Source organism: Heteronotia binoei, chromosome 8, assembly GCF_032191835.1.
Source record: "Heteronotia binoei isolate CCM8104 ecotype False Entrance Well chromosome 8, APGP_CSIRO_Hbin_v1, whole genome shotgun sequence".
Taxonomy (NCBI): Eukaryota; Metazoa; Chordata; class Lepidosauria; order Squamata; family Gekkonidae; genus Heteronotia; species Heteronotia binoei.
In genome coordinates, this window is record NC_083230.1 from 9,871,468 (window position 1) to 10,087,034 (window position 215,567).

The following is a 215,567-nucleotide window of genomic DNA, read 5'->3' on the forward strand; positions in this document are numbered from 1 at the left end:
TAACAGCTTGTTTTATATTCTTGAATATTGTAAAGTGTTAACATAATGTTAATGGACTATTATGGGTAAGCGTGCTCAAAAGCAAAAGTGGTTGCTGGATTTCTAATGTCATCTCCAAGGAGACGGAGGTGCACGGAACTCAAGATGTGTATACGACCTTGGCTGAAGGGAAACATCAGAATCGGGAAACTGAATTTAAATAGTTCTTGTAGAAACAGGTTGAGCAGAAAAGTATGTGACAGTTAATTTGTATCTGTATTAAGTGGTTAACTTTAATTTTTCCCTAAGAACATAAGAGAAGCCATGTTGGATCAGGCCAACGGCCCATCCAGTCCAACACTCTGTGTCACATAAGAACATAAGAGAAGCCCTGTTGGATCAGGCCGATGGCCCATCCAGTCCAACACTCTGTGTCACATAAGAACATAAGAGTAGCCATGTTGGATCAGGCCGATGGCCCATCCAGTCCAACACTCTGTGTCACATAAGAACATTAGAGAAGCCATGTTGGATCAGGCCAATGGCCCATCCAGTCCAACACTCTGTGTCACATAAGAACATAAGAGAAGCCATGTTGGATCAGGCCAATGGCCCCTCCAGTCCAATACTCTGTGTCACATAAGAACATAAGAGAAGCCAAGTTGGATCAGGCCAGTGGCCCATCCAGTCCTACACTCTGTGTCACATAAGAACATAAGAGAAGCCCTGTTGGATCAAGCCAATGGCCCCTCCAGTCCAACACTCTGTGTCACATAAGAACATAAGAGAAGCCAAGTTGGATCAGGCCAGTGGCCCATCCAGTCCTACACTCTGTGTCACATAAGAACATAAGAGAAGCCATGTTGGATCAGGCCAATGGCCCCTCCAGTCCAACACTCTGTGTCACATAAGAACATAAGAGAAGCCAAGTTGGATCAGGCCAGTGGCCCATCCAGTCCTACACTCTGTGTCACATAAGAACATAAGAGAAGCCATGTTGGATCAGGCCAATGGCCCATCCAGTCCAACACTCTGTGTCACACAGTGGCCAATAATTTTTATATATATATATATACACACACACACACATATATATACACACACACATATATATACACACACTGTGGCTAATAGCCACTGATGGACCTCTGCTCCATATTTTTATCTAACCCCCTCTTGAAGCTGGCTATGCCTGGCTATTCCCTAGTTTTGAGAAGACCTCAGTCTTGTCAACATCTTGTCACAGCCCCCCCCCCCCCCAAGCAGGTGCACAGGTAGTTTGCTAGTTTGGGAGGCAGAACGGGCCCTCAATGGGCTAGAGATGCCAAACTGGCATTAAACTCTTCAGTGGGCTCTCCTATACCTGCCAGGCTGTCTGGAAAAATGAACCAAAAATGACCCAAATGAACTATCTAGGAAAATAGCCAGTTTGTTTTCCAGTTCAGGCACGATGCGATCAAATGAAACAGTTTGGAATGGACCAGAGACTGGCCCATTTTGAGCATGAATTGCGATTCGTGGTTTGTTTCATGCCCATGCCTCCAGGGCCGGCCCTCCCACTAGGCAAACTAGGCGATTACCTAGGCCTTCTAAAGGTGCCAAATGGGGCACCCCATGTGACTCAGTGACATCACATGATGTGCTGCCTCTGGCTTGCTTCCATCAGTGCGGGGGTGGGGAGGGGCCTGAAGTTAGCCTGGCCTAGGGTGCCAGAGAGTCTAGGGCCAGCACTGCATGCCCACTAGCAACCCAAGGCTACCATAGTCACACAATTGTTGTGGGGATTAAATGGAGAACTATGTGTGCTCTTAGTAGAAGAGTTACCTTGCTGGATTACAGTGGTCCACGTAACCCAGCATCCACACATTCACACAGTGGCCAGTTGACCCTGGAGGGCCAACGAACAGGACATAGTGGCCAAGACACACCGCCTCACAAGGACTACTAAGGCAGCTAACGAAGTAAAGCATACATAATGAAATCACATTTGAAAAGCATTTTAAACCAGCCCCCCAGCTGCGGCATTCTATTTATTGTGTGCATTTTTTAAATATCCTGCTCTGCTCTGCGGATGTCAGGGTAATGTACACGAGTCTCCCTCCTCCATTGTATCTTCACAACAACCCTAAGAGGAAGGCTGGGCTGAGACAACCCACTCTTGGCACTTACCACAGCGACTAGTAGCCATTGATTAGGGTTGCCAATCCCCAGGTGGGAGCAGGGGATCCCCTGGTTTGGAGGCCCTCCCCCCGCTTCAGGGTCGTCAGAAAGCGGGGGGAGGGGAGGGAAATGTCTGCTGGGAACTCTGTTATTCCCTATGTAGGTTTATTCCCATAAAAATCATTGAGAATTGATCCGTGGAGATCTGAAGCTCTGGGGGGGGGGGCTGTTTTTTGGGGAAGGGTCCAAATTTTCAGTATAGCATCTAGTGCCTCTCCCCCAAATACCTCTTAGGTTTCAAAACGATTGGACCAGGGGGTCCAATTCTATGAGCCCCCAAAGAAGGTGCCCCTACCCTTCATTATTTCCTATGGAAGGAAAGCATTGAAAAGGTGTGCCGTCCCTTTAAATGGGATGGCCAGAACTCCCTTTGGAGTTCAATGATGCTTGTCACAGCCTTGATCTTGGCTCCACCCCTAATATCTCCTGGCTCCGCCCCCAAAGTCCCCTGGCTCCGCCCCCAAAGTCCCCAGATATTTCTCACATTGGACTTGGCAACCCCACCCTCGATGGACCTAAACCTGGGAAAGGAGACAGGATAAGAATTTGACAGCCATATCCGACGGCATTAAATCGTTCATCCAGGCCGCCTGATCTGCTGCAGCAAGAGACTCAGGTTGGGGAACTATCACGCCGGCTAGCATAATTCCTTCCTGGACAAACATAAGGAAGGGCACGATCGGCGGCTTCTTTCCAGCGCAATACGCGTGCTCGCGGGAAGGCTCTCCCCGCCTCCTGCGCTTGCTCCGTGGAAAAGCAAAGAAAGCGAGCTCTCCCCACCTCGTTAAAATACCATTTTTTTTAACCAAAACAACCCCCCCCCGCATGTTTTGCCCCGCCCCTTCTCGCCGTTTCAGCCGGGCTCCGCGCTCGCTTCGAGCTGCGCCGCTGCCGGTGTCGTGGAGCGGGGCGGGCGCCAGGGGGAGGCGACTGCCGTCGTCAGCAGCAGCAGCAGCAGGCTCGGGCCGAGGGCAGCGCAGTCGGGCGACGCGCACCAGCGAGCCGGGCCGAGCGAGCGGGCGGCTCTTCATCAGCGCCGCCGCCAGAGGCCGCTGAGCGAGGCGGAGGCGCTGCTGCTGCTGCTCCATGTCCCGCCAGGCCAATGCGGAGTACACTCTGCGGAGCCTGAGCAGCCTGATGGGGGAGAAGCACCGCCGGCAGCGGCAGCAGCGGCAGCAGCAGCAGGCGGCGCCCGACGCGGGCAGCCTGGGCGAGCGGAGCCTCATCGCGGGCGCCGAGTCGTGCTCCAGCCTCGCGAGCCAAGCGGCGGCTGACCTGGAGCGGGCGGCGCGGCGCCAGTTCCAGCAGGGCGAGACGCCGGCCTTCGTGTACGTGGCGTCGGTCTTCTCGGCGCTGGGCGGCTTCCTCTTCGGCTACGACACGGGCGTGGTGTCGGGGGCGCTGCTGCTGCTCAAGAGGGAGCTGCGCCTCGACGCCTTCTGGCAGGAGCTGCTCGTCTCCAGCACGGTGGCCGCCGCCGCCCTCTCGGCTCTGGCCGGCGGGGCGCTCAACGGCGCTTGCGGCCGCCGAGCGTGCATCCTCCTGGCCAGCTGCGTCTTCGCCGCCGGCTCGGCTCTGCTGGCCGCCGCCCAGAACAAGGAGACCCTGCTCGGGGGACGCATCGTCGTGGGGCTCGGCATAGGTGAGCCGCGGGCGGCCGGGCGCGCTTCGGCCAAACTTTTGCGCGCTGCCCGGGCTCGCTCGGGCTCTTCTCTCGGCGCGCGCGCGGAGGGGCCCCGGGGGCTGTGCGGACGGGAAGCAGGCGCTGCTCGAGGCTGGGGGAAGCTCCGCTTGCCCGCCTGGGAGGGAGTGGAGGAAGGGAAGGGGGGCTTTGCAAAGTTGGTACCCGCGCTTTCCCTAGGAAGGAAGGAAGGTTGAAGAAAGGGAGGGACGGTGGCTCAGTGGTAGAGCATCTGCTTGGAAGCAGAAGGTCCCAGGTTCGATCCCCGGCATCTCCAACTAAAAAGGGTCCAGGCAGTAGGTGATGGAGATGGAGGGATGGTGGCTCAGTGGTAGAGCATCTGCTGGGGAAGGACAAGGTCCCAGGTTCGATCCCTGGCATCTCCAACTAAAAAGGGTCCAGGCAGTAGGTGATGGAGATGGAGGGATGGTGGCTCAGTGGCAGAGCATCTGCTTGGGAAGCAGAAGGTCCCAGGTTCGATCCCCGGCATCTCCAACTAAAAAGGGTCCAGGCAGTAGGTGATGGAGATGGTGGGATGGTGGCTCAGTGGCAGAGCATCTGCGTGGGAAGCAGAAGGTCCCAGGTTCGATCCCCGGCATCTCCAACTAAAAAGGGTCCAGGCAGTAGGTGATGGAGATGGAGGGATGGTGGCTCAGTGGCAGAGCATCTGCTTGGGAAGCAGAAGGTCCCAGGTTCGATCCCCGGCATCTCCAACTAAAAAGGGTCCAGGCAGTAGGTGATGGAGATGGTGGGATGGTGGCTCAGTGGCAGAGCATCTGCGTGGGAAGCAGAAGGTCCCAGGTTCGATCCCCGGCATCTCCAACTAAAAAGGGTCCAGGCAGTAGGTGATGGAGATGGAGGGATGGTGGCTCAGTGGTAGAGCATCTGCTTGGGAAGCAGAAGGTCCCAGGTTCGATCCCCGGCATCTCCAACTAAAAAGGGCTCAGGCAGTAGGTGATGGAGATGGAGGGATGGTGGCTCAGTGGCAGAGCATCTGCTTGGGAAGCAAAAGGTCCCAGGTTCAATCCCCGGCATCTCCAACTAAAAAGGGTCCAGGCAGTAGGTGATGGAGATGGAGGGATGGTGGCTCAATGGCAGAGCATCTGCTTGGGAAGCAGAAGGTCCCAGGTTCGATCCCCGGCATCTCCAACTAAAAAGGGTCCAGGCAGTAGGTGATGGAGATGGTGGGATGGTGGCTCAGTGATAGAGCATCTGCTTGGGAAGCAGAAGGTCCCAGGTTCGATCCCCGGCATCTCCAACTAAAAAGGGCTCAGGCAGTAGGTGATGGAGATGGAGGGATGGTGGCTCAGTGGTAGAGCATTTGCTTGGGAAGCAGAAGGTCCCAGGTTCGATCCCCGGCATCTCCAACTAAAAAGGGTCCAGGCAGTAGGTGATGGAGATGGAGGGATGGTGGCTCAGTGGTAGAGCATCTGCTTGGGAAGCAGAAGGTCCCAGGTTCGATCCCCGGCATCTCCAACTAAAAAGGGTCCAGGCAGTAGGTGATGGAGATGGAGGGATGGTGGCTCAGTGGCAGAGCATCTGCTTGGGAAGCAGAAGGTCCCAGGTTCGATCCCCGGCATCTCCCACTAAAAAGGGCTCAGGCAGTAGGTGATGGAGATGGAGGGATGGTGGCTCAGTGGCAGAGCATCTGCTTGGGAAGCAGAAGGTCCCAGGTTCGATCCCCGGCATCTCCAACTAAAAAGGATCCAGGCAGTAGGTGATGGAGATGGAGGGATGGTGGCTCAGTGGCAGAGCATCTGCTTGGGAAGCACAAGGTCCCAGGTTCGATCCCCGGCATCTCCAACTAAAAAGGGTCCAGGCAGTAGGTGATGGAGATGGAGGGATGGTGGCTCAGTGGTAGAGCATCTGCTTGGGAAGCAGAAGGTCCCAGGTTCGATCCCCGGCATCTCCAATTAAAAAGGGCTCAGGCAGTAGGTGATGGAGATGGAGGGATGGTGGCTCAGTGGCAGAGCATCTGCTTGGGAAGCAGAAGGTCCCAGGTTCGATCCCCGGCATCTCCAACTAAAAAGGGTCCAGGCAGTAGGTGATGGAGATGGAGGGATGGTGGCTCAGTGGCAGAGCATCTGCGTGGGAAGCAGAAGGTCCCAGGTTCGATCCCCGGCATCTCCAACTAAAAAGGGTCCAGGCAGTAGGTGATGGAGATGGAGGGATGGTGGCTCAGTGGTAGAGCATCTGCTTGGGAAGCAGAAGGTCCCAGGTTCGATCCCCGGCATCTCCAACTAAAAAGGGTCCAGGCAGTAGGTGATGGAGATGGAGGGATGGGGGCTCAGTGGCAGAGCATCTGCTTGGGAAGCAGAAGGTCCCAGGTTCGATCCCCGGCATCTCCAACTAAAAAGGGTCCAGGCAGTAGGTGATGGAGATGGAGGGATGGTGGCTCAGTGGTAGAGCATCTGCTTGGGAAGCAGAAGGTCCCAGGTTCGATCCCCGGCATCTCCAACTAAAAAGGGTCCAGGCAGTAGGTGATGGAGATGGAGGGATGGTGGCTCAGTGGCAGAGCATCTGCTTGGGAAGCAGAAGGTCCCAGGTTCAATCCCCGGCATCTCCAACTAAAAAGGGTCCAGGCAGTAGGTGATGGAGATGGAGGGATGGTGGCTCAGTGGTAGAGCATCTGCTTGGGAAGCAGAAGGTCCCAGGTTCAATCCCCGGCATCTCCAACTAAAAAGGGTCCAGGCAGTAGGTGATGGAGATGGAGAGATGGTGGCTCAGTGGCAGAGCATCTGCTTGGGAAGCAGAAGGTCCCAGGTTCAATCCCCGGCATCTCCAACTAAAAGGGTCCAGGCAAATAGGTGTGAAAAACCTCAGCTGGAGACCCTGGAGAGCCACTGCCAGTCTGAGTAGACAATACTGACTTTGATGGACCGAGGGTCTGATTCAGGATAAGGTGGCTTCATAAGTTCAAACGCTTGGAGCTCTTTAGCTTGGAGAAACGTTGACTGCGGGGTGATGTGATAGAGGTTGACAAGATAGTGCATGGGGATGGAGAAGGTAGAGAAAGAAGTCCTTTTCTCCCTTTCCCACAATACAAGAACTTGATGAAACTGCTGAGCAGTCGGGTTAGAACAGATAAAAGGAGGTCCTTCTTCACCCAAAGGGTGATTAACATGTGGAATTCACTGCCACAGGAGGTGGCGGCAGCTGCAAGCATAGCCAGCTTCAAGAGGGGGTTAGATAAAAATATGGAGCAGAGGTCCATCAGTGGCTATATATATATATATATAAAAATTATATATATATTTATAAATAGGCTGGGACAAAATCCTGCCTCTTCTTAAAACTCTTTTAGTTCTTTTAACCCATACCTTACCTCTGTCACTTCATGTGTGCTTTGGGGGAAGTGACCACTTAAATTTATATATATATATATATATATATATATATATATATATATATATATATATATATATATATATATATATATAGGCCAAAATTTTTTGGCTACTGTGTGACACAGAGTGTTGGACTGGAGGGGCCACTGGCCTGATCCAACATGGCTTCTCTTATGTTCTTATGAGACACAGAGTGTTGGACTGGAGGGGCCACTGGCCTGATCCAACATGGCTTCTCTTATGTTCTTATGAGACACAGAGTGTTGGACTGGAGGGGCCACTGGCCTGATCCAACATGGCTTCTCTTATGTTCTTAAATCTGGTTTAAGGTGCTACTGCTGTACTGCAAACCAACAACTATTAACCTGAAGTGGTCACTTCCCCCAAAGCACACATGAAGTGACAGAGGTAAGGTATGGGTTAAAAGAACTCAAAGAGTTTGAAGAAGAGACAGGATTTTGTCCCAGCCTATCCTGAGGAAGAGGCTGTCTTCTCCATGGAAGTTCATGACCTGTTACAATCTCACTAGACTTTCAGGACCACAGGACACTGGGCAGCTCTATTCTAGCACATGCTTCTGGGCATCTAACCAAAGAGACTCTTGTCTACAAAAGCTGATGCTGAAAAAAAATCTTGCTAGTCTTTGCAGTGTTGCAAAATATCTATGTTGGTAAAATAACTTGTTAGGCTGCAAGGTGCCACAGGTGTAACTGAGTTTGTTCTTGCAGAGGTCTCTCAGCCTCACCTGTCTCACAGGGTGTCTGTTGTGGGGATAGGAAGGGAAGGTGATTGTAAGCTGCTCTGAGACAGTGATTGTAAGCCGCTCTGCTCTGAGTCTCTGATTCAGAGAGAAGGGTGGGGTATAAATCTGCATTTCTTCTTCCTTCAGCTAGTGAAGGGCAGGGTATAAAACCAGTTATTTTTCTCTTTTTCTAATGTTTGAACAGAGACAGCATGGTATAGTGCAGGGGTGTCAAACGTCTGGCCTCTGGGCCAGATCTGGCCGCCCAGGGCTTTAATCAGGCCTGCAGGGCTCTTTTCTCCCCCTCCAGTTTGGTGCAGTGGTTAAGTGTGTGGACTCTTATCTGGGAGAACCAGGTTTGATTCCCCACTCCTCCACTTGCACCTGCTGGCATGGCCTTGGGTCAGCCATAGCTCTGGCAGAGGTTGTCCTTGAAAGGGCAGCTGCTGTGAGAGTCCTCTCAGCCCCACCCACCTCACAGGGTGTCTGTTGTGGGGGAGGGAGATAAAGGAGATTGTGAGCCGCTCTGAGACTCTTGAGTGGAGGGCGGAATATAAATCCAATGTCGTCTTCTTCTTCTCTTGTAAGTAAAGTAAAGTAAAGTAAATTTATTTTTATATCCCGCCCTCCCCCGCCAGAGGCGGGCTCAGGGCGGCTCAAAGACATGGAATACCATGATTTAAAAATACAATCTAGACAAAACAAATTTAAATACAATTCAATTACATAGGTTAATTAAAATAAATAAAACAGTTGTTATGGATTAAAATTAGGTTAAGGTGCTATAGTTCACAATCATACATAAGATGGCCAGGTGGCCACAGGTCAGTTTAGCCGGGTTCTGTCTTAAAAGCAAGCTGAAAGAGGATGGTTTTGCAAGCCCTCGCCCTTTGAAGTTCCGAGGCTGCCAAAGTTCCCTGCTCTTTCTGCCTTGTCTTTGCTGTCTGAAGGAGGAAGCGAAGCTGCAAAGGAAATGCAGAATGGATTTTCCATTAAGGTCTGGAAAATCCATGCTGTGTTTTTCTTGCGACTTTGTGCTGCAGTGTGTTTCAATGGAGTGGAAATCAGTTTCACTTTTCCGTGTTCCTATAGCCAGCTGAAGCTCATGCTTCCTGTAGCTGTGTCCTCGCAAATAAAGAGCTGATGCTTTGAGCCAGCTTGTCTCCGCTAGAACTGGTGTCTAGTGAGTACTCTAACCTGGGAACCCACAGTCAAAGGCAGGCCCGTAGCCGGGGGGGGCACTGCCCCCCAACCCTTCCTGGACCTTTATGGCCCCTCAGTTACCTGGTCTCCGCTTTCTCCACGCTGCTTTGCCGGCCCCCACCCAACTCCACGGGCGCCTCTCCCTCCCTCCCTCCTTCCCATATGCCAGCTTTCCATCACGCTCATATGCCGGCTTTCCATCACGCTCAGCCAGTTCAGCACTGAACTTGCTGAGCGCACTGGAAAGCTGGTGTAGGAACCGCTGGCCTCGGAGCAGCTTTTCCCACTGGTCACATGACCCGCGGGGGGCATCTTGAAAGAGCCCCTGAAGCCCGCTCTTCCCTGTTTTGCTGCGTTGGTGAGTTGGGTGGGAGGGAGGGGAGGTGCCGTGCAGAGGGGGGCAGGGCCACCAGAGCGGCACGGAGATCAGGGCCAGAGCGAGGGCCGCTGGGGGGGCCCTCCATCCAAATTTTTTTTCCCGTGCCCCCCCCCAATCTGGAATTTTCTGGTTATGGGTCTGGAATGGGGATATTACACTGGAGAGCCGTTGCCAGTCATGGCCAGCAGGTTGGAGAAGGCTAGGTAGGCAGCTGGGCACCCCCTCCCCTCCTCTCCCCAATGCAGGAGACTCCCAGGCGAGACCCACGACCATGCTCGCTGGGCATGCTTCACCTTGGCTTCCAAGCTGCCTCCCTCTGGCCTCCAAGCACACCGCTCACTGGCACCAGCCCCCGCCTGCCTGTAAAACTGCAACCACAAGTGAGGCCTTCTATGGCCAGCCTCAGCCTGGCACTACAAGCCCAGCCCCGAAAAACCCCAGACTGCCACGCCAGTGAGTTCACATTCTGGCATTGACTTCCTGGACTCCAGGGTGGTGATCAGGCGGCAGCCGAGTGACCGCATGATGCAGGGAAGCAGCTGTGTCCATGCTGCACTACGGGAGCCAAGTGTTGTGCAGGGGAGGTCTGCCCCTGAAGTTGCTTGCAAAGTTGCCCCCCCCCTCCCGCAACCTCGAGCTACCTGGCCTTGCTCTTGAACCCATTGCCCTTGTTGCTGGCATGCAAGTGGGGATCAGACACCCCTGGAGGAGCCTCTGCAGCCTCTTCCCTGGCTGGCTGGCTCCCCCTCCAGCCCCCGCCTGCCGCCTGGGCTCTGAAGCCGCTGGAAGTGGCATGGGACTTGAGCTTGCTCTTCACTGCCTGAGTGGGTTAGGCAATGGGTTGCCTATTATGGGGGTTCCAAATCTAGTGAGAATCCTTTGTTGATCACCTTCTCTGGGTTTCTTTTTCCCTGGGAGGGAGCTGGCAATCGCTGGGCAGAAGGAAAGGAGGCGGCGAACGTGGCAGGAAACGGAGATGTTTCCGCTTATTTTGTAAGGCGCTTCTCTCAACAATTCACACAAATGAGTCTTGGTAAAGGCTTCTGCTGTGGCTTTCGCCGCAGCAATTAATTCATAGATAGTAGGGCTGCCAATCCCGAGGCGGGAGCAGGGGATCCCCTGGTTTGGGAGCTATGGGGGGCTGTTGTTGTTTTTTAGGTAGAGGCACCACATTTTCAGCATAGCATCTGGTGCCTCTCCTCAAAAAACTCTGCAAGTTTCAAAAAGATTGGACTGGGGGGGTCCAATTCTATGAGCCCCAAAAGAAGGGACCCCTATCCTTCATTATTCCAAATGGAGGGAAGGCATTTAAAAGGAGTGTGGTCCCTTGAAATGTGATGGCCAGAACTCCCTTTGGAGTTTAATTGTGCTTGTCACACCCTTGCTTCTGGTTCCATCCCCAAAGTCCCCAGATATTTCTTGAGTCGGACTGGGCAACCCTAATAGATAGACTGCCTCTGGATACAGAGGCTCCATTAATACATGGCTGCTAACTTTTAATAGACCCTCCACACATATTTGGCTAATCCCCTTTTGAAGTCCTTTTAGCTCCTGTCTGTCACCACATCTTGGGGCAGCGAGTTCCACCAGTTAGTTACGTGCTCACACACACAAAGCTGTCTTATACTGACCCAGATTCTTGGTCCATCAAGGTCATTACTGGCTACTCTTGACTGCCAGCCGTTCTCCTGGGTTTCAGGCAGGGGTCTTTCACCTCCCAGACTGCCAGATCCTTCAATTGGAGATGCTGGGTATTGAACCTGGGATCTTCTGCATGTCAGCAGATGCTCTACCGTTGAACAACAGCCCCTCTCTAATGGAAGAAGGACTCTCTTTTGTCTGTTCTGAGCCTCTAATTGGATTCCTCTCCCTAATTCTAGTATTAAGGGATGGGGGAGTTTATTTTCCTCTACTTTCTCCGCTGTGTGTACTTTTTTACTCTATCATACCGCCCCCCCCCACCCCTTTGCAAGAAAAGAAACAAACTTGTAAAGCAAGGATTACTTTGGAAAGAGCTTTGGATCAGTCCCCAATTTAAAAGAGGAAGACACGTATGTAGAGTTTCCAGTGAATGATCTTTTACCATCAGTGCAAGGTTTAAAGTGGAATCTTGAACATTTTGATGTCGTTTCTTTTGTGTTAATATTAGAATGTTTCATCTATGTTTTCAGCCTTATGTGTTTTGGATACAGGGTGTTTGTTTAATTTCCAGCTTTACTGTTTGCATTCTCTTTGTGTGTGATGTGTTTTCAGAGATTGCTGTGCCCCCAGATCTCTGTACAGGAGTGGAGAGCCAGTTTGGTGTAGCGGTTAAGTGTGCAGACTCTTGTCTGGGAGAACCGGGTTTGATTCTCCACTCCTCCACTTGCAGCTGGTGGCATGGCCTTGGGTCAGCCAGAGCTCTGGCAGAGGTTGTCCTTGAAAGGGCAGCTGCTGGAAGAGCCCTCTCCAGCCCCACCCACCTCACAGGGTGTCTGTTGTGGGGAAGGAAGGTAAAGGAGATTGTGAGCCGCTCTGAGACTCTTCAGAGTGGAGGGTGGGATATAAATCCAATATCTTCATTTACCTCACAGGGTGTCTGTTGTGGGGGAGGAAGGGAAAGGAGATTGTGAGCCGCTCTGAGACTCTTCGGAGTGGAGGGTGGGATATAAATCCAATATCTTCATCTACCTCACAGGGTGTCTGTTGCGGGGGAGGAAGGGAAAGGAGATTGTGAGCCGCTCTGAGACTCTTCAGAGTGGAGGGCGGGATATAAATCCAATATCTTCATCTACCTCACAGGGTGTCTGTTGTGGGGGAGGAAGGTAAACGAGATTGTAGGCCGCTCTGAGACTCTGTCCTTGAAAGGGCAGCTGCTGTGAGAGCCCTCTCAACCCCACCCACCTCACAGGGTGTCTGTTGTGGGGGAGGAAGGTAAAGGAGATTGTGAGCCGCTCTGAGACTCTTCGGAGTGGAGGGTGGGATATAAATCCAATATCTTCATCTACCTCACAGGGTGTCTGTTGTGGGGGAGGAAGGTAAACGAGATTGTAAGCCGCTCTGAGACTCTTTGGAGTGGAGGGCGGGATATAAATCCAATATCTTCATCTACCTCACAGGGTGTCTGTTGTGGGTGGGGGGGAGGTAAAGGAGATTGTGAGCCGCTCTGAGACTCTTTGGAGTGGAGGGAGGGATATAAATCCAATATCTTCATCTACCTTACAGGGTGTCTGTTGTGGGGGCGGGGAGGTAAAGGAGATTGTGAGCCGCTCTGAAACTCTTCGGAGTGGAGGGCGGGATATAAATCCAATATCTTCATCTACCTCACAGGGTGTCTGTTGTGGGGGAGGAAGGGAAAGGAGATTGTGAGCCGCTCTGAGACTCTTTGGAGTGGAGGGCGGGATATAAATCCAATATCTTCATCTACCTCACAGGGTGTCTGTTGTGGGGGAGGAAGGGAAAGGAGATTGTGAGCCACTCTGAGACTCTTTGGAGTGGAGGGCGGGATATAAATCCAATATCTTCATCTACCTCACAGGGTATCTGTTGTGGGGAAGGAAGGTAAAGGAGATGGTGAGCTGCTCTGAGACTCTTCAGAGTGGAGGGTGGGATATAAATCCAATATCATCTTCTTCTTCTGTACATGTGTGTTGCACTTTTCTGTTCCTGCGGGAGTATACTGGAAATGAGTTGAAAAGCAGTGTGGTCATAGTGGTTGCATTGCATTCTTGCATTGCCGGGATGCTTTCTTTTTTTAAAGCCGGCTTGGTTTTGTTGTCAAAATATTGGAGTATTGTGCCGGGGTGGAGATTCCCAAGGAAGTGCAAGGTTGCCCACCACTTTCAGGCAGTGGCAAACCACCTGTCTTTGTCTCTTGCCATGAAAACCCCGTGGTGCTGTGAGTGACTGTATCTTAAAAGTTTAAAATGTGAACTCTGGCTAACATCTGGCTGCCAAGCACATTTTCGAAGTGTTGGGTATTGCCCATCGCTCTCCGTCCTTAGAATAAGCAGTTTTGGGCCATTTTCTCTGGGGAACTGATCTCCAGGCCCTGCCTGGAGGCTGGCAACCCACCCCAGTGGTGCTTCCATTATCTCATTTGCATTCTTTTCTGAACAGATTGCTAGTGGAGTGATTGTTTACTTGGCTGCAACATGAATCATGTTGCCTATGAGGTTCAGGATGCCACTTCTGAAGAGACCTGAAATAGGACGCAAATTTTATTAAAGGGGTGGGGGGGGGAGACTAGTGATTGAAAGACTCTTGTGTATTCATGTACGTGGTTTTGAGTATATGGAGGTAGATAGATTAAGTTCATTTAAAATATTTTTATGCTGAACGTACTGGAGGAAAGAAGGGCCATCTTCTCTCAGTGGCTTTTTTGAGGGTTTTTTTGTGTCTGATGTTGTCTACCCAACTCCATAGTGTTGCAAACCGAGGGGAAGAAAAGCAAAGATTGATGATATTGTTGTATTACTTAGTCTCACAATTTAAAAAAAAAATTTAAATTTAAATTAAAAAACAGCAAATTCAAATGTGAAAAGTTTTAAGTTTGGTGTTCTTTATTTTTCCTACTTTTTCTGTTTTTTTAAACATTGGTTTGAGGGGGTTGCTAGTATGTAGTTTCACCTAGGGTATCAAAAAGGCTAGCCCTGGTCTTGTTGCCAATCTGAGTAGACCCTGGGTTGGGGAGGGAAGCTTGCAATGCCATTTCATTGTTTTCCCAGGCTCAGAGCATTTTACATTTTTCGTTTTGGCTGTGATCCTTGTGCTTTTTCTTTGTTTGGTTTAAAAAAATTGCACTGTCAAATCCCACTAATTTCCCACCTTTTCATTCTATACAAAATATTGCAAGAGTTTTCAGCACGTTTATATATTAAGTTGAAAAATAATATATTTAATTGTGTTTGTGTCCTTTATAAAGCGTATCTCTTTGCTACCTCACATTAATCAGGCCTTTTTTTTCTTATTTCACCTTAGCCTTTGCAGTAATGTGATTTTAAGTAACAAAAATCACATTAAATTTTATGATGCTAATGGCCCAACCCCACAAAGTCCCATTTGTGTCAGATCTGGCCCTCCTAACAAATGAATTTGACTCCCCTGGATAGTGGTTAACGTCAGACAAGGCTTTGGGAGACCCAGGTTGAAATATCTCTCTGCCATGGAATCTTGCTGAGTAACTTTGGGCCAGTCACACACCCTTGGCCCAAATCTGCCTTCAGGGATGTTGAGAGGATAAAATGGAAGGGAGGAGAATTGTGTAAGCTGCTTTAGGTCCCCCACTGGGGAGAAAAGTGGGGTAAAAAATGAAGTAAATAATCAATAGGGCTACCCCTCTGTAACTTAGAAACTACTCAAATTCTATCCACATTTCTTCTATCCTTGTCACTTTCTTAAACTCTCAATGTTGTTCTTCACTTTTTTTAAAAAATTTCACCTCCGCCTTTGCAGTAATGTGATTTTAAGCAACAAAAATTTAAGCTAGTTAACTCCAGGAATTGTGACCTGAACATACAAGGCCTTTATCTACTGACAAAATATTGTCCTCTTTCCAATGCAATTAGAAAGAAAATTTACTGTCATACAATCGGGATTATACATGGCTTGGTTTTTTTGTTTTTAAGAAAAAAAAAACCCCTATGTCATTGCAGCTGTCGTGGTTCTTCAAGAAAATTTGTCATGTTTGCCCTATTCTGGTAACCTTGAGCTGCTGTTCACATTTTAGAAAGTCCATTTTGAATACCACAAATCCAGATCAGCTGGGTTGCTCCTGAATAGTCCTTTAGCACTAGACCTCTTACTCTGTCCAGTTTGCAAAACATGTGACTTGAAAATGGGACTGGTCCGGCATACCTTTTTGGCAAAGCGTGCAGGAGGGCTTACTGACTCAGAGGTCCTGAGTTAGACCCAGGGCTTTTTTTGTAGCAGGAATGCCTTTGAATATTAGGCTACATCCCTTCTGATGTAGCTAAGCCTCCAAGAGCTTACAGCAGGGGTCCTCAACCTACGGCCCGCGGGCCAGATGCGGCCCGCTGAGGACGTTTATGCGGCCCGCCGGGTTATGGCAAAATCAGATCGGAAGTGACGTTCGACCTAAACTTGCGTTAGCAACGCACACTTCCGGCACTGGGCTGAGGCGGCGGAGACAGAGTGTGAGGTGATACCGAGGTGAGGTGAGTTCCCAGGCCAGGGTGTGTGGTGTGGGGAAGGGAGAGAGATGCAGAAGACGGAGAACTGACGGCCCGCGGCCTTGTACAGTAACGGCAGTCCGGCCCTCCAACAGTCTGAGGGACAGTGAACTGGCCCCCTATTTAAAAAGGTTGAGGACCCCTGGCTTACAGGGCTCTTCTTCCAGGGCCTACTGTAAGCTCTTGGAGGACTGGCTACATCACGGGGGTGTAGCCTAATATGCAAAGGAGCTCCTGCTACAAAAAAACAGCCCCGGAGACCTATGATTTGGCACTCTGTCACAGAGTCTCTGTGGTAAGGAAAACCAATTTCATTTCCTTAAAAAAGCTTGTCACCTGAACAGCTGCCTCTTTCATTAAGGTCAGGTGGACCTTAGCAGCGGGCGTGGTGTCCAACAGCAGCCCATTAGCCATCTGCAATCTGGGACTGAACGACTGCTGTCACTTTCGATAGTTCATGTGTAGATTTGTGAGCGAACAAAAAAGAATGTAAACAGACACTCCTCCTGAATTGCATTACATATTGAAGAGCACCCTTATTGTGATATGCCTGAACATCTACTCGGCTGTGAAATGGTCTTTCTAACAGCTGACTCTGCTCTGGCCTACGGTATCACGCCATGAAATCCTTAAAGTCTCATTAATTTACTTGACCCATGAAGGAGTGCAGGAGGTACCGTTTCTTCTTTTTCCCTCTTCTCTCCCTGTGCTTGGAAGAAGTGTTAACATCTGCAGGGGTGTGGATTTACTAGAACTGAGCTTTTCTTCAGGTGTGCCTCTGAGTTCCAGAATCCCTTGCCCCCCAATTCCAACATTTCTGTAACACAGATTAGACTGATGGTAACTATGGATTTAAATTATTAGCTTTGAGACTTGCTTTCAAATAAGTATGCCTAGGATCCACTGCCTTTGAATATGTTTGAATCTTGGGCAAATACATTCATTTTATATAGCAGTGTATGGGAATGAGGGCAAAGGCAAACCCTGTGCGGATGTCAAACAGAGGCATGCAGGTTTGGTTCTCTACTGAGTTACCTGAGGTGAGGCTCTGAGGTACGGGCTGGTGCTACTGGAGCTGGTGGCATCAGGGCCGATGCGTGGGAGTAGGCCAAGTAGGCAGCTGCCTTGGACGCCATTTGGCCTAGGAGCACCATGAGGCACCTCCTCTTCCCGTGCCCGCTGCCTTCCATCTTCCCACGCCCATTACCCTCCATCTCCCCATGCCCGCTGCCCTCCGTCTCCCCGCACCCACTGGCCCGCCCCTGCTTCAAAGGGAGCTGACTGGCTGGCCCACCCCTGCTTCAGAGGGAGCTGACTGGCTGGCCTGCCCCTGCTTCAGAGGGAGCTGACTGGCTGGCCCGCCCCTGCTTCAAAGGGAGCTGACTGGCTGGCCCGCCCCTGCTTCAGAGGGAGCTGACTGGCTGGCCCGCCCCTGTTTCAGAGGGAGCTGACTGGCTGGCCCGCCCCTGCTTCAAAGGGAGCTGACTGGCTGGCCCGCCCCTGCTTCAGAGGGAGCTGACTGGCTGGCCCGCCCCTGTTTCAGAGGGAGCTGACTGGTTGGCCCGCCCCTGCTTCAGAGGGAGCTGACTGGCTGGCCCGCCCCTGCTTCAAAGGGAGCTGACTGGCTGGCCCGCCCCTGCTTCAAAGGGAGCTGACTGGCTGGCCCGCCCCTGCTTCAAAGGGAGCTGACTGGCTGGCCCACCCCTGCTTCAGAGGGAGCTGACTGGCTGGCCCGCCCCTGCTTCAGAGGGAGCTGACTGGCTGGCCCGCCCCTGCTTCAGAGGGAGCTGACTGGCTGGCCCGCCCCTGCTTCAAAGGGAGCTGACTGGCTGGCCCGCCCCTGCTTCAAAGGGAGCTGACTGGCTGGCCCGCCCCTGCTTCAAAGGGAGCTGACTGGTTGGCCTGCCCCTGCTTCAGAGGGAGCTGACTGGCTGGCCCGCCCCTGCTTCAAAGGGAGCTGACTGGCTGGCCCGCCCCTGCTTCAAAGGGAGCTGACTGGCTGGCCCACCCCTGCTTCAGAGGGAGCTGACTGGCTGGCCCGCCCCTGCTTCAGAGGGAGCTGACTGGCTGGCCCACCCCTGCTTCAGAGGGAGCTGACTGGCTGGCCCGCCCCTGCTTCAGAGGGAGCTGACTGGCTGGCCCGCCCCTGCTTCAAAGGGAGCTGACTGGCTGGCCCGCCCCTGCTTCAGAGGGAGCTGACTGGCTGGCCCGCCCCTGCTCCAGAGGGAGCTGACTGGCTGGCCCGCCCCTGCTCCAGAGGGAGCTGACTGGCTGGCCCGCCCCTGCTTCAGAGGGAGCTGACTGGCTGGCCCGCCCCTGCTTCAGAGGGAGCTGACTGGCTGGCCCGCCCCTGCTCCAGAGGGAGCTGACTGGCTGGCCCGCCCCTGCTCCAGAGGGAGCTGACTGGCTGGCCCGCCCCTGCTTCAGAGGGAGCTGACTGGCTCCCTTTGAAGCAGAGGAGGGCTGGACTGAGCGCTTGTGTGCAAGCACGCAGCCCAGTGATGTCACTTCTGGAGGAGAGACGGGGGGCGGGGAACCAGGCCTTGGCCTAGGGGATGCAGAGCCCCTAGCGCTGGGCGTGGGTGGCATGAGAAAAGCAGTTGCCTCAACTGAAAGTGTGGCGGAACAGCTGCGTTTTATAGGCCCTGCAGAATTCCAGTAAATCCTACAGGGCCCTGATCCCAGATGGGAGTTTGTTCCACCAGGCTGGGGCCCGGCCTGAAAAAGCCCTGGCCCCTAGTTGAGGCCAGTCTCACTTTATGGTCTGGGACCTGCCTACCTTAGGGACCGTCTCTCCCCACATGTTCCCCAGAGAGTGCTGAGGTCGGGGTCTCAGAACCTCCTTACAATCCCTGGGCCAAAGGAGGCCCGTCTGAAAGTGACCAGGGACAGGGCCTTTTCGATTGCAGCTCCCTGTTGGTGGAACCAGCTCCCGGAGGAGGTGAGGGCCCTGCGGAACCTTGAACAGTTCCGCAGGGCCTGTAAAACGGCCCTCTTCTGGTTGGCATATAATTAATTGTGATCGGAATGCCTGAATATTAAATCTCGAACATCAGATTATTGAATACTGGAAAATTTGAAGGACTGATTTAAGGAAAGGTAGCATAGTGTATATTGATGTGAGTTTTATGTATTTTAGGTCTTTTATGCATTTTATTGTATAATTATTAACGTATTTTAAACTGATCCTTGTTAGCTTTTTGTGTTGTAAGCCACCCTGAGCCCACCTCGGTGGGGTAGGGCAGGATATAAATCGAATAAAATGAAAATGAAATGAAAATGAAATGTCCTTCAGGCCAGGAATTGCCAGAAAGTTTTGGCCGCTTGATTGCAAAGCTCTGCAGGGTACATATGGGAAGAGATGGTCTCTGAGATATGCATAGGCCACATAGGGCTTTAAAAGTTAGCACTAGAACTTTGAACTGGATCTGGTAGTCTATAGGTAGCCAATGCAGCTTGCAGAATACTGACTGAATATGAGCCCACACAGGCGTCATTATCAGATGTCAGCAGCTTCTTTATGCACCAGCTGCAGTTTCCAGGTCAAGTTCAAAGTAGGTGCCTAGACTTTGGAACTTTTTCCCTGCAGAGGCTCAACTAGCACAGAATTTGGGATCTTTTAGGTGCTAGATGAAGACATCCTTATTTTTCAGAGCTTTAAGAAAGTTCTGCACGCTGTGTATTTTTATCAGCTGTCCCGTTTTTGTACTGCTGCTGTGTTTTAGAACGGTCTGCTTTCTTTTTGGTATTCTGCTTTTAGGAGACCTGTAGGATCATTAATGACAGAGTAGTAGCAGAAGCGTCCCACTGGACCGCTCTGGTCAGACCAGTCTCAGTTGCAGTTCTAATGAAGACACTCACAAAGACAGCCGGTTCAACAAAATGTATTAGGGTCAAGCAGATATCAAAGTCAAGAAGCAGTCGAAGGGTCATACACTTACAATCAATAAAGCCAGGCAGAGGTACAGATACACAGTCCAACAGAATAGTCAATACACAGTCCACAGTCATCAATTCCAATATCCGTCCAACGGTATGCCACGCTATATCCGTCCTTTCCTATCCCACACTGAACAGGTAGCAGGCCACTGCATTTCAAGTCGCCCTAGCCAATCCCATTCCAAATTGGTTAAAGGCTTACACCTGATGACACTATAGCACCTGTACTCAAGGATGACACAATCCCTTGGCAGTTCCAGTTCATCTCAAAGAAATAGGACACTGACATTTAACACCAGTATCTTAATGTGATGCTGTTTTAATCCTTTTAGTTAGTAATTTTGTTTTCTTTTTGCTGCAGTTTGGAATGACTTACCTTGAGATAACTTTCCTTAAAAATGTTGAAAGCCACCTCATTGTATGTTTAGGTGAGGTACAGAAAGAATAAAATATTTCCCTTCTTTTCTTTTAAGCTCAGAATATCTTTTCCTTTCCCGCTATATCCGATGGGAAGACGCCATTCCTGTTTCAGTTAACTCTTTCAGCTACATTTTACAAGAGACAACTCGAAACCATACGACTTCCAGTGCAATTTGAATAATTTCATTTTTTTCTCTTTCAATTTGTTTTCCCTCCAGTATTTAATACGAGCCTATGGGCAGGGCCTGTCTGAATTTTGAATTTTATGTTTTCCGAGTAATTGTTTTCTAAAACAATCATCTTTTGCCAGATACATAACCCCCTCTTGCCCTCAGACTTAACACTAAAAATACAAAACACAAAAGGGAATGGATGTGGCTGGAAATGGTAGGGGAGGGGAGATCAAGCTAGTATTGTTGGAACAAGATAAGTATTTATATACTAGGGAAGCTGATCTTTCCTTGGTGGTGTGGGCAAGTTTGCAGTCTTGCGGTGGCCGTGTATTCTTATTGTTTCTACAGCCTCTGGGGCACTGGCAAAGCGGAATTCTTTTTCATAGAGAGGAGGGGAAGGAAGCTGTCTTCAGAAATATTCTGAGGCAGGGACTGGTTGGGTTGATCTGTAGGTTACAGAACTATAGTGTAAGGTGTTTGACAGTAGTACGAATGTTGCATCTCCTCATATGAGGAATCAAATTCACTTAGTTTCCAAGGAGCTTCAGATAGTGTACAATCAAGAGTGTCAAACATGCAGCCCGGGGGCCAAATTAGGCTCCCAGAGGGCTCATATCAGGCCTCCCAAGCAACTGTCTGTCATCTGCTTCCTTCTCCCTCTCTCTTGCTTCCTTCTGCATCACAGCTTGCCTTGCCAAGCTTGCTCAATTGCGCAGGAGGCACAGAGCAAAGCCTTGGGGAGGAAGCGAGGGAGGGATAGCTTGCTTCAAAGGAAGCTCTGACTCTTTCCTTCCTTCCCCGTGGGACCAGGAGGGGGAGGAGCCTCAGTCAATAGAAGGAAGAGAGGCTTGGCACAGTAGGTCTGCTGTGCAACTGAGAAAGCCTGGATTGCATGAGAGAAATGCAAAGGAAGCACCTTTAAGACCAACAAGTGCTAATGTTTTAAGCATGTTTTATTTTAAGTTATTTTAAAAAAAATCTTTCTGTTTGTCTGTGTCCTTTATAAAGTTTGCATCTCTGCCACCTGGCATTACATTTTATGTGGCTCGGCTGGCAAGGTCTCATTTATGTCAGATCCAGCCCTCATAACAAATGAGTTTGACACCCCTGGTTACATGATTTTCATTTTATTTTCACAACCCACTGTGTGAAGTAGATTGGGCTGAGGGAGAGTAACTGGCTTACCAAGTAAACTTCGTGGATGAATACCCTTGGGCATTCCAATTCCTAGTCTAATGCTGTACCTGCAACATCAAATGGCTATCAAATATTTTAGATGGGGACTGAGAGAGAATTGTTTCCTGTAGGTAACCTAGTGTGAGTGGAGTGAGTTGTAAACTGGCTACCTTGCAAAAGGCCATGATTTGCTATGATGTTTTTTATTTGAAACTCAAACATAACCAATATAAGGGTGGTGACCAGTTAACAACATAAATCATTGGTGATCATATTTGAATTTGATCTAGAAATGGTCCAAGATTGTAATACTTGTGTTTCAGCTTTTCAACCTTGCTTTTTTCATTTTAGTTACCCAGTATCTTTTCTGTAGTGTTGTGTGTCTGCAGTTGGGGATCCATTGTGGCCATAATCCATATAGCCTTCCCCTTTGTTGTGACTGCTTTTAGAGTTCAGATAACACAGTAGTATTATGTGGTGGTTAGAGTGATGGACTAGATTCTGGGAGATGCAGGTTTGAATCCCTCAGTCACACTTAGCCTTAGCTACCTTACAGGATTGCTGTGATGATAAAATGGAGAAGAGAACAATGAAAAGATTGGTTCCTCATTGGGAGGAAAAGTGGGGTGTAAATGGAGTAAATAAATACAGATGTTTTCACCTCTGAAGGTAACCTTACCTCCAGGAAGAAGGAAGTGACCTCCTCACTACCTCACCCTTGGGAGTCTGGCCAATTTCTGATGCTTTTACACACTTATGAGCATATATCAAGGAGTAGGAGCCATTGAATTCAGCAGGACTTCCAAATAAACATGCATTGGGCTTGCATTGCAATTGTAGGCACAGCATATTTGGGAAATAGTTGGTTCAATTTGTCTTAATATCATTGGATATTATGGTGGATTATGCTGGAACTGCCTGAGAAGTCCCAAGGATGAGTGGGGGAAATCTGCCTTATGGGCCCAAAGCTATGGAGGGTTTATTTTCCTGTTTAAAATCTTTTTGTTGTTCTTTGTCACGCTGCCTGGTCTTCATGCCTAATTTCTTGGCCAAAGCCAGGGATCTGAAGGGCTTGGGAGGGGACTCTGGGGCCTTCCTAAGGGACCTTAATTCCAGAGTGGTGGCAGCGTCAGGTGGCACCCCAATCTGAGTCATGACAGCATATTTTGCTTGAGAGGCAGTCTACAAAGTACTGTGCAGTAATAGTAGATGCCACTCCAGATTCCTCACATAGAGAACAAACATTTCTTTCAAGATTCGTAATTTTAAAAGAAACATAGTATGAAATTCAAGAGAGATTTTTAAAGTTTGCAGATTGCACCAGTAAGAAAGGTGAAAAAATTGCTCAATTGATAACTGATACTTCCTCTCAGCAATTGTAGAGCTCAAATTTATGACAATGGACCAAATATGGCTGGAAGATACAATGGTGCACAAGCAAAAAAAAAATACAAGAACTGTGTCCAACAGAGTTTTTTCACCTTGTGGTTGTTACACATTTAACTTATGTGGAAATGATGCTACTGAATGAATACCTGAAACAATAACCTTTTTTGGAACAATTCAAATTATCTACCACTTATTTAGTTTATATTTTATTTATTCATTTCTCGGATTTGTATCCTACTCAGGGCGGGTTACACAACTTCAATAAATATACAACAAAGCCATAAAATATAGTTCCAGACCCAAGCGTGTGGAAATACTTGAAAATCTCATAGGCTTTTCTCTTCATGGTATGTCTGAAACAAGATTGTCAGATCATGTTGAGAGGGTAAAGCCTTTTGCAGCTCACCTGCCTGGAATTAAATTAGCACTGCAAGACCTCCTAGAACTAAATTTGACTTCCAAAACAAGAAATGAAGTCCGGGGAGTTTTATTCTATGTGACATCTTTTGTCTCGGTGTTAAAGCCAGCTCTGTGGTACAAAATACTAACTTGCATACACAATTGCAATAAAGCAATCCAAGCAACAAATGCTACAATGGATGTCGAAGCAGAAAACACTGAAACATTCCTCACAGATGTTACCAAAGTTTGAAATGACTGGAAATGACTGTGGAATGAAGCCAAAATTGTTGCATTGACACTTAAGACGGAAATGAAATTATCGCACGGATGTGATGGAGGGCAGAGGGCAAGGCTGCGTGATAACAGACCTGATGCTAACTTTCTGGAAATGAATGACACAGATGATTCACCGGAAGAAGCCTACTTCAGAAAACCTGTGTTTTATGCTTTGGTAGACAGTGACATAGCAAGATTAAACCATCAGATTCAGTGTTGTGAAGTAGTTGACTGAAAAGTTCAATTTGTGGAAATAGCTCACCATGTTTGAAAGTGATTTGAAAGGAAAAGATTTATTCTTCTATCAAAACAATATCCTGCTGACCTTAATGAGGATTTTTTTTTGTAGTAAATGCAGAAATTAACTTCAGTGCCGAAGTTAAATCTGGAAATGCACAGTTAAAACCATTGGATTTGTTGAACACATCCACAGAATACAGACTTGGTGACCTGTTTTCAAATATTTGTGTCAGCTGATGAATTCTTTCAAAAATTCCTGCAATAGTGGCTTCTGTAGAGAGATCATTTAGCAAACTCAAGCTGATTAAGAATTTTTTGTTTTAATAATATTTATTGGTTTTGGTCAGTAAAAGGCAAAAAGAAGGAAGGGAAGGTAAAGGGAAAAACATATATATTCAAAGTTTTACATAGTTACACTAAAACATATTTCTCTTAAATTCTATTATTTCCATTTCGTTCCATTATAACATTTCTATAAGCCTGTTATCGATTGTTTTAAACTTTATATTACCTTGTAATTATGTATCTTTACAGTTTAAAACGTATTTGCTCTGAGGGTGAGCACATAAACTTATGGAAACTGTTTTGGGTTCAGTCGCTTGTATTTATCCATTCATATAATGATCACCAAAGTTCTGATTAAGAATTTTTAAGGTCTACAGTGCCTCAAGAACATATTGTGGGTTTGGCCAGGCTGACTATTGAATCAGGTATTGCCAAAACAGTTCATTTTGATGCTGTCATTAGAAATTTTTCACAAAAAAGGCAAGGCAAGCTCATTTTAAGTAAATACAAAGCCTTTTAAAAACCATTTTTAACTTATGCTTAAAACCACTGTGGATTTTAAAAAGAAGATATCTAACAGAGCAGGAAAGGGGCCCTGAATTATTATTTTTTCTTTGCACCATCTCATAACATTTCTCTCAGAGGTCCTGTTTAAGTAGAAGAAGAAGAAGAAGAAGATATTGGATTTATATCCCGCCCTCCACTCCAAAGAGTCTCAGAGCGGCTCACAATCTCCTTTCCCTTCCTCCCCCACAATAGACACCCTGTGAGGTAGAAGAAGATATTGGATTTATATCCCGCCCTCCACTCCAAAGAGTCTCAGAGCGGCTCACAATCTCCTTTCCCTTCCTCCCCCACAATAGACACCCTGTGAGGTAGATGAAGATAGTGGATTTATATCCCGCCCTCCACTCATGAGTCTCAGAGCGGCTCACAATTTCCTTTACCTTCCCCCCCCCCCCACAACAGACACCCTGTGAGGTGGGTGGGGCTGGAGAGGGCTCTCACAACAGCTGCCCTTTCAAGGACAATCTCTGCCAGAGCTATGGCTGACTCAAGGCCATTCCAGCAGCTGCAAGTGGGGGAGTGGGGAATCAAATCCGGTTCTCCCAGATGAGAGTCCGCACACTTAACCCCTACACCAAACTGGTAACTTTAGATCATGGGTAATCCTACTTTCAGTTTTAAATCTTGCAGGCACTTGTGAGCTCAGTAAATTTGCTGTGGCTCCAGCAGATGCGCAGAAAGAAAGGAAGGCAATTCCATCTACTGAAACCATTGAGTGTTTTGAAACCCGGCCCTGCCACCACAGCATTTCTTGTGATAGCTGCAAAGGTGCTGATGCCAGAACCTCACTTGGGGCTACTGGTAGGTGACTTCAGTTGAGCTTGGACAGGCCAGGAACTGACAAAGTGCAGAAGGAAAGGAAGGAAAGCCCACTTGCAGAGTCCTCTGAATCTTTCGACTGCCATGAACATTGACCCTGCTGCAGCTTTTCCTGTGATGATTGCACAGCTGCAGACCCTCGGCTGGAGCTACTGGCAGACAACTTTGGATGGGCCTGTGGGCCAGGAGCGAATCTTGGGCAGGCCCCAGATCCGGATGGCTTTGGGCAGTCTTTGGGTAGTCCTGGATGGTCCCCAGACGCCAGAGGCTTGCCTGAACGACAGCATGTCCCGGTCTGGACTTCAGCCTCAAGTGACTTGAGCAGCGTTGGGCTCTGAAGCAACAACTTATGTGGCCCTGTGAAAGAGTTCAGAGGAGGAACGTATGTGGAACTGGACTAGAGACTTCAGCCCTCCTTGAGGGTTTCCCTTTAAGACAGGCTGCTTGTGGACGATTGTGGAGCTATAGTTTAGGGAAAGGAAAGGTCCCCTGTGCAAGCACCAGTCATTTGCGACTCTGGGGTGACATTGCATCATGATGCTTTCATGGCAGACTTTTTACGAGGTGGTTTGCCATTGCCTTCTCCAGTCATCTACACTTTCCCCCCAACAAGCTGGGTACTCATTTTACCGACCTCTGAAGGATGGAAGGCTGAGTCAACCTTGAGCTGGCTACCTGAATCCAGCTTCCACCGGAATTGAACTCAGGTCGTGAGCAGAGAGTTCAGACCGCAGAACTGCAGCTTTACCACTCTGCGCCACGGGGCTGCTTGTAGTTTAGGAACCACATACCATTGCAGCCCTCTGCTGGTGACTGCTGGTTCTGCCACCAAAGATCATCTCTATGGAGGCGGATTCTTGGAGCTACTGATTTTTGTTTCACTGAGTTGTTAAACATCTGTGCTCCTATAGTGTTCTTGCCCGTTGTTTTAATGCTTAGGTTAGTTAGATCTGGTTAGGTGAGTTGTGAAGGGTTACTCCCATCCATAAATGTGTTCCTAGTTAGTAAGTTAGTAGCAGGTTGGTTTTCTTTCTTACTTAGTGGTATTGGGGGAGGGAAGAAAGATGGAAGGTTTGGGCAGGAAGGAGAGTTTTATTATTAGGAAGTTAATTGTTGGTAGTCGCCTGGCAGGTCAAATTGTTATCAATTTATTATTGTTACTTGGTGATATATGAGTGAGGGGAGGGACTGTGATATGGGCATTCAGTACCAACATTTCAATACTAACATTGGGTCCGAGATCCCAGTAATTGGGGGCAGAGGAAGGTATGGCAGTGAGAGAAGTTATTACAAACAAGGGAGATGGAGATATGGATATGTTCAGTCTCCTTCCAATCTTTCTCTCATTCCAAGGCATATTGGTGGAGAGGTACAAAAAGCATACCCTTCTCTGACACTGTGTTGTGTAATGCCAGGTCCATCAATAATAAAATCATAGTGATGCAATTCTGGTCACCGCACCTCAAAAAGGATATTATAGCATTGGAAAAAGTGCAGAAAAGGGCAACTAGAATGATTAAAGGGTTGGAACACTTTCCCTATGAAGAAAGGTTAAAACGCTTGGGGCTCTATAGCTTGGAGAAACATCGACTGCGGGGTGACATGATAGAGGTTTACACGATTATGCATGGGATGGAGAAAGTAGAAAGTAGAGAAAGAAGTACTTTTCTCCCCTTCTCACAATGCAAGAACTCGTGGGCATTCAATGAAATTGCTGAGCAGTCAGGTTAGAACGGATAAAAGGAGGTACTTCTTCACCCAAAGGGTGATTAACATGTGGAATTCACTGCCACAGTGAATAAATTTTTGGCCGCTGTGTGATACAGAGTGTTGGACTGGATGGGCCATTGGCCTGATCCAACATGGCTTCTCTTATGTTCTTATGCAAAGTTACTTTGTTGAGCAGCAAGTGGACCTGGTGTGCATCATGGAGAATGAGGGCGATACAGTCGCCTTAAAAGAACTTTTCCCAGTTTCTTGGACCTTCATCAGTCCAGGACAAATGGGGGGTGGTGTTGATACTCGTCCGTGAGTCCTTTTCTTTTGGAGCACTCCCCACACCAAAGATCTCTGGTGTTGATTGCCTGGGCCCGGTGTGGGAAGCCTCGGAGAGTTTGGCTGTCTGACTGATATACCAGCTGCCTAGTGCACCAGCAGACAGTCTTGGAGTTCCTGAGGCTTTTGGTTCTCAGGGACTTCAATTTCCATGCTGATACAGCCACTTCCATACAGGCCCTGAACCTGGTGTCATCTATGTCAATGCTGAGACACTCCCAGATTGTATCAGGTGCTACACGTCAAGCAGGTCTATAATACAGTGGGTTCTAGGCATCGATGAGACGAGATGGCAGTTTGGTGTAGTGGTTAAGTGAGACTGACCAAGAGAGAGATCTTGGGGTCATGGTAGATAACTCACTGAAAATGTCAAGACAGTGTGCGATTGCAATAAAAAAGGCCAACGCCATGCTGGGAATTGTTAGGAAGGGAACTCAAAACAAAGCAGCCAGTATCATAATGCCCCTGTATAAATCGATGGTGCGGTCTCATTTGGAATACTGTGTACAATTCTGGTCACCGCACCTCAAAAAGGATATTATAGCATTGGAAAAAATTCAGAAAAGGGCAATTAGAATGATTAAAGGTTTGGAACACTTTCCCTATGAAGAAAGGTTGAAACGCTTGGGGCTCTTTAGCTTGGAGAAACATCGACTGCGGGGTGACATGATAGAGGTTTACAAGATTATGCATGGGATGGAGAAAGAGAAAGAAGTCCTTTTCTCCCTTTCTCACAATACAAGAACTCATGGGCATTCAATGAAATTGCTGAGCAGTCATGTTAAAATGGATTAAAGGAAGTACTTCTTCACCCAAAGGGTGATTAACATGTGGAATTCACTGCCACAGGAGGTGGCGGCGGCTACAAGCATAGCCAGTTTTAAGAGGGGATTGGATAAAAATATGGAGCAGAGGTCCAAATGCAGAATTGTTCTTTGCGGCATCAGATTTTCCTTTCACTATCAGACACATCCACAGCTGAGTGTCCTTTCGGCTTTGGTCCAGCCGCTTCACTCTTTCTGTGGTTACTTGGACTTGCCCTCTGCTCTTCCCCAGTAGCGTATTGGGCACCGTCTGACCTGAGGGGCTCATCTTCCAGCGCCATATCTTTTAGCCTTTTGTTACTGTTCATGGGTTTTCTTGGCAAGGATACTGGAGTGGTTTGCCTTTTCTTTCTCCAGTGGATCGTATTTTGTCTGGGTTTTCAGCTGTGGCCTGCCCATCTTGGGTGGCCCTGCCTGGCATAGCCCACAGCCTCACTGAAGTGTGCAAGCCCTCTCACCACATCAAGGCAGTAATCCATGAGAGGAATTACCTGGCTACCCTTTGAATTTTTTAAAAAATAGCTTCCAGTATAAGGTGCTGCCTTGCAAGTGTCACCCAGTTTGGATTGCTTCAGGGCAGAGTTGCCAGCTCAAGATTGAGAAATTCCTGGAAATCTGGGGGTGGACCTGAAGAGAACAGACTATCAGCAGGGATATCCTGCCATACAATCCACCCTTTGGAGCTGCCATTTCTTCCAGGGGAATGGATCTCCGTAGTTCCAAGTCCACTCCTGCTTTGAAACAGCCAGCAATGGGGTGGGCGGGGGCTGGGGGGAGGGGAAGTAAGGCTATGACTACAAAGCAGGGGAGCACTTCCATTCCCCCAGGGATTTTCTAGGTCCCTGAATTTTCAGGATGTTTTTTTTATTTTAAAGCAAATCCTCTTCTGCCTTTATTTCTGGAGACTGTAAGAAATGGAAATAAATGGGGGCGGGGAGAGAGAATGAGGAAGGGGAGAAATGGAACCAGGAGGGGGAAGAAATTGAAAGTAAGAAATAGAAGGAAGGGGGGAAAGAATGAGGAGGAAGAGAAATAGAACAGGGGAGGTAAAAAATGGAACAAAGAGGAAAAGAAATGGAATGAGGGGGAAAAGAAATTTGAAAGAAGGGGAAAAGAAAGGGAAAAAAGAAAGAAAAAGAAAGAACTGTCTTACTCACCACCACATACTGTTGTGCAGCCCAGGAAGCTGCCATGTGAGCTGGCTTGGGCCCCCAAAGTCAGCAGGTGACCCGGGCACTGGGAGGCAGCTGCAGGAGTAAGGCTGGGCCCTCTGAAGGCAGGAAGCGACCTGGGCACCGGGAGGCAGCCGCAGGAGTGCGGCTGGGCCCCCCGAAGTTGGCAGGTGACCCAGGCACCGGGAGGCAGCTGCTCTGGATGCCAGGAGGCAGTCGCTCCAGTAGCCAGAAAGGGGGCCCAACCACTCAGGGAATGCCTTAATAAGCTCAGGAGGAATAACATCTGGACCCGGGGCCTTTCTTGGTTTAATATGTTTAATAACTCCATCTGGACCAGTGGCCACTGTGGACAATGAGCCAAATTAACTTCGAAATTCTCTAAAGGGCTGAGTCTGGTCTCCTTAAAAACCTGTGAGAAATAGTCATACCAGTTGCTAGGTGAAATCAGACTGTTACAGGCATGCTTACGACTCAGAGATCCAAGCCCAGAATTTCTTAGGTTCATTATTTAATGTAGCCTGGATATATAAGCTATATAATTTTATTTAATTTAAAGCGTTTCTGCTCTACCGCCTCTTGTCAGATACAAGACAACTAGTAATATGTGATTACATATTAGACCTTCTTTATGTTCCAGCTGCTTTTACAGTTTATTTTCTGCTTTAATAATCATCTATCTATTTTGGATGTTTGCTTAAAATATTACCAGCCAGCACTTCGATATGAATACAACTTTTCCTTCTTTTTGGGCAAGTGTCATGGTAGTTAGATAACTGTGATGATATTAAGGACGTGCTCTGCGTGCATGCTTAAAGTCCTGTTGAATTGATTATGGATTTAATTTCTCCCTTGCAGGTATTGCTTCTATGACAGTTCCAGTATACATTGCTGAAGTTGCCCCACCCCATCTGAGAGGCAGATTAGTTACTATAAATACACTCTTCATCACAGGTGGCCAGTTTTTTGCAAGTGTAATAGATGGAGCCTTCAGTTACCTTCCCAAAAATGGATGGAGGTTGGTGTGATTTCTTTTTTTAACATTTAAAGCTGCAAATGGAGTTGCCATAACAAATTGTGTAATAGTTTTCTTAGCGGCAGTTTCTTTTGCAGAGTTGAACTGTGACGATTTCGCTTCCCCTTTTGAACAGCTGCAACAAGGAAGAACGATTCCAAGGGTATAGCAAAAATCCCACTCAAATATATTTATAAAATAGCCAATCCATGAAAATTCCCTCTAAAATATTTTATAAATAAGTTGTTTCAAAAATGTGACAGAATCTTTCCTCCTTTTGCGATTCTGGAAGTTCAGTCTGTCTGAATAGTTACTCCATGTTTTGGGCATATCTGTTTAAAATATATTAATAAGCAGAACAAATGGGGGGGACCTTTATCTGGGACACTGGCTTGAATGTGAAGTGATGTGGATTCCCTGCTTTCTTTCCCCTGCTTTATTTCTCACCCCCAACCTCAAAAAAGTGCCCTTGAAAATTTGCTCTTTAGAGTTATGAGGACCATTAAGAAGTGCGTGGGATGTTTCATGTGGGGGCTGCAGTGGAAAGGGGAAACTGGAAATCCTCTCCCTCATGTAAGTAAAAGACCATATTTAGATTCAGGTGTTCATAATATTCTTTGTGGATCCTAGCTGGATGAAGACACAACAATAACTGCTAAGTTTCATGAAATAAAAACCGGCTCGTTAAATACAATATCACAACATTCCAGGAACAAATAATCAGCTAAAATACATACAGTGTTTTATGTTACCTCATCCGTGTTCATATTGTGCCTGCTGACAGATTCTGAGCAGCCCAACCATTCACTTCAGTGGCAACTGGGTCATTTTGGTTTCTTAGGAGTAGGAGGAGAAGCAGATGTCCACTGTTGCTCTTGTAGTGTTACAGGGGTTCTGTCAGGTAATTACATGATAGCTTCTGTCTGAGCCTTCTCCACTTTTGGCTGCTATGAGCTTGAATGAGCTGAAATGCCCATTTTCAAAAGGATCCCTAATGGAGGTCAGCTGCCTCTTGCCCATGGATACATGAATAGAGCTTAAGTAGGGCTTAGCAATTTCTGGTATGTCTTCCTCCTGCTTATTTTGCATGTCACTTCAAGCTATAAGGTTTATTTTCTGCATTCCCCCAGTTATTCAGGTTGCATGTGCTTTTCCCCTCTTTCCAGGCAACCTGTGTAGAAAGTGTTCCCTATAGATTCTTTGGCCGGTATACCACAAAATTACTTAAATTGTCTCTTGCTTCATGTGAGTGGCTTCCCCCCCCCCTCCCCGCTAGTGATCTCGTTGCTAAGGTTTACACTAATAGAAATTTTCAGTCAGTGTTTAAGGGTGCAGTTCCAGGAGAATGTAATAGTGGAGGTCATTAGAGCACAGAGAACTCTGAGCAGGTCTCAGCTATTGAAAAATTCTGCAGCTGGTTCAGTAGCTGTAAATGAACAAAATAACTAAATGCCACAGAACAGACCTAGCTGTCTTATCTGTAAGTACAGATTTAATAGCACCCTCAAGGTTAGAACTCGCCTCCGCCGAATGGTCTGACTTCAGAGTTCTTTGGCCATATTGTTAACAAAAAGCACCTCTTTCTTGTCTGTTGAGCTTCAGTTTATTTGACTTCAGCCAGATCATTACTGCTTCTACACAGTTTTTCCAGAACTTCCATTGTCACATCTGACTCAGCTGAAAAGGAATAGCATTGAGCATTCTTAGAATATTTCATTTAAGGACTCTTATCTTTTCCTGTAGTTTCAGGTAGATATTAAACAATGTAGCATTCAAGATAGGACCCCACGAAGGGTCGTTTTGTAGAAAAATAGGTGGTGGAGCTCATCCAGGGATTGTTATGCAGCTACACCTACTATTCAATGGACAAGGTAGGTAGACGGGGAGAAGGAAGGGAGGCCATCAGAAAAGGTTCAGGAGCTGTGCTTTTGTGAGCTCCTGCTGAATTCAGGGCCTGGGCCCTACAGCATAAGAAAACCTGTGCCAGGCTTTGGAGGCTATGGCTGCAAAGGTGTTGGCTGAAACGTAATCCAGCGAAGGCAGAGGTCTTGTGTCTGCCTCGGGCAGAATTAGTTTGGGAATTAAGCTTCCAATCCTTTGGGGAAGCATCTTTCGTCCCGATCCCAAGGGTTAGAAGCCTTGGGGTGATCCTAGACGCCTTGCTTTCTATGGAGGCCCAGGTGATCACAGTGGCCAGATCTGCCTTTTACCATCTACCATCTATGGCAAGTCAGGTAATTAGTCCCTTTTACCTTTCTGCTCAGGATCTTGCCACAGTGACCTGTGCAGTGGCCACTCCCAGACTAGATTTCTGTAATTCACTCTACGTGGGATTACCTCTGACTGACCCAGAAACTCCAGCTGGTGCAGAATGTGGCGGCCTGCCTGCTAACTGCAGTACCTATGTGGGCATGCATGCTGCTTGTGCTCCTCCAGCTGCATTGGCTATCAATTGAATACCAGATGCAGTTCAGATTATTTGTATTGACCTTTAAAACCCTGAGTGGCCTGGGACTAGCATATCTAAGAGACTGGCTCTCCCCATATACCCGCTGGAGAGCCTTGTACTTTACTGATCAACATCTACTGGTTATCCCTCACCCCAAAGAAGTTCGCTTAGCCTCAACCAGGGTCAGGGCATTTTCTGTCCTGGCCCCTACCTGGTGGAACAAGCTCCCACTGGAGATCAGGGACCTGAGAAGCTTGATGCAGTTCTTCAGGGCCTGTAAAATGAAGATTTTCTGCCAGGCTTTTGGTTGAGGTGGTGGACACCATACTCTCTCATGTCCCTGATCAAAACAGCCCCACTCTCTGCCCTCAGGACTATTAATATTATGCAGACATTATTTCTTCTGATCTGCCTTTTTCATCCGTGGAGTTTCATGTGGGATAATAGTTCGTGTCACCACCTTGATAATTTTAACTGATATCTTAATTGATATTTTAATTTTCCATTGCTAAATGGCTTGTAATGTCTTTGTTTTATGCTACTTGTTGTTACGTACTCTGAGCCCACTGGGGAGGAGGGAGGGTTAGAAATTGATTGATTGATTGATTGAATGAATGAATAAAAGAGTCACATGATTAAGCAGCTGTCTGGAATTTATCAGACCACATTTGAATCATTGGTGCATGGTACACAGATATCCAGCTGAATCACTTGGCTTGGAAGGATATCATGGTTGATGGTACTGCAACGTGCTGGGAGGTCCAGTGACATCAACTTAGCTTTTCTGTCTCCTGATGAGCATTGGTCATTGTAACCCAGGCAATAACTGTCATAGAGAATGACTTTCATCTAAGAGAACCTTGTATTTGTGTAGCTAACAGTTCTCTTGAGCACCTGTTCCAAGAAGTGGATGATTACCACACAGGCTGATGATTGTTTAAGCCATTAGGTTTAGGAATGCTTCTTTAGAAGGAAAGGCACTGAAGGCCTCCCTCTTTTTAAGTAAGTATTTATATCAGCTGGGAAATCCCCTTTAGCTAGATATTGTTATAAGTCATATGGGCAGGGGTAGAGCATAGAGGTAATAGATGGCTCTGTGGCTGTCTACATTCTTGGTCCCTCAAAACTGGAGCTGGATCAAAAAGACTATGGAATGAAATTTTTATTGGGAGGGGCTGTGGCTTAGTGGTAGAGCATTTGCTTTAGGTGCTGAAGGCCCCAGATTGCATCCTCAGTATTTTCGGTGAACAGAATTCAGTGTGAGGTAACGTGGAAGAAGTTTATTTGATATCCTGAGGCGTCAACTTCAGTCTGAGTAAATAATACTTCATTGACAGTGTTCTGACACGGTGTAAGGCAGTTTCATGTGTTACAACAGGGGTTTCCAACCTCTGAGTCTTTACACATTGGCATTTGACACAGGATAATAGGCGCAGCCATTCAACATTTCAGGCAGAAGCCCTGTTTAACCAGATGCTTTTTAAAATGAACATCATATTTTAAAATATTTTCTTGCATAACCAAAGTTTGCCTTCAGTTATGCAGTTAAGGTCTTTAAGTGTGGTGGCAGTGTTTGCCAAAGCAGTATTTTAGAAAAATCTGCACAGTCAGTCAGATCTCTAGTGACCAGTCAGAAGCCTTGTTGGGCAAAAGCCCTCTCTGGCCCCACCCACTTTCAAAAAATGCATCAGGAATTGTATCAGCAGCACTGTGTTGGGGGACCCCTTGTTGGAAAGCTCTTGTAAGCTATTGCAACTTGACTCTACTTTGATTTCATTCTGACATTGACCTGTGGAAATAATACGGTCCATGTTGTAATGGATGTGAGTGATTTTGCCTGCATGTAGATGAAGCCGTCTCATGCAGTAGGAGGGGGGAAAAGAAGAGTTCATTACCCGAAGGAGTCTTGGAGTGGCTTGCTATCACCTTCCCTTCCTCTCCCCACAGTAGACACCCTATGAGGTAGGTGAGGCTGAAGAGCTCTGAGAGAACTGTGACGGACCCAAGGTCATCCACTTTGCCTGCATGTGGAGGAAGAGTAAGGAATCAAACCCAGTTCTCCAGATTAGAGTCCACTACACCACAGCTAGCTCTCAGCAGGAGACTGCTGGACAACAGTGTTGGCAATGTTCAAGCAGCATCTCTGTCTGTTTTGGCACTTGTATACTAAAATTAGAATTCTTACTGCCAAATCTCCTGGAGTTGTGATGGCAGCCTAGTCGATGATGCTAGTCCCCTTCCTTAATCTTTGACAATGGACTGAATCAGTACTGAAGAATCTAGTGTGCACAACTGAGAGCCATTTACCCCTCTCATCAGTTTCCTCCAATCTGGAGGAGTGCATTCCAGATTTATCTATTAATTAGTTATTAAGAATGTTTTTAGCCTGCCTCTCTCCAAAACTTGACTCAAGACAGATTAGTTCCATCTAGAATTAAATCCTGAATGGAAGTTGTCTTATCATGGAGTTACCCAAGGTACAGCTACAGCATCCCAAACTTAATGGAATGTTCACGTGGATGTTATAGTCACATAGGAACAGACTCAAAGTTGTCTTATTGGTTCATCGGTATTGTCTACTCAGACTGGCAGTGGCTCTCCAGTGTCTCAGGTTGAGGTCTTTCACATCACCTATTGACTGGTCCTTTATACTGGAGATGCCAGGGATTGTCTTGCCGGTTGAGAGAGGGATTAGAACCAGTGACAGACATGACTATTTTTTTGTAGCAGGAACTCCTTTGCATATTAGGCCACACCTCCCTGATGTAGCCAGTCTTCCAAGAGCTTACAGTATGCCCCGTAATAAGAGCCCTGGAAGCTCTTGGGGGATTGGCTACATCAGGGTTGTATGGCGTAATATGCAAAGGAGTTCCTGCTACAAAAAAAACCCTAGTGACAGACTTCACTGACCCCTCCTCTTTCCCTATCTAATCTTTTCCCCATTGCTGTGTTTCTACTGCCCTCAATAGCAGCAGCAGGGGTGCCCTTTGTCTTTCTTCTGATCCAAAGCCCAGGCACATCTAGAAAACCACAAGTGAAAACCAAACACACATAGTTGTTCATGTCCACTCCTGCATGCTGATGAGTGCGTTTTGCAAGTGTGGAGGAGCAAGTTTTCAACTATGGTATGATAGTTGATACCATTGGGGAGGGACGTTGGCTCAGTGGTAGAGCATCTGCTTGGGAAGCAGAAGGTCCTATGTTCAATCCCTGGCATCTCCAAAAAAGGGTCCAGGCAATTAGGTGTGAAAAACCTCAGCTTGAGACCCTGGAGAGCCACTGCCAGTCTGAGAAGACAATACTGACTTTAGGGAGGGACAGTGGCTCAGTGGTAGAGCATCTGCTTGAGAAGCAGAAGGTCCCAGGTTCAATCCCTGGCATCTCCAAAAAAGGGTCCAGGCAAATAGGTGTGAAAAACCTCAGCTTGAGACCCTGGAGAGCCGCTGCCAGTCTGAGAAGACAATACTGACTTTGATGGACCAAGGGTCAGATTCAGTATAAGGCAGCTTCATATGTTCAATGGTCAATTTGGGCTAATTTTATGCAATCAAGCAGTCACTTAAATAAGTGGGTGTTTGAAGAGTAGAATATTGAAGCTATTACTTTCAGTAAACGTTTTAAAAATCTCTTCAAGATTGCTTGGAATGGCTGACAGAGAAATACAAACAAAAGTACTTCTTCATAGGATTCATAATTAATTTATAGAATTTGTCACTACAAGATGCATTGATAGGCACTACTTGAAATGAACTTACAGGAGGATCAGACAAATCCCTACAGTACACACGATACATCTATCGTGTTATTCGCTGTCATGGCTAAAGGCAACCTCTGTGTTCAGAGACAGTATTCTTCCCAGTTGCTAGGTGGCAACAGTGGGCTATTGCTAAATAACCTGTTTGTGATCTTCCTTGGAGCCATTTGATTGACTTCTGTAGGAAGCAGGATTCTGCAAGGTGGACTTTTGATACGACCCAAGAGGACTTCGTGCGGTTAGGTATGCTAAAAAGAGGGCTGCACCAATAAGGCAAATGAAAAGAACAATTGATACAAGTGGGAAAAAAATAATTTATCTAATTTAAATAATACCTGTGTGTTTTGCCTGTGTTTTGTTGGAGGCATTGTGTTGCCAGACAAACGATAGATGAAATACATAGGGGTTGTTAAGTTCAATAAATTATTTTTCCCACTGAACCAGTTGTTCATCTTCCATCTTTAGTGCAGCTTCACATTGGGACTGCACCTGCGCAGGCCAGCTGCAGAACATTTCTTTTTCAGGTGAAGGGGGGGGCGTGTCTCACCGTTTCTGGAGCTGACATGTGGGCTTTCCTTCCCAATCCATCACATGCTCTGGTAGCAGGTACCTCCTTCCTTCAGTTCCTTTTTTGTCACCAGATTTGATTTGGTTTGATTTGATTTATATCCCGCCCTCCTGAGCCGAAGCAGGCTCAGGGCAGCTCACAAACAATAAAAGGATTATATTACAATAGAACAGTTCAGTTCAATGAATCATTAATTAAACATTTAAACAATTCATCGGTTCAGCAATTTAAACACTTGTCCCCATTTGGGTTTGGTTATCAATTTGGAGAAATCTTGTTTGGAGCCTTCCCTGCAGGTCCAGTTTATTGGAGCTTCCTGGACTCTGTTAGAGCAGAAGCCTTTTTATTTCTAGACAGGGCTAAAAGCTTGAGGACCATGCTACAGGTCTTCCTGGGGAAAAGATGGCACCTGGTTAGATCTATTATTGTTGTTGTTGTTGCTATTATTATTACCTTTAATTTATACCCCGCTCTCTCCACAAGCGGACTCAGGGCGGCTAACAATCAGTTCAAAATTTCAGACAAATACAATTAAATGATCAAACTTCAAACAATAAAAACTATTAAAACATTTTAAAACCATTTTATGGTGCTGTTAAATAACTACCTAGGCAGGATTATCCTTTACTAACAGTTAAACCCGTAGTAGGTCCTCTTGTGGATCAAAAACTGGCTGAGTAATAGGAAGCAGAGAGTGAGTATAAATGGGCAGTCTTCGCAGTGGAGAACCGTAAGCAGTGGGGTGCCGCAGGGCTCGGTACTGGGTCCCATGCTCTTTAACTTGTTCATAAATGATTTAGAGTTGGGAGTGAGCAGTGAAGTGGCCAAATTTGTGGATGACACTAAATTGTTCAGGGTGGTGAGAACCAGAGAGGATTGTGAGGCACTCCAAAGGGATCTGTTGAGGCTGGGTGAGTGGGCGTCAACGTGGCAGATGCGGTTCAATGTGGCCAAGTGCAAAGTAATGCACATTGGGGCCAAGAATCCCAGCTACAAATACAAGTTGATGGGGTGTGAACTGGCAGAGACTGACCATGAGAGAGATCTTGGGGTCGTGGTAGATAATTCACTGAAAATGTCAAGACAGTGTGCGTTTGCAATAAAAAAGGCCAACGCCTTGCTGGGAATTATTAGGAAGGGAATTGAAAACAAATCAGCCAGTATCATAATGCCCCTGTATAAATCGACGGTGCGGTCTCATTTGGAGTACTGTGTGCAGTTCTGGTCGCCGCACCTCAAAAAGGATATTATAGCATTGGAAAAAGTCCACAAAAGGGCAACTAGAATGATTAAAGAAAGGTTGAAACGCTTAGGGCTCTTTAGCTTGGAGAAATGTCAACTGCGGGGTGACATGATAGAGGTTTACAAGATAATGCATGGGATGGAGAAAGTAGAGATAGAAGTACTTTTCTCCCTTTCTCACAATACAAGAACTCGTGGGCATTCGATGAAATTGCTGAGCAGCCAGGTTAAAACGGATAAAAGGAAGTACTTCTTCACCCAAAGGGTGATTAACATGTGGAATTCACTGCCACAGGAGGTGGTGGCGGCCACAAGCATAGCCACCTTCAAGAGGGGGTTAGATAAAAATATGGAGCAGAGGTCCATCAGTGGCTATTAGCCACAGTGTGTGTGTGTGTGTATTTGGCTGCTGTGTGACACAGAATGTTGTACTGGATGGGCCATTGGCCTGATCTAACATGGCTTCTCTTATGTTCTTATGTTCAATATCTCAGTAGTGTAGGTGGCAGTCCTTTCCCGGTTTAAGTGCCAAAAGCCTGTTGGAATAACTCGATTTTGCAGGCCTTGTGAAATTGGGAGAGGTCTCACAGGGCCCTTATGGCCTCCGGAAGGGCATTCCACATTTCAGGTGCTGCCACTGAGAAGGCCCTAGACCATGTAAAACACAGCCTGGCCTCCCTTGGTCTGGGGATGGATAGTAGATGTTGCATCCCTGAATGCAGTGCTCTCTGGGGAACATGTGGAGAAAGGTGGTCCCAAAGATAGATAGGCCCCCAATCATATAGGGCTTTAAAGGTCAATACCAGCACCTTGAAATGGACTCAGAACACAATAGGTAGCCAGTGCAGTTCTTTCAGTACTGGCTGAATGTGCTCCCATTGAGGGAGCCTCATTAACAGCCGCGCCACTGCGTTCTGCACTAGCTGTAGTTTCCAAGTTAGGGTCAAGGGTAGCCCCATGTAGAGAGCATTACAGTGATCTATTCTCGAGGTGACAGTGGCATGGATTACCATTGCTAGGTTGTCGTGTTCCAGGAAAGGGGCCAACTGCCGAGCCCGCCGGAGATGGAAAAAGACGGATTTGGCAGTGGCTGCAACTTGAGCTTCTATTGTCAAAGAGGACTCGAGAAGGGGCCGGTATCAGTGGCACCCCATCAAGAGTTGGGAAAGGGATCTCCCTTTCTGGGCCACCCCGACCCAGATAGAGAACCTCTGTCTTCGTCGGATTCTGCTTCAACCGACTCTGCCTGAGCCAAGAGGCTACGGCTTGAAGAGCCAGGTCTAGATTATCCGGGGTACAGTCAGACTGGCCACCCATCATTAGATAGAGCTGGGTGTTATCTGCATATTGGTGACATCCCAGCCCATACCTTCTGACAATCTGGGCAAGGGGGCGCATATAGATGTTAAATAACATCGGGGATAGAACCGCACCCTGTGGGACACTACATATAAGCGGGTGCCTTTGGGATGATTCTTCCCCTATGACCACCTTTTGTCCCCAACCTTGGAGAAAAGAGGCCATTGTAAGGCTGACCCCTGGATCTCCATGTTGGCGAGGCGGCTAGACAGTAGCTGATGGTCAACCATATCAAATGCAGCCAACAGATCTAATAGCAACAGCACAGCTGAGCCGCCCTGATCCAGATGTCGCATGAGCTCATCCATGAGGGCAACCAGAACCGTCTCTGTCCCATGACCCTGCCAAAAGCCTGACTGGAATGGATCCAGTGCGAAAGTGTCCTCCAGGAATCCCTGTAGCTGAGTCGCTACTGTCCGCTCTATGACCTTGCCCAAAAAGGGCAGGTTCGACACCGGCCAATAATTTGCCAATACGGCTGGGTCTGCAGATGGTTTTTTCAAGAGGTGGTGGACCACAGCCTCTTTAAGGGGCATGGGAAAGATCCCTTCTGTGTGGGATCTGTTGACAATGACCTGTAGTGGTTCCCATAAGACCGCCTGGCTAGCTTTTATAATCCAGTACGGGCATGGATTCAACCCACAGGTCGTACGGCGTACAGCCAAAAGGATCCTGTCAACCTCCTCCAGGCTGAGTGGGGCAAAGGAATCCAGAAATGGACCAGAAGACGTGCTTGGTGCCCCGAGTTCTTTCACTGTATCAATTGTGGCAGGGAGGTCAGGTTGGAGCGACGAGACCTTATCTGCAAAAAAACTTGCAAAAGCCTCACAGCTGATTTCCAATTCTCTAACATTTGGTTGTCAGTGACTGAATTACACTACATAATTGTGCTGGGCGCGAAGTTGCAGATGCAATCCGGGTCTCAAAGTAAGTTTTCTTTGTGGTTCGGACTGCCATCTCATAAGTCCACATAAATGACCTATGAGATGTTCTCGTAGCTTTGTCATGAGTACGTCGCCACTGTCTCTCAAGTTGTCCTAGTTGCCGTTTCATCGATTGCAGCTCCGGGGTATACCACGGCGCGGATCGTGACCGGGTCGAAGAGGATATCAAGGAGTGATCTCGTCAATGGCTGCCTAGAGCTGGTTATTCCGGGTCTCTGCCAGCTCATCCAACGAGTCACCAGAGAGCCAGGAATCCCGCAAAGCCATTTGAAAGTGCATAGGGTCCATCTGGCTTTATGGGCGAGCCAAAACCTGCTCACTGCCTAAACGGGGTAGAGGTGAAGTATTCACACGGACCTTTAGGGCATAGTGGTTAGACCATGGCACTGCAGCAGCAGAAATCTGATCCACTACAACTCCCGCCACAAAGACCAGGTCTAATGTGTGTCCAGCTTGATGCGTGGATGTTGTTACATATTGGGAGAGTCCTAGTGCTGCCATGGAAGACACCAGATCTGTCGCCCGAGTGGAGGCCGCGTCCTCAGCATGGACATTGAAGTCACCCAGGACAATAAACTGGTACTCCAGTGCCCAGCCTGCCACAGCCTCCATCAGGGACGATAAGGCACTGGCTGGTGCATTAGGCGGACGGTACACCAACCAGATTGCAAAACTCTACCCAGCATCCCACATCAATCCAGCACACTCTATACCCCTGATCTTTGGGGGTGGGAGTGCCATAAAGGAGCAAGCCTCCCGTATGAAAAACGCCACCCCTTCCCCCTGTCCGCTAGTCCGTGCCTGGTGAAGGACGGAGAACCCAGGTGGAGCAACCTGGAAGAGAGCTGCTGTCTCCCCGTCTCGCACCCATGTCTCCATCACACAGGCCAGGCCCATGTCCTGCCTGATTAAAAAATCCTGCAGGACTGAGGTGTTATTGTTTATGGACCTGGCATTGCACAACACCAAGGACGGAGGCGAGTGTTTCCACTTGGCCCCCATACCTGCTATCCTTGGGATGGAATACAGGCTGGAAGGTGAGCGAGCCCTCCTATGTCTCAGTCTCCTTCCAGAAGACATGCTATTAAGTAGGCCTGATGGCATCAACCACAGCCACTATCTCCCTGGATAGACTTTGTATGCAGAGGTTGCAGCTTTGGTTTGGAGGGTAACCACATGTTTGGGCTGTTTTAATAGTGGTATGGTGATAACTATCCTTTTTCAAATGGCCTATAAGATTGAATCCTGAAATGACATCCAGCCATCTGATATACATCGTTTTGTATTATAGCACCTTATCTGTTATGGTTTTAATTAATTAATCTATTTATTTAATGTATTTTATTGTATTTTATCGTATAATGTATTTACTGTAATTCATGACACTTTCCATGTCTGTGAGCCGCCCTGAGCCTGCCTTGGCGGGGAGGGCGGGATATAAATTAAAATTATTATTATTATTACATATTTTAATGTTTTGATATTTTAATGTTAATATTTAATATTATTTGTTTTTATGTTGTTTCTACTTTGTTGGTTTTAATGTTGTAAGTTGCCACAAGACCTTGGGGTTTGGGTCTCCCAAGTCACCCCATCATGGACTTCTTGCTGTCATATTGGGGGGTTCATTGTGAAGGTTTTTCTGTACAGGCACAGTGTCCAACTTAGCAGGGACCACGACATCCTGGAGCTATGTGCAGTAAGATTTGCTCTTACCTCCTTTGCAGATATCCTTAGAGGCAAGAGTGTTCTAATTCAAATGGACAATATCTCTACCATGTATAATTTCAACAAACAAGGTGGTACAGGATCTGAGAGGTTTTGTATGGAAGCTATAGCAGCCTGGGAAATGGGTATGAGCATCAGAGAATTCTCCAGGGCTATTTACACAGCTGGGGCCCTAAACTCAGTAGCAGACAATCTGAGCAGGGTGTACTGAACCAATCACAAGTGAACCATCCAGTCCAAATGCCTCAGGACAGTCTTTGAGACCTGCGGGTTTCCTCAGGTGTATCTTTTTGCCACAGCCAAGTCAAGGAAAGCCTCAGAATTTTGCTCCCTATTGGGCAGCGACTCAGCCTCCTTGGGAGAGGAATTCCAGATTCTGAGGTGGGGGGATGTTGTTCTATGCATTCCTCCCTTTCCCCCTTCTGAGCAGGGTGATAGGGAAACTGGTGGTGGAAAGGTCACAATATATCCTGATAAGTCCCCTTTTGGCCTCACCACATTTGGATTTTGGAGCTGTTTCACCTAGCAGGCTTTGAGTTTATTACCTTTCCCCCTGTCTCAGATCTACTGGCAAGGAGCCCAGTGTTGCACCACGATGTGTAATGACTGTACCTCACAGCATGAAGGATCCAAACCCTAGGGCAGTTATTTTCACCAGGGTATGGGATCCAGGCCTGGAAATCCTCTATGAGGTACTCCTGTTATAGAAAATGAGTGTATTTTGAGTCTTGGGCATTGCCCAGAGGGTTGTCTCCCTTCATCTGCCCACTACCTTTTGTTTTGGAGTACTTACTTTCATTAGTACAGGAGGGTTTAGCTGTGTGCTCTGTCAAGACTGATCTAGCCATTTTGGCGTATCATGAGGATGTAGAGGGGTATTTCCCGTAAACTGGCCTAGTGTTTTCTTAAAAGGCTATCCAGTGTTTCTCCCCGCCCACCCCCTACATCATCCCTCAGTGGTCTCTGCCGCTAGTGGTTGCGCAATGAACGAAACCTCAATTTGAGCCCTTGGCTGTTGTCTGTTAACTTTATTGTTGAGGGAAGTGGCCTTCCTGGTAGCTTCTTCTGCTAGGAGGGTATTAGCAGCCCTCAGGGTAGTTTTTTGATGAAAGGGTGGTGTTTCATCCTAACCTGGATTTTCCCCCCTAAGGTGGTGTCCAAATTTCACCTAGCACAGGAAATTGTGCTACCGGTATGCTTCCTATCCCCAGAGTCTAAAGCCAAGAATCTCTACCTACGCTAGGAGGCCACTATTATATTACATTGACAGGAATGAGCCTTTCTGCCATGATAGGGCACTTTTTGTGTGCTACTGGAGCCCAAAGAAAGGGAGGGTTGCCTCTTCACAATCCCAGTTCTGGTGGGTAGTTGCTGCCATCCACTCCTGCTACAAGGTGGCGGCGAAGCCTTATCTGCTGAAGGTGACCTCATAGTCCACTTGGGCTCAGGGTTCCTTGGATGTGTTCCACATTAGGGTTTCTCCTGTAGACATCTGCAAAGCAGTGACTTGGTTGGCAGGGGTCACATTTGTGAGGCATCATGCTTTGGACCTGCAGGCCAGAAGAGATGTGGAGGTGGGCAAAGCAGTTCTTCAGGTGTCTCAGTCTTCAGGTGTTCCAGTGAGAGCTTCACCCCACCTCCTTTGGTGAGTAGCTTGCTAATGTGGGTCTTGCTAATGTGGTAGCCAGTGTGGGTCTGCATCAAAGACAGAAGATAAAAACAGTTGCACTTACTTGTAACTGTTGTTCTTTGACATTGTCTGTGGAGACACACATTCCCTCCCTCCTGCCCTGCTGTGAGCTCTCACATGGTTTTTTTCTTTTTGCTGTGTGGGAGGTTGCAGTGGCCTTGCAGGAGCTGAGGAAAGGGGGCACCCAACACAGTAGCATGTGATGACTTGAGCAGGAAAGCCTGTGCATTGGTTCTGGTTATTCATTTAAGGAGGAACAAAAATTGTTCCATGGCCAGCCTGTGCAGACGCATTCGCAATGTCTGTCTGCACAGAAGACACTGATTAACAACAGTTAGAGGTAAGTGCAACTCTGTTTTCTTTCGCTTTTTCTTGTTCTGCTCTTACTTATGGCAAACATTATGAATTCTGAGTTCTTCCGTCTTATTATTTAGAAAAGTACATCAGGTGATGGATGAGACTGTAAACTCTTGCAGGTTAAACGGTGAAGAGAATTTTGTAAATCTACATTAGAACATTTTCCTCCTCTCCTCCAGGTACATGTTGGGCCTTTCAGCCATTCCAGCTGTAATACAGTTTCTTGGCTTCCTCTTTCTTCCTGAAAGTCCCCGCTGGCTTATTCAGAAAGGGCAAACTCAGAAGGCACGTAGAGTTCTGTCTCGGATGCGGGGTAACCAAACAATAGATGAAGAATATGATAGTATCAAGAATAACATTGAAGAGGAAGAAAAAGAAGTTGGTTCAGGTAAGGCTGAATTTTAGTTGGTTTTATTGCGTGACTATTAACAAGGAGCAAATTAAGACTGAAACTGATTTCGCACCCACCTTACGCCACTCTCACGTTCATCTTCTCAGCATGGCTTTCTTCCAATTTCCCACAATCTGCCCCGGGGCTGCAGCGAGGATCACCATTTTTGTGCAGCAAACAGAAACTGGTTTTTAGTGGCTTCTGTTTGCTGTGTGAAAACGACGATCCTTGCTGCAGCCCTGGGGCAGATAGTGGGAAATTGGAAGAAAGCACATGGAGAAGATGATAGTGAGAGTGGCGTAAGGTGAGTGTGAAATTGGTCTGACTTTGTAGCAGCTGCTTTTTTTACAAAATTTAGGTTGAATGAACATTTTCTCATATAGTAACTACTGATGTAATCCCATGTGTGTTTACTCAGTCATGAATCCCAGTGTGTAAATAGGGCTTATTCCCAGGAAATATACACTGAATTACAACCAGAGACATGAAAACAAAGTAGATTTCATACCCAAGAGACTGCTGATTGCCCTTTTTTGGTGCTCATGTCTTTATAGCCAAGAGAACCAAGTTGCCAAGAGAACCAATAGTTTGCTTAAAATGTTTTTTTGAAATTGGTCTATCAAAAAAAAAAAGATGCTTACCACATTTTTCGATCCATAAGACGCTCCGGACCATAGGAGGCACCTTCCTCCTGGGGGGCAATCCGCTGCCTCCGCCTCCGATCCCGGCGCTTCCCCCGCGCCTGCCTGCCTGCCTGGCTCCAGCTCTGCTTCCAGCAAGCACTGGAATCGCTCCACGCTGCCCCCACCGCAAACCCAGCGCTTTGCGAGTGCCGGCTGCGGAGGGGGCAGCGTGCTTCCTCCATGCCTGTCTGCCTGGCTCCAGCTCTGACGCTTACAGCAAGCGCCAGGATCGCTCCCTCCGCCCTCCGATCCCGGTGTTTGCTTTAAACATCAGAGCTGGAGCCAGGCAGACAGGCACGGAGGAAGCACCCGCCCCCTCCGCAAACCCAGTGCTTCACGAGCGCCGGCTGCGGAGGGGACGGCGTGCTTCCTCCGTGCCTGTCTGCCTGGCTCCAGCTGATGCTTAAAGCAAGCGCCAGGATTGGAGGGCGGAGGGAGCGATCCTGGCGCTTGCTGTAAGCGTCAGAGCTGGAGCCAGGCAGACAGGCACAGAGGAAGCACACCGTCCCTCCGCAGCCAGCTCTCGCGAAGCGCTGGGTTTGTGGTGGGGGCAGCATGGAGCGATCCCAGTGTTTGCTGGAAGCAGAGCTGGAGCCAGGCAAGCAGATGCGGGGGAAGCGCTGGGATCGGAGGCGGAGGCAGCGGATTGCCCCCCCCCCCCCGAGGAAGGTACGTCCTATCGTCCCTTTACTCCATAAGACGCACACACTTTCCCCCCCCCCCCACTTTTTTGGGGGGGGGGAAGTGCGTCTTATGGTCCGAAAAAATACGGTAACCTTCAAAAAGCAGTTCTTTTGTTTAAATAAAAAGGCAGACATTGGAAGTGTTTTCCAGAGTTTGTTATGTGCTTGGTAGAGGAGCTTTGAACATATTGGCTGTATCTGGCTGTATTTGGATATTCATTTGCTGGAAGTGCTGCTTACTCTTTGGGTGGGATCAGACAAGGAATTTACCATGGCAGCCTCTTGGCTGGAAAAAAGCCAATCCTAAAAAAAGGCGTGCTGTAGCAATCACAAAGCTCCCAGGAGGCCACCAACTTCCACATGGCCACATATGTGTTGAGAAGAGTGTTCACAATGCTCCTGCACATGTGTGGCAAGTCCGTGGTGCACCCCAACTGATCAGATGGCCTGGAATGCATCACTGAAGTGTGCCAGGAACTTTTCCACTAGGAAGTTCCCAGTGGTTCTTTAATGTGGTGGCAACTTGTCCTACAACAGGGTAATGATGAGCCCGCCATGAGGAACAGATGTGCGCTTGTGCACCCATATGTTAAATCTAGGGGTGGAGAATGGCTATGGTGGATCAAATCCACTGAATGATTGCACCCTTTGTTTGACATGTTGTGACAGACTCAGGGCCACTAGGCATTTACCCAGGGCACTGGGAGTGGGCTGCCGAATTGGGCTTCCCCCGGCACCCAGACAAATGCCTGATTTCAACCCGCTGCCGCCATCATTGTTGTCAAGTCTGCTCATAACTCTGGTCAAGCCTGCACCCAGTCACTGGTTCAGGAGAAAAGCATCCCGGGTAAAGCCATACTGTATTCCATTGCTGCTAGCTGGAACTCTCCTCACCCCCCTCCTCTCCTTTGTTATGTAGTGTTGCTTTGAAATGGGAATATGTGAACAAGTTACCTGCACCTTCTCAGGCTTGGCACCGGGGGAGGTTGGAGGCAGAGACGCCCAAGGCCAAACCAGGCCTGAGAAAGAAATTGTAACATCAATGTGTGAATGTGCCCTGCATAGTACCCCTCCCTCAAGAATCCCTTTGACGTATACCTTATATCATTGCATTCTACTGTATGATCTTTAGTCTTTCAATCTTACTGTAGTCGAGAACCATGATATCAATAAACTAGTTACTTTGTTTCAACGAAGACTCATTATTGAATCTACTGACTTGACAGTTGTCGCTACTGCCATTTGTCCACCGGGCGAAAGTGGGCCGCCTTCCGCACCCTGCCTCACCCTCCCAGCCCAAGGTCACGCTCAAAGGAGCACCGCTAGCCCCAGTCCTGCCTTCTTCATCGCGGCCAGGCATCTGAGAGCTGGAGGAGGCTTCACTCTCCCTCACTTCTGGTTCCGGAAAGGAGCGTTGCAGGGCTGGAGGGGGAGGGGAGGGGTGATGGAGTGTGGCACCGCATTGCAGGGCTGGAGGGAGGGGGTGGCAGCGGCAGGCAGCCCAGCCTGGGGTGTGCACACGCGCACACACCTAGGGCCCCCTGAGGAGTTCAGGGGAGCAGGCAGTGAGACAGGAGTGGCCAAACTGTGGCTCGAGAGCCACATGTGGCCCTTTCATACATATTGTGTGGCTCTCGAAGCCTCCACTGCCCCACTGGCTATCTTGGAGGATTAATTTAAATTTGAAGTTGCTTTCTTTCCACCTCTCCCCATCTATTTACCTTCCTTTCTTCCTTGTGGCTCTCAAACATCTGATGTTCGTGTCTAGTGGCTCTTAGACATCTGACATTTATTCGATATGGCTCTTACATTATGCAAGTTTGGCCACCCCTGGTCTAAGAAAACTTTGTAGCTTCTTTGACGCATTCACAGATTACAATTAATTGTTGGAAACAGCAGGGGTACTTTTGTTCTGCATTTCTCTCTCTCATTTTTTTTACCCCATCCTGGCCACAAATATGTTTTAAAATACTTACACATAGTGCATGATATGAAGGTCAGAAAAGATTTAAATTCCGATGGATTGATTAATCTGTACCTGAATTTTCCCTAAAAAAAAACCTCTCTAAATGATATATTTCAGATCCCCATCATACAACTTAACTTAAATGACACTTGGTTTTCCATTTAGTCTTTGATTTATAGTTTGGTGTTCTGGGAATTTCAGTTGCATAATAAATTCTGTTTTTCTATAAACCTGTTTCTGCCTTCCCCTCCTTGGCATCCTTCTGAAAACAGAAATCCCTGAATTTTAGGCAGGCAGGAGAAAACATCCCCATTTTAGAGGAGCTAAAATTCTCACTTGCACAGTGAATGAGTGCTTCTCCTTTCCTGGAACTCAATCAGTCAAACAAACCTTTAATGGCGTAATAATACAATAAAACAGGGATAAACAGTTCAAGAACTAGACACCTAAAAATGTAAGGAAGGTCACCACCAACCAGAACCCACTGGAATTAAAAAGGAAGAAATTAAAAAGGAACCTGGACCAGTTCCGCAGGGCCTGCAAGACCGTCCTTTTCAAACAAGCGTATATCGACATCGACTGCTGAATTGCTGTGAATAAAGGATCCGCCACCTACACTATTATCGAACCATTTAAACTGGCAGAATCAGCGTCACAGAATTAACCACTACTACTGCCAGATAAACTTAAATTAACTTAAATTATGTATTTTAATCTATTAACGGGTTTTTATATGTCTAATTTTTAACTGTTAAATTCACAATTTTTTATCAATGTAAATGTATAAAATGCTGTTAGCCGCCCTGAGCCGCCTAGGCGGGGAGGGCGGGATATAAATAAAATCTATTATTATTATTTTTATTATAAGAGCAGTCAGTCAGAATAAATCTATATTTTGTATTCTGTAGTCCTTAACTTCCATACACATGACAGGAACTCAACCACAGATGCAGTTATTGCAGGGGACTTGTCAGATAACAAAAAGGCTAAATTATCATTAGTCAAAGATTTTGAAGAGGGGAGAAGAGGATAAATCCAGTAGCGGGGTGGAGAAGAGTAATGAGAGCAACGAAAAAAAATATGTTGTACGGAATCAGGTTCCTTAAAGAGGCAGGAGCAAACTGTTTCCTGATAAGGAATACCCTTATATCTGCCTTTCAAGACATCCGAAGGGAAAAGATTAAATCTGGCAAGCGTAACGGCTCTGCGATGTAAGGGATTTGTCAGGTTGGAAAAATACTGTGCCATAGAATCTTGCATGAAAAAGGGCCCAAAATAAGGTGAGGAGCAAACTCCAGCCTTGATTATTTGGGTTTCAATATCCCAGATCTTCCTTCAGACAACCTGAAATATGGCCCTTTCATCAGAATTGGCCAGGGAATCTAGATCAATTCCGATGGATTTAATTTTGGACACTGTAAATCGTGAACATGTTGAGCTGTAAGGGTCTGCAAGGAGGAGAGCAACATGACTACTGGAAGGGGGATTAAAATGAGGGCAAAGCAGATTATCATGCCCGCGATTTGATAAGATGCAGTCCTAGTTCAGCACAGAGGTCGAAATAAATGACAGAATTAGGTAGACCAAGAATCCTCCGCTGGAAGATAGCATTAATGTTTTCAACCTCTTTAAAGAAATTCTGGATCCACACAGGGAACCCATACAGCAGATGTGAGATAACTGTGGCCTGGGAAACCCACAGGGCAGCTGGAACAAATTGGTTACCTCTTTGATGGAAAAAAACCGTGTTATAGCTGTGATCCTATTCCTGCCCAAATTAAGAGAACGCTCCCTATGGCAGCACCATTTGAGGTTCTATTGAAACAAAACATCAACGTATCCAAACAATTTGACCTGTTAAATTTCTCTGCCCTCTATTCTCCAGCTGAAAAAAAAAGCTGGAGACTCTCGTCCTATTGTCCTCTCGTAACCCTGAGATTATTGAGACTGGCTAAATATCTGTGCTGTGCTTCTGAGAGGAGAGGAATGTTTCAAATGTTGGGGTAATATATGTTTTCTCCCTTGCTGATTGTGCACATCTATGCTGTTATGCCAATAAAGGTTGTTGTATTCCCCAGCTAAAACACTTCCGAGACCAATATTTTTGTCTTGTCATAATTAACAGAAAGTAAAGTTCTGTCTGCAGTAACTAGTAAACTCTGATAAGAATCACAAAAAGAATCACTGCATCATCAGCGTGTAATAAAATAGGGACCAAAAACGTGTTCAATTTAGGAGGGTGGCCATCTATTTTAGCTAAGCAAGAAGGTAGATCTGAGAGAAATAAATTAAGGGGGGAGGACAGGACACATCCTTGTTTAACACCCTTAAGTCACGGAGAATTTATGTGTAAGGGACCGTCTCCCATCGAATCTAACCTGGCAGGTGTTTCCTGAATGCAATTTGCGAAGCAAAAATGAAAGGCGTTGGTCAATGCCCAGTTTGTGCAGTTTTTCTCATAATAGGGGCCTGTTAATGGAATCAAAAGCTTTATGAAGCTGCATAGAACTTTCTACCTGGGTAGTGAAGATATTTCTCAACTAGAAAGGCTAGAGTGGAACTGTGATCCAGCGTGGAATGGTTTGCCTTAAAACCAATTTGTTCTTTGCCTCGTTAGTTATGCTTGGACATCCATTCAGACAATTTTTTAAGAAGATGTTTATCATAAAGCTTCCCTAGAATGGATAAAAGGCTAATTGGTCTATGATTATCAATATTATTAGGATTACCCTTTTTTAAAAAGGGGACTATTATAGGATTCAATTAGGAGTCAGGGAGAATGGCATATTTATTAATCAATGTAAAAAGATAGGCAAGAGAATTAGATCACCATTCAATATTGGTCTTCAAAAGCTCTGCCAGGATATCATCTAGACCAGGGGTGTCAAACATACAGCCCTGGAGCTGAATCAGGCCCCCGGAGGGCTTTTATCAGCCCCCCCGAGCAACTGGCTCTTGTCTGCTTCCTTCTCCCTCTCTCTTGCTTCCTTTTGCATCTCAGCTTGCTTTGCGAGGCTTGCTCAACCGCACAGGAGCTACAGAGCAAAACCTCGATTTTTCTCCATTGGCTGAGGCTCCTCCCCTCCTGGTCCCCTGGGGAGGGAGGGAAAGAGCCAGAGCTTTCTTTGCCCAGTTTCTGGATCCCATAGGAGAAATACAAAGAAAGCACCTTTAAGCATGTTTTATTTTAAGTTTTAATTTTTAAAACATCTTCAGTCATGTTTGTCTGTGTCCTTTAAAAAGTTTATATATCTGCTACCTAATCTTAAGTAGGTACACACGTGGCCTGGCCCGACTCAGCGCAGCCCAACAAGGTCTCATTTATGTCAGATCCAGCCCTCATAATAAGTGAGATCGACACCCCTGAACTAGACCTAGGGCCTTATTAGGTTTGAGATAATTAATAAGCTCATTAACTTCTTCATGAGTAACTGGAAGCCAATCAGGCACATCTGATGGCATTGAGAAGGCATTAATCGAAACAATTGAAGCTGGATCAATGTAATACGCACTCAATTTCCTTGCTGGTCCTGGAGCTCTTAGGTGGGGAGTATGACAAAATGCCTTCCTTTTTGGAACTTACTTTTAAAAAGGGACTGTTTTTTTCCTTGTGGAAGGGTGTCATCTTGCAGCTCAAAGGGGCAGCAGACTGCTCTCTCTCTCCCCTCCCCTCCTTTACCACAGAGGATGGAGTTATTTGCTAGAGAGATCAGGACAAAAACAGGAATTTTCAGACATGCTCTGGGGCTTTTCTTCCCAGAGTGCTCTATGGAAAAAGTGTCCAGTACCTAGGCAGGAAGGAGAATTTGGGGATATTTCCTGCCAAGGGAGAAAGAAGGGTGGAGAGTGCTGTGAGCCCTCAAGGAAAGTAGACCTCCGGCTGGGCTACACAGCAGCCATTTTGAGACCCCATAACAAAACTAAGGAACACTAAACATTTAATACTTGAAATTTTTCCACAAATGGAAAATGTCAAAGAAAATGTTGAGAAGATGCTACTACAACAAGAAAGTATCTGGATATATAGGTTACAAACTATCGCACCTGATAGTATGAACTTGGCAATAGATTTTTCCTCATTTTTATAAGAGCCTTTTATACAGCATCAGTTTCTTTGTCCTTTTAGTTAAGTTTTTGCTCAGAATTATTAAGTTAATTACCATTGTATAACAGCATCAGGGAAATAAGAGCAGCCAGGTTTTAACTAGAGCAATCTGTTCTGCAAAAAATTACTAGCACTGTTTATTTAATGCTGCTTCACCATTGTCTGTAACATGAGTCTGGTACTATATCTCTTTAAGAATATGCACCTCTTGGCAATTTAATGAGCTCTGTAGAATGGAAACCGCGAGAGCCGGTAGCAGCAGATCAGAGCATATGTTGATCCATGTCGTAAAGAGTAGAGCTGTGGGTAACCGTGCATCCTTTTTCTAGCGTTGATTAATAGTTGCTTTATTACACAAATATTTTCTTTACGTTGTATGGTAACAGCTCCGTGAAATGTCGGGAGAAGGAGGCTGAGGAAGAAAGCGAAACCGCGAGGAGTCCTTTTAAAAGCAGTTCCTTAATCTCTCAGTACAATCACAAGTTGAACACTAAGGAATTAAAGACTTCACCCGCGTCTTCATCAAGTCTAACATTCTAAGACTGTTGAGAGACTTTGTGGAAAAATGTCAAGTATTGAATGTTTAGTGTTCCTTCGTTTTGTTGTGTTTAATTTGCACTAAAACGCATATTTACACGCTTTGTGTGAAAGTTTCATTGTGTCCGGTGGTTACTTTATATAGCCTACTTTCACACAGGTTCTGGTTGTATTTATTATTTTGAGACGTAAGGGCAGCCTGTTGAGAAACTGCAGATCTTCTTTATGGTTTCTGTGCTTCACACTATTGGGATAGACAGTGCCTGCGTCAACTCTGATGGTGATTCTAAAGCTCCAGGTGAGGATTTTTGCCCCGTGATACTGGGCATGCTTGGGAACTCTGCCACACATGCCCAGAGGATGGGCACCAGTATCCTTCCAGTTCTCTTCTGGCTGTGTGCACAAGAGGATATCTCTCCAGCTCTGATAAGTGTATTCTTTCATAGTCTTTAGCTCCCTAAACAACAATAACGAAAAAGTTATTGTAGTTTTTTTGTTGTTAGTTTGGTATAGTGGTTAAGTGCGTGGACTCTTATCTGGGAGAGCCGGGTTTGATTCCCCACTCCTCCACTTGCAGCTGCTGGAATGGCCTTGGGTCAGCCATAGCTCTGGCAGAGGTTGTCCTTGAAAGGGCAGCTGCTGTGAGAGCCCTCTCAGCCCCACCCACCTCACAGGGTGTCTGTTGTGGGGGAGGGAGGTAAAGGAGATTGTGAGCCGCTCTGAGTCTCTGATTCAGAGAGAAGGGTGGGGTATAGATCTGCAGTTGTCTTCCTATCTGGGAGAACCAGGTTTGATTCCCCACTCCTCCACTTGCAGCTGCTGGAATGGCCTTGGGTCAGCCATAGCCCTGGCAGAGATTGTCCTTGAAAGGGCAGCTGCTGTGAGAGCCCTCTCCAGCCCCACCCACCTCACAGGGTGTCTGTTGTGGGGGAGGAAGGTAAAGGAGATTGTGAGCCACTCTAAGACTCTGATTCAGAGAGAAGGGCAGGGTATAGATCTGCAGTCGTCTTCCTATCTGGGAGAACCAGGTTTGATTCCCCACTCCTCCACTTGCACCTGCTGGAATGGCCTTGGGTCAGCCATAGCTCTGGCAGAGGTTGTCCTTGAAAGGGCAGCTGCTGTGAGAGCCCTCTCCAGCCCCACCCACCTCACAGGGTGTCTGTTGTGGGGGGAGAAGATAAAGGAGATTGTGAGCTGCTCTGAGTCTCTGATTCAGAGAGAAGGGTGGGGTATAAATCTGCAATTCTTCTTCTTCTTGTTAGTAGTAGTAGAATGGTAGTATAGTAGGATAGTTTTCTCCATTTTTTAACCCCATCCCCCCCCCCCCACCTCTGGGCCGTTGACTTACACTCACAAACGTACACCCACAGACAGGCACTCATTTTGTCTCCGACTGATATGTGTCTGCATTGTCTAAAGTTCAGAAAACAAACCTGGAAGAACTGAGCAGCCTGCCTTTGTGCGGCTTTGCTAGAGTCAGCTCTTACCCACAAACCCTGGGGGGGAAATCGGCTCTAACAGGCACAGTGCTGTTACAAGGTGCTGGTTATGACCTTTAAAGCCCTATATGGCCGAGGACCTGCCTACCTTAGGGACCGCCTCTCTCCATATATCCCCCAGAGAGCACTGAGATCTAGCTCCCAAAATCTTTTAAAAATCCCTGGACCAAGGGAGGCCAAATTGAAAACCACCCGGGAGCAGGCCTTCTCGGTGGCAGCTCCTCATTGGTGGAACCAACTACCAGCCGAGGTTCGAGCCCTGCGAGACTATAATCAGTTCCGCAGGGCCTGCAAAACTAGCCTTTTTCAAATGGCCTACAAGATTGAATCCTGAAATGACACCTAGCCATCTGATATACATCTAATATGTTCGCATTGTGGCACCTTAATTGTAATGGTTTTAACTAATTATTTATTTAACGTATTTTAATGTATTTTATCGTATAATGTACTAAATGTAATCATGGTACTTCCGTGTCTGTGAGCCACCCTGAGCCTGCTCCGGCGGGGAGGGCGGGATATAAATAAAAATTATTATTATTATTATTATGCTGGCGGTAGCATCTCTCCACCTTTCAACACCATCAAAGTCGATCCTGTCAGCATCTGTGTAGACAGCTATATCTGCTTCGGTTAATGCTGGTGCCTCTGCACTGAAAAGGTCCCTATTGACCTTGTTGTCCTCCTTGACTTCCCCAGCCAAGAATTGGAAGAAAGACAAATACCTTAAGCCACATGGTGAAAAGAGCAAGCATGCCAAATGGAAGCCCTCAAAGAGCCCTTTCGATGGTTCCACCTTGCTCCAAGTGACACCTCATCTACCAGACCTGACTGCCTCAACCTCAGTCCCTACACAGATCTTTCAAACTTTGACTCATTGGATGAACTCCCTGGTAAAGATGACTATACTGTTGATCTCACTATGACAGAAGGAGATGATATTGACCTCACCCAGCAGAGCCCATGCTCGTCAAGATTGGCTTCGACTAGCAGAGTGGATTCTCCAATCTGAGACCCACTGCTGCCAAAACCTCCAACACACCAGGCACCTATTCAGATCCAACCATTAGATCCATATCGACCCTGTTACCTGGAGGTTCTGGATCCACACTTTCTACTCCATTGGCTGTTGCCCCCAAGATTAAATCCATGGGACCAGTGGCAATACCAGTACCTCTATGGCTCCTGTCACTGGCCTTCTTTGTGGGACCAGTACTCCACCCTTTCCATCCATTCCACACCAATGGAACAGAGGGCCCCATTGAAAAAATGTCCACAGCAGTTGAAATCTAAGGACAAAAGCCCTGTCCCACCACCCAAACCACCTCCTCTGCTGCCACCTTCTGAAGGGGGACACTCTGATCAAGGGGATTCAGTCCATTCATCTGCTGATGAGTCGGAATCGACTTCATTGGACCTGGCCCTGGGTACCACCCCCACCCCCACATACCAGTGAGTGAAGACCTGCCTATTTCTCCCTCAGAGGACCTAAAATCTTATGGGGACCTCATCAGATGGATTGCTACCACACTGGGACTTTCCACTGTGCAACCGCAACTGGAAGTCACAGACTTAATATTCAACATTGTACAGAAGGACACCTCCATGGTGATCGTACTTCCAATGACTACAGTTCTATTCAGATTGCAGAGGCTCCCTGGGACAAGCCCGTCTCTACAGCAGTCTTGTTGCGTAGACTAAGCCATATTTACAAGGTGCAGAAGATGGATGCTGAATTCTTATTCTGCCACCCCAGGCCCAACTCACTGGCAGTAACATCTTCTTCTAAGGGCAGACATGTAGCCTCTACTTCAACAGATAAGGAGGGAGAAAAGCTTGATTCCTTCAGTTGAAAATTTTATTCTACCTTGGCATTGGGCATCAAAAATGCAAATTATCTCACCTGTTTACCAGTACATGCTATGGGAGCAACTTTTGGAAGTCTTTCTTTCCATTCTAGAGGAAGTCAAGGCAAAGATCCAGAAAATCCAAAAAGAGGGCATTCTTATATCCAAGCAGCAGGTGAAGCCGTTATTGGTATATATAAAAATATAAAGTAGAGGGTTGGCCAGGTTACAGATTAGGAGAGTACAAAATCCGTACAGAATAAAATTAGAATTACAAGATAAAAACAAAGTAGCAACATAGCGAAACCTGATACGTAGTACTACTTATCGTGACGAGTAACCATAGCTCTATAAAGAAACTTTGATATTAATTCAATTATTTTCGAATCAGAATGATCAAGCAAAAAAAGCACCTTAAAATAATCAGAGGTCTCTAAAATTTGGGCCAATAAGGGGAATAAAAGATCCTGCAGGATGCCAAATAGAGAGGACACTGGAGAAGAACATGAGCGACAGTCTCAACACAATCCACCTCTGTTAAGCGGAATTTGGAAACTTTCACCAAAACGCTCACTTCTGCTGTCACACTCCAGAGACACTCTTGGCTGCTCTCTGCGTCTTTGACACCTGATACCAAATCCACCGTAGAAGACCTTCTGTTCGATGGTGCTGGCCTTTTCCATGCCACCACAGATATTGTCCTGCAGGACATGGACAAGAGTCTGAAGGCATCCAGAAATCTGAGCATAGCTGCATCCTCTAAGCACTACAAATCCAGGTCATGGTCACAATCTTAGTCCCAATGTTCTTCTAATAGAAGCTCTCTGACCAATCTTGCTGGTCCTGATCCTATAGCTCCAATCAGAGGACATATCTGCCAAAATCCAAGTTTTCAGGATCGCAACACCAGTCCAAGACAAAAACATCCAAGGGTCCCAAGCAGAGTGTTTGACTCCTTCCGAGTTGATCCACCACACTTCCATCCACAGTCTTCTTAAATCCACCTCCACCTTTACCTACCATCCTGGCAACAAATTACCACAGACTGGTTGGTTGTATCCATCATTGCCCAGAGGTATGCAATCGAGTTCCACACTTTACCACCTCTACCAAAGGTAGTCATCACCCATCCATTAGCAGTACTTTGGGATGAAGTCTCATCTCTTCTAAACAAAGGGGCCATAGAACCTGTGCCTCCTGCAGAGCAGGGTCACAGGGTCTCCTCCTGTTGCTTCACCATGCCCAAAAAAGATGGAAGTCTCAGACCAACCATGGACCTCAGAGCTCTAAATGAGTTCATCTTGCTGAAGAAGTTCCTCATGTTCCTAACACAAATCCTACCCCTGCTTTTTAAGGGATGCTACATGGCGACTATAGATCTCCAGGATGCGTTTTTTCACCTATCCACAGAATTTTCCTACACTTTGCAGTCAGGGACCACCATTATCAGTATACTGCTCTCCCCTTTGGAATATCCACTGCTCCATAGCTGTTCACAAAGACGATGGTAGTGGTGGCCGCCCATCTGCATCTTCAAGCAATCATGATCTTTCCCTATATAGATTATTGGTTACTGCTGGCCAACTCAGAACAGCTACTCACGACATTCAATGGATGCTAGCCCTCCTATTGGACCTGGACTTTCAAGTGAACCTCAAGAAATCCAACCTGAAACCATCACAGAGAGTTCATTTTATTGGAACCACCCCAAACCCTCAGTTGTTGCCAAGGCCTTCCTCCCACCCCTCAGGCCCAACATTCTTCACCACCTTGTCCAGGCGATAACATTGACAATGCTGGTCTCAGCTTATACCATTCAGCATCTTTTGGGTCTTATGGCTGCCACTACATCTGTCATCCGGTACACCAAGTTGCAAATGAGACCACTATAGTTATGGTTGGCCCACTTCAATCCAGTGAAACATCCGCAAACTGTGCTCCTGTCAATACCAGAGCAGGTTCTCCTTTCCCTCTCATGGTGGGATAAGAACATAAGAACATAAGAGAAGCCATGTTGGATCAGGCCAATGGCCCATCCAGTCCAACACTCTGTGTCACACAGTGGCAAAAAATTTTATACATACACACACTGTGGCTAATAGCCACTGATGGACCTTTGCTCCATATTTTTATCTAAACCCCTCTTGAAGGTGGCTATGCTTGTGGCCGCCACCACCTCCTGTGGCAGTGAATTCCACATGTTAATCACCCTTTGGGTGAAGAAGTACTTCCTTTTATCCGTTTTAACCTGGCTGCTCAGCAATTTCATCGAATGCCCACGAGTTCTTGTATTGTGAGAAAGGGAGAAAAGTACTTCTTTCTCTACTTTCTCCATCCCATGCATTATCTTGTAAACCTCTATCATGTCACCTCGCAGTCGACGTTTCTCCAAGCTAAAGAGTCCCAAGCGTTTCAACCTTTCTTCATAGGGGAAGTGTTCCAGCCCTTTAATCATTCTAGTTGCCCTTTTCTGGACTTTCTCCAATGCTATAATATCCCTTTTGAGGTGCAGCGAGCAGAACTGTACACCAAGTACTCCAAATGAGACTGCACCATCGATTTAAACAGGGGCATTATGATACTGGCTGATTTGTTTTCTATTCCCTTCCTACTAATTCCCAGCATGGTGTTGGCCTTTTTTATTGCAAATGCACACTGTCTTGACATTTTCAGTGAGTTATCTACCACGACCCCAAGATCTCTCTCTTGGTCAGTCTCTGCCAGTTCACACCCCCATCAACTTGTATTTGTAGCTGGGATTCTTGGCCCCAATGTGCATTACTTTGCACTTGGGCACATTGAACCGCATCTGCCACGTTGACGCCCACTCACCCAGCCTCAACAGATCCCTTTGGAGTGCCTCACAATCCTCTCTGGTTCTCACCACCCTGAACAATTTAGTGTCATCCGCAAACTTGGCCACTTTGCTGCACACTCCCAACTATAAATCATTTATGAACAAGTTAAAGAGCATGGGACCCAGTACCGAGCCCTGCAGCACCCCACTGCTTACCGCCCTCCACTGCGAAGACTGCCCATTTATACTCACTCTCTGCTTCCTATTACTCAGCCAGTTTTTGATCCACAAAAGGACCTGTCCTTTTACTCCATGACTCTCAAGCTTTCTAAGGAGTCTTTGATGAGGAACTTTATCAAAAGCTTTCTGGAAGTCAAGGTAAACAACATCTATCGGGTCTGCTTTGTCCACATGTTTGTTCACCCCCTCAAAGAAATGTAACAGGTTAGTGAGGCAAGATCTTCCCTTGCAGAACCCATGCTGAGTCTTCCTCAATAACCCGTGTTCATCAATGTGCCTACTCATTCTGTCCTTGATAATGGTTTCTACCAACTTTCCGGGTATTGAAGTCAGACTGACAGGCCTGTAATTTCCCGGATCTCCTCTGGAACCCTTTTTAAAGATGGGGGTGACATTTGCTACCTTCCAGTCCTCAGGAACGGAGGCAGATTTCAATGAAAGATTACAGATTTTTGTTAGAAGATCCACAAGTTCAACTTTGAGTTCTTTCAGAACTCTCAGATGTATGCCATCCGGACCCGGTGACTTATTAGTTTTTAATTTGTCTATCATTTGTAGGACCTCCTCTTTTGTCACCTCAATCTGACTCAGGTCTTTCAACACCCCTTCCAAAATTAGTGGTTCTGGGGCGGGCAAAAAGTTCTCGTCTTCCACAGTGAAGACGGAGGCAAAAAAATTCATTCAGCTTCTCAGCCATTTCCCTATCCTCCTTCAGTAATCCTTTTACCCCATGGTCATTCAAGGGCCCCACTGACTCCCTGTCTGGTTTCCTACTAATATATTTGAAGAAATTTTTATTGTTGGTCTTTATGTTTTTTGCAATATGCTCCTCATAGTCCCTTTTTGCCTGCCTGATCACAGTCTTGCATTTGATTTGCCACAGCCTGTGTTCCCTTTTACTAATCTCACTTGGACTGGTTTTCCACTGCTTAAAGGAGTCCTTCTTACCTTTTACAGCTTCCATTACTTTGTTTGTTAACCATGTAGGCCTTTTCTTATACCTGTTTGTGCCTTTCCTAACTTGTGGTATGTATTTTATCTGAGCTTCTAGGATTATAGTTTTAAATAGTGTCCAAGCTTCCCCAAGGGTTTTGACCGTATTTACCTTTCCTTTCAGTTTCCTCCTCACATGCCTCCTCATCTCAGTGTATTTACCCCTTTTAAAGTTAAACGTGGTTGTGGCGGTCTTTTTGGGCAACTCCCTGTTTATACAAACGGTGAAATCAATAACATTATGGTCACTGCTCCCAAGCAGCGCAATCACTTTTACATCTCTCACCAAGTCTTGGGCATTACTTAGGACTAAATCCAGGATCGCCCCACCCCTGGTAGGTTCTGAGACCATCTGCTCCATAGCACAGTCATTGAGAGCATCAAGAAACTCAGTCTCTTTCTCTCTACCAGAACACATATTAACCCAATCAATCTGCGGGTAGTTAAAATCACATATTACGACACAGTTTTTACGTTTAGCCGCTATCTTTAAGCCTTCCATCATATTATAATCGTCCTCTCTCTTTTGATTTGGTGGGCGATAAGAAACTCCCATAGTTAAATTTCCTTTTGGGCCCTCTATTTCAACCCAAAGCATTTCTAAAAGTGAATCTAATTCTCTGACCTCAGTCTTACTGGACCGTATATCCTCTCTGACATAGAGAGCCACCCCACCTCCAACCCTTCCCTCCCTATCCTTCCGATATAACTTATATATCGGAAGGATAGGGAGGGAAGGGTTGGAGGAACACCAGGGTTGGGATCAGGAGGAACACCTTCTGGAAGGGGTTTTCTTCCATCCTCCAACACTGACAGAAACTCTTACCACAGATGCCTCCCTCTGGGGATGTGGAGCACACCTTCAGGGTACCTCTGTGTGTGCGGTGTGGAACTCCCACATCAACTTCCTGGAATTACTCGCCATTTAGTTTGTCCTCCACTCTTTCCTTCCTCTGGTGGAGAACAAGGTAGTGGCAGTTCTAACTGACAACACGACAGCCCTCAGCGACATCAACAAGCAAGGGGGCACCATCTCAAATAGACTCTGTTTTCTAGCCATCACTATATGGGAATGGTGCCGGGAACATGGCATCACCCTGGTAGCAGCTCACCTCCTCAGGATGAACACCCAGATGGATTTCTTGATTTGCGGGGGCACGATCCTTCACGAGTGGGAACTAAATGACCTATACTTGACATGAGTCTTCAACACATGGGGCTCTTCCATGATAGATATTTTTGTGACACAAAGGAACAAAAAATGTCTACATTCTTCTGCATCTCAGCCGGCTTTGCCATCACTAGTTCCCTCCAGCCTCACATCTTCTCCTTAACAATGGGGGATCGGTTCTATACCATGACATTCCTCACCTGAAGCTAACAGCTTGGCTGATTCCATATGCTCTTTCACCCCTCAAATCTGTGAGGTTCTGGAGAAGCAGTGGCACTCCTTTACTATTGCATTTTGGCTTTATTGTGTATATGGTTTTGTTTGTTTGTTTTCCCCCTTTTCCCTTCACCTTTTCCGGGAAGTTCGTTCACCCTGTGCATTCCATAATCCCCTATTCCTGGCAATGGACTATCAGCACGTATTATTCACACCCAAAACCCATCACTCAGGCTTCCTGAAACCCTTTGTTGGTCTCAGCAAACCCCGTCTTTTTGTCCTTACATTGTCTCACAACTCTAATTCAATCTCATATTGTTCCGAGGAATATCCTGAACACCTATGCCCAAAGGATCTCGGCTTGGCTTCGCGAACGAAGATTTAAGAAGGGTGCAATAGTCCACGTCTGCTGCAGGCTCGCTGGTGGCTGACAAGACCAATGCGGGACAGGCAGGTCCGGCCACAGTGGCTGCAGGGAAAAGTCTGATTTAGGGTTGGTGCTGTAGCAGTGCGATTCTTCCTCAATCTCCTTTTGTCCTCAAGACCAGCTATGCGTGCGTTCTCAAAGGAAGAGACAGCCTGGTGAATGGTGTGCCTCCATGCTTTGTGATCTGAAGCTAGGTCAGACCACTGGTGATGGTTGATGCGACAGGTGCCAAGGGATTTCTTCAAGGAGTCCTTGTACCTCTTCTTTGGTGCCCCTATATTTCGACGGCCGGTGGAGAGTTCACCATACAGGGCAATCTTGGGAAGGCGGTGGTTTTCCATCCTAGAAATATGCCCTGCCCAGCGCAGCTGCGTCTTCAGCAGCAGTGCCTCGATGCTGGTAACCTCCGCCCGCTCGAGGACTTCAGTGTTGGTCACAAAGTCACTCCAGTGGATGTTGAGGATGGTGCGAAGGCAGCGCTGATGAAAGCGCTCGAGGAGTCGCAGGTGATGACGGTATAAAACCCACGATTCGGAGCCGTAGATGAGGGTTGTCATCACAACCGCTTTGTAAACATTGATCTTTGTGCCTTTTTTCAGATGCTTGTTGCTCCACACTCTTTTGTGCAGTCGGCCAAATGCACAGTTTGCCTTTGCCAGCCTGTTGTCAATCTCCTTGTCGATCTTGGCATCTGAGGAGATGATGCACCCCAGGTAGCTGAACTGCTGGACTGTCTTCAGAACTGATTCACCCACAGTGATGCAGTGATACTTTTTTGTCTATTTAAGGAGACATTCTGGACATGCTCAGTGTGTTGTGTGTTCCTGGATCCAACCACATACCCAAGATGCTAGTCATCTTTTCATTCTTTCTCTGGACTTTGGACTTTGTTAGGTTAGGTAGCTATAAATTTCCCCCCACCAACCTCATCCCCTAGCCACTCTGCTAATTCCTATTTTCTGGTGTTCTTGTGTGTGCGTTAGTTTAATTCCCTCTGTGTGTTTTTTAAATATATTATTATTTTTAATAAAATTCCTTTCTTGATTCAAATTTCAAAATTTCTCTCTTTGAAGTTATTACTGGTATACACTATGTGGAGATTTCTGCTCCATAATAGCTCTACCGGGGTCTGTCTCTGCTAAATTCCCCACTATAAAAAGAGGAGACCACCAACATTTCTGGTAACAGGGGTCCAATCTCTGAAGCTTAGTAATTTCGGCTCATGCTCCGCAGAAGGAGATGAGACAACAGCTATGCCAGATGCATTTATTATTTTATTCTATAGTTTTTTAACCTCACATTTCTGCCCTTGTAGGGTCACCTTAGTGTCAAGTCTGCTTAAAACTCTGGTCAAGTCTGTGTCTAAACTTTGGTTCAGGGGAAAAGCACCCTGGGTAAAGCCATACTGTATTCCATTGCTGCTAGCTTGAACTCTCCTCACCCCCCTCCTTTCCTTTGTTATGTTATGTAGTGTTGCTTTGAAATGGGAATATGTGAACACTTTATCTGAGCCTTCTCAGGAATGGGCACCGGGGGAAGTTGGAGCCATCGGTGCTCAAGGCCAAAACTGGTCTGAGAACGAAATGGTAACATCAATGTGTGAATGTGCCCTGCATAGTACCCCTCCCTCAAGAATCTCTTTGAAGTATACCTTATATGATTGCATTCTACTGTCTGATCGTTAGTCTTTCAATCTTACTGTAGTCGAGAACTATGATATCAATAAACTAGCTACTTTGGTTCAACGAAGACTCGTTATTGAATCAGCCGACTTGTCACTTAGGTTAATCCCCTCATACAAATGTACAAGAGATCATGAATGCCTACATGGCAGATCAAACCAGTACCCTTCACTTTGATCATCCAATGAGATCTAGCTAATGATGCCATTATTGCCTGATATCTAGGCTGTGTAACTGGGCATGATCTACCATTTACTGTGAGGAAACAAAGGGTAACATTTTCACATATGCATTAACAGCTTGCTTCCTTTTGCGACTTTGCTTATCATTTTATTGATTAAAAAGTTGCCAATATACTTCCATATTTTAATAGGAAGATGTTATTGATGTGAAAATTGCTAATAAGGTTCATATTTCTGCCAGTTTAAACGCAGAGTGTCTGATTTTTCACTGTCCTTGCAAGATACAGGATTTAAACTAATTAATAAAATCTAGTAAGATTGCATTGCTATAAATTTTCAAATACCTTACAGAAATGCAACATTCCAAATATTTGGTGTTAGTATTAAAAGTATCTTATGGGGTATGTTTATGGGAATTAATTTTGACCTTTCAATTACATCTAAAAATATTTAGCCATGTAATTTAGCCATTGTAACAATGGAAAACTAGGATTTTATGGATGTGCAACAGATCTCTCAGGAAGCCTGTCTGAAGAAGGCTGTCTGAAGTTAATCACCCAACATAAACACTCCTGACATTTTCCTGCCATCAGATCTGCTCTGTACTTGGCTATTCAGTAACTGCAAGTTTTATTGTCAGTGACTGGGTGATTAAAAATAAAATATGTTTTGACAGACGAGACTCAATACAATACTAGGGGAAAAGTCAGACACTGGCAATCTTCTTGCTAACAGCAACACAGAATCACTCACTTTACATATAGAGGCACTTGTAGTTTTCCATTGTTACAAGAGCTAAGCTGAGGGATGAATTGTCAGTGTTCAGATTTTGCCAAGTTTGGTGTAGTGGTTAAGTGTGTGGACTCTAATCTAGGAGAACCAGGTTTGATTCCCTTCTCCTCCATATGCACCTTGGGTCAGTCAGTTCACATATAGTGTCAATTAATTGTTTAGATTTCCCAAACTGAGAAGCAGCTGTGACGATTCACTGTGTGACTGCCCAATTACTGTAGTCACTAGAGCACGCTATTTGCTTTCAAAATTATTTACAGGGGACAATGTCTGGACAATTTCTTAAATAAATATCATTGCCTTCAACATTAAGCTTCCTCAATATTGAGCAAGCCCAGATTCCTCATGCTCCTGTAATATTCATTCCACCCAATAAGACTTTTTAATCTCATTCACTTCAGCATGTAAGAAAGATCTTTTTACCCCACCGATCCCACGGCCAATAAAGAAAACTTGTATAAGGTGTTTTATAGATGGTACTTGACTCCACAGAAATTGTGTAAGATCTTCAACACAGACAGTCATATAGAAACACCATATATATAAATCGAACAGGGCTACGAGGTGGACTAGTTCTGCCTCAAATTTGGGCTTGAGCACAAATAGGACATGCCTTCAGCCTTATAGGCTGCACTGCTGGATTGAGTTGTAGAGACACTGGGGACCCGTATAGTGGCCAAGAGTCCCATCAAAAACCTTGGGGTACTCTTCGCAGATGTGCGTGAAACTGGAAGGCTGAGTCTGGTGCGCCACTATGATTTTGATTCCCAGGGGTTCAAACCAAGCCAGTTCAAGTAGACTTGTGAGCTTGCCCCTGACCACCAACAAGTCCAGCATGCCATCAAAATGCTTGTACTGTATCTGGAAATGGCCCCACCCCTTAATTTTCACTGGATTCTTTTGAAAATCCCTCAGGATGAACTCCCTGGGGACAAAGTTTCTTTAAAGTGTTCTCTGAAATGATGGATATAGAGGACCCAGAGTCTATTTACATTAAGCAAGGAGCACCTCTATCAACACCGTGACGTCAATTTTGTTGGGGGTGTCTTGGGGCTGATTAAGTACCTGGAGATGGTCCATGTAGGTGGTGTGCAGTTCCATTGATCCTTGGTGGGTGGCTTGCTGTCTTCAAATTCCCTTGGCCCTGTAGATGTGGGCGATGTGGCCCATCTTGCCACTCCTCCTATACATGATGCTCTGGAACAGGCAGGAATGGTGCTCATGTGAGTCACCGCAAACCGCACAGGCCTCCTGAGCTGGGGCATCTGAAGGACGTGGGGCGGCAGCTGGTCGGTTCTTGAGGTGAGGGGCCTGTCATATTTGGGTTTTCTCTTTACTGTCGGACGCTTCAGATGAGGATGGAGTAGCCTGATGTGCGGCAGTTGCTTGGTGGTCCCTCCGTGATTGCTTGAAGGCGAGGGCCTCCTGAAGCGCCTTTGGCAGGATGAAGTCATCTTGCATAGCGAGCTTGCAGCGTAGTTTCTCTTCTTGAACCCCCATCATGAATTTGTTGAGTAGGGCCACATCTAGATTCGGGAACTCACAGCTGATGGCTAACCCTTGTAGCTCAGCGACATAGTCCATGGCAGATTCCGTGGCATTCTGTTGCTGGGAGAAGAACTCAATGCGCCAAATAGTTGGTAAGCACCAAATAGTTGGGCACTAAATAGTTGGTAAGCACCAAATAGTTGGTAAGCAGCCGAATCAGTTCCTTGTAAGTGGCAGCTTCCAGCATGGGGGGCGGGGGTGCTATGAGGGGCTTCACCAACTGCAGGGTTGCAATGCCACATGCACTAAATAGAGATTTCTTGCTCTCTGCATCTATTTGATCTTGTGGAAGATCACTTAGTACTTTAGCCTGTCCACCCAGGTTTCCCACAAGTCTGGGTGAGCGGGGTCGAATTGCAGCAGATGCTGTCCTGGAGCAACAGTCATGATCCCAGCTGCAGTGCATGCGAATTAGAGCGCAGTGCACTGGAGCTTGGTGCACGGTGCTGTGAGGTGCGGCTGAACAATAGGCTGACTCAACAGGATCCCACCTTCATCGCCAGTGTTAAATACTGGGTTCGATGCATAGATGTTCAAAACAGGAACATGCTTTATTGATAACTCCAGAACAAGACAAAATGGCAGGGCTGTGACCTCACTTATATGCATGTCCCAGAAACACCCCCCAGATCCCACCCCCCAGATCCCAATCCCAATCACAGCAGTTAAGTTTCACGCCAGAACTGCTCCTTGGTTCCCTTTTAGAGTCTAGATCTCAAAGAATATCCCAGAGATGCTAGAGTTCCCGTGGTTGTCTGGGTGTGCGAAAGCTGCCCACCAAACATAAAAGTCTAGTACATAACAGTGAAGTTCTGTTTTGGACACTAGATAGCAAACAGTAGCAAATATTCATTTAGCAATTTCATTTATGATCTCCTTGTTCTTCAAATGTAGGCATAGTGTTGGCAGATGGTGGTAGACTTCGTAGTTGATGGTGCTGCTGCTAACCAGAGGTGTACAGACTTGCCAATTTTTGCTTTATTATTCTTTAGAGTGAAATTACATTGTTGGACCAATTTACTATTTAAGGGGAAAGCGACCGTTTGATATATTTATTATTAGATTTGCCATTCCAGTAAGTTGTGGATAAAATCTATTTCTTCCTAAAGTTGTATTGTAGAGTAATTTGTCTTCCAGTAATATGTCTCCTCCATCAGAAATGCTCCTGTCCAAATAATTTTGTCTTCCTCTGCCTAAAAGTAGTGCTGCTGTTTTCCTATTCATTGGAGCAGATGTAAAAAGTGTAGTAGTTCGATACTATCTTCAGCAGTTTTTAAAAAATATATAATTTGGTGTTGGATAACATCTCCAGTCATGAGCCAAGTTACCTCTTATCAAGAGTAAGGCAGTGATGGATGTCTCTCCATATCTGATATCTTACCTGGAACATTTTCTTAAGATCTGTATATATATAGTCTCATTAGCATACTTCTCAAAAGTGCTTTTAATTGTATTCCTCTCATGACAGCAGGGAGGACTGATTTTGAATCGAGGAGATGAACTGATTGATTTTAAAATTGTTGATTTAAGTTGTTTTGCATTTTGCGACTAGGGTTGACAAGCATGGATACAAATTGGATTTATTTGCAGATAGATATTCTTTGTGTCACCTAAAAGAACCTCCCCCCCCCCCAAAAAAAAATAGATGATGAATGATGCCTGTGCACTGTAGAACTGAAGCTGCTAGAAACAAGGGGAATAATTGGCTTTGTTTGGTTTTTCTGGCTGCATATGAGCAAAATCAGGTAAGGGCTAATTCCCCCACTTCAGAAGCAAGGACTGGCAGTTATTGAGCAAAATATTTTCCCTGTTGGATGGAAGTAAATATTTTACCAGCACTTGCAAATATTCATAATTTGATAAACGATCAGTTCAGGGTGGTTGGAAAACATAAAATAATGTTATGAGATGGTTGTTGTACTGTTTGCTTTGGATTCTAAGCCATCACCTTGTGCCTCTTAAGGTGGCCTGGAATCTTTACTTCCTCCTTCAAAACATCTCTCCTTTTTAAAGTAGTCTGCCCAGTTGTTCAGTAAGAAGAAAATAATCTCTCACCTTCCACCTTCCAGCATTCTACAAATCATGAAGGCAATGGTTATGACTGTTGTATGATTGGCCACTGAAGAAAAAGCAAGCAACAGCTCTGTTAGTTGCCCAGAATCAGTTGCAGTTGTAAATGGTGTGAGTTTATTTTGTCTAAAGTGCCCAGACTTTCTCATACTCAAAAAGTAAGCTATAAAAATTATGTGTGTGTTTGTTAAATGCCATCCAGTTGCTTCTGACTTATAACGACCCTATAAATTAATGACCTCCAGAATGGCCTACCATTAACAGTCTTGTTCAGGTTTTGCAAAATGAGGGGCGTGGCTTCTTTGGTTGAGTCAATCCATCTCATGTTGGGTCTTTCTCCCTCAGCTTTTCCTAGAATTACTGTCTTTTCCGGTTATCCTTGTCTTCTCGCAATGTGACCAAAGTCCCATAGCTTCAGTTGGGTCATTTAACTTCTAGAAAGAGTTCAGGAGTAGCTTATCGATGAACCAGAAAAAAACACAAGTCTCTCTGCACCAACACGTTTATCAGTTCTTTGTGTTGTTCATGTTCTTCAAAGCAATCAAGTACATCGCAGTAGATTATATACATTTCTGATTGCGTGTGCCGCGTGGTGCCATTAATGATAATTGGTTAATTAAACTATAAACAGTTTCTTGAGCGCTTGATGAATATGTATTCTCCTCACCTGTACTGGTTCCTCTGTTGCCCCTATCCTTCGTGCTGTTGCAACTGATACTAAAACTATTTGAACCTATGACTACTTGCCTGCTAAAACTGTTACCTGTCAAAGTTTGTTTCTTAATTGCAGTTTCTTCCGTTAGAAGAGTTAATGAACCGACAGCATTACTAGTCGATCCTCCGTTTCTGAAGATTTTTACAGAAAGAGCTTACATTGAGTTTAGAGTTTCTCCAATTTCCATTTATTGCAAAATATGGTGGTACCTGTATTTTCCCCCAATGCGTCCTTTCTTGTAGAACACACTTTACATACCTTAGGAGTCAGATGAGCCTTGTTTCATCTGAAAAGAACACAATCATTCACGAAGTGTGTTAAACTTTTTATTTCATATTTAGATTATAATAAAGAGACACCCGTTTCTTCCTAATCTTTATCATGGTGGATTTTGATAGCAGAACGGCTTTGGGATGAAGTAACAGGTGTGCCATCTCGTCTGCACGTTCATGCTCGTTCAGCCAGGGTACAGTCCTCGTCATTGCCTCTGCACAGAGACATTGCATTTCTTGAGATGTGCTGATCTGTCACCTGGTCCTCCGTGAACACTTTTGGAAAACACTTGGCTCCAGACCTGCAAGCGAGAAGAGAGTTAGAGGTCAGCGAGGCTGTCCTGCATTCGTTGTCCAAGTGATGTGACGGGTTTTCTTGGAGGCAACTGACATCCTGGACCTCCTCCAGTCTGGCTTTTGGGGTGCATAGAATTGGACCCTCCGGTCCAATCCTTTTAAAACTCACAGGGTATTTTGGGGGAGGTACTGGGTGTTATGCTAAAAATGTGATACCTCTACCTCAAAAACAGCCCCCCCCCCAAGCCCCAGATACTTGTGGATCAATTCTCCATTGTAACCTATGGGAATCGGTCTCCATAGGGAATAATGGAGTGCCCAGCAGACATTTCCCTCCCCCTCACTTTCTGATGACCCTGAAGCGGGGGGAGGGCCTCCAAACCGGGGGATCCCCTGCTCTCTGGCTCGCACATTTCCTCCCCCTCCCTCTTTTCTATAACTCAAATGCTTGTCAGGCCTGTAACAGGCTGCTAGTGCCAGGTTGCTCTCCAAGGAGAGGGAGGCGAATGCCAAGTCAGAAAATGCAGGTTAGGCAAAACAGCCCTTTATCTTGCCGGAATGTTCTCCCTCTGCTGCCGCCTCCCTCTTGCTTTTCTGCCCCCCCCCCCATCCTTCCCCTACACTGCCATATTTCTAAACCATATTTCATTCTCTGCCCCTAATGAAGGAGATTGGGAAGCAGCAGAAATAGCATCTCTCTACAAAGAAAAGAACAACAATGGGGAGAAAGAGAGGCAGGAAAGGGGCATCGGGGAGAAGAGCAAAGAGTTGTGGATCAGTGGAGTGGTTGGTAGGAGCTGCAGAATGGAGTCTGGGGAGGATAGGGACCTCATGTTCCCTCTAAGCTGTGGAGTCTTGTGAGCAAAAATTCTACTTTGTGAGCTCCTGGCATTAAAGTTGAGAGCTCCTGCATAATTTAGTGTGCTCTGGGGCCATCCTTCCTGAACAGGCTGAGCTAAGAAAAAAAAATGTGTGAGCCAGAGGCTTAAAAACTGTGAGCTAGCTCACATGAACTCAGCTTAGAGGGAACACTGTGAGGAGGGCGTTGTGCTGCAGAATCCTTCAGACAAACTCCAGACCCCCGCTTGAGGTCGGCAACTCTAGTGGAGACAGTGATGGTCATAAGCCTAAATGGTTTTCCAAGGCAGTCAGACAGATTCCTGGAGGGGAGGATCCATCAATGGCTACTAGACATGTTGCCTCAGGGGAGCCTTCATATTTAGAGGCAGTCAGCCTCTGGATCCCAGTGTTGGGAGACAACATGAGCAGAAGGAATTGGCCCCTGTGCCCTGTTTGTTTGGCTCTTTGTATGAAACAGGTTGCTGGATTTTATGGGTCTCTGATCAAATCCAGGAGTGCTTTTCTGAAGTCCTCCTCATTGCATTTTTTATTGGACATTCATCCCTGGCATATTATAGCTGCCCTGGGCTGCAAATGTGGGAGAGGTCTGTAGACTATGATAAAGGGGAAGCAGGAGACTTTATTGACTAGTACAGAAGTGTATTACACATACGTAAAGTGAGGGGGGGGAGAGAACTGCACAAGTAAAGTAAACTTAAGTGGTGGTAGTGGTGTAAAGTGTCATCAAGTTACAGGTAACTTTATACTATAGATTCAGTGTTCTCTCTAAACTGTGTGTGTAGTTAGTGACTCAAATGTAAGCTCACTCACAACTTTAATGCTCGCTCATCAGCTTGCCCACAAAGTGGGATTTTTGCTCACAACAAGTCCACAGTTTAGAGGGAACCTTGACTGGGAACCTGTGGTGGTAGAGCCCCGTTTGTGTCTGCTTCTCAAATGTTTATGTGGAAAAGATTCTATGATGTATGTTTCTAGATTTTTAATCCGAGAGGGTTGAGATTGTCCAAGAAAAATACTCAACTCTGCTTAGACAAACATCAGTTGATTCTTTATTAATGTACAGTTGTAACAGGAGAACTTGCACACGTATTTGAGCAAATTCTAACTAACAATAGAAAGAAAGATTAGTTATACTTTGGCTATGCATGTATACTGTGGATTAGCTGGAGATAAACATTAGCACTCTTGATTGGTTACATACATTGGTCATGCAGTGGCTTTCACATAATTTTCTGAAGGAAACAGACTTGAGCACAGCAGCAATAGCACAGATAAGAAAGCAGGTTTAGCAAGCCTTAAGCAGTAAGTTTTTAACCGGTGTTGATAGCACACTTTCATTTCCTGCAACCTTCCTGGCTGTGTGCTAAACTTTTCTCATAAAGTGGCTTGATTTAAGCTTCCGCTGGGTGAAACATCCGAAACCTTTTTGTATGTTGAGATTAGCCATGTGGAAATGGTTTCTCTAAAGAAATACCGTTTTCGCACACAGCTAACCTCGCAGTCACAATCCTGTTCCCTCCGCAGCGTCCGGTCGGATTTTTCACCATCTGCGCCGGAGTTACAGGAAGTGCCGCGGCTTTTGCATAGCAAACATAAACCGCTAAAACCCAGTTTACGTTTGCAACGCAGAAGCTGCGGCACTTCCTGTAACTCCGGCGCAGATGGTGGGAAATCCGACCGGACGCTGCGGAGGGAACAGGATTGTGACTGCGAGGTACGCTGTGTGCGAAAACGGTAAAACTCTGTCCTCATAGGAAACCCACAACCAATAGTTCACCCCAGGCTTCTAGAAAGTATAGTTAAAATGGCTGTAATGCCCTAACCCAAGATATGTTGTTATATTCCAGAAAGGGGAAGGGACTGTAACATGGTGTTTAAATGGCTGAAAAGATTCAAGGTAAAGCAAATCAAGCTCTGGAATGCCTCCTGGAATCCTTGGACAATTGGGATGGGGAAATATTTTTTAATATTGGCTTAGTATCATAATAAACTGTATTTAATAGTATAGTGAGTAACCCATGTGTAGAAATTCTGGAGAAAAAAATGGTATTCTGCTTGTTCTCAAACTCATATTCAGACCCACAGATGTCATTTTTAAAATGGCACATTCAATTAAAAAAACAACAATTCAGTGTTCTGGTTTAGGAAAACATTCTATGAAAATAAGGAAACTTTCTCATCTACAATTGCTGATGTGTTTCGGAATTTAGTATTGCTTTCCTTTTTGCGTAGGAGAACTTTATTGGATTTTATTCAGTGATAAATTGGCTTCAAGCATGGCACTATATCATGGGTAATATATTATTCTGCCTAGACAGAATTAAATTGTGGTTCTGAAGTGAATTGCTCCCATTGGTGAAAAATATACCAAAGGCTGTTTGGCCTTAAAATAGAGCTGCTTGGAATCAAAGTACTAAATAAGGTGGGGTTTTGTACCCCAAAAATGTTAGCAGAGTAAAAACAATGCTAATGAGTTACAGCAATGAATTGTTTTGCATATGGTGTATACTGCCCTGATACTGTTCATTCGTGTATATGTGTAAATGTATCTTATCACAATATCACAAAAAAAAATCACAAAAAATGTGTTTCCTGCTTGCTGTTAAACTTTTAAAGGAAAAAATACTGTTCTTTCAAAAAAAAAATCTGTTTTTTTTCCTATTAATTTACCTATGCGCTGGACACCTTATTGAAGAGTTGTACATCTGAAAACTATAAAGAAATGCTTTGAATGCATTAAAGCAATAAACCACCAAGACATCTATTAGTTTAATAATTAATGTTTGTACATAATTACCAATTGTCTGTCAGATACAGAAATTATTGCCTTCATTCTGTAGCCAGGAAGCCATTCTCGGGAACGGTAAAAGGAAGCCAGGCTTCTTACTCTGAGGTTGAGCGTAGAATGTATCTTAGCATGGGCGATTGCTCACATCAGGTCAAGAGGTAGTATCTAACTTCAGCTTCTGGTCTCCCCTGTTGTGTGTGTGTGTGTGTGGGGAGAACCACCCATTCCCTAGTTAGGGTTGTCCAGGTGGGATGCTGGAGAAAATCGTGTAATAAACAATTTTGTAAGCAATGCTTAAGCTCACTTAATTTCTTATATGTATCCCAATATGTGGTAATACAGTTAATCATTCACATTCACAATTAAACAGTGTGCAATCGTAACACTGATGGCTTAAAACGACGCAGAGAGTCCTCATTTAAAGAGACAAGCTCTATGCTTGTATTATGTCCAAGAAGGTGCTGCCAATTGAAGACTGATACTGTTACGCTGCTAAATTTTCTTCAGCAAAAATGCCAAGATTCAGCAAAAATACAGCGCTGCTAGTAAATTTCCTTCGGCAAGAGAATGCCGTATTTCATCAAAGATGCAGTGTGACATGCGTCTGGTTTTTAGGCGTGTTTCAATAGCCTTCGTCTGACACATTAGAACTGCTAATGCCGCTTGAGAAATTGACCAGTAGACTAATGCGCTGTAACTTTTTTGAGCATTGGTTCCAGATACTGAAAATAAGTGTGTCAGACGAAGGCTATCGAAACACATCTAAAAACCAGAAGTGTGTCACACTGCATCTTTGATGAAATACAGCATTCTTTTGCTGGAGGAAATTTACTAGCAACACTGTATTTTTGCTGAATCTCAACATTTTTGCTGAAGAAAATAAATAAATAAATAGTTCTCACGAGGCAAACGAGGCAATTGCCTAGATTGCAAGACTTCTGGGAGCACCAAATTGGGTGCCCCCATGTGACTTGGTGACTCAGTGTGGGGAGGGGCACCAGAAGTTAGCCTGAGAGGAGTTTGTAGAGTAGAGGTCCCCAACATAATGCCTGTAGGCACCATGGTTCCCAATGACTCCTCTCCTGGTACCCACCAAGTTGTTTAAAAATGTGGGCAGGGCCAAGTGGGGATTTTGTACAGTAGGGTTTCTGATTGGCCACTGGAGATCTAATTGGCTGTGCAGATATTTTTCAAAAATGTTGCTTTGGCAGCCGCCACCACTACAGCACAAGGATCTTTCTTGCATGACTGAAGGTAAGCTGCATATATGCAATAAGATATTTTAAAACAATATGTTCATTTTAAAAGAATCTTGTTAAACAGAACTTACGTCTGAAATGTTGAAGAACTGTTAGAATTACGTATAACCTCACTACTTGACATTTTGCAGTTGGCTCCACCTCTGAGCAGCCGATTTGCCGTTGTACTCACCCTGTGTTGGAATTCCAGAGGTTGCCAGAGGCACAAAAAGGTTGGGGACCTTGGTATAGAGTAAGCCTTTAAAAAGGTGTGGACTGACCCTTGCAATAATAGAAAATAATTAGATGATTTGATTGATATATTAATAAATTTCATTTTTGTTATTTGGTTTAAGCTGGACTTGTGATCTGCAGAATGCTGACCTATCCTCCAACTCGAAGAGAATTGATTGTAGGTTGTGGTCTACAAATGTTTCAACAACTTGCAGGGATTAACACAGTCATGTATGTATCAATTTCTTTTCCTTTTTTTTTTTTTAAAAAGTTGGAATATATTTCAAGTGTTCCAATGCAAAATGATGAATAAAGATTTGTCTCAATCATTGAGTACAATATAGAAAAGAAAAAAAAAATACACATATAAGAATTTTCAATAGCATTTTAGGGGTTTTCAGATAAGTTTTTATAATATTGAATGAAAATGTGTCACATATTTTCGTTTTCCAGAAAACTCCTGGGAAGATTTTCACTTTGTGATTATTGATTGCTTTGTGCGAGGATTGACTGAATGCAAAACTGCAGCCGGTGGGGTTGTGCTGGGTGCAGGTGGATTCTGCTGTATTCCATTAAAATCTCCAAATTGGACCCACTAAACATAAGACAAGGGCTGCTGTGGCTCTCAGCCCTGGCTTTTTGAAATTCTTAGAAATATTCCAGACGTACATTGTTTGTGAATTCTTCCAGTCTCTGCGTAGGAACATCAGCAGTTCATCTGTAGTGGATGTGGGAGAATACTTGTTTCAAATTCTGCTATGCATCCCTCTAGAGTTTAGAGCAGGGGTCCTCAAACTACGGCCCGTGGGCCAGATGCAGCCCGCTGAGGACGTTTATGCGGCCCGCCGGGTTATGGCAAAATCAGACTGGAAGTGACGTTCGACCTAAATTCGCGTTAGCAACGCACACTTCCGGCACTGGGCTGAGGCGGCGGAGACAGAGTGTGAGGTGATACCGAGGTGAGGTAAGTTCCCAGGCCGGGGTGTGTGGTGTGGGGAAGGGAGAGAGATGCAGAAGACGGAGAACTGACGGCCCCCAGCCTTGTACAGTAACGGCAGTCCGGCCCTCCAACAGTCTGAGGGACAGTGAACTGGCCCCCTATTTAAAAAGTTTGAGGACCCCTGGTTTAGAGCCTAGACTTAGATATATTCAGAGATTTCATGTGGTGCAACATTTTTCTAGCCTGCTGCAACTACCTGTTTTGTCTGCTGTGTAAATGAAAGAGAACAGAGACTGTGTATGCTGTTGCCAAGACCTCTAATCAATGATTTACTAGACCCGTATTTTGCTCCAGTGTAACAAACAGCGACCCTGTGGAGCAGTTTTGAGTTGGGAAAATGTGTGTGTGTGGGGGGGGAAAGGGGGTATGTTTAGAGCATATATTTAAATTCCTTAAGGTTAGGTAAATGTTACGTATCACGTGTCTGCAGAGCACCTTTAAAGTGTTTTCCTATGCGTTACAAGACAACCCAGAAGGTGTGTCAGAGTCAAATTATTTTAAGAATGTTGACATAAATATAACGTATGCAGATGACAAATGAGCGAACTTCTGAAGTCCCTAAAGAAAAAAAGCTCTTTTGGAGCAGGTCCAAACTTTTTTTTAAAAAGTACTAGTACGTCGAAACCTTGTAAGATAGATGGTACATATTAGCTGACTTTGCTTATCCTAAACATACAGATGTGTTTGCAAACTAAATGCCTTACCAAGCAGTAATTTTTGCAGATGGCATGGGACTGCACTTGTTTGACAATGTGTGTGGGAGAAGAGGAAGAAGTTACTGCTAGAAAACTTCTAGTTCTAAAAGCATGCTAAGCTAAAGATTTAGCTAATTAATTCCTTAGAAGCGTAGTACTAAAAGTGTTCAATCTCGTGGGGAGGGGCCATTGTTCAATGGTAGAGCATCTGTTTGGCATGCCGAAGGCTCCGGGCTGGATCCCTGGGATCTGCATTTAAGTATCAGTTACTGGGTGATGTGAAAGACTTCTGCTGAAGACCTTGGAGAAGCCACTGCCCATTAGAGTAGGCAATACTTTGATGGACTGCCGGTCGGATTCACTATAGGGCAACATTGTGTGTTCAGTTGTAAAGCAATTTCCTTTTTTAGTTTGTTTATTTGCTAAATATTTGGTGGGTGTCTGAACTTTAAAAAGCATTTTTAAAAATCTCAAAAAAGAAAATAAAGCACTATTTGAAGGTTTGGATGGCAACTATAGATCTACAGGGCACATATTTTTACCTCAGCATCAGGCCCAACCATAGGCGGTATTACAGTTTTCTGCAGGAGATGGCCAATACCAGTACATGGTACTCCCCTTCAGGACCTCTACCCCCAAACTATGACAGGATACCACAACATGTTCTCCTCTCCCAGTCATGGTGTAGCCACAAATGCAGCCTCCTGGACACCTTTGGAAACTGTCATGACAGACACATCTCTCTGGGGATTGGAGCTCATCTCAGAGGCATGCCAGTGGGGGTGATTTGGGACTCCTCTTGCCGTAGCTGCCACATCAGTTTCCTGGAACTTCTGGCTTTTCAGTTTGCTCTACACTCCTTCCTACCGATTCTGAAAGGGAAAGTAGTGTTAGTTCTCACAGACAATACAACAGCTCTCAGCTATATCAATCAAAAAGGAGGCACTGTCTATCAATCTGTGAGTTTGGTGTAGTCACCTGGCTATCTGCGAGCTTGGTATATCCACCTTGGGATCACCATCATTGCAATGTATTTACCAGGGGAACTGAACACCCAGGCAGACTTCCTAAGCAGAGGGGATGTAGTACTTCACAAATGGGAGCCGAACCAAGTGTATTTGGACTCTGTCTTCAACAAGCGGGTTCACCCACACACAGGTGTATTCACAACAAGGACAAACAAGAGATGCCCAGACTTTTGCTCAAGGGGCAGAAAAGATACCCTGTTATTGGGGGATGGCCTCTTCCTCCTGTAGTCACAACTATTCCTCTTCACGTTCCTTCATATCCCCCTCATCACAAGGGTTGTTTATAAGGCCATGAGGGACAAACCTCATTGTATCCCAGTGACCCCCTGGTGGCCTTGTCAACTATGGTTCCCTCTCCTGCTTCAACTCTGTAAGGGGACACTTTCATACTTTTCTTCCAGCTGCATATCTACTACTCAGTCAACAGGGCAATGCCTTATGTCTGATCTGTTGTTTCAGTCAAATACTATAGGCTGCCCTGAGCTCATTTGCGGGAAGGGCAGGATAGAGATTGAATCAAATAAAAATAATAAATAAATAAAGTGTACCATGACATTCCCCATCTGAAATTCACTCTTTGGAAGATTTACTAATCCTTTACCCCTCGAGAGTTAGGGAAGTCATGGAAAATAGCAGGAAACCTCCCACCAGGAGAAATTGAAAGCATTTGTTGTAGACTCAATTCTGTTATTAGTTCACTATATAATTTTTGTGAAGGCCTGTCAATGACTCAATCAAGGGTTTAGTTTACCCACCTAAGGGCAGAATCACTGATGTACTATAAGGCGGTGAGCAGGGTTCTCTCTGTTGGTTTCAAACAGCCCAAAACAGAAAAACATGACATATGGTTGGGTTAGAACTGATAAAAGGAAATACTTCTTCACCCAAAGGATGATTAACACATGGAATTTACTGCCACAGGAGGTGGCTGCTGCTGCAAGCATAGACAGCTGAGGGGATTGGATAAACATATGGAGCAGAGGTCCATCAGTGGCTATTAGCCATAGCATATTGTTGGAACTCTCTGTCTGGGACAGAGATGCTCTGTATTCTTGGTGCTCTGTATTCCTCTTTACCACTTCCTCAAAGCAAAGTGCAAAAAGTTTTGTTCCCGTTCCGGGAGGGCCCCCTCTTCCCTGGAGGATGTGTTCCAGATTTCCAATAAAAAGGAGCTTTTTAATGTGTTCCTCCATCATTACCCAGACCCTCAGCAAAATGTTGAGGGATAGAACATTGGCCATACTTGTTGCCCCATTGATCCAAACACAGTTGGTTTACTGTGTTGGTTTACTCAGTTGGTTTACTCACTCAGTTGTGTGTTGGTTTACACAGTTGGTTTACTCACCCAAATGGTTCAGAACAGGACCCCCACACCTTTCCTTCTGCCCCAGATCTTCTACAATAGACAGCCTCTTGCATCATAACGCTGGAACCCTAATACTGATAGCATGGCTCGTTCTACCTCCTTTGTAATGTTTTCTGACTGCACAGAGATTAATGTTGGAGACCAGAAAATACTCCACTAGGAAATTGCATCAGTAGAAGAGTTTCTCTCTCTGTGTTGGCTAAACTGGGGTTTTCCCAGCTGATAGCCCTTTATCATCTCTGCCAGAATACCTGCTGATTCTCAGAGAAAGCTCTAGCTATTTCTCAATTAAAGGTATATATTGCAGTTATTTCAGCTTTTCACATACCCATAAAGAGAAAAAAATCTCTATTTTCCCAGAAGGACTCATCAGTAGACAGAGCTGTTCTGTCTGTTCAGTTAAAAAGCTTCACATTCACTTTATTGGTAAATCAGCTTGCTAGTTTCACATAGGGGACTGCACAAAAGACACAGTGATGCAAACAAGGTTGCGCTTACCCGTAACTATTGTTCATCGAGTCCTCATCCCTCCCTCTTTTGTTGCTGTGAGCTCTTAGTCACCTTTAATGCATTATCCAGTAGTGGACTCTATGAACTGAGGGAGGGAGGTACTCTCCTGCTTTTTATATGCACAATAGGTGGGAAAATGCTATGAAAGGGGGAGGGAGAGTTTTAAAATTGCATGCACAATTCCCATGTATACCTGCACAGAAGAACACTTGATGAACATCAGTTACAGTTAAGTGCAACCTTGTTTTCCTGCAGTAACCAACTATTGTAGTCTTTCTTGCTGCAGTGGCTCTGCATTCCTCTGTATGCCAAGCGCCCTCGGCACCTGAGGTATTTGTTTTCGCCTCTCTCTTGCCAAGGGTACCAAGACTCTGAAGTACTCTTCCTGATAACACATACTTCCAACAGGTGTTAAGTAAAAGGGTCTCTCTCTCTGTCTCTGTCTCTCATTCTCATTGTTGTTGCTGCAACAAACCTGGCTTGGCTTGATACAGGGTTTGGAGGAGAGGTCACTCAGACTCTTGTCTTTTCCTATGGAGAACAGCTATAGAAAGGAGGTAAAGAGCTCTGACCAAGGCATAGAGAAAAGCAGGTGCTCCCTTGATTGCCATCTGCCTTCTCACATGATCCCTTGAAACTGGAGCATGAACTATTGCTATTAAATTTTGGTTACACTGCTCTTTGAAAAAGACGATGGTAGTCTCATTACTCACTTGTTAATGGAATCCGAGTCCTCTACTTGGCTGTGCCACATAGAGGGGGGAAAAAATCAAATCAGTTGGGATTAACATTGGAGACCTATTTCTCCATACAGAAAAATCAGCTTTCTCGTTTATTAGACAAAGATTGGTTGACATTGAATTGCAGATGTTGAGAGTCTTGCCAAAGGCAGATGCTCACCCTTGAGTTTGGGGGTTTTCCCTCCTGGATATAGGGCTGAATATCAAACCTGCCTAACAGCCCCTTGGCAATGCAGAGCCTATTCACTAGTTAGGTTGAATGCGCTACCGTCTGCAATACTTCTTGGAAGATTCCATAAAATTCCCTATGCCAACTGATTGTGCACTTGTGTGTGACCAGAGATAGAAACTTTAGAACATCTGTTCTTAATTTGTACTTTTTATTCTGACCTTACATACTCATTGGCCCCTGTGAGTGAGCAAACAGGAAGCCTGACAAATGTAAAATTGCCTTCTTGCTGTCGACTTGGAACCAACTGGTAATTGAAGCTGTTGCAAAATACATGTATCTAGCATCTAGGAGGCGCTCAGTATATTTGCAAATTGCCAGTTGATGAATGGACTGGTTCCTTCTCAGGTTGGATATCATGCCAATAAAAGTTGTTGAATTGAATTGATTGGCATCTTGGCAAAACACTGTAGCTTGTAGATCCCTTTTTGTATTTCACATAACTCCTCTGATTGGCTGACAACCTGAGACATCGTCAGCCACCCATCAGTTCCCTTCCTCCAAAGGGACACACAAAAGTACTAGAAAATGGTTCATCTTCATGGCTCCATTTGGGGACTGCGTTTTTCCAGGCCTGTCATGGAGACAAGCTAGCAAGCTATTTAAAAGAATTTTCCAGACTCCCAAGAGTGCTCTGTCCCCTCCCTGCTCAGTGTGATTCCCTGTTCAAAAATTACATGAGGTGCACTCTTCCCTCAGTTTTCTTTTCACTGCCTACAAGAGAGGATGTAAATATTGTGAGCTTTGTTCACTTTCTTTGGTAAACTTTGAGGGAGAAAATCAGCATCTTTATTTCTCCATCTTGCCATTGGGAGTGACTTCCTCACAATGGCTCTCTTTTAAAAGTGTGTGGACTGTGGGCCAAATGGCCCAATTGGATGAGTATTCATGCTTTCTCTTCCTCAATACTGCCACTTGCCTGCTAGGATACTAGCAGAAAGACTCCAACAGCATTTGAACAATTTTATTAAAGACGAGCAAGCAGGTTTTCTTCCCAGGAGACAAATTAGAGACATTATTAGAACTGTCATAGACGTGGTTGAATATTATGAGAAGCACCCTGAAAAAGAAGTGGCATTATTCTTTGCTGATGCAGAGAAGGCCTTTGATAATGTGAATTGGGACTTTATGTTTGCAGTGATGGAGAAATTAGGACTAGGAGAAAATTTTATAAGAATGGTTAAGCCATGCGTAGCAAAAGCTCTGCAGAGCACCCGGGAGGAGGTCGATGACATTGGGGCCACCTCTAGCCATTTCGAATGGGAGTCCACAATCACAAAGAAAAGCTGACCTTGGAAAGGGCCGGCAAAGTCCAAATGAAATTGGGACCAGGGGTTGCATGTGAACTCCAAGTGCTGTACAGGGGCGTGTGCTGGTACCGGTCTTGTCTCCTGGCAAGGTTCACATCTCTTGACCTAGGCCTCAATCTCCTTGTCAATTCCAGGCCACCAAACATAACTGTGGGCCAGTGCTTTCATCCGCACAATTCCTGGGTGGGTTTTGTGCAAGGCAGCCAGGACCCATTGGTGCAGGGGTGGGGCACAACTACTCTGCTACCCCACAGCAAACATCCTTTGTGGGCCAAGAGGGCCTCCTGGAGGGATGCAAACGCTGTAAAATCCAGGCCCACCCTGCCAGTGAGCCATCCCCTCCACACGCAGTCCAGAACATCGGAGAGGATGTGGTCCTTCTCAGAGAGGCGAGCAATGTCCCTAGCGTGCATGGTCCAGTTTGGAAGGTCTTCTACCAGGAGGTCTGGTGGGCGGGAGCCGGGTCCAAATCAGTGGATGGGAGCGGCAGGTGGCTCAAAGCGTTGGCATGGCCCATCACCTTTCTAGGCCGGTATTGAAGTGCATATTGGTAACTGGCCAAGAAAATGGACAGCATCTGGGGGGTTGGTGGTCTGGCACAAAAAGGCCCAGCAGCAGCTTCTGGTCCATCAGGATGGTGAAGTGCAGCTCATAGAGGTAATCATGGAATTTTTTAACTCTCACCATGATGGCTAGCCCCTCCTTATCAATCTGTGCATAGTTGCGCTTGGTGGGCTGCAAGGTCCGAGAGTAGTATGTGATTGGGACCTTGAGCCATCTGTCAGCATGTGGCTGAGGACCACACCAACCCCGTAGGGGGAGCCATCACATGCTAGGACAGGGGTGTCAAACTCATTTGTTATGAGGGCCAATTCTGACATAAATGAGACCTTGTTGGGCCGGGCCGTGTATCTATTTATGATTAGGTAACAAAGATATAAATGTTATAAAGGACTCAGACAAACAAAAAGATTTTTTTTAAAAAAACAACAACCCCTAGAACATCCTTAAAATAATAGCACTTGGTCTTAAAGGTGCTTTCTTTGTATTTCTCCCATGGGGCCCAGGGAACTGGGCAAAGAAAGCTCTGGCTCTTTCCTTCCTTCTCCAGGGGATCAGGAGGGGAAGGAGCCTCAGACAATAGAAGGAAGAAAGACTTGGCTCAGTAACTCTGCTGTGTCTGGCAAAGCAAGCTCTCCCTCCCCCCTTCCTCCCCAAGGGAGGACCCTCAGCCAATGGAGAAGACAGAGGCTTTGCTCTGTAGCTCCTGTGCTATTGAGCAAGCCTGGCAAAGCAAGCTGTGATGCAGAAGGAAGCAAGAGAGAGGGAGAAGGAAGCAGATGACAGTGAGTTGCTCGAGGGCCTGATAGGAGCCCTCTGGGGGCTGATTTGGCTCCAAGCCGCATGTCTGACACCCCTGTGCTAAGACAACCAGCAGCTGCTCATTGAAGTGGGTCAACAGACTCTTGGAGACAAGCAAGCCCTTTACAGCCTTAAACACAGCAGCCTGCTTGTGGCCCCATACCCAGGGTGTTTTTTTCTGTCCAGAAGCCAGTGTAGGGGCTTGGCTACCTCCACTTTGTGTGAGAGGAAAGCATGGTAGGAGTCCCAGGAAGGCCTGTAGTTCTGGCTTTGAGGTGGGGGCCAGGGCCTTGCAGATGGCCCAGATCTTGTCTTGTGCTGGGTGGATATCCTCCGTGTCTACGGAGTCACCCAGGAAGTTAACGCGGGGGACCCTTAGAAGACATTTCACCTGCTTATCCTTGAATCTATCCAACTGGAATCGCTGCAGCACTGTGCGGAGGTGGGAGGCAAATTCCATCTCATTGGGGGCCATAACCAGCACATCGTCGAAGAAGGGCTGCATCCTGGGGATCCCTTTAAGGAAAGAGTCCATTAGATTTTGAAAGATCCCCGGTGCCATGCTGACCCCAAACAATAGCTGCTTCACTCGAAAGGCCCCCCTGTGCGTGGCGATCGTCTGAGCTTCTGCTGAGGCTTTGTCCATGAGAACTGCTGGGCTAGGTCCAGCTTTCAAAAAAACCTTCGCCCCTGCCAGTGAAGCGAGCACATAGCTAACTTTGGGGACTGGATAAGCATGGTCGTGTAATGCCTTGTTGATCGTGCATTTGTAGTCCGCGCAGATGTGGCGCTCCCATCTTGCTTCACTGGGGTTACTATGGGGATCTCTCACCGTGCATTAGATACGAGTTTCAGGACCTCTTGCGCCATGAGGTGGTCTAGCTCAGCCTCGATTTTTTAACGCAAATGGGACCCGGCAGACCTTCAGCCTTATGGGCTGCATGGTAGGGTTAAGCTGTAGGGATATCTGGGGACCAGTGTTCTGTCAAAGACAGATGAAAACTCATCACAAATGTTAGAAAAATTGGGGCTCACGGTGGCTTGGTGGATTCCTGTTACACGAAATCCTAGGGGCTGGAACCAAGCCCGCCCCAGCAAACTAGCAAAAGGGCCTTAGCCTCCAACAAGTCCCTCAAATTGTCTGTACTTGACTTGAAAGGAGCCAATGTCTTCAGCCACCACCACCCTCTTCTGGAAGTCCTTTAAAATCATGGGGGCTGGCCTGAGGTGGTATCCACCATTCGGGCACAGTCACTGTAGGGTCTTGGCAGATACAATTGAAATCCCCAACCCGGTATCTAGTTCCATAGAGCAGGCCACCCCTTCAATGAGTATGGTGACTTTAATCTTATTGGGCAATGGCTCAGACAGTTGCAGTACCTATAGAGGTGCAGCAGTGACTGTATGAAGCTCCTCAAGGTGCGCTGATTTCTGTCTTTGGCCCTGGGTGTGATGGTGTGCTCTGCCAGGCAGTGCCCTGGCCACCTTGGAGTGGCAGACACATGCTAGGTGGCCCAATTTGCCACAGGTGCGGCAAATGGTATAGCGCAACTTGCAGGTCCAGCGCTTGTGTGGCTCCCCACAGCTGGCGCAGGCTTAGGCAACTGTAGCCTCAGAGGCATGCGTAGATGTATGCTTTGGTACGTTTTCAGCGCTTTCTCACCATCAGAGTCTTCAGAAGCGGAAGATGTAGCGACTAGATGCACAGATGTGGTGGCGGCCATTTTGGGGCCCAACGCCTGATGGACCTTGTGTGTGAACTTTTTGGCAGTCTCGGCGGCTAAGGTCTCCTCGAGGGCCACTTGGAAAGTTGGATCTCACTTCATGATGATCTTGTGTTGCAGATGCTCATCCTCCAGGCCGCACACCAACCAGTTGCGAAGAGCCTCCTCAAGGTCATGGAAGTTGCAGTTGCGAGCAACTCTGTGGAGAGCAGTCACCTATGCAATGATTGACTCGCCTGCAGCCTGGATCCTGATGGTAGAACACATGGCAGGCAGCAATGATGAACAGCTTTGGTGTGAAGTGTTTCTGCAGCTTGTCCATGATGGTTGGGTATGCGGTTGCCCGGAGCTCAGCGGGAGCCAGCAGTGACCGAGTAACCTTGAAAGTTGATCTTCCGCATACCAGAAATAAGGTAGCCCTCTTCATGTCTTCGTCGGTGATTTTGGATGCCTCCAGGAAGAACTCAAATCGGGAGTGACAGGAGTCCCAGTCCTCGGTGGGGGGGTCAGAAGTGTCAAATGATCCATTGGCTTCCGGGGTTGAAGCTTGGTGAGCTGTCCTGTTTCCCTGTGTGGAGCAGACCAGGATCTTTGTTTTTGGACAGAAAAGGCTTTTTAAAGCCTACTGTCTACTTTTTCCAGTAAAGGAAATTGTCTACGGCATGCATGTTTATTTCGAGGGGGATTCACTTTGGCTGACGAAAGATCCCAGGAGGGGTTTTTTTCGGCTTTGAAAATTCCCCCGATGAAGAATTGCATTCTATCGCCTACAAAGAATCCTTGGAGTCATTAAATTGACATAAACTCACTAAGGCTTCAACTTCCTATGGACTATAACAACATCTGAGATAAAGTGGGCAGGATAATGAGAGAATAGACGTCGTTAATTAAGGTAACGATCCTTATCTGCTACTCCGGGTTCAATTTAAGCTTGTTAAAAGGGAAGATCTGGGACCCAGAACTATTTTTCAAAGTGGAAAATCAAGGAGAAGTGGAAGGGGGTAGAAGTGGTTTTTTTGGACTCAAAAGAAAGCAGAAAAGTGCAGAAAAATACTTGCTGTTATGAATTCCTGTGGCTTCGGAAAAAAACCCCAGTCATAACAAAGCTGCAGTCTCTCTCCTCAAAACAGGAAGTGACGTTTTCTGTAATCATTATGAGACTTCAATGCTAGAGAGTCAGGAAGTAAGTGTGGAGTAATTGTCACAATTACAGCTGAATTTTTGGAAGAAGATCCGGAGGAGATGGAGCGTTTATGTGATGATGCATACAGAGTCAATTCAGAGCTTGCCAGAAAGCGTAAACTACCCAGGGAAGTTGTGAAACAATTTTGGATAATGATTCAACAGGAGATCTCGAAAATCTTGGGTTATAACATTAGGAGAGCACCAGATGTCTTTCTGGTGGGATTACAAATAGAAAGCTTTCCAAAGCAAGACAGAACATTGTTGTGGTATTTGCTTTCAGCTGCGATAACACTGTATGCGCAAATGTGGAAGCAAGATAGAATACCTGAAAAATGGGACTGGGCTTTAAAGGTTCTTAACTGGAGTGAAATGGACAAACTTACCAGAATCTTAAATGACATAATTTGGAGAAGTTTAAAGAAGACTGGAGTAAATCCCAAAGTTACGTGGAAATATAATGGAGGGTGAAGAGTCATTTAGTCTTTTATGACAACATTAACTGAACTTTAAATGATAAAGAGGAATTGTAATTATTTCGTTAGTAAGATATAGTTACATGGTAATTATACATATATGAGTTAAGATAAGAATAAGATAACGGGAATTCCGGAGTTGATTTTATAACTATGAGTTTTGTGCGTAATGAATACCAAGCAAATTATAAAGAAAAGGTTATCGAAAAATTACTTTTTGTATAAAAATTTTATAATGGTGAAAAGATATTTAGTAGTGTTTGATAACATTAATCAAACTTTTAATGATAAAGAGGAATTGTGATATTGTGATAAAAGCATTAGTAGAACATGGTTATTTGGTAAACATATATATATGAGAGTTAAGATAAGACTAAGATAGGGTGAACTCTGGAACTGAATCAATAACTATGAGCGTTGTGTTTAATAAGTGCTAAGTGATTATTAGAGAATAGGTTAGTGAATGATAATTTTTTTTCTTTTTAAAGATTTTACAAGTGTGAATTTACCTTTAATATGCTTTTAATTTGTTTTAAGTACCGGCGGAGGTCATGAATAAGAGTGGGGGGGGGGAGGAAAATATGTAATGTATTGGAGAAATATATTTGAATTTGTAGAGATGAATTTATCTCAATATATTGCAAAATAAAAAGTTTGGTCACGCAGAAGTGTCAAATGATCCCAGAGCCACAGCCATGATCCCAGCCGTGATTCATAGTGGAGAGCGCGATGGCACTGGAGCTCGGTGCATGTGGTGCAGCTGGGCGATAGGCTGACTCAACGGGATCCCATCCTCATCGCCACTATTAAATAGTGGGTTCAATACACGAAGAGGCTAGAGTTGCTTGCAGTGATCAAAGTTCTTTATTCTGTTACAGCTCGGTAATGGTTAGGTTAAGACTGCTGAACGGGGCCAACTATATGCACACCAAAATTCCCGCGCTAGAACGTCATTGGGGCATTTGAACCAGCAGGGGGCTGGCGATTGGTCCAGGAAAGCAGGGATTTAGATCTTGTTTATCATTGTTTCCATGTCCCCCATGCTCTGTCCTAAAGGCTCCAGTGAGCCAGGCAGGAACTAACCCATCACATGAAACACAGAGTCCACATATACAACAGAACCTCTGAGTGGGACCTATGGATTTGTTCTTCTAATGGTAGCACCTTCCCCTGATGCAAAAGGTTGTTCCACCTGGAGGAAGAATGTCTTGCATTCAGAAGGCATGTTGGGCTGGATGAATGTGCTACACATAGTGGAACAAATCCATCCAACCCTCAGCTCTTAATGAAGATTTAGGTGTTTAGAAAGATTACTGTCAAGGAACCTTTTGATTGTTCAGGGTGCTCTTTATTTGCTATATTTGAAGAAGCAGCTTCACGGAGGACAATTATTTTTATCAGGAGTATTATATAAAGCCCCTCTTCTAGAGAGCTTGAGAGTATTTTCACAGCTCTCTTGTGACCACAGATAAACAGAACTGGCAGCCAGACACGTGTTCAGTAAGCAAAAGGAGAAGGAATAAGGTAATACAGAAAAACATGAGCTAGGAACACTCACATTTTATACCACTACATCCAAAACAAAGACTTTGGTCCTTCTAGAAGATAGAAGAAGATATTGGATTTCTATCCCGCCCTCCACTCCGAAGAGTCTCAGAGCGGCTCACAATCTCCTTTACCTTCCCCCCACAACAGACGCCCTGTGAGGTAGATGAAGATATTGGATTTATATCCCGCCCTCCACTCCGAAGAGTCTCAGAGCGGCTCACAATCTCCTTTACCTTCCCCCCACAACAGACGCCCTGTGAGGTAGATGAAGATATTGGATTTATATCCCGCCCTCCACTCCGAAGAGTCTCAGAGCGGCTCACAATCTCCTTTACCTTCCTCCCTCACAACAGACACCCTGTGAGGTAAATGAAGATATTGGATTTCTATCCCGCCCTCCACTCCGAAGAGTCTCAGAGCGGCTCACAATCTCCTTTCCCTTCCTCCCCCACAACAGACACCCTGTGAGGTGGGTGGGGCTGGAGAGGGCTCTCACAGCAGCTGCCCTTTCAAGGAGAACCTCTGCCAGAGCTATGGTGGACCCAAGGCCATGCTAGCAGGTGCAAGTGGAGGAGTGGGGAATCAAACCCGGTTCTCCCAGATAAGAGTCGGCACACTTAACCATTACACCAAACTGGCTCTTCTAAAGACCCCTAATTTTCTAAATAAAAGACAACAACATTAATAAAATGAACAGAGCAATTTACTTTTTTTTTTTTTGCATTATGAAATTTAAATGCTCAATGAGATAGGGTTTTTTTTGTTTTGTTTTTTTTAAAGAAAAGCGGTTCATGAAGGAAAGGAAAGATGACCTTGGCATTTTGTTTGCTGACTGCGTCATTGAAATCTGGAGGATTTTTACATTTGGAAACCACATTTAAACGATTAACCAATTCTTAACAAAGTACGGGAAGAAACTTTATTTGGAGGAAGAAAAATCTGGTTTGTTACTTGACGTATTTGTTAACCCAGAATTTTTGAGCAATTTCTAAAATTTATGGCAGTCAGCTTAGGGCAGGGGGAATCATTCTGCCCTTGAATTTCATTTTGAATCATCTCCTGTGCAAATTTACTGCGTTTGGGTGAATATTTGATATGGCTATTTGGATTGGCTGCAATCCAAACTTTCCAAAAGCATAAACACTCTAGGTATAAGTTGTCAAACAGAATTATTTTAAAATGCCTTCATTTGACTCTGATGCATTATCAGAGTTCTCACTATCAACAGGACTATTTTCTGGTCTACTTCACACCACATCTTGTTAGCCACCCTGGGCCTGCCTAGGCGGGGAGGGTGGGGTATAAATAAAAGTTTATTATTATTAATTATCATTATTATTATCATCATCATCATCATCATCTAAATGCAGTTATTGCCGTGTAGAAACTCAAAGAGTGCCATCTAAATAGACTGCATTATTGTAAACTTCCTTGAGTTCACTTTGGGTGAACACAAGGGGTAAAAAACTATCTTAAGATATGTAAAGGTAAATAACATTTTAATTTAAATGCACATTCCTGTCCTTTTAATTTGACTTAGATTATGTCAATTACTTAGATTATGTAATTATGTATAGCCACAGTAATCCGTACAATGGTCACCTCCAGACTAGGCTACTGTAACTCACTCGACATTGGTCTACCCTTGAGACTGACCTGGAAACGGCAACAAAATGCAGCAGCATGCATGCTAATGGGAATGCCACAGACAGCACACATTCAGCTGGTGCTGCACCAGCTGCACTGGCTCCTAGTGGAGTACCAAGTCAGACTGAAGGTTTTGGTTTTGACCTTTAAGGCCTTGAGTGGTCTGGGACCAACATATCTGTGGGACTGTCTCCTCCAATACGTCCGTGGAAGAGCACTGCGCTCTACTGGTAACAATGCTCTGGTGATCCCTGGCCCTAGATGTCCTCAGTCATGGCCAAGGTCTTCTCAGTCCTGGCACTAGCCTGGTGAAACTTTTTGCCAGGTGAGATGAAGCCCCTGTGGGACCTTATGCAGATCTGCATGAGGGACGGTGGCTCAGTGGTAGAGCATCTGCTTGGGAAGCAGAAAGTCCCAGGTTCAATCCCTGGCATCTCCAAAAAAGGGTCCAGGCAAATAGGTGTGAAAATTCTCAGCTTGAGACCCTGGAGAGCCACTGCCAGTCTGAGAAGACAATACTGACTTTGATGGACCGAGGGTCTGATTCAGTATAAGGCAGCTTCATATGTTCATATATGCTCATATTCATCCTTAACCAGCAGACCATGCTGCCTCTGTTTGGTCCAGCTTAGGGGGACATTTTAGGGGAGGGACGGTGGCTCAGTGGTAGAGTATCTGCTTGGGAAGCAGAAGGTCCCAGATTCAATCCCCAGCATCTCCAGCTAAAAAGGGTCCAGGCAAATAGGCATGAAAAACCTCAGCTTGAGACCCTGGAGAGCCACTGCCAGTCTGAGAAGACAATACTGACTTTAGGGAGGGACGGTGGCTCAGTGGTAGAGCATCTGCTTGAGAAGCAGAAGGTCCCAGGTTCAATCCCTGACCTCCAAAAAAGGGTCCAGGCAAATAGGTGTGAAAAACCTCAGCTTGAGACCCTGGAGAGCCGCTGCCAGTCTGAGAAGACAATACTGACTTTGATGGACCGAGGGTCTGATTCAGTATATGGCAGCTTCATATGTTCATATATGTTCATATGCAGGGCCTGTAAGGCACATATGTTCTGCCAGGCTCTTAGCTGAGGGCAGCAACAGTTTGTTATTTGGCTGGCACCTTCTTTTTCTACTCCCCCCTCTGACACTATATATGCAACCCCCCCCCAAAAAAAAACAACAACAAAAAAACCATGATGCTCTGGCAGTCCAGACTGTAGAAAATTTTCAGGGCACCATCAGAGACTTATAAATCAATGAGATTTCTCTCTTACCGGGACATACATTTTGACCTTCAAGGACATTAAGAAACTGAATGAGCAATCTTCAACAGCAGCTTTAGTTATCTGGTTTGGGTTGGTACTAATATGTTAACCTTTGTTTTCCATTTTGTTGTGATAAGATACATACATCAAGCTTACTACATATAGATTGCATTGAAATCAAGGTACCTTTCTGCTCATGGAAGAAGCCCTTCTGTAAATGGAAGAGCATCTTCAGAATATAAAATCTTTATAAAATCTTCTGTGCTGTTTTTTAACGTATGTATTGCTTTACTGTGTGTTGTACATCACCCAGAGCCTGGTGTGAGCCAGGTCAGGGCGATTAAGCCCAATAAGTAATAATAATAATCTAAAAGCTGCTATTGAAGATTGCTCATTCAGTTTCTTAATGTCCTTGAAGGTCAAAGTATATGACTTGGAAAGAGAGAAATCGCATTGATTTGTTCAAAGGAAAAAATTATGTATTAAGCCACCATTTTCTAATGTCTGGATCATTGATAGGACTTTATTCATTTAGTTATTTTCATCATCTTTCAGGTACTACAGTGCTACCATTATGCAGATGTCTGGCGTTCAAGACGATCGGCTGGCAATTTGGCTTGCTGCGGTGACAGCCTTAACTAACTTCCTTTTCACTCTGGTTGGAGTCTGGCTGGTTGACAGAGTGGGCCGTAGGAAACTCACACTTGGAAGTTTAACAGGTATGTGTTGAAACTGGAGAACTGTATGCTAGGGATGTGCATTCGGTTCGGCCGAACCGAATATACAGCCGAATCAACACTGATTCGGCTGTATACGGAATCGGCTGTAGCCGATTCCCATTGCCACCTATTATGCGGCAGCCGAATACGGCTCGCCGTATGCTTCCGAATAGCTATTCGGAAGTATACGGCTGTCAAAGCTGTCAAAGCAAAAGGGGGGAAAGTGGCTTCTGCAGCCTCAAAGGAGCTGCTTGCCTAGTACTTTCCCGCCTTTAGTGGCCTCTTCCCGCCGCTCCCATAGCCTCCCTGGGATCAGGGAGGGGGGGAGGGGGAAGAGGAGCCCCAGCAGCCAATCCAAAGCATGCATTTGCAAAATGCATTGCCAATGCATGCTTTGCAGGGCTGTTGTGTAGCTGATGGCCCAGCCATCAGCTACATTGTTGTTATTTTGATCTTTTGCTTACTTGGGTATCCAAGTAAGCACTGTTGTCTGGCCAATCAGAGAGCAGTGCTATTTTTTGAAATTGCTCTCTGTAGGGCCAGAGAACCTTTTTAAGGAGTCTTCCTGCTGGACTCCTCCATTGCTGTGTTGGTGTGTGGCTTGGTGTGTGTGTGTGAGAGAGAGAGATTGTGCTGCTGCTGGTGGCTGGCCCTTGGCTTCATCTGCTGCTGCCTGCTGCTCTCTCATTCAGCCTTACTTCCCTTGACTCAGAGAAGACAAGGTAAGACAGTTCTGGGGTTCTTGTTTTAGTTTTTGTTGGTAAAAGGACTAGAGTCCCTTTACTTGTCCAGATTTGGGTGGGTGAGTACTGGGTGGGTAGGGTAGCCTATTTGGGGTTGGGTTAGGTTCTGCTGGGGGTGGGGGCCTGGGGTGGGGTTTTTTTGCTAATTTGCCCATATCTTAATTTAGTGAGAGGACTTTTAAAAGTGCAGTGTCCTTTTACTTCTCCTGATTTGGGCGGCTTGGATTTCTTGGGGTTAGGGTGAAGGGGTTTTTTTTTGGGGGGGGGGGAAGTTCCTGTATTGTTAAAAGTTGAGTTTTTTACTGTTTCGGTGTTTGATTTGTTGCTGCTGTGTTACTTTTCTCTTCAGGTTATTGGGGGGGGGGGGTGTTGTCTGATTTGGCCTGAGCTTTCTTATTGGTGAAAAGGCCATTTTTTAATACTTGAGTTGCTTGGCCTTTTCTCCTGTTGTCCCTTTTCTTGGTTTGGGGGTGGGGGTGGGGGTGTTGTTGACTTATTTGGCCTGAGCTTTCTTGTTGGTGAAAAGGCCACTTTTTTAACACTTGGCCTTTTGTGATTCTGCTGGTTTTGTTTTGGTTTTTTTAAATTACCTCTGGTTGGTGTGGGGGTTGGCGAGGGTGTGTGTGGGCTGGGTCACTTTCTTGTTTTTATAGAGTAGATTGTGTGTTCTGTGGCAGGGAAGCTGGCACCTGGGTGAGAGACCCAGAACCACAGGTTTGTTGTGGTTGGCCAGCTCTCCCCGTGTTGTTTGGGGCAGGGCTGGAGAGCTGGCATCTGTAGATTGTGTGTTCTGTGGCAGGGAAGCTGGCACCTGGGTGAGAGACCCAGAACCAGCAGGTTTGTTGTGGTTGGCCAGCTCTCCCCGTGTTGTTTGGGGCAGGGCTGGAGAGCTGGCATCTGTAGATTGTGTGTTCTGTGGCAGGGAAGCTGGCACCTGGGTGAGAGACCCAGAACCAGCAGGTTTGTTGTGGTTGGCCAGCTCTCCCCGTGTTGTTTGGGGCAGGGCTGGAGAGCTGGCATCTGGGTTTGCTGTAGCCAGGTCTGCAGAGCAGACCTTGAGCAGATTGTGTTTTGTGTGGCAGTGACGTTGGCAACTGGGTTTATATTGCTTCCAGGCCTGCAGGGTTCATAGAGTAGATAGAGGGATGTAGTGCATTTGGGTCCTATAGAGATTCTCTGATGTGGTTAGGTTTGGCTTTGGGTGCCCCAGGAATTGGACCCCCTGGTCCAATTTTTTTTGGCCTTGTGGGTTTTGTGTGGGACAGTGCCCTGAAGCTGCACAGCAGTTTGGGGGGCTCTCCTCAAAACCCCCTGCTTTCCAGAGCCACTTTTCCCACGACAATTACAGTGAGGAAGTGGCTAATTGGGCTTTCCCCATCGTTAGCAATGGGCCTTTTGGGGAGCCCAAAGACAGGGACCCCCTGGCCCAATCTTTTTGGGACTTGGGGGGGTTGGAGGGGAGAGTCTCCTGCAGGTCCCCTGCAAATTTGGGGGCTCTCCCTCAAACCCCCTGCCCCCCAGTAGCCTCTAATTATGCCCTATGTTGCCATTGATTTCAATGGCCCATAGGGTATAATGATGGAATAGGGGCACCCTCTTTGGGTGCCCCTGGAATGGGATCCCCTGGCCCAATCTTTTTGGGACTTGGGGGGGTTGGAGGGGAGAGTCCCCTGCAGTTCCCCTGCAAATTTGGGGGCTCTCCCTCAAACCCCCTCCCCTCCATGCGGCTTCAAATATACCCTATTTGCCATTGATTTCAATGGCCCATAGGGTATAATAGGGCCGTATATTCGGTAATAGCCGCACATATACCGTATATGCGGCTATTCCGAATGCGGTATTCAGGAGTATACGGGGATTCCGAATTCCCCCCCCCCCGTATACTTCCGAATCCGTGTCGATCTGATTTTTTTTTTTTTTTTGGCACATCCCTACTGTATGCAAGTCTTCATTGAGTGTGTGGCATCAAAACATGATTGAAAAGAAGTAGGCTTGAAAATGGAAATGCTCTGTCCATTGACTGTACTAGAATCTGCAAAAATATTGCTGTTATGTGTGATATGTACATCCCTCAAACTTACTACATATAGATTGCATTAACATCAAGGTACCTTTCTGCTCATGGAAGAAGCTCTTCTGTAAATGGAAGAGCATCTTTAGAATCCATGCTTCTATCCATACATTTTATTGTATTCTGCTTTTGATTTTAGATGGTTTTATACTGGAATTATATATGTACAGTATATTAATTATTACGCTTCAATATTCTGCAGAACTAGTAGTGGCCCAAAGGACTAATAAAACCCATTTCAGAAATATATATATTCTATGTCAGTGAATAATTCTGTTGTTTCTATTCTGTTAAGTGATGATTATTTTTAATTTCTAATCCCTCCCTCTTCCATTTGGAACCATGCAGCCTGCTCAAATAAGTAACGCTATCTCTGTCCAAAAAAGATTCTAATGTATTAATTGCTTAGTAGTTTTTCTGAAAGTAAGGATGTTTAATTTTTAGTCCATTCAAACGTATAGGAGGAGTATTTCACTTATCACATTTCACTAAAAGAAAATGGATTACAGACTAAATAGCTAGATGTTCTAGTGCTTCAACATGCTTTGGCATGTTTCAGGGTTGGAAGAGAAAGGCTATCAAAAATCCAATTTAGTTTGTGACATCTTGGGGGTAGAATAACCCTAACCACCCCCCCCCCCCAAAGGTGCCTATGCTTGGCAAATGAGTCTTAACCGAAAGCCAATATATAGCATCTTGTTATTTCATGTTTTTAAATACGTTAACCCCTTCATCGCTTGTGGATGTTTGCTAGTCACAGCCAAGCAGTTACTTTCCCTCCAGGCTGAATTCCCTCCAGGCTGTGTTTTGGAATTGCAGCAAAAGGAAAGCAGGGGGTGGGGTGAGCAGCCAGAGCCACGAGTGTGTGAAGCTATGAGAAAGGCAGAGAACAGAGTCCCTCTGTTTTGCATTAGCTTCAGAAGTCATTTCTATAGCGAAACAAATAGGAAAGAGTTAGCTAGAACCTGATTATGGGATGGAGGAAAGCTCCACCCCCAAGACTGCTCTCCTTTCTTGTTTCTTTCTGAAGAAGCTGGTTAAATACAGCAGATTGTTACATTCAGCAACTTCTGTGAGTAAATTGCCTCACTGAGATCACAAAAGTGTGGGCTTGCAAACACTGTTTCTTTTGGCTACCGTGTGAGTGTGTGCGAGTGTCCCTTTAAAAAAGCCATGCTTAGAAATGCTTCCAAAGCCTGACAAGGTGTCTTCTGGGGGTGTGATAAATTTCACTTTCATTGAGTGGAAGTGCAACTGCCAGGGTAGGCAAAAAAAGAGAATGAGGAACTGAAGACTGCGTTAGTTTAGTTTAGTCTAGTTTATTTAATTTATATCCTGCCCTCCCCACTGAAGCAGGCTCAGAGCGGCTCACAAAACATAATAGAATAATAATAAAAACAGTTAAACATTAAAATAAACAGTTTATACAATTTGGTGCTAATTCTGTATGATTTAAGGATGGCATTCCGTGTTCTTGGACATCCAGTTGGATCTAATATCGCAGCGGTGGTCATTCAGTTAAAAGCTAACTGAAAACTGGGCAAGGTCCCGCAAGGCTCTGACCTCCTCAGGCAGTTGGTTCTACCAGTGGGGGGCAGCGATGGAGAAGGCTCTTTCTCTAATTGTTTTCAGTCTTGCCTCCCTCATCCTAGAGATTGATAATAGATTTTGTGTTCCTAATCTAAGTATCCTCTGGGGAACATGTGGGGAGACACTCCCTAAGGTAGGCAGGTCCTCGGCCATATAGGGCTTTAAAGGTAATAACTAGTACCTTGTAGTGAATCCGGTATACCACCAGCAGCCAGTGCAGCGTCCGCAGTCCAGGCTGTATGTGCTCCTGCATGGAGAGCCCCAATAGCAGCCTGGCTGCTGCGTTCTGCACCAGCTGCAGTTTCTGGATTTGGGACAGGGGCAGCCCCATGTAGAGGGCATCTCAAGCTGACTGCAGCATGGATCGCAGTTGCCAGGTCGCCGCACTCGAGGAAGGGAATCAACTGCCGTACTTGGTAAAAGGCAGATTTGGCAGTGGCTGCTATCTGGGCCTCCATTGTCAGGGAAGGCTCCAGTAGCGCCCCCAAGCTTCTGACCCTGGGGGCTGTTATAAGTGGCACACCGTCAAAAGCCTATAGGGGGATTTCCCTGCCAGGACCACCATGACTCAGGCAAAGGACCTCTGTCTTCATCGGATTCAGCTTCAGACGACTCAGCTTGAGCCATGCTGCCATGACTCGCAACGCCAGGTCCAGATTTCCTGGGACACAGTCAGACCGGCTGTCCATCAGTAGATAGAGCTGGGCGTCATCCGCATACTGAGGGCAACGCAGCCCATTCAGGGGAACTGTACTGCTGTATTTTTATTTATTATTTAGGGAATGGGAAAGTCTCCTGGCTCCACCCCCAGAGTCCCCAGATATTTCCTGAATTGGACCTGGCAACCCTATAACCATAAGGTTCTTGAAGGTCCAATCTGAAGGTACTCCAGAACTGGCCCGTGATGTAGCTGTTGAGGATTTAGTTGCCTATGACAGAGCCATTATTGCAGGGGCACAGTCAGTTCAAGTGGGTTGAATTGTATCGGATAGTTTTTCTACCAGAGAAACACTTTGGCATTGTTCAATTTCTGTTTGATTGATTAATGTGCCTTGTTTCTCTATTGTAGGCACTGCAATTGCACTTCTTATCCTGGCTTTGGGATTTTTGCTATCAGCTCAGGTTTCGCCACAAGTTACTCTTAATCCGGAAGGCCCTTCAGGACAAAACTCTAGCTGCACAAAATACAGGTGAGTAACCATGATTTCTTCTTGTAAATGTCTTGTTTTCCTCTGATTCTTCTAGGCCTGTTTCCAATAAACATAGAGCAGGAATTCAGAACACTTTAGAGATCTGTAAGGAAGAGATCAACTTGTGCTCAAAATAGCAACACTGACAAATTAAAAGAAGACCACTGATTTATAAGTCTTTGCAGGAATGGTTTACTGTTCATTTTGCTATAGCTGGACTGGAGGAAGGGTGCAGCCAGGGAGTCAAAGTTTTTTCCTCTCAAGATAAAGCCAAGCAGGAAAAAGGGTTTTTTAAAAAAAATTCCTGTGTGTTCTGCCGGGTTGGAAACCCTCCTGCCCTTGAAATTTGAATTTATTTGATTTTAATTGTCTTGTTATTGTTTGTGGACCTCCTAGAGCATTCCAAATGTTCTTTGTGCGGTTAATGATGAGCATTAGAGCTCTTTTGGGGTCCTCTGCATCAATAAAGTACCTTTTGCCTTACCTGTTGGAGTGGAGTGTGCACAGTTGAACAAGCCTCCTAGCAAGTGATTTACAGCCTGAAATCCTACAAGGTTTTTGCTTTTTCTGTCATATGGTATGTTCTGTTTCAGCACTGCTCACTAGCTGTTAGATCCTCAGATTTTGATTAGCAGTCATTAAGTCTCCATGAAGACATTCTGGTCTCTTAACTATAGCTTGTTTTTCTAGAACAAAGCCAGCAAAATCTCAAGCTTTGTGCACGGCCAAGGGCCATTTTAATAAAGTGCTTTGCGTCTTTTGAATGCTTGCTAATCTACTCTTTGCAACTTGGTAGCAGATGATACCTAGTTATTCTAGAGTGTACAAGCATTCAAGAAATTTTTGCTATTCTTGGTTGGATTCAAAGAACCTTTTGTAGAAATAGAATTCATGTTTGGTTGCACAAGGAAGTGGACCTCTATTCTTTGCTGATTCTCCTCAGGAATGTTTTCCATCATCTGCATTAGTTGCTAATCTGGAAAGTTTTGTAACCCTCAGGAACAGCTTTTGGTAGGAGTGAGTATATTGAAAGGTGCAACAGTTGCATGAGTAGAATTCTGGTCATCATCCATGGGCTAGTGTCTGGGTGTGTGGCTGTTGTATTACATAGGGGCTATCATAACTTTGGGCAAGGACAATGAACATTTGATTGGTTTTTCTGTGGTTTTGTTTTGACTGCCTTTCTGGCCAGTGTATTGTTTTTTTACTCGGTTTCACCCATGTTGGACCCTGACTATGTCTATGTGTTTGTTTTATTATTTTATTATTTTATGCCATTAAAGGTTTTTGACTTTGAGAAGAAAAAAAAAAGAGTAGAATTCTGGTTGCAGCTCCTAGGAAAAAAATTACTGCTTTATTTATTTATTTGTTTAAAAGCATTTGTATCCCACCCTTCTGGCCAACTTTTTAAAATCTATGTAAAGCTGTTTGGAGGGGTCATCTGGAGACTTCAGCTGATGGGCCACCAGTACACAGATGACCCTCAGCTCTATTTCAGTGGGTCCCAGGAAGGCTATGGAAACAGTGAACAGGTGCTTGGAGGCAGTTTTGGAATGATGCTGGCTAACCATCTGAAATTTAACACTAACAAAACGGAGGTGCTCCTGGTGAGGGGGAAGTTCTGACCCAGGAAATGGGCTATCCTCTTTTTTAGATAGGGTTTTACTCCCTCTAAAGTAGCAGGTTTGTAGCTTAGGGGTGCTTTTAGACCTGGGCCTCCTGTTGGATAAATGAGCCAGCTACAGCCCTTCTTGGGCTGAAAATATCTCGCTACTGTGGTGCACACCCTAGTAGCATCTAGATTAAATTAATACAATAAACTGTACATACAGTTGCCCTCGAAGACTTTCCAGAAGCTACAGTTGGTACAAAGTGCTTCAGCCAGAATGTTGACTGGACCAGTGTTCCCTCTAAGCTGAGTTAGTCTGAGCTAGCTCACAGTTTTTTTGCCTCTGGCTCACATATTTTTGTCTTAGCACAGAAAAAAATGGTTCCAGAGCAAATTAATTTATGCAGTAGCTAAACAACTTTAATGCCAGCAGCTCACAAAGCAGAATTTTTGCTCACAAGACTCCGCAGCGTTGGTAGGGGCTATATCAATCCAGTCTTGACCCACCTACAGCGGCTTCCAGTTTGCTTCTGGTCTCAATTCGAGGTGCTGGTATCGACCTTTAAGTCTTGTACAGTCTAGTACCAACATACCTTAAAAACATACAAACCTTTTGGCTCACTCCAGTCATCCTTGGAGGCCATTCCAGAGTTGCCCCTGCTATCTGAGTTAGATGGGTGGCAACTCAAGAATGGGCTTTCTCCATCGTGGCAGCAAAACTCTGGGACTCTCTCCCCAGGGAGATTCATCTGTCTCTCTCAATCAGTGTCTTTACACAAGCGAGCACATTTTACTGTATTTTAAATTGTTTAAATGTATTTTATTGTGGACCCTGCTGGCAGTATAAAATGTTTCAAATAAATAAAATGAATTGGTTTCAGCTATAAAAACACTATGGGCGTTTTCGCACTCACCTTCAGCCGGCGCGACCCCCCTCTTCACCGCGCAGGATCTGCGCGGATTTCGCACTAAATGCCGCGGAGCAGCCGGAAGAGCCGGAAGCTCCCTGCGCAAAAGCAACTCAAACGTAAACCGCCAAAAAGCAGTTTCCGTTTGCACGGCTTTTGCGACGGGAGTTTCCGGCTCTTCTGGCTGCTCCGCAGCATTTAGTGCGAAATCCGCGCAGATCCTGCGCGGTGAAGAGGGGGGTCGCGCCGGCTGAAGGTGAGTGCGAAAACGCCCTATGTATGTGTGTGTGCACGTGCACAAGCTTTCCAGCTCTCCCATTGACTGTGGTGTGTACTCCATCAGCCATTGGCCTGTCAACCACCACTCAAGTTCCATTGCATTCCATTGGTTGAGTCCACTCCTGTCTCTCACCTGCTGTCAACTACCAGCTCTCTGTGGCATTCAGAAGAGAAAGCAGGGAGATGGTGAAGAGACAGGGAATGAAGGTCATAATGTAATTAGAATCATAGAATCATAGAGTTGGAAGGGACCTCCAGGGTCATCTAGTCCAACCCCCCTGCACAATGCAGGAAACTCACAAATACCTCCCCCTAAATTCACAGGATCTTCATTGCTGTCAGATAGCCATCTAGCCTCTGTTTAAAAACCTCCAAGGAAGGAGAGCCCACCACCTCCGGAGGAAGCCTGTTCCACTGGGAAACCATTCTAATGGTCAGGAAGTTATTCCTAATGTTGAGCCGGAAACTCTTTTGATTTTAATTTCAACCTATTGGTTCTGGTCCTACCTTCTGGGGCCACAGAAAACAATTCCGCACCATCCTCCATATGACAGCCCTTCAACTACTTCTCAGCCGCCTCCTCTCCAGGCAAAACATGTCATGCTCCTTCAGCTTTTCATCATAGGACTTGGTCTCCAGACCCTTCACCATCGTTGTTGCCCTCCTCTGGCCCCGTACCAACTTGTCTATATTCTTCTTAAAATGTGGTGCCCAAAACTGAACACAGTACTCCAGGTGGCAAGGCCTGGCCCTGCCAGGAGCATTTCCTCAGAGGCCATGGTGACCACCTTTTCACTGTCACTTCCTCTCTCCCTCCTTCCCTCAGAATTGCCTCAGGTCAGACAAGAATTGGCCCACTGGGGAAGCTACTAGGCAGTGGCTGTTGCTAGGCAACCAAGCTTGTTTCTGTCAGTAAAGGGAGAGTCTTCAGCTGAAAATAATGCCATAGAATCCACCCTCCAAAGCAGTTATTTTCTCCAGGGGGAGAGAGATCTGTTGTCTAGAGTTCAGTTGTGATCCCAGATCTTCAGGCTCCATCTGGAGGTTGGTACCCTAGGCCTGGCTGCTTGCTGCTGTTCAGCAGCGACACCTCCTCCCCCAATGACAGCCAGTGTGGAATAGGAGTTAGTGCTTCAGAACAGGGTCTGTTAGACCCGGGTTCTTGCTGTGGAAGCTGACTGGGTGATTTCGGACCAGTAACAGACTTTCAGTTTAACCTACCTCACAGGGTTATTGTGCAGATCAAGAGAAGTAGAGGAGAATGATGTAAGAGACTTTGGTCCTGTCACACAGCAGGAGCCTAGGAGGGCTTGCTACTGGCTGCCACCACTCTGGTCAGGGTCTACATGGGAGGGCCCAGAGCACCCAACCATCCCTGTCTTTCTTATTAGTAAATACCTCTTAACTGTGACCAAGGAGATGTGAGAACCCAGGCAGTATAACAACAGGAGTTTCTTTACAGTGCTCAAATAATAAGTGGGTAAAAACAGTGAAATATATATACAGTAAGGAAAGGTCCCCTGTGCAAGCACCAGTAGTTTCCGACTCTGGGGTAACATTGTTTTCACGGCAGACTTTTTTTTTATGGGGTGGTTTGCCATTACCTTCCCCAGTCTTTTACACTTTCCCCCCAGCAAGCTGGGTACTCATTTTACCGATCTCGGAAGGATAGAAGGCTGAATCAACCTTGGGCCGGCTACCTGAATCCAGCTTCCGCCGGAATCGAACTCAGGTCGTGAGCAGAGATTCAGACCACAGTACTGCAGTACTGCTGCTTTACCACTCTGCGCCACGGGCCTGCTTATATACAGTAAAAGTGCGAGCAAATAAACAGAAGCCCTGACACTACTAGCTAAATGTTCCCTGCTCTAATACCAAAACTCAACACCTTGGGTAAGGGATCTCTCCTGCTGCCTTCTCTCCTGCAGCCTTTTCCAGAGAGAACACCCCCTGTCTGTGCTTGGCCCGTTTATGTTTTCCTCCCAGGTCCCACCCCTCTCTGGGCCAGTTTCCCTCCAAAACCTTGCCACCCAATCAGAGGGACAGAGGGGATCCTGGGAGATGTAGGCTTTCTGTAGTAGCTTCTAGGCAGGCTTCTCTGGAGCCTGTAGGCCTTGCTAGGCCCAGGATTATGACAGGTCCTCATTGTATGTTTCCTAGGGAGACTGTTAACTGCAAGGGAGATGGAAAGCTGAAGTCAGAGGAGCAGATAAAGGTAGGTTGATGATTAGCTGAGAAGGAGAAAGGATTGCCAGCTCCAGGTTAGGAAATTCCTGGAGATTTGAGGGGTGGAGCCTGAAGAGGGTGGGGTTTGAGTGGGTCCTCAGACAGGCACAATGCCATAGACTTCACCCTCCAAATCAGCCATTTTCCCTAGGGAACTATTGTTGCCAATCTCCAGGTGAGGGCTGGAGATCACTGAGATTTACAACTGGTTTCTGATGGCAGAGATCAGCTCCCCTGGGGAAAATGACTGCTTTACAGGGTGGACTCTGTGTCATTATATCCTGCTGAGGTCACTTCTCTCCTGCTTTGGTCCCCACTGTGGAGAAAGACTGTTTTCCTAGGTAGAGGCTGCAAGGAGGGGAGAGGAGATGGAAAGCTGAAGTCAGATCAGTTCCTTTACAGAAAATGACTGCTTTGAGGTGCACATTCTATAGTATACCATAACACTACCATGCCAGGCCAAAAAATGCAGATCATGCCACAAACTCACGCTGATGTTAAACACTGCAAGACTGAATATGATAGGAAAAGGCAACAATAATGCACTACAAACAAAAGAAATGCTGAGCTTCAGTGTCTGTGTGACCATCGTCATGACCCCTCCCCTGCACCCCAATAATTATTTTCCCTTATCTCCATTCTAAGTCTCTTTCAGGGCTTTGAGCCACCACAGACATGGGGACGCACACACACACACATACATGTGGGGGAAAGAAGCTGGCATCTGTTTCAGCTGTGGGGCGGGTGGGAAGACAACAAGGGTGGGGGGCTGAGTGAAGGCCAAGGTTTGTTGGGTTGGTAGGAAGACAGCAAGGGTGGGGGTGAGTGAATGTGATGGGTGGGAGGAGGAGTGGAGTGCCAAGGGTGTGGGGGTAATTGAGAGGAAGAGGTGGTTGCGGGTCGGGGGGAGACACCAAGGGTGGAGGGGAGTGAATGCCTTCACTTGGGTGTGTGCAGGGCACTCACCCAAAGTCTCTTTCTACAGCCCATTGTATTTTGCTCCACAATGGGCCTTATTCTTAGATATATTTGGTGTCATTTTCTAAGAGATGCAATGTAAAATTGATATTTGCTAAGAAATGCTGGTAAAAATCAATGATTTTTCAAAAGAGGAATATTCTCTATAAAGATATACTTGATCATTTTTTCAGATGGGTAACTGTGTTGGTCTGTCAAGCACGATATTTCTGTGTGTTGGATCAATACATTTATTGGCATCCAATTCCACTCACTCTGTTTGGAAGCTCCTCTTTCCCATAATTGCATTTCAAAGCTGGCTCCCCCCCCCCGCTTTTCTCACCTTTCTTTTCTCACCTCTGGGTAAAAAATGTAGGAATGCAAGTAACTTTGATGATAGAAAGAAAGGAGGCGCCTCCCCTGAATTGTTCCCATTCATACCGCTTATCAAGAGATGCAGGAATGTATGGGAACCAGGGAAGTTATAACCGCATAATAGCAACGGGTAGTATTTTGAATATCTGTAGTAATTCACTATGGTATGTTATGACTTGAAGCTATCTCTTCTATTGCCTTTGAAGTAACCCTTAAAACACTATGCTGCGTGATACACTGTATCACTCTCAAGGTATCATACCTTGAGCCAACAACAGATTATCAATAAAACGAGTCTTTGTATCAAACAACTGGTTGTTTATTCGAAATACCGATGCTTGACATTTTGAGAGTGATACTTTTGGAATTCAACTGAACTGGCAACTTACTGACCAAATGGCGGAGAGAGCTCCAGATAACAGTGAACACCCGAACCCTCTGGAGAGAGGATGAGGCGACCGAGAGGAAGAGATTGAAGTGAGGACCCCCCCCCCCCCCCCATGGCACATAATAGAGGCTGGACGAGCCGTGGGAAGAGGGTCCCCTCTGCATGTACAGCAGCTTCTCGTTACGCCTCGTAATTGGGAACCCTGAACCTCCACTACCTTGATGGAGGAGGCACCAGCCCGGAGGGAGGCCATCCTGACACGACATTCCTGTAGAGTAAGAATAATGATCAGGGAGAATGGGCAAGAAACCGCTCACGAAAGTGCCCGACCCATCAGCAGTGGGGAGCGAGAACAACCCCAACCTGATGAGGGGGAAGAAGGTGAGGCTCCCGAGCAACCTGGCCCTGACGGGGAGGAGGAGGAGGTTGAACCCAATGATCGAGGAATACTCCAGACGGTGAGAAATGAAATGGCCGACCTGGTGAGGGGCTTGAGGGACAAAATTCAAGCCAATGCCACCTTCATGGCGCAAGAAATTAGGAGGCAGCTCGATCAGGTACTAAGACTCGTCGACCCAAGGGGAGCACCAATACCTCCCCTGGTGAGACAACCCGCCGTTGATCAAACCCAAGCAGTGCCAGTGGGCATAGAAAACCACAGGGATACCGAACTCTTTGTAATAGTCCCCTCCGCATCTTTCGACGTGGTCTTAGGAGTGGGTTGGTTGGCGAAGCAAGAACCAGACATTAAATGGGGAGACCAAATCATAGACTTTACTGATAGTAAATGCAAATGCCACCAATGGGACAAGACTTTGGGCGTGGAGCCACCCCCCAGGAATGAAAGACTATATTTAACAGTAGAAGAAGTACGCTCCATCCCCAAGGAGTATAAAGATTTGAAAAGGGTGTTTAGCGAAGAGGAAGCAAACCAACTTCCTCCCCGCCGGAATACTCTGTGCTATAGAACTGATCCCGGGGCAAGAACTTCCTAAGGCTAAGCTGTATTCCATGGGGTGGGCAGAAAAAGCCAAACTCCGGAAGTTTTTTGATAAAAACCTAAAGAGGGGTTTCATCAGACCTGCGACAGCCCCACATGCTGCCCCAGTACTGTTTAGAAAGAAGGAGGACGGGGGGCTTAAACTTTGCACAGATTTTCAAGGAATCAATGGGATTTCCACCTCGAATGCCTACCCCATACCCTTAATTAAGGATTTATTAAGCAGAGTGTCTGGGGGAAAAACCTTTACAAAGTTATATTTGCGAGATAAACGAAAAGGGAAAGTCCCGGAAGCAAAGAGACCAGGTGCAAAACTAGAATGGACAGCCAAGTGTCAAGAGAAGTTTAATAAACTGAAAAGATTATTCACTAGTGAACCCATTCTTAGTCACCCAGATGAGCTACGACCCTTTGTCGTCCAATGCGACGACTCTGATGTCACTGTAGGAGCCATTCTGATGCAAGCAGATGATGAAGGGAGACTAAGGCCCTGTGCATACGTTTCTAAAAAATTCTCTCAGGAGCAGTGAAATTGGTCTGTGTGGGATAAAGAGGCATTTGCGTTAAAAACTTGGAGGTCCTGGCTAGAGAAAGCCAGAGTCCCGTTTGAAATTTGAACTCATCATAAAAACTTCGCCTGAAACTCACTGAAAAACAGATTAGGTGGGCGGGGTTTTTCGCCAAATTTGATTTTACTTTAAAACATATTCCAGGATCCAAAAACTTTTTAGTGGACACTTTGCCTCAACTCCCTCAACACAATAGTCAAAGGGAAGAAGTCATTGACTCTGTCATATCACCCAATCATTTAGTGGGGGCAGTCACTACTAGATCTAAAGCGAAGAAAGGAAATATAGAAGAAAAGTAGGGGGGAGACAAACTGATCACAGAGGTGGAAAAGGAGGGAGATAGTAAACCAGATGGTGTTATCAAAGGAGAAGGAGGATTCTGGTACTGAGAAGGGAAACTCTACGTGCCCGAGAGCCTCAGGAAGGAAGTGCTACAATTTTGTCACAGTAGTAAACTCTCAGGACACTTTGGTTATGTGAAAACCTTACATTTGGTAAACCAGCAATTTTGGTGGCCGCATATAAAAAAGGATATCTCGAGTTATGTAGCCACCTGCCCAGTTTGCATAATGGCCAAGAAAAGGGGAGGAAAACCCCCAGGATTACTACAACCTTTAGAAACCACAGGGAGACCGTGGTCAGTACTCCACATGGACTTTATTGTGGAGCTCCCAATGTCTCAAGGAAAAACCGTGATATTGGTGGTAGTAGATATTTTCTCAAAACAAGCCCATTTTATCACATGCTCGCAACTGCCGACCGTGAAAAAACTAGCCTACCTATTCTTCTAACACAGTTAAATTACACTCATTCCCTGATAAGATCATTAGTGACAGAGGGCCGCAGTTTGTTGCCAACTTCTGGCAGGAGTTTTGTAAATTAACAGGCATAGAACAAGGTCTGAGCTCAGCGTACCACCCTCAGACCAACGGTCAAACAGAGAGAGTGAATGCCCTTCTAGAACAGTATTTACGGTGTTATGTAAACTACCAACAATCCAATTGGGCAGATTTGTTACCCTTTGCAGAGTATGGATATAACAACAGTGTCCACAGTTCCACCAAAACCTCTCCCTTTAGAGTGGTGAATGGTTACGAAGGAAAGCCTTTCCCTCTGCTACCAGGTGGAGATACCCCAGAATTACCATCATCCTTTGAACATTGGTGGGAGAACTTAGGGAAAGTGTGGAAAGTAATACAAGAGAACTTGGAAACAGCTAAAGACACTTACAAAAGACATTATGACAAAAATCATGTTCCCGTATGGGACTTCAAAGTAGGGGAGACTGTTTTCCTATCAACTAAGAACTTACCAATATCTCAACCTTCAAGGAAACTAGCTTACAAATTTCTGGGTCGTTCAAAATAAAGAGAGTCATCAATAAAGTTACCTTGGAACTAAAACTACCAAAAATGTTTAGTAAAATCCACCCTGTCTTTCATTGCAGCCTATTACGCCGGGATCCTGGAGCTATGTCTTGGCACCCTCAACCACAAGCTCCACAACCTATCCAGATTGGGAATCAGAGTCACCATGAAGTGCAAGAAATTCTAGATGCCAAATTAAAAAGAGGGGTGTTGTACTTTTTAATTAGATGGAAACATTTCCCACCAAGTCACAATGAGTGGGTGGAGGCTTCGAATGTGAGAGCAGCAAATTTGATTAAAAAATTCTAGAAGTTAAACCCAAATAAACCTCAGAAATAGTCTTAGGGGAGGCAATATGTCAAGCACGATATTTCTCTGTGTTAGATCAATATATTTATTGGCATCCAGTTCCACTCACTCTGTTTTGGAAGCTCCTCTTTCCCATAATTGCATTTCAAAGCTGGCTTCCCCCCCCACCCTCTGCTTTGCTCGCCTTTCTTTTCTTTTCTTACCTCTGGGTAGAAAATGTAGGAATGCAAGTAACTTTGATGATAGAAAGAAAGGAGGCCCCTCCCCTGAATTGTTCCCATTCATACCACTTATCAAGAGACGCAGGAATGTATGGGAACCAGGGAAGTTATAACCGCATAATAGCAACGGGTAGTATTTTGAATATCTATAGTAATTCACAATGGTATGTTCTGACTTGAAGCTATCTCTTCTATTGCCTTTGAAGTAGCCCTTAAAACACTATGCTGTGTGACACACTGTATCACTCTCAAGGTATCATACCTTGAGCCAACAACGGATTATCAATAAAAGGTGTCTTTGTATCAAACAACTGCTTGTTTATTCAAAATACCGATGCTTGACAGTACAATGGCAAAATTCCAGTAGCACCTTAAAGACTAACTAAATTTCTAGGGTATAAGCTTTAAGAGGAGGGAGCTTTGACTCTCAAAACTTATTCCCTGGAAATTTAATTAGTCCTTAAGATGCTACTGGACTCAAAGCTCGCTCTTTGACCAATCATATTATTAAACTGTAAGGAATCCTTTGACATACCCAAAGTTTGTAATGAGTTTGTCAGTTTCCTTTCCTCAATGGCAAAATCCCAGTTATTGGCCTAATGGAAATACACAAGATCTATATCTGAAATGGGTTTGGACAGAGTCTGGAAAATGATGTTCATATGCAAATTTACTGTACATCTTGACCTTGAGCTGAGATTGCTGAAAAGTCTGTAAATTAAAGGAATTCAGAAAAAAAATACTTACCTAAGATGGAACCTATGTCCCATCTATTGTCCCACAGATGTTCTTAAAATCTTTACTGTTCTATTCTAACACATATTTTGCCAGTATCACAGCAAAAAGAAAAACCAGTATCTATTTTAAATGTCTGTACTACCATAACCATGTGGACAATAAATACTACTTGGGAGGAATGAACTCTGTAGGACTACTACTATCTTAGTAAAGCAGATTGGTTTCATTCTTATGTGCGATCTTTAAAAGTGGAATCTTAAAACTCATCTGAAATAAAACATGATAGGGTTCTTGGTAAGTTCAGTTTGTGGCTACTCAGGAGTGCTGGTGAAGGAGGGCATTAATCTGTATACTATTAGCCACCCATGGCTCCCCATCTGCAAAGAACTAAATCCATGGACTAGGGCTATGCAGAAGCTAAACAGATTTTTTTTTTTTTTAGCAAACTTGGGACACTTCCCAGGTTTGCAGGGGGAAAAATGATTAAAAAAAATACACAGGAGGGGCTAAATCCCCTGAAAAGTAAAGCAGCATTCTCCGAACAAGTGCAGAAAATACACTTACCTTTAGTGGTCAGAGGCAGTGGGTGGGGACCCATGTTGAATACAGTGGCGGCGGCAGCTGCACTCTGGGTCCAGCAGTGGTGGCCATGCAGCCTGGGAGCTGTGCTGGGCCTGGTGGTAGCCAAGCCCAGGATTCCTTGCTGGGCCTGGTAGTGGATGCTTGGCCAGGACAGGGGTGGCCAAACTGTGGCTCAGGAGCCACAAGTGGCTCTTTCACACATATTGTGAGGCTCTTGAAGCCCCCACTGCCCCATCAGCCAGCCATTTGTCTCTTTAGATCCCTTCTCAAAGCCAAGCCAGCCAGCACCTTGGACAATGCATTTAAAGTTAAAGTTGCTTTCTTCCCACCTCTCCCTCCCTTCGTTCCTTCCCTCCTTCCTTCCTTTCCTTGCAGCTCTCAAACATCTGACGATCATACCTTGCGGCTTTCAAACATCTGATGTTTATCCTGTGTGGCTCTTACGTTAAGCAGGTATTGTCACTCCTGCTCTAAGCTGAGTTAGTGTGAGCTAGCTCACAATTTTTTAGCCTCCAGCTCACCCATGTTTGTCTCAGCTCAGGAAATATGACCCTAGAGCAAACTAATTTATGCAGCAGCTCACAGCTTTAATGCCAGGAGCTCACACAGTAGAATTTTTGCTCACAAGACTCCGTAGCTTAGCGGGAACATTGGTGGGGGGTGCCCATTTTGGCACCCTCCGGAAGCCAGCGCCCTAGGCAATTGCCTAGTTTGTCTAGTGGCCGGCCCAGCCCTGCGATTGACTAAACTTTGATCACGTTACTTTGATCACGTTATGAGAAGACACCAGTCGCTGGAAAAGAGAAGAGTGCTAGGAAAAGCTGAAGGCAAAGGGAAAAGAGGAAGACCCGACAGGAGGTGGATCGACTTAACCGAGGAAGCCACAGTTCTCCGCTTGCAAGACCCGAGCAAGGCTGTTAAGAATTGGATGTTTTGGAGGTCATTAATTCATAGGGATCACTGCAACTCAGTAGCAACTTGATAGTACCGAACACACGTGCCCCCCCCACCCAAGGCTCTTTTTTGTAGCAGGAACTCCTTTGCTTATTAGGCCACACCCTCTGATGTAGCCAATCTTCCTGCAGCTTACAGTAGGCTCTGGACTAAGAACCCTGTAAGCTCTTGGAGGATTGGCTACTTCAGGGGTGTGTGGCCCAATAGGCAAAGGAGTTTCTGCTACAAAAACCCTGCGCCCACCAAGTTTGTTTTTTGAGGGCATAACCAGACTGGCTCCTTGCCACATTTCGGTTTGGAATCTCACGCCCTCAGAAGAAATCCTTGTATGTCTCCTTGTGGTGTCTCCCCCTACAATCATAAATGTAATTGAGTCAAGGTCAGATCGCCAGCCAAGCTGCTGGGACATGGTTGCCAACCTCCAGGAGGGGCCTGGAGACCCCCCCCCCAAAAAAAAAATAAATCTGCAGACCACAAGGATCAGTTCCTCTGGAGAAAAGCTCAACACCCACTTATGAACGCAGGATGCTCTGTTGATTGCATTCTATCTGACATATGTACCCCTAGAACTTCCGGCTCAGATAGGAAATGCTGCTAAATGCAATTTTCAGATATTTAATCATATATCCCAGGGGTGGCCAAAGGCTCTTTCACACATATTGTGAAGCTCTTGAAGCCTCCACCATCCCATCAGCTGGCTTGGAGAAGGCATTTGTCTCTTTAGATCACTTCTCCAAGCCAAGCCAGCCAGCACCTTGGACAATGCAGTTAAAGTTGCTTTCTTTCCACCTCTCCATCCCTCCCCATCTCCCTCCCTCCCTCACAGCTCTCAAACATCTGATGTTCACGTCTTGTGGCTCTCAAACCTCTGGTGTTTATTCGGTGTGGCTCTTACGTTAAGCAAGTCTGGCCTAGGAGCTGCACTGGACATGCCACCGCTGTACCCTGGGAGCCAAGCAGGGCATGCTGCCATTCCAGCAGTGGTGCAGCCCAGGAAGAGCCTGGGGACTGCACCAAGCCCAAGGGTGGATGCTGGCAAGATCAGGGGCTTCACCAGACCTGCTAGCAGCAGTCTCATAGCCCAGGACTCTGCACGGTGCCTGGCAGTGAGTTGCACTGAGCCTGTTGGTGGCACAGCCCAACAGAAACCCAGTGGCCCCCCAGGTCTGACAACAACTGCCAAACAATGTAGGGCTCCATGCTGGACTTGGTGGTGGCTGCTGGGAAGCCTGGCGGTTGTGCTAGGCTCAGCTAGAGAGGGGGGGGGGAGTGATGGGACCCCCCACAAGACTTGTGGGCCTCTACTTCTAATATTATACCTGTGAAGCTTTAATAGCTTCGATCTTGCAAAGCAATTCCACTTGACCGGGCTTATCAAATATATAATCACCCCAAATGTAGTAATGGCATACCAGAATAGGGTATGTGTGAACTGTCAGAGAACAGCAATACCACAGATACTGCCTCTTTATAAACAAGAGTCCATATTAGTTCTGAAGGACTCAGTAAAGTTTTTCCAAAGTACTTCAGTGTGACTTTTTTCATTTGTGTGCTGATTGACTCCATCTACTTTCGCCAGTACATGATTTCTTCTCCATTACAGAGGAAGATTGAAAACAGAGCCAACACTAGATGATAACAATGGAATTGCTTTCAAAGCTTACAAAAGCAATTTTAGCGTGCATACATCTTCCTTCCAAGTTGTAGGGTATTTGAGGGACAAATAGTGCACAATGGAGAAGTTCTGTTGAAATTCAGAACAAATTAACATAGGAACTCTTCAATTTAAATATACCATGCCAAACCTTTAATGGCATAACAATCGCAAACGAGAATACACAGAATGTATAAAGATTAAACGTCGGAGATAAAACCAAAAAAAGAAACAAAAGATTACATATGCATTAATACATGGTCAGATTTACATTTAAGAATATCTACCAAAAATTTTGCTACAGCCTCAGTAACCTCCCATTTAGTATCATTCAGTAAATAATGACAGGGTGGGAAAGTAGACCAGTGATCCGGAGACAAAGAAATTTTGTAAAATAGTTCTTTATGGAGATTATCATATATGGAACAATCTAACAATATATGCTGAATAGAGCCAGGAATATTCGCTCTGCAGGAACAGTGTCTTTTACAGAGTCTTTCAATATCTTCCCTGTAAAACTTTGGAGGGGAACACATTTAATCTAGCCAACATGAATGCCCTGCAACGACTTGGGATCGTTAAATCTGATAAATAATCGATCATCTTACCACAAAAACTATTGAGATCTAAGGATGCTGGGGAGCAGATATAAGGGACTGCTGGGCATAGTTTCATTTTCTCCAGCTCCAACAATCTGTTTAATGCATCTGAAGATGTATGACTCATCAGATGTAAGAAAATCATCAACTGCTATCCTTAATTGGTTAAGTTTGGACATAAGAACTGCTGACCAGGATGGGATATATTAATCTTTTTTCAGACAATCAAGAAGACTGCTAGGATCCGTTCTAAAATGGATTTTAAGCCAGAATTTAAACGTTGCAATCCAGGCTTTTGTCTCCACCAAAGACTGACCCACTTCAGAGCAGAGAGCAAAGTAAGACAAACATTTTGGCATACCATAAATTTGTCTGAAGAATGAGGCTTGGATGCCCTCCACTTTCTTAGTAAATGCTGAGATCCATATAGGGATATCACAGAGAATGTGGGCTAGTGTTTTAGCTTTAAACACTTTAATTGCGGCCAGGACTAATTGGTTGCCCCTTGCAAAGATGTGGGGCCAGCACACAACCTTGTTGAACCCCCTTTAACAAGGGGATTTTACTAGTCTGGTCACCACTAGAAGAAAATTTCACTTGGCAAAATATTGTGTAAAGAGTAGGTCTCCAATTATAGCATAAATCAATGCAGACACAGCTTTAGCATATTGGTAACAATCAGAAATCCTCACAGGTCTTATGCTTTCGGTTCACCTTTCCTCATTACAAATGGCGTTAAAATGGGCAAAAACTACATATCTGGTTGGCGACTCTCAACTGGATAGAATTAAGATTATCTCATACTAGTAGTACAATATGATTGTAGTGATAATCTAGTACTGAGCTATAAAAGGTCTATAGGCACTAATAGAACTGTTAAAATATTGTGTTTGATTATGTTTGTGTGTTGTTGTTGTTATTACATTTAGAAGAAGAAGAAGAAGAAGAAGAAGAAGAAAATTTTATTTATACCCCGCCCTCCCTGCCGGGGCAGGCTCAGGACCGAAAGGCTCCTGAGACCGAAAGGCTCAAGGCAGTGCGCAGCAAATTAAAAATATACTGAGTAATTGTTCTCAGTATACAATAAGAATAAAAGAATTTAATGACAGCATAAAATTGTGCTTCGCTCCCTCCCTTGTGGAGATCAGGGACTGATCATAGAGGAGGCCATAATGAGATCCACGGTGTGAACTGTTGCTGTCCTCAACTGGAGACCTGGTAGAACATTTCTGTTTTACATGCCGTGCAGAACTGAGCAAGGTCCCGCAGAGCATGGATGTCACCAGGTAGAGAGGTTCCACGAGGCAACATTCAACACAGTCAACTATGATCTATTGGACTGCCACCTTGCCAACATAGGAATCCATGGAATAGCCTTGGAATGGCTTACTTCATTCTCCAGGGTCAGGGACAGAGTGGTGGTTGGGGACGGGATGTCACCTTTGGTGTGCAGGTCCCTCAAAGGGGCATCCTCTCCCCTATGTTGTTTAATATGTGCCCTCTCATCCAGCTGGTGTGGAGTTTTGGACTGAGTTGTTATCAGCATGCTACGGGATATCTTGCTTGGCCACTGCTCTCTCAATCACTTTGCCCAGAAATGAAAGATTCAAAACTGGGCAATAATTAGGCAGATCTGACAGATCCAAGGATGACTTCTTCAAGAGCGGTGTTACCATGGCCTATTTTAATCCTCCTGGATAGACCCCTGAACTAAGGAACAGGGGTTGGACTAGATGACCCTGGGAGTCCCTTTCAACTCTATGATTCTATGGGGGGCACGTATTCTATCATTGCTGACTTTAGACAGTCACAAAGGATATGGATCCAAGAGGCGCACGTTCAGCCTAACAGCAACAAGGATCCTGTCAGCATCACCCTGAGAGAGTCAGATGAAGTTGTCAAACACTGAGTCCAAGGGGCCTCAAGTTCCATTACCGTATCAACAGTGGCAGAACAAGTCTTTGTCAGCAAAGAAGTTCACAAATTCCTCACAGCTAAGGGTTAAATTGTTTGTGTTGAAAGGGAGATTAGAGACCTGATCACCCTAAATAATTTAGCCAAGTGAGAGCTAGGGGGGGTGCAGCGTCACTCAAGATGGTGAATGTGATCTGAAGGAGCTCCAGGCTGGATCACCCCTGACGAAGTCAAAACTGCCTACAGACATTCTGAATCCTTTTAACAAATGCCAGGGAAGCAGAATGGAGGAAAAAGGAGAGCTTCCCAGAAAGAAAAACTGCCAGTTTTGTCCTTTTTTCCTTTGAGGAACCACAAAACGCAACTCCGAGCAAGGTAATGAAACGAGGCCCAAAATGGCGCCCGGGGGGAGAGGGGAAACTGATAAGAACACAAACGACCCTCCACCGCTATGTAAACAAGATTTGGAAGACTTTAAAGAAGACTTTAATTTATATCTAAAATTGACAATGGATGATGCATTCCAGCCTATAAAAACAGAACTGAGTAATCTCTCTACTGCCCTCCAGGACGTTTCTAAAATGGCGGAGCAGGCATCCAACCTTGGTAAAACGGCAGTGACTCGTATAAAACATTTGCAAAAAATGAAGAGGAATATGCTTGATAGAATTAATGCCCTGGAAAATAAACGGAGAGCTAATAACCTGAAGATTAGAGGGATAGAGGAATCGGTGGATTGGCAGGGAGACCTAGCCACACACCTCTCTTCCTGGCCAGCTAAAGCGTTGGAAACGGAGGAAGGGTGGTGCCTGCCATTTTGAGAGCCACTAGGATCAGCGCCATGGCTAAAGCGTGACCCAGCCGCCCCAGAGACATTCTGGTTCAATTTTTATACCCACGATGGAGGGATAAAATATTAAGAGAGGCACGTAGGAGAGGCTCCTTGCTGCATGAGGGCAAAAGAATACAAATTCTGCTGGACCTGCCACTGGAAACCCTACAGAAGCGGAGAATATTAATTTTTTTTGCATCGAAGCTGTTTAAAGCCAACATATGATTTTGCTGGAGCGCTTCTTCAGATATACACATTTATAGAAATGGACTGCTGCTCGAAGCTTCAGACATCCCGTCAGGTAAAAAACTGCTGGCTGATTTAGACATTAAACTAACAACTGAGGAAGAAGAAATACTGAACACAAGAGCATCTGAGAAGTAGAGGAGCTCTACCAACAGCAGACAAAGATGTACCACCTGCTTAAAGGGACCTTGATAAAAAAAAAGACGGAACTTTGAACTTTCAGATGAAGGATTTGCTTGGACTAGATCTCCACCCAAATAGCTGAGACACTGGCAGCACTGCTTGGGGGCAGCAATTCGAGAGAAGGAAGAGGCGGGATCGTGCTCAGGTTTGCCAATCAGTTGGTATCTGGAGGTCTCCTGATCTCCAGGTGACTAGGGTTGCCAAGTCCAATTCAAGAAATATCTGGGGACTTTGGGGGTGGAGCCAGGAGACTTTGGGGGTGGAGCCAGGAGACATTGGGGGCGGAGCCAGGAACAAGGGTGTGACAAGCATAATTGAACTCCAAAGGGAGTTCTGGCCATCACATTTAAAGGGACTGAACACTTTTTAAATGCCTTCCTTCCATAGGAAATAATGAAGGATAGGGGCACCCTCTTTTGGGGCACATAGAATTGGACCCCCTTGTCCAATCTTTTTGAAATTTGGAGGGTATTTTGGGGAGAGACACCAGATGCTATGCTGCAAATATGGGGCCTCTACCTCAAAAAACAGCCACCCTAGAGCCCCAGATACCCGCGGATCCATTCTCCATTATTTCCTATGGGAATACATCTCCATAGGAATAATAAAGTTCCCAGCAGATATTTCCCTCCCTTCCCCCCCGCTTTCTGATGACCCTGAAGCAGGGGGAGGGCCTCCAAACCAGGGGATTGCCTGATCCCACCTGGGGATTGGCAACCCTACCAGGTGACAGAGATCAGTTCACCTGGACAAAATGGCCACTTTGGAAAGTGGACTCTATAGCATTATACCCTTCCCTCTCAAATCTCCACCTTCCTCAGGCACCATCCCTGAAATCTCCAGACATTTTCCAACCCAGAGCTGGCAACTCTACTTGTGTCTGTTTTCACCTCCTGGGTCTGTGCAGCCACCAGCCGAGTTGATGGCTAATCCATGAGATGCCAGCAATGGTGCTGGGGCTTGATATGTTCCAAAGGTGTCTCCAAGTTCCTCTCCCCGTTTTTTTGCCTGTAGACCAACACAACATCTTCAAAGGAAGATGACACCTTTATGCACTTTTTTTTGGAGGAGACTCTTGGGCCAAAACGTTTGCCCACTGATGCTTTAGTCTATGCTTAATAGTAACAATATAGAACTTTAATTATCATCTGACAAAATTTAGACCGCATCCCTTCTATTGTTTCAAAACTTCCATGGTTTGAAAATGTACATTTGATTTCTCATACAACAATCACCTCATTTCCTCACTTTTTAAATCTTCCATGAAATGTTTATCTTGTCCCTGAAATTCATCCAGCCTTTGGCCATGAGAATTAATGACACTTTTGAAGTAAAAAAGAAACTTCTGGATAAATCTCTGGGCTTCTGTGAGGCTAAAGCCTGCCTAGGCGGGGTGGGCGGGGTATAATAAAAGTTTATTATTATTATTATTATTATTATTATTATTATTATTATTATTATTATTATTATTATTATATTAAAGTCTGTTCTATATTTAAAAGTGTATTATTAAATTGAATTCTTAAATTGTGCCATCTTTTTGTTTTAAGTTTGTCCTGGAAGTATATTTTAAAGAAGTAAAAAAAGGAATACAAAGCCTGCTTTTTCAAACTAACAATCTGTGTAGATAAAGCAGAATTTGGATCTCCTGTTGTAGCTCTGTAGTCCTTCAGAAATAAATCACATGTTGAAACAACCCCTTTTTTGAGTATATTCACAACAAGCAAGTAACTGTGTTTCCAATTATGAGTCATTGCCAGAGCTTCCATTGTTCTTTACCACATATTCATATTTTTTTTCACTATTACAGTTGTTTCTGTAAGCTTAAAATATGGACTTGAGGTCATCCAATTATTTTCAGTACGTTGCTGAATCAAAATAGATAATCCAGATACTGTATTCTGCTTAGTATAGCTCTGATGCAGATCTTTGATGGAGTAGCAGATTCCTATCCAGGGCCACTTCTAATGCTAGCTGCATACAAGTTTGTGTGAGGCAGAAAGCAATCTGGTGCGTCTAGCACAGTGGCCCCCAACCTTTTTGGCCCCTGGCACTGGCCCCAGGGCCGCCGGGTGGGGGCACCAAATTCGGCCTCCTCACCTTGCCCCCCACGGCGTCTCCTCCCTCTTTCACAATTTTAATGCCCAGGAAGGGGCAGTGAAGCACCTCCCAGGCCGACCACCCTCCCCCCACGACAGCAGTGCCAATGACCTGCTGAAAAAGCAACGCTGCCCTTGCCTTCTTCCCACTTCCTTCCCACGCCCAGGAAGGAAGTGGGAAGGAGGCAAGGGCAGTGCCGCTTTGTCAGCGGGTCGCTCGCCGCTGCTGCCGCGGTCTTCCCCGGGGGGAGTCAGCCTGGGAGGCACTTCACCACCCCTTCCCGGGCCTTAAAATGGTGAAAATGGGGGGGAGGCACCGCGGGGGGCAGTGAGGCTGTGCAGCCCAGTTGCTAACAGGCCACGGATCAGTAGCGGTCCGCAGACCCCTGGTGACCCCTGATCTAGAACACATCCTTTGTGATGTTTAGCAAAATCTGAGTCATTAGGGGGAGGTATTTGTGAGTTTCCTCCATTGTGCAGGGGGTTGGACTAGATGACCCTGGAAGTCCCTTCCAACTCTATGATCCTTACAAAATTAAACATGTAGACTTAATTATAACAGTATCACGGATTAAAATAAATGCATTGATGCTTGATAGTATTATGAATCAGTATTGTTAAAAGACTAAAGAGAAAAATAATTATTTGTAGGTATTTAGCAATGGGAGTATCATTTGTATATTTGTGGATATTTAAAGTGAAGTGTTAAATATGAATGGCTGTATTTAAATAATGTATAAATAAGAGTTCATCTCCATCCCCATCAGTGTTTCATAACCTCTTCATTTGTGTAGTTTCCTCTGATCTCTCCTCCCATCTGAGTCTTTTGAAGCCATACAATTATCTATGTGTGGCAATAGAACTTTGCTAATGACTTGCGTGCTCTGATGTTACAGAAGGCCCAGGCATCTATAGGTCTAATAGCTGCATTTTAAGGAGCTTGCAGAATTGGAATCACATATTCTACCAACAGCTTTTTATTTAACTCAAGTATTGTCTAAAGGACATGCCATTAGCTTTCAATTAAATTTTACTGGTGATTCTACCTGGTTCAGTTATTTATTTCTTTACATTAAGGTTTGCACTGTGTAAAATACTCAAAAGAAGATATTATATCATTGTTGACTCATTCAGATTCATACTTTAGTCTATACTGACTTCTGTTTTGAGTTAGTTTTTTGCTTTTTAAACTTTCTGTGGATCACTGAATAATACAGTGCAAAACAGTATATTCGGGTTGCCAATCTCCTGTCGGGGGCAGAAGATCCCCTGATTTGGAGCCCCCCCCCACTTTAGGGTTATCAGAAAGTGGGGAGGGGAAAGGAAAATGTTCTCAGAGCATTCCATTATACCCAATGGAGACTGATCCCCATAGGGTGTTTCTCCCCCCCCCCCCCATTTTCAAACTTTATTGATGTTAAACAGGATACAACACAATATTACTTGGGAGAAGGGAAGTGGAGCAGTAAGTTATCAAACCAAAAAGGCTTAGCATAGAGTACGGTATGCACATATTACATTGAATATGATCAGTTATTACAATTTAGATTTTGAAGCATTTCAATATTTCCAAAACACATATCAAGGCAGGTAAGCTTAGGAAAAATTGGAAAATAATTCCAGAAATAGACAAATAGATTTATATATATGTATGAATATATAAAGCAGTATTATGTGCTACATATCAAGAAGAAATAATGAGCAGACATTTGGTGAAGTGCTTGATGTATACCATTTCATCCAAAGAAATGAAAGTCATTTCTTTAATAGTTGTGAGCATTCTATTTGAGAATCTCAAAATTGTAAACCAGCTGTAATTTTATCAAAGATGAAGTATTCCCATACTTTGATATACCATGACTCCATTATAAGGGGGGGGGGGTGGATCTTTCCATTTTAGGGCTTTTACATTTTTTGCTGCAGTGAGGAGGATCATAATGAGGTCTTTCTTTAGGGATGGAATGTGTACATTTTCCCATAGATTGAGGAGAACTACTTCAGGAGATTCTGGGATGATACATCCTGTGAAAAAAATCTTAATGACTGGGCACAGCCACCAGTTATGGAAGAAAGTGCCTTTCTGCCCTCAGCGTTTCCAGCAGTGTGGAGGAACAGAGGGCATTGAGTGGGAGAGCGGTACAGGAGTGATGTACCATCGGGACAGCACTTTGTATGTTTGGATTTGAATGTTTAATGACTTAGATGTGTTGACAGGAGAGGACCAAATTTGAGACCACTGATCATTTGTTAGTTGGTTCTCAAGGTCTTTGTGCTGTGTCTTTTGGTAAGAATGCATGCCTTCTTCTGTTTCCCTGCCCAGAATTTGGTATATTTTAGAAATAAGACCTTTAATGGGAATGGTATCATATAAAAATTTTTCATAGTCTGAGAGAGCCATACGTATGGGACTCTTAAAGTTGTGTGTATTAAGGAGATGTTGCACCTGTAGGTATTCAAACCGGTTTAGCGAAGTATAATGATTAGTTTCTAGTGTTTGTTTTTTAACCAAGACACCCTTTGAAGTCATATCAATAAATCGTGTGAGGTGATTGCATTTCCAATTCCTAAAAGAATGTCAACCTACAGCAGCTGGGAACCATTTTTGGCCTGTGAAATTCGTTAGTAGTGGTGTTGGTGGGGCTAAATAGTTAACATGCCTTTTCCAAATCCCCATAGGGTATAATGGAGAATGGACCCATGGTTATCTGGAGCTCTACAGGGCTGTTCTTTGAGATAGAGGCACAAAATTTTCAGCATCGCATCTCTCTTTGAAGCCTCCCCCCAAGTTTTAAAAATATTGGGTGTCCAACTCTATGAGGCCCCAAAGGAGGTGCCCCCACCCTCCATTATTTCCAATGGAGGGAAGGCATTTAAAAAGAATGTGGTCCCTTTAAATGTGATGGCTGGAATTCCCTTCAGGGTTCAATCATGCTTGTCACAACCTTACTCCTGGCTCCACCCCCAAAAGTCTCCTGGTTCCATCCCCAAAGTTCCCAAAGATTTCTTGAGTTGGACCTGGCAACCCTACTGCATGTTCAGGTAATTTTTACAGGTAAAACTCAAAATTCACTTAGTTCACATCATTGGAAGAATCCCAGCAACACCTAGGTGGTGGTCCTTTGTTTGTTGTTGCTTTCATGGCAAGGTTGTCAAGCTGAGCCTGGCCACTGGTGGGAGGATTGGGAGCAGGAACATGAGGGGTGCATGCAACATTGGCTGTGTCTCTGGGTCATTTATGGGAAAAATCCAGACGTGACAGAGAGTAGTTAGAGTTTGCAGAGATCCCTAGAGCTTCCCCATGTCACTCCGAGAATCTTTCCAGGAGTGATGTAGGGCTGCAGACATTGCCACCTTTTAAAACCCCCCCAAAACTCCCCAGCACCACTTCAAGCAGCAGCGGACGACAGAACTTTGATGTGGGAATCCCCTGGCCAAACTGAAGGACTAGCAAGCCTATTCCAATAATAGATGGTATCTTTATTGAAGTTATTTTAAGACCTATTACTTATTCCAATTTGGTTTTTTTTAGAATATAATTTATATTTTATTGAAATATTGAAGGCAGATATAACACAAAAAATAGTTTCTGCTAATTTCCATGCAAAATTCAGAAGAACTGAATCCCAGAGTGAAGTACAAATATATGTTCAGATCACTGTTTTGAGCTCTAATCAAAATGTAATTAAAATTCTATTGCAGAGCTGTAGAGCTGAAGGATGACCTTATAATAAATCCTGAAATTGCCTAACTAATCAAAGCTGTTCTCAGGTACTCGTATTTAACCTTTCTTTAGCATATTTCTCTCTATAGCCAATGTCCTAATTTAATTTACAACTCCAGAGGGGAAACAGGACATATTTCAATATAATAGCCTAAGCATCTATCGTTTTTGTAATACAATATTTAAGGTGAGAGGTTTTATTTTAAATCAGTTAAAGCATGTGCAAAGGAATATTTTGTAGTGCTTGAGATGCTATTTTTGTAAAAGGATTCAAAATTAATGGTTAGATCACACATAAGGGAATAGATGATAGTGTACTAAAGGTATGCTCACCAGCAACTGAAGAAGGCTTTTTTGTTTTATCCGGCATACCCCCACCCCAGTAGCAGTTACTGGCCCTCCTTCAAGTGTTATGTGTTTTTAATTTAATTATATTATAATTTTAACTATATTTTTAATTGCTTGAATGTTTCAATTTTTTTATGTTTGCCACTTCAGGGATCCTGATTGGATAGAAGGCAGCCTAAAAGTATTAAAATAAAATAAATAAACTAGATTCTAACTGAAAGAGTAGGAAGTGATGACAACAAAGTTATGCCATGTTGGGTTTTTTGTTTGTTTGTTTGTTTAATTTTTATTCAACACCACAAAAAGACGAACGTAAAATGGAGTTGTATGCATACAAAATAGTCAAAAGAATCATTCTTAAATATATGTATACATATATCCTCAGAAACCGATAGACAAATTATAACCAAATATTTCAAATTAAAACCAAAAGGCCTGCCCAAAACTAACCATATTTACAATAGTAACAAAAATGTATAACACTCATATTTCAAAAGCGAATTTACATAGCAAGGATCGTTGTCTAACTTCTCAATTATTGGAAACCTTTTTGCAATAAACTTTTCATGGGCCATGTAGAGATCCATAGAATTAAGACCTGATGCTATTTTTTCCATGGCCATATGGTCCCAAATTTTGGAAAACCATTGATCAACACTTAAATAATTAGGGCTTTTCCATGTGGTAGCTATGACAGATTTCGCTGCTGTCAGCAGAGTTACCAACAATGAGCGATGCCTAGATGGAATTTTCAAATCTAACCAGTTATACGATAATATGAAATCTGGAGTATATGGAATGCGAACACCCGTAATTTCTGACACCTTTTGGATAATACATTTCCAGAAGCTTACGACTTTCTCACATTCCCACCAACAATGGAAAAAAGAGGCTTTCTGGCCACACCCTCTCCAACACAAAGGGGAACAGTCTGGTAAAATACGTGCTAAACGTATAGGAGTATAATACCACTTTAGAAGTATTTTATAATTTAACTGCAGAGTATTAAGTGAATTGGTGTTAAAAGCTTCTGATGACCATATAGAATCCCAATGGTCTGCATCAAGAATCGTATCACAATCTCTATGCCAACGTACGACATAAGAGGGTGGCTGTCTAAAATGATCTAACAATAACATGTGATACAATTTAGAGATAGTATGTTTACTGTTTTGGTTAAAATTTATCACCAATCATTCAAATTCAGTTTTAGCACATAATTTAGCTGCTAACAACATTGGGGAATTTAAAAGGTGTGTTAGCTGAATATACTCAAACCAAGGCGGAAGGCAATTTAGTTTCTTTCCCAGTTCGACCATTGACAAAATTGAGCTCCCAACGATTAATTGAAACAAAAAATTTATTGAGTTTCTGTTCCAAAAACCGTAAGAGTCCTGTTTTGCCACTGGAGCAAACCAGGGTTGCCTCAAAAAGGTAGCAATTAAAGAGATAGGAGGGGCCAATCTCTTGCGATTGTTATCCCATATATTTACTATTGCTTTCAAGAAGGGGCTCTGTAACAGCCAGCTTGGTCTAGATGACCTTTCCAGCCACATATATTCATGGTATTTCAGTGGGGTAAAATGTTGTTCTTCTATTATCACCCAATCTGGAGTATCTTTAGCATAAACTGCTTTTAAAAAGCCTGAAAGTACCGTCGCTGAATAAATAAATATAAATTTGGGTAAGCTAGGCCACCTCTGTCGGAATGATGACAGAGAGTTGAGAAAGCAACCCTTGGTTTCTTATAGCTTCATACAAAATCATTCAGTAGCGTTTGCCACCTACTAATCATACTGTGTGATAAATGGATGGGTAAAGCTCTAAACAAATATAAAAAATTTGGGAAAATAAAAGTCTTAATCACACTCAAACGTTCCAGCCATGATAATTGCTTTGAATCCCATTGTTTTAAAAGTTTAGAAATATTAGTGACTACCTCCATATAATTAACTGTAACTATGTTTGAAATATCAATCGGGACCTTAATACCTAAATAGGTCCATGAAGACTTTACCCATTGATAGGGACATACAATGCCTATTTCCTGCTTGTCCTCAGGGGTAAGCTTAATGGGATAAATCAAGGACTTACTATGGTTAATTTTTAAGCCTGAAACCAGCAAAAAGTCAAAAAGCAATTTTTGTAACACCTGCAGAGATTTCACAGGGTCAGACAGATAAATTACTATGTCATCTGCAAATAATGATATCTTAAAGGGTGTGTTTGCAACTTGAATACCTTGGAGATCTGGGCATTGGCGAACCAGGTTGGCAAAAGGTTCTATAGCCAAAGCAAAGAACAGAGGTGAAAGAGGACAACCTTGCTGGGTGCCCCTAGATAGCCCAAAATCAGAGGAATGTTGATTATTAATAGATAGCAGTGCTTTGGGCGAGTCATACAAAGCCTTGACTATATGAATAAAGTTCTCGCCAAAGCCCATCTCCTGAAGAGTTGCAAGAAGGTATACCGGCTCAACCATGTCAAAGGCTTTTTCAAAGTCCAATGCCACAATACAAGAACTCTGCCATGTTGTTCTAGGCCAGGAGTGTCAAACTCATTTGATATGAGGGCCAGATCTATCATAAATGAGACCTTTATATAGGACACAAACGCAATTAAAGATTTTTTAAAAAACTTAAAACATGCTTAAAAGATTAGCACTCTTGCAATATTTTGTTTATTTCAGAGTTTTTGCTCTGAATTATTGCATCAAAACCTGGAGACAATGTCTGTGCTGTAGCAATCTTGAGTATGCTGTTCAGGTGTGTATCTGTAAGTTGCAAACCTACTTTTGATTTATTGACATTCATTACAGAAATCTCATGGTCATTGCTTTGAATCTAAGACCCAGGGGAAAACATGAAATGGCTGAGCATTGTGAGCTTTTGTACACACGTTGCTTCATGCGCTGATCAGCCAATGAAGAAAATAGACTTTGCTCTGTAGCTCCTGTGCAATTGAGCAAGCCTGGCAAAGCAAACTGTGATGCAGAAAGAAGCAAGGAAGATAGAAGGAAGCAGATGACAGTGTGTTGCTTGTGGGCTTGATAGGAACCCTCTGGGGGCTTGATCTGGCCCTTGGGCCGCACATTTGACACCCCTGCATTAGAGAGTCTCTCAAACCACCACATCCGCTCTCCAACTCCACTTCAGCTGCCAGACTGTCACACCCCTCTCTACAGTTAGCTGCAGTCTCCAATCAGAGCAAGTTCCATGAGCTATCAGTCAGGTTAGTCCACTCACTCTCTTCCAAGCAGCACTGCCAATAAGCTTGCCTTTGCTTGCTATCTGTCACACTCCTCTTGGTGGCTTCTTAGCTTAAAAACCTCTTCTTAGCAGACCTATTCATGTATAGTCCCCATGGATGACTGCACAGAAGATCAAAGATGAACAGAATGTGTTTCAAAATGATATGCCATGCATACTGATAGAATTGTTAAAATTCTTGTTAGTGAAACCATGAGACAAAGAGAGAGCGATTATTGTCTAAAAAAGGATTTGTCAGAAGGCTACACAACCACATCTTTGCTACTGTCATTTGCATTCTCTTTCATACACAGAAACAATGCATATGATTGATGGGGAAAGAATGGTATGCTAGACAGCTTTCAAAGAATTCCAGAGTAGTTGTAGTCATAGTTTATTACGGTCTCAAGACCAGGATACAGTGTAAACTGTATGGTAAAGTAAAAACAAATATAGTATACAAAAATAGAGATCTAAATTTAAGAACTTTTAAAATGTAATTCCCGCAGTCTTAGAATTAATGCACAAAATTCACCAACTGAATGTATAATCTCTGAATTCTTTTCTGATAGGAACCAATGAAGTCTTGCTTTGTTTTATTAATATAACCAGGTGTCCTATCAACTAATGGAGTAATAATTCTAAGACAAGCCTCCCTATAATATGGGCAGCTGAAAAAATATGCTTTACAGATTCAACCTTGCTTAGAGGACATGAGCATAGCCTTTCAGAATAGGGGATGTTATTGTACCTGCCTTGCATAACTGCAGATGGAAGGGCAGAACATCTAGCTAGAGCAAATGCCCTAAAATTTCTTCTTTCCACTGAAGTCAGATATGATTTGATGTTTTTGATGTTTAACAACACCCCAAGTTTTGATGCACTAGAGATGTCAGACTGTCGCTCTATATCCTCTATTCTATGTTTAATTAGCCCTTTAGCTTGTTCAAGTCCGTAAGATAAAAGTAGCTGAGGTAAAAAGCCAGTTCTGTGAATATGGCTGTAAACTGCCTTGAGCCAACTGGATTGGCAATCATCCGGGAAAATCAGAGGAAACAAGCCTTGTGGGTTAAAACGACCTTTCAGCCATATATAGATGGATAGAATACAAACCCTAGCTTCAAACCTGAGATTACCAATCGTATCCAAGCATTGGATACTCAGTTTGGAACTTGCAGAACAGCTCTTAGAAATTTGGACTGAACTATTTCTTGTGGGGCAAAGCATGTGGAGGGTGGTCCTAGAAACGTTCCATAGAGCAGTTGTGCCAATGATTTGGCCTTATATAACTTCAGGGCTGCAGGAACATAGTATCCACTGTGAGCTCGAAAAAATTTCAGTATGGCATTTGCTGATCTTTCCCCTAAATTGGCAACATATTCGCTGTGCTTAACCCTAGAACCAGAGGCCTGTAAAACTGCACCCGAGTATTTAAAACTGTCGAGTTCTATCTGATGTCCATTTATTGCCCAATTCCTGGGTTTTGATCTACTCTCAAAGGCTACAGTTTTGGTTTTTGGATAGTTTATTATTTATTATTCATCTTCACAGAACACGGTGGACTTCCTTAGGGCTCACCTAAGACCAACTGGGGTTCGAGATAATATCACAGCATCATCAGCATACAGTAAGACAGATATATGCCGGTTTGCAAGTTTAGGGGGGTGAAGATCAGATGTGTTGCGTCAACTTACTATATTATTGATATAAAAAATAAACAAAGCTGGGGCTAATAGACATCCTTGCCTAACACCTCCAAGGGTTTTTATAGGGTCAGTGAGATGGCCAAATCTACTGCATCTGATTCTTAAGAAAGTATGATCGTGCAGGGTCTGTAATAGAAACAAAAGTCTTTTATCAATATTTGAATTTAGGAACTTATTCCAGAGCCAGGGTCTAGAAACAGAGTCAAAGGCAGATTTAAGATCGACAAAGGCAGCATATAACGATGTTGCTCCCCGACTGAATATTTCTCAATGAGGTGCTGTAGTGTAAGACAGTGATCAAGCATAGACCTACCTGGTCGGAAGCCTGCGTGTTCAGCCCACTACATGTCTTCTAAGCAAGAAAAAAATTGTATCACTCTATATGCTGCTGCAGGAACAGGCTGCAAGTCTATCATGCCTTTAACAACTGAAGACTTCTCCTTCTCCCTCCAGCCTTTCCATGCTGGTGTGCAACCAAAAAGCAGTGGCCCAGGCCCTTTCACCTCTCCTCCACTTCCCAATTTAGAGTTTCTCTACTCAGTGTGAAACCAATGAAGCCCTCTGGTGAATTCAGGTTAATGCATTACTTGTCCTATCCCAGTGGGAATTCTGTAAATGATGCAGTTGCCTCTGAAATGCAGTATGCCTCTTTCAGTCACACAGTCTGCCTTGTGCGATCCTGTGGCCCAGGAGTAGTTATGGCCAAGTACAACATACAGTTCCCCTTCTGCCTATTGCCTGTTCATCCAGGGGACTTCTGCTTGCTGGGCATCAAGTTCAGTGGGCACTGGCATGTTAGGGTTGCCAAGTCCAATTCAAGAAATATCTGGGGACTTTGGGGGTGGAGCCAAGAGACATTAGAAGTGGAGCCAAGATCAAGGCTGTGACAAGCATAATTGAACTCTAAGGGAGTTCTGGCCATCACATTTAAAGGGACGGCACACCTTTTTAATGCCTTCCTTCCATAGGAAATAATGAAGGATAGGGGCACCTTCTTGGGGGGAAGGGAGGAAGGAAGGAAGGAAGGAAGGAAGGAAGGAAGGAAGGAAGGAAGGAAGGAAGGAAGGAAGGAAGGAAGGAAGGAAGGAAGGAAGGGAGGGAGGAAAATAGGTGGGGAGGGAGAGAGAGAGGTGAAAAGAACGCAACTTGAACTTTAAATGCTTGGCTTGAAGAAGTGGTTTAAAGAGACAAATACTTTCTCTGGTGGGGGCTTCAAGAGCCACACGATGTGTGTGAAAGAGCCACATGTGGCTCCTGAGCCACAGTTTGGCCACCCCTGCGCTAGAGAGATGGGTATAAGGCAGCTTCACGTTTTCATGTGGCCAAGACCTGGTTGCTTCATATTTCAAGACTGTTGTGGCATGGTCCAAGCCGAAGGGAAAAAGAGAGCATGGGTGTGTGGGGAGGAGAGATCAGGACCTTGAATTAAGCATGTCTTTTCAAAGGGATGTGGGTTTATTACAGGAAATGTTGGATCCCACTAATCTGGCAGAAACAGCGGCCGGGATCACCTCTGGTTTAGGATTGGAAAGGGAGGAACTGCAGGCTTCCTTGCTTTCAAACACGATGTTTCTGATAGCAGTATATGAGTTCTTTCAAGCTACAGGGACCATAAGGCAAATTGTTGATAAGCTGTTTTTGAACTGTTGCACTGCTGTTCTGGTTTTCCAGAACATCCCTGACAAGTGTTTGTCCAACCGCTGCTTAAAGAATTGTAGAATCTGTAATTTTATAATACGTAATGTTTTAATTGTTGCTGACTGAGGCTTTCTAACTGAGGCTTTCTGTTTCCTTTGCTGCTAGAGTTCTAGGAGAGATTGGGGTGCGGGGGATGATAGAGATGCACACTATATTCAGGAAGTTCCTGGTCTGCTTGTTCCACCACATCTTGAATGGGACCCTGCTGTGTGGGCAGGGGATCTCCCCAAGGATCCAAGCACCATTCAGGGGTTCCTCTCCCCTTGAGTTCTCCTTCCAAGTCAAGGCTGGACAAGGATAGATCCTGCCATAAAACATACTTGGGCATTACTCTACGAGACATCCAAATACAGCATTGGAGTCCATTGCTGAATCCCAATGGCTGCGAACCTTGGTCTTAAGGGATAGAGTAACTCTGTCAAACACATCCTATTTATTTTAGCGTATTTCTTATTTGGAATAGTAGAATAGTGATTGTAATGTAATGCAATGAATCAGAATGGAATGCATTTCTCTGGTCTGGTAACAGAGGAGACATAACACAGCACCACAGATCATCCCATGTCAAGGAAAAGATACCATCAGTTACCTCCATCCTTGAGAGGAAATGGATGGAGCGTGACAACAAGGTCAGATGATTACTCTTAACACTCCATAATTAACACATTTATTTGCCTGTTTTCTCCCAGAATTGAATCATGAAACAACGGTGACCCTATAAACTTAGCTTGTTATTCCTGTTGCCATCTGTTAAAACAGTTCGTTATTTTGTATACTTGCATGCTAATTTGCTGTTCAACCTCTGCCTTATATGCATGGAATTGTAACTCTCATTCCATTCTGCCTGACAAAGTGTGTGTGCACACAAAAGCTCACACCCTGAATAAAACTTTATTGGTCTTAAAGGTACCAAAGGTACCATTTGTTCTACCGCTTCAGACCAACACGGCTACCTGGATCTATCTGTCAAACACAGGTTGTCCAATACTATCGCCAGTCAACAGTACTACTATTGTGTCCCGATAAAGATTCACTTTGTTTGCTCTCATCCAGTCCATTAGGGATTCAGAATTTCTACTTTCTCTCTGGAAGCAAGAGAGGGAGCTTGATCTACATGTATTCCAAATCCTGGGCAATTTCCCCAGTATTTTCATGTAAAAGTGTGTGAGGGATGAGATGGGATCTTATTGTTCACCTGAAACTTACCAATTCTTTAATTGATGTTTTGTTCCCAGATTGTGTTTAACACTGCTGTGATCTTTTTATGCTTTCTTTCAGTTACTGTAATGGGTGCATGCTGGATCCAATTTGTGGCTTTTGCTACAAACTGAACAAGTCCAGTGTGGTGGAGTCCTCCTGTGTTCCTGTCAATAAGAAATCTACAATGGAAGCTGCTTGGGGCAGGCATGTTACTTTTCTTGTTAATTAATTTTATTAGACGCAGTAAATGAAATATTAGTTTTAAATGAGAACTTAGCCATTTACATTACAAAGTATGGTTGATATACAAGCCTTCAAAATAGCATTTGTCATTTCATCTGTCAAAAAGTCTTTCATTTGGGTCTCTTTTTTCACTGCCTCTCTAGGAAAATAAAAACACTCTTCCATGAAATCATTTGCGACTGCCCACTTAAAGGTCACATCTAGGTATGGGCATAAACCTCATCAGAAATCTAAATTTTGTGATGAACGTTGCTGGTTTGTGGTTTGCAAAACCGGTTCGTGCCCATCCTTATGACCACAACCTTCCATGTGGTTTGGGAGGCTCATGTGTTGGAAAGTGGGGAGAATGAGAGGGATTGCTGAAATGGCTTGCATCCGCTTTATCCTGAGGAGTGTGTGTGTGTGTGTGTGTGTGTGGAAGGTATTGCTGAAATGGCTTGCATCTATCATAATCTAACTGGCAGAAAGGGATGCAAGTCATTTCAGCGATTCCTCTCCACTTCCAGGCATTCCCCTTAAATGTTTTTTGCAAGTGGGTGCTGTGCTTGTAAAAGCCCACTTGCGAAAGCCATTGAAAGGGAATGTTCCCTTTCGCAAGCGAGTGCTGCATGTGAATGAAGTCCAAGCGGCAAGTTCACCACTTCTGGGTGACCTCACGAACCAAGAACCATTTCCTTGGTTCATGCCCATCCTTAGTTACATCATATTTCTCCTGAACATTTCCTGAACATTATGAAACTTTCAACATGTCAAAGTATTAAAGAAAACTGTTTTAAGATGATGTATAGATGGTATATGGCTCCTAAAAAATTGGCAAAGATGAATAACAAAATGCCAGACAGATGTTGGAAATGTAAAAAAACATGAAGGTTCTTTCTACCATATGTGGTGGACTTGTGAAAGACCTGAAATGTTTTGGCAGATGATTCAGCAAGAGATCTCTAAGATCTTGGGATATGAATTCAACAAAGTTGCAGAGACTTTTGTGTTGAGATTACAAATGGAAAAATTTCCAAAAGAAGATAGAACTTTGATCTGGTACTTGCTCTCAGCTGTTAGGACATTGTATGCGCAGTTGTGGAAGCAAGAAAAAATACCAGAGAAATGGGATTGGATTGTTAAAGTTATGACATGGAGTGAAATGGATAAGTTAACAAGAACTTTAAGAGACTATGATTTAGAAGTATTTAAGATGGAGTGGAAGAAGTTCAGAAGATACATAGAAAAAGAATGGAAAATAAAGGGACATTGGACAATTTTTGATAATGATTAACTAAGAGTGGGAGGAGGATATGAATTGGGGTTCTTATTAATTAGGGGTACCTTTTATATTGATGGTTTGAATAGAGTACACTGGCGGGAGTCAAGTAATGGGGGGAGGGGTAGGTAGAAAGTAATATATGGGATAGAAAAAAAGTAATTATTAATGTTATAAGAAATTGAATATATTGCCATATGTTACTAATAAAATTGTTTAAACCAGAAGAACCCCCCCCCCCCGATTTTTAATAAACTTTGTGCCAAGACTCAGTCAATACTTTTGAATAAATGAGATGTTCATAAAACTGGTGAAGTGACAAAAGAAGGTGCAAGTAATTGGAATTAATACAGAATGCCAAATAGCACATATTCATACTTCTAATATTAAACCAATGCTTGTGACATGTGTTGAGTTAAGCCAGCGTGCACAGAGGAGGTATGACTACACTGGGTCCACCCCTGCATTGTATATGCATTACATAGGAGCATAATGCCTGTGTCCATAGAGTTTGTACATGCTGTATCGTTTTGGGACAAGGGCCAGGGTGCTTGCCTTCTCTCTATGTGCATTGGCTTGTTGCTAGATCTGTTGTGCATAATTTTTTTGTTTATGAATAGGAAAGTGTGGCAAATTTAGAACAACTGAAGGAGTGTTCCATTTTCTCCCAAATTTAGGTATGTACATCGCAGAAGCCATTGCTGCATCTGAAATTTTTATTGTTTCTTTGAATGATACCTTTGCTCAAACGTTTTAAAACTGCGAGCCAGTATAAAAAGCTTCTGTATTGATGAGCTCAGCTAAACATGTCTCAAATGCTAGTAGTGTTGCTTGGGTAACAATTTCTTTGCTTTCTAACTTTATCTTTGTCTAATGCTTGTGTAACCCAGGCACTGGAAGTAAGGGCAAGTACAAGGCTTAAGGCCTCCTTACTTATATCCCCCCCTCCCACTCACACACCTTGACTTAAGCAAAGTAACTATTTATTATAAGAGTAAACACAGTTTTGTACACAGGGCATGGTGCTCCCCACCCCCAAAGTACTTTCCCTTCCCAAACCAGAGATCAGCAGCAGGCCTCCAGTGGGAAGGAAAATCCTCAGGGCTGCTCTCCTCACCATCCAACAGAAGAAGTCAGCTTCAGTTCATAGGCAGGTGGTCTGGGGACTAACCTCCAGAAAAACAGCCAGTTCCAAAAAATAGAGGGCCCCCACCAGACAAAATCTCTTCATCTGAGGCCTCAGCACTTCAGTCCTTGGAGAGCCCAAATGACTAGTTGTCTTTTCTTCTAGTCACTCCTACATACACTCCTCCCAATATGTATATGAAGTGCTTCCATTTCTCTCCCCAGCAGCATATATCCCCAAAGCTCTACATTCTCCCCCCAGCCATAATTTGGCCGTCCTGGCAAAACTATATTATAGGAACACAGTGTTGCATATTGTCAGAACTTAAGAACTTCAAACGGATCCCATACTTGGTTACAAAGCTAGGATTTTATTAGAAAGAACTAAGCACTGGAAGAGGCAAGATAACAGTGCTGGCGAGAGCCAGCACCAACTCAATTTTATACACGTAAAGCAAACATCTCACAAAGCCACAATTCACACCGTTACAGGCACATCTGTCTTCTCACCATCACTATCAGTAGAGAGGATGCCTCCCTACTCCGAAGGCCATGCTGTTCGGCTTCAAAGGGTCCCAGTGTGAGAATGTGCAGAGACATAACATAACTCATTCTACAGCCCCAAATATTTTGGATACCAGTGGGGCAAGGTTAATTACTATTCAAGCACTTTGGGTTAAACAAGGGTTACAACATGGAGTCGGTTTGGTTCAGTAACAAAACCGTTCTGAATTACAGTGAGAGTACAATACAGCATTGGTTGCATTATAAGAAAGCAGCAGTAAAGATACAAGTTCTGACATACTGCCCCCCCTAAGCGCCCCCTCCCGCGGGGCCCGCCTTGGGCTTGTGCGGGTACAGTAGGTGAAATTTTTTCAGCAGTTGCGGAGCAGCTACGTTCTGAGATTCGACCCACTCGTCACAGCTCGGGGGGAAGTGTTTCCACCTGATCAAATAATACAGTTTCCCCCGTTTGACTTTGGAGTCCAGGATCTCCTGGACTTCATGGTGACTCTGACCCCTCACTGTCGTCGGAGGGGGCGGTGGGGCCCTGGGATGGAAGGACGTAGCACCAGGGTCTTTCCGAAGCAAGCTGCAATGAAAAACAGGATGGATCTTACTTAGAGCTTTGGGCAGATCGAGCTCCACCGTTACTTTGTTTATGACCCTTTTGATTTTAAAAGGCCCCAAGAACTTCAGTGCAAGTTTACGGCAGGATTGGGGAAGGGGAAGGTTTTTTGTTGACAAGAAGACTGTATCCCCCACCCTTAGATCCCACTCTGGGGAGTGTTTTTTGTCAAACTGCTTTTTGTAGGCTTTTTTCGCTTCCTCCAGGTTTTCCTGAATACCCTTCCAGCCTTCACGAAGGCCCTCCCACCATTGCTGACATGATGTTGGTTCGGACGGGCTGGCAGGGAGAGTAAGTGTGGGAAACGGCTTGCCTTCGTAACCATTGATGATCTGAAAAGGAGAGGCTTTGGTAGAGCTATGGAGGCTATTGTTGTAGCCATATTCCGCAAAAGGGAGGAGGTCCACCCAGTTGGACTGTTGGAAATTAATGAAACAGCGGAGGTATTGTTCTAAAAGACTATTAACCCTCTCCGTCTGTCCGTCCGACTGGGGGTGGTAGGCAGAGCTCAGTCCTTGCTCAATGCCGGCTAGTTTGCAGAACTCCCGCCAGAAGTTGGCAACGAACTGCGTTCCGCGGTCACTAATGACCTTGTCTGGGAATGAGTGTAGGCGTACAATATGGGTGAAAAAGAGCTGGGCGAGTTTTTTGGCCGTGGGTAGTTGTTTGCATGGGATGAAGTGGGCTTGCTTTGAAAATGTGTCCACCACGACCAATATGACTGTCTTGCCCTGTGAAGGCGGGAGTTCGACAATGAAGTCCATGGAGACTACCGACCAGGGCCGGGCGGCTGTAGGGAGGGGGACCAGGTGACCTGGGGGTTTGCCGCCCCTCCGCTTTGCCATGAGGCAGGTGGGACATGAGAGAACAAATTCCGACACATCTTTTTTAATTTTTGGCCACCAAAACTGGCGGGTGAGCAAGTTGAGAGTTTTGACATAGCCAAAGTGGCCGGCCAGGCGACTAGAATGGCAGCGTTCCAAGACTTCCTTTCTGAGGGGAGTGGGCACATAGATCTTTTCATTGTGCAGCCAGAGACCGTTTTCGGCTTTGACTAAATTGGGTGGGCGGTCAGTTTCCTGGCCATACACTGAGAGGAATTTAGGCAGCAGGTCTGAATCCGGAGAGCCGGTCTGCCTGCCGGAGCGGGTGGTGACTCCCCCCGAAATGGCTGAGGGGGAAATTAGTGAGTCCACCACCTCCTCCCGGAGACTGTCGTGTTGCGGCATGCGAGAGAGGGCATCCGCCAAAAAGTTCTTAGAGCCAGGGATGTGTTTCAGTACAAAGTCGAATTTAGCAAAGAAGCCTGCCCACCGGATTTGCTTTGCAGTCATTTTGCGGCGCCCAGTGAGGGCTTCGAGGTTTTTATGATCGGTCCAGATCTCGAAAGGGACTCTTGCTCCCTCTAGCCAGGAACGCCAGGTTTTAAGGGCAAACATGACTGCAAACGCCTCCTTGTCCCAGACTGACCAATTTCTTTGTTCATTGGAAAATTTCCTTGAGATATAGGCACACGGCCGGAGCACCCCATTCTCCCCTCTTTGCATTAATATGGCTCCCACTGCGGCGTCGGAAGCGTCGCATTGGACCACGAAGGGTTTTAGTTCGTCGGGATGAGCCAACACGGGTTCGGAGGTGAAGAGGCGCTTTAGTTCAGTAAAAGCTTTTTGGCAATCAGGCGTCCACGTTAGGCGCGCGCCTGGCTTTTTCGCCTCGTCACCCTTCCCCTTGGTTTTGAGGAGTTCTGTGAGGGGGAGCATGACTGTAGCGAACCCCTTAATGAAGTCGCGGTAAAAGTTGGCGAACCCGATAAAACTTTGTAATTGTTTGCGGGTTCGAGGGGGTTCCCAGTCCAGCACCGCTTGGACCTTCGCGGGGTCCATTGACAATCCCTCCCCCGACACTCGGAAACCCAAGTAGTCTAGTTCCGTTTTATGAAACTCGCATTTCGACAATTTGGCATACAATTTGTGTTTACAAAGGGTGCTTAACACTTTTCTAACCAGTGGCACATGAGATTTTAGATCTTGTGAATAGATAATGATGTCATCAAGGTACACCACCACCCCCTTAAAGAGGAAGTCCCGTAGCACTTCATTGATAAAGTTCATGAATACACCAGGGGCCCCTTGCAGCCCAAAGGGCATAACTAAGTATTCAAACTGTCCCAGAGGGGTGTTGAAGGCTGTCTTCCACTCGTCTCCCTCCTTGATGCGGACGCGGAAGTACGCGTCTCGGAGGTCAAGCTTGGTAAATACTTTTCCCTTTGCTACGGTGTTCAACAAGTCCTTTATCAACGGGATCGGGTAGGCGTTGGACATGGAAATCCCGTTTATAGCACGAAAATCTGTGCAAAGTCTAAGAGACCCGTCCTTCTTCTTTCGGAATAGGACGGGGGCGGCATGGGGGGCTGTGGCCGGTCGTATAAAGCCACGTTTGAGATTTTTGTCCAAGAACTTTCGGAGTTCTGCTTTCTCCGCCCAACCCATGGAGTATAGTTTTGCTTTGGGAAGCTGTTGCCCTGGGATCAGCTCAATGGCACAGTCTGTAGGGCGGTGGGGCGGTAGCTCGTCCGCTTCCTTCTCGCTAAAGGCTAATCTTAGGTCCCGATACTCCTTGGGGATTGTGGCGACTTCCTCGAGTGTGAGGCAAGCCCGCATGTTTTGGGGGGGAGCGTGCGGCCCCCATTCGGGGCGCCAGTGGTGGTGCTCGCACCTCCAATCGGGGAACCGGACGATTTGTTCCTCCCACCTTATGTCTGGTTGGTGGCGGGCGAGCCAAGCCGAGCCTACCACCACGTCGAAAGAGCAAGAGGGGGCAATTACGAAAGTCTCAATCCCCCAATGTTCCTCGGTTCCTACCGGGACCGCCTGAGTCTCAAGAGTACAGGGCTCCCCCCGCATGGGTCCCCCATCCATCTGCTGGAATTGCATCGGCTGTGGCAGGGGCGAGGTGGCTAATCCCAACGCCTCGACTAGGCGGGGGGTGATCAGGTCTCTGTTACACCCTGAGTCGATTAGCGCTCGGGCGTGCATGAATCTCTTTAGGTTGGGGTTAAGGAGGGTAACGGCCATAAATAGCAAACCCCCCGAGGCTCTCACCGTTAGGAGTGCCGGCTGTTGTTGGACCTGCTTTGCGGCACCCATTAAAGCAGGTCGCTGTCGTTTCCCGCCGACTCGGTGTCGTCCGACTCCTCGGTCGATTCTTCCACGGTCGCCAGGTCGGTGGTAAAATCCTCGTCAGTCGCCAAGGAAGTGGCGACGGAGCCCCGACTGGGCTCCTTCGAGCGGCTACTCTTCTTCTTTTTCGGGCCCGGGGTGGTCGGCTTCGCCGTGGGTGGGGTGGTCCCCGCTTTCACTGGGCTCTCGCCATCACTGTTATAATGTCAGAACTTAAGAACTTCAAACGGATCCCATACTTGGTTACAAAGCTAGGATTTTATTAGAAAGAACTAAGCACTGGAAGAGGCAAGATAACAGTGCTGGCGAGAGCCAGCACCAACTCAATTTTATACACGTAAAGCAAACATCTCACAAAGCCACAATTCACACCGTTACAGGCACATCTGTCTTCTCACCATCACTATCAGTAGAGAGGATGCCTCCCTACTCCGAAGGCCATGCTGTTCGGCTTCAAAGGGTCCCAGTGTGAGAATGTGCAGAGACATAACATAACTCATTCTACAGCCCCAAATATTTTGGATACCAGTGGGGCAAGGTTAATTACTATTCAAGCACTTTGGGTTAAACAAGGGTTACAACATGGAGTCGGTTTGGTTCAGTAACAAAACCGTTCTGAATTACAGTGAGAGTACAATACAGCATTGGTTGCATTATAAGAAAGCAGCAGTAAAGATACAAGTTCTGACACATATCTAAACTGCATCAACCCATGCTCAAACTCTAATAACAAATGTTTTCAGAGGGTGAACAGGTACATAACTTGAAACACTGGGATTATCATGAGTTAATATTCTTACAGGCCGTATTTCTCTGCTGGATCTCCTAATAGTGGGTGAGGCTTTTACTTCCTCATTGACTGGACTTTGAGTCAGTGCAGAGGAGGGGCCTTCATCGGATGTCTCACTGCCGAATATAGGTCTGTTCTGCGTATCTACATTCTCTTCTTCAACATTTACCATGACTGGAGGGTGATTTGTATCAGCATTTACATTTTCATTGGCTGTTGAATTCTGCAGTACTGCTTGTGGCAAAAAAGGGCTCCGCTTCTGCATTTAGAGGACAGGGCACACTGCTCCCTTGGGTTGCATCACACGGGGGCATCCTGTCCAGCAGATCTACTTGCTTAGGCTGCATCTCATCCCCCAAGGCAGGTCCCTGTAACCCATCATCCTTCGATTCAGAAGTATCACCGTTCTCTCCAAACTGTAAATGCTGAGCAGGCAGGTTTCCCTGTCTTCTCAGTTTCCTGCTAGTGTTCACTGTCCTTTCAGCCTGAAGCTGCACTCTAGATAGTTCTGCTTCAGGTATACCTTGCAGCTGTCCAACTGGAAGCAAGTGATTTCTGTGAAGGGTTTTCACAGGCCCATCGCTATCTTCAGGCTTGACCCTATAGATTGGCAAAGTTCCCAGCTTATCGACTACAACATATGGCAGTGCCTTCCATCTATCAGCCAATTTGTGCTTTCCAGGGAGACCTAGGTTTCCGGTCAGTACTCGGTCCCCTTGTAGAAGTTCATGTGCCCGCACTCGGGCATCATAGCGATGTTTGTTGCTATCAGTGCTTTTCCGGGCAGCTGCTGTGGCTAGCCGATAAGCCTCCTGCAATTGTTGCTTCATCCTTTCCACATATTGAAGATGAGTCAGTATAATCTCCGTCCCCAGACACACCAAAACACAAATCTATTGGGAGTCTAGGCTCTCTCCCAAACATCAAGAAGTACGGTGTAAATCCTGTGGAATCATTGCGGGTGGCATTGTAGGCATGCACCAGGAAGGCTATATACTGGCTCCATTTGGTTTTCTGGTCACCCCGGAGGTGCCCAACATATTTAGCAAAGAGCAGTTGAATCTTTCTGGTTGGGGATCACCCTGAGGATGATATGGGGTAGTCCTTGACTTCTTGACTCCTGCCAGGCTCAGTACTTCTTTCAACAGACGGCTCTCAAAATCTGGCCCTTGATCAGAATGAATCCTTGATGGCAATCCATAGACAGAAAAAAATTTCTCTCAAAGTACTTTTGCAACAGTGCTTGCTTTCTGGTCTCTCTCTGGATAAGCTTGGGCATAGTGTGTAAAATGATCTGTCACAACCAGAATATTTCCGTAATTCTGCCTATCAGATTCTACAGATAAAAAGTCAATGCACACCAATTCCGTTGGGCCAGAGGTGCTAGTGGTCTCTAGAGCAGCTGCCTTAATGGGCAAGGTTTTCCGTTGAACACAGCATGCACAGGTCTGGCACTTTTTGGCGACATCTTTTGCCATCTGAGGCCAATAGAACCTGTCCCCAAGTAGCTCTCGTGTCCTTTCAATTCCCAAATGTCCTAAATCATCATGTAAAGCAAGCATTGCAGTCCATCGATACTGTCTGGGCAAGATCAGTTGCTTGCGCTGCCCTCTTACTGGTTCAGATATGACTCGATATAATACCCCATTAATGATCTTTAATTTCCTTCTTTCTCTCCACAAGAGGGTGGCCCCAGCTGACAGGGTCACATTGTTTGATAGATTCTGTTCATTCCTTTTCACAAGAAAGAAAATGTCTCTAATATCAGGATCTCTCTGCTGAGCCTCACTCCAATCTGTAGCATTTAAGTGTGGTAATGGTGACTGTTGTAGTGCAACATAGTTGGCAGACACAGAAGGTATAGTTTCAGGTGGCATAGAAGGTATAGTTTCAGGTTTGTGTATATGGTATCTGGTCTCACTATGGGTGAGTCCCCTTCTTGCAAAAGCAACCAGCTGTTTCTTCCCATCAGTCCCTTGATATAATACTGCACCCAGGCCATTTGTGCTGGCATCTGTATGCAGAATAAATGGTTTATTGGGGGTCTGCATATGCTAAGACTGGGGCTTCTGTTAGACATTTGATAATCTCTTTAAATGCCCTCTCACAATGTTCATCCCATCGTTCCCCAAAAGGTTCTAAAGGGTTGTGATAAAGTTCCTCTATGGTCCCTTTCATGAAGCTCTTTTTCTTGCCACTTTGAGGGGTCATGTTAGTTGACTGGTAACCTCTAGTTATATCATTTAGGGGTTTCATAATAGCAGAGCAGCCACGGACAAACTGCCTATAATAACCAGTAAACCCTAAAAAGGTGTTCCGATCTTTATAATGCCAAGGACGTGGCCACTGAGTGAGCGCACTTATTTTTTCTGGATCTGTACTAACCCCCTCCTGTGACACTATATGCCCTACATATTTGACGGATGTCCTACAAAAACAACATTTCTCAAGTGACAACTTAAGTCCATAGGCTTCCAATCGGTCCAACACCTTTAAAAGCCGTTCCTCATGTTCTTCAAGTGTTTTCCCAAACACTATGAGATCATCTAAATAAACCAATACTTGCAGCAGATTCATGTCCCCCACAGCTTTTTCCATGAGCTGCTGAAAGGTGGCAGGGGCCCCAGAGATGCCTTGAGGCATCCGTCCAATTGATAAAACCCCAATGGACATATGAAAGCTGTCTTTTCCTTGTCTTCCCCTGCAAGTGGAATCTGATAGTATCCACTCTGAAGGTCAAGTACTGAAAACCACTGACTTCCAAATAGATAGTCCAAAGCATCTTGCACATGAGGTATAGTGTACTGGTCAGGTTTTGTGCGTTTATTTAGTGTCCGATAATCAACACACATTATTTTCCCATTCTTTTTCCTTACTACCATTATAGGTGAGGCAGAGGGGCTACGGGGCTCAGTGATAATGCCATTAGCTTGTAAGTCACGAAGGTGTTGTCATATATCTTCTATCTCAGCTAATGCCAGTTTCCTGGATCGTTCACGGAATGGAGAAGGATCTGTTAGTTGAATACGATGTTCCACACCCTTGGCTTTCCCAAGATCCCATTCATGAAGTGAAAATACCTGGGCTCTTTGGCAGAGTTTCTGTCTCAGATGTTCCTTCCATGCCTCAGGAATGGGTGAATCCCCAAAATCAATTACAGCTGGGTCTAATTTTAACTCAGGATGTCTAGGTCTTCCTGTTTCCACAAAAACAGCCTCAAACAGGTCTGCCACCTTTTGGCATGGCTTTAGTGTGATGTCATGATTGGATACATTGGCAATCCTCATCACCACTTGTGGATGTTTTCCTTTAGGTAGGTCAATAAGTCCAGCCAGGACCAATAACCCAGTAGGCAACCCTGGATCTCCAGGATGATCTAGAAGAACAGTCCCTCTTTGTGTTTTGGAGGCAGATACATGTGCTTGAAGTTGCTTCTCAGACCCTACAGGTATCACAATAGAGCTTTGCCCCATATATTCTAAAGTCTCCACTGGCTGTTCAAGTTCTCCATCACCTTGTATAAAGCGCCGATAAGCTGCTGCACGTAATGAATGCTTTTTTAATGTGTCCAAAAACTGTTCCCCAGCTTGCTGCTGACAGTACTTTGCAAGCAGTCTGAAAAGATGGGAGTTGGTCCCAGTGATCACAGGAGGATCTGGAAACCCTCTGGGGTCTGGACAAACCATGGCCATTGTATGCATTACCTCCTTAACTCCTACAGCTTCCTCAGGAGTCTCCAACTGGGCAATGACATAGCCCAGATTGTCAGGACTTGTAACTTTTTGCTCTGCTTGCTTTAGCCACACTGACTCCATGTTGTAATTTAGAGGGCTCAATAACGGTCATTAACCCTGGCCCCATTGCTATGCTAACTATTTAGGGCAGCCAGGAAGGCGACAGATAGTCTCTGCTTAACATCCACAGGTGCCCTTTGAAGACAGGCCGTTTGGCCTTCGCACCGAGGGAGCATCCTCCCTTCTGATAACGAACTCTGGGAATATAGACAACCGCTTGAGACCGTGTGAATAATTGCTTTATTGTGCTTTGCTGCGGGCATAAAATGTAACCAACTGCCAGGAGCCGCCATTACTGTTATTTCGTTACTCTGGTACTGTAGTTCTTCAATAAAAGTCTTAACTTGTAACAAGTATTGGGCTCGACTGAAGTTCGTCCAAGTCCTGACACCAGATAAGGATAATTTGACTCACTGAGACCCTGTAGGTCGAGTCCTTCAAGAGGGTGGATTGGTATCTGTGACATCATTTTGTCATAAGTGGATTTGAAAATGATGGTAACTTGAGATCCACTGTCAAGCACATCCTTACATTCTTGGACCTCAAGCTTCACTTGGATCTATGCACGGAGTCCCACTAGTCCAGTAGGGAATCCTGGATAAGTAATTTTTGTGTCATCTTTCTTGCCTTCCATGTCAGGGCCACTCTTTTTTTCGGACTTGGATGGCCCTTTCACCAAGCCTGTCTGTCGTTTTCCTGACTTTCCCATACGCCACAAAGTTTTTGAATTACTAATGAAGGGTTCTCTTCTTCTTGACACCGAAGAAATATATGCCCATTCTTTCCACACGTACAGCAGAAGAAAGGTCTTCTTCGTTTGTTTGTTTTTTAGTTGTTGTAAGATGTGCTCCTGTTGGTTTTCTGGCAGCTTCATCTTGGGCTCTTCTTTGAACCTTGCTTCTGTTAGCTGCTCCCGCACATGGAAGCACTGCTATTGGCTCATCATGGTCAGGAGGAAGCTCATCAGCTTTTGTCATATATGAAACTGTTGAAGCATGGGCCATTGATTTGGTGGTTCTTTGACCCTGTTTTCTAAAGGCGTCCTTAGTCATCTTCTCTTCCTCCCCTTGGGATTTCTTTCATTAGCTGAAAGAAAGTTGGTGGATTCTCTTGCTGCTCTCTCAGATGGATCCTCATTAGAAGTAGTTCATTGTATAGAGTCCCCTTTAGCACTTGGGCAACTCTCACTCGGTCCATCTGACTGCGGGTCAGTCCACCTTTCTGAACTACTTTTTGCAAAATTTTCTCCAGCCTCTGCAAATAGGAAGACGGTTTCTCTCCTTCCTTCTGCATGGTCGTTCTGCATCTACAAAGAAGATCGTCAGCACTTTCCATATTGCCAAATGTGTGTTCCAAAGCATCAATACATTCTTGTATGCTAACCTGAGGGTTGCTGGTCATCAGGCTATGGATGATATCCATTGCAGGCCCTCTCAGACTTTAAGTAAGACGTCTTCTTTTTCCAGCCTCAGGTACTTGCCAGTTCTGCATCATTGCTTTGACATGCTGGATCCATGCATCATACTCTTCTTCACCCGGCCCAGGTATTAGACTGCCAGAAGAGAGTCTCAGCTTCCGGTAAGGGGTGGCATCAGGACTAACCTGCAAGGCTTTTCCAAGAATTTCTCGCATAGCTTTTATCATTTCTGTGCAAGACGTATTGTCATCTGAAGTGGATGCTTTGGAATATGGGGTTTGTAAAATACGCTGCATCTCAGAAATCGTCTTGCCTTCCTTTTCTAAAAATATTGAAAGTTTTTTTTTACAAATTCCACATTTTGGGTACTGTGTCTTACAAATTTCCAATCCCCAAACTTAGTTGGAATACTTCCAGGAATCTGAAACTGTCCTGCAGGTATATGCAACTCAATTAAGAAGAAGAAGATTGGATTTATATCCCGCCCTCCACTCCGAAGAGTCTCAGAGCGGCTCACAATCTCCTTTCCCTTCCTCCCCCACAACAGACACCCTGTGAGGTGGGTGGGGCTGGAGAGGGTTCTCACAGCAGCTGCCCTTTCAAGGACAACCTCTGCCAGAGCTCTGGCTGACCCAAGGCCATGCTAGCAGGTGCAAGTGGAGGAGTGGGGAATCAAACCCGGTTCTCCCAGATAAGAGTCTGCACACTTAACCACTACACCAAACTGGCTCAATGCAGCATAAGCATTGTCTTCATGCCTGAAAAACAGCCGCCGCACTTTGCACTGACCCAAAGCTTCAGTGGAGCGTGCCTCTTTTTCTACCATCTCAATATCACATCCTTCAGCAATCTGAGTAACCAAAACAGCTTTCTGAGCATCAATATCCAGACCCTTGCACCACCCTTCCAGCATTTGAATGGCCATGTTTTAGGGTACAATATATGCAGGATATAATCCAAGGTGTGTGAAAAATACAGCCCAAATTCTGCTTTTGCCATTCAACATCTGAAATCACCTTTATAAGGTTTATATCTCCCACACCTTGTGTTATATTTTACATTGTATGACCAAGCCCAACAAAGTGACATTTATGTCATGTCTGGCCCTTGTAACAAATGAGTTCCACACCTCTGCGACTAGTTGCTGTCTGAAATTCAGTGTATATTTTCTTCAATTTATTTAAAAAATATTATGTGCTGTCTCTTCTCAATCATACCCAAGGTAGTTCATAACAAAGTATGCAAATACAGTATATAAGAGCACAATCTTAAAGGGGGGGGAGTCCTTTGGAAACAAACTAAGGCCCATGCCCGCATAAGTCAGAGTTATGCCACTCTAAGTCCACTTACCTAGGAGCAGAGGCGACTTAAGCGGGCATGAGCCCCCCACCCGAGTGGTCCCCTGCCTCAGGGCAGCAGCACCTTAGCCATGTGCTCAAGCACAGGCAGAAGTCCGGCAGAGAGCCCGATGCCAGCAAAAGGGGGTGGAGTCAGGGGCGTGCCCAGGCCTAGTTGACTCCTTAAGAACTTTGGGCCCTGACATGCCCCCCTGAGAGGCACAAAGTTATGCCTTGCAAAATGCTGGCACATCCCATCCTGAAAACACATCCCCCCCCACCACTGCATGAGTCCACAAACTCCTTAGGAAGCTGTGTAATTGCTTCACCAATCCCCTCGCGCCCTGGGCTCGGTGAGCCCCCTCCCAGACACCCAATCGCTGTTCCCCCACTCCTAGATAAATGTCTGCTCTGGCTTCACACACTTCCTTAGGTAGGGCACACGGCACAGGACTCTGTCTCAGAGCTCCCTGCCATGTGGACTTAGAGTGAGGGAGAGGTGCTGGTGGTGGGCACTGCACAGAGAGGGCACTCAGTACAGAACAAGCTCTTTGACATGCAAAGAGGAGAGCGAAGTCTCTGCTCTGTGACTAACCTCTCCTGTTTCCAAGTCCCAACAGGTACCCGACCTCCGGACGCTCAGTGCACAAGGCTGGCCGCATGAAGACAGGTTGGTGTGAATGCACACCCCAACCTTGCCTCCCCCCTCCCCTCACTCGAGGCTGGGTGGGGGGCCATGTCGCTTGTTCCCGTGGTCCCTGTATGCTGCTGGAGGCCCCTCCGCAATTCAAGGAGATGGTCTGCCCATTGCCTGATTCCCATCCCTGGTAGGGCAACGGGGGGGGGGGGGGCAACTGCTCCAATACCTGTGGGAAGGCAGGTGACTGTCCATTTAAGGCAGTTCCTGGCCACACGCCGCCTTGTACTGCCGTGGATGATGAATTGCAAGCAAGTTTGGTGTAGTGGTTAAGTGTGTAGACTCTTATCTGGGAGAACTGGGTTTGATCCCCAATCCTCCACTTACAGCTGCTGGAAGGGCCTTGGGTTAGCCATAGCTATCCTAGGAGTTGTCCTTGAAAAGGCAGCTGCTGTGACAGCCCTCTCAGCCCCACCTACCTCACAGGGTGTTTGTTGCAGGGGGAGAAGATATAGGAGATTGTAAGCCGCTCTGATTCAGAGAGAAGAGCGGGGTATAAATCTGCAGTCGTCGTCTTCAATCCAGGAGCACAGCAACTCAGGACAGGAGGGTAAGAATTGGCTGATTCACTCCTGTGCTGAGGAGGGGTGTTCTGTCAAACTCCCCCCGCCCCCCGCTTCCGCTAACCCTGGCTGCAAGTGGCTTGGCACTCCTTCCCAGGTGCTCCAGGTCTTTTTCTCTGTTTTGCAGGTGGGGTTTCGACAGAGAGGCTTCCAGTTATGGCAAGTCTGAGCCCCCCTGCCACTCTACCCAGTCAATTGTTCCTGCCCTCCTCTCAGAGTGGAGCCTCGTGCCCTGCAGGACTTTCCAACATCCACCTTGTTCCTGTGCAATAAAGCCTTAGATGTGTCTCCACTTTGTCTCTCTTGCCCAGCTTCTGCTTCATGCTCCAATCTGCCCCTCTCCCCCACTTCTGCCACTCTGTCTGTGGGCTCCCCAGGGAATGTCTCAGAGGGTGAGCTTGCTTGCTCTGGAGGGGGACAATGGTGGTGGGGACAAATGAGCCACCTCTCCGAGAGGCTGGACAGGGGAGCCAGAGGGTCTTTTCCCCATGCATACCACAGGCGGGAGGGTGGCCTGGGGCCAGATGCATCACCGCAGCCTGCCTGAGCCGGCAGTCTGCCCAACCCCATGGGGCTGCTATGCTCATGGCACACAGAAGAGGGGTGTGCAGGGGACCCCCAATGCAATGGGTGCCTGGCTGGTGCCACGCACTCTGTGTTCTGCTGCCATCAGGGGAGGGGTTCCCCGCAAGTAGTGGGAGGTGAGGAGGGGCTCTGTGCCGGGGGGGGGCTTCCCTGTGGGACTTGGTGGCATGCCGGGACTCTGACTGCTCGTTCCAATACACACATTTTGCCTGGCTTCTCTGATTGCAGTTTTCTGCACTATGTTTTTCCTGTTCGTTTATGGCTCACTGGGAGGGCACATGACTCTGCTTGTCTGACTGCCATTGGCAAAAGTCTCTGACGGTGGGTGGGCGCAACCACGGGACTGGCCAATCCTGCAGCTCCGCACTTCGCCTTCCCTTCCCTCATCCTTTCCATCTTTTTCCCTTGTCATGGGGATGGTCTTGTATGCGGCTACACTCCCCCCCCCCTCATGTCCAGGTGTAACTTAGCCCTTAGGGAGTCAACCAGCGGCACCCCAGTTATGCCTACATCGCAACAGCCAGCCTCCATATAAGTCAGGATTGGGCTGCCCATCAGGAAAAAGATGGAAGGCAGGGATGGTAAAGCTGGAGGGGGTAAAAGTAAAAAAAAAAAAAAGCAAAAAAGGTAAAGATGGAGGAGGAGGAACAGAAAATAATGGTTGACTGGGTGGGAACAGAGGCTGCCAGGGAGAAACAGAAAAGTGGAGGTAGGTGGGTGGGAGAGGAGAGGAGAGGCTGCAAGAACTGCTAGGGTGGCAAAGAGGAAAAACAAGAGGAGTGATGAGGGCATGAGACTCCCCCGCATGAGTTCTCATGGGTCCCACACTTACATACTACAATTTTGTCAGCTTTAATCAAATTATAAGAAACTGAGAAAAGTTAAGATTAAGTTTTGTGAAAGCAATAATTGGGAAATATAATAGGAAACCTTTAAGGCTGAAGAATAAGTTTGGTTCCTAAATGTTTGGTTTTAGTCCTAGACCAAGGAAAATCTGTTAAGGTCTGCTACAACTTGATTATGATACTTAATCTTTGTATCAGTGGGCTGAAGTTGTAGTAGATGAATAGATACCAGCGCTGGTAATGAGACAGGAAAGCTAAGTCTTGGTTCCATCCAGGAGGATTCAGTCCAGGAGGATGCAAAGAATAAATAGACATAAGTCTGACATTAAAAACCACAACATTCAGTTGCTGACCTCAGAGTAGCAGTGCTCTTACAAACGAATTTCAAAGGGAGATTACAAAGAGGTACAGCTGAATTGCAATTGACAAGGAAGCTCAAGACAATGCATTCTTCATGATTGAATTGAGACCTAGTTTTCTTGTCTCATTACTGATGTGTAGTATTATCATTTGACATCTGAAATGGCTCCACTTACCAAGCTATAAGGACCAATCCAAGTGTTCTAATTCCTAATCAGGTCTTTATGAAAGAATATAAATCTTATCTCCCAACCTTTGAAGAAGTGTGCTTTCACACAAAAGTTTATACCTGGAATAAAACACGTGTTAGTTTTAATAATAATAATAATAATTTTTAATTTATATCCTGCCCTCCCTGCCGAAGCAGGATCAGGGCGGCTTACATGGCATAAAATGCAGACATTACAATAATACAATAATAAAATACACTAATTACATAACAATTATATTTCGCAATTAAAATATACTATTACATTAAAACCATCAATTAAAACTATCAAATTTAAAACCAACAAATTAATTTGGTGCTACAATCTTGATGTTACTCATCATGACACAGTTTTACATGACGACGGTAAAATGATTCCACATTAAGAAAAAGCCAGCTGGAAGAGGGTGGTCTTGCAGGCCCGGCGGAACTGGTTAAAGCTCTGCAAGGCCGTACCTCTTCTGGTAATTGGTTCCACCAGTGGGGAGCTGTAATCAAGAAGGCCCTTTCTCTCGTAACTTTCAATTTGGCCTCCTTCAGCCCAGGGATTGTCAGTAGATTTTGCGAGCCAGATCTCAATACCCTCTGGGGAACATATGGAGAGAGACGGTCCCTAAGGTTGGCAGGTCCTCAGCCATATAGGGCTTTAAAGGTAATAACCAGCACCTTGTAACGAATCCGGTACACAATTGGCAGCCAGTGCAGTTCCCGTAGCCTGGGCTGTATGTGCTCCCACTTAGGGAGTCCCAATAACAGGCTGCCACATTCTGCACTAGTTGCAGTTTCCGGGTTCGGCACAGGGGCAGCCCCATGTAGAGGGCATTACAGTAGTCTAACCTCAAGGTGACCATTGCATTGATCACTGTTGCCAGGTCATCACGCTCCAGAAAGGTAGCCAACTGCCTCGCCCACCTAAGATGAAAAAAGGCGGATGGCTGCTATCTGGGCCTCCATTGACAAGGAAGGCTCCAGTAGCACCCCCAGACTCTTGACCTTGAGCGCCGTTTCCAATGGCGCACCATCAAAAACTGGTAGGGGGATTTCCCTTCCCAGGCCGCCACTGCTCAGGCAAAGGAACACTGTCTTCGCTGGATTTAACTTCAACCTACTCAGCCAGAGCCAACCTGCCACGGCTTGCAACACCAGGTCCAGATTTTCTGGGACATCGCCAGGCCAGCCATCCATCAGTAGATAGAGCTGGGTGTCATCAGCATACTGGTGGCAACCCAGCCTATATCTCTGGGCAAGGGGGCGCATGTAGATGTTGAACAACATCGGGGAGAGGATCGCCCCCTGAGGCACACCACAATTAAGTGGGTGCCTCTGGGACAGTTCTCCCCCAATCGTCACCCTTTGTCCCCGACCATCAAGAAAAGAGGAAAGCCATTGCAAGGCCAGCCCCTGAATCCCTGTGTCGGCAAGGCGGCGAGTCAGTAACTGATGGTCAACCGTATTGAATGCAGCCTATAGGTCTAACAACAACAGCACTGCTGAACCACCTCGATCCAGATGCCGCTTGAGATCATCCACCAGGGTGACAAGCACTGTCTCTGCCCCATGGCCCGAGCAGAAGCCGGACTGGTGGGGATCTAGGATGGAAGCGTCATCCAGAAAACTCTGCAATTGTAACACCACTGCCCTCTCAATAATTTTGCCCAAAAAGGGCAAATTTGAGACCGGCTGGTAATGTGCCAATTTGGTCAGATCTAATATAACCTTTTTCAGGAGGGGGCAGACCACAGCCTCTTTAAGACCCTTCAAGAGAGATCTATTTACAATGTCCCGTATAGGACACCTAAGCTCCCTCTGGCAAGCTTTAATTAGCCAGGAGGGACACGGGTCCAGATTACAAGTTGTTGGGCGTACAGTAGAGAGGATTCTGTCAACTTCCTCCAAGCTGAGTGTATCATGGGACACCAACTTTTTTCTCTCTCTTTCTTTCCCCTCCATTCCGCCCCAAAAGAAGGAGGAGCAGGCCCAGAGAGGGAAGCAGAAGCTTTGTGTGTGAGAGAGGGAGGGAGGGAAGAAGCAGGAAGCAAAGAACCACTGAGTGATTTGGAGGGGGGGGAGCAAGCTACAGTAAAGCTGCAGCAGCAATACTGGAAAAACAAACAAGATAACCAAGTTGCTTGTGGGCCAGATTTGAGCCAAAGGCCACATGTTTAACACCCCTGAATTAGGGTATCCTAATATAAATATTTCTGCTGTCTTATCACTCTTACACTAGTCTTATGTAGAGATATATTGATAGTTGAAATAAATGGCATACTGTAGCTCTTCCAATAGGATTGCACTGTTAGAGCACCCTATGTCCCCCAAAGACTTCTGATCTATTTTTATTGTTATGTTTCTATATTTAATTAAATGCTGCTTTTAAAAAATGAAATATTCACTTGTATAAGTTTAAAAGATTATACAACATTTTACTGTATATATATTCTACTGGCCAGCAGGTAGCCTTCACCAAGGCTTTTTTCTTTTGTAGAAAAAGCCCAGCAGGAACTAATTTGCATATAAGGCCATATCCCCTGATGTTACCATTTTTTGCAGAAATTCATTTGCATATTAGGACACACCTCCTTATGCCAAGTCAGCCGGAACTGCATTCCTGTGTGTTCCTGATCAAAAAAAGCTGTGGCCTTCATATTTTTAATATTTCTGTGCGAGGCATGAAATTGCACAGCTGTCAGAATAACTGACAAGCTATGATTAGAATGGTAGAAATATCACTAGAGTTCATACAAATCTAGTCACAGTTGTCAGAAGTAATGGGCTGTTCGTTAATGAGTGCCACACTCTTTTCACACCATTCCACATAACTTAGTCTCTTTTTAATTTGTGCACATCAGTGTTTATTAAAATTGCTAAATCTGTGCACACAGAAATAGAACACTTCTGTTTATCTCTTCCCAGGGGGGAAAAAGCCCAACCCTCAGATACCTACATCTAATCAACATGATGAATTATTTCTAAGTTCAAGTGAAAATTGAGAATTGGGTCTCTTTTGATTTGACAATGTCTGTTGGTCATTCACATACAATGGACTTTCCCCACTCAGTTTGATTTTCTCACCCAAGGAGCAAGAAAGCTAAAGAAGTTAGCAAACACCAGAGAAAGCTAATTGACTACAGATTTTGTATCCAAATTAGTTTCAATTGTTTTCATGAAATATTGTACCTAAATTAGTTTCACTTGTTTTATTTATGTATTGATCCCATTCTTTAATTTTGCATTTAGAAATTAAAGAGACTTTGTGAAAATCATTCAGTTTAATTCAATCTAATTCTAATAACCCCAATAGCAATAGAGCATAGTGCAGTTGTGGAGTAAAGATTAGCTGCTTAAACTGAAAGGCGTAGCTTACTTGGGCTAGCAGAAGATACTGGGAAAGCTGCAGCTTTACCGAGAATTGTATCAGAATAAGAAGATAGTAACCAAACATATGCACTTGGTTCCCTGTGCTATAAGCTGAACCAGTGAATTGTAGTCTTTTCATATATTAATTCAGCATTATAGCTCCATTGTGCTAGTAGTCCGTGCAGAAATATTTTAAGACAAAAATAAATGTCAGGGTGATTAATGTAATCATTGTTCTTCTGACAAACATTGCTCTTCTTCGCTGTTCTTATGCTGTTGATTACAGTTGTTATAATTTTGCGTAATGATGGCTAATGACTGAAATAAAGTGGAATATTAGAACTCTAAAACAAGAGCACGTGTAATACATTTCTATCAAAAAGACCTTTTCACAGTTATGAGAGAGCATAGGTTCCATGAAAAAAACCCACAGGAAAAAGCCAGGGTCATAAATTCTCACAGGAAAAAAGACCACATGGATATAAGCCCACATGGAAAAAACTCTATACAGAAAAAAAACCCTCATGGAAAAATACCATTTAAAGCACCATAGTAGATATTTATAATTGTGGATAACCATTCATCTCCATTTATGAGAATGAACAAGTATTACCTATATTCTACATTGTTATTTTAGGATTAAAATATGTCATATTCACATGCAACAATTTATGTTGTGATTTTATCAAGTATAATTAAATAATGATTTTCCTGTGTCATTAGTATATTGATTCACTACTGTACAAAAGTGGCATGTATGAAGAGGGCTTTAATGCTCTTGAGTGTAAAGGTTTGGAAGGGAGAATGCAAGAAATAAACGTGACCATTTTGTTATCAATGAACTTTACTAAGCAGGAAAAACAATACTAGAAATTAAACTCTATATAGACATTTTTAAATAAAATTAAATACTTCAAATTTATCAATTTACAATTTGTCAACCTTTTTTATTGTTGGTATGAATTTCTACAGTACTGTCTAGTATTCACAGCTTTTGAACAACTATAGGGCTTAAAATTTTTCAAATAATTAATATTTACTTATTTCGTTATTAAAAATTAAAACCATCAGTTAACAAAACCGTAAGAAAACATTAAAATAAGTTGATTTCCTAGCTCAATTTCCCTTTACTTGTACTTTAATGAATACATTAAAATACACCCAGAGACCACAACAAAAGACGACTTAACGCTAATAGTAAAAGTAACAATTATTTAAGAACAATAACAATAAGAATAACTCAGATAGAATTCCTCATTGCAAATTAGCCAGTCTCCTTAAATAATAAGAGTAATATTGCTGCACAGAAGTGGTAACCATGTCATATAGTAACTCATATTTCCTATTTTTCACCTCTAGGTGACCTGCCTGTTCAGTAGCCAGTGTTAGTTTGTGGCAAGCCAGGTCCCTCTGCAGTCCATCAAATATACTAATAACATAGCAAAATTATTATTTAATTAAACTTGATAAAATCACAACACAAATTGTTGCATGTGGATATGACATATTTTAATCCTAAAATAATAACATAAAATATAGGTAGTACCTGTTCATTCTCCTAAATGGAGGTGAATGTCTATCCACATTTCTACGAATCTGAAAAGGGCCCCAGATTTAAAGAAATATATAAAATCTAAAAAATATACCATGGGGGTGTCAAGAAACTCAACACTGATGAAAGGAGAGTTTGTAACTTTAAGCAACAGATTCCTCATTACTGGGCAACCACAGTATTCCAGACTGGGTTTCTATGAGTAAAAGCAGTAGAAAAGGGGAGGCTCCTTTCCAGCCCTATTTTGGCCTTTGAGGGAGGACTCATCAGGGTCAGGCCTGACTAAAGTTGCCAGCTCCAGGTTGGGAAATCCTGGAGATTTTGTGGTGGAGTCTGAGTAGGGCAGAGTTTGGGAGGGGAGAGGCCTCAGCCATGAGTCGATTGTGATGTGGTGGCTAAAAAGGCAAATGCAATTTGGGGCTGTATCAACAGAAGTATAGTGTCCAGATCACGTGAAGTGATGGTATTGCTTTACTCTGCTCTGGTAAGACCTCACCTGGAGTATTGTGTTCAGTTTTGGGCACCGCATATTAAGAAGGATATAGACAAGCTGGAATGGGTCCGGAGGCAGGTGGCAAAGATAGTGAGGGGTCTGGAGACCAAGTTCTATGAAGAAAGGTTGAAGGAGCTGGGCATGTTTAGCCTGGAGAGGAGGGGGCTGAGAGATGATATGATCACCATCTTCAAGTACTTGAAGGGCTGTCATATAGAGGAGAAGAAGAAGACTGCAGATTTATACCCTGCCCTTCTTTCTGAATCGGAGACTCAGAGTGGCTTACAATCTCCAATATCTTCTCCCCCCACAACAGACACCCTGTGAGGTGGGTGGAGCTGAGAGGGCTCTCACAGCAGTTGCCCTTTCAAGGACAACTCCTGCAATAGCTATGGCTAACCCAAGGCCATTTCAGCAGGTGCAAGTGGAGGAGTGGGGAATCAAAACCGGTTCTCCCAGATAAGAGTCTGCGCACTTAACCACTACACCAAACCGGTTCTGAAGATGGTGTGGAATTGTTTTCTGTGGCCCCAAAAGGTAGGACCAGAACCAATGGGTTGAAATTAAATCAAAAGAGTTTCTGGCTCAACATTAGGAAGAACTTCCTGACCGTTAGAGCGATTCCTCAGTGGAACAGGCTTCCTCGGGAGGTGGTGGGCTCTCCTTCCTTGGAGAATTTTAAACAGAGGCTAGATAGCCATCTGACAGCAATGAAGATCCTGTGAATTTAGGGAGAGGCATTTGTGAGTTTCCTGCATTGTGCAGGGGGTTGGACTAGATGACCCTGGAGGTCCCTTCCAACTCTATGATTCTATATATAATGTTATACAGTCCACCCTCCAAAACAGTCATTTTCTCTGTCATCTGGAGTTCAGTTATAATTTTGGGAGATCACCAGTTCCCACCTGGAGGCTGGAGAGAAAAACCCAAAGGCTCTGTGCATAAACACCTCTTAAAGACGTCAACCAATATTTTTCAATAATGCACCATAGAATCTTCAATGTGATATTTACTTTTCACAATGTGCCCAAGCACACAGGTATCACTTCAAAATGAAGAAATTCCAATCCAAATATTTATGATATTCCACCAAAGGCAATAATATAAATTTCAGTTGACATCCAATAATTTTATTCCACTCAACCTATTTCGCACATAAGCTTTTTCCAGCTTATGTTAAAATAAAATAAAATAAAACATCAATTATTCTATTAGAATATTACAATTATAATATGCACCTGAGAACCCTACATTCAAACAAGTCTTCCATATAAACCTCTTACCTTGATTTTCAATTACTTAATACACTTTCCACTTAATCCACAGCATTATGCTTCATGCTCAACCTTACACTTCAACAAATTCAGAGAGATGTTGTTTGAAATATGGTTCCCCAGGTGCATTTCATTTGCTTTTCACAGTAATATAATATAATAATAACTTTTTATTTATATCCCACCCTCCCCGCATAGCAGGCTCAGGGCGGCTTACAACACATAAATACAATATACAAGAAACCATAATACATAATAATACATTTAGATAAAACCATCATTTAAAACATCATTTAAAACACATATTAAATTGACATTAAGGTGCTATAACATAGATCTTATAAAATTCAGTGGCTAATAACATCTTCAGTGTATCTATCTTATCTCAGCATTAAGTGAAGGCCAATTTGAATAGAATACCTGTTAAAGTTATACAAGTCTCATTTTTACCTCACCTACAGATCATAATTATGTAAACAATTTAATATTTTACAGGAAACACAAAAGGTCCCTTTCATTATTCAAACTGTTAGGTTCCAGAGTCCTAAATTTAAAAATCCACATCTCCTAACAACGGAGAAATTTTTCCACATCTACTGTGCTCCACTCCTTCTAGAACAAAATCTTTCTAGAACAAAAAACCTTATTGACTCTGGATCATGTAGGAACCTTGAAAAATGCTCCACAAGTGGAGCTTTTGCCACACCATGTCTAAGTCTCGACCGATGTTCCAAGACACGTGTCTTCAGCATTCTCTTTGTACTCCCTATGTAGACACATGTACAAGGACAGATTATTGCATAAATTGCTCTTTTCGTAGAGCAGGTGGTCTGTTGTCTTAATACTACTTTAATTCTGGTTTGTGGGTCATTAAATTCCTTTAACTACAAGCAAAATTGACACATGAGATACAATCCACATTTAAAGTTCCCCACTAAAATGTCATCTCCTCAGCAGTTTTTCATTATGTCAGCCCTAAACAGCATCTCTTGTAAATTCCTCGTTCTTTTGTACCCTGTAATTGAAGATTGTTGGCATCCTGGAAGATCACTTACTAAATACCAATGTTTCTTAATGATTTTACTTATTATTTGTATCAATGGAGAAAATTGCACCGCCCATGTTATGCTCCTCCGTATCTCTCTGCCTTCTTTGTATTGCCATAGCACTTCCCTTTTCATTTTCTCCACTCGCTGTTTGGCTGCCATTAGCACATGATTCGGATAACATCTACTACTAAACTGTCTGCTAAGATTTTCACATTCCATTTTAAAATCTTTCTCCTCAGTGGAATTTCCTTTGAGTCTTAAAAATTGACTGTAGGGCAGGTTATTTCTTAAATGTAAAGGGTGACATTACCCGAAATGAAGGAATGTGTTTCTATCTGTCGCTTTCCTAGAATTTTTTACAGCCTTTATATTGTGTTTAGTTCTAAACACCATCATGTCCAAAAACTGAACCTCATTCTGGTTCCATCCCCCTGCAAATTTATTAGATTCATGTACACTATTCAGCTATGTCATCCATTCCTGCACAGTCTCTTTTTCCTCATACACAGCCATCACATCATCAATGAAATGGTAATAACACACTACCTTCCCCCAGAAGGGGTTCGCTTTAGAGTTACAAAAAAAACACTCCTCGGTTCTTTCTACCATATGTGGTGGACTTGTGAAAAAGTGAAAAAGTTTTGGCAGATGATTCAACAAGAGATTTCTAAGATCTTGGGATACGAATTCAACAAAGTGGCAGAGACTTTTCTGTTGGGATTACAAATGGAAAAATTTCCAAAAGAAGATAGAACTTTAATCTGGTACTTGCTCTCAGCTGCTAGGACATTGTATGCGCAGTTGTGGAAGCAAGAAAAAATACCAGAGAAATGGGATTGGATTGTAAAAGTCATGACATGGAGTGAAATGGACAAGTTAACAAGAACCTTAAGAGACTATGATTTAGAAGTATTTAAGATGGAGTGGAAAAAGGTCAGAAGATACATAGAAAAAGAGTGGAAAATGAAAGGACATTGGACAATTTTTGATAATGACTAAGTATAAGAGGGAGGAGGATATGAATTTTGGTTCTTATTAATTAAAAATACCTTTAATACTAATATTTTAAGTATAGTACACCGGCGGGGGTCAAGTAACCGGGGGAGGGGTTGGTAGAGAGTAATATATGGGATAGAGGGAAAAAGTAGTTATTAATGATGTAAAAAATTGAATATATTACCATATGTTACCTTAAAATTGTTTGAAACAAAAAAAACCCCCTCCTTCTCCAGGTCCACCATGAATAAACATGCCACACTTGGGCAAAGGGGCTCCCCATAGAAACCCCCTTAATTTGTTGAAAAAATTCTTCCCCAAATTCATAAACTCGTGCACCCTAGCCGGAAGACCCATTATGTCAGCAAGCAATTCCATTTTCCCCAAAAGAAAGTTCTTTCAAATATAATGTCAACCAGATCTAAAAGAAAAAAAGTTGGAGGATCCAAGTTCTCCCTTTGATCCAAAATCCCTTGTACCACCTGCTTAGCTTCTTCATGAGGAGTCTGCATGTATAATGAATTAACATCCAGCGACACCAGGACTGCTTGTGCTGGAATGCTCACTCCCTCAATTTTTGCTATAAAATCTGTTGCATCTTTTACATATGATGAAGTTTTAGAGGAAAAGGATTTCAAAAAAATAATCAAGATATTGTGATAATGGTTCAAAAATGGAATTGCTTGCTGACATAATGGGTCTTCCGGCTAGGGTGCACGAGTTTATGAATTTTCGGCAATATATAGAAAATTGGAATGCTAGGGTGCTTGTTGATAAGAAATCCAAAAACTGCATTAGAAATGTAACCTAACTCCCTAGTCTCCGTCACTACATCTATTAATTTAGCAATTTTACTTGTTGGATCCATTTCTAAAAGCATATAGAATTCCTGATCATTCAATTGGTGTCTTACCTCTTTAATATACATTTCCTTATTCAAAACCACAATGGCACCACCCTTGTCAGCTTTCTTTACCACTACGTTTTCATCATTGGCCAGGTCATTCAAGCACTTCCTGTCATCTGTACTCATATTATTCCATTTGCATCTGTAAGTTGCCTCAACCTTTCTACTACCCTCAATACTACCTTTTCAAGCACTGAAATTATTTGATTGAAATGAGTTGGATTAAAGGTAGATTTAGGTCTAAAATAATCAGCCTTTTCATTTTCATTCATTCCACTACCCCAAAGAAATCTCTCAATTTTAATTGTCTTGTCAGATTGAAAAAAAAAGTCCACTCTAAATTGAAAAGCATCATGTGCCGGAGTTGGAACAAAACCCAAGCCAAGATTGAGCACTCATATCTCTTGGGCTGTTAAAGTCCTAGTGGATGAATTAACTACTAGGTTCGCCTGTTCCTCCATGGGCGCTGTTCTAAAAAAGACCCCGTCTTTCTGTTATCATTATTATTCCTATGGGGAAAAGAACATGTTGAACCTCCTTCATCACCCTGGAAGCTGGCACCCTGAACCTCCTTCATCACCTGGAGGCTAGCAGCCTAGGCCTGGAAGCACCTTCTGGGTGGCTTGATACCACCTGACCTTCATGAAGTAACTACATCTACTTCTTGCTAATGTACAGCAGCAGCCACCCAGTGGTAACCAGTGGAAGTTCACTGGGTGATTTTGGGCCAGTCACATTCTTTCATCTTAACCTCCCTGCACCTCATCTTCCCAAAGCACCACCCTCAAATCTCCAGGAATTTCCCAACTCTGAGCAGGCAACCCTAAGGGAGTGCTGATCTTTGTAGTTGAGGAATCTGTTGTGATTCCAGGAGCGCTCCGTGCTCCACCTGGAGGTTGGCAACCCAAGAGGGAAGTAGGAAAAGAGGCTGTGGGAACTTTCAGGACAAGGAAAGAGGAAATAGTGGGGGAGAGGGTATGAGATGTCTCCCACAAGTCCTTGCAGATTCCCAATTGACATACAGGAAATTGAAAAGGCAATGTGGAGGCTTGCTGCAGTTAAATGTATTCTGTAAAGAGCAAATTGAAATCTGTGAAGCTGGGTCTGACAGCATTAGAGACTAGGCTTCAGCATTCCGTTCCATCAGAACAGTGTGAAAGTTTGTAAAACCACCCTAAAGCTACTTGCATGAATAACATGACAACCTAATTAACTTTGCCTTGCGTTCTTGACAAGAGCCATTCACTTGTCAACAGCATATTTTTCAGGCTTCATTTATGGCACTTCAGAAAGCTGGATACCTCCCCTTTGTTATTTTTTTTTCTCTTTAATCTGCTTTGGATGTGCTTTATTTATTAATGCCCTGGCTTGTTACAGTACATTCAAGTGTACTGTTCTCCAACAAGCAGGAATGTTATTAACAACAAACCTTTACTGCGGGTGCTTCTGTATGTCCGTCCTCCTTAACGTTTTTGGACAAGTTGTGATATTTTCCCTGTTTCTGGGTCTGCTGGCTATTCATGAGCTCTCTGTACACAGCTGTCAGGATGATTGGGGAGAGAGCTCCTGAAGGCTCCGGCACATGGCTCCTGGTGTGTTAGTCCAGTGCCCACTTTCTAGGATGCACGCAGTAGCAATCTCATTACCAGGGCAAAGCCAATGAGAATGACACTGTTGTGCCCTCAGCTGCAGTTCAGCTGTCCTCATGATTTGATGAGGTTCAGCTACAGTTCAACTGTCCTCATCATCTGAATGTCATCATAGATTGCATGGAAGCAAGAGAGGGTTAAGCAGGCTTTTCTTCTCCTCTTCACCTGCATTTTCTGGAGCCTTGCTAAAACGGTCAACTAATACAAATACCAGTATAGTTGATAGAATGGCAGTCAGTGATTACAGAACATATTTTTGTACCTGAAACCCAGTGGATAAATTGAAACTAAACCCTGAAAAGACAGAGGTAATGCTGGTTGGGAAGGAGCTTTGGCTTTTCTTGTGACACGGTAGTGAGACTTCCATGGCCCGATACCGGGTCACAACCCTGCAAGTGGGAAACACTGATATATCGAGTGGAAACTGGCACAATCATGTGCCATGCACAGGGCTTTTTTTTTTTTTTTAGCAGGAACGCACAGGAACACAGTTCCAGCTGGCTTGGCATCGGGGTGTGTGGCCTAATATGCAAATGAGTTCTTGCTGAGTTTGTTCTACAAAAAAACCATGTGTGAAACAATGGTGACATGAGGGTGTGGCCTAACATGCAAATGAGTTCCTGCTGGGCTTTTTCTGGGCATGCATAATTTCATGCACCAACATGGCCGTTTCCCAGACTCCAGTTTAACGATTTAAAAAGTGTTGTTATGCTGTGTCCAGCCAAGGGCCATCTAATCAGTATCAGCTAGACAGAATATGAAACTTCAGTTTTCTGGGACTAGCAGCCATTGATTGACATGTTCTCAATTAATTTGTCTTCTCTTTTATTAGAGCAGTTTAGGTGACACCCAAGTACTTGTTTCAGTTTCTAGGCTGAAAATAGTGATGGCTGAAATGGATTGTAAATATTGGCCCATTTTTGATCCGTTGAGTGCCTGTTCCTTTCATCCGCTGTTCCTTTGGAAATAGTTGTGGTTGCTGCTGCTTGCTTCGTACGTCCAGGATTAATCACATGGGAAGTGCCAGCCAATTGGATGAAACAGGATGATTACCACTTCACTGTAAAGAAAACAAAACTTAGCTACTTTGCATTGAGGAAAAAATAACCACTCGGGGGAGATCAATAGAGGAAGATGTAAATAAATAAAATCTTTTTACTGGCATTGTTAATAAAAATTGAAAGAGGGTTACTTTCTGACACAGTTAAAAATGTTACCAGAAAATGGTGAATAGTGGGAATTAATAAGAATTGGGCAATTTTAATTTCTGAAATAGATATTACATTTTCATTGGTGCAGGGCTTCCATTTGTCCAGTTTTATCTTGGTGCAATCCAGAGTACAGTGGAACCCTCTGACTATAACTTCCTTGGAAGGATATTTTCCTGTTTAGAATTGAGCTGTTCCTTTTTGTCTGCTGGGGGTAATGTGGATGTGCTCTAACCCGGGTGGCATGGCCCAGGCTATCCAAATTTCAGAAGCCAAGGATAGGAGACTGCAAAGAAAGTCCAAAGTTGTTATGCAGAAGCAAGTAATGGCATACCACCTCTATTCCTCTGTTGCCTTGAAAATTCTTGGGTTGCTGTAAATTGACTGTGACTTGACAGTACTTACCACTACTGTTCCACTTACACTTGTTTAAACGTTCCCTTTGTTGATGTCCATGGAAAGAACATGAAACAAATAAGCGGCATTAAAATATTTTAGCTGTATGACTTGTATTTCCACTTTGGCAATAATTTGGAGGAAATTATGTGATATGGCATTTATAGTTCACAGCAATGATTCAACATGTGCCTGTTTACAGACTCTTTGGCAGTGACATGAATAATTTTTGCTTCTTCATGCATTTGCATTCCCATTAAGCTGAGTCGCTTGCAAGAAAAGTATCGGGATAATTACTGCACACTGAAACTAGAGAAAGCATTTTGTGTTTGTGGCGCATTGTGCTGTCTTGGGTTATTAAGAGGTTTCTGAGCAAAAAGGCAGAAGTAGCAATAGGATGACCACATTGTTTCAGTATTTCACATAGCAAATGTCTATCTTCACACCTTGCTAATCCTTCCTGATCTTCTTCATGGTCTTTGTGCATCACACCCGTGGGATTAAGGTGCTTGTGCCCTCTTCGATCAGTAACCTACCAAGCCGAAGGGATTTTCGCACACAATCCCCCAGTAACCTGCACAGAAGCCCCACTGCACATGCTCACCTGGGTGGGTGCAGAAATCCCACCAGTTATCTTCTGACCGCTGTGCTGATCAGTTGATATTCTTCATCAGTCAGTAAACCTTCTTCTGTCAATTTCTTCTGGTTTTGTCAGGATTCCCCGTTCTCAGCAAAACTCATTTCACATTTTTTTTGCAACTGCACAAAAAGAGAACTTTCATTAAGAGACTTTTCTTTCACCTTTTGGAGCCCTTTCCCAGCCCCCAGCCCTCTTAATTCCTGCAGTGGTTTATGGAAAGGTTTTTTTTTTCATTTTTTTAAAGTCAAAGACAAGACAAAAATGCTTTGAGTGAAAGAACAGTTTGCAAATGAGGCTTTGGAACCTTTTGCAGCTTAAAAGAAATAGCTTTTCCAGCCACAATGGGGGGAAAGTTATGGTGTCCATGTAGTTTCCCAGTTTAATTTCTCCCAAGCTTGGGTAAGAGAACTGAAGAATTCCATCCTTAGGGTTTGTAGAATCTTTCGGGATCAAGTGCCATGTTCTACTGGAGAAAGTTTTTCTTCCAGACGTTTCGTTCTCAGCTGCGGAGAACATCCTCAGTGGCGTTGCAGCCGGAGCAGGCACTCAGACCTTCTTGGCTGCTGTGCATTGAGTGGGGCCAGGGCTGCTGGAGAGCTGCTATTTGTAGGCTGGAGGGGGTGTGATGAAAGGGCAATTCCATCCTTCCTTTGCCTCCACTGTTCATCCGCGCTTCCTCTCCAGCCTTGAATTAGGAACAAACCAAAAGAAGCAGGGAAATAGAATGTAGCTGGAGCCTCAGCCTTCACTAGTATCCTTCATCTCTCCTTCCTTTTCTCTGCATGGTGGATAAATAAAGTGTGAAGGACCATATTGCTGAGGATGCCAGCTGTACATTACTTTGTAAGGTCAGTGATTCAGATTAGTTGGCCAGAATTTATTCAGTGGGTGCTAATTATTAGGATCCCATGATGGCTTTGGGGAAGGAAGGCAGTGTGATATAATCCAGTCTCATCAGATCTTGGAAGCTAAGCAAGGTTGGTACTTGGATGAGAGACCACCAAGGAAGACTCTGCAGAAGAAGCCATTTCTGCTTTTCTCTTGCCATGAAAGCCCTTTGCTAGGCTTGCCGTGAGTCAGTGCAGCTTGACGGCATTTTACACTCACACATGATGGCTTTATCAAGTACACACCAGAATTTGAATGAGGTGACCATCCCTGTTGAGGGGAGAGGATAGGGGGCATATTTGTTTGCGCACACATGTATGACTAACAGAGTAAGTATGAAGAACAGGCCCATAGCCAGAAAATTTTAAACGGGGGGCCCAGGGAATAAAATTTTAGGTGCGGGAGCCATAGGGCACAAAATGGTATCACAAGCTTAAAAAAAAGACCTGGGCAGCCTGCTTCCCTGTTGAGCCATCACGGTGGTACTCCGAGAATGTGTGCATCGGTGTGTTTATGAGCGAGAAAGCCACAAGAGAGCGGGGAAGGCAGCAGGAGAGCAGGGAAGGTGGCATGAGAGCAGAGAAGCGGGCACAAGAACAGGGAAGGAGGCAGCAGAGTGGAGAAGCTGGCATGAGAGCGGAGAAGCCAGCAGCAGGACGGGGAAGGCGGCACAAGAGCGAGAAAGTGGGAGGAGAGCTAGGAAGGCAGCAGGAGAGCGATGGCAGCAAGTGAGGGTAGAGGGGCCAGAAAAGGAAAACAGGGATGATTTGTAGGGCCTGCCTCCCCCCATGAGCCCTCATAGCTGTGGGCCTGATGAAGAAGCAGCAAGCTTGTATTTTTAAAATTGAAAACACAGATATGACTGTAAGTTGGCTGAAGAGCCTCGGAGTGCACAGGCTCTCTCTTTTCTCTCTGGAATTGGATGTGAGGTAGCAGACCTGTTCCCCTATAGGAGCACCTCCTTGCCTCCATCTGTGCTCATATGCAAATAAAGCAACTTTTACAGTAATACCATACTACAAAGAACTCTCCTTCAAAGGGAACTAGACTTTGACCATAGCTTTAGTAAGCTTATATTGCTTTTGTGAGATGGTAATTTGAACTCAAGCTGGCTCATAGTTCTTAAGGTTTCTAGAAAGCAGATCTTTGGCATCTTCATGAAGGGCTCTGCTTTCTTTAAAGAAAAGCTCTGTGTCTGACTGGGAAGGGTATACTCTGAGGTAAAATTACTGTAGTAGTTTCAGTTTTGTATCAGTACTGCAGTAATTTCAGCATTCTGTCACTTATATAATGTCTGTACCCATAGATCATCAATATATGTGTTTTTCCTGTCTTTGCTGACCTTGCACTTGCTGATGTTTAGAAGCTTTTGGGGTGAAGCCAGGAAACTTTCCCATTCCCTGAATAAATAAAAATACAGTAGTGCAGTTCCCCTGAATACAGTCTTCATTTCCTCATCCTCTTCTTCTGCCTACCCTCACAGCTGAACTTCCACTAAATGAAAGTAAATTTCATCGTACCCCCACAAGTCCCCTTGTCAGGCTTTGGAAGCATTTACAAAGATGGCTTTTTTATGCACACACACACTCACAAAGCTGCCAAAATAAACAGAGTTTGGAAGTCCACACTTTTGTAATCTCACTGGGGCAATTTACTCATGGAAGTTGCTGAATGTAACAATCTGCTGTATTTCAACCAGCTTCTTCAGACAGGAACAGGATATGAGAGCAACTTAAGGGGTGGAGTTTTCCTCCATCCCATATCAGGTTCCAGCTCTCTTTCCTATCCATTTTACTACAGAAATGACTTCTGAAGCAAATGCAAAACAGAGGGACTCGGCTTTCTGCCTTTCTCACAGCCTCACACACTTGTGGATCTGCCTGCTCACCCCATCCCCCGTTTTCCTGCTGCTAAGATTCAAAAGCATGCACATGTTCCAAAACACAAACAGTTGGAAGCATCTTCTAAGCCTGCTGAGGTTTAAAGGCACATGGTGGCTGTTGGGGTGGGGCTTCCCCCCACTGGCCATCTGGCTGGGGGCAGGGAGGAGCATGCAAAATGGGGACAACCCACTGGGACCTGGGGACTGGCAAACCTAAGTTGCTGGGACTTGATGTAGAAGGAATAAGGCCTTTTCCTTCTATCAGCTATATGGAAAATGGCTTTGGTTACTTTGGCTCAGGTGTGAAGACAGGCAGGATTGCATAAGCACTTTTTAAAGTCTGGCAGGGGGAAGTCTAGCTGGACTTGAAACAGTCAACAACCTGGGACACAGGGTTTTTTTTTTAAGAAAGGCGCAAGTTAATACCTCCACCCCAGTGGTATCTGAGTGTACTGATGGTGAATTTTAATTTTGGGGAGATCAAAATACAAATTCCCTCAGTTTAGCTAGCCTGCTCAGTTTGAGCCTCTTGCTTTAGAGTGGTCTCCCGTACTAGCCACGTCCTTCCCCATCTCCTAAGGAATGAAATACCATTATGATGAGTCAAGGAGGGGGGGGGGGCTGACTCATGGTCTAGCTTTCCTTTCTCAAAAATGTCTTTCCTGACTGTCATTTTGTGCTGGGCAGCATGGGGTTTGTTTTTCCTTATCTGCTCTGTCAGGAAGAAAGATGTGTCATACATTTGAATTTGTCTATTCCATGGTCATTAAAAAAAAAAAAAAGATGCCCCAGCTCTCAAAATTCTTTAAAAGATTTCAAGGAGAGCTATCCATCGCAGTATGCAATAGAAAAATGAAAACACTTGGGGATGCAGTAATACAGAGGCAAACCCCTTTTGCCTGCCACAGGAGGCAGAAAAAAATTACAAAATCTATTCTGCCCAGTACAGAATAGATTCTCAGGACCAGAGTTTCAAATCTATTCATTGCTAACACTTGAAAGCAGGCCTCCTCTGTCCAGTGAGGCCTTCCTGTTTAAGGGTAAATTTCTATTGTACTGAGGACAAACCTGTCTTCCAGCACCAAGGATTCATTCCCGCCCAACCCACCCAACCACCCCCCACACAGGGATTTTTAGATAGTACAGCATGCGCCATTGGGGTAAAGGCAGGCACAGCATTTAACAGGATTTAGGTGATACAAGTCCTTCCTTCTCCTTTTACACTATACCTAATAATGTGCACTTTGCCAGTTGAGAGCGTATGGCACACAGTAATCAGTAGGTCGTTTCGAAGTGGCTAATAGCGAAGCTAGATGATAAACTGCCTAGCGTCTTTGTGTAGTATGAGATGTATTCATAAGACGACATTGGATTTTACTTTAATGGGCAGCTGCAGTGCTTCCTGAAAGGAATCTGCTAAACCAATTATAGGATCGTTTGCTTCAAGACACTTCAACATGAATAATCAACCAGTATTCATCACTCTGCACCTGCACAAGATACTAAGAGCAACACTGAAATGAGTTAATATGATGAAGTGAAGTTGTTTAGTGTATTGTCTCGAACTGAATGAAAAAATCTGCCTATGTAAGGTGGGTCACAGAAGGAATTAGACTCATTGAGTCCACTTAGCATAGAAGGAACTAAGAGGCTCATAGCTTCAACACAAAGATGAGCATTGCCCACAAATGTTTACTTGCTACTTTAGCCAGCTGTGGGAAAACAACACAAAACTGTGTAAAAAGTTGAAGAAAAGGGGCTGATAGATTACTTTTTCCAAATCACACTTGTGCAAAATGATTGTGGATGAGACAAGGGAAAAGAGATTGCAATGGAGGGTGTGATGTCTTGTGTTTTTGTTAACTTTTGGTGAAACTCTTTTGGTACAGCTTAGGATCAACTCACTATGTTTTCTTGGGTAGGTGGGTGAAGCTCACCTTTTCCAAGAGTTTTCTACTAGAAAAAATGTTGACGCTTGTGTGCCTTATCATATGGATCACCTTCATGGTTTCTGTGCAGTCCCATATCTGGGTACTGCGCCTACACCAAACCTGACATCGGAATCTTCAAAGCTATCCCTAGCTGTTTTGGTGTACTCTCTCCTGAGGCCTGGGAAGCGAGCACGCTCTGTGCATGCTCAGACCTAAAGTGAGAGTGGATCCCACTCAGTTCCTTTTCATCTGCCACCCAAGCCTAATTTTTTTTTCTCGCCTTGTCAGTGTTCATATACAGTTCTTCTGGAGCAGTGGTTAAGTGCAGTTTGGTGTAGTAGTTAAGTGCACGGACTCTTACCTGGGAGAATTGGGTTTGATTCCCCATTCCTTCACTTACAGCTGGTGGAATGGCCTTGGGTTAACCATAGCTCTCGTAGGAGTTGTCCTTGAAAGGGCAGCTGCTGTGAGAGCCCCACCCACCTCACAGGGTGTCTGTTGTGGGGAGAGAAGATATAGGAGATTGTAAGCCACTCTGAGTCTCTGATTCAGAGAGAAGGGCAGGGTATAAATCTGCAGTCGTCTTCTTCTTCTCATGTTTAGTCTTCTCTATCTCCCTTTCTTCATCTTTCTATATAAAAAGAATGAATTTTATATCTTCATATGTTTGCCATTTCCTCCCTTCCCTTTCCCTCCCTCCCTGGCTTTCCCTTTTCCTCCTTTCTGTGAGCCTCAAGTAGCTGCATATGGGAGGTACTGACTTTTTCAAAAAATGCCATTCTTGCAGGGGTAAAATCCCAGCTTCCAAAAGCCATCAGTTCTGTTTATTTTGTTTGGGAGAGATCCCTGCCTTCATTTTGCTAAGTTCACCAAACAAGCCTGTCAGAATAGAGTCTTCAAACTCTGTAGCCATCTGTTTGAGACAGCCTTGAACCCCTCAATGTCCTCAGCACATTTGGCAGCCACCACACCAACTGGCTCGGTTTCTCGAATCCACGATTCCTCAGATTCTACATTGGTTCCTTAAGTCACTTCTTCTAAATTGGAACCTTCTAAATGACATCACAAAGGCTCCCCTAGAGAGCATAAGAAAAAGCAACAAGACAAGACCCAGGTGGTTACAACCTCAGCCATTCCACCTCTGGTCATATCGGGACTCTCAGCCTCACTACCTGCAGTCCACTCTTCAAACACCAGTCTCTTGGCTCAGACTACACTTTTGAGGGCTCCCCCATCACCATTGTTGGAAACTCAAGATATCTCTACCTCTCTTGCAATGGCTGAGATTGAAGACATTTTCAACATACAGTCCCAGTCTCCGACTCCACATCTGAGCTCCTGAACCTTTCTGAGAGTTCCACCTCCTCCTTCCCACCTTGTCCACTGAATAGTATGTTTAACCACCCTAAGCCCAACTCCCTGGTGGTTACATCTTCATCCAAGGGCAAGCAATGTGCATCATCTCACCCTGACAAAGAGGGAAAGAAGATAGATACATTTGGGCGAAAGTTTTATGCCACTGCATCGCTAGGGATCAAGTCTACCAATTATCTTGCCTGCTTGGGACGTTATCAGTTCGCCTTATGGGACCAAGTTTCTACTCTCCTGCAGCATCTTCTGGAGAAGCACCGCCGTACCCTACAGAAGATCCAGAAAGAGGGTATGGTGGTTGCTAAGCAACAACTTAACTCCTCGAAGCATGCTGCTGACACTTTTGCTAAGACACTGTCTTCTGTGGTTGCTTTCTATAGGCACGCCTGGCTCAGGTCTACTACCTTTAACCACAACACAAGGTCTGCAATCGAGGACCTCCCATTTGATGGTTCTGGTCTATTCCACTCTTCAACCGATACCACTCTTCAGGATAAGAGTATTAAGGCTTCTCGTACCCTGAGTGCTTCTTCATCCTCACGTCCTTCAGACAAAAGCCATATTCTCGCCCATGGTCACGTCGATCTCAGAGCCATTCCTCTCCTGAGCAACCCTGGCGGAACTGACCCCACTCTCAACAGGGAAAATCATTCCCAGCTAAGCAGAAATTCCAAGGCCAATTCCGGCAATCCCGCCCAAGACAGCCTACCCCAAGCAGAGTCTTTGACTTCCCCAGTATTGTCACTCAAGGCATTCCATCACCCACTGTTACCCTGGGAAGCATTCAGCTATCTCCCTTTTTCCATGCTTGGGGGAGTATTACAACAGACTATTGGGTACTTATAATTATCGCCCAGGGATATGCAATCGAGTTTCAAGAATCACCTCCCATTCCACACGTCATTGTTACACCTTCCTCAGAGGCCCTGAATACAGAAGCCCAATCTCTCTTAGAGAAGGGAGCCATCGAACCCATCCCTCACACTCTGCAGGGTCAGGGGTTTTACTCCCGTTATTTCACCATTCCGAAGAAGGATGGTGGACTTCAACCTATTATAGACCTCCGGGGCCTGAACAAATGCATTGTGTACAAGAAGTTCAGGATGACCACTTTGTTTCAAATCCTCCCTCTATTAGAGGAGAACTTGTGGATGGCTATGATCGATCTCAAGGATTTTTCACCTGTCCATACGGCTGAGTTACCGTCAATACCACCGGTTTGCAGTGGGTGCAGATCACTACCAATATACTACCCTTCCATTTGGTTTGTCAACAACCCTTTGGGTTTTTACCAAGGCCATGGTGGTTGTGGCAGCTCACCTCCAACTGTTAGGGGCCACTGTTTTCCCCTACATAGACAATTGATTGTTGGTAGCCAGCTCCAGATCCCTGCTGTTGCAGCACATCTAAATAACGCTAAAGACACTAGAATTGCTGGGCCTCTGTGTGAACCTTCCAAAATCCAATCTGATACCCAGCCAGAGGGTGCCCTTCATTGGAGCCCTCATAGACTCCACTGTATGCAAAGCTTTCCTCCCAATTCCAAGGGCTTAGACTTTGCAACAATGGCGTGCCGAATCGGGACCTTGGGAAGGGCCTCTGCTCATTCCACCAGCAGCTTCTGGGACTTATGGCTGCTATGACAGCAGTCATATCATTGGCAAAGCTGCGTATGAGACCTCTGCAGTTATGGTTCCTCAAAGTATTTAAACCGCCACTCTCCTGCATGCATGCTCACGCTGCCGCCATCAGTCATATACTCCCTCCGTTGGTGGGGGAATCTTTCCAACCTTCTGGAAGGTGCTTCGTTTCGACTACCTCCCCCAGCAGAGACGTTAACGACGGATGCCTCTCTTCTGGGATGGGGAGCCCACCTCAGAGGCTTGACTATGGGAACTACTTGGGACCTATCACATCACGCTCATCACATCAATTACTTAGAACTTCTGGCAATTTGGTTTGCTCTTCAATCCTCCCTCCCTCTAGTGAGGGGAAAATCCATCTCGATCCTGACAGACAAATACAATGGCTATGACCTATATCAATCGACAGGGCAGCACTGTGTCAAGGAGTCTGTGTCGTCTTGCGATGAGCGTTCGGCTCTGGTGTCTGGACCAGGGGATTTTTCTTTGTGCCGTACATATTCCAGGTACCCTGAATGTCCAGGCGGATTATCTGAGCAGAGGGGAAGCACAACTACACGAGTGAGAATTGAATCCACTCTACTTCAGACCTGTATTCACAGCTTGGGGTCACCCCGAGATGGACATTTTTGTCACTCATTACAACCGCAAGTGTCATCATTTTTGCACTCAGGGGGGCCTGGATCCCCTGTCAGAGGGCAACAGCCTTCTTCTCGATTGGTCTCGCAGCTTCCTCTATCTGTTTCCACCCATCCCCTTGCTAACCAGGGTTCTGATCAAGATAAAGAGGGAACAGCCCAGTTCTTGTGAGCCGCCCTGAGCCTGCCTCGGCAGGGAGGGCGGGATATAAATAAAAGTTTATTATTATTATTATTATTATTATTATTATTATTATTATTATTATTATTATTATTATTATTATTATTATTATTATTATTATTATTATTTCCATTCTGATAGCCCCATGGTGGCCATGTCAGTTGTGGTTCCCGCTTCTCCTCCAACTGTCTCAAGGCTGGTAATTTTTAGCTTGCTATTCTCCCAAGGGTGTGATGCGCAGAGACCATGAAGAAGATAAACAGGTTGCTTACCTGTAACTGATGATCTTCGAGTGGTCATCTGTGCATTTTTCCCGAAGGAGCCGGATCTCCTCTTCACCCGCAGGGGCAAGACGTACCATCATGACATCCCTCACTTGAAACTGACGGCTTGGCTCATCACTTAGCGCCAGTTTCTGACAGGATTGACTTTGTTTTATTAAACAGTAGAAAGCCATCTACCAGGAGATCCTATAGTTTAAAGTGGAAGCGGTTTGCTTCTTTTGTTCCTCCTTCTCAACTCAGACTAGTCTTTGCACAATTTTTTCATTTTTATTGCATTTGTTGGACTCTGGTCTTTCGTATTCATCTATCAAGATATACCTAGCATCGATTTCAGCATATCACGCCCAAATTGAGGGGTTTTCCATGTTCTCTCATCCTGAAACAAAACGTTTCTTTAGAGGTCTTATTCGTCTACATCCTCCCGTCTGTCAATTGGTCCCGGCTTGGGCTCTTTCCTTGGTTCTCAGAGGGCTTACGCATCATCCCTTTGTGCCTATGGCCTCACGTCCCCTTCACCTCCTTTCCTGGAAGGCAGCATTCCTGGTGGCAATTACATCTGCTAGGAGAGTCAGTGAGCTCTCAGCCTTCAGATCGGACCCTCCGCACCTGCGTTTTCTTGACCAGGGGGTAGCCATTGCTCCTGACATTCGTTCTTTACCTAAGGTGATGTCTGAATTCCACCTGCATTTTGAGACTTTGTTACCGGCCTTTTTTCCTTCTCCGCATGATCAGGAACAACCGGCCTTGCACACGCTTGATGTTAAACGTGCTTTATCATTTTTCCTTCATAGGACTAAGGAGTTTCATTTGTCATCTAGCCTTTTTGTTTGTTATTCTGGCCCTCCTAAGGAAAAGCAGGTCTCCTCCCAGAGACTGTCGAAGTGGATCGTAGAGACTATAAAGTTAATATATCTGCTGGCCAAGCGCCCTTTGCCGGGACTTCCCAGAGCGCATTCTACATGTGCCTTGGCAACGTCAACGGCCTTCCTTAAGGGGGTGCCCCTGTCAGACATTTGCAGAGCAGCTTCTTGGGCGACCCTGGACACTTTTGTGAAGCATTATGCCTTGGATGCGGGTGTGACGGACCACATGCGTGTGGGGAATGCTGTGCTTCAGGCTGCAGTCGTCTAGTGCCAGTGCCTTCCTCCAGGTAATTTTTAGCTTGCTATTCTCCCAAGGGTGTGACGCACAGAGACCACGAAGAAGATAAACAAGTTGCTTACCTGTAACTGATGATCTTCGAGTGGTCATCTGTGCATTCACACCACCCGCCCTTCCTCCCCTCCGCTGGCAGTTCTTTGGATATTTCTTGGAGTTGCTTTCAGCGGTCAGAAGGAAACTGGCGGGATCTTGGTGCCCCGCCTACTGGGCATGTGCGGTTAGGTCCATGAGCATGCCCAGTGGTTGGGACACAAAAATCCTTTGATGGAGCTTTTCAGTACCGGTAGAGTCGGTGCAGGTGCCTGGAATCCCAAGGGTGCGAATGCGCAGATGACCACTCGAAGATCATCAGTTACAGGTAAGCAACCTGTTTATCTTTGAGTGTTTATCTGTGCAGTTGCACATGCCCATCCAGCCTTCTCCACTGCTGGTAGCCTTCAGTACTACTTTATGAAAACCTGCTGGTGGCGGTTGAAGGAACTGAGCAGGACACACACTCACCTCAGGCCTGAGCTTATGCAGTGCATGCTCACTCCCGAGGCCTCAGGACAGAGTGTTCCAAAATGGCTAGGGATAGCTCTGAAGATTCTGGCGTCAGGTGCAGTACCCAGGTATGCAAGTGCACAGATAACCATTCTAAGATTTTCAGTTACATGTAAGCAATCAGTTTTTTCCAACTGACCATGAAATAGTCAGTTCTCTTTTTTGCCCAAATTGTGAATAGTAATCACAGCTCAAACACAGTTGGGTTTGGTTTCAAGCTTCAGGAAAATCTGCAGTCCCTGAACTGTTGGTCCACAAGATACAGCTCAGGAAAGCTTGTGAGTTTGTCTACAAATTTCAGATAAGCTCTCTAACCCAAAACTAAAGGTTAGGAAGAGTCCCATTCCCACATTATTTATAAATCCTTAGCATTCTATGCTTGGTGGTGTAGATGGTTATGGCCCTTTTTCATCACAGTGGGGACCCAAAGCAGCTCATAATTGTTCTTTGGCCCTCCATTTTACCCTCACAACAACAACTCTGTGTGGGGTAATGGTATTGTGAAGGTAAAATGGAGAAGAGAATTGTGACAGCCACTTTGGTTCCCCACTGGGGAGAAAGGAAAGGTATAAATGAAATAAATAAATTCATAAATATTGTGTTAATTTGATAGGTAGTTACTTCTTAATTTCTTTGGGACTTCCTTTCTTTGGGCTTCCTTGAGATATCATAGAACTGTTTCCTTTCTCTAAAGCTTTGTGGGGGGGGGGGGGCGGGAAATTATGTCATCTGCAGTTAGGTAGAAATTACCATCATTCAGTACACGAGTTGGCTTTTGAGGTCTACCAGATCTTAGTCTGTTGTAACCATATTGCTCCTTTTTTTGGTTCAAGTGTTGATTTAAACTTCATTTTATATGGTCTTTGTCTTTCAGATGCTCAAATGAGACCAAACTCAAGACCGGGGACACTTTTTGGGCTTATAATTTCTGCCCAACACCCTACTCGTGGACAGCGCTCTTGGGACTTATTTTATATCTGGTTTTCTTTGCACCAGGTAAAACGATAAAATATACGGCAACAGAAATTGGGGCTCTTGATTCATTGTTACATGTAGGAAGCATTTTTAACCTGGCATGAATTTTAGACATATGCATTGCCCTTCCTAAAAGGGGTAAATGATGAGTTAACTGGATGGACCACATTCTCATTGACCACACAGTCAAAAACCTGAGGGGTATACTATATCCATATAACTGGTACAACCCATGAAAAATCCCCAGGAGAGGAAAAGGGAATGTAAGATCCTGGTATACATCTTGGATAAAAAATGGCCCCAGTGCATAACAATTGTGTTGAGTATTCACAGTACAGATCACCTTCCTAGTCATTCACTGTCCTACTGATGTTTTAAAAAATTAAAGATTTTTACAACTTGCCCCCATTTAAGTTCTGCCTTCCTTTATTCTATCGATTCCAAAAGAAACAATAAAAAATCCAATGAGAAGAGGGATTCATGCTACTTTTTCTCTGTAGTTTTTGTGTAGCATTACTGCTTCTTCTGGTTTATTCCTTGGCTTAGTATATTTCTCTAAGTCCCCATTATGAATGCCTTATTGCTTTTCTCAATGCAGCTGACACTCTTACTAATAAAATTTGTGTTGGTCTTGGAAGAAAGAGTCATAGATATCCAAGAGGTAAATTTTCCCAGAGGTAAATTTTCAAGCCACAGGATTATGTCCATGTGGTGGGTTTGAGGGAGTTTCAAGTGTTTTCTAAAAAATATTTTAAGCTTATTTGTCCCATCACTCAGCCACCATTCTACTGTGAGTAGAACAGTTTCCATTTATTAGTCTTTCTGCTGTCATCGTTTACTATTAAAGGTAAAACATAACTTTTATATATAGCCTTGTAGCTTGGCTTATACTAGATGTAGAATAGACAGACTCTAAGGATTAACAAGAACCAAATATTTAGAAATGTATTTTAAAAGTAAATATTTAAAAGGATTGTGTGAATTTTTAACTTCTGTTATGCAGTCTTATACTGTATTCTTTAGAATTACTTTAAGCAAGGTGGCAATCCCAATTTGTGTCTCCAATTTCTCTTTAGCCTACCCCCACCCCCAAGTCAGCATCTATAGAGCTTTGCTTGTGTTGCTGTGAGGTCTGGTTTCTTTTCAGGCCATTTCTTGGTTTATGCTGAATCTTGAAGCTCGTGATTTTTCTCTGGCCAGGACTGCTCCCTGAAGATGCTGGAGCAAAGTGTTGCACCTGGAAATTCCCACCTCTTCTCCCACAGTTGAACCCCTGGTTTTCCATCCTCTGTTTTTTTATTCAGAATTTTTTAATCTTTTCTTTTCTTTTTAGGAATGGGACCAATGCCTTGGACGGTAAATTCTGAAATATACCCTCTTTGGGCTAGAAGCACAGGCAATGCATGTTCTTCTGGCGTCAACTGGATTTTCAATGTTCTTGTGTCACTAACATTTTTGCACACAGCTGAGTATCTTACATACTACGGTAAGAAGTGTTTTGTGACTGAATTGATTCTCAAATGAACTATATTTCAGGCAGATAAAATGTTAGCTTTCCAGAAGTAAAGATTTTACTGATATACCTTCTCTCCATAAAGGCCTCCAGAAAGCTAATTTATAATTATGTAAATTATCTCTGCACATTCTGGCCAATAGGAGATATACTTACCAGAGGCATACTGTCAGAGATTCTCCATCATTTAACCAGATCTGATGTAATCCTGTTAAAATGATCAAAAAGGTGTGTTAAAGTTCTAGTGAACGTATTAAACATATTTTGTGAGATACGAGAACCACCATAAATAAATTAGCCTATTGGGCTGTAGCGCATGAACTAGGGGTGCATGAACCATAGCTGGGCACGGTGGGGCAGAAAATGATATCACAAACTTTAAAAAAAACCTGGGCAGCCTGCTCCCCTGTTGAGCCATCACAGTGGTACTCCGAGAGTGTGCGCACCAGTGTGTTTATGAGCAGGAAAGCTTCAGGAGAGCAGGGGAAGGCAGCAGGAGAGCAAGGAAGTTGGCAGGAGAGTGGGAAAGGCAGCACCATGACAGGAGAGTGGGGAAGGCAGCAGGAGAGCAAGAAAGCTGGCAGGAGAGTGGGGAAAGCAGTGCCGTGGCAGGAGAGCAGGGATGGCAGCACAAGAGGGAAGAAGGCAGCACAAGACTGGGGAAGATGGCACAAGAGCAGGGAAGGCAGCATGAGAGTGAGGAAGGTGGCACAAGGGTGGGGAAGGCAGCATGAGAGTAGAGAAACCGGCACGAGACCAGAAAAGGTGGCAGCAGAGCGGGGAAGGTAGCACAAGAGCAAGAAAGTGGCAGGAGAGCGGGGAAGGCAGCAAGAGATGGTGGAGGAGCCAGAAAGGTAAAACACGGGGATGATCTGTGGGTGTCACGCCCTGCCCAATCGGGGGACTCCGCCCCTCGAGTGGCCGTTGCCCATCTACCTCAAGGGCCCTGGGTGGCCGGGAGGTCTCAGAGTAGGGTGGAGGACCAGGTTACAGCACCCTGTTGCCCCTCTGGCTGAGCCTTAGGTCTCCTCTTCCAGCTTTCTCTCTCTGCTTCTGGCTGTATGAGGCTTGCTCAGGTACCAGCTCCACTCCTTCGGCTCATCATCACCGACCTCCCCGCTGGCCACCCAGCCCTCCTTTTAATCCCCTCCCAGCCCCTGTGCCTCCTCCCCCGGGAAAAACCCTCCAGGCTCTGCTCCCCTTTCTAAGGGAAGAAGCCTAGAAGCCCCCTCCCTCTCCTGGGGCTTGCTGGGCTGGCCCCTCCCTTCCTGCTCTTTAGGGGCTCTGCCAGCCAGTGGAGCCCCGGTGCGGGGGCGAGGGAGCCAGGAAATGTTGGCTCGGATCTTGGGCTGGGCTTGCCTATCTGCAGGGCGGCTCCCGGCCCCACTGTTTTTGGCGGGACCTGCTTCCTCCCTGCCCTCGGGAACGGCCACTCCTCTGGCCTCGGCAGCTCCTCCGGCCTCGGTGGTGGGTGCTGGCTTCCCGGCCCTCCAAGTGACTGGGGAAGGGCAGGGCTGTCTTTGACACGCATTGGGGGTGCTGAGCGAGTCCAGGGGGACTGCTGGCAGCCTGGGGGTCCCGTGTTGGTTCGGGGGGGGGGGGCGTGGACAGTGCCAGCAGCAGTCCCGGCAGGCCGTGGCCAGGACAGTGGGGCCTGGCCCCTCCACCCCGGTAGCTATGGGCCTGGCATGAACTATTTTTCTGTGTTACTGCTCTTGGTAGTACATAAATAGTTAAATTTTGAAACAGTAGATTTTGACATATTTTTCTTTGGGTACCAGTTGTTGGAGCTCAACCTGCAGTATAGTCATGGTGGGTGGGAAGTCTTAATTTGCTTACTATTTATAGGATCCCCCAAGCATCCATAAATGGAACGATGGTTCCTGTAATATAAGTGGGGAAGCAAAACTTGTATTTTAATACTGTCATAGATAACAAATGTATACTAGTATCATTGTAATTTTTGGTAGGAATGCAGTATAATTTTAGTACAGTATAATTGCATATAGTACAGTATATCATTAATTATATAGTAAGTATAATAGTGTAGTATGATTGTAATTTTTAGTAGGAATGTGGTCAGAGACCTTCATTCTAACTCTGATACTGATATTTATCAATATTTTCGCAAATCTCTCTCTCTCTCTCTCTCTCTCTCTCGTGTTCTGTATTGCAGGAGCATTCTTCCTATATGCAGGATTTGCTTTTGTGGGCATCATTTTCATCTATGGCTGCCTTCCTGAGACAAAAGGGAAGAAGCTAGAGGAAATCGAATGCTTGTTTGAGAGCTCTCTGTGTACATGTGGTATTTCAGATTCTGATGACGGGAGGTATATTGAATATATCCGGGTAAAGGGAAGTAATTATCATCTTTCTGACAATGATGCTTCCGATGTGGAGTGATTTTCAGCTGCTGGTGTATTTGATCATTTTAAAAGCTTTGGGTGTGGGGATGAAGGAGCTGCTCTTGATGACCGCACTGCCCTGCTTCTGGTCTGATTCTTCTTTCTTCTCGTTTGTTTATTGTTCTCGACCATGTTGTTTTGAGAAAAAATATAATAATAAAGCGAAATACGATAATAGCCAAAATCGATGGCTTGCAAAGCGAAGAGACAGTTATCCCGTGAGGATATAAGCAATCCAGTAGCATGCAGTGTTGCATCAAAACTGTGATGCCAGATGCAACTGTTGACATGCTAAGCTTAGTTGTCAGTCTTGCAGAAACACGTGAAATAGAACAGCTAGCCAGAAACCAGATGAATCATAAAAGTGCAGTTACCTGGCAACCGAGATTTGGTATATTCAGTACAAAAGTGCTCAGTCTGTTACGAAATAAGCAGGGAAGAAAAATCCATTGCCTGCTGCGGAAACAATGATTTGTTGATTTATTCCTTTATTTTTTAAAAAATTTCATATGTATGGAGAATGTGGGGTTTTGCAGTATTCCCCTTTCTGTTTTTTTGAACATGTCTACCTTTTACAAGCAGAAATCTCTTTTAAGTGCCATTGTTCCACTTGAGAAAACCCTTGCAATTCATCACAGAACTCTGTTAGAAATCAAACTGTGAATCATGATGTAGATGGCCAACCATTTGACACTGCGCTTGTGGACGGCTGATCCCTTGTGTGTGGGTGCTCTCCACATGATTGCAGCACACTGAAGCATGTCGTCTTCAGTAGTGCAACAACTATCTTTTGCTTTTGATGTGTTCCTTAAAGTAAACCCAATTCATGTAGTCCCTTAGTGCAAAGCATTCAACAGCCTTCTAGGATGCGATGTTGGTTCTACACTCATCCAAGCCTGTCACTGTATCTAATAGTAGAGTGACAGAATACCTTGCAAACCACAAAAATAGCAAAACCAGGCCAACTTCAGACAAAGCTGGGTTATTGCTACACACATGGCATTTCCAGGCATACAAAAAAAGAAGATTTTGAGGATGAGACTCTAGTATTTAAATAACACGTGACCTCAGGTTAACAACAAAACAAAACTTTATTTGTCCCAGAAGCATATTGGTTTCAAGATGTTAGCCGCCCTGAGCCTGCTTTGGCGGGGAGGGTAGGATATAAATTGGAATAAATAAATAAATAAAGTGTATCGCTTAACTCTTCAGTGAATAATAATAATTTCTGGTGGAGGTGTCACTCTTTCACGTCACACACTCATCAGTCTCAAATCCTTCTTTCTCTTCCTAACTCAAATTTCTGTCAGCTTCTATCTTCCGCGCTCTTATAATACTCAGATAATATTTGGTTTTGGCTCTCTCTCTAGCCACTAATATGTCCTCTAAATATTTTTATTTCTCTTCTATAGAATTTTAATATTTTTCACAGCACCAAGGCTCTTTTGTAACAGAAACTCCTTTGCATATTAGGCAACATACCCCTGATGCAGCCAATCCTCCTAGAGCTTACAGTAGGCCCTATACTAAGAGCCCTGTAAGCTCTTGGAGGATTGGCTATATCAGGGGTGTGTGGTCTAATATGCAAAGGAGTTCCTGCTACAAAAAAAGCCCTGCACAGCACTATATGGGATTCTAATGAGAAGACTACTTCTCAGACTCTATAGACTGCTGACTGACCACAACAGTTAACTGCTGACTGACAGACTGGCTTCTGCCTTCTTTCTCTCCATATACAATTCTTAGCTCCGCCAGTACTCTCGCAGTCACCAATCTATCACTCATTCAGTGTTCCCTCTAAACTGAGATAGTGTGAGCTAACTCACAATTTTTTAGCCTCCTGCTCGCACATTTTTGTCTCAGCTCAGGAAAAATGGCCCTAGAGCACACTAATTTATGCAGTAGCTCACAACTTTAATGCCAGTAGCTCACAAAGTAGAATTTTTGCTCACAAGACTCTGCAGCTTAGAGGGAACATTGCATTCATCCCCCTCTTTCACCCCCCTTGTTCATCTGTAACTTACCAAGCATTTAAAGAAACACACAAACACACAGCACTTTAAATCAGGGGTGTCAAACGTGCGACACAAGAAGCAGGGCTTCTCTCAGGCCCACAAGCAACTCATTGTCATCTGCTTCCTTCTCTCTCTCTTGCTTTCTTCTGCATCACAGTTTGCTTTTCCAGGCTTGCTCATTCACACAGGAGCTGCAGAGTAAAGCCTTGATTTTCTCCATTGGTTGACCAGCACATGAAGCAATGCCCAGCCATTTCATGGTTTCCCCTGGGTCTTAGGCTCAAAGAATTGACCATGAGATTTCTGTAATGAATGTCAATAAATCAAAAGTACTTACGGATACATAACATCATGTCAAGATTGCTACAGCACAGACACGGTCTCCAGATTTTGATGCAGTAATTCAGAGCAAGAGGTGTCAGTGATCAGAAACCGTTAAATAAACAAAATATTGCAAGAGCGCTAATCTATTAAGCATATTTTAAGTTTTTTTAAAAAAAATTGTATTTGTCTGTGTCCTTTATAAAGTTTATATCTCAAAGTAAAAAAAAAAGCATTTAATTGCATAAAATAATGAAATAATGTAACAAATAGCATAGAAGGGGTCCGACATGGGTGAAACTGAGTGGAAAAAAAAGATTATACTGGCCAGAAAGGCAGTCAGGACAAAAACCACAGAAAAACCAATCAAAGGTTCATTGCTCTTGTCCAAAGTTATGATCGCCCCTATGCAATACAACAGCCCCTCGTTCCATCAATCTGAGTGATCCACCAGCATACAAATGCTGGGCAACTTCCACTGAAGAGCCGGAAAGGTCAGAAGTAACAGGATCACAAGTTGCCAATGAAACCCACAGAACACAGGGCAAAAGAGCAGAATACTAAATCAGGCTCTGACAAGCAACACCCACACAGTCTGTTCTGAAAAGAAAAATATTCAGTCCAGTGAACATAAAAGCCCAGCACTGTCGAGAGCCAGTAGGGCCCTGCATGCAAGCAATAAGCAAAAAAGGCAAGGGAAACAAGATGTGGGAGAATAGGAAAAGTATATAAATTGGTGAGGGATAGAAAAGGTGAAACTGGAGGGGGAAGAGCAGATAAGGCAAATAGAGCAAGGTAGAGAAAGAAGGGGAACATTGTACCATTGAGGGGAGAAAGGGCAGAAACCTCCGGGGGAAGCAAAATAATGGAAAGGAGGGGCAGGTAGGCCTGCAAAGACTACTGGAGGAATATGGTGGAAGGAGAAGGAAAGACAAAAAAGACGAAGAAAAAAAGGGGGCGACAGTGTCTCCTCAGGAAGTCCTCATAAGTATCCTAAAGGATAATACCCAACCACCAACAATCCAAGGGCACAGATCAGAACAAATCTGAAAGCAATAGTACAGATTTAAAACCATCCAGCATTTGGGAAGGATTGCAAGAAAAATGGGACTTTGGTTATAATATTATTAGAGACTCCAGCTAACTCTGGGCGTTTTCACACTGACCTTACTCCGGAGCAACGTCCCTCTTCACCGCGCAGTGTCTCTGCGGATTTTGCTGCTCCGCAGAACCCGGAAGAGCTGCAAAGTCCCGCGGCTTTTGCGTCGCAAATGTAAACCGCCAAAAAACAGTTTACATTTGCGACGCAAAAGCCGCGGGACTTTGCGACTCTTCCGGGTTCTGCAGAGCAATTGGTGTGAAATCGGCGCAGACACTGCGCGGTGAAGAGGGACGTCGCTCCGGAGTAAGGTCAGTGCGAAAACGCCCTCTGTCTCCTGATTGCTGAAGTTAATTGCTGTAGAGACAGTGCTGCTTGGTCTTATGGAAACATCTTGAGTTCTCAGTTGCTGTTCTCCTTTCAGCAGAAGTGCAGAGATCAGGATTATTTGGTGGAGTAGCCGATCTTGAATTGGCAAACCTTCGCTCAGAATAGTTGGTTCTGGAGGAGGTGGATTATTTTGAAGTGGGCACTTTATTAGAGGATCAGGCAGACGAAGTTTATATCTCTACTACCTGGCATTACATTTTGTGACACGCATGGACTGTCCCAACCAGGTCTCATTGATGTCAGATCCGGCCCTCATAACAAATGAGTTCGATATCCCTGCTTTAAATCATTACAAATACATTATACAGTCATTCTGGGGTTGTACCATTTTAAATGCAAGTAGGGATTATATATTTGACAGTTTCCATGGAAAGCATATCAGGAGAAGGAACATGGTCATATCCATTCAGTGCTATCATCCCATGGATCAAGAGACATTTGTGCACTGGGAGAATTCTACCATGTGATGTTTCCCTTGTATTCTCCAGTGGTTCAACCCCCAGAAGGATATATCTGAACATGTCACCTGTATGGAAAGGTAGGATTTCACCTTGAAGAGATGTTAGTATAGAGGCAGTAAATTCTGTACATGCTTACACTCAAGTAAACCTCACTATCTATATATCTAATTCCCAAAATGGCCCATCTGTGCAAATACAGATCAGGACCACATTGAAGGTAAACTGATTTTCCTACACACTTGGGGCACTCCCCTGGTGTGCAGAAAAATCTTAGAGGTTTAAAAAAGTGTGTAAAGTACTGGGGTCGGCGCAGTAAGAGACCAGAGTCGGAGAGTGATTTCAGCAAGCTTTACTTCAGGAACACCAACACAGACTGAGCTCTATTCAAACCTCCCACTCCTTTATACAATTCTTGCCCCCTTCTGATTGGACCTTAACTATGTACATGGATTGGCTATTTACAGAGGCCTAAGGGCCTATCAGGGTACAGTATGAGCCTAGATGTTGATTGGCTACTTATGTTTCAGTCCTTCCCCTGATTGGGCACGCTTAGGCCTTCTCTGGAACCCTGGTGTGGAGTACAAGCTTGGCTTGTTCAGCTTCCCTCCAAAAGTAACAGTTCCCTCCAAAAGTAACAGTTCTCCATTTGAACCTAGGACACAACAAAGTGTATGGGGAATACTTAAATCCCCCCAAAACTAAACCTGTGTTCTCAACACGTGTTACTTTGTGCTGCATGCACTCTTTGTCCTTATTGTCAATCATTCCATGTTTGTGTGTACGCGCACACAGACCAATAATCTGGGTCCTTTCACCTTCATCTCCCCCATAGGAAAGGTGGGAGTGTAAAATCCCATTGCTTGACATCCAGCACCCGCTCCCCCTTCCTCCTTCTTCCATGCCTTGGCTTCTCCACCTCTCTCTTCTTTGATGCTGGTGGGGGCGGCCCAAGATGGCAACTACAGCATAACTGCTGCTGACAGTGAGAAGGAGCCCAGCCCAGCATGAGCAGACAAGAGAAGCCAAGCAAGCAATGGCAGAGAAGCCACCATGACAGGTGCCCAGGTAGGTCTAGCATGGTCAGGGTCTGATGCTGACCGCTGCCACCCTGACCTCACTGGATTTGCCCTGTTGGCTGCCAGCATGGGTGAGAGGCTGGAGTTCTGGCTCAAGTGGCTCATTGGAGCCAAGTCACCCAACTACCCTGGCCCCTGCCCATATACCTGAGTGGAGGGGAGATTGTGTTATGCACTATGATGGGTTTGACCTTGGGGAGAGAAAGGGGAAGACGGGGGGAGAGGGAAGGAAGCAAAGTTGGGGGAATGCCCCCTCCCCGCAAGTTTCTTGCGGGTCTCCCTCTTGTATTTAACAATGCTTCCTCCCACGTGGATGTGGTTGGTACTTCAGCCTGGATCAAAAAGTCTGCAGTTCAGACTTTACTTTTGCCATGAACTCAATATGTAGCCTCTTCTTTTTAGCCCCCTACCCATGTGGAAATAACAACACTGATCTAGTCCACATAATATTGCCCCCAATATTTCCCATTCCAACTCTACTTCCTTTGAAAGTTTAGCTCATAAGTTTGAAAGTTTAGCTCATAAGTTTGAAAGTTTAACTCATGTTGGGAATCAAAAAGAGTAAAGCTTGTCAACCTTAATATATTCTTCAGAGTCTTCTCCTAAATAATAACTCGGTCTCCCTACTGGGTAAATAAAACCAATGCCTCTTGTAATGAAAAAGTAACATTTCATCCATCTGCAAAGTCGACTTTCTTAAACAGAGCTCTTTTAAAAGGTAAATAAATTGCCCTTTAACTTAGAAGGATAATGTAGTCCATCTTTAAAAATTAAAATACCTTTTCAAACCTTGATGGAGTAAAAGAAAAATTTCTTTCCTGTATCACAAGCCGTTGCTTTAAATTCTCAGTCCATATAATAGCACAACTTGTAAACAGACAACATACTCCGTAACAGTTCCCAGTGAAAACAGGGACACTCCTGTATACTATCCACCCCTATTTTACACTAAGGATTTCTGCCTGAGCACTTTTTTTCTTCAGTACTATCCATTGTTTGGAGGTTCTTCCCCACCCACCATCCATGTGGTGCATTCATTTATTTTGACAGGTGGTCCTTAGCGGGTGGGAGAGTCCTTGTTGTGCGCTGCCTGAAATGCTCAATTTGAGATGCCATCTGGGAAGTTTGGCATGAGAGTTTCCAAAAAGTTCTCCTGGAATGTGAACACTGCCTTACTTCCACATTTCTCCTCTTCTGCTCTTTGACTAACTGTTCCATTCAATATACAAACAGCTTTTTAAACCAAAGTTTAAAATTAGGAAGCTGCTGAAGAGGAAACAATCAAACAGTAATGCAGGTAACTCTGGATCTGCTTTCAGAGCCAGCTGTGTTCATTGACAGGATTTTTAAAAAACTTTCTTAATAGTCTAGAGTTGTGTTGCCAGCTCTGGGTTAGGGAATTCCTGGAGATTTGGGAGAGTGGAGCCTAAAGAGAGTGAGGCTTGAGGAAAGGAAGGACCTTAGCATCGTATAATTGCCATATAGTCCACTCTCCAAAGCAGCCATTTTCTCCAGGGGAACTGAATTCTGTCATCTGGAGATCAGTTGTAAAAGGGGGAGATCTCGAGGCCTCACGTGGAGGCTGGCAACCCATTTCCCCATTCCAGGCCCCACTGGAAGAAGTGTTTTGTCTTTTATCTGTGTCTACCTTCAAGAAAGCAGGGAAACAAAACCTGCCGGTTTTATGACCCAACTGGTTTCTGCCTGGTCCTAAACATTGTAATTTACACTCAACCGTTCCTTTAATAGTTATCTGGCCAATGAAACATACTGACAACTGAGCCTGTGCCAAAATGCTGCCTTTAATACAGATGACCCCTAAATATGCCTTCACATGATTTACCTGCCTTAATCCAAGAAAAAGTCTCCAAAATATGTCTTGAGGTTAAAAACATGAGGAGAGTTCAGACTGATCTCAGTATTTTGCAGGGCTTGGGTTTAAAGCCAAGCAGAATCCAGTTGCTTACTTAGCAGTCCATCCTTGTGCTGCTGCATTAGTTTATCTGCTATGGGACAGCAAGGATTGCTTGTGGTTTGCTTGATATAATCACGGGATGGCTGTTAGTGACAAATTTCATGGGCAGCTTTGCAAATAATGTTCCAGTTTATATTAACCTGCTTATTTTTCAGGCTGTGCTGAGGCCTTTATCAATGGATGAACATTAGCCAGTATCCCAGTTCCTTAACATTCTCTTCAATAACTTTCAATCATGCATCATACTCATCTGTTTTTCTGAAGCATGTAACTTTCATCTTCTTGTATTTCCTGAAGTCAGACCTGACGTTTTCCTGGTCTCCACCTGCTAAGAGACTGAAAGCCAAGTATTTCAGCTCACTAATAAGAGCACAAAAAAGGGGGCCATTTTTCCTGCGTCTTTTTTCCCCTCATGCCGACTAAAGATTTAATTTCTATTTTTCTCATGCAGTAATTTTGAAAACTTTTTAGTAGCTCATGTCCACATTAATCACAGCACCAAAAAGTATTTGTTATAGAGCTAAAATTGTATTAGTACTTGAAATCGGTTCTTTAAAATTGGGGGTTTTATCTTTAGAATCTGTGAATGTTTATAGTTAATGTTTATTTAGCAACAGATTTTCTAAAAAAAAAAATGTTTTGCATATATTAAGTTTAATGAGATTTTGTTAAAGGGGATCTAGAAACAACATTCCAGAAACAAATATTCAATTACAGGTCAGTTTCCTATGGCAGGATTTTGATTTTTAATGATACATAAATAGCATGCCTAAGCACAAGATTTCTATTAAAACTTTCTAATAAGTAACTTTTACTAGGGGGATGACTTGATTTAGTAATTTCAGGTGGTGTGGCATCTTAAAAACTTCTTCTAATCATGTGGCTCATTCTGGGGAAATTAAACTGCAGGCAGGAGCTGGCTTCTGTGCAAAGATCCATTTGATGAATCAGATTCTTGTTCCAAAACACGCAGCATGGGTTAAAATGCCAGTGGATGTGAGCAAGATTATCTGTGCAAGGCTAGGCTCTAGGAGCTTTCCTTTAATAATGAAGATCATAGGCTGGGAGTGAAGAGAAGTGGATCACAGCTGTCAAAGCTCACTATGCTGATGATCTATTTGATCATCAGGCATGCCCAGATGTTCCCATGGAACCCATTTCGGATCATTGCTGCTTAACTTTGCTCCTTTTCCCTCCTGTTTTATTATGGGTGTGGCTAGATTTAGAATGGTCTCCTTTTGCTTATTTGTTGTTTTTCCTCAATTGATGTGTGAATCATCTTTAAAAGGGGGCAAGTCCTTCAGGAAGTTTAAAAGATGTACAGCCTTACTTCTTATATGTGATACATGCACAGTCTTGGTGAATTATAATGGAATCACTTTTGGAAATAAATTCTACTTGAATTATCCTGTTCTTAATTGATGTTCAAGGAAATTTACACTACTATTGGAAGCAACTTTTTATAGCTAATGCCCACCATTAATAAAGGCATGAAGTTCTCATTATGAATTCTATAAATACTTACCATTAGGCAGGTTGGAAATGTATTTAGAAAATACAGAAAATAGTAGATCCTGCCATCTTTCCTGTAATATAGACGATTCTGTGGCAAGCCATAAACTGACTATAAAACCAAACCAGAAACAACGGAAGTAAAATGGGTCCGTGGGATTTCAAAGAATGAAACTGTTAGGTACAAATGTTTGCAGAGTACATCAACGAGCATGCCCTGCACGGTTTGTAGGCCGCCATTTAACAAAGGTTTTCTTTTGTCCAAATTAGCCAATAGCACTGAATTTCATAATGGGGTGGGTTTGAAAATTAAGCCTCCTGGTTTGGAAAAATTGTGCCAGAACTGAGCCAAATCCCAATAGAGTTTTGCTTTTAATCAGCTTGCCTCAGCACCAACCATCCCCAAACCTCTCTGCTGTTGGTTTCCACCCCTTTCTTAAATTTAAATTGCAGGGGGAGTGAGGAAAGGCTGAGGTGAAGATTACTTTAGATTATTAGTGTTCCCTGCGGCAAACTGAAATGTCAAATGGGATGGACTGGCCATTCTGGAGAGCCAGTTTGGTGTAGTGGTTAAGTGTGTGGACTCTTATCTGGGAGAACCGGGTTTGATCCCCCCCCTCCTCCACTTGCACCGGCTAGCATGGCCTTGGGTCAGCCATAGCTCTGGCAGAGGTTGTCCTTGAAAGGGCAGCTGCTGTGAGAGCCCTCTCCAGCCCCACCCACCTCACAGGGTGTCTGTTGTGGGGGAGGAAGGTAAAGGAGATTGTGAGGCGCTCTGAGACTCTTCGGAGTGGAGGGCGGGATATAAATCCAATATCTTCTTAACTTACAGGAAAAGTTCCTGGTAGACCACTGCCCTAGAGGGCTGCTGGTAGCCTTGAAGCAAACAAAGCTATGGGCCAATAGCACGGCTAGCTCTGCAGGTTTCACTTGGCTCAGACTTGGGCAGTGCAGGGGGAGGAAACCAACACTCATTGTTGGTGCTGCAGGCCAGGTCTGACCTGAGTGGCCCTTGCTTGTTTCACTGCAGGAGTCTCTCAGCCAAGCTTGCTGTTGGGCCATGTTAACATTCTAGTCCATCTCCAGTTTCATGCACGTTTGGAAGTTTCGATCGTTGTTGGGAACACTGTTTTATGTACTTATTATATTCGTTAACTGTATTGAGCCAGGAGGAAGGAAACTTCAGAAATCAGAATTCTAGCGATGATGGCAGTTCTTCCACATGCTCCAAATTCTTCCCTTTCGTTGCCAGGCATTCTGGAAGTTTTACAACGGATGCCCCCATTGTTATTCCCTCCGCACGCCCTCAAGGGGTCAGTAGAAGACTGACAGGGTTATCTAAAACCCCAGTCGGCCTAAGGAGAGCCCTCGGGAAGTTTGCTTTGTAAAACAAGCTAACCACAATTAATTATTTTAAAACAACTAAAACTGTAGCCTTTGGGAGCAGATTGAAATCTAGGAATTGGGGAACAAATGGCCAACAGAGTGAGCAAGTTGATAGTTTTAAATACCTGGGTGTAATCATATAGACCTCTGGTTCTAGGGTTAAGCACAGTAAATATGTTGCCTATCAAGGGGAAAGATCGGCGAATGCCATACTGATTTTTTTTTTTTTTCAAATTCATGGTGGGCATTTCATTCGTGCAGCCTTAAAACTATATAAGGCTAAGTCACTGGCACAATTGCTTTAGTAAACATTTTAGGATGCCTTCCGCATGCTTTGCCCTGCAAGGAAGAGTTCGGTCTAAATTTTTAAGAGCTGTTTTGCAAGTCCCAAACTGTGTACCTAATGCCTGAATATAATTAGAGTCCAGAAATCTCAGGACTGAAGCGAGGGTATGTATTCTATCCATTTATAAGTGACTGCAAGGTCATTTTAACCCACGAGGCTTGTTTCCCTTGATTCTCCAAGATGATTTCCAATCCGGTTGGCTTAAGGTTGTTTATAGCCGTATTAATAGAATTGGCTTCTCTCCTCTCCTCTGGTACTCTCATCATATGGAGCTGAACAAGCAAAAGGGTTAATCAAACAAAGAACTGAGGATTTACAGCATCAATCTTGACATCTCTAGTGTATCAAAACTTGGGGCACTGCTAAATGCCAAAAGCACTATTGAGCTGGCAGCATATTTGGTTTCTGTGGAAGCAAATAGTTGTAGAAGGGCATATACTCCGGCTAGGTGTTCTGTTCTCCCATCTATGGTTATTGAAGGTAAGTATAATAAAATTCCCTACTCAGAAAGTTTATGCTCATGCCCTTTAGGGAAGGTTGAGTCTGTACAGCATATGTTCTTTAGATGCCTTTTTTATAGGGAGGATCGTCTTAGAATTATTACCCAATTACTTGAGATGATCCCTGGCCAAATAAACACACTGGGTTTTATCTGATTTAAAACTCTGTGCATTGATTCTTAAATTATGGGAAGCACATTTTAAAATTTCTTAAATTTGAATTTCTTTACTGTATTTTATATGTGATTGAACTATATGCTGGTCAAGACCGTAATGAATGAATGGGATTGGCAGGGATCTTCCACTGTAGCTGTGTGTCCAACTTTTCAGAGAACTCATTGGGAAATCCCAAGCCTTCTCCAAATGTTCTTTGACAAAACTGAAAAGAATGCTAGTCCAAATTGGAAGATCCAAAAGCCACTTTGTCAGTTTACTAGAATGAGCTTTGGATATATCCCATAAATCAAATCTGTATTCTCTTGCACTGTTTCTATTTGTTTTGATCAGCCTTGTGCAGAAATTCCCAGCATGCTTATGGTTGTTTCTAAACTACTATGAGATTTGTTAGGGTTTTTTTTTTTAATTATTACATGAGAGACTAGAAACTATGTATTGTAAAAATATTTTCATCAGAAGGCTGAAAGGCATAACAAGCACTTTAAAAGGCAATTTATTTGTGGACTTCTCTTTTTGGGTTGCTTGCCTCTTATCTGGAATTCTGCATCAGGCCAGAAGCAGAGAGACTACAATAGATGTTTTATGGTTTTAAAAAATATACAGTTTGTTATTGCGGGTAACTTTTACAGCTTAAATGTAGCCACTGACAATGAAATGATACTGAGATACAAGTCACATTTTTGGGTGGAGATTATCATTTTCTATAAAATTTCATAGCCTTGTGTACAGTTACCATTTGGCATAAGCCACAGAATAGTGTGGACTGTATTTGTGTCTAAAGGAAGAGAAGTCAGCAAATTATATTCTTCTCAGTGAAAAAGGTTATTGGACAAATGAACTCTTTAAAGGCTGTCACTGGCACAACTGCTTTATTAAACATTTTTAGGACTGCCTTCCTCAATTATGTAGTTAAAAATCTGAAAAAATGGGGTAATTATCTATTTTGTGTATTTTCACATAGAGGAGGATTTTTTATTGTGCCAATACTCATCACTGTGCTGTTTTGTAGCAAAGTGCTCATGGTGTTCAAAAATACTGTATATGAAAATATTTTAGCCACAAGATTTATTAATAAATATCAAAACACAGTTCCTAATCTGACTTGCATCTATTGGAGTCAAGGCAGTTAAATTAATGTAAGAAACTAGTTTCTAAAAAAAATCTTTTTGTATGTAGTAAAATTATATATATACATAACTGGGCATGTGTAATTATATAAAGCTTTATATGTTTGTGTACATATATATATATAAATATATATAAATATATAACGTTGCAGCACATATTGGCTTTAGATACTTTTATCCAAATTGATTTTGACGTTTTAATTCACTTTATGTAACCTACCAAAGGAGGTGAGAAGATTGCACAAAACTGCCGCTCCTGCCTCAGTAACAATCAAAACCATTAGAAGCCAGCTGCTTCAGTCTTCACAGCAATGCATACAAAGAATAAATTTATGCTAGAGTCCTATGTAGCAATCCTAAACTAATATCCTTTGAAGTAACTCCCATGTTTTTCAGTGGGCCTCTTTTCCAAGAAAGTGTCCTTAGGATTGCAATCATATTCTTGAAAAGTAGCTAAGTGCGTGATCAGTATTTAGGTATTCCTTTAAAATCTCCCTGCACTTAGAAAAGTAGGTGTCGGGTAAGTGGGTATTTTGTTTCCCATTCAAGCATATGTTTTCTCTTAATTGCTTCTCCTCCCCACTCTTTACATCTAATAGTTTAAAATAGTTTCAGTAGTGAATGAATAATTTATCTAGACTGAGCTTAGAACTTCTATTGTGATTTCTGTTTTCTCTGGTGGCTAGACAGACCTGTCTATATCATACTGAGCCTCAGGCAAGACAGAGTCTCTGTTGGTCAGTTATAGCCTCACTTTGGTCCCAGTTTGAACTGAAGAGGGAAAGGACATTTCACTCTTGAAGGTCCCTCCCATACACTGTTATTAACCCTTTGAAGGAAAAAGGTGGCACTGTGTGAGTTGGAAGGTTAACCCCCCCTTAACCTTTAAGAGATTTTAAAGAAGCGTGCAGATCCATGATCTTGTCTCCTTTGAGCCTGAGAAATACTAAAGTAACTTGTGAAGAAAATTGCCTCCCACTTCAGTAATGTATGTGTGAACCGGTCCTAAATCAGCTTGTTTTTACTATTTTAGCACATACTATTTTGTTTCTCAACCAACCAAGCCTATAATGTATAAAAAGTGGTGTATATTTTGTTAAAGCATAGTGATATAAAGTTATATGTTTTTATGTTCCAGTTGCTTTACTGGAAGTTCAGTCTTCATGTAAAAATAAATATCTTTAAAGACTTATCTGACAATTGTAAATGAATGAATAAAAGTGAGAGCTGATTACAGACCTGTTCTGAGGGTTCATTTAGACTTTTTCTTTGAAATATATCTTGCTTCTCTCCTGATCAATGGGACTAGAATGTTCTAGAGTATATATAATTTGTTTGTGTCAAAATCTGTTCAAAATATGATAAAGAAGAAACAAGAAAATGGAACAATGGCAACAAAAAATGAAGAGTTATAAAACATACATTATTATACAAAGGCAGATCACAGTCAGAGATAGCATGGAGAAAATCTGGTCCCAGGATCTCAGGTGTTAGGGATGGAGTATCTATGTCCAGGACTTTGGAGAATTATTGCTAGACACAGTAGACAACAGTGACCTACATGAACCAGTTTGGTTTAAGGCAATTTTACATATGAGAAGAGTAGGGTCCTCTCTTTTTAGAGGTGAAACCCTAACACTAAAGAGATTAAACATGCTGGAAAATTCTTCAGTTTTCTGGTTTCAAAACCCAAGAATTTTGAAAAGGGACTATGTCTTAGTGGTAGGGCACATGCTATATATGCAGAAGATTGCCTTTTCAGTCCCTAATATTTCCAGTTAAAAGATCTCAGTTCAGGGCCCGGGGGGGGGGGGGGGGGGTCAGGGCCCGGGGCGGGGTCATTCTGAGCTTGAGAGACTCTGCCCATTAGAGTAGATACTACTGAGCAAGGTAGATCAGTGATCTAACATGGTTCCTGAATTTATGTGTTACAATATCGCATGCTAAAGTAACAAACGACCTACAGAACAATTTAGTACAAATATTCCAGTTGCTATCTCCTGGTAAGTCTCATAGGCTGCTTACAGACAGGCAGCATGACAGCAACACAGTGACCAGCATGAAGGCAACCTGGAAAAGGAGTACCTGGGAGCATCCTGATGGCCCGAGGATGAGAGACAGGCCACAGACACCCCTGGGAGCGACCAGAGTGCTCATGCGTCCCGTCCACTGCTCCCTGGGCACTTTCTGAGCACTTCCTAGCCATCCAGATGGCCGGGGAGGTGTCCCAGGGAAAAGGCACCACTTTGTGTTTAAAACAACTTTATTAATTTGCGATATATTGCTATAGTAATCTTTAAGAAAAATTAAAAGTATATTGTACCCTTATATCAATGCCAATAAAGGTCTATGGTATGGACTTCATCAGACGAGGAATCCAGCACAGTGAGCAAAGCCATACAAAGCTATGAATTTGCGATATATTGCTATAGTAATCTTTAAGAAAAATTAAAAATAATACAGAATAAAAACAATACATCGCTTCCCCCCCCTTCTCCTCACCTCCCTTTTTCTTGACCCCCGCCAGTGTTTACTTAAAATTAAAAGAAAACAAGGTAACAAGTCAGGAATCTCCATTTTAAAATCTTATAACAATACGGAAGAAATAAAAACAAAAAAATTAGAAAAGTTAACTCTATGGAGTTATAGAAAAGGCAGCACTTTCAAAGCCAGCTCCCGGTAAGTCGGGGACAGCTCGGGGGTGGGACGGAGACAGCAGACAGATGTGCACGCTTGTTTGGGGGTGCTCGCCTGCCATCCCCAGGGTGGCCTAAGCCGCCTGTCTGTAACCAGCCATATTTTGGCTCTTCCATTATTCATGGAGCTTCACATCCATACAGCACGTAAAACAGTTCTAGCCCAGAAAACGTCCCCAAGTCCAATGTGGACGTTTAGCAGCCGAATCAAGGTTAGTCAAATTTATATTTAAAATAATTTTTGCCCACAGTCCTCGTTAAGTAGTGAATTCAGCCAGCCAGTTTATTGAGCACAGCAACTGAACTGAGAACTGAGACCAACAGGCCTGCAATATATACACTATTTACAGTTGGGAATGCCCCCTTTAGTTGGCGAGAAACCATCCGATTGGTCTTGCCAGGACCCGTCATTTGCATGTACTTTGATACATGCCTTTTGTCCCGTTTGGCCAGTTCATATGAACAGCCAATCGGGATGTAGGCATTTGGATTCCGGAGGGCAGAAGCATGCTTCAGTTACTAAAGAAAACTATTTACAGAATGGAAGTCATTATGCGTAGCTATATACAGAGAAGTCTGTAGCCAGCACACACAATACATAACAGTCCTGCTTCAGAGATTTTAGCAGATCTTATATAAACACAGTGCTCTGTTTGTTTATTTATTTATTTCTGAACATTTATATCCCGCTCCTCCGAAAACAGCTCGGAGTGGCTTCCAACAATATTAAAATAAGCACAATACAATAATTATATATCAATGAAATCATATCATACTATAAAACAGGCGTTGTATACAGCAGACTACCGTCAATAATGATAATGGCCATGTGGCCTGTTGGTCTTATGTTAAGCAAAAATATTCTTATAGCAAAGAACCCACAGGGAGACTGATCACTCTTCCCAGAGGCATCGAGATATTAGGGTGGGGGAAAGACACCGCGGGCCAGCTGGCGTGTGGGAAGGGGGTGCCTAGCAGCGCCCCTAGGCCATGCAGCACCCTAGGTAGCTGTCTACGTGGCCTACTCCCATGAGCCGGCCGTGAAGATGGGAAAAAGCTAGGAGTGACTTTTGGAGTCTTGGCTAGAGCTCCTTAGTGGAGGAACAAGTATGAAGAAAAATTAGTCTGTTTTAATGGGGGCTGTATATACTGCTAAAATTGATTTTGTAATCAATTCATACCTTATCAAAGATTTCAGGTTTTCACGGCTGGTAACATCATTAGGGGTTTGAAGATAAGGAAGATGGTTGTTGACCCCTTCCAACCCTCCCAGCAATTAACACAGAACAATGGTCACATTCAACAGCCAGTTTCCTTATCACTACCCTTCCAGGAAGCCCCACCAAACAATGGGCACATCCACAAACCAATTGCCCTTTCATCACACCCCCTCCAGCCTAGAAATAGCAGCTCTCCAGCAGCCCTGGCCCCACTCAATGCACAGCAGCCAAGAAGGTCAGAGCGCCTGCTCCGGCTGCAACGCCACTGAGGATGTTCTCCGCAGCTGAGAACGAAATGTCTGGAAGGAAAACTTTCTCCAGTAGAACACGGCACTTGATCCCGAAAGATTCTACAAACCCTAATTCATACCTTGTTAAAGATCATTACCTTTAATACCCTTAACATTATAGCCAATTTACTGAAGAAAAGTGGTCAGCCAATTTGATTTCTCCCATTCCTCTCTTCACAGAAGTTGTGGGCCTAGCAACAGGAGAATCCCAGTTCTTGGGTGAAAGATCTTCCAGAAGAACATTCTGGAATATTGTATCATCCATTATCCATAGAAACCACTCACATTCTCTCTCTAGGGTTTCATTTAATGCTAAAACCTGGGGACAGACTCGGTGCCTTCATTTGTCATGAATTAAAACACTGCATGTTCACGCAAAAACGAAACAAAAGTTTTCATGCTCTAAAAGTTTGCATAATGAAGTATCTTGAGAATTGGTCTGATAGAAGTGTCTTGTCAGTGTCCTTTTCTGCTGCTAAACAAACGGGGGGTGGGGGGGACGAAGTCCTTTTTGAGATGAAGGATGGAAGGAGAGAGAAAAGGTCATTTAATGACAATTTATGAATTGAAAAATGTCAGATGAAACAGATAAAGTTTGCAATACAAAATCTAACGTAATCTGCTGGAGTTGTTAAATTTGACCTATGAAAGGTTGTCTTTCATATAACAGGAATTCTGCCAAAAGTTAATGTTTGATTGTACTGAAATAAAAACATTCATAGATTGTCTTTGTGCATGTGTCTCTGTGAGAGAAATGTATTCTGCTTATAGATATATATGCTAATATTTTGGCAATCACTTTAAGAGATTTTCTACTTGGAGCAAGAGGCAGAATTTAATAATATTGTAAATAGGTATTTAAATCAAAGTGCAGGAAAGGCTTACATGCTGTGTTTGAAAAATAATTACAGGCATGTCTTCTATAATCCTTAATTCCCACTCGCCACCTTCATGCCTCTTGCAAGCATACCTCTGTAGCATAATAGAATACTGGACCTTTTCTGTTTTCAGGACACGTTTTGGCTTTGCAGATTAGTGCAAACGGAAAGATGGTGAGTGAACAGATGATATTACAGTGAAGCGACAGCACAGGTGAAGTTTACTTAGGGCTAAATCCAGTGACCAGGAATTGTTGTGTTGTGATTTCAATTACTCTTCCACAAATAAGTCAATGTATGTCATTCATAGGCATTTTCCAGTTATCTCCTATACTTGCTTCAACCCAAACCTCAGGCATAGGGCCTTTTAGTCATGACTTCAGCTTGCTGCAGAGTTATTCTTTGAAGTAACTACATCATCAGTGCCCCAGAAGTGCAACCTGCTATATTCCTGGGAGGGACTACTGCCTCCCAGGTGTCAGTGAGTTATTATTATTATTAGCACCAAACTGTTTTTAAAATGTTTTAATTGTAAGATTTTAATTCGTTAATGTTTAACCTGTAAATGCTTTTACTGTTGTGAGCCGCCCTGAGCCTGCTTCGGCGGGGAGGGCGGGATATAAATCCAATAAAATATTATCTATTCCTCTCAGCTGCAAGGAGTCCCAGCCTTGCCTTCTTCTCATCTTTCTTTCATCCTCCTTACTCCCTCCATTTTGAGCCCTTTGTCTCCCATCTCCTGCTCACTCCCAGTTCCTGTCTCCCTTGACTGATGCTTGAGAAATCTCCCAAGGAAGCCTCTATGCCAGAGGAGACCTCTCCTCCACAGGGATCTAGTGCTGGCTGTCAGCCCCCCATCTAGGGTTGCCAAGTCCAATTCAAGAAATATCTGGGGACTTTGGGGGTGGAGCCAGGAAACTTTGGGGGGTGGGGCCAGGAGACTTTGGGGGCAGGGCCAGGAGCAAGGGTGTGACAAGCATAATTGAACTCCAAGAGAGTTCTGGCCATCACATTTAAAGGAACAGCACACCTTTTAAAATGCCTTCCTTCCATAGAAAATAATGAAGGATAGGGGCACCTTCTTTGGGGGCTCATAGAATTGGACCCCCTGGCCCAATCCTTTTGAAACTTGGGAGGTATTTTGGGGAGAGGCACTAGATGCTATACTGAAAATTTGGTACCTTTATCTCAAAAAACAGCCCCCCCAGAGCCCCCAATACCCGCAGATCAATTCCCCATCATTCCCTATGGGACTCGTTCATGGAGGTGCACAATGGCTTTGGGGGCGGGGCTTCCCCTGCCGGCCAGCTGGCTGGGGGAGGGGGGAAGCCTGTAAAACCGGGGGATCCCCCGCTGGGCCCTGGGGATTGGGAAGCCTACCCCCATCTCTTCCTTAGCTACACCTGCAGACCTGCCTAGCTCTTCTGTCTTCCCTGCTGCACACCTTTGCCTCCCTTAGGGCTGTACTCCTGCTCTCCGCCTTCTCCGCTGGGGTTCGAGTGCTCCTGAGCATACCAGATGCACACCTCCCCTTCTTCCTCAGGGTCAGGATACACCAGGCTCGGATGCAACCTCATTTCGCGACTACACAACCTGCAATATTTCGCTACTGCAGTAAATGGAATTATTGTTGTCTGTTTCCAAAAGAGAAGCTGAAGCTGAGTGCATCCTCTGCACTGTTGCATCTGTGCCTTAGGCTATTCAGCTAGTCTGTTGTTGACTCTGAACATATGTCTCCTGGGTTTGAGTCCAACTGTCTATCCTTTAGCATTGAACACTTGAAACTGCTGAAGGGAATAGCACACTCGTGGATCATTAGAATGGCACATGCTGAAATTAGAAAACTGTATGGTACGTATCATTTATTTATTGATTTGATTTGATTTGATTTATATCCCGCCCTACCCCACCGGAGCGAGCTCAGGGCGGCTTACAATACAGAGAGTCTAACAATAAAATTCAAATTTTAAATATAATAACAATTTACATAATTAAGAAATTAGAAACATTAAAAAATATTAAAAAAAATCAGTACATCAATCCAACAATGTGCAATCTATAAACTTCCTTCAGTATTTTGGTGGTTTGATGCCGGTCATTTATAGGCCAACCGGAAGAGGACTGTCTTACAGGCCCTGCGGAATTGTCCAATATCCCGCAGGGCCCTGACCTCTTTCGGTAACTGGTTCCACCAGCAAGGGGCTGTTATTGAGAAGGCCCTGTCCCTGATTGACTTCAACCGGGCCTCCTTTGGCCCGGGGATTACGAGCAGATTAGGGCACACACCCCTGATGTAGTCAATCCTCCAAGAGCTTTACAGGACTCTTATTGCAAGGCCTACTGTAAGCTCCAGGAGGATTGGCTACATCAGGGGTGTGTGGCCTAATATGCAAAGGAGCTCCTGCTGATGATGATCAGGGTATTACTACCAGGGAAGTAACCACATTAGTTTCCCAATTCAAGTTGTTTCTTTAAACAGGTATTATCAGAGTTGTGTGGGGGAGAGAAATCTCTTTGTGCTTGCAACATGTGTCAGACTAGGATACTCTGCCGTGGATGTTTTAGCATCCACTGCCTCTAGCTTCCTCCCTTTGATAGTTCAGGAGTTGACTGAAGATCCAGGCAAGCATATAACAAAGAAGTTTTTACTTAAAAACCATGTAATGAAGGTATTTAATTACAAAAGTGGTAGAACAGGATCACTGGTTTATATAAGAAAACACTGCGTTTTTGACTATGCGACACAACTGTGACCATGCGCAAGGAATTTCCGAGGTTAGTTGTATTGTAAAGTTGGTTTGGAGACAGAAAGGCAGTTTGATATGTCTGTTCTACCGCATAGGAAACTAGTTCACAGGCTCCTGATAACCATGGCTACAACAGTACAGCAAAAATGCAGACCACATGATTAGGGCCCCCTTTCGTTCTGCATCCAGCCTACTGACACCCAGCTTCTGGACATCTCTGTTCTGTTTGGAGGTGTAACCCATGAATACATCAGTGTATGTCAGTTCAAGAATCATTACCTGCTTGAGTTCACATGGACTAATCTGCTTCAAGGGCTTTTGGTGTTCTTTGGTGTTCTTACTCCTTAGTGAAGAGTGAGAGATGTGAAACTTCTCCTACAGACCTTTAGATATCTAAAGTGTAGGACCCATGCATGTTTACTAGGGGTGTGCTTTATCTGAGTTTATAAAGAGCCACAGCTGTTATCTTAATATACACACAGCTGCTGACATGTCAAATACAGACATCCAGACCCAGGGAGTATGTGCCATGCCCTTTGAGACCTGCTAGGAATGGAGAAAAATAACTAAAATAACTTTAAAAACTACCAAACAATATCCTCATGGGTTCTTGTGGTCAAGTGAACTAACCTGGTCCCAGGTCTACAAAATATGGAGACAAAACTATAGAAAAATGTATAAAATTTATTTACATAAAAGAGGGGGAAAGAGAACATAAAAGGGATATAAAAACCAACTAAAATTAACACAGTGTGCACAGAGGAACACAGAAACAAAAACCTATGGCAATTAGCCAACTATTCTCTACACTGTACCACGCAGCCTACTCTGGCTAGTTACCTAAGCCTGCTAACTCAACACTCTCACAATCAGCCACACAACACTGGCAGACGTCTTGCTGTCCCATCTTTCTTCCTTGTTGTTCTCAGTGCTGAATGAATGAATAACTTGAACCTCCTGAACATCCTTAATGTTGGTGCGCACCTAGCCTAAATATATTCGGACTGGCTAATTGGCTACCCAGTCATAGACATGATCTAATTAGAGAGCTGTCATCTAGCTCTGGATTCAGATGGCAACCTGTCAAAGCTAGATCAAAAGGATCTACCTGTCAACTGGGTCTGATTACACAGGTGTGACAAATGACCTTCAGATTTAACTAGGTAATTGCCTATTAACTAAGCTATTCATTGGTGCAAATCCTGGTAATACTTATACATGTAGACACTGAATAAGACAAAACACATACATTACAAGTCAGTTTCTTGACAGAGTTGAATTTTTTAAAAAACCAAATACAGATCAGAAAATTTGACCAGTTATTGAATAAAGCTGATTTTTTTTCTGGCTTTTCCCCCAGGTACGTATATTCAGCTATACTGAATAGCTGGTGGTGCAGAGGTTTAAAGGGCTACAAAGTTAACTTTCAGTTTTCTTCTATAGCAGGGGTGGCCAATGCTAGCTCTCCATCTGGAGAGCTACCATTGGCCACCCCTTGTTCTATAGGGCTCTTTCCTGCCTTTTGCTCTGGTTTCCAAGGGAACAGGAGGGAGGGGGAAGGGGCATCCCTGCAGCCCAATAGCAAAAGCATATTGGGGGAGCTGTAGAGGCTTAGAGCCAATCATTGCAATGATTGCAAATGGCATTACATAGCAGGTTTTTAATTTGCAAGCTTGTTGGCTTCAAATGTTAAGTCCTGTCTGAGAGTCCCTGCTTTGGACTTTGAATCACATCCTGCCTGCTTGCCTGGAGAAGAGCGAAGACAGAGACTGGTTCGACAACATTTTAAAACAGTTATCTTATTTTACTGTTAATTGTTGTTTGGGCTTAGTGGGCAGTTGGATGGGGAGCGGGGTGAGGCCAAGGCCCTCAGGTCCTTTTTTGTTGCTGTTCCCTTAGTTAGGTTTTAATTCCTTCTGTTTTTGTGGCTTGAAGGTTTTTTTGTTACTTGTTTGGGCCTGGTGGTTGCGGGGGGACAGCCAAGGGCCTCAGGCCTTTTGTTGTTGTTTCCTTTGGTTTTATTCTTAGGTTTTAGTTCCTTCTGGTTTTGTGGCTTGCAGCTATTTTTGTTAAGTTTTTTGGTTGTTGTTTGGACCTGGTGGTAGGTGGGGTGGCCAAGGGTGCCTTCCTTTTGCTTTGGTTCTTTGGAGCTAGTTTAAAACTTGGTTAACTTATTCATTTATTGGTTCTTTTTAGTATAGGCTTGTGTGGGGGGGGTGTCTGTTTGATTTTTTTAAAGATCTATTTTTTTCTTGAAATCCCTCTCCTTCACCATCCCTCACTCCCCCCCCCTCTTTTGTGGGGGAGTTGGGTGGTGGGTCTTTGTTGCTTGCTTCCTCTGCTTCCCCCCTACCCCCTTTTTTCCTTTTTTGGTCTATTTTGTGTGTGTATGTGTGTAGGGGCTTTTGATTTAGGTTCTTCTTGCTTTTCCTTCTATCATAAGTCCTTTTCCCCACCTAGTTCCACCCCCCCACAAAAAAATATTTCTTCCCTTTAATTTCTAGGCAGTTAGTTTTGTGGAGAGGGAGGTGTTGAGATGCACTGTTCTCTGTGTTTTTGGTTTCAAGGGCTATTGTTTGCAATATTTAGGTGCTGCTACATAGACTTTTGGTAATAAAGGTCTGTTTTAGAAAATGTTTAACTTTTAAACACTTTTAATTAAGTTTCAGCATAGGTCCTTAGTTCCTCCCTAACTAGGCTGGTGATGGGAGAATATTAAAAAGGCAAGATTGTGTGTGTGTCTTCAAAACAGTGGTATTTTATTTATTTATTTATTTTGCAGATTTCTAGTCCTCCCTTTCCCAAGTCGGGCTCAGGGCGGATTGTTAAAATCAAACAGTTAAAACCATTAAAATGAAATAAAATAAGACAGCGTCAGTGATATGAACATCGTTCACAAATCAAAACACTGGATGCGGTCAATGCAGGAAGGCTGATTAGATGGTGTGAGGACGCCCGCCTGCTTCAGCCAAAAGCCTGGTGGAACAGGCTCCGTTTTACAGGCCCTCCAGAATGGCAATAGATCCGGTAGGACCCGTATCTCCTTGGGGAGCTGATTCCGCCAGGTTGGGGCCAGGGTCAAAAAGGCCCTGGCTCGGGTCGAGGCAAGCTGGACGTCCTTTGGGCCAGGGATAGTCAGAAGATGTTGGTTGGCCCATCCTAGAGGCCTCCAGGGCTCATACGGGGAGAGACGGTCCCGTAGGTATGTAGGTCCCAGGCCGCGTAAGGCTTTAAAAGTTAATATTAAAACTTTGAAACTGATCCGGTACTCAATTGGTAGCCAGCCTAGCTCAAGGGTGGCCAAACTTGCTTAACATAAGAGCTGGATGGAATAAACAGCAGATGTTTAAGAGCTGCAAGACACGAACATCACATGTTTGAGAGCCACAAGACAGGAAGGAAAGAAGGAAGGAGGAGGAGGAAAGAAAGCTTTGGGGAGGGACAGTGGCTCAGTGGTAGAGCATCTGCTTGGGAAGCAGAAGGTCCCAGGTTCAATCCCTGGACTCTCCAAAAAGGGTCCAGGCAAATAGGTGCGAAAAACCTCAGCTTGAGACCCTGGGGAGCCGCTGCCAGTCTGAGAAGACAATACTGACTTTGATGGACCAGTATAAGGCAGCTTCATATGTTCATATGTTCATGTTCAAAGCTACTTTAGCTGTAAATGCATTCTCCACGCCTCTGGCTGGCTTGACTTGGAGAAGTGATTTAAAGAGACAAATGCCTTCTCAAAGCTGGCTGATGAGGCAGTGGGGGCTTGGAGAACAACACAATATGTGTGAAAGAGCCACATGTGGCACCCAAGCCACAGTTTGGCCACCCCTGGCCTAGGTTAACTTTTAAAAAGCAATGTACGGTAGTGTGAGCTTCAGTGAAGGCAGGTGCTTTTAGACAAGTTTTCCTTTAGGTTGTCCTGTAGTTTTTCAGTTTTCAGGATGGTGCTCCTGCGTTTTCGTAAAGGAAATCAGGCTTGTTCCAATATAATCCAGTCAGCAGACGTTTAATAAAGAGCCTTAAATGTTAAAAAAAAGGTTTACTATTCCATCTCAAGGACAGTTTATTAAACTGTAGCCAGGCTTAAGTGCAGGAAGTCACAATTTCTAAACAACTAAAAACAAAGACAGACAACGAAAACTGAAGCAAGAGTAGGTGAGGCTCATTTGAAAGACAAAAACCTACTTTGGTGTGGGAGGCGTCATAAAAAGGCATCCGACACTGTAAGGTTCAGATCCCAGTGCAGGTACTTGGGGGCATGATATCTTCCCCATGAATACTCCTTAGAAAAGAGTCTGGCCTGACGTAATAGCGAAGAGTAGGAAGGGAACACAGTGAGGCCCTCAGGGACAAAGCTAAGAAGAAGAGTAAAGGGGAGGGGGGGGGCTGTGACTTCTCCCCCCACACACACCTGTGCAGAGGATTGCTCCACAGCTGCCTTCTACCACTCCATCCTCTGGCCAGAGTGGTGCGATGAAGAAGCCACACAAGGCCCTCTTCATTGAGGCTGCTGCTGGCATATCAACATATCAGCCACCATCGAAAAACAGCAGCATGGACCTCTCCATGGACTTCATGATTGTAGGACACAGATTCAGATTTGCATTAGAGCATGGACGGAGTGCCAAATAGAATTGCACTAATCCTGGTAATAGAACTCATTTGCACTAACTTGCCTTAAAGTATATAGTGCCTTTTCTCTCTCTGTTCCAGGCTTGGAAGTGGTCTGGGGAACAAAGGACAATCGGCTTCTATTAGAGTCCTTGCTAAGCATATTAGATATGAAAGAAAGCACATTGCATATCACAAAGCACATTTCTCTAGCAAGAAAATGTTATCTGAGTTCTGTTAGCATCCATTGATAAGGAAAGCTTTCCCCCCTACCTCAGGAAAGACCCCCTAGCCTGCAGAAGTCATCATGCCCATGCAGTAGAGATTGTACTTACTGACACATTCTTTGGAACCAAGCCAGAGATCCAAAACAAAGAACTACACAAAAATCTTTTCGGCTATCTGCGCATTCTTAGGGGAAACATCTAACCACAAAGTTCCGTGCAGATGCTAGATGCTAGGAAGACGGGAGATTGGGAGTCGAGAACAAAGAACTCCCCAAGGAATTACCTCACCCTGGTAGAGACGGGTTTCTTTAAGCCAATGAGATACCACAAAAAGCTAAAAGTGAGGATTTGTAACCAATCAATGAGACCTGCTTTGTTATCAGAAATTGTATAAATATGCTATGTTTTGTAAAGATGGGTTTGAGGAAAAATGCAGGAAGGATGGTGGTAGAGAAAGAGTATGGCTTTTTTTCTCCTGCCAGCGGTGGTAATAAAGGAATCTCTGGATCAACTCACTTGGAACTCTGGCTGTTGAGTCTCTTCAATTGGGCTGGAGGGGCTCAACTTTTGGGCACAGATGGTGTGTGAAACATGGTGACCAATGGTGGCATGAACATGAGGGCAGCAGCACAGGCATCGGCCTTCAGGTGCCTTTACTGTGTGGCTCACCTTCTCCACCTGGTAGTTAAGGAGGCCTTGGGGTGGGTTTCTGCAGAAAATCCCAATTTGGATGCTGAGACCTGTGAGTTCAGGCATCACCTCCAGAAATGCCAACATATCATGGCTCACTTTTCTTGCAGCATGAAGAACACCTATCAGCTGTGGGAGAAGCAGATACTGGCAGGTGTGATGGTGCACTGCCTGATTGGTGACATGAGCACTCACTGGAACTCCACCTGTGCCATGCTCGAGCACTTGGTCGAGCAGAACAGACACCTGACTGCCCTGATCTTCGAGACCAGGGTCATTTGAGAAAAGAGCCAGCTCACCCACAAACAGTGGTTGACCATCTCTCAGACTGTGAACGTTTTTAGGCCCTTTAAGATCTACACAGAGATGCTCTCACCTGATATGGCAAGTCTGGCTCTGGCCATCCCCATGATCCAAATGGCTTGTGAGGACTTGGCCTTCTTTCTAGAGCCAGCTGTAGGACATACGGACATGGTTCCAGCAGTGCAGAAGGTCTGTATGTTGGTAACCATATGTGACCTGCACATCACTGAGCAGGCTGATAAGCCCATTTGCCGGAGAGAGGGTTTCTCCCAGCAAGTTGAGTGCATGCAGGCCAAGAGGGACATGTTGGCATGAGCTGAGGAAGAGAGGGGTTAAAGCAACTCTGCTGCTGTTCATCTCCCACCTCTCCCACTTGGCACCATCTCCCCCATGGCTGTCATGATGAGATGGCATTCTTCAGCCAGATCCTCAGCCCTTCTGGTAGTGGTAAGCACACGAAAAGGAAGGACGTGGCATCTGCAATGGTGAGGGAGTATCTTGCAGAGACTTATGAGTCTCAAGCTACCAGTGCGCTGAGCTACTGGGCCATGAAGGAGGTGGTCTGGCCAGACCTCTCTGCCATGGCCCAGAGCTCATCTCATGCCCTCCAATGAATGCGCAGAGTGAGTGGGATTTTTTCCCTTCAGGTGACATTGTCAGCTGCCATCGCTTACACCTGCTCCCCTGGACAGTTGAGCAGTTGGTCTTCCTGAAGATCAACTTACCGCAGTTTGGCTACTCAGTTCTGGATTTTGAGGGTGACTGAAGTGAGTGCATGCTTGTGCCTGCATCCTCTCTCAGTCTGTGCTGGGAAGTTGGGGCAACACTCTCTTCCAAAAATTAAAATGAGACTAGAAAAAACTAGCAGGACCGTTAACCAGTTGGATTGGCACAGAAATACCCCACCAATTTCCCCATTGCCGTTCTGAATCCACCTGCACCAAAACACCTCAAGTTCACCAAGTCACCAGCCACCCCAAACCAAAACTGCATTCTGAAATTAAAACCAGCAGCACAAAAACTGTTCCTCTTGAGGAAGATGAAAGGGTAGAGTAGGATAGCGAGACCTGTGTGCCAAACAGAAACCAGAACTCACAGGAGCACCATCAATAATGAAGCTAATTTGCTGTGAAACTGGGCCTGAATGCAGCAGGGAGGCCATTACGGTGTTCCGTTATGTCCACTGCCTCAAATAAAGGCCTGACGGAACAGCTCCATTTTACAGGCCCTTTGGAATTGCAACAGGCTCTGCAGGGCCCAGATCTCCAATGGGAGCTGGTCCCACCAGGTAGGAGCCAGGAAGGAAAAAGCTCTGACCCTAGTTGAGGCTAAGCAGACATCCTTTGGGCCAGGGACAATGAGAAGATGTTGCTTAGCAGAGCATAGAGGTCTCTGGGGTGAGGTACATGAGGACAGGCATTCCCTAAGAAATGCTGGTCCCAAGTAGGCTTCCCAATCCCCAGGTCCCAGCGGGGGATCCCCTGGTTTTACAGGCTTCCCCCCTCCCCCAGCCAGCTGGCCGGCGGGGGAAGCCGCACCCCCACAGCCATTATGCACCTCCATGAACAATTCCCATAAGGAATGATGGGGAATTGATCCGTGGGTATTGGGGCTCTGGGGGGGGCTGTTTTTTTGAGGTAGAGGTGCCAAATTTTCAGTATAGCATCTAGTGCCTCTTCCCAAAATACCCCCCAAGTTTCAAACGTATTGGACCAGGGGGTCCAATTCTACGAGCTCCAAAAGAAGGTGCCCCTATCCTTCATTATTTTCTATGGAAGGAAGGCATTTTAAAAGGTGTGCTGTCCCTTTAAATGTGATGGACAGAACTCCCTTGGAGTTCAATTCTGCTTGTCACACCCTTGTTCCTGGCTCCACCCCCAAAGTCTCCTGGCCTCACCCCCAAAGTCCTCAGATATTTCTTGAATTGGACTTGGCAACCCTAGTCCCAAGCCATTGAAGGCTGTAAAGGTTAACACCATTACCTTGAAATGGATCCAGTACTCAACTGGTAGCCAGTGCAACTGGCAGAGCACTGGCTGGATACACACCCGTATAGGCATTGCAATCAGATGGGAGTTTCCAGATCAGATTCAAGGGCAAGCCCACTTTGTTCCTAATTGAAGTCATCTCATATGTTCATCGTAATAAATTATCTTTTTGCTTAGTAATCAGTTGTTCAGATTCAGTCATCTCTTTTAGCGCTCCACCTTCCGTGTTAATCATTTTTAGTCTTGGAGCTGATTGGTAAATGAGTAACCAAGAACCCCAAGTTTCAAAGAATTTGGACTGGGGGAGGGTCCAGTTCTATGGATGCTGAAAGAAAGTGCCTCCATCTTCCATTGTTTCATATGGGGGGGAAATAGCAAGGCAATACAAGCCCACCAGAATGTCCCAGAGAATCTCTTCAGTAGAAAGCAAAGTGTGTGTGGGGGGGCATTTTTGCAAGGCCAGCAGCAGATCCAGTGCCAAAACCCAACGGGTCTAAGGTCATATTTAAGTAGAAACTGAAGGTGGGGGCATTTATGTAAGGACAACAGAACCAGTGCATGGTACTAGTACCCAGCCGCAGAACCCAGTGCCAACTTAGTAGTACCCAGCAGCAGAACATAGTGCCATTGTGGCAAATGTCAGCTCAACAGGACTGATATCAAGCGCAAAATTACAATCCAAGTAAGGGAGAGGGGATTGCAAGGACAGCAGAACCAGCGCGATAGAGCCCAGCAGCACAACTCAGTGCCAACGTGGCAGCAGTGCAAACTCAACAGAAGTAACCAATGTCACACCAGAGAATCCCATTGTTGTTTAAAAAAAAAGAAAAGCAAGGGCAGTAAAAAACCCAGCAGAACACAGAAAACTGCAGAGAGGACAGGCACATTTGCTAGCCCACCTGAACCAAGGCCAGCCCAATACACAGAAGCCCAGTGATGGTTTGTTTTCTTCCAAAGCCAGGGACAAACCCAGAGAAATCTTATACACCGTTTCCTCAGGGAAGGCCTCAGAATTCAGTGAGAGGGAGGGGGTTGTGCTCACCCAGATCCTCCTCTCTCAGAAGGAGCAGGACACCCCAACCGTCATGGCCTCGGTGGAGGAGCCTCGGCCTAGGTGCTGCAGCTGCCCTTTCCCACCCCTGCAAAGAAGTATGTGAATTCTGCTTAGAGCAGAAATTCTACGTAGAGCAGGAACTGGTCTTGATTACTGTGATCTGTTTTGTGTCAGTCAGGGTTTAAATTTTTGACTTGGCCATCATCTGAATCTGTTAATTTGGAAATTGTTTGTCTGTTTTTAGCTAGTTGAATGAGGCAATGATGCTTTCACTCTTAAAGAAGTCATTTTTGGACCTGATGGCCCTAGCCAACTACTATCCAGTATCGAACCTTCTGTTCCTGGGCAAGGTAGTTGAGAGATTTGTGGCCAAGAAGCTGCAGGCTTTCCTGGAGGACGCTTCTATCCTAGATCCCTTCCAGTTGAGGTTCCGACCCAGTCATGCGACTGAGTGTCACGTGCTGGGGCTGGGTCAGGCGAAGTCCAGGGGCAGTCCAAGGTCTGTAGCTGGGGAGCAATGAGGGTCCAATACACCAAAACTGAATCACAGTCCAGGTATCGCAAGTCAAAGGTCCAGGAGCCAAAGTCGGGGGGGTCCAGAAGTCAAAGCCAAAGTCAGGGGGTCCAGAAGCCAAAGTGGATGCTAGACCATCAGGTAAGTGACTAGTTGCTTCCACAAAGCCTTCTCCCGAAGCCCACAGCTATATAGCCCTCTGCTGGCTGTTGCCCATTTGGATTAATTGCTGACTCAGAGGATGGCCAGGATCCTGCTGGGACTCAAGCATCCTCACTCCTAGAGGAGCCAGGATCCTTTTAAAACTCAGGGAGCATCTTGCTCGTGAGCGTGCCGCCCTCCTCTGGTCCCTGAGATCCTGACGCAGGCAGTCACGTACACGAGCCACCCGAGAGGGCGAGGCCGGGGGGCTTGGATCTTCTCCAGTAGGCGGCAGGGGCACGGGTGCAGGTGGCAGGGGTACAGTTTCTTCTGCAGGCTCAGCTTCTCCTGCAGGGTCCCCAGCACCCATGACACTGAGATGGCTTTGGTCACCCTTACAGATGACCTCCAGAGACAGTTGGAATGAGGCAGGTTGGTGCTGCTGTTACTTTTGGATCTTACAGCAGCATTCAACACTGTTGACTATGACCTGACTCACTGCCTCGCTGATATGGGGATTTGGGGGACTGCCTTGAAATGGTTTTCCTCCTTTCTCCAAGGTTGGGGGCAAAGAGTGGAACTAGGGGAGAGGGTTTCCCTACAATTCTTATTGAGTTGCAGGGTCCCTCAGGGAGCAATTCTCCCCCAGATGCTATTTATCAAAGGGAGCAATTCTTTCCCCAATGATATTCAACATCTACATGCGCCCCCTTGCCCAGATCATCCAGAGATATGGGCTGGGGTGTCATCAATATGCAGATGACACCCAGCTCTATCTGCTGATGGATGGCCACCTGGATTCGGCCCCAGAGGAACTGGGTAGGGCATTGCAAGCCGTGGCTGGTTGGTTGCAATAGAGCCAGCTGAAACTGAATCCATTGAAAATGGAGGTGTTGTGTCTAGGTTATGGGGGGCTGGGATCAGAGATCAGGCTCCCATCCTTTGATGGGGCACCACTGATGCCCACATCAAAGGTGAAGAGCTTGGGGGTATTCCTGGATGCCTCTCTGACTATGGAGGCCCAGGTTGCCACCTTTTTCCATCTGAGGCAGGTCAGACAGTTGGTCCTGTATCTTGCCCCCCGTGACCTGGCCACTGTAACCCATACAATGGTCATGTCCAGGCTAGATTATTGTAACTCTCTCTACATGGGGCAGCCTTTGACTCTTCTCCGGAAACTCCAGCTGGTGCAGAACACTGCTGCATGGATATTGACTTTGTCGCCTGTACAGGCACGGATCCATCCTGTGCTGCGTGAACTGCACTGGCTACCTATTGAGTACCGGGTCCAGTTCAAGGTGTTGGTACTTACCTTTAAAGCCCTATACGGCCAGGGGCCAGCATACCTTCGGGACCGCCTCTCCCCGTATGAGCCCCATAGGTCCTTATCATCAGCGACCCAACAACTTTTGGTAATACCCGGCCCCAGAGATGTTCATCTGGCCTCAACGAGGGCCAGGGCCTTTTCAGTCCTGGCCCCTGCCTGGTGGAATGAGCTCCCCCTGGAGATCCGGGCCCTGCAGGATCTGCTTCAATTCTACAGGGCTTGTAAAACAGACCTCTTTCACCAGGCTTTCAGCTGAGGCAGTGGACAGCCTCCCCCCACCTCATTCCATCCCAGTGCTACAACATCTGCTGGACCTGGACAATAGGTCACGTCTGTGATGTGGAATCTGCCATCTTAGTCATTGTAATTTTAGATTTTATATATTTTAAATTGGTCTTTTACTGTTTTTACTGTTGACTGTTTTTATGATGTAACCCGCCCTTAGCCTGTTCTACGGGAAGGGCAGGCTAAAAATCAAATCAAATCAATAAATAAACAAATCCTCTATATGCAGCCCTTTGCACAGCTGACCTGGGAGTTTGGGCTTGGATGCCATCAAAATGCGGATGATACCCAGCTGTATCTGTTAATGGATGACTCCAGACATCTTGGACAGGGCATTGAGAGCTGTGGCTGATTGGTTGAGGCAGAATCAGCTGAAATTGAATCCATCGAAGATGGATGTCCTGTACCTAAGTCATGGGGATTTGAGCAGGGAAATCCAGCTCCTGGCCTTAATTCCTGTGCCCAAGGTTCTTTGTCAATGGAGACCCAGGTCACAATGGTGGCCACATTTGCAGGTCTGGCAGCTGGTTCCCTACCTTTCTTCCCATAACTTGGCTACAGTGATCCATGCAATGGTCACTTCCAGATTAGACTACTGTCAGTTGCTCTACGTGGGCCTACTCTTGCGCCTGATCCAGAAGTTACAGCTGGGGCAGAATGCAACAGGGCGCTTGCTGTCTATGATGCCTTTACATTTTCAGCTGTTTCTCTGTGGGCTGCACTGGCTGCTGGTGGAATTCCAAATCAAGTTCAAGGTCCTGGTTTTGACCTTCAAGGCTCTGAATGGACAGGGACCAACATATCTGCTGGACTGCCTCTTCGCATATATACCTCAAAGGGCCTTAGATTGGCTGATCAATGTTGACGGGTAATCCCCAGCCCTAAAGATATCGTGCCTGGTCTGAGCCAGGAGCAGCTCTGGCTCCAACCTAGTGGAATGAGCTCCCTTTGGAAATTAGGGCCTGTAAGATGAAGCTCTTCTGCCAGGTTTTCAGATGAGACTGTGGAAATCTGATATGATTTGCCCCTCCTGCTGTATATTGCCCCAGGCCTGTTCTTTTGTTCTTATGGCTGTTTATCTGTTTACATGTGACATATCTGTTGCATGTGTTATACACCTATGACTGAAGTTGATTATCAAATGTCCAAGAACTATTGCCATTTTGTCTTAATTTTAGTTGTTGCTTTAATCATTATAGTTAATAATTATATGGTTTATTGTATATGTATCTATGTTGTACCCACCCTCTGTCTGAGCAGGATAGAAAGCCCAGAAATAAATAAATATATATCTTGGAGAGTGGATATATATATATATATATATATATATATATATATATATATATATATATATATATATATATATATATATATATATATATATATATATCACCAATCCAAGTGTTCTAATTCCTAATCAGGGTCTTTTTGAAAGAAAACAAATCCAGGTAGGAACAGAGAAATGCAACCTTAAAATAAACTTTTTCAGAATTAGCCAAAACAATTTCCTCAATGTACATTGTGCTTGTCAGAAGAATCCACTCACCCTTCCTACGAAGAAAAAGTGGGCTTCCACATAAAAGCTTATACCTGGAATAAAATGTCGTTGGTCTTGAAGCTTCCATGGACTCCAACTCCGTTTTCTCCCTCTCTCTTTCCTCCCCCTTCCTTCCTCCCCAAAAGAGAAGGAGCAGCCCTGGAGAAGGAAACAGAAGCTGCGTTTGTGTGTCAGTGAGTGAGTGAGGGGGGGCTTGTCTGTATCTCTCCCACAGGAAACAGCCAGGGAGCTCTCTGTGTCCCTGTGTGCACAAGAGCAAGGTAGTGAGCGAGGGGTAGGCTTCCCAACCCTCCCACCCTGGCGGGGGACCCCAGGATTTCCAGCCTCTTCCCCCGCTCCCCCAAAAAACAGAAGCGGGGGGAGGGGGGAAACGGCGCCAAGGAGCATGGCGAGTTGCCCCATCCCGGAGCGGGTGATGCTGCCGCGCCACTGCCGCCTCCTCCCCGCCCACCGCAGCTGCTCCTCCGAGATGGGCCCAGGCTGAGCCCCTCTCGGAGGAGCAGCCACGGCGAGCGGAGAAGAGGCGGCAGCTGCGCAGCGGCATCGCCCGCCTCGCCTCCGAGGCAAAACCAGAGAAGGGGAGGGCGGAGGCAGGCCAGGAGCATGGCGAGCCGTGAATCCGGGCCCTTCTAGGACCCAGACGCCACGCCCCCGGCCCACCTCCACCCCCCCTCCGATTCCACCGCAGCTGCTCCTCCAAGATGGGCCCAGCCTGAGCCCATCTCGGAGGAGCAGCCACGGCGAGCGGAGAAGAGGCGGCAGCAGCGTCGCCCGCTCCGAGAAGGGGCGGCTCGCCACGCTCCCTGGCGCCGTTTCCCCCCTCCCCCTAACTCCACCCCCAAAGTCTCCTGGCTCCACCCCCAAAGTCCCCAGATATTTCTGGAGTTGGACTTGGCAACCCTAGCGAGGGGGGAAGGAGGCAAGAGGCAGGAAACAGGAAGCAGGAAGCAAAGAGCCATTGAGGGAGCTGGGACAAAATCAAGCTACCGTGTGGCTACAGCAGCAGTTCTGGAAAAGGAAGCAGAAGCAAATTGCTTTGGAGGTGGATTTGAGCCCTGCGCAGGCTAGATGTGTCCCATGGGCCACAGGTTTGATTCCTCGTTATAGCTAGTATGTAGTACTGAAGAAATATGTAATACAGAATACATATCATTGATGAACTGTTGTTGAAAATGTCTTAAAATTCTAATGAAGGGGATGTCAGGGAGAAGTATTTCTTTACTTACTACCCCTTTGGTAAATATAATTTGTTCCACAATCCCTTTATTGAACTGAACTGAAACGACTGGAATGTATTATTAGCACCAAATTGGTTTTAAAATGCTTTCACTGTTATATTGTTTAAGGTTTTAATTATATGTTTAATATTTGTACATGTTTTTAATGTTGTGAGCCTGCTTCGGCGGGGAGAGCGGGATAGAAATCGAATGAAATAAATTTATTTTGTGTATCCCTTTTACATTACTATTTTGCTTTGAAATAATTTTTTTTAAAAATAAGAAATTTGGGGATTCTTTTGAGAAAAGGCTCCAGCAGTGACACTGCAAATGTGGTGCCTCTACCGCAAGTCCCCCAGACCATTGAATATGCCCTAGGATAGATTTGCCATTGACATTAATGGTCCCCATAGGGTATAATGGACCCCCAAAAAGTGGCATTCCCAAATATTTACTGACTCCAAATACCATACTGGTATTGGGATTTGGGAATATTGGGAAATACCAATATTTTTCAGGTCCAATGTACCCAATTTTTTTTTTTAAAAAATGCTTCTTTTTTCTTGTATACCTCTTAAGTTTACTAATCCCTAATCTGAGGGGTCTTGGAAATTTTGGGACTAAAAATAATTTACATGCACAAGCTCCAGTTCCTAGTAGTATGGAATAGGTGGAAATTTGGGACTGTCATATCCTGGCATATAAACGTTCCTATTTTTAGAAACTGATAAGGTCATGTTCTCCATGTGTTGTGTTCAGAAAGTAGAAATGTCAAGCAGTTATGCTCATTTTCTTTCAGAATGGGAAAGATGTCAGGGACCAGGTTAGCTCAACTGCTTTCTCACTGATGTAGCAAATGCCAGCTGTCACTACAAGGGAGCGCATTCATAAATATTTTCCATGATAAACTTCCAAAATCTTATGGCAAATTAACTGTTCAGGAACTGGGAACTGGTGAGAATGATCTGTTGAAATAGAGGTGTAGGCTGAAAAGAGAATGGGTGAGAAACAGCAGTCAACCCAGATAGTAGTACTGCAAGGCAACTCTCCTCAAACATCTCAAACTGGAGAGCCAGTTTGGTGTAGTAGTTAAGTGTGCAGACTCTTATCTGGGAGAACCGGGTTTGATTCCCCACTCCTCCACTTGCACCTGCTAGCATGGTCTTGGGTCAGCCATAGCTCTGGCAGAGGTTGTCCTTGAAAGGGCAGCTGCTGTGAGAGTCCTCTCAGCCCCACCCACTTCACAGGGTGTCTGTTGTGGGGGAGGAAGATAAAGGACATGGTGAGCCACTCTGAGACTCTTCGGCGTGGAGGGCGGGATATAAATCCAATATATTCTTCTTAGCAGAGAGCTTTGTGGAAAGGCTTCCTCCACTTAATGCTACTTTAGAACAGGGCTTCCTAATTACATGATGAGAATGTTAGGGAATTTTAGGAGTATAGGAACGTTTCCTAGGATTCCATTCCCACCAGATTCAGTAGGGCACGGGGTGGGGGGGTGGGGGGAGAGGCTGGTAATGACCCAAAGGTTTCAGAAAAAGAGAAACCTGCAAAGGACTCATGATTTATTGAAAGAAAACCATACTGCACACATTTTCAAGCAAGAAGCCATTTCAGTATTCATTTTACAGAAAGGAAAAGACAAATCAGACTGATGAACCAATAGTGCATTTTTTATCTATTTCAGAATGCATTCTGATTGCTTCTGGCCAGACCTAACCACGGTGTTATAATAAACAAAAAAGAATCACAGTTAATGAGACAAGCAACGAAAGAAACAACTGCCGTGATATGCTGGCTAACAATGTTTAATAAAACCATTTAAAAACCTTCATAATATCTTTTTATACTTCCTATTGTAACACAGGTCCAATTCTCACATTCCCATATTTAAAAAAAGGCCTATGAGCACCTGGATGTAGGCTCATTTCGTCAATGGACTTCCATAGGAGTAATCCTTCCTGTGTTTCTTCCAGGGTTACCAGCCTCTAGTACCAACCCAGTGTTAAAGTTCTTCTGCAACATCTTCTCTCTCATTCACTCAATGACACTTAAGGGCATATATTTGTTTTAGAAGCTGGAGCCAGTCCAAACTTATTCTTTTAACCAGATGCACAAGCCTTCCGGAGTTTGCTGGCCTATAGCCCTCTACAATATATTACTAAAAGCAAGCTGTTCTTTAGGTGGCCAGTTGCTCTTATACTCTTTTTAATTAATTGCTCATTTTTAATTTGAATTTCAAGCAAGCCCTTCTTTTGACAGCAATTTCGCTCAAAGCCACTTAAGTGTATGATTTTAAGCAGGCCAGTCCTATGCCTCTCCTGAATGCAAAAACCGCTTAGAATTTACTGGCCTTCTAAATGGTTTTATTAAACATTGTTAGCCAGCATATCACAGTAGTCGTTTCTTTCTTGCTAACCATGGCGTTGGCAGAGGGGCCCTTAGCATCCCAAACACTGGTGTTAAATCCCTTCAGGATCCAGTTAGCTGTCAATCAAGAAATCAGATGGTTCTGATGAAACGAGACCCTTCCCCCTTCTGACCAGAAAATTCAGACCAGAGTCATGGCATCGCTAGTTTAAAATAACCACCCCCTATCAAGACCAGAGCTTGGCACCACGGGTTCTCTTATCTAGATGTTTTGACTTGAGACTGTGTTGGAACTCAGTCCTAAAATGGCTGACTGACTCCATCTTAGTAATAGTAAATGTTGTTTCTGCAATGTCATGCTGAGTCATGCTGCATCATGGCCCAGCTGTTACCTGTTACTGAGGTAAGGTGGAATGACCTCACCTGTAATTAGGCTTTGTGCTGACTCACAGAGCTGATGCAACCTTGATGATTGGATGTGTGTATTTAGGGAAGCTCAGTGAGCCTGCTCAGTCTGCCTGTAAGGATTGTGGGTACTGTGAGACTCACTGTCTGGGTGGCAGCGAACACTGCTGGTGTTGGATCCTATGCTACTGTGCTTGGATCCTGCTGTGTATACTTACTGGTGTATACTGTTATCTACTGAAGTGTGTACTGATTACTGTGTATGACCTTGGCCTGGCAACGACTCTGAATATTGGATACTATCCTGGTAAATATATTCTACCATTGAATACAGTTATCTCTCTTGTCTCTTAATTCCTGTGTTTGCCTGTCCCTCTCCTTCAGCTCTTCTGCTGCGTGCAAATTCTCTAACAGACTGGAACTCAGAAATGTAACCAGTTCTTTTAGAACATAGTGCAGGGTGCATTGTCAGCCGGAAGAGCATTCTGCACCGCCTTATGGGAGAGAACCAAACAGAGAGGCATAAGCAAGTTCAGGCTGCTGTACAGAACTGCCCTGTCTCGCCTATAGTTCTGCCACAGTTAGAATCTGAAGGTACAACGTTTTCCTGATACACTATCTATGCACTTGGTAACAGAGATGTAGAAAAGGAGGGAGCGAGCTTTCCTCATCCCAGGAGGCTGAGGATCCTCAGTGGATAGGTTGATTTTGCTGAAGATTAGTGAACAAACAAGATTGTGCTCATCTCACCTTCTACCTTTGATCTTTAGGACATGGGCATTCATGGTTATTAATTAATTCTTAATTAAGCTTCATATTGCAATATGTCAACTTATGTAATATGTTCACATTAAATATGCTATGTCATCTACTGTTAGAATGTGTGGAGGTGCAGCAGAAGGACCTCATGACTATGTTTCTTCTCAAAGTGATTTCGCTGCTCCAAGTTATTTCTCTGCAACTATGCTAGATAAAGCATCCAAAATCTATTGATTCCCTCCACCCATATGCACCCTTTAAATGTATATGGCCTCAGTAGGTAAATAAAAATAATCCTTGTTTGAGATACATCCAATCTCTCACAGCGCTTTTGGTCCATGAAATCTTTACATTCCTCATGGTTCACCAGCCAAAATAGGATAAACATTTGACTTGATCAGTTACAGATCTCACTTTTGAGTTGCGGGTCACAATAAAGGGAAGGGTTTGCTATTACAGCAAACTTAAATCTTACTGTTTTCTCTATTGCAGTATCCAAATTATGAAAAATACTCTCCCCATCTTTTTGTCTGGTGATGTAGCTTTTGAGCACACGGTTAGGACTTTTGTTTTGCCTGGCAGCTGTTGATTTTACTTACAATGGTTTGGTTGACTTTGCTGCCCACCCCCCATCCTTACTGATAGTCAACTCAGTTCTTTTTGTTATCTACTTTTAGTGCTTTCTGCCCATACTAAGGTGTTGTTTTTTTAAAAAAACCTCTTATTAATGCTTTTATCATTTTGTGGTTATTTTATTCATCTATTTTAGCTCACTTGTAAAATTGTTAATTGTCTAGGATACCAAATGGGGCAAGGAATGCAGGATATATACGTGGGAAATGCATTACTGAATAGTCAGATATAAGTTTCTTCCAACCAACATTTGATTTGGAAACTATCTTGTTCACAATAAATAGTATTATTCAACTGTATTCTTCTGTCTTCTGATACCAAAATGTTAGTTCAGGCACCAGAAAAAACAAAGTCCAGTTGACTTTCCTGCAATGGTTGGGAACAGTGGCAAATATTCTTATTTTAATTTCTTTAGCAAAAAATCTCATCCTGTTTCCTGGTGTGTGTGTTTTTTTTTTAAATATGCCATCAAGATGATGTAGATTGTACATAACTTTCCTAGGTCCCTCCCCCCACAAATCTAGGTATCAGAGTATTATATAGCACAGGGGTGGCCAAACTTGCTTCGCTTAAAAGCCACAGAATAAACATCAGAAGTTTGAGAGCCATAAGACATAAATGTCAGATGTTTGAGAGCCACAGGACAGGACAGGACAGGAAGGAAGGAAGGGAGGAAGGGAGGAGGAGGAGGAGGAGGAGGAGGAGGAGGAGGAGGAGGAGAAGAAGAATTGCAGATTTATACCCCGCCCTTCTCCCTGAATCAGAGACTCAGAGCGGCTTACAATCTCCTATGTCTTCTCCCCCCACAACAGACACCCTGTGAGGTGGGTGGGGCTGAGAGGGCCCTCACAGGAGCTGCCCTTTCAAGGACAGCTCCTGCGATAGCTATGGCTAATCCAAGGCCATTCCAGCAGGTGCAAGTGGAGGAGTGGGGAATCAAACCCGGTTCTCCCAGATAAGAGTCCACACACTCAACCACTGCACCAAACTGGAAGGAAGGAAGGAAGAAAGGAAGGAAGGAAGGAAGGAAGGAAGGAAGGAAATAGATGGGGAGGGGAGGTGGGAAGAAAGCAACTTTAAATGCATTCTGCAAACCACTGGCTGACTTGAATTGAAGAAGTGATTTAAAGAGACAAATGCCTTCTCCAAGCTGGCCCACAGGGCAGTGGGGGGCTCAAAAGCCATACAATTTGTGTGAAAGATCCACATGTGGCTCCCACAGTTTGGCCACCCCTGATATAAAACTTAAAGCTATATCCCAGTATGGATATAATGGAATACCCCACTATGACTATTATATGGAATGTCCTACTGTGACTAAACGTCATCCGTCTGTGTTCCATCTGCAAGAACCCCATCTACACTAAAATGCATGGCTTGACTAACAATATTCCAAAAGGACAGAGGGAGTTTTTTGCACTTTTGATCCTTCCAAGAAGAGCAAAGTGCTTCGTATGGATATCCCTTTATTGGCAAAAACAGTGGCTGTATATTCTTCAGCTGAACTTCCACAGCTTATGTGGAGATACTGCTGACACTTTAGAATACAGTGCTAATTGCTAGTGATCAAACATAAGGTTCAAGGTCTCTTTGTGTCAATATTGTGCTAATGGAATGACTGAGCTGAAGCCAGCTCAACAAATCTTTCATCAGTGTTCACTGAGGAAAGAAAGTACATAGCACATTTAACATTCTAAACAAA

General features: G+C 44.8%; 1 protein-coding gene and 1 non-coding gene across 2 annotated transcripts; both read left to right on the forward strand.

Annotated features, from left to right (window-relative positions):
- Window positions 1-3,233: 3,233 nt before the first annotated feature.
- On the forward strand, window positions 3,234-175,748 carry SLC2A13 (solute carrier family 2 member 13). Its single transcript, XM_060244743.1, has 10 exons — window positions 3,234-3,841; window positions 30,317-30,476; window positions 44,744-44,952; window positions 74,921-75,029; window positions 91,423-91,586; window positions 97,060-97,180; window positions 129,189-129,314; window positions 171,558-171,679; window positions 172,992-173,144; window positions 175,348-175,748. Exons 1-10 carry the CDS (start codon window positions 3,286-3,288, stop codon window positions 175,572-175,574), a joined length of 1,947 nt encoding a protein of 648 aa, XP_060100726.1. The 5' UTR covers window positions 3,234-3,285; the 3' UTR covers window positions 175,575-175,748.
- TRNAL-GAG (transfer RNA leucine (anticodon GAG)) lies at window positions 36,238-36,308 on the forward strand. The gene has a single exon. It is a non-coding gene; the product is annotated as a tRNA-Leu (tRNA).
- Window positions 175,749-215,567: the final 39,819 nt, after the last annotated feature.

Excerpts from the sequence above, each read along its gene's own strand:
- SLC2A13 (XM_060244743.1), top strand. The coding sequence starts at position 3,286 with ATGTCCCGCCAGGCCAATGCGGAGTACACTCTGCGGAGCCTGAGCAGC. Across the intron at positions 30,477-44,743 it reads CTTCCCAAAAATGGATGGAG|GTACATGTTGGGCCTTTCAG; the intron begins GTTGGTGTGATT and ends CCTCTCCTCCAG. Across the intron at positions 129,315-171,557 it reads ATGGAAGCTGCTTGGGGCAG|ATGCTCAAATGAGACCAAAC; the intron begins GCATGTTACTTT and ends TTTGTCTTTCAG.